Genomic DNA, 254,955 nt, shown 5'->3' on the forward strand with positions numbered 1-254,955 from the left:
CAGAGCCCGACGCGGGGCTCGAACTCACGGACCGCAAGATCATGACCTGAGCCGAAGTCGGCCGCTTAACCGACTGAGCCACCCAGGCGCCCCAAGAATACACTGAAGGATTTTAAGCAGGAATAACTTAATCAGATTTGTGTTTTCAAAGCATCATTGCGGGGCGCCTGGGTGGCGCAGTCGGTTAAGCGTCCGACTTCAGCTCAGGTCACGATCTCGCGGTCCGTGAGTTCGAGCCCCGCGTGGGGCTCTGGGCTGATGGCTCAGAGCCTGAAGCCTGCTTCCGATTCTGTGTCTCCTTCTCTCTCTGCCCCTCCCCCCTTCATGCTCTGTCTCTCTCTGTCTCAAAAATAAATAAAAACGTCAAAGCATCATTGCAGTGACTGCGCAAAGTCACAAAGATGGAGGCTTGAGAGCAGGCAAGGATACTAGTTATGATTATTGCATTCTATGGAGTCTCTAATAAGTACCAGGTGCCGATAACAGTACTGTAAACATCTCCCAAAGGGAATGACAGCTCTCTATCCTGTAAAAGCAAAAATCTTAAATTGACTATTCCCGTTTCAATGTTTATTCAACTCTGCTAATGGCTGAAGAGGAAAACCTATATACACTATCATAAAATTCAGACCACGATTTATACCTGCAAGGAGGTACAAACAAAGTTACCACTAAAAGTGTTTTAAGATTTTTTTTTTTTTTTTCTGCAAAGCTGTATTGGACTATGTTACTACATCCATAAGATTAGTAACGACTGCTGATTCTGGCCCCCAAATTATAAACGGTTGTCAGGCATACTAACAAAAGGAATGATAATAACAAAAGGCATATTAAATTTTTGGCTTGTTCATTCTCCCAGTTTCCAAATCTGATGAGACATCCTTGTTTAATGGCCTTTTATATCATATTTAAATTGTCCTAAGGATTCCTTTGTTAAGTCTCTCTATTCCGTATACATGGTCTCCACCATAATTCAGACACCCTAATCTACCCTCTTTAGCTAGAAATTTTGGAGAGTTGTAATTGGTTTTCCTCCCTGTTTTTTGGAGGAAAGGGGTGGGGGAGACAGCTGTTCCAGTCTATCCTAGACGCTTTCTAAACTGCTCAAAAATTTAACAACAATTTGCCAAACACAGAAGGAAGCCTGTCTTAATCCTGGCATTTTAAATTTTTTCAGTATGCCTTTTCCATAGTTAAGCGTCTGCTTACACCTTTTCTCTGAAGAGAATCTCCTTACAACTTCCCTATTTGTCTTGCTTCATTTGCTTTTAAGTCTGGCAGAAACTTCCTTAAGGATCTGAAATCGCTCCTTTCTTTGACCTCTCACTGGCCTGAGTAACAAGCATGTGCATTACTTAACATTTACAGTTCCTATCACTAAAACCAGATCTGAAATTATTTGAGAACAAAGGGTTATCTACTTGTATTCTGAGGTTTGAAATATATTCTGTGGGGGCGTCTGGCTAAGTCTTGAGCATTTGACTCTTGATCTGGGGTCCTGAGTTCCCGCCTCATCTTGGGGCTAGAATTTACTTAAAAACAAGTATTGGCTAGTCAATTGGGCTCAGGTCATGATCTTCTGACTAGGAGTTCGAGCTCCCATCTAGAGTCTGACAGCTCAGAGCCTGGGGACCTTGCTTCAGATTCCATGTCTCCCTCCCTCTCTCTGCCCTCCCCTGCTCACATTCTGTCTCTCTCAAAAATAAGCAAACATTAAAAACCAAACCAAATATATATATATATACACACACACACACACACACACACACACACATATATACACACACGTATACGTGTATGTGATCAGCATATACATCAATATGTATATATCCTGGGAATGAAAGGCACATTAACAAATTGTTACTGGTATCCTATTTGACGCAGGAGTATTACATATCACATGACACGTCCCTTCAAGTTGCAAGATCTTAATATTTCAGGTATGAGAGAGATGTGAAAATACAGCAGCGTATTTTGAATTAACATGTTGCAAACTCCTATGACACAGTATTCAACCCATGCAAATGAAACGAAACTCTGGGGGTACTGAGGACATATTTTAGTGCTATGCGGTTGTGACATCTCAGCTGCCTGGACGACGTACACAAACTGCTCATACTAAACAAAGAGTACTTACACAAGTGTCACACAAGGGGTTTACCTAAGAACTTGCAGAAAAAAATTCCTTAGCAACACTCCTGAAGGCCAGATCAGGTTATGCCCTCTCACGCTATTCTAACAGAAAACCAAAGTTAATAATCCAAGAAACTTGAGAAATGCTCTTTAGTGCTCCAGTCAGCAAGTCACGCTGGTGCCCACAGCAGAAGTAGCCCCCCAACCAGCCTGGTCAACACTGCGCCCTGCGGTGTCCACGCGCTTCTGAACTCGCGCGCTCTCACCAGGCCAGCCCAAGTCACGTGACATAGCTCTCAGGCCCCCTCCCCTCATCTGTGACATCATCAATGGTGCCTGATTACTTTCTTTTCTTTAGAGAAAGCCGGCCCAATCAATAATGAAAGAGAGAAAGAATATAAGAATTTCATCTTTTCTGGTTTTTATTTCTAAGCGTTTCCTCTTCTTTATGAGCAATCGCACGACACTACCTTCTCCTTATTGATCGGGCGTTATCCTGGGCAGTTCCCCTGCGCGGTCTGGGTCTTTCTGGACTGTAGGCACTGGCGGGGCGCGTCATTGTCCACCGCCAAGTCCCGGGCTGCTCCCGCCGGCCTCCTTTAGGGCGTGCGGCCTCGATGTCCTTCTCCCGGTGTGCCCTGTTGTGGGCTCGGCTCCCGGCGGGGCGCCGGGCTGGCCACCGGGCAGCCGTCTGCTCTGCCCTTCGCGCCCACGTCGAACCCCTTCCTGGGGCTTTGGGGCGCGTGTCTGCCGTTGCCTCCTCCTCCTCCTCCTCTGCCTCAGGAGGCTCCAAAGCCCCGAACACGTCTTTGTTCGTGCCGCTGACTGTGAAACCCCAGGGCCCCAGCGCGGATGGCGACGTCGGGGCCGAGCTAACCCGCCCTCTGGACAAGAGTGAGTGCGGGAGCCAGCGAGGGCGGCGGGGGTGTCTGCAGGCCCACGCGTGGCCGCGAGGAAGCCGCATCCCCTTTCCCTGGAGAACCCGGGTCCCCTCAAGCGTTGTCATCGTGCTTGTCAGTGTCTGCCTACCGCGCTGGTTTGTGAGCTCCTCCAAGCTTGGGGCTGCGTCTTAGTGATCCTTTTATATGTCGCCCCAGAAGTGGTCTTTTTCCTTTTACTGCTCTCTCTGAATCGTTTCAACCCTCTTCCGATGGGACGATTCGCCTTTCTTACGTCGTTCGGTGGATGACCGCTCTTTTTCTGGCATCCTTTTTTGTTCCTTCGCCCCTGCCCAGAACTGATACCCCTGAGAAGGGGCAAGGGAGGTGTCAGTGAAAAGCCAGAGGAGGATCGCTTTAAGGAGTCTTTATAATTTACTGGCACTTAACACTCCAGAAATTTACAGTCTCGCGGGGAGAAAGGATGTATGGATAACCAAACGTAATACAAGTTAGAACATGATAAGGGTGTCCTCGCCTAAGGTGGTCTGTATCCTGATCATCCAGGACTCCAGAGAGAAAGGAGTCCGCTTAGCATCAGTAAGTGGCGGTGTGTTTTGTTCTCCAAAGTAACTTTGGATGGGAGGCATGCGGATGGTTTCAAAAGGATTTTCATATTATAAGGTTGTACGTCTTTAGTTTCTGAACGATTAAGGAGGCAGGGAATTTCCTCAGACCAAATGAAGCTCTGGGAGGCTGAGGGAATTGTATAGCTGCACAGGGCAGTAGCTCTCCAGAAGCTATTTTCAGGCAGTTCACTTCAACAAGCAACATTGGTCACTCCTATTGTAATTTTTGTTGTTGTTAATTTTGTTTTTAATTTTTTTAAAAAATTTACATCCAAGTTAGTTAGCATATAGTGCAACAATGATTTCAGGAGTAGATTCCTTACCCATTTAGCCCATCTGCCCTCCCACAACCCTTCCAGTAACCTTCAGTTTGTTCTCCATATTTATGAGTCTCTTCTGTTTTGTCCCCCTCCCTGTTTTTATATTGTTTTTGTTTCCCTTCCCTTATATTCATCTGTTTTGTCTTTTAAAGTCCTCCTGTGAGTGAAGTCATATGATTTTTGTCTTTCTCTGACTAATTTCACTTAGCATGATACCCTCCAGTTCCATCCACGTAGTTGCAAATGGCAAGATTTCATTCTTTTTGATTGCCGAGTACTACTCCGTTGTGTGTGTGTATATATATGTGTGTGTGTGTGTGTGTCTATATGTATATATATATACACACACACACACACACATATATACGTATATATGTGTGTGTATATATATATATACATATATATGTGTGTGTATATATATATATATACACACACACACACCACATCTTCTTTATCCATTCATCCATCAATGGACATTTGGGCTCTTTCCATACTTTGGCTATTGCTGATAGTGCTGCTATAAACATGGGGGTACATGTGTCCCTTCGAAACAGCACACCTGTATCCCTTGGATAAATGCCTAGTAGTGCAATTGCTGGGTCGTAGGGTAGTTCTATTTTTAGTTTTTTGAGGAACCTCCATACTGTTTTCCAGAGTGGCTGCACCAGCTTGCATTACCACCAACAATGCAAAAGAGATCCTCTACTCCTATTGTAATTTAAAAATGTAGACTACAACATACTATGGGCCAAAGCTTGTTTTGGGGGGCAGAAGTACAATACTTAAAAAAATTTTTTCAATGTTTATTTATTTTTGAGAGAGACCGAGTGTGAGTGGGGGAGGGGCAGAGAGCGAGGGAGACACAGAATCCCAAGCAGGCTCCAGGCTCTGAACTGTCAGCACAGAGCCTGACTTGGCGCTCGAACTTATGAGCCATGAGATCGTGACCTGAGCCGAAGTCTGGCGCTCAACCAACTGAGCCACCCAGGCACCCCAAGAAGTATAATACTTTTACTGAAAAATGTGATGGAACTCATGGCTATTCCTTTTTTTTTTTTTTTAAGTTTATTTATTTATTTTGAGAAAGGAAGAGAGAGCACGAGCAGGGGAGGGACAGAGGGAGAGAGAATCCCAAGCAGGTTCTGCGCTGTCAGTGCAGAGCCCGTAGCAGCCAGTCCCACCACTGTGAGATCATGATCGGAGCCGAAATCAAGAGTCTGGACGCTTAACCTCCTGAGCTACCCAGGTGCCCCAGTATATGCTATTTTTTAACCAGTTCTTCGAAGACAGTGTTAGGCTAGCTATTTCACTTAACATGGGAGTTGGGAGGTCTTTATTTTGGGGTACTTTTAATAATGTGATAATACTGTTAAAATAATAATTTTAATAATGTAATTATTGGTATTAATACTATTTATTTATCTTAAGGTTGTGGTAAAAAAAATACATAACAAAACTTAACCATCTTAATTTTTGGTGTACAGGCCAGTAGTGGTTAAGTATATTCGCATTGCTGTGAAACAGATCTCCAGAACTTTTTATCTTGCAAAACTGAAAACCTAAACCCATTAAACAAGTTTCCTCATTTATTTTATGTATTTTTTTCAAAATTTTATTTAAATTCTAGTTAGTTAACATATCGTGCAGTGTTGATTTCAGGAGTAGAATTCAGTGATTCATCATTTGTAACACCCAATGCTCATCATAACAAGTGCCTTCCTTAATACCTATCTCCCATCTAGCCTGTCCCCCACCCACATCTCTTCATCAACCCTCAGTTCTCTAAGAGTCTCTCATAGTTTGTTTCCTTCTCTCCTTTTACCCCCATCCCACATGTTCATCTGTTTTGTTTCTTAAATACCACATATTAGCAAAATCATATGGTATTTGTCTTTCTCTGACTTATTCTGTTTAACATAACACACTGCACCTCCAGCCACATCATTGCAAATGGCAAGATTTCATTCCTTTTGATGCCTGAGTATTATTCCATTGTGTGTGTGTGTGTGTGTGTGTGTGTGTGTGTGTACGTATGCGTGTGTGCGCATATGTATACACACACACCATATCTTTATGCACTCATCAGTCAATGGACATTTGGGCTCTTTCCATAGCTTGGCTATTGTTGATAATGCTGCTGTAAACTTCAAGGTGCATGATTCCCTTCGAATCTGTATTTTTGTATCTTTTGGGTAAATACCTAGCAGTGCAGTTGCTGGATGGTAGGGTAGTTCTACCTTTAACTTTTTGAGGAACCTCCACACTTTTCCAGAGTGGCTGCACCAGTTTGCATTCCCACCAACAGTGTAAGAGGATTCCCCTTTCTCCTCATTATCTCCAGCACCTGTTGTTTCTTGTATATAATTTTAGCTCTTCTGACAGGTGTGAGGTGGTATCTCATCGTGGTTTTGACTTGTATTTCCCTGATGATGAATCATGTTGAGCATCTTTTCGTATTTCTGTTAGCCATCCATCTGACTGTCTTTGCAAAATTGTCTGTTCATGTTTTCTGCCCATTTTTTAACTAGATTATTTGTTTTTTGGGTGTTGAGTTTGCTAAGTTTTTTGTAGATTTTGGATTCTAACCCTTGATCTGATATGTCATTTGCAAACATCTTCTTCCGTTTAGGCCGCCTTTGAGTTTTGTTGATCATTTCTGTCACTGTGCAGAAGCTTTTTATGTTGATGAAGTCCCAGTAGTTCATTTTTGCTTTTGCCTCTGGTGACATAGAAGAAGTTGCTGCGGTCAGGGTCAAAGAGGTTGCTGCCTGTGTTCTTTAGGATTTGGATGGTTTCCTGTCTTACATTTAGGTCTTTCATTCATTTTGAATTTATATTTGTGTATGGTGTAAGAGAGTGGTGGAACTTGTTCCATTCCTCTGCATGTTGCTGTCCGGTTTGCTCAGCACCATTTGTTGAAGAGACTTGTCTTTTTTCCATCGGATGTTCTTTCCTGCTTTGTCAAAGATTAATTGACCATGTAGTTGTGGGTCCATTTCTGGGTTTTCTGTTCTGTTCCCATTGATCTGAGTGTCTGTTTTTGTGTCAGTACTATACTATCTTGATGATTACAGCTTTGTAATATAGCTTGAAGTCTGGGATTGCGATGCTTCCAGCTTTGCTTTGCTTTGCTTTGCTTTTTCAAGATTGCTTTGGCTATTTCAGATCTTTTGTAGTTCCATACAAATTTTAGAATTGTTCATTCTGGCACTGTGAAAAATGCTGTTGGTATTTGGATAGGGATTGCATTAAAAGTGTAGGTTGCTGGGGCGCCTGGGTGGCTCAGTCGGTTAAGCGTCCGACTTCGGCTCAGGTCATGATCTCGCGGTCCGTGAGTTCAAGCCCTGCGTCGGGCTCTGTGCTGACAGCTCAGAGCCTGGAGCCTGTTTCAGATTCTCTGTCTCCCTCTTTCTCTGACCCTCCCCTGTTCATGCTCTCTCTCTCTGTCTCAAAAATAAATAAACATTAAAAAAAAATTAAAAAAAAAGTGTATGTTGCTTTGGGTAGTATGGACATCTGAACGATATTTGTTCTTCCAATCCATGAATGTGGAATGTTTTTCCACTTCTTCGTGTCTTCCTCAATTTCTTTCATAAGCTTTCTATGGTTTTCAGTGTACAGATCTGTTACCTCTTCGGTTAGATTTATTCCTTGGTATCTTAATGGTTTTTGGTGCAATTATAAATGGAATGAATTCCTTGATTTCTCTTTCTGCTGCTTCATTATTGTGGTAAAGAAACACAGCAGATTTCTGTATGTTGATTTTATATCCTGTGACTTTACTGAATTTGTGTATCAGTTCTAGTAATTTTTGGCGGGGTCTTTTGGGTTTTCTACATAGTTGTCTGTGAATAGTGAAAGTTTGACTTCTTCCTTACCAGTTGAGATGGCTTTTATTTTTTGTTGTTGTTGTTTGTTGTCTGATTGCTGAGGCTAATACTTCCAGTCCTGTGTTAAATAACAATGGTGAGAGTGGACATTCCTGTCTTGTTCCTGACTTTAGAGGAAAAGCTTAGTTTTTGCCCATTGAGGATGTTATTAGCTGTGGGTCTTTTGTATATGGCTTTTATGATGTTGAAATATGTTCCTTCTATCCCTAGTTTGTTGAGGGTTTTTATCAAAATGGATGTCAAATGCTTTTCCTGTATCTATTGAGAGGATCATATATATATATATTTTTTAATGTTTATTTATTTTTGAGATAGCGCCAGCAGGGGGAGGGACAGAGAGAGAGAGGGACAGAAGATCCAAAGTGGACTCCGCTGACAGGAGTGAGTCTGATGCGGGGCTTGAACTCACGAACTGTGAGATCATGACCTGACCTGAGCCAAAGTGGGACACTCAACTGACTGAGCCACCCAAGCACCCCAAGGATCATATGGTTCTTATCGTTTCTTTTATTAATGTGGTGTATCACATTGATTGATTTGTGAATATTGACCCATCCCTGGAGCTCAAGAATAAATCCCACTTGATTGTGGCGAATAATTCCTTTAATGGACTGTTGAATTCGATTTGCTGGCATCTTGTTGAGATTTTTTGCATTCATGTTCATCAGGGATAACGGCCTACAACTCTCCTTTTTCGTGAGATCTTTGTCTGGTTTTGGAATCAAGGTAATGCTGGTCTCATAGGATGAGTTTGGAAGTTTTCCTTCCATTTCTATTTTTTTGGATGGCCTTTCTGTGTTTTGTGGGCAAAGACTGTATTCTCCATTTTTGCCTGCCTTTCCAGCAATATAGCATGTGTGCCTGGATCAGTAGAATGTTTATCTCTGTGGAATAATGCAGTGATATTTAACATGTACAGTGTTAATACAATTTCAGCTTGATTGATTAAAATATTTTCACTTATGACATTATTGATTTATAGTGGCCTGTTTCCTCAGCAGACATCTAACTCAGCTTCCCCTGTTAGCCCAGTGATTCTCTGCTGTCACCCTTGAAATAGTTTTCTAAGCCTTGTTTGAATACTTCCAGTGACAAGGAGCTGGCACTTTTTTGAGGCAGCTTCCTTCACTCTTCTAATTGTTAGAAGTTCTTGTATAAGTTCCACCGAAATCTGCATCCCTTACTTCCCACTGGCTTTAATTATGCCATCTAGAACAAAATAAGTGTAGTCTGTTCTTTTTTTTTTTTAATTTTTTTTTTTTAACGTTTACTTATTTTTGAGACAGAGAGAGACAGAGCATGAACAGGGGAGGGTCAGAGAGAGAGGGAGACACAGAATCCGAAGCAGGCTCCAGGCTCCGAGCTGTCAGCAACAGAGCCCGACGCGGGGCTCGAACTCACGGACCGCGAGATCATGACCTGAGCCGAAGTCGGCCGCTCAACCGTCTGAGCCACCCAGGCACCCCAGTCTGTTCTTCTTAAAACCATCATCTTCCAACTAAAGATCATCCCTCACCTCTTTAGTCATTTACATAAAAACATGATGATCTGGTCCTTGCGGTACTGGTTGTCTTTCTAGATACTTTTTGGCTGCTCACTATTAGATGTTTAGAATGCTTGTAAGTAAATGAAACAGAATACAGTTATCTAAAAGTGGCCTGATTGGGGCGCCTGGGTGGCGCAGTCGGTTAAGCATCCGACTTCAGCCAGGTCACGATCTCGCGGTCCGTGAGTTCGAGCCCTGCGTCAGGCTCTGGGCTGATGGCTCGGAGCCTGGAGCCTGTTTCCGATTCTGTGTCTCCCTCTCTCTCTGCCCCTCCCCCGTTCATGCTCTGTCTCTCTCTGTCCCAAAAATAAATAAAAAACGTTGAAAAAAAAATTAAAAAAAAAAAAAAAAATAAAAGTGGCCTGATGGAGGCTAGGGACCATGTCTAATCCTGGGGTGCTTTGCTTATTCTTCTGCAGTATAACAGGAATATTCTGTTGTTTGACTATAATTTTTCTGGACAGCCCATTGCACTATTAAACCATAAAGAGCTCATGGTCAACTAAAACCTTTAAGTGCTTACAGCACTCAGTAGACCGCTGGCTTGACTATTAGGATTTCAAGTATCTTTTGCTCTTTGGGCCTTTCTCCATCTGGAAAACCAATGTTAAGCAAATCTTTCTTTCAGATGAAGTAAAGAAGATCTTAGACAAGTTTTACAAGAGGAAAGAAATTCAGAAACTGGGTGCTGATTATGGACTCGATGGTAAGGCTGCTAGCATTTCTATTAGAGATATTATTTTATTACTTCTTAGATTACATCTTTGTCAGTATTGTGTGAGACCTAGTGTGCCCTGGAAATAAGTGCATGGGTGTGGTCTGGAGGATTCCCTGACCTTTGCTTCTGCCTTGGCAGGAGTTGGGCAAGATGCATCTGCTGTGCTGGACACACAGCAAGGGAGCTGTGTGTTTAGCTTTCCTCCCTGTCGTGCTAGGATTTCACTTTTGGTCAGATGATAGTAAACCAGCTGTAGACCCCCTGGCCCCACCTCAAAAAAAAAAGTCACTTTGAATTTTTTTTTTTAATGTTTATTTATTTTTGAGAGAGAGAGAAAGATTCAGAGCACAAGCAGGGGAGGAACAGAGAGAGAGGGAGACGCCGAATCTGAAGCAGGCTCTAAAACACTGAGCTGTCAGCACAGAGCCCGACACGGGGCTTGAACCCAAGAACTGTGAGATCATGACCTGAGCCGAAGTCGGACACCTAACCGACTGAGCCACCCAGGTGCCCCCCACCAAAATCACTTTGATGAGTTAGGTGTGTTGCGTGTATATACACTTTATAAGTTTATTTACTTATCTTGAGAGCGTGCACATGAGCAGGAGAGGGACAGAGAGAGAGAGGGAGAGAAAGAGAGAATCCAGCAGGCTCTGTGCTGCCAGCACGGAGCCCGATGTGGGGCTCGGATGGTGAGATCACGACCTGAGCTGAAATTCAGAGTCCAGCAGTTAACAGGTGCCCCTGTATATGTACACTTATAAATAAGAAATGAAATGAAGACTAAGTCTTACCTATTTTGGTTTTGTATTTCCTGCAGCTCGTCTCTTCCATCAAGCATTCATAAGCTTTAGAAATTATATCATGCAATCTCATTCCCTGGATGTGGACATTCACATTATTTTGAATGATATTTGCTTCAGTGCAGGCAAGTGTTTAGAGACTTTTAAAAATCTCTTTAAAAATGTGTTGAACATACTTTGTATTTCTTCCCATACTTCATGTTTATTTCTCTGGTCAGAGCTTATTAACATCCTGTAAATAATTCCGTGCTTTCATAGGAGGCCTTTGAGGTCGTTTTGCTTTAAAAAAAATTTTTTTTTTAGGTTTATTTATTTTTGGGGGAGAGAGAGAGAGAGAGAGAGAGAGAGAGAGAGAGAGAGAGAGAGACAGAGACAGAGACAGAGCGTGAGTGGGGGAAGGGCAGAGAGAGAGGGAGACACAGAATCTGAAGCGGGCTCCAGGCTCTGAGCTGTCAGCACAGAGCCTGACACAGAGCTCGAACCCACGAACGGCAAGATCATGACCTGAGCTGAAGTCGGACACTTAACAGACTGAGCCACCCAGGCGTTCAGAGGTCATTTTGCTTTTATAGTGGGTCCGTGGATTAAATCAACAATATATCTTAAGCTTGAGAAAGGCAGGGGCCTTGACCTTCTGCTCTCCACTCTGTGTTGTGTACAGGCCGCAGTGAAATGAACTCTCACCGAAGACAGAATTAATACATGGTGGATTTCATTTGTTTCTGCCACTGACTTTTTTCTCCCACATATCAGGACAGAGTTCTTGATGTAAAAGAAAAAAATATAAGAACGTTATTGTTGTGTTCCCGTCGGCAGTTTGGCTTTGGTTATGGTTTTTAAATGTGAAGTGTTTGCGCGTCCATTTCTGTTCAGTAACCATAGGTCTTCTTTCTAATGTATATATCCAGGTTGTTTATTTTTAACTTAACTTTCACCCAAGTTGATCTTTACCTATTTATATTGGAGGAGTAGAGCATGGTGGTTGACAGCCAATTTGTTGTTTCTGTAGAAAGTGTAAGCGAAATTAGGAAGAAAACATAAGACAAAGCAGGATCTCAGAAAAGGAATTCCTCGCTCCAGAGTTTTTTTTTATCCTGGGGGCAGTGTCCCCTGAACTGGCTCACTAAGAGGAAAAGTTTCACTGAGTTTGGTTATGGATAACTTGTAGACTGTATGTGTTAATGTAGCGTTTTATTTTTCAGCTCATGTGGATGATTTATTTCCATTTTTCTTGAGACATGCGAAACAGATATTTCCTGTGTTGGAATGTAAGGACGATCTACGTAAGATCAGTGACTTAAGAATACCACCTAACTGGTTAGTTTCTTTATTTGTGGATTTGAGATTTTCAGTTTCTAATCTTGGGAGATTAGTGATCATTATATATTATATATATATATATCATTATAATATTTTTTGTTGTATGCTGGACAAGAAATCATAAGGAGGCTAGGAGTTGTTTTCCCTAGAAAAGCAGGCAATTAATTCTGGTATCTCCCCTTGATTCTGATCAAGTTAGGTTGTAGGTTTTATTAGGACAAATCTAGAGTAGCCCTTAGTTTAGGGTGTTGGCCTTACAACTCAAGTGTGGCCTTTCCAGTGTGAGCTCTCACCATTTCCACACTGTAGCTGGAACTCCGACATCTAGCACTTTGCCACCCCTTTGAGACTTTCTGCCCAAACCCTTTGTGGTTGGGTGGGCCCTGCCCATGTTCAGCCCAGCCCTTGGTCAAGGATCCACAGGGTAGCCTCACCTAGACTTCAAGGCATCCTCTGCACTGAACCCTTTCTTCTTTTCCACAGTTTGCTTTCAAATTCCACCTGCTTTAGCATCTCTGAATTTTCTCGCTACTGCTCAGCTCGTTGGGACTGTCATACTTTGCTTGGGTTCCACCTCCTTGTGCCCTCCTGGGGTGCAGTACGGCACAGCTCAAGTGTTCCTTTGTTTCAGGGCTTGTAGTCCTACACTGTCTGCTGTTTATGTCCCTAAGCAGCTGCTGCATATACTGTCCAGTTTTGTACTTGTTTATGGTGGGAGGGCAAGTCCTGTACCATTCATCATGGCCAGAAGCAGAAGACTCAATTATTATGTTATATATGTTGAAATTCAGAAGGCTAGGCATATTTACTTACAGGTTCATGTGTTTAGAGCTGTGGAAATGATGTGAACATGTCTCTGGAGCAGGATGGGGTTTAAACTTATTTGAAGTAACTTCTGAAGAAAAGGGACTAGTACAATAGCAAAAATATCCAAGAAATTAATTTGCATTTAGATTTTTCTGTCCTCTAGTTAGTAAATGCCAGTCTTAGAAAATAGTCATTATTTTATTGTGGATCTGAAAGTTGTCGTTTAATTTTAGTTTCCAAAGATGCTCTCTTGTGAATATTAACAAGATGTTTCATTGGAATAGTTTTCAGTTGATACTTTTGCCAAGGTAGATTTTGAGGTTAATGGGATGAAGCTGTTTACCTTCTTATGTTTTAGGTACCCAGAAGCCAGAGCCATACAGCGGAAGATAATATTCCATTCAGGCCCCACAAACAGTGGAAAGACTTATCATGCAATCCAGAAGTACTTGTCAGCAAAATCTGGAGTGTATTGTGGCCCTTTAAAATTATTGGCACATGAGATCTTCGAAAAGAGTAATGCTGCTGTCAGTATATTACCAAGTATTTGCTTTTTTTCTTGTTAATTTTCTTGTTAATTTCTTGAAAATTGCTAATTTTCTTGTTAAGGAGGACTGGGCAGGGTGAAGGTGGGAGTTGGGAAAGGGCATATGTAGTAATTTGCCATTAATAAAAGTTGTCATAGTTCATTGTACTTTGTAAGATGTACCACTATTTTATGTATAATTGAGAAAGAAAAAGATGCTGTCACTGACTCTGACTTGCCGTCAGTTGTTAAAATGTATTCTGATTTCAGAGATAGTAAAATGTGAAAAAATGTGTATTAGAATGAATGAAACACAATTATCACAGAATATTTCACAAATACAGAGAAGTGCAGAGAATTACACACAAATAACCTGAACCCACTCCCCAACTCCCATCAGATTCTAACATTTTGCCATACTTGCTCTATTTAGTTTTTTAAGAAATAAAATACTGATATAGTTGAAACTCCCCTCTGAAGTCCTCCTTTCCTTCCTCAGAGTTAACCTAACTCTGATACGATATTTAATTTACCTTTTTTTTAGATCAGACTATGATGCCATCAAAAAGAAGTAATGATAAACCTGAAAAGGACCGAATGCCCTGTAGTCTGAGGCATCGTTTCACTAAATGGGCCACATTTTGGTTCACTGTTTTATTATAACTTTATAATGTAAGATGAACCAGTTTGGGAAGATAACTTGTATTCTGTTTTTTTGTTCAGAATAATTTGTGTAATTTGCATACATAATGCCTCCTTATCCATAAATATTTAAGAAAATATTTCCTCAGAACAATGACTTTGTTTTGCATAACCACGTGGCATTTATCTACAGCAGGGTATTTAATATTGATAGAATACTATTACTTAATCTACAGTCCATATTTACATTTTGCCAGTTGTCAGTAATACCACCCCCATTCTCTTCCAACCCCCCAGGATTCTGTCCAGGGTGCCAGCACTGTATTTTGTTCTGTCTCTAGTTTCCATTAATCTAGGACAGTTCCTAGGATCCTTCTTTCATCTTTCATAACCTTTACATTTTGGACGACTAATGGTCATTTGTGGTAAACTGTCACTCAGTTTGGACATGTCAGATGTTTCCTTGTGATTAGTTTTAGGTCACTAGGGAGATGGGCTGTCCCAGATTGCCTAGACTTTCCCAGATTTAGCACCAAAAGCACTTCGTCCTGAGGAACGCCTTAATTTCTGGGCAAACTGTTATACGATAGTATTAATGTTGCTCCTTGTCAAGAAATTATTAGGAGATCTTTCTGTTTGTTTTTTTTTTTTTTTTTAATCTTTTAATGTTTATTTATTTAGAGAGCGCAGAGGAGGGGCAGAGAAAGAGAGGGATAGAATTCCAAGTAGGCTCTGTGCTCGCAGTGCAGAGCGGGACACTGGGTTCCATCTCATGAACTGAGATTATGACTTGAGCTGAAATTAAGAGTTGGATGCTAAAAAAAAAAAAAGAGTTGGGTGTTTACCCAACTGAGCCACCCAGGCACCCCAGGAGGTCTTTCCATTCTTAAATATTACTTATGATATTCTTCCTGAATCCAGAAACAATTCACATTTGTTTTAATACTGCTACAGTGCAGAAATATACAAAGTTAAGTGAAACTGCTACACTGTCTCATGTTTTTGATACCTGAGAATTTAGCTAATTAGAGGTGTTTGCAAGTTGACATACTTTGTGTAAGAGCGGCTTTCATAAAATTTTTTTAAAGGTTTGGGAATAAATTTGATGGTAATGGTGAGAATATTAAACAACCCAAACTTCTTTTTGCTATTATTTTAAAGATGGCAATAACTCCAGATATCTTTTTGTCACCTTAGGGCGTGCCGTGTGACTTGGTAACAGGTGAAGAGCGTGTGACCGTGGAGCCAGATGGGAAACAGGCTGCCCATGTTGCTTGTACAGTTGAGATGTGCAGTGTTACAACTCCTTGTATGTACATGCCATTTAAGAACCTTTAGGGTTTAGTAAGTTTTTATTTTAAAATACAGTTAAACATATGAAATGTGTTTTTATTGTGAAAAAATTTTAAATTGACACGAATAGGACAACATATCCAGTGCTCACCAGTGCTCACTAATAAATGTCAGACTCTTGGTGGTGTTTGCTTGTGAATGTTCCTCTCCCCTTTTCTCTTAAAGGAACTAAAATGTTAACAAGTGTAATTGGTTCCTTTTTACCACTCCCCAGTTTAGTTCCTTTTTTGATCCAACTGCTGTCAAGTGTTTGGTGTGTATCTTTCCTGTCTTTTTTTACATCACTGATACATGTTACCTACCGATACTATGGATTGTATGATTCAAAACAGTCAGGTGATTATCATACTGTATTATTGTTCCACAACTTGCTTGGTACTCTATGCAGCATGTTTTTAGAACTAGTCTTGTTATATGTATATTAGATGTTTATCTTATGTGTATAATATGTATCATAAATATATATATCGCATTTATTCATTTAAACTTATAACGAAAATTCCATCTTACAACTAAAATTGTTAATTCCCCTACTAAAGAATATTTAGGTTGTTTAGGGTTTTTCATTATTATATATTGCACTGCAATGAACTTCTGTTTAAGTAGTTTTGAAAATATTTTGTTTAATTTTATTTTTTAAATGTTTATTTTGAAGGGGGGAGGTGTGTGTTAGCAGGGGAGGGGCAGAGAGGGGAGAATCCCAAGCAGGCTCTGTGCTGTCAGTGCAGAGCCTGACATGGGGCTCAAACTCACAAACTGTGAGCTCAAGACCTGAGCTGAAACCAAGAGTGGCCGCTTAACCAACTGAGCCACCCATGCGCCCCTGAAGATATTTTAAATAAATATTGACTTTTCCTTACCAGTAAGCAGTCATATCTTTGTTATAGAAAATATAAACATAAATGCAAAGAGAAGGAAAAAACCCATAACCTCCCAGTCCTACTCATCCAGAATCAACAAGTGTTAACGCTGTGGTGTGTATTTTCCAGATTTCTTCTATGTTTATGTTTGTATTGTGTATGCATATACTTAATGTGTGCATTGTGAGTGTGTATATTAAATAGGAATTACACATTATGTACTCTAGTTAGTTTTTTCATTTTAATAATCGTAACTTTCTGAGTAGTTTTTTTACAAATGAATTTATTATAAAAGTAACACATTGTAGACATTCTGATAGCACAGGAGTTCATAAATCAAAATTCCCTCTTCTGTCTCTTCTTTTCTAATCTTGTTTGTATGTACCCAATTGGAATAAGTAATTTTTAATCTGATGGTTTTTCAGTATAAAACGTCCTCTCTTTTGTTTCCTAAATGTTATTATGGGTATATTAATTTTTTTTAATGTGCTCTTCTCAACTCCTTGGTATTTGAGGAAGAAGATTAAAATATAATTGATATGACACAAGGAGAATAAAATAATATTGTTGAAAACATTTTGGCAACGGCATCTGTGTGGCTCAGTCGGTTAAGCGTCTGACTTTAGCTCAGGTCATGATCTCATGGTTTGTGAGTTCGAGCCCCTCATTTGGCTCTCAGCACAGAGCCCACTTTGGATCCTCTGTGCCCCTCACTCTCTGCGCCTCCCCCTGCTCGCTCACTCGCTCTCTCATAAAAAATAAACATTAAAAAAAAAAATCTTTTTGGCGTTAGAAAATAAAATGAGGCACTAATTTTTGCCTTAGTGATGAGGTTTTAAAACCCCTAAGAATGGGCATAGCTAGAGCTCAGGAAATTACACTTTCTATCCCATTTTCTGCTCCTGACACCTGTCTGGGTTCATATGATAGAGAAGCTTCATTTACAGTAGGACTGTCTGCTCCTTATTCCTGGAAGCCTAGATGCTTACTTCTTTTACTACCCTGTGGATATGTTAGTTCTTATTAAGTAGATTCTCCAGGCTCCCTCTGAGATTGCAAAAAATAGGACAAATGAACCTACTAGATGTTGTATCGCCTGGGTTAGAATTTTATGTTTTTAGATCTTAAACTTGATCTCTGTACATGCTGTATAAGCTTGGGCCAGTGACTTAACTTCTCTGGGCCTCAGTCTGTTCTTCTATAAAACGGCTAGAATGATGATACTTATGGCATAGATTTGTTGTAAGGATTAAATGAGTTAAAATTGTAAAGCACTTAGAACAAGCCTGCCAGAAAAGAAGTGCTTCGTGAGTGAGCGATGGTGGTGATTATGGTGGTGATGAAAGCTTGAGTTTGGGTGCTATGATTTGTTTATAATATTATTTAAGTAGATTGTATTGCTCATGACGAATTTTTATTTTAGATGAAGTGGCTGTGATTGATGAAATTCAAATGATTAAAGATCCAGCCAGAGGATGGGCCTGGACCAGAGCGCTTCTAGGTTGGTGGTCTTAATGCTAACACCCGTGCTTTGTGACCTCTGCACGGAGTTGCATTTCTCTGCTTGACATTGCCAGATAGAGTTCTTAGGATCCTCTCTTTTTGACACAAATCGAACAAAATTCAGCCTAGTGTGAGTTCTTAGTTCCTAAATGTTATTTTAAAAATGGGAAGTCCAGTTTTCTTACTATAAAGTTAGCATAATCGGTTAATTAAAGTTAAAATGTTCAAATCTCGCCACCTTTACACAACCATCTTAACATTTTGGTGTTTCATGCGGTCTTTTTCCTCGTGCATATGGTGTTTTGTGAATATATTATTTTGTATCTTGTGTTTTTTTTTCGGTTCTCTTGTTTCATAGATTTTTTTCACACCACTTATTAATATTGCACATTCTCCATTGAAGAGCTGTACTATTTTTTCCCACAGAGTTGAACATTTGTTCCTATTATTGATAGTGCTACAGTAAAAATTTCTGTGGCCATAGCTTTTTATTTATTTTATTATTTCTTTAGGATAGGCTCCTGGAATTGGGAGTTCTTGAGGTCCATGGACATGAATAAATATTTCTACTGCTTGATATTGGAGTGAATTTTTGATCATTGTGTTATAGGGCAGGTGTTTGCAAACTTAAAAACAAATAGCTGAACTCTCTCTTCAAACAAATCATATACCTTAAAGCCTGTAATTTAAAATGAGAGTGGATCTGCTCAGTGGTAAGGAGCTTGGAGTTTCTTTTACCCTCCGGTCCCCAGCCTCCGAGGTACCTCAGTCATTCCATGGAGCCTAATTTGAAAAACACAAGTATAAGATTCAGTACTAACCATCAGAATGCCAGGTTCTGGTCCTTTGCTGGCTTTACTCTGTAGTGGACTCAAAACCATAGCCAAAGCAGTTTAAAAGCACTGAGATTGGCATGCCTGAGTGGCTCAGTTGGTTAGGCATCTGACTCTTGGTTTTGGCTCAAGTCATGATCTTACAGTTTCATGAATTCAAGTCCTGCATTGGGTTCTGTGCTGGCAGCATGGAGCCTACTTGAGATCCTCTCTCTCTCTCTCTCTCTCTCTCTCTCTCTCCCCTTCTCTGCTCTCTTCTACTTGCACCGTCTGTGTTTCTCTCAAAAAAAAAAAAATAAACTAAATAAAATAATAAAATAAAATAAAATAAAAAAACTGAGATTTATAGAGATAATCTTTGCCTGCTAGAAGGTTGTTGTCGTGAGGTTTGAATCAAAGAGATAATTATCAAAGAGATAATATTGATGAAAACACTTGGTAAAGTTATAGAGCGATCGGTAAGGAAACTTCAAGTATTTTTGTTATATAAAGTGTGAAATATTTAATTTCGTATCTTTAAAAAACTGTCGATTTTGCATTTAACAGGACTCTGTGCTGAAGAAGTCCATTTGTGTGGAGAATCTGCTGCCATTGACCTGGTTACTGAGCTCATGTACACGACGGGAGAGGAAGTGGAGGTAGATCACATGCTTTGTTCTCAAGGTGGCATAGCAGACAGCCTGGAGTACCCCAGCAGTGGCTTCAGGGGTCCCAGATAGCGGCAAAGTCAGAACTTAACTAAAAAGAAAGTGTCATTTCCTCACAGTTGGCTAGATCATACGTGTTTGGTTGAACCTCATGATCCGGAATTCCGGCGGAATGACCATCACACCCCAAGCCTTCCAAAAGTACAAGAGACTCATAATCTTCTCTTGACAACGCCTTATGGAGTGTGAGCAGTTCTCTTTAGAATTAAATAAGTCAGGAATGTTGGAAGTTTGAGGCTTAGCAAAAGCATATGGTTTTCAGAATTTCGGATGTCAGAGATTAGGGCCTTTTGCTGGAGATAGTTTGTATCCCTTTCTCCAACGTGGACAGTGGAAAATAACTGGTTTCCTTTCAATCCTAATTTTTTGTGTGTGTGTGTGTGTTTTTTTTTTTACTATAGTTCTTTAATAAGATGAAGAAATACTTAAAAATCGGTTCATTAGTTTTGTGTTCAGCTTTCAGAGAGAGGGTGGGATGTAGTGGAAAAAATTGTGGGTTCTAGTCTTGGCTTTGCTGTTAACTAGCTTTGCGTTGTTAGGCAGATTGCAGAAGGCTAGAACTGAAAGAATCCTTATCAGACCTGATCTTTTATGTGGACTCTATTTTGCTTTTTCATCAAATTGAAATAATAGTTAGTAAACCTCTGAACTTACCAAGTTGCCACAAAAATCGAATGTATATGAAAGTGCTTTGAAACTCTGCGACATGGGGGTGCTTGGGTGGCTCAGTTGGTTAAGCGTCCGACTCTTGACTTCAGCTCAGGTCATGATCTCACGGTTTGTGAGTTCGAGCTTTACGTCTCGGGCTGTGCACTGACAGCACAGAGCCTGCTTGGGATTCTCTCTCTCCCCTCCTCTCTCTGCCCCTCCCCGACTCGTGCTCGCTCTCTCTCTCTCTCTCTCTCTCTCAAAAATAAGTAAACTTTTAAATAAAGAACACTTAAAAAAAATTTTGTGGCATGCTGTATATAACATTTTGTTAATTTAGAAAACACCAATGAGAACTGATGGTAACATTTATAATATGAAAATAAATGTTTTTCTATATTGTAAAATACCATGTAAATGTAAAAACATTGGAACTTGTCAATTTTTAGCTGCTTTTGATTGCTCTGCCCATTTTTCACCTCATAGTGACAGGAAGTTGAGTTAGTTGTGTTATTTTACAATATCATGTCTTTATTGTAGGTTCGAAACTATAAGAGGCTTACCCCCATTTCTGTGCTGGATCATGCACTAGAATCATTAGACAACCTTCGGCCTGGGGATTGCATTGTCTGTTTTAGCAAGAATGATATTTATTCTGTGAGTCGACAGATTGAAATCCGGGGATTGGAATCAGCTGTTATATATGGCAGTCTCCCACCTGGTAATTATTGGCTTTCATCATGACAGAGACATGAAGTCTCTTATTTTTGCCATTTATGTTGAGATGTGTCTAGAAAACACAGTAAAAGGTACTGAATAAGGTTGTTGGATACATTAGTAATTTGTTATGGGTCAAATAAAATAAATATATTTCTCTAGTTCATCTTGGTGGGGATAGAAGTTTTTTAATTATAGCTCTTGCTGCTCTTGTTAGACTGTATTTTAAATGTTGAGTTGATGATTTTGTTACAGAAATGTCATTAAAATATGAGCTTGGTACATAGTCTTAAAGGTGTAGTCCTGAAATCTCTTTATAAGTGTTCTCAGAAATGGGGCTAGTAGGGGATTGTGTTGCTCTGTCAGGATATTTAAAGGAGTAGGAACGAAAGATAAGTGGCTCTTTGAGGACATAAAGCAGTAAGTTTGAAACAGTAAGAGTTTTATTCATAAGAATGGAGAATGAGAGATGAGGGTTCTAAGATATACTTAGTGTGATGTGGTAAAAGATTGAGAGCACTGAGCGAACGTAAACTGTTCTTATTTTAGGGACCAAACTTGCTCAAGCAAAAAAGTTTAATGATCCTGATGATCCATGCAAAATCTTGGTTGCTACAGATGCAATTGGCATGGGACTTAATTTGTAAGTAATTTGTTTTTAATAATCATGAGTATTCTGTGGGTTTTCTAATTGGAATTAGAATGACCAAACACTTAACGTTTAGGAGAATGGGTATTATAATACAGTCGTGAGGTTTATCTTGCTGCCATCTCTTGAGGGAATAAAAAGAAAATATCACACTAGGGATTTTGAATGACACTGTCTCCCACTAACCTGTTATAGTATCTCACTTTATTTTCAGGTTTTCAGCAGGTGTATGAGTGCCCATTATGAATGTGGGGCTGGCCATTATCTCTAGGAGTAACAGTGTTGTGTCTGAGTATTTTCTCTGAGGAGTCAAGGCAGTTACACCTTTTGGAATCCAAGAAGTATTCAAAGCTATTAATGGCAGCCAACTTCTTTATTTTAGAGAAAGAGAGGGAGCAAGAGCAGGGAAGAAGGGCAGAGGGAGAGACAGAGAATCTTAAGCAGGCTGCATGCACAGTATGGAACCTAACATGACCCTGGGATCATGACCTGAGCCGAAACCAACAGTCAGACGCTCAACAGACTGAGCCATCCGGGCTCCCCAATAGGAGCCAACTTTTAAAAACAGTCTGATAGCACTTTATGTGGTTTACTGGTAAAAAAAAAAAAAAAAAGTCATTTTCTATACCTTATTGAAGTATAATTTACATACTCCACAGTTCATTGTAATTGCACAGTTTAATGGTTTTTAGTAAATGTATACATTTGTTAAAAAGTACTATTTAATGGGAAGGAAAAGAATTACTGACAAACCTCTCTTACACTGTAAAGAGTGGACAAGATTGTAAGCAGGTCTAAACTAGAACTGGAGTGAGCATTTCTGTAGTGACCCGAATGATGGGGAGTTTTTTATACAGCAGTCTGTATTGGGATTACTTTTATTTCTATTTCAGGAGCATAAGAAGAATTATTTTTTACTCCCTTATAAAACCCACTATCAATGAAAAGGGAGAGAAGGAAATAGAACCAATTACCACCTCTCAGGCCTTACAGATTGCTGGCAGAGCTGGTAGATTCAGTTCAAAATATAAAGAAGGAGAAGTGACAACAATGAATCGAGAAGATCTCAATTTACTAAAAGAAATTTTGAATAGGCCTGTGGATCCCATAAAGGTAAGGTGTAACGTGTTGATTACTTGTCTGCGAAGGACAGTCATTCCTTCCTTCACTCACCTTCCAGACCCTTGCCTGAGACACCTGGAAACAGAAATAAGCAAAAGAAAGTTTTGTGCCATGAAAATCCTGTCAAGAAAGCTCTACTTTACTGCTTTGGAGAGCCCTAGGGACCCCTTCATTAGAGAATGGTGAGCAAATGGAAGATCCAGATTGAACGAGTTTAGTAAACCTGATTTTCCTTGAGTTCTTTCCGTAGTCTAGCATTGGGTGGGGAGAGGGGCGTAGTTGCCTCAGGTGGGCACCCCGCTGTGACAGCCAGCTGAAAAATTGTGAGAAGCTTGAATGTAGAAGAAACTCTTGAGTGTGGGGCAGAAACAGTACTAAGCGATATAACTTTGAGCCAGTTCGGACGAGGTTAACTTTTGGTTAGTGCGGTTAACGAGGCAGCAGCGTATGTATTTTAGTTATAAGTTTGTTAACTCATAATTTAAGTTGCCTAGAAAATTTACTTATAAATTACCGTGGCTCATCTCGTTTTTCAGTGACCCTAGTAAAAGGGGAATATAAATGAGTCGATGCAAGGGAAAATTCCTGGAGGAAAGCTGCGGTTGAAATCCTTTCTGTAGCTTTTGTTAAGAGTGCAGTTGCTAAGGACACACCCCCATTTCCCCTGTGTGCCTCATTTCCTGTGCCCATACTCTTCGTCCCTCCCGTGACTCAGGTCTGTCTTCTTTCCTCCTTTCCTCTTTGTGTTTCCCATTCCTTTTCTCTTTCTCTTTTTGCGTATACCCGCCTTATTATTACTGGGATACAGTTGAAGAGAGACTGGCCTCCAGTGTAGACATTCTCTCATGTATTTATCTATGTTTGTCTGTTAGTTTTATTGCCTTGGTCAAAGCGATTGGGTTTTCCTTGTTCATTTTTGTTCAGTGAAGATAACGGAGACCGTGGAAAGCGTTTTTGGTACTCTGTCAGAGCATCAGAGGTTTGAGAAATACTAACTAAAATGTCAGCGAAAGGTTGATGAGCCAACTCAGTGGGTATAATTGGTCAGGGTCACTAAACCATCTCATCAGCTTTCTCAGTTGGTGATAAATGGGAAAGTGACATTGCTTTTTTCTTTTTTACTCAAATTCTTGTCATTTAACTCATTTGGTGAGAGCTTAGCCTGAATATAGGACTTTATAAACACCTTAAGAAAAGTTGTCCTCTAAGAAGGAAAAACTTAGAGTTGTTCTTTCTTTTACTAAAGGCAGCTGGTCTTCATCCAACTGCGGAACAGATTGAAATGTTTGCCTACCATCTCCCTGATACAACACTTTCTAATCTCATTGTAAGTAAAAACGTACTTTTAAATCTCTCCTAAAATATCTAAAATATCTTTTCTAAAAAGGTTGATATTGCAGACAGTTACTAATTAACTTCGTGGGCATCAGTGGGTAGTCTATTTTTGTGATATTGTTACTTATGAGGTTTATCTTGAAAGTGAAAACCTCCTCTCAAAATCTTCTGGGACTTTTGTCTGGAGGAATTTTCTGAGTATTTCAGGTTGGGAAAGCTATAGGGGAGGTCTTTTAGCCTGTGAGAACAGTCAATTAAACAGGCCTTTCTAGAAGACTGTTAAGGATTCAGAGATTGTCTTTTGTAGACTTGAGTACTTTATTCATGCCCACTTAGGCAGTCCAATAATGTATCTTTTTTCCCTCCAGGATATTTTTGTAGACTTTTCACAAGTTGATGGGCAATATTTTGTCTGCAATATGGATGATTTTAAATTTTCTGCAGAGTTGATCCAGCATATTCCATTAAGTCTACGAGTGAGGTATGTTTTCTGCACAGCTCCTATCAACAAGAAGCAGCCTTTTGTCTGCTCTTCGTTGTTACAGGTAAGCCTTTATCTTTATATTTTGAGTTGTTTCAAGTCCATGCATTTCCCTAAACAGTACTTTGTTATTCAAGGTAAAACAGTTGGAGAGCACTTTTCCATAGGAGATACTTATAAGAACTTACATATAAAGTGGCTCTTTTTTTTCTTAAACGACAAATTCTTTTGAGGGAAGGGGGTCTTGCCTGATGATACACGTCTTTTTTTTTTTTTTTTTAAATTTTTTTTTTTGCCTGCTTTTTATTTTTATTTTTATTTTAAGTAGGCGTCATGCCCAGTGTGGGGTGTGAACTCACAACCCTGAGATTAAGAGTCACATGCCCTACTGACTGAGCCACCCAGGTGCTCTCTAATACACTTCTTTCTTAGTAGCATTGGTTAATATTTTTTGGAAGGGGAAGGGGAGTAGGGGTTAGTGGTGGTCATAGTATTCGGTTTTCCTGATTATAAGGCACTGAGCCAGGGATTGCTGTCTTGTATGAGTTTGGTGCCAGGCTTTTAGCCCCTTCTTATTCATTTGCATAGGGATACAAACCTCTGCCTTCTGAGGAGCATTTATGCACCCAAAAAAGGGGAGCAGGGAAGGGCAGTGGAAGCTGAACTCCCAGCCTCCTGCCATGTCCTCTCACTTTGCGGAGCCCTTGCCTCTCCCCTGTTGCCTCTTTCTGGAGTGCCCTCCCTGTCCCACTAAACCCAAGGGCCTCCTCTTGGAATCCTCCTCTGACTCTAGTCTTGCCCCTGTCTTCTATATAGAACTCAGCATTCTGCGTACTGGCTGTGTTCTCATCAAATCTGTTTCTAAACTTATGTTCGAAATTACTTTCAAATCGCATAAATAATACATAAATGCTTTCTCACTGCATGAAGTGAAAACATTACGGATAGGTTAAATTGGGCTACCACCCCCAATCTCCATCTTTTGACAGAGCTACAGTTAACAGTCTGTGTCATTGCAGACCTTTTCCGTTGCATTTGCTTACATATGTGTACATATGGAAATTCTAGTTTTGTGGGTGTGTTTTCCCATAAATGTTATAATGAATTATTCTGCAACTTGCCTTTTTCTTTTCCCTTTAATATGTCTTAGAGGTATTGCACACCCAGGTATTTACTTAGGAAATATGTTTCTTAGAGCTGGCATTTATGAGAGAGTTAGTTAGCACAAGGTTGAAATTTCTGGAATAAAGTCTGAAATGCTATAAAGTGACCTGGGTGGGGGCACCTGGGTGGCTCAGTCGGTTAAGTGTCCGACTTTGGCTCAGGCCATGATCTCGCAGTTTGTGAATTGGAGCCCCGCGTCGGGCTCTATGCTGACAGCTAGAGCCTGGAGCCTGCTTTGGATTCTGTGTGTCCCCCTCTCTTTGCCTTTCCCATGCTCATGTTCTGTCTCTCCCTGTCTCTTGATAATAAATAAATGTTAAAAAAAAATTAAAAAAAAAAAGTGACCTGGATGGAGCTCGGGTCCATGGACCTGACTCTGTTTTACCACCCTTCAAACAGCTGTTCTAATGAAGCAGAAGCATTTTACTAAGGGATAAGAAATCTGGAATGGTAGAGGCCAGCAGTTGCTTATGTGTTCTGATACTGTTAGCACATGAAATGTAGAGATTTTTCCTTTTTTTCTTGATCACCATTATGACTGACCTTTAAAAGACCTCCATCCCATTGATGGCCTCTGGTGCCCCACAGGATAGTTGTTTGGAAATGGTGTTCCAGGGAGCTCCTTTAGGGCCAGCTGTTGGACGGAGGTATCTGAATGGATAAGTATCTCTCCCTTCCCCTTTTTGGACAGCTCCATACTTGGCTCTTTTACGTATTGGATTTTTACTAGTTTGTGGTCAGAAATATTAAAGTTTGGCTTGTCCTGCTCAGCACGTTAGCTTGGTCACATTTCCATCCTTCATGGCTATTCTGTTTGGCATGTGTTAGCAGAATGCATGACTGAATTTAATAAAATCATAACATTATTTAACCACAATTGTTCTAAAACTGCCTCGCCTCTCTGAAGTATGGACCTTACTTAGGTTAAACATTTAGAGATAATTTTCCCTAATGAGGAAATGAACGATTTGAAATCATCTTATTCTTGAAGGTAAACTTTTGCTCTACAGGTCTCATATGGTTGTATTTCTGTCTCCTATAGTATATTGTGATGCATAATAATGCCTGGCATTTGTGGGGGTTGGGGGCAGCCTGGTTTTCTGAGCACATTCTCCCAACAGTGTTCTGTGGTTCAAGAAGGAGGTATGGTGGTCTTATGGTATTGATGAGGTCGCTGAAGCACAGAGTGATGACTTGGCCAGAGCCACACAGCTAGTGAAGAGATGCAGAGTCCGTTTACTAGCTTGATCGACTCATGCCCAACCTTTCATCAAGCCCCCTCAGAGTTTCTTTATGAGAAGGAAGGATATTGACAAGATACAGCTTATATTTGCAGTTACAGGACCATTCCATAAAGGGGTAGAAATGAGAGACTTCAAAAATATCTGTCCAAAACTTGTAACATTAAATGTTCATTAAAGTTAACAGATTTAGGCTCTGTTAGTTTTTGTACGACTTCTGATGTACATGTTATTGCCCTGGCTTTGGAAAATGAAGGAAAGCACCCCCCCCCCCACTTTTTTTCTTGAAGGTATCTTTATGAAGTATTAAATATTCTTAAAAGTATGGAAAAGTATAAAGAAGGAAAGAAACCAGCCTGTTGAACACACAACTGCAGTTAATGTTTTGTTGTGCTTTCTGTTTCTGATTGCAGATTTAAGTGCATTTTGATTCTTTCACCAAACTCTTTTCTTCTCTTTCAGTTTGCCAGGCAGTATAGCAGGAATGAGCCACTGACCTTCTCGTGGTTACGCCGATATATTAAATGGCCATTACTTCCACCTAAGAATATTAAAGACCTCATGGATTTAGAAGCTGTCCATGATGTCTTGGATCTTTACCTTTGGCTAAGGTATCACATTTTTCCTTTACCTACTCTCATTTTTCTGAGTAATAGGGAAAATCAAAGGTTTTATGAATGGTCTTTTGCTCTCTCAAGTAACAGGCACATTTTTACAGGGTGCTGTCTGTTATGTTTGTTGTCCATTATGGCAGTCGAGCCTTGTTTATACCCATTCTAAAAATGACTAAGGACTTCTTATGATTCTAGTTAAGATAGGTAAGTGAGGAAGTGTACTAGATTCTTGCTACACAGATGGTGGTCCCCAGACCAAAAGCATTGGTATTACCTAGGAGCTTGTTAGAACTAGAGAATCTCAGGCCCACCCCAAACTTAAACTACATTTTAACAAGATCCCCAGGTGATTCATTGGTATATTAACATTTGAAAGGTGCTGCTTTACATCAGTGATTCTCAAAGGAGGGGCCTGTCCCCCTTAAAATATGATTCACTTAAGATATGAGTGATGACCTACCCTCATAATGACAGTATTCCTCAGGTGTGTTGGGGCTGAGCAAAGGCACTGGACAGAGTCTGCAAAAACAGAACATTTGGGGGCCAGTGTCCAGATGTAGTTACATCATTGAGATAAGCCCAGTGATTCTGATAAGGGCTGTTGCTATATAACATAATATGTCTTTTCCTAGCTACCGGTTTATAGATATGTTTCCAGATGCCAGCCTCATTCGAGATCTCCAGAAAGAACTAGATGGCATTATCCAAGATGGTGTACACAACATCACCAAACTGATTAAAATTTCAGAGTCACATAAGCTGTTGAACTTGGAGAGCTTGTCGGCAGAGAACCGGTCCCGATTGTCAGGAACTTTAAAGAGCCAAGCTAGAAGGGTGCGCGGCACCAAAACTGTAGGGAGTAAAGCTGCTGAGCCACCTGTCCCCAATGGAGGAGAGAAATCCCTAGCTTCCAGACTGGTGCAGCAAGGACTCCTCACTGCAGACATGCTGAAACAGCTAGAAAAGGAGTGGCTGACACAACGAACTGATGGCAAAGAAAGAACAGAGCCTGGGACTTACTCAAAAGGGACAAGAAGAAAGAAGAAGGAACCTGATTCAGATTAGTTTTATTTTTATTTTTGCCAATAAAAATCTATTTTAAAATCCTTTTTTCCTCATATGTGTTTACTGCCTGCTACGGTATGTGGCTATTACGGGTTTTTTGTTTGTTTGTTTGTTTTGTTTTTGTTTTGTTTTTTGGTTGGGAAAATTAGCTCTTAAGGATAACTGCTGTTTGTTTCAACATTTAAAAACTACGGAATGTCTTAGGGATTTTATTTAAAGCTTTATATAGTGGTCATTTGTAGTATAGCACTAAGACAATGCACTATAAGGAACTGTGAATGAGAATAAAATCAGTTTGGTGAAATGTTTTGACCAGTTTCCTACACCATTGCTGAAGATGTCATGATTGAAGTTTTTTGACACACGTTGCTGGTACCCATGTACTAGAGGCTGTTCTTGGTGCTGGATATAGGCAGAAAGCAAGGCAGATAATGTTTCTGCCATCATAGAGGTTGTATTTGGATACGGAACAAACAGGAGTAAGTTGACAAATGATGTCAGCTCTGTAAGGGCAAATACTGTTGTCTGTCTGGTTCACTTCTATACTATGGTTCCTGAAATATGGTAAAGGAAAATCAGTCTTTCTGAAATAAGTGGATATAATTTCAGAGATATGCTAGGAAGAAGTACAATAAGGGGAGAGAATGACAAAAGTTGGACAGATCAGGGTACAGTTTCTCATCACTGCCAAGCTCATTGACCTTGCCCTCTCTGGGGCTTGGTCTCTGCATGGACAATAATGCCTACTTAGATTTGTCCAGTAGGTTAAGTGTGATGAGATCCCACTTAGCACAGGGCCTGGTATACAGGAACTCTTTTGTAAATGAACCTGAATGTTTGGGTTCATTCTGGGCTGTGAATTGAGCTCTTAGGTTGTTTTAAGAGCTGAACTAATTTCTTCAACTGCTAAGTTGAGGCTGACTTCAGACTAGGGATTAGACCTGATTTGGTTGAAATTGGGTCAGGGAACAGCCAAGTTTACCAAACTAGCCATCTCTCTGGCTTTTCCTTCAGTAGTTCAGAGTTCAGATGATACTTCATTTAATTGAGATGGCAGTCTTTATTCTTTTGACTTTTGCTGTTATGGAAATACAGGTTGAACAGGTGGCACTGACTTGAGTTCTCCCCTGCTTCTGGGTAAAGAGTAGTGAAGTGCCTGGAAGGGCATATTTCTTTTGATCTTCTGCATGTGAGCAACTTCAGCTTCTAGAATTTGCTTTCTCCTGTGACTTATACTATAGCAGACCTGGTGCATCTATTCTTGCCCAGATGGTCTCAAGAAATATTCATGAACTGACCTGTATAATGGATGTGATGTCACTGTATTTAAGTGGTAAGGCACATCACTTTGAATGTTGTAATTCTGCTACTGTCTCCAGCTTAGGGGCCAGGTTGGTGAGTCAGAGAAGACACTTAGGCAAGACACTTGCAAACATAGGACAGTTAAATGTTAGTGAAGACCCAGACGAGAGGAGAGGGGGTGGGAGTGCTGTTAGGGAAGGGCTGCTTAAACACTGAGTTAAGGAGAGTTTATAAATAGTGATAAATCATTTACTCTTTAACCCTTCTCTTTGTGGGGGAGGGAAAACTTTGTGGTTAGAAGAAAATACCAAAGAAAGATGAAATCAGGAAAAATGTAACTTTGAAAGGAAAAATGTAATTGGAGGGGCCCTGAATAATTCTCTGCAGTGTGCTTACAATTGTCACCATGAAAACAGCTTGGTTTTCCTTCCACTAAGGTCATGTTCTCAACATTTCAAAAACAACTTTTTTTGTTTTTCCTTGCAGTTTTCTAGCAGGTTTTGAAGTTCTTGCTTGAGAGCCCTCCTTGGTTTATTGTGGATTCAGCTTAACATCAACATGAGGCTTAGATGCCCACCTCAGTTCCATCAGAACAGATCTAGGTAATTCAGTAAAATGTGCATAGTACGTAACTGGTTAGGAATAATAACCAATGGCTCGTAATGCTTTTGTGCACTGTATTTGTGGAGTAGTGTGAATCTGCAAAATAGGTTTGGGTCCTTTGAAAAAATGACTTCTTGTGAATCACAGGCATAGAAGACAATCATCGTAAAACACCTAGCCTCTTCTAGCTTATGACTGGGAGTCTATAATTACGATGCACTTATTCTAGGTGTGTCCACCTCAAACCTATTAGGGTACAATGACAGGTTATGCTTTGTTAAGAGACAAGCGAACGTATAAATGAATCCGGCTATTTTCTCTCCTCCATTTCTAAAGCTATAAAATACATAAACTTGAGCAGAGATAGCAAGGTTTATAAACAGACTTCTGAGTTATCACTGTTACGTAAAAGCCTGTCACTGAACATAGGGGGACAATTTCAGACAGAAGATAGATAAGAGTTGTCTTTATGGGCAAAAATGCTAGAGAACAACAAAAAACTTTTGAAATAGGATTGGGCAAAGAAGACAATGCAAGAAGCTACTTTTGGTAATGTTGGGTAGAGGAGGTGCTCTTGAACTTGGTTCTTCAAGGGTATACTTTTATAATCTACCCTAAAATTCACTATCATGTGCTTCCTATCCACTCTAAGCCCTTGAAAAGCCTCTGGTGCTTACAGAAGCTTCAGGAAAGGCTTGTAATCTTAGTGACTGCTTTGAACTGCCAATGGACACACCTGTAAGGGGCAGTGAAATTGAAATCCCTGCTGGAAAGTCTTTTTTTTTTTTTTTTAAGTACTTTTAATCAGGCCAAGACATACATACATACATATATATGTATACATATACATATACATATGTACATATACATATATATATGTATGCATATACATATGTTTTGCATATATATATATATATACATATATATATATATATATATATATATATATATATAGTATGTATATATGTGTATGTGTGTGTGTGTATTTTTAGTCCCTGAAGTAATCTGCAATGTTTACAAGTTGCCTTACTCTTTTCTCTTAATAGCTATGTTTTCATTTTCTTAACATGTGTATCACTCATTGTTATCCTTTTAAAACTGATAAATAGATGGATGTTGACCACATTCTATAAAATTCCCTTTTCATATAAGTATTTGAAGTATAATAAATTCAAATTCAAAACAAATTCATGATACAAATTCAAAACAAAGCTTACTTGGAGATAACTTTTCCTCTAAGACACACTTCTGCACATTAACCTATCTCTAATCTATATACATAAGCCAAATAAGCTTAAGCTATTTAAAAAAAATTTTTTTTCAAAGGAATATATACACAGCTGAAAAACCAGAGACAAGTACTCCCAACTCTATTATCTGTTTCTTCTAGAATTTACCTCGTTGACACGACATAATATGCATCTACTATCTTCTGAGTTAGCATTTTAAGACATTAGCTGCTGATTTCCTGTTAGTATCAGGTGAGGATTTAGCTTTCTTAAATTGCTCCTTTGCTTAAGTCACTCATTTTTTTCCATTTCTCTTTTGATATAGCTGTTACTCCTTTTTTTTCCTTTGTACTTTTTTGGGTTGTTGTTAAATCAGTAGTTAGAAATTATGCTTATAACTTTAAAAATTTTTTTTAATGTTTATTTATTTTTGAGAGAGAGAGAGACAGAGCATGAGCAGAGGAGGGGCAGAGAGAGAGGGAGACACAGAATCTGAAACAGGTTCTAGGCTCTGAGCTGTCAGCACAGAGCCCAACATGGGGCTCGAACTCAGAACAGAGAGATGACTTAGGCTGAAGTCAGACTCCCAACCAACTGAGCCACCCAGGCACCCCTATGCTCATGACTTTGGTACAACTTTATAGGTCATTTCTCTATCTTTACTTTAGCATATCAAAACCTTAGTTTATCATAGTGTTTGTTCCTTAGAGCTCTTTATTATAATTTCATAGTTCCTTTTTTCATTTTGAAAATAAAAGGAGTGACGATAACATAATGTCTACGTCTGAGAAGAGATTTAGATACACATTTGAAAAGAAAGGGTCACAATTCAGAAGAATAAAGGGGAATATGGCAGTGAGGGAAACAGAAGGTAAGAATTTTGTTGCTTCGTGTGAGAATGTTGGCATTTTAACAGCTGACTGTCCCGAGGTCTAAGAAAGTAAAACCTTGGTTTGCAGGCATAATTCATTCCGGAAACATGCTTGTAATCCAAAGCACTCCGTATATCAAGGGGAGTGTCGAGAACCATTTGCTCAGTTGTGATCATGTGACATTCGGCGACATGTACTACTGGTTTTGCAAGACATCACTTGCTTATCAGGTTAAAATTTATTAGAAATGCTAGCTTGTCTTGCAGAACACTCGCTCATAGAACAAGATACTCGCAATCCAAGGTTTTACTGTAGATGCTTCCAGTGCTGGGCTTTTTAGTGGAGACTTGGAACCATCAGAAGAAAAGACTACCTTGAGAGATGATGGAAGAAAAACCTCCTGTGACTTGGTCTTCTATATTCTGCACAGTGGTTTAATTTCATCACTACCTGCTCCATAAACTGTGACTTAGATATATATACAAATTCATATAAATGAATTATCAATTCTGCCTGCTGTTATTTAATTTTTAGTAATGTTAGAACGAATGTATTTTTACATATTTCAACTAAGTCTTGCCCTGATCTTAAAGCTCATCTTGCCTGTTTTCCTAGGCAAATGCTTTTCTCCCCTTACTAATGTAATGCATCATGTATGTCTATATATTATTTCATTTACTGACAATCTTAGTACAGTATTTCTTAAACACTGTTAACTTATTAGCTGAATTTAAACTGCTCAAAGCTAATTAAGAATGCTATAAAATGTAACCAGAGAATATAAATGCTTAATATTGTCATAGTAAAAAAATACTGGAAAATGTGTCAGAAAGTACCCCTTTAAATCATTCCCAGAAAGTCTTATTAAGAAATTCCTTATAGATTCATATAAGCTTTTTATCAGTTATGACCTTTCCTAATTAGCCCAGAGTTAAATTTCTTTTTGAACTTAAAACACTTATTAGAAAAAAATACTGATTTTTTTTTTAAGTGTCATATAGTTCCTCCACTCTGCCTCTCCAGCTCAATTATTTTGAGTTATCTTAATTTTGTTTTGTGGATGCAATGTCTTATTTTCCTAAAGACACAACAAATTTTTTAAAACTTTTCTTCTATTTCATATATCTATCTATCTATCTATCTATCTATCTATCTACAGATAGATATATATATTCTCTTTGGTTTGATTTCTGCCTTTTTGGTAACTTTTCTTGAGTGTCTAGTAATCTTTGGCTCTGTTCATATTTAAAAGTGAGGAATTAAGCTAATAGGAAGCTCTGTTGACATGGATGGGGCTTATTAACTTTTGGGTTTTGATGCAGGTTAATTGGATCATAAGATGGCTTTTTTAAAAGTAAGAAATAATTGATGTATAACATTGTATGAGTTTAAGCTGTACAAAGTGTTAGTTTGATACATTTATATATTGCACTATGATTACTACAGTAGCATTAGCTAATGCCTTTACTATGTCATTTTGTATTGAGACCAGTTAAGATTTAGTCTTCTAGTAACTTTGAGGTTTATAATATAGTACTGTTGACTGTAATCACTTTGTTATACCTTAGATCTCTAGAACTTATTTATCTACTTGTTGTAAGTTTGCCCCCTTAAACAATATCTCCCAAAATCTCTATTCCCTAGTCCCTGCTAATTACCATTCTACTCTCTGTTTACAAATTCAGTTTTATTCATTTATTTATTATTTATTTATTTTAATTTTTTAATGTTTGTTTATTTTTGAGGGGGAGAGAGAATCTGGTGGGGGAGGGGCAGAGAGAGAGGGAGACACAGAATCTGAAGCAGACTCCAGGCTCTGAGCTGTCAACGTAGAGCCTGACGCAGGGCTCAAACTCATGAACCGTGAGATCATGACGTGAGCTGAAGTCAGATGCTTAACTGACTGAGCCACCCAGGCACCCCAGTTCAGTTTTTTTAGATCCCACATATAAGTGATATACAATATTTGTCCTTTTCTGTCTGACTTATCTCACTTAGCATAATGCCTTCAGAGTCCATCCTTGTCACAAATGGCAGGATTTCCTTGTTTCTCATGGCTGAATGATCCATCTTCTTTATCCATTCATCCATTGACAGATACTCAGATGATTGCCATATCTTGGCTATTGTGAATAATGCTGCTGTGAACATGTGTGCAGATATCCCCTCATGATACTAATTTCAGTTCCTTTGGACATATACCTAAGAGTGGGATTGTTGAAACTTGTGGTAGTTCCATTTTTATTTATTTTTTTTGAGGAACTGCCATACTGTTTTCCATAATAACTGTACCAATTTACATCCCCACCAATAGTATATAGGGTTCCCTTTTCTCCACATTCTTGCCAACATTTGCTATCTCTTCTCTTTTTGATAAAAGGCATCCTAACATGGGGAGGTGATATCTCATTGTGGATTTGATTTTCATTTCCCTGATGATTAGTGATGTCAAACACCTTTTTATGTTCTTTTTGGCCATTCGTGTGTCTTCTTTGGAAAAATGCTTTTCAGGCCCTTTGTTCATTTTTAAATTGGATTTTTTTGTTTTTTTGCTATAATATGAGTTTTTTTTTTTTAAGTTTATTTATTTTGAGAGAGAGAGAGAGAGAGAGAGAGAGAGAGAGAGAGAGAATGGGGGAAGGACACAGAGAGAGAGACAGAGAGGAATCCCAAGTAGGCTCTGCTTTATCAGTGCATAGCCTGATGCGGGGCTTGAACTCATGAACTGCAAGATCATGACCTTAGCCAAAGTTAGACACTTAACTGAGCCACCCAGGAACGCCATGAATTCTTTCTTTTTTTTTTTTAAGTTTATTTATTTATTTTGAGAGAGAGCAAGTGAGCAGGGGAGGGGCAGAGAGAGAGGGAGAGAGAGAATGCCAAGCAGGTTCCACGCTGTCAGCACAGAGCCTGACACAGGGCTTGAACTCGTGAACCATGAGATTGTGACTTGAGCTGAAATCAAGAGTCAGATGCTCAACTGACTGAGCCACCCAGGCACCCCTCAGGTCTTACATTTAAATCTTTGATCATTTTGAGTTACTTTTCGTGAGTGGTGTAAGGTTAGGGGTCCAGTTTTATTCTTTTGCATGTGGATATCCACTTTTCCCAGCACCATTTATTGACGAGACCATCCTTTTCCCATTGTGTGTTCTTGGCACCCTCATCAAAAATTAGTTGACTGTTTATGTGGGGGGTTATTTGTGGGCTCTCTGTTCCATTCCATTGATCTAGCTGCCTGTTTTTATGCTTGTACCATACTGTTCTGTTAAGTATAGCTTTGTAATATAGCTTGAAATCAGGTTTTATGATATCTGTTCTTTCTCAGGATTGCTTTGGCTATTGGGTTATTAGCTGGCTTTTTCAGTGTGTTTCCCAAATATCAGCATCTATAAGGTTTAAAAAAATAAACTTAAAAAATTTAGAATAGTTTTACTTTATTATTATTATTATTTTTATTTTAATTTTCTTGATGTTTGTGTTTTAGAGAGAGAGAGAGAGAGAGACAGAGTGCGAGTGGGGGAGGGGCAGAGAGAGAGGGAGACACGGAATCTGAAGCAGGCTCCAGGCTCGGAGCTGTCAGCACAGAGCCCGATGCAGGGCTCAAATGCAGGAACCATGAGATCATGACTGAGCTGAAGTTGGACGTTTAACTGATTAGGTGCCCCTAGAATAGTTTCAGATTTACAGAAGAGTTGCAGAGATAGTACAGAGTTCTCGTATACCCCCATACCAAGTTCCCCTTATTGTTAGCATCTTAACATTAGTGTGGTACATTTGTCATAATTAATGAACCAATAAAGATAGATTATTATTAACTAAAGTCCACAGATTATTTAGATTTCCTTAGTTCTTAACCTAATGTCCTTTTTCTGTACCAGGATCCCATCTAGGATACGTTGTTACATTTAGCTGTCCTATCTCCTTGGGCTCCTCTTGGCCATGACAGTTTCTCAGACTTTCTTGCTTTTGATGACTTCAATAGCTTTGAGCTGGACTGGTCACATATAATTTTTTTAAGTTTATTTATTTATGTTGAGAGGGGGGTGGTGTAGGGGCAGAGATTGAGGGAGAGAGAGAGAATCCCAAGCAGGCTCCACAACATCAGCAGAGAGCCTGATGCGGGGCTTGATCTCATAAACTGAAATCATGACCTGAGCTGAAACCAAGAGTCGAACACTTAACTGACTGAGCCACCCAGGTGCCCCTGGACTAGTCACATACTCTATAGAATGTCCTTCGGTTGGGACATTCAACAGAGCCTGGAGCCTGCTTTGGATTCTGTGTCTCCTTCTTTCTCTGCCCCTCCCTTGCTTGCTCTCTGTCTCTATCTCAAAAATAAATATTTAAAATTTTTTATATTTTTAAATATGTTTTTATTTATTATTTCTGAGGTATCAGCACAGAGCCTGATGTGGGACTCGAACTCACAAACTGCAAGATCATTACCTGAGCTGAAGTCACACACTTAACTGATTAAGCCACCCAGGTGCCCCTATTCAATTACTTCTTTTTTTTTTTTTTAATTTTAAAAATGTTTTTATTTTTTTATTTTTTTTATTTTATTTTTTTTAATTTATTTTTGGGACAGAGAGAGACAGAGCATGAACGGGGGAGGGGCAGAGAGAGAGGGAGACACAGAACCGGAAACAGGCTCCAGGCTCCGAGCCATCAGCCCAGAGCCCGACGCGGGGCTCGAACTCACGGACCGCGAGATCGTGACCTGGCTGAAGTCGGACGCTTAACCGACTGCGCCACCCAGGCGCCCCAAAAATGTTTTTATTTTTGAGAGAGAAAAAGAGAGCAGGGGAGGGGCAGAGAGAGAGAGCAGGGGAGGGGCAGAGAGAGAAGGAGACACAGAATCTGAAGCAGGCTCCAGGCTCCGAGCTGTTAGCACAGAGCCTGACACGGGGCTCAAACTCACAAACTGAGATCGTGACCTGAGCTGAAGTCAGATGCTTAACTGACTGAGCCACCCAGGTGCCCCTCCTGAATATTTTTTTAAATTCACATACATTAAATTCCTTCTTTGTGCTATAAAGTTCTATGGGTTTTGACAAACATTGCATTATGTATTTACTGTTACAGCATCATACAGAACAGTTTTACTGCCCTAAAAACTTCCCTATGCTTCACTTATTCAATCCTCTTCTTTAAATTTTAAGTTTTATTTATTTATTTTTTGAGAGAGACAGAGACAGCATGAGTGTGGAAGGGGCAGAGAGAGAGAGAGAGAGAGAGAGAGAGAGAGAGAGAGGCGGCGGGGGGAGAATCCCAAGCAGGCTCTGTGCTGCCTGCAAAGAGCCCATGTGGGGCTCGAGCCCGTTAAACCATGAGACTACAACCTGAGCTGAAATCAAGAGTCGGACACTTTACCGACTGAGCCACACAGACACCCCATTAATCCTCTACTTTAAACCCCCTGATCTGTTTATTGTCTCTATCCTTTTGCCTTTTCCATATCTAAGGACATTTAGTTTTACCAGAGGAAAAACTGGATCCCCTGACTCCTCCCAGGAAGGGAGGAAGGGGATGTCTATAGATAGATGTCTGCTGGCAGAAACTGGGCAGAAAGTGGTTTGGGGGTCTCATTGCCTATTTTGAGGCTTTCACTTGGAGACCGCATTTTCAGTTTTGTGCCCCATTCCCACTTCCCACGGTGCCTGGTAGTCCTGAGTCCAGAGGCTTTGGGGTTCCATCTCTCCAGTGAATAAAAGCCCACTCGCTGTTACGGGTGGTGGTTGGTTGGTCACCCTGTGCTCTAGGTGGAGGGGCATACTTGATGCATGCCGCTTTTTTTCTTCGAAAGATCTCCCATTTTTGGCACTATGTCTTGCCTCCTGCTCTTCTGAGGTATCAGGGCCTGCAATTCCCGAGCATTTCTAGAGTTGAAAATGTCTTTTCTCATTTCTCAGCAAGGTCACTCTCTGCAAGGTTTCCTCTGCTAAGCTAGTCTCTGTCGGCTTTCTACCTTTCAAAATTACATTAAGATCTCTTATTAATCACTATTTCATTTCCTTTTCCTGGTGGGCTTACCACATGTTTAACCAGAAGTCTCATTTGCTTTTACGAGTTTGCTGGTTTGTGCAATTGAGGTTGTAACTACTCCGAAAAATGTTAAAAGCCACACGGATTGAATTTTCTTGTGTGACTGGTTTCTCTTTAACATATACAGCTGTTTTTAAAGTTTATTTATTTATTTTTGAGAGAGAGAGAGAGAGAGAGTGTGTATGAGCAGCGGAGGGGCAGAGAGAGAGGGAGGAAAGCATCCCAAGCAGGCTCCGCACCACCAGGGCAGAACCCAGCCTGGGGCTCGAACTCACGAACTGCGAGATCATGATCCGAGCCGAAATCAAGAGTAAAACGCTCAACCGACTGAGCAAATACTGGAGCCCTGCAAATACAGCTCTTAATGTAGAGTTGTGATAAAAATAATTGTGTGCAATTTATTTTTTTATGAGCATTTCCAATCCCTTCTGGGTCAGGACTAAACCTTTAAAAAATGATCAGTAGCATTCTTTTGAAACTTGCTGAAGTTAACGTTTCTGCTTCATTTGTGGTTGCTCCCATAGAGACACCATAGTAACTAACTCTTGGCAGGGCTTGGAAGTTTCTACATTGACTTTCCTGTATGGAAGTTTGCTCTCTCACACATACTCTTACTCTTTTGCAGTAAGTGGAATACCAGCAGGTTAGACTGATTTACATTTTGGACAACTTAATTTTGGATTTATCATTAAAAAGAATATGGAGCAGAATTCAAGATCTATTTCCTTTTACTGAACAGGAATAGAATATTTATAAAATTCCTAATTGTTCCAGTCATGCCAGTAAATGGAACTGGTACCTTCTAATGGTTTATGGTTATGCTTTACTGAAGGTGTTGAATGGGCTACATGCATTTTCTTATTCTTTTTTTTTTTTTAATGTTTTTATTTATTTTTGAGATAGAGACAGAGCATGAGCAGGGGAGGGGCAGAGGGAGAGGGAGACACAGAATCCGAAGCAGGCTCCAGGCTCTGAGCTGTCAGCACAGAGCCCGACGCGGGGCTGGAGCTCACGGACCGCGAGATCGTGATCTGAGCTGAAGTCAGATGCTTAACCGACTGAGCCACCCAGGCGCCCCGCATTTTCTTGTTCTGAGGGACCAAATAGGATGAAATGAAAGAGCAATTTTAAGAAGGGGTCCCTACCCAAGAAGGGGCTTGGATTAAAGAAATGTTTCTCATGTACCTACTGTGGGCCACATGGATTCCTTGGTGATCTCTTTTACTTTGGAGTAGCTACGAACCCTTTGCAGATATGAACCTAGGGCCTTCATCTTCAGTTGAGGGCAAAGCCAAAGTGGGATCCCAGGGCATGTGCATTCTCCATTGTGCTGCCTGGGGCTTTATGCTGCTTTTCCCAGGTTGGGTCCCGTGTTTCCTTATGCTTTGCTTCCAGGTTAGCGAGAGTCAGTACAGCACAGTGGCTAAGCATGGGCTCTGAAGCCACACTGCCTGCATTCAAATATTTACTCCACCATGTACCAGTTGGGCCCTGTGCCTCAGTGTTTCCACCTGTAAAATGAAGAGCATGAAATGATAGTTGCTCGGGCAATTAATATTGTAAAGCACTTAGTATACACTATAAAAGTGTTTACTAAAGAAATAGGTACATTCAGGGCGCCTGGGTGGCTCAGGCAGTTAAGCGTCCGACTTCAACTCAGGTCATGATCTCACGGCTCGTGAATTTGAGCCCTGCGTCAGGCTCTGTGCTGACAGCTCAGAGCCTGGAGCCTGCTTCGGATTCTGTGTCTCCCTCTCTCTCTGACCCTCCCCTGCTTGCACGCTGTCTCTCTCTCTCTCTCAAAAATAAACAAAAACATAAAAAAACTTTTTTAAATAAATTGGTACATTCTGTTAAACTTCTAGTCCTCCTACCATGCTCAGTACTTAAAAGAAAGCAGGTATTATCTTTAGGCCTTTCCATAAGGGAGAGTTCTATGGAAATGGAGATGTGTATAGAGCTGAGAGCGTTTCCCTTCTTACATGAAAGATTTGGGTCAGATGGGTAATATCCTTTAATGAAAATGTCACTTAGTGGTGCCCACCCTCGAATGGGTGTTCTTAAACAAAATCTAAGTGCTTATAAGACTCACACCCAGATATCCTTGAATAGCTACATAGAAACTTAATAAGAGTGAAAAATTCTAAGTTGTTGGGCTGGAATAATCAGATGAGACTTGGCACAATATTTTGTCTTTATTCTATAAAGTGAGGAGAGTGAGGTACAGGACTCCAAATGTATGTGATCTTTATAATGGTTAAACTCAGTTTAGTTGGCTAGCTCAAACCTGGAAAGTAGGTGCAGATGTGCTGACATTAAAAATGGAAAATGTAACAGGTGAACATCCTCCGATATTGTCTGCCTGAGGAAAATCCCCAAGGCTGCCTATCTGTGCACATAAGCAGCCATGAGATTGTAGGGACCTTCGGTCAGGGCTTTGTGGTTTTTTGTCCACTGGCCATTGTAACCTTTTACCCCGATGGTGAATAAATCAAGGACGGTCGGTGCCACACTGCACCGCAGAGGTGACTTTTTTTTTTTTTAAGTTTATTTGTTTATTTTGAGAGAGAGAGAGAGAGAGAGAACCATTGGGTAGGGACAGAGAGAGAGGGGGCAGAGCATCCAAAGCAGGCTCCTCTGTGCTGACAGTACGGAGCCCGAGGTGGGGCTGGATCATGACCTGAGCCCAAATCAGATGCTTAACTGACTGAGCCACCCAGATGCCCCAAAATTGAGGACTTAAGACAAGTATTGTTATCACTTGTGGGCAGGTGATCTGCCCCAGGATGTCATCCCCAGCCTGTACGGACTCCGGCATAGCACGTCTGTTTCAGAATACCAACGATTCCACATGGTTTGGGGAACTGAATGGTTTCATCAACTGAAGGTTAACTTTTGTTTGCTTGGATAATAGACAAAGTAAAGGAGTGAAAAGAGAGTTCATAGTCTGAGGGGTGAACAGACTGAAAAGGATGGGGTTTCTCAATCTGGGAGACAGTTTTATATCAATCTGAGGGAAGTATCTGGAGTAATTTTAGTCAAACGCTGTGTGCTTACACTAGACTTCCAGAGGCCCAGTCACATGATGGATGGGTAAAGAGCGCTGACTCGAGAATCGGTGGCTTCTGAAGAGGCCGCAGTTGAAGGTTCTTTCACCAGGCAATTGTTTGGTAATCATTTTGATTAATGAGGTTGTGTGGCAGAAAAGCAAACAAAGCTGAGGCGGTTAAACTGAAGATCAGGTATATGTGGGAGCGAGAAACATTGGGGGGCTCCCGGCAGACCTGCCTTAACATTAGTTCGGTTGCTAATTTGGGGAAGCATTTGATTAATATTTGGGAAGTTATGGCCAGGAATTCCTCCATTTGTTACTTCCCCTCACCGGGAAGACCTTGTGGGAATGGTATCCCTGTATGTAGCTATCCAAGTGGTCGGAATTTTTGACAACAGTCCAGCGGAAAGCTGGTGCTATTAATAGGTATCAGTTGAGTATCCATTGCAGGGAGGAAGACGAGAGGCGACATTATGTATCAGTTAAAGGCTAGGCCCTGGAATGAAACTCCTGGGTTTGATTCCTCACTGCACCGTTCACAGGCTTTGTGATTTTGAGTCAGTCACTTAACCTTTCCGGACTTCAGTTTTCCCATCTATGAAATGGGAACAGTAAGTGCTCCCTCCTTGCTAGCTGCTCTTGTTAACACTACAGTTGTTACTGATTTTGTTAGCTGACCAATGACTGCAGGAAGAGTGCAAGGTCTAAAGTACCCACACGCTGGCCCCTTTCTGGGTCCTTCTCACATCCAGTATGAGTGAGATGAGTAAACCAAATTTCTCAGTGGCATGAGACATTTCTGCCTCTGACTTCAGTCTTTCTCTCCGGCAGCAGCTTTCCGGTGAGCACTGGTGACATCAGTCCATTCTTTCTCGTGTATATTTTTTTCCTGGGTCACTACCTATGTAATCAAGGTTTTCTGGCTTATCACTGTGACTAGATAAACTTTTATTGGTTCTTTTCCATTACCATGGGCTGTTAGCCAAGAGATCTGATCTGTCACAAATGGAGGGATTTGCCTCAACATTCTTGAAATCTCCCTGACCAGGGCAATGTTTTAGTCTTAATTAAGACAGTGCTACGGAGGGGCAGGGAGTCAGGAGTTACATCCCTGGATTGAGAAGAAAAGGACAAAAGAGAAAAGGCTGAGACCAAACATTTGCCGAGCAGTTCAGCTGGTTCAAAGTTGGCTTTGTTTAACGCCCAACTTCTCGGATTTTCCTCGGCTGAGTGGGCTTGGTGGAACGCTGGCTTGAGAGTGTTGCTTAGCAATGGTATTTTGTGGCACCCAATTCTCAAAGAGTCAAGCAACCCATCACCTGCCTCCCCTCCACCAATCCTCAGCTGCCGTCCCAAGCCTCCTATTAGACAATCAAATGTATGCTGGAGGGAGGGACCGGAGCGAGGGGGCGAAGTTTAATCATTGAACTAAGCAGCCTGGAGGTATTTAATCTGTAGCACCTAGTTCCTGGAGGCCTCCAGCCTGACCGGGAGTGGGCAGCACTCCAGAGACACGGGAGTAAACACTGCACAGAAATCTCTGCCCATCTCAGGAGAAACCAAACTTGGAAAAAATGTTTGCCGTACACTTGATGGCATTTTACTTCACCAAGCTGAAGGAGGATCAGATCAAGAAGGTAAGGACTCGCAAAGCTCAGAGATACCTGGCTCATTCTTGACTGAAAGAACTAATTGATACCGTGGCTGCATCCAAAGGGACTTAAGCAAGCTTATTAGAGAAGACCCAGGGAGCACAGGACCAGCAAAGAGCTCACGGAGTGGGGAGCGGAGCAAATCTCCCACAGGCTGGGCATTAGACATTGTCCTCAGTCTTGCATTTCACTCTGCACTTCCTGGCAGATATCACTGGGTGTGGATGAGGCAAAAGTCTTTAGAAAGGTGAAAGACAATCGTGTTTGATGTCAGGGATGTTTGAGGGGAAAGGCTACAAAGGAGGGGAGAGAAATTTTGAGAACCTTTCAAGTAATTCACATGATTCTTCATGTGCTTGAAAGAATAGAAGCATGGGAACCAACCAAGAGGGATGTGGGTTTTGATGTACAACAGTTGAAATATTTACTATTGCCATGGCTGTTGGCCAATGGTAGGCTGTGCATTATTCCGCCACTTTGCCCACGAAACCTCTCCACAAAATTGATTCCAAGGTAGGCTGCTTAAAAGTTGCCAAGGCTCACCATTCTCTGCTGGCAGCCTGGAAGGAGCCCAGCCTGCCACACCAGCCACTCCAGCTGCCGAGGCAGCGCCCTGGGCACTAGTGTCTCTCAATTTACAGATAACAGAAATCCTCTCAGGAGGCCGGACTTAGCCAAAGCCACCCGAGTATTTAAGGTGGAGAGAGGATTAAACCCAAGTCTCTGACTCCCCTAGCATTCTTTCCATTGTGCTGTGATGCCTCCAGGCTTTTCAAACACAGAGAGGAAGCATGGTCCCTTACAGCCCTCATGTGCTTGGTGGGATAAACCTCCACTAAATTCTGTTCATTAGAGAATTGGGTTAGAAGTTATAGCAAATCTTAAAGTATTGTGAATCAATCTGATTTAAGCTGTCTTAATTTTCACGTATTGATTAGTTTCATGGAGTCCTCTACTGGCTTCTTGAGGAGGTAGAAAAGTCCTCAAGAGTACAACTTAAAGATTCACTTTCCATTATTACCTGCTTAGTAAAGAAGAAACCTGCATGTATCTCTACAAAACCCAAGAGAGAAGTCTTTGGAACCTTTCCATTTGGTTCTGCGAATTAGTTTCATTTCCTTGGTTCCTTTTGTTACATCCTAGAATCAGGTGGGACCTGCTTGTCCACCAGCCCCAGGTTGCAGCCTCCACGGATTTGTTCGGGTCCTCTGCGAGGAGGGTGAGCCTTTGTCAGGGCCTGAGGTTGACCCTTCCCATCTCCCTCCTCTCTCCCCTTCCAAGAAAGCTGAAGAGTGAGCTGAGGAGGGATAGTCAGGAGCACCTTGTGGCCACCTGAAGTAACAGGTGACTGGGATAGTACGGACATCTGGTTTATTGGTTGCTGGATGAGTCACAGGTTCTGAGAACACGGGCTCGTGCCCTCCTCCACGTGGTGTAAACACACCTGGTCAAAAGGCACAGGCCCTTTCTTTCTCTCCAGGGTCAGGTAGTCTATCCCCTCCTTAGTTTCTGTGCTTCCTGCCTCCAGAGTGTCAAGATCCTGGGCCATACTTGCCTGGGAGGGTTACCGTTTAGACCCTGGAACAATTTTTTTCAATCTCCCTATACCAATGTTAAAACAAAGACCAAACAAAATAAAACGAGAAGGGAGAGAGGGAGGGAGGGAAGGAAGGAAGGAGGGAAGGAAGGAAGGAAGGAAGGAAGGAAGGAAGGAAGGAAACACCACTGTGATAACTTCTTTTCCAATTCAATATATTGATGTTATTTGACCTACTGAGAACATTGGGCTGACTCTGGTCACTGACCTGCAGACTGTTCACTCATAAGAGAAGGGCTGGTTAGGTTTTCAGTATGTACTTTTTACGGTTCAGTAAGTCAACATTACGAAAAGGGGAAACGTTACCTTTATTCCCACCCCTCTCACAAACACTGTCAGATTTGCCCGGTGGAAGCCGTTATGGTGTGTTTTTACAGTTGTATTTCTAGCTCATCTACAATTCTGACTCTTGTGTCCTTCACTTATTGTTATATTGTAACCACTTGCGTCCATTTCTCCCATTTCTTCATTATTATCATTTTATTATCCTCTGATGTTCAATCATGTTGGATATACTGTAACTTAATCTTTTCCCTCTTGTTGGACATTTGGCTACTTAAAAACATGTTTTTTAACGTTTATTCATTTTTGGGAGACCGAGAGAGACAGCGTGCAAGCGGGGGTGGGGCAGAGAGAGAGGGAGACACAGAATCCGAAGCGGGCTCCAGGCTCTGAGCTGTCACCCCAGAGCCTGATGTGGGACTCAGACTCACCAACCGTAAGATCATGACCTGAACGGAAGTTGGATGCTTAACCAACTGAGCCACCCAGGTGCCCCTGACATTTGGCTACTTTTGAAAACATTTTTTAACAGTTAAGATATTGTTATGAAAAACACTGGAATGTGTTTACTGTTATCCATCTTTGTGATCATCATAAGGTTAGATTTTCAGAACCGAAATCACTGGGTCAAAGAGGTGAACCTTTTTATGACTCTTGATTCATATGGGACCTTTGGACTAAGTGATCTCTAAAGTCACTTCCGGCTCCCACATTCTGTCATTCAGCAAGTCTGAGCTTACATTTTTGAATTTGCTCTTCTATGTTAAATGTACCGTGTGTTGGCTCTTTTGTTTAGAAGATATCCTGTTTCACGGTCTCAGAGTCTTTCCAAATGTGTGCTTGGTTTTCTGCAACTCAAACACCCTCCCTTAGTGCCTGCAAAGGATGTGCCTGGTTACACAGGCCTCAAATCACCTGTTTGGATTTAAAATACAGCTTTCCCTCCCCAACATATGTTTCATTTTTCCCGTCTAGCTACTGCACTAGGTCCTGTGGGAGGTACAAAGAATAAACAAGAAATTGTTGCTAAGCTGACATTCTTTCTGTCACGACTTGAACTTAGTGAAACAGCAGGAGCGGAAACCCACAGTTCTGAAGGACTCTTAAACTGCAGCTGGCAAATGACCCCAATGGGGCCTCAAACCCATGTCTTGTATGTGAGGGATGACACTATGGGGACACGGGAGAAGTTCTGTTGGGCGCTGAGCAAAATGAGCTGTAGGTCCAAGGGCGCATCTCAGGGTCCTTGGGGTGGAAAGGGAGCAAGTTTAGTTCCCGTGTAGTACATCTCACCCTTCCCCAAGCCCCAATTACTTGGGTCACGTCCCTTCTGTCGGTTTTCTCCGTGTGTGTGGCTGTGCCAACCAATTAGTCATAAACAGACTCAGGGTGAACAGGAAGCCCTTAATGAAGCATGACCTGGTTCCATCCTATCTCCTCAAATACACTGAAAGCCCAATTGTCCTTTTTGCTAATGGCTCTCTGATGGTTTTCTGGCCTCTCCCTGGCCCCCAAGTCCCTGGAGCCATGCGCCATTTCACTGGCTTGGGTCTCCATATTGTCCCCAGCCTAAGCTGGGGCGCCGCCCAGTAGGCCTGCCTGGCTGATGACTAGGCACCTGTCCTGTGATAAAGGTCATGTGGCCCCTGCACTTTCCGTGTAATGTCTCTGTTGGGCTCCTGTGTCCTGCACAGAGCTGTGAAGCAAAACCAGGCAAAACCAGACTGGATTCTAGTCCCACGGCTGCCATTCACTTACAGCTCTCCCAGTGTTGCTTCATGACTCTGAGGCTTGGAGACCTCATTTCTCAACCAGAAGCAAGAATTCTGGCCTCACCTGGCTGCCTCAAAGCCATGTCAGGGAGATTGAATGAGGTTGCCTACATGAAAGCACTTTGTAGACTGCAACGAATGTTCTTAGCCTTTGAGAAAAGTGTGGGAGAGTGATTCCTCTAGGAATGTGCTGGGATCAAGTCTGCTTGTGACTTGGGTGGGTGGAGAGGCTGCTCAGTATGTGTACATAAAGCAGGAGGGGCAAATACAGGGCATCTGTGCCACTGTCCCTACTCGTGACCCCCTCAGTCATCTGTTCCAGTAAGCCCTGGGAATTCAGGCTGTCACTACCAAATGATGAGCATTACCATGAAGAGGAAACTGTTGTACTAAGCACAGCCAGAGTGAGTTTTATAGTGTCCCTCCATTAGGGCAGTGGTCCTTTGCCCACTCATTTGAAAATGAGTGTTTCCCACTCATTTTTAGGAGCTACTGGGGCTGGCTTTAAAAATTAAACTTCATCTTGGGGCGCCCGGGTGGCTCAGTCGGTTGAGTGTCCGACTTCGGCTCAGGTCATTATCTCACGGTTCATGGGTTGGAGCCCCGAGTCAGGCTCTGGGCTGACGGCTCGGAGCCTGGAGCCTGCTTCGGATTCTGTGTCTCCCTCTCTCTCTGCTCCTCCCCTGCTCATACCCTGTCTCTCTCTGCCTCTCAAAAATAAAGAAACGTAATAAAAAACATTTAAAGAGAAATTAAACTTCATCTTAATTAGAACCTCAGTTAAAAGCAGAATGACAATTTAAAGGACTAGAATTTAGAGATTGCAATTGGAAACTAAATTTAGCTGAGCTTCCTAGCAGCCCATAAACAAAAGGAAACAAGTCTGGGTATATATTGTCATCATTGGAAGTGAAAACTTCTGTGCTTAGGAATTTACCTTTCAAACTATAGCTAGTCTTTTGTAGTGGAGAGGCAATGAGACAAGGGTGCAGGCCCTGGGCTAGGAATTAGAAACCCTGAATCCTTTGTAGCTTTTGCCCCTCTATTGTCCCGTCAGAAAAATGGGAGAATCCTTTCTTCCTCAGAGCTCACCCTTCAGAGGAATAAATTCCTGCCTCCCAGCCTTCCAATCCATTCTGTTCTTCCAATTCCCCACTTTGTCTCCAAGATGTGAGGGGTCAGGCAAGGAAGTTTTGGGAATCGACATCATGACTGTCGATGTCCCCAGAGTCAGAAATGCAGCTTCGTGATGGGAGTGGAGGACAAGCACCCCTAACAGGCAACCCTGGTCACCCTGGTGTCTGTTCCAGGTGGACAGATTCCTGTATCACATGCGGCTCTCCGATGAGACCCTTTTGGACATCATGGCTCGGTTCCAGGCTGAAATGCAGAAGGGCCTGGGGAAGGACACCAACCCCACAGCCTCCGTGAAGATGCTGCCCACCTTTGTCAGGGCCATTCCAGATGGCTCAGGTGAGTGGGGCTAGGGGCTGCCAGGGACCCTGATCTCCCTGCTTTCTCCCTGGCTGATGGGTACCTGTCCCCTGGCTTATCTCTCCAGCCCTCTGTGCACATTCCTCTCCAACTCTCTCTGCTTCAGTCTAGTCAATACCAAAAGTTTTGAACCAAAGTTCAAATGTACCCTGCTTTTTCTCCGCTCACCTTGGCCCCACACATTTTGTTTATTCACTTGCTGGGGTATCCAACATTCTTCCTCTCGTGAACATCAACCTGGCTTTTCAATCTCAGGGTAGCGGTCACTGCCTCCATCTAGGAAGCATTCCCATGCCGGGTCTCCCTACTGGGCCAGTGCTCCCTGAGGGCAGAGTCTGTTTCTTCTTCACCACAGTGTTCTGAGCACCTAGCGAAGTGCCTGATGCACACTAGGCCCTGAAATATTTGTTGAATGGATAATAAGTGGTGTTTCATGCCTAGGTATCTGGATTCTAGGCCCAAGGTGGTAAGTAATGGAAGATAAGGTGATGTAGTGGGAGGAAGAATAAATGACAGTTCAAGAAACCTGGGTTCTAGGCCCATTTCTCGGTGACCTTTGGCCAAACGTTTAGCCTTAGTTTCTTTATCTGTAAAATGAGAGAGTTGGCCTCTGTATTTGTTTTCTGTTTTCTGCTATAATAAGTTACCACAAACGTAGCAGCTTAAAACCCACCCAAAATTTATTCTCTTACAGCTCTGAAGGTCAGAAGTCTGAACTGGGTCCCACTGGGCTATAATCAGGCTGTCAGCAGGGCCACGTTCCTTCTGGAAGCTCTGGGGTAGAATCTCTTTCCTTGCATTTTCCGCCGGCATTCCGTGGCTCATGCCCCTTTTTATCTCCAAACCAGCTGCGGAGCATCTTTAAATCTCTCTCTGACTCTGATCCTTCTGCTTCTCTCTTCCACATTTAAAGACCTTGTGATTACACATTAGGCACACTCAGATAATCCAGGATAATCTTCCAAAATCAAGGCCAACCCATGAACAGTTTTAATCCCATCTGTAACCTTAATTTTCCCTTGCCATGTAACTAACATATATACAGGTCTGGGGATTAGGATGTGGACATCTTTTTTTTTTTTTTAATTTTGAGAGAGAGAGAGAGAGAAAATGAGCATGAGCATGAGCCTGAGGCAGGGCTTCATACCACAACCCTGGGATCATGACCTGAGCCGAAATCAAAAGTCAGATGCTCAACGGACTGAGCCACCCAGGCATCCCAGGATGTGGACATCCTTGGGGAACTATTGCTTTGCTGACCATAGCCTAGAGGTCTCTAGAGGGAATCCACAAGTTTCCATCCACCTCCTCCATTCTCAGCCTCTGGGCAAAGCCACAGGAGGGACAGGAACTGGTGTCTACCAGGCACCGTCTGTGGTCAGGGGTGTTACTGTCCCTTAAGAACCCTGAGTTGTAACTGTTTTGCCCAGGTCAGATGAGAACACTGAGGACCAATGAGCTCCCCCAATGGCAGTGTCCCAGTGCTCCCACCAAGCTCCAGCGAGGGCTTTGGGGCCCTTGAAGGAGCAGGGACTGAAGTTTAGGAAACTCCCAGGGGCTTTGATTGGATTAGCCGGGTTCTGGGCCCCTGTGGGCCAATGACTGGGTCAAGGTAGTTTCTGCCATTCGAGAGTTCTCCGGGAACTGTGATGTGAAAGTCCTATTCCCTCAGTGGTGGCTGGGTGACATGGTGGACAATTACTCACCCTGGAGGGACATAAGCTTTGGAGAGAGACAGTCCTGTTTAAAAAAATCTGCTGAGTTCCAGATGCTGTTCTATGAAAGTGCCTAGGGGACTGTGGTCCTCGAAGGGTCATCCAGGGCCATTCAGAGTAAGCATCTGAGTCATGGGTGTGTCTATGGCGGGAGGCACCAGGGTGAAGTCCTCCCAGCTTCCTGTGCTTTGGTTCTTCCTGCTGAGGTGTGTCCCCAGAAGCGAGGGAAAGTGACTTTGATGGTCTGGAGGCTGTGGGGATAGATGCGTCTTCCTGGCCCTGGCTATTTCAGGAAGGTTTGGAAGTGAAACTGACAAGTCTTAGAAACCCTCAGGCCCGGAGGTACCTCTCCTCAGAGCCTCTCATCATATAATAATTCTCACCGGTGATCCTGTTGCAGTGAGGTCTTGGGACCCAGAGTCCCTGGGGCCAAGTGGCCTTGGTAAGTCCCAGGACCACTGCACTCCTGTCTGCATCAGTAAAAGATCAGGGTTGTTAGGATCTGATGAAGTCATGTGGAAGGAGTGCTTTAAAATCTCGCAAATATTGCCCCAAGTCTTGTGTGGCTCCTGTGAGCTGGTGGTGTAATTTCATGGTTACTAACAAAAGCAAACAAATAAAATGCTGCTAATCCACTGGGACCTCCATTTCAAAAATGTGTGCAGGTGCCAGAGAAATCCTGAGTTCACCTACTGTCTGTAATTCCCTTCCTTTTATCCAAACCTACCTGAGAGGGGGTAACTTGTTAGAGCTTAGCTCCCTCCCAGCCTTTCAGTGAGGGAGCTGCAACTGACTGTTCTTACAAAGTGCCTTAAAAGTGTTAGCCTTTGTGCCTTATCCTCTACCAGTCACGAGGGAAGGGGGACGGGAAGTGCCCATCACATGATTGTGACGGTGATTGTGATGCTGTAGGCCCGACTCCAGATGCTGCTACTGAGGGGGGAGCCTTGAAGGGGAGCCCAGGGGGCCTGACGTAGTCAGTTGATATGCCCAGGGGGCTGCCCTAGAACAGGGGTCCCTTGCTCACCTGAGTATAAGACTCAGCTGCGGGGCGCTTGGGTGGCTCAGTCATTAAGCATTTGACTTCAGCTCAGGTCATGATCTCACAGTTCGTGAGCTCGAGTCCCACTCTGGGTGAGCATGAGCCCTGGGTGAGCCCCACTTTCTCTCTCTCTCTCTCTCTGCCCCTCTTTCACTTGTGCCCTCTCTCTCTCTCTCAAAACAAAAAACAAAAAGACTCCCCCGAAGCAGTTCCTAAATGTGGTGTGGTTTCTCAGGTCTCTTCCCCTGGAGATTCTGCGTCTCCGGGAATCTACACATTCAGTCATCGTGCATCTGTGGGAACAGGAAGGAACAGGGGCATAAACCCTGGGAGTGGCTTAGGAGAAGGAAACCCTGGAGCCTCGGAAAGGTCACAGAATCCGCCTACAGAGGCGGATTGTCAAGGCAACCTCACTCTCTTGGGAGATTGTTATCTTTTTATTTTTTAAAAATTTTTATTGAGATATAATTAGCACCACATTGTATTAGTTTCAGGTGTACAACATGATTTGATGTTTGTATATACGGCAAAATGACCACCACAGTGAGTCTAACATTTGGCAACACATGTAGTGACAAATTTCTTTTTTTCTTCTGATGATGACTTTTAAGATCTACCCTCTTAGCCGTTTTCAAATACGCAACACAGTACTATTAACTATAGTCACCATGTTGTACATTACGTCCCCACGATTGGACAGTCATGATAATCTTCATAATTGCTGTCGAGATCCTGACGGCCCCACTGCCGCTATTGTCTCTTCTTCTAGGTAGGTCCTCCCTCCCTCAGGTTCCAACGAGTCCTTTCTCTGGGGTCAAAGTCACAGAAGGGACCACGCCAGGTGGTTTCCATGAAATTGCATCTTGAGTCACTGGTGGAGCCAGGCGATTGCACACCGATAAGAGCACCGGTGTCCAGAGGAAGGGATGAATCCATGCTACCCTACACTGGGTTTTGCATATCACCTCCAACCCGAACCGCAGCACAGGAAGCTCCTCTTATGAAAATCCTCCAGTCTATTCTGACTGGTGCTGGAGGCATTTTCCCCAAGTCTCCATCAGAGCTCGGCACTCCCATGCTTCAAATCTTTCTGTGGCTCCCCCTCACCTTCTGGATAAAGCTCAAGCTCTTTGGGGTGGGGCAGTTTTTCCAGCTCTTTCCTAGTTTATCCCGAGACTACCTGCGAGCCTCATTTCTGTCACACCTCCCTCTTTCCTCAGAAGCAGACCCTCCCTTCCCTATGTGAGCTCATTCCTTGGCTCCAGGTTTCCTCCCTGGGACCTCCTCTGGCCGGCTGCCCGCCTCCCTCCCTCGCATTCTTCAGTACTCGGCTCTTTCCGCCTCCTCTGTGGCGTTCACTCCTGCCCTCCCTGTGCCTTCTTAGCACGTGGCGTGTTATCTGGCACAGAGTCAGTGCTCAGTAAATGTTCATACAAGGATTGTGTGATCTTCCCTATTTCCTACTTCAGATAACATCTGTGAAAGCATCTCTTGTTTGGTACGTGATGAAGGCTAATAAAAATCGCACAGTATCAGGTCCCTGGATTCCCTTCATGAATAATAAATGACTCCAACAGGCTTCTTTGGGGGCTGATCTAGGGAGATAAGAATCTTTCTGTCCAAATAATCTCCACAAAAACAAAAGATCCAGCTGGCTGGGTCTATAAATGACTAAGCCCGTGCAACTCTAACTGTGGTCCAGAGACCTGCAGCAGAGACCTGGGAACTTGTTTAGAAATATAAAGTCTTGGGGCTCCTGGGTGGCTCAGTCGGTTAAGCGTCTGGCTTCGGCTTAGGTCATGATCTCACGGTCTGTGAGTTCGAGCCCCGCGTCGTGCTCTGTGCTGACAGCTCGGAGCCTGGAGCCTGCTTCTGATTCTGTGTCTCCCTTTCTCTTTGACCCTACCCCACTCACACTCTTTCTCTCTGTCTCTGTCTCTCTCAAAAATAAATAAACATTAAAAAAAAAAAAAGAAAAATATAAAATCTCAGGGGTGCCTGGCTGGCTCAATTGAAAGAGCATGCGACTCTTGATTTCAGGGTCACGAGTTCAAGCCCCATGTTGGATGTAGTGATTACATCCATATGTACATACATACGTATATATACATACATTTTTTTAAAACCCACAAAATCTCTGAGCCCACCTAAATTGAATCATGTAATCTGCATGTTAAAATTCTTGGGAGATTCACATGCACATTGAAGTTTGCCGAGCACTGCTCAGGAGGGCCTGTCTCTAGATCTTTGTGTGCCAGGAACGGAGAACCCAGGCAAGCCAGGTCAAGAAAGGAGGTCTGTTGTACAAAGACACAGAAAGCAAAAAGGGAGACACACAGGATCTCGTGAATCTGAGGGCACGAACCGTGGTACACTTAAGCTGCAAGGGAACTAGGAGTCAGAATTTCCCTCCGTGGTTTCGGCCTACATACATAGGGCCACCTTGGCTCCTCAGCTGACCTCTGGTTTGGGGCACCTTCCACTTTGGTTTTTACCACCAACTAGCAATTTCTCACTGTGTTTTATTTCATATTTCACAAGAAGTAAATCTGAATGGCCAGCTGGTCCCTGTATCCATGCAGCTGTGTCTAGGGTCACACGGTACAAAATAAGGCCACTTGGGTGACCAGATTTGCGGTCATGGAGTTTCACTTACATGTGTCTTGGGTGTATGTATATCATGAAGCATGCCTAACCTGTAGCCACTTGTCAGGCATAGATAATTCTATACAAAGGCTTGTTGGTTCAAGAGTTTGTACACCTGCCTTCCTATCCCACATCTGTGGCTGATGCAGACACTGGCAAGAGTCCTAGCAGAAATTCTGGCTGGATCCCGAGTTGAAGTCACCAAAGTGAACTGCTTCAACCTTTTTATTATTATTATTTATTTATTTATTTATTTATTAATTATTCCCACCTTTTTATTAACAGCATCTGCCTTGTACTGGGCTGGGTCTGGCCCCAAATATGAATATCCTTGGCCCCTTAAGGGCTATCATTTGGTCCCTGTCTTTTTTCCCTTCTGGAGTCTTTTCCCTCTGCCCATGAGACTGAGCCTTGTATGGGGCCGGTTTCTCTTCCCTGCATACCTCTCTGCCTTTTCCTTCTGCCTTACCAGCACTTTGCCCACTCTTGGAGTATCTGCTCTCAGCCTGGTTGTGGCATGCTAGAATAGACTCCATCCTCAAGGCCCATTTCTTCTTTCTTTCTTTTCTTTCTTGTCTTTTCTTGTCTTTTCTTATCTTTTCTTCCTCCCTCCCTCCCTCCCTCCCTCTCTTTCTTCCTTCCTCCTTTCCTTTCCTTTCCTTTCCTTTCCTTTCCTTTCCTTTCCTTTCCTTTCTTTCCTTCCCTTCCCTTCCCTTCCCTTCCCTTCCCTTCCCTTCCCTTCCCTTCCCTTCCCTTCCCTTCCCTTCCCTTTTCTTTTCTTTTCTTTTCTTTTCTTTTCTTTTCTTTTCTTTTCTTTCTTCCCTCAAGTTGGGGAGAGAGAAAAAGTCTTAAGCAGGCTCCATGCTCAGCACAGAGCCTGACGCAGGGCTTGATCCCACGACCCTGGGATCATGATGTGAACTAAGATCAAGAGTCAAATGCTCAACCAACAGCCATGCAGGTGCCCCAAGGCCCATTTCTAATACCACCTGCCTCAAGTGGGTTTGCGTTTGCCTCCACGTTTATGCCCTACAGTGTGGCCCAGTGGGCGGGGCCTAGGCTGCAGAGTCTGGCAGGTTTGGGCCACACCCCAGCTCTGCCCCTTACTGGGAGGGCTCAGCTCATGGTTGTACTTCTAGAGTCTCAGCAAGTGGGTATGATGATACCTAGTTCATGGGGTGGTTGTGAGATTTAGTGACATTTATTACATGTCCAACTTCTAAAGCAGAGTTTGCTGTATAACAGACCTTCAATAAGTGATAACTTTGTTTTTTAATAGAAAAAGGGGAGTTTCTTTCCCTGGATCTTGGAGGGTCCAAGTTTCGAGTCTTGAAGGTGCAGGTCTCTGAAGAGGGGAAAAGAAACGTCCAGATGGAGAGTCAGTTCTACCCAACACCCAATGAAATTATCCGAGGAAACGGCTCAGAGGTATTGGGGCAAGGGCTCTGTGAGGTGGGGGTGGGGGGTGGGGGGGTGGGGAGGCCTTGGCATCAAGTTTATAAGTGACCATGCCTTAGCTCAGTGTTCTGTGCTTTCTCTTCTCTGTAGCTGTTTGAATATGTAGCTGACTGTCTGGCAGACTTCATGAAGACCAAAGGGTTGAAGCATAAGAAATTGCCCCTTGGCCTAACCTTTTCTTTTCCCTGCAGACAGACTAAACTGGAAGAGGTAAGGTTCGTGCCGGGGAGGGAAGAAGCTGTGTGGGATTTGGGGTTCGGGGCTGGAGAATGTGGGCAGGTTCAGGAATCAGGCTGGGAACAGGAGAGGTCAGCAAGAGTTTTCTTGTTTTTTTCTTTTTCTTTTTCTTTTCCTTGTTTTGCACAATGAGGTGGAATTGTGAGGCAAAGAATTTGCAAATGTGGCCGCCTTGATTTTGCACTTGACACGGGCACAGCACACGACAACAGAATAGTTTTTACCCTTTAGGTCTCAGACTTGGTTGCGTGGGAATCCCCTAGAGGGCTTGTTAGACACACATTGCCGAGCCCCACCTGAGAGTGTTTTAATTTGTGGGGACTTAGGTTTGGATTTCTTACAGCCTCCGGGGTGGGGGCCACACTTAGCACGGCTGACATAGCTGACTGGAATAGAGCAGGAAGGCTCACGGAGTCTCACCTCTCCAGTGAGCCCTTAGGAGGAGAATGTAGGTGGGGTCATTGGAGCGACAGTGTTGTCACTACCCAGCTGGGGTCTCAACTCTGTGTGACTCAGATGTTCAATTGATAAACAGGGAGAAGTCAAACCCCATCTATGTAAATCTGCAAAAGTAAACAGGGACCATATAAAAGGACAATGAGCTTTCTGGGGCCAGGGGGTCACAGTCAAGAGTCAGGTCTCCCCAGGCCACACCAGTCTGGGGTGGTGGCCCATGATCTCCTCCTGCATGTACTGGTCAGGACACCCAGCTGACAATTCATGGAGCACCTTGATATCACGGACGGCCTTGGGATGTGTTTGCTATTGCTGGCATGAGCCACTTTTCAGTGTGGAATAGCGGAAAAGGAACGGGTTTTCATGTCCCACAGACTTGTCTTTGAATCATGGCTCAAAAGAAGCTGTGTCCCCCGGTCAAGTTACTTAACTTCTAGAGCCCTTTGTTTTCCCGTATGTAAAATGGGAATAATAATAGCTACTTGCCAGGCTGAGGGGAAGCCTAGACAAAACCTCTGCGACGTGCCCAACACTGTGCCTGGTGCATCAGTGATAGCTGCACGGTCACCACAATGATTGTCCCCATGCAACTTGTCTCTTGGTGCTTCAGTACCTTGTTCCCCGGTTCAATAGATGTTTCTAGAGGCAGGTGCTATTTTATATTATTCTTTTTATATTATTCTTTTTCTCCACCCCCACAATCTGTAGCACAGTGTCTTGTATTTAATAGCCGATTGTTAACTATCTGACAATTGAGAGTTTCAATCAATCATTTACTTGATTCCACTGAATGGGAACTTGCCATGATCAATCTATGCAGGGGATGGGCTGAGGTTCACATTTTTATTATTTTATAAAAACAGGGATTAGGGGCACCTGGGTGGCTCAGTCAGCTAAGCATCCGACTCTGGATTTTGGCCCAGGTCATGATCTCACCATATGTGAGTCTGAGCCCCACATTGGGCTCTCCTCTGACAGTGCAGAGCATCCTTGGGATTCTCTCTCTTCCTCTCTCTCTGCCCCTTCCCCATTCACACATGCACACATGCACTCTCTCAAAATAAATAAATAAACTTAAAAAAAAAAGGATTAGAAAAAATTGGTATAAAGGCTTCAGGGGTGCTGGGTAGCTTAGTCAATTTATCTGACTTTTGATTTTGGTTCAGGTCATGATCCCAGGATCATGGGATCAAGCCCTGCATTGGGCTCCATGTGGAGCATAGAGCCTGTTTGGGATTTTGTCTCTCTCCCTTGCCCCTCTCCCCCACTTGTGTGCGCTCTCTCTCTCTTAAAAAAATTAAAATTAAAAAAATTAGGGGTGCCTGGGTGGCTCAGTCGGTTAAGCACCTGACTTTGGCTCAGGTCATGATCTCGTGGTTCATGAGTTCAAGCCTGGTGTTGGGCTCTGTGCTGACAGCTCAGAGCCTGGAACCTGCTTTGGATTCTGTGTCTCCCCCTCTCTCTCTGCTCTTCCCCCGCTTGCACTCTGTCTCTCTCTCAAAAATAAATAAACATTAAAAAGTTTTTTAAATCAAAAATTAAGATGGTTTCAGAGAATGTTAGAAGAGGCCAGTTGGAGTCTGGCTGTGAGGTATCATCATCTTTGCTGGCTGGAGGAGTAGAGGTCCCAGAGTCTGTAGAGGAAGGGGGAGGAGGAGTCGTTGGAAATTAGGCCTCCAGATTTGAGATCAGATTCACCAAATAGTTAAGCACCTTTTATTTGAGCTCAGAAAGGGAGACCCCAGGAAGAAGGAAGAGACTTCTTGAGCTCTGTTGGAGTTCATTTGAGTTTGAAAACCAAACTTGTATATTTTCTTGATAACTGGTGGTGAATGTATAGTTTGTTTATCTGGGATTTTGGCATTTATCTAAGTCAAATCCCTGCCTGCATCTTTATGTAGTAGTAATAATAATAATAATAATAATAATAATAATAATAATATTAATGGCACTGTACCTCAGATTTCGGCAGCGTATCTTATACTGTGCTGCACTCTTTATGTGTATTATCTCATTAAATTCCCCAAGCAATCATATGAAGTAGATATGATCATTTCATATGTGAGAAAAGCTGCTGCTCAGAGATGTTAAGAGACTTGCCCAAGGCCACACAGGCCAAGCTCACAAGCCCCCACCCACTCTTTCCAGAGACATAGCTCTAGAACTTTGTTTAAAATGGCAGCAGGTGCCTGGAAGCATTTTGACCCATTTTGTGTCATTTCCCCAGTAAGGATTTTCAGGTAACACTTAAACTTGGGAAGAGTGCTTGATTATATTGAGGAAGGGAAAACTGGTTTTTCTCATCAAAGTCTAATTGAATACTTGTATTTTATAAAATTCCCCCCCCCCACCCCCACTGCCTTTCAGTGAAGCCTAAAGAAAAGTAGAAAAACTTGAGGCACAGGAAATGCACTGGTAATAACTCAGTGTGGGCACAGCTATTTAATCATGGTTCTGCTGCGGACATAGGTTTTGTGGCACTAAAATAAGGGCTCTTGGAGAAGGTGGGGGCTGACAAACTGAGTGCAGAAGGAGGCGGGAAGGGAAAGCCTTCCTGAGAATGGGGTGGCCAGGGAGGCTTCTTTGTGAAACTAAAACACGATTAAAGAAAATAAGAGCCTGGGACTTAAGAGGGGCGGTCGCTTTGCTGTGGTTGTTTTATTTTGTTGTTTTTTAAGTGAGGGAACAGAAAAGTCTTAGCTATAGAGAAATTTCTTTGTTTGTGTATGTGTTTCTAATGATAAAATGGTAATACTTTTCAATGTAGAAGAGAGAGAGATGAGAGTAGGAATTGAAAAGTTTAAAGAAGAAAACAGAAATCACCTCTAATCCCAACTCTCAGAGATACCCCCGCTCCTTGAATGGTTGGTTTCCCTTCCAGCCATGTCTATTTTCAACACTGATGTTATTGCCGTGTGCATAGTTTTAGAAAATATAATTGTATGTACCTTTTTTCCACTTAACTATATATCACAAGCATTTATTCCCCACACCGCCATACGCCCTGCCCTCAATAAGTCCCACATGTCTCCAGTACACTTTTTGGGGGGACGCCACCCTACATTCTTTTATTCTATCCCATGAAGCAAGGCTGTTTCCGTAACCAGTGACGGCAGAAGTTAGGGAGAGATGCCACTAGGTGGCGCTGTGGTGCAGGGGAAAAGACCTGGTGGCCGCTCAGGATTCCGACAACGGCATTCCAGTTGGACCCTTCACTCACTGTGCTATCTCTAGAGCAGTTTCCTTCCTCTCTAAAAAATGCCAGCTTCTTTATCCATAAACTGAAGGGATTGGGAGGGTGTGGTCGGGGAGTTTATGAATTTTGGCTCAGCTGCTTTTGACTGCGGGCAAATCACTTGTCTCCAAAATTCTAAGTCTAAAACATTCCGATTATTTGCTATTTTACAAAACTCTTGGGAAACAACAATTTTGTAAAAAAGGTTCTATCTTGGGGGCACCTGAGTGTCTCAGTCAGTTGAGCATCCGACTTCGGCTCAGGTCATGATCTCACAGTTCAGTTTGTGAGTTTGAGCCCCACATCTGGCTCACTGCTTGTCAGGGAGGAGTCCGCTGGAGATCCTCTGTTCCCATCTTTCTGCTCCTCTCCCGCTCAAGCTCTCTCTCAAAAATAAATAAACACTAAAAATATCTATCTATCTATCTATTTTAATTTTTAAGTAATCTCTACACCCAACATGGGGCTTGAACTCATGACCCTGAGATCAAGAGTTGCACGCTCTACCAGCTGAGCCAGTGAGGTGCTCTGGGAAACACCAATTTTAAGCAACTAATTGATCATGCAAATAGAGAACCATTTTTCTAAGTTGAAATTAAGTTCCCAAAGGAGTCCTGCCAGGTAACACCACGCCGGTTCTGTTTCATGGACCTGGCAGACCACATATTCTGCACACACAATGTTTATCTACCATATGCCAGGCCTTTCCGTCAGAGCATTCCTGGGGCCGAGGCAGGATATGACGTTTCTCCACTTCACAGACGAGTAAACTGAGGCTCGGAGGGGTTAAATGACTTGTCTAATATCTTGTGAGTCCAAGTGTTCTGACTCCTCAGCAGTTGTTCTTTCTGGCACCGTGTGTGCTATTTCAGACTGCTCACATGAAATAAAGATGTTTAGATTATTCGGAAAACCCTCCGAAGGAATGCTGAAAGAATTGGGGGGGTGGTTCAGCTAAAAGAAGAGAAAGCCATGGGGCTGCACTTGATGCATGAAATGTCTGCCCCTCGTTTTCAGAACTGAGCACCTTCCTCATTTTCACTGGCTCTGAAATCTTCTCCCAGGGCATCCTGCTTTCATGGACCAAGAAGTTTAAGGCACGTGGAGTTCAAGACACTGATGTGGTGGATTGTCTGGCCAAAGCTATAAAAAAACACAAGGTGAGGAATTCACCAGTCCCAGCCCAGTTCTCTCGAGGTGGGGTCTCCTACTCTGCCTGCCCCAGAGGGGGGATCAGAGATGGGATGGATCTTAGGGAAGGTCTCACTGTAGATGTGACCGATTGTGACCAGTTTGGATGAGCCCATTGGTGAGCCTTGGTTCCAGTTGGTGAGCTGGGTCCAATTGCTGTTGGAAGGTGGCCCAACCCCCTCAGAGGGTCTTGGTTAGCCCCTATGCATGTGTGATGCTCTAGCCCCACCATTCCTCTCTGAGCTTAAAAGACTGCTTTCTTTCCAGTCTGGCTGTCTCTTCTGTTTTCCACTGTCTGTTCATGGCCTATCTTTATTCGTTGAGTAAATTTTATAATAATCTAAATACCTGAAGACATGCTCCTTTGCTGAGCCAAAACGCATACAAATAAACTCAAATTATTTGTTATCCTGACAACGAGGAATATTTTAATGTATACCCTTCCAGTCTTTTTTCTCTTTAAACATGCAGTCACAATCTCTTGTATCTTGTGTTTTTCTCTTATTGTTTCATTTTACTTTAAAATGTCCCCCCAAACCTTGGGGGAACCATAAGGTAATAACCCAAGTTGACTTGCCAACATGGGAAACCCAGATGGGATGTCCCTAGTGCTGCCCACGGAGAGGACTTGGCTGAGTCTGGTTAAGCTGTCCCCGTGGGGGAGGACTTGGGTCCCAGAATAAATATGCTTTCTTTGGTGTTTCTCAGATCAAGACTGCAGTCCTGGTGGTCTGTCACTCATATTTCATTGCATGGAGACCTTCACCCATAAGGCAGGAGCATGGGTCCCACTCTTTAGCTCCCGACTGCCATTCCTCTTTTCTAGATCCCGGAACCTTGATAGAGGCCTTGTTTCTTCCAGGCAGGCCCAGCAGGCAGGGTCTAGTAATTGTCTCGGTCACCTTCACCGCTTTCGCTTCCTCCGTGGGGAAAGATAAAGGGATAATGCCTCCTTCTCATCCACTGATGTCCTTTGACTTGTGTTCAAGCAGGACATAGACGTGGACATCCTGGCCTTGGTCAATGACACCGTGGGGACCATGATGACGTGCGCCTATGATGATCCCTACTGTGAAGTTGGTGTCATCATTGGTAACTCAATTTGACTTGATTCTCCGGGTTGGGAAAAGGGATCGGTCTGGGGCTTAGTTTTAGCCAACCGAGTAAATTCTGTGGAAGGGTGCTGACACTTCCTATTTATGAGAAGTAACATAGGGAAATGGAAAATTAAAACATGCATGCATCCATCCATCCATCCGTTCATTCAACGAGTTTTTCCTGCATGCCTTTTGTGTGGTAGACCCCATGCTCTATTGGGTTTTCAGTGGTGAGTTAATACTCGGAGGTTCCTGAGCTTTCAGTGGGCAAGTGGGGGGAAGGCCTGAAAGGTATAAACGAGTAATAGAACTGCAGGTGGCGGTGAGGGGTGACATTTGAGCAGGGACCTTGGTGATGAGGAGGAAGGAGCAAAGTGGAGATCGAGAGGAAGAGAGTCGCTGCGAAGGAAAGAGGAAACCTATGGCCTCTGAGGTGGGATTGCGTCTGGGATGCTTGAGGACCCTAAAAAGCTGAATGGGGGCGGCACCAAAGTGAGTGAAGGCTGAGAGTCATAGGCTATTCAGGTCAGAGGGAGTGGACGGGACTGGGCAGATCGCATGGGACACAGGACAGAGTTACCATAAGGTCTTTGGCTTTTGCTCCGAGGGGAGGCAGGAAGGCACTGGAGGATTTGGGTGGGGAATGGGTAAATGGAGTGTGCGTTTTTAAAAAGCTCATGTCGGCTGCCGTGTCAGCCAAAGAGAATTGACTCCTGGGGCAAGAATGGAAGCAAGGTGACCAGCCAAGAGGTCACTGTATCTCCTGTGTGGGCGAGACATGGTGGGGGCCTGGACCAGGGACGTCGCAGCACCACGAAGGTGCCCGGTGGGTGGTTCTCGACACCTGAGCTGGGAGGGAGTCTGCCAGACGCTGGCCGTGAGAAGGCAGTATGGGGGACAATAAAACCAAATGCATTAGATTTATCGACTGTTCTTGAACATTTCCTGCCACCTCCCCGTTCCGTTACCACTACTGGGGAGAGTTTTCTGAATTGCTCTCTCTTTGGGCAGGATCCCAAAGGGCAGGATCTTTGCACCCAAGCGGCTTGATCTGCCTTCCCATTTCCGGAGCCCTCAGCTCAGAATGGGATGGGCGCTTGCCAGTCACATCTTCTAACCGCTGTCACCGTGTCTTGGTGACTACGTGTGGCACCCTGCAGACTGGGAGCCACGCCTAAACAGAGTCCACACTTTTCTTTTCTTTTTTTTTTTTTTAACGTTTATTTATTTTTGGGACAGAGAGAGACAGAGCATGAACGGGGGAGGGGCAGAGAGAGAGGGAGACACAGAATCGGAAACAGGCCCCAGGCTCCGAGCCACCAGCCCAGAGCCCGACGCGGGGCTCGAACTCACGGACCGCGAGATCGTGACCTGGCCGAAGTCGGACACTCAACCGACTGAGCCACCCAGGCGCCCCATCACTTTTCTTAGAAAAGCTTACTCTAGGTACTGTTTTACATTCTGCTTCTCTCATTTCTTATTTCTCATGTTGGCTTTAAAATCCTCAGACCAGAGCATCAGGTAGGGGGAGATCCTTTAAAAAAATTTTTTTTCTAAGCAGCTTTATTGAGCCGTAAAAATCCTCTCATTTAAGGGATACAATTCAATGATTTTTAGTAAATTTTGAGTTTCCTAACCATCCCCACAATCCAACTGTAGAACATTTTCATCAGCCCAGTAGGTCCCAAACAGATTGTGCCCTTTTGTAGTCACTCCCCAGTATTGTAGTGTTTGAGGAATCTCCTTGGAGTGATTTTGTGTTTGAATAATGGAATGTTGCTTTCTTATGTCATAGCTGATCACTGTCAAAGATAAGGATATAGCTTATGCCAGGAACAATTTGTGGCAGGCCGTGAGTACAGAATATTTTTAGTATCAAATAGAGAAGACACTAAGTAGCTTAGAGAAAGGATTAAAAAAATTAACAGTAGGTTAGTGATTTTTTTTTTTTTTTTAATTTCCAAGGTTAGGTTAACTCATCCTCCTCTTTGTAAATGTGCTTTGTCAGCTCTCATGCATATTCATCAGGGACTTCTTCACAATCGACCCCATTCATGACCGCAAACCATTAACATCTGAGAAGTGTAGACTTGGCGTGTCAGCTTTATTCCTCATGAACTCCAGGCTTGCCAAAGCTGTTCCCTCAGTGAGAACCAGGCCCGGGAAGTGGATCAAAAGCACTTTGTGGTACATTCAGAGGACTCTCAGGCAGTTAAGAGTTCTCTCTGTCTTTGCCCAGCTGGGAGCCCTTCCGTCTTTGCGTATTCGCTCTGATCCCTTGTTCAGGCACTGGCACCAACGCGTGCTACATGGAGGACATGAGCAACATTGACCTGGTGGAAGGCGACGAGGGCAGGATGTGCATCAACACGGAGTGGGGGGCCTTTGGGGACGACGGGGCTCTGGAAGACATCCGCACCGAGTTCGACCGGGAGCTGGACCTTGGCTCTCTCAACCCTGGGAAGCAGTTGTGAGTCCCCTCGTGTGCTCTAAATCGGGGCCTCGGTATTTACAGTAAATTGCCAGTCCCTCAGGTACACCTTATACCCGGCAGATTTTCTAGATGTGACTAGTTTCCTGCCACAATGATTCTGCGAGGCGAGGCTTGTGTTTCAGTTTCATTGGACACCTGTGGAAAGTGAAGGCAAGGAAATGGAGTGATGCCCCCTAGGTCATAATCCTGATTCAATTTCAGTCCGTGTTTCCGGAGCACATATGTGTGAGGCAGGGGAGATACGCAGTGAACCCAGGGACTCGGGTCCTGCCCTCTTGGTGCGTTCGGACGAGGGGCCATAGCGCAGACCGATGTGGCCAAGGGAGCAGGACTCAGGCAAGTCCCTCACTGGTGTTTCCAGGGCTCCCCTGTCACCCCACTTTCTCAGAGGCCTGATCATAGCACCTGGGGGTCTTTCCCAACTCTCATCCCACACTCACCAGTGGAGTAACTATTGGGAGTCTGCCCTAGCTCTGCCTGCATGCTGAGCTCCCAGAGCTTGCCTTAACAAGCAGAGTGCCTTACACACTGTTGCAGCTCATGAAGTGTTTCTTAGACAAAAAGACATTTTTTAGATAATTTTTTTTTTTTTTTGTGGGGCACCTGGGTGGCTCAGTCAGTTACACATCCGACTTTGGCTCAGGTCATGATCTCATGGTTCATGGGTTCAAGCCCTGCGTCAGGCTCTGTGCTGACAGCTCGGAGCCTGGAGCCTGCTTCAGATTCTCTCTCTCTCTCTCTCTCTCTCTCTCTCTCTCAAAAATAATAAATAAACATTAAATTTTTTTTCTTTTTTTGTTTTGTTTTGTTAGTTTTTTTCCTTTCAAAGTGAAAGAATAGTTTTTTAAAAAGTTTATTTGTTTATTTTGAGAGAGAGAGAGAGCATGAGCGTGATAGGGATAGAGAGAGTGAGAGAATGAGAATCACAAGCAGGCTTGTTGCTGTCAGTGTAGAACCCGTTGTGGGTCTCGATCCCACGAACTGTGAAATCATGACCTGAGCCAAAATCAAGAGTCGGTCGCTTACCTGACTGAGCCACCCAGGAGCTCCTGAAAAGCCTTTCTTTAAAAAAAATTGAATAATTTCAAACTTACAGAGAAGTTACAAAAATGGTACAAAATTCCCCTTCACCCAGACTCCTTAAGTACTAATATTCTCTCTCTGTTTCTGTGTACATGTATATACATACACATATATACAAAATGTCTAAATAGAATTATTTTTCTGAACCATTTGAGACTAAGTTGCAAACAGTATCCCTTTAGTCCTAAATACTTCAAAATGTATTATTTGCAAACAAGTGTATTGTCTCACATAATCAAAGTATAATTATCAAAATTAGGAAATAAATACTTAATCTAACTTATAGAACTTACTCAAAATTCATTAGCTGCCCCATTAATGTCCCTTATAAAAGAGGCGAAGTTCAGGCTCACACATTACATCTTGTTGCTGTTGTTTTTAGCTTCCTTTAATCTGGAAATCTTCTGTAGTGTCTCCTAGTTTTTTATGATCTTAAGACATATAAGCCATATATTTTACAGAATGTCCCTCAGTTGTATTTTCCTGATGTTTCCTCATGATTAGATTCAGGTGGTGTATTTTTGGCAGGAATATCACAGAGGGGACGATGTTTCCTCTTCAGTGCATCACATCTGGAAGCACATGCTGTGTGTTCCATCACATGTGATGCTACCTCGAATCACTCGGCTAAGGGGATATGCAAAGGTTTCTCTACTAGAAGGTTATTGTTATTCCTTCTGTAAAGAATACATATCTGGTGAAGAATACATATCTGGTGAAGCCTGCTTTGAGGCTATGTAAATATCCTTTCTCATTAAACTTTCACTCTTTACTTTTAACATCCATTGATGAATTTCCAAATCTATTATTCCCTCCATGTTTATTAGTTGTTATTTTACTGTAAATAACAGCTTTCCTATCTCCTCCATTTATTTGTTTATACTAATATGAACTCATGGATTCTTTTTTTTTTTATTATTTAATGGAGGGTTCTTCTTATCATTATTTATTTTGATGCTCAAATATTTTTGGACATGACCAATGGAAGCTTCTCCAAACTGGTCCCCTGTGTCCTTAACGATGTGCTCCCATCACTCTTGAAGTACTTCCTTATTTTTTCTGGCCCGGTGAGATGTTCCAGGCTCATCGGGAATTTTTCGAGTCCCAGCCATTTTCCCAAGAAGCTCTGATGAATAAATATTTTGAGTCCCTCCTAGAAATGATTCAAACACTAGAACCGCATACCTGGAAAACAAATTTCTGCTTTGGACGTACCTGCTCCCCAGCACATACCTGTCTCACTGGTGGCACAGAGCAGTCATGGCCCATGAAAGTGGGACCCATTTTTTGGACTTTGTCGTCCTCACTCTCTCCATCTCACTTAAAACAGATTTCATCCCCAAAACCCAACCAGGATTTCTTTTGACTGTCTTCTGCTTCTGCAATGTTCTAAGAGGTTTTATAACGAAATAGGTAAAGTTGATTAGAAAACAGGTTGTCCTTGATTTTGTGTCCATTATCTTGGAGAATAAAAATTATATTTAGTTTTTTCCCTGGGAAACAATTAGTAATTGCTTGTTGGGTACAAATTCAAAGTCAAGGTGTAGGTAGCCTGGTGGGATATGTCATCCACACTATTGTGGAACCTCTCTGGTTCTACAGACACAGCATCTTTCTCTCTGGGACAAAAGCATGGTATAGGAATTGGAAGTGTCTGAAATTTGGATTTGTCATGCCATGGTTGGTGATCTTAGGATCACCTGAAGTCCATGAAGTCAAGATTCCTTATACCTAATATGAGAATGCTACTCCTGTGGCCAGGGGTGATTTGTGATAAAGATCCTTGGAGTCAAGCACTTTGTGAGAAGGAAGGAATATTAGGTCTCCTCTAGCATAGTTCTCTCCTTTTATAAATTTTTAAAAAATGTTTATTTTTGAGAGAGAGACAGAGTGCAAGTGGGGGAGGAGCAGAAAGAGAGGGAGACACAGAATCCAAAGCAGGCTCCAGGCTCTGAGCTTTCAGCGTAGAGCCCCATGTGGGGCTTAAACCCGTGAACCGCGAGATCATGACCTGAGCTGAAGTTGGACGCTTAACTGACCGAGACACCCAGGTGCGCCCCCCCCGCCCTTTTATAGATGAAGAGAATGCATCCCAGAGAGAATAAGTGAGCTCCCAAGGGCACCCCGGGCTGGGATGGGGACTGAGGCCTCCTGACCCATGGAGTTGTCTTTCTGTTACTCCTGCTCTTGACCATGGGCCATAGCTCATGAGCATTGGGAAGGATGCTGCGTAACTAAAGGTGTTGCTGCTACTGATCTGTTCACCAAATTGTAGGTTTGAGAAGATGATCAGCGGCCTGTACCTGGGTGAACTTGTCAGGATCATCTTGCTGAAGATGGCCAAGGCAGGCCTCCTGTTTGGCGGCAAGAAATCCTCTGCTCTCCACACTAAGGGCAAGATTGAAACACGGCATGTGGCTGCCATGGAGAAGTAAGTGGCTGGCTGGGTCCTTTTCACCTTGACTCTGCAGAAGGTTAGAGTGGGGAGCCAAGGCGTGGTATGATCATGGTAGTGGTCCAGCTGAAGGGACCAGATCTGTCCAGATCTTCACCAGGACAACTTCGGACCTGGACCCAGCTTCGGGTGAGTCAGCGATGCCTACCATGGCTCAAGTGTGGCTTCTTGTTGGTTTCATCAGCCAGGGATTCTGTGGTTGGAGGTCAACTCCTTTCTTTTCCTGCCTTCTTCCTCCCTAAAGTGGTCACTTACAACCTTTTTAGGGCCACAGACCTGTTTGAGGGTCTAATTCAAGTTCTGGACCTTTTACCATAAAAATGTACATTTGTACTCAATTTTGCTTACACTGTTAAGGCATTCTTGGACCCATTAAAGATTCCCATGCATGGAATCTTAAGGTAAGAACTCCTGCTACAGCAAGAACCTTCTCTACCTGGTGCTGTTGGAGACTGACTTTGGCTTTGGTGATGAGAGACCTCACACAGAGGTCCCTGCAATGGGGACAGGGCTGATGAAGGTGGCTGGAACCAGTCCACTCAGGGTCCTGTTCCCCAGGCTTAGAAACCCCAGCATTGCCCTGAGCTTCATAATCAGTTTAGATTCTGAGCTCAGCAGAGTGGCATCTGACTCCTAGAGTCTGATTTTGTGCACAGCATAGCAGGGACTGCGTTTCTGTGAAAGGCAGAATAGTACAGGGTGGTTAAAAGGGTGAGCTCGTGATCTAACTGCCTGAGTTCAGATCCTGACCCTTGCAATTCCTGGCTATGCGACTGTGGGCAAGTTACCCTCTCTATGCCTCAGGTCTCTCTCTGTACAATAGGGCAATGCTAGTACTTCCCCCAGGATTGTTGTGAGGGTTGTGTTAATATGTGTCAAATCTGTAGACAAGTGCCTGGCATATAGTGAGGGCTCAGTAAATGGTGGCTGCTATGATCATTGTTGATATTGTTATCATTATTCTATTACTAGGTGCCAGCTTATTTATTTTCCCACTCCTGCAAGGTGGGAAATGTGGTTCTCTAAGGGGACTCTCATGGGATGGAGAAGTGTGGTCTTCTCACTCCTATTTCCCTGGCCAGGTATAAAGAAGGCCTGGCCAATACAAGAGAGATCCTGACAGATCTGGGCCTGGAGCCTTCGGAGGCCGACTGCATCGCAGTTCAGCACGTCTGCACCATCGTGTCCTTCCGTTCAGCCAATCTCTGTGCAGCGGCCCTGGCAGCCATCCTGACACACCTCCGGGAGAACAAGAAGCTGGTGCGGCTCCGGACCACCGTGGGCATGGATGGCACGGTCTACAAGATACATCCTCAGTGAGTGCCGCCTGCCAGCCTGCATCCCTCACAATGTGTCTCCCCAGAGCAGAGTCCCAGGGTTCTCTCTAAACTCTGCTGCTTCTCTGTGTTGCTGGCACCAACCACGTCCTGTTGGTTCTGAGTTTACAGAGGAAAGAGAGACTATATTCATCTAGCTGGCTGGGTTGCCTTGGGGGATCATTCTTAAATATTCTGGGGCGCCTGGGTGGCTCAGTCCGCTAGACATCGGACCTTTGATTTTGGCTCAGGTCATGATCTCACGGTTGTGAGATTGAGTCCTGCACTGGGTTCTAGGATTCTCTCTCACTCTCTGCCCCTCTCCTGCTTGCAGTGCGTGCGCATGCTCTCTCTCTCTCTCAAAAAGAAAAAAAGAAAAAAAAAGAAAGAAAAGAAAAGAAAAGAAAAGAAAAATATTTTGCTAAACCCAGTTGCCTGACTAGAAGGGCATCCATTCATGTGTTTATCCATCTGTCCATCTATCTATGTTATTATCAAGTACCTACTATCTGGTAAGATTGGAAAGTAATATACACTCAGTTATATATGAGGAAAAATCAGAATGGCAGAGGGTGCCAGGTTCACAGGAAGGATACTGGTAAGAAAACACAGAGAAGTGAGAATTTCCTAGAAGGAGGAAGTGTGAGAGTCCCTCTGGCTAATAGAGATGGTATTGGAAGTCAGGTGATTACACACTGGAAAGAGCTGGGGAAAGAACCCTTCCCGTTTGGACAGAGATGATGCTCAGCCAATACAGTCTTGTGGACATGCCCTACTGATTGAAATATTAATGATAAAATAGCCATTTCTTGGGGTGCACCCGGGTGGCTCAGTCAGTCAAGTGTCTGACTTTGGCTCTGGTCACGATCTCATGGTTCGTGGGTTCGAGCCCCCCGTCGGGCTCTGTGCTGACAGCTCAGAGCCTGGAGCCTGCTTCGGATTCTGTACCACCCTCTCTCTCTGCCCCTTCCCCTCTTGTGTTCTCTCTCACTCTCAATAAACTTAAAAATAACAGCCACTTCTTTGAGCCTCCAAGTGTCCCTTCTGCTACCCTAGCTGCCCTAGCCCCTCCCCCCAGTCATCTCCTTACCCTCCCACCATCCGGCAACTAAAGAGGTGAACCCAGCTCCACAAGGCTCCCCAGGACCCCACTCCACTGCTACACCTGGGTCTCTTCCCATTGACCAGGCATGGGCCTTTATGATTATTACATATTTTGCCATCACCCCTGCCTTCAGATACCCCAAACGCCTGCACAAGGTGGTGAGGAAACTGGTTCCGAACTGTGATGTCCGCTTCCTCTTGTCGGAGAGTGGAAGCACCAAGGGGGCTGCCATGGTGACAGCGGTGGCCTCCCGTGTGCAGGCCCAACGGAAGCAGATTGACAAGGTGCTGGCTTTGTTCCAGCTGACTCAAGAGCAACTTAAGGCTGTGCAGGGCAAGATGCGGACTGAATTCGAGTACGGGCTGAAAAGAGACACCCACCTGCTGGCCACGGTCAAGATGCTGCCCACCTACGTTTGCGGGATGCCGGATGGTACAGGTGGGCCATGCACAGAGCTCTCCAAAACTCCTCAAACCCAGTTAGGTTGTTTTGTTTTAAAAGCCTTGGAGTCGTGTCTGTAATGGAGGGAGGGGGAGTAGGGTAGAAGGTCGGTACTCCTTCTGAATCTATTTGCCTTGGTTGATCCAAGGCATTTGCAACGGAAGAATACCTAAGTTAGGTCACATGTGTGTGTCTATGTAGTCGAGGACACAGAGTGTACCCCACGCTGTTGGCGAACAGAAGACCCAGGTGTTGTCCCTGGGAGCTGCCATCTGGACACTTGGAGTTGTCTGGCTTGTCTTCTGCCTGCTTCTCTCTCTCTCTCTCTCTCTCTCTCTTCTCCTGGGGCTTAGTTACTCCTCTCTCTCTCTCTCATTGCTTTCTGACCCTTTCCCTGTGCTCAGCCCAGAGGAGCCACTTTAGACAAGTGGCTTCTTGTCTTTAGACAAGAAGTGGGGTGAGTTCTTTAGACAAGTCACTTCACCTCTTTGAACCTCAGTAGCCTTACAAGGAAACAATGACGTTTGTAAAATGCTTTTTATCTTGTGATTTTCTTTGGAATCTCTCATCTCATTTCCTCCTCACAACCACTTCGTAAGTGATGTAGTGAAAAAATGATTCCCATTTTATTGCTGACAATTCGGAGACTCGGAGAGGTCAGATGACATACTCAAAGCCACACATCTGCACCTTGGGTCTCACAGCAACAGAGATCTTTTCCAGCGCTAATATCCTTCGAGTCTATGTGGGGAGAAAAAATAGGAGCAGGAAAAGACACTGTTCAAGTGTTCATTCTTTGATCTCTTTACTCCTGCCTTCATTTTTCACAATTTCACTAAGTACCTATGATAGGTCGGGCTCTGGTCCAGGCATGGCCAGAGAGCAGGGAGGAAAACACAGTCCCTACCCCTGTGGAGCTTACGTTCTGTTGGGCTGGCAGACAATAAGCAAAAGCCATGAACATTTAGTAAACAATAAACAAGGGCCATGTAGCAGCAGATGCTATGAAGAAAAATAGAGCAGGATAAGGGGTCAGAAAGCTGGCTGGGAGTGATGCCTTCGGCAAATTCGGGAAACAATAGAATGACCGGTGTGGCCAGAACGGAGTGAGAAGAGGCAGAGGGCAAGTTGCAAGGTCACACAGAACAGACTCTGGTGCTCTTCAACGTCAGGAGAAATGAGAGATACTATTGGCCCTGGATGGTAATGGGGGTCGGACTTGACATGGCTTCTTATTGGTCACGTGCAGGTGTGGGAATCCAGGAATGAGAAGAGCAGGGGGCAGGAAGAATCATTTCATGAACACTCCCTCTAGGCCACAGAGACAGGATGGAAACACCCTCCAGAGTTCATTGCAGTCAGTGTAGCCTGGCCTGGATTCACCCTCAGAGGCTCCTTGAGCATAAGTATCAAGTGTGGCCTTTAGCAGATACCGAGAAAAGCAGGCGGCCTCAGTCAGCCTCAAAGCGCCTGCCCAGTGCTCTGACGCTGTGCTTGGTGACGGCCACACTCCTCTGGCTCGAGAGCCCCAAGGGAAAAGGCTCTGAGTCGGCTGTATTTTGGTGTCTCCTCTTCCTCTCAATGCCTCCACGTGAGCCCCTGTTCTGTGGACGCTGGTGGAAGGCAGCTCCAACTTTCTCCACCACAGAGAAAGGCAAGTTCCTGGCCCTGGATCTGGGGGGAACCAACTTCCGGGTCCTCCTGGTAAAGATCAGAAGTGGACGGAGGTCGGTGCGAATGTACAACAAGATCTTCGCCATCCCCTTGGAGATCATGCAGGGCACCGGCGAGGAGGTGAGCGCCGGGCGGGGGAGTTCTGTGCCCGAGGGGCCAGCCTGCTACCCTGTGTCCCTGCTGGCCTGGCCTGACTGCCACTCTTTCCCTGCAGCTGTTTGACCACATTGTGCAGTGCATCGCTGACTTCCTGGACTACATGGGCCTCAAGGGAGCCCAGCTGCCCCTGGGCTTCACATTCTCATTTCCCTGCAGGCAGACGAGCATTGACAAGGTAAGACAGCCCCGCAGGCTTACAGACAGCCCGGTGGGCTTCTTTCTTCCACCAGGGAACCTCAGCGTACCTCTGAGTCAACGTTTATTTCCTCTTTTAAGGGTCTCAGGTTCAGGGCAGCTGGGGAAACATAATCAAGAACCTGATTATGTTTTCTACTAATATTTTCTATTCATTATGTTCCATTTTCATTGGTATTTTTTTGTTTTAAAGATTTTTTCATTTTTTTTTTTTTAAATAACTTCTATTCTCAATAGTGACACGCTCTCCTGACTGAGCCAGCCATGTGGCCCCACTGTTATTTTTTTGGATTGAAGTTCACAAGAGATTTAGGGCAGTATACAGTAAAGGGACACATGTGTAAGAGAGCTGTTAAATGGGAGGTTAAATCATATTATGGAGAGATGGAGAGAGGTAATGACCAGTTAAAGCCAGTTATAACTTTTAAGTAGTAATAATGCCTGTGAACTCCTGGGCGGCCAGTGTAAACAGGGAGACACGGTAGGCTGCAGGGTGTTATCTGTTGAATGAAAGTTTACTGGTGCATCAGAAGTGTATTTCCTTCCTGATACTAGAATCGGAGAAAGAATTTATCACACAAACACTTACTTAGTTGACAATGAAGGACATCATGGATAACAGTTTTAATAAATCATTATAATAATTTAGAAACGTGTATCACCAAGGCTTTCTTGGAATTCTGGGATAAAAACGCCATTCTCTGGGGGCGCCTGGGTGGCTCAGTGGGTGGAGCGACTGAGTTCAGCTCAGGTCATGATCTTGCGGTTCACAAGTTTGAGTCCTGTGTCGGGCTCCGTGCTGATGGCTCGGAGCCTGGAGCCTGCTTCGGATTCTGTGTCTCCCTCTCTCTCTGCCCTCCCCCGCTCATGCTCTGTCTCTCTTTCTCTCTCTCTCAAAAATAAATAAACATTAAAAAAAAAACACCCCAAAAACCCCATTCACCAGCTCATGGAGAGGGAGCACGTGTGCTCTCTGACAGGCTTACTTACAGGGCTGGCGGAGAGGAGAGCACCACTTTTGAATTTATGGGGAGAAGTCTGGTCAACACAAGTCAACCAGAGAGCTCATGACAATGATAATAAGAATGACACCAAAGATTTGTTAAGATTTCATCTAATCCACTCAACGTCCCCATGATGTATGTACTATTTTTGTTTTGTTTTGTGCCATTTCTTTAATTGTAGTAAAATAGATATCACACAAAATTGACCACTTTAACCACTTTTAAGTGTGCGGTTCTGTGGCATTAAGTACATTCCCGTTGCCATGAAACCATCACCGCTATCCATCTTCCAAACTTTTTTATCTCCCCAAACTGAAACTCTATACCCATTAAGTAATAATTCCCCAGTTACCCCTCCCCCAGTCCCTCCTAACATCTAGTCTACTTCCTGTCTCTATGAGTTGGACTATTTCGGGCACCCCATCTAAGTGGAATCATACTGTATTCGTCTGTTTGTGACTGGCTTATTCCACTTAGCTATAATGTCCTCGAGATTCATACATGTTGTAGCACGTGTCACAATTTCCATCCTTTTTTAAACTCAGTGATATCTCATTGTATGTATGCATACTATTTTTAATCACCTTGTTGTGGTTAGGAAAATCAGAAGCACAGAGAGGTAGGTGACTTGTCCAAATTGCCACATCTATAAACACTGGTGATACTGGCCTGAGAGCCCAGGCTCTTACACTTCACCCTTGGGGAGACCAGGACCTGGAACCGTGTCGTTGAACCATTTTGGTTAAAATGCACAGCACACCTACATCTATATAATTAAAACCAAAAAATCAAGAAACAGTATTCTTACTGTATGCGTTACACTCCATTTTCTATCCTATTTCATTTCTCATATGAGAAAGTTGAGCCATGCAGGCCTCATCTGATTGGTCAGTACAAAATCAAACTGAGGCAGAGCTCTTCGGGGCTCTGAGAACAGCGTGGAAACATGCACGTCAGCAGCGCCTTCCCACCCGAATTATTCAGAGAATGAGGAGAGAGGGGTTCAAGAGGTTGTGTTATCTGGTAATATGGCTGACTCTCTTAAAATTAAAAATGCCAGAATGCTAAGGCCGGAAGACCCATTTCTCAAGACTCTATTTCTCAAACATGTGCCAAGAAGGAACGAACAAGGATGTTCACTACAGCACTCCTTTTTTATAATGAAACATTAGAAATAATTCAAATGGCAATGGAGGATGACTAAGTAAACTACAGCCTATCAGTCATATGGACTTAATTACTTGACTTTTATTTAACAGGCACACACACAGTGCTTGCTCTGTGGTGGACTATGCTCTGAGTGCTTCACAGATATTTCCTACCTAACGGGGGGGCAGCAGAGCACAATAGTTAAGAGCATGGGTGTGGAACCACGTTGGATCTTGGCTTCTCCGCTTACTGACTGTGTGACCTTAGGCAAATTACTTAACCTCTCTGGTTTCCTCATTTGAAAAATGGAGATTAAAAATAGTACTTATTCTATAGGTATTTTTTATTTCTATGCAATTATACTTGAGGAATATTCTGCTCAGGGTAGGAATGTGGGACATCCATATTAACTGACCTGGAAAGGTCTAATTATCTCTCAGATTGGGGGGATGGAAAGTTAAGGGGGACTTTGTCCTTATCAGTAAAACTCTAATTTTTTTTTTACAAAGGCAACACATTGCTGTATGACTGCTGCCATTAAAAATTAAAACACTGGGGTGCCTAGGTGGCTCAGTTGGTTGAGCATCCAACTCTTGATTTCAGCTTAGGTCGTGATCTCACGGTTCACAGGTTCGAGTCCTACATCAGGCTCTGTTCTGGCAGCGCAGAGCCTGCTTCGGATTCTCTCTCTCCCTCTCTCTCTCTGCCCCTCCTCTGCTCATACTCTCTTTCTCTCATAAATAAATAAATAAGTGAATAAATAGTGAATGAATGAATGAATCAGTCAATCAATCACCGATGGGGAAGGCAGCCACATGCAGCTGTCCAAAGTCCTGAATGGTCCATGAGCACCAAGACATAGCCACTCCTCCTGACCCAGGACACTTGGCCTCTCAGCCTCTCGGAAGTTCTGACAAGTTCATGGATACACAATTAAGAGGCAGGAGGAGACCAACTGATAGCTGGGAGCAAAGCCACTGATGGCTGGGGAGAAAAAAGAATGATTTCTAAAAAATAGTATTTTTTGTAACTGCAACTAATAAGAAAGAGCGATTTTTTTTTCAAATCTCTAGTGAATCTCTAGTGTTCTACGTACATCCACCAGGAAAGGAACAAGGGAGCCCAGCTTCCCAGGCGCCCCATGTGTGTGTGGTTTTTAAAAGAATGATAGTATAATTCAGCATCTGTATTTGTTTAACGTGTGTTTACAGTGTATGGTGAACATTTTTCTCTAACATTCAATGTTCTCTTACAGCATGATTTTTTATGACTGTTTAACGTTTCCTATATCAATGTACCAGATAATAGATGTATATTGTAATGATAGGATGCCTCTAGTTTTTCACTGTGGAACCATGCTTTGATGGACATTTTGTAGCATTTATCTTTAGTCACATCTTTAAAAAAATTTTTTTTATGTTTATTCATTTTTGAAAGACAGAGAGACAGAGCACAAGCAGGGGTGGGGCGGAGAGAGAGGGGGACACAGAATCCTAAGCAGGCTCCAGGCTCTGAGCTGTCAGCACAGAGCCTGACGTGGGTCTTGAACTCACGAACTATGAGATCATGACCTGAGGCGAAGTCCGACGCTCAACCCACTGAGCCACCCAGGCGCCCCTTTAATCACATCTTAATTGGTCCTTGGTTAAATTAGAAATAGAATCCCTGTGATCCAGGCCTTTGTTCTGTGAGGTCATGGCCAGGGAACAGGAGTTGACCCTTGATAAATACAAGCTGCTACAGTTGTTCCCCTTGGCAGTGGACCTTGTCTGGGCATCATGCTCTGGGCCCAGTGATAGGCTGCAGAGATGGAACAGTCAAAAGCACATGGTTTGGACTAGCAGCCGACCCCAGCACTTCAAATCTATTGGATGTTGAGATTGTGCAGTGGTCCCAGCAAACTATTATTGCTCAAATGAACTTCTTCTTCTTTCCTTCAGGGAACACTCATTGAGTGGACCAAAGGCTTCAAGGCCACTGACTGTGAAGGGGAAGATGTGGTGGACATGCTCAGGGAAGCCATCAAGAGGAGAAATGTATGTTATGGTGTTAAGGCTCATGTCTCACCTTGCCCTTTCTCCCAGGTCCCTTTACTCTGCCATCCTGTGCCGAGCCCTGTGACTCCAGCCTCTGCCGCGCCCCCCCCCCCAACCCCGCCCCACCTTGAGCTGATGTGGCCCTCCTGAGCCTGTTTGGCTTGTACATCCTACTTACAATATGGCTGCTTCCTTTGCAGGAGTTTGACCTGGACATAGTTGCGATCGTGAATGACACAGTGGGGACTATGATGACCTGTGGATATGAAGATCCTAATTGTGAGATTGGCCTGATTGCAGGTAAGTGGTCACGCATGTCCCATTAGCCTGCTCTCATCATCTCATCTTTTGGTGGTTTCCTTTTATTTATTTAGTTGTTTTAAATGTTTCTTTATTTTTGACAGAGAGAGCACATAAGCAGGGGAGGGGCAGAGAGAGAAGGAGACAGGCAATCTGAAGCAGGCTCCAGGCTCTGAGCTGTCAGTGCAGAGCCCGATGAGGACTCTGTGAGATCTCTGTGAGGTCATGACCTGAACCAAAGTCAGATGCTTAACCAACTGAGACACCCGGGACTCCCTGGTGGTTTCCTTTTCACGTAGGGAAGTACACAGGGACCATTTTTCCATTACACAGCAAGTCTAAAGCCAGCTTTGACCAAGGCAGAGATGAAGTTAAGATTAGGATTCCAGGTCTCCTACTTTCTAAATCTTTACTTAATATCTTTCTCCTTAAGGGTCCTTAGCCAACGTTGCCCTTTTGTTGAGGAAGGAGAATGGCATAGAAAGAAGCGATTTTCAAAATAGGGCCTTGAGGCAAATTATCCTGGGTGGAAAGAGACCATAGTTGGATCATGTGGGCCTAGGGCTGAAGGAGCTAGATTTTCATGTGGCTCCAACGTACATCTCCTCTGTTATCTGACCTCTTCTGGCTGTCAGGGTGCACAGGGTGGGGAAGAGTTGGAAAGAAGAAGAGAGGTATAAGAGAAGAGAAGGGAGTGGTCTGGCATATAATATAGGTATTTTAGGGACCTTTGGGAGAAGTCCAGCAGTGATTAAGCAGAAGGGTGGATTTCAAGGGGATGACTCCAATTGGTGAAGGGAAGGGGTTTAAACAGATGAAGATGGAGATGATAGGCATCAAGTGACAGGCACAGGTTACTAATGACAGAATCCGGGAAAGTTGTTCCAGTTGGTTGTCTGGACTCCCTGAATGTGAACAGTGGCTAGAACAAGGAGAGGAGGTAGAGTGAGATGCCTTCAGTGCCAGCCAAGAGTTTCATCTCCCAGAAACTCTTACCATTTTGTGACTGTGGGAGGGTTACTCCTTCTGTCTGGACTTGAGTTTCCTCATCTGTGGGAGGGGTCAGGCTAGAATTAGGAGGACAAAGGGGTGAGACTTGCTTGATTGAATATAGTCGCTGCCTGGGCTGCTGCTCTGAGAATAGTTCTGAGACCACGTCATGAGCAAAGGAGAAAGAAGGTGGCCTATGGATGCCAATGTTTACTTTTCTAAGACTAGATAATTCCTCATGGTCCCTTCTAGCTCTGGCTGCTAACTGTGACTACTTGGGAGCTCACTTTGTGTGCCTATAGCCTACAGTAATGATGAGGAAGAGGATGATGATGTGATGTGATGATGACGGTGATGAGGAGAAGGAGGATGGTGTTATCTCAGGGACCCCTTTCCTGGATGCTTACTATGTGGAGGAAGCTTGTGAACACCATCTCATTTTTTCCTTTATAACAAATCTATAAGGCAGGTGTTATTTCCTTTTTACAGATGAAGAAATTGGACCCCTAAAAGATGAGATACTTGTCTATGGTCGCCTAGTGATGAGCGTTAAGCTGGAACTCATACCCAGTCATATCTGACTCCAAGCCTAAATTCCCGTCCACTGTGCTCCTCTGCTTCTTTAGGACTTGGTGATGTCTTTTGAAGACTAAAGTCCCTTCACGATTCGTTCTAGGAACAGGCAGCAACATGTGCTACATGGAGGAGATGAAGAACATCGAGCTGGTGGAAGGAGACGAAGGGAAGATGTGCATTAACACCGAGTGGGGAGGGTTTGGAGATAATGGCTGCATAGATGACATCCGGACGCAATATGACAAGAAGGTGGATGAGGGGTCTTTGAACCCTGGCAAACAGAGGTGAGGAGGGCAGATGTGTGTATTTATGCATGTTGTGCTGTGTACGACATTACCAGCTCTGGGGGAGGGTACTGTGTTCATATCATAGACAGTACAGCTTTGTATTTTCATTACAACTCTCCATCAGAGGTCAGTGAAGTGTCTGACTAGAACAAAAACAAAACACAGGGCAAGTTCCCAACAAGTGGAAAGGAGAGGTACCTTTTTCTAATTACCATAAGGTGGCATAAGGTCTCGTGGTGGTTTTGGAAGTGATTCAGAGATGGTTACAAAGTCCATTCACCGTGGGCCAAGTGTCACAGAGCAGGAGAATGCTGACTTAGTAGGCCCTCTCAGGGTGGGCTTCTAGTAAATCCAGTTTAGAGGTCAACATCCTCAGCCTTTCAAGAGCTGGCTGCCACTCTGGTGACTTCTGTTGCAGTTGGGGGTGGGGGTGGGGCAGCAAGTGATGGATGGGAGTATTGGTTCTTAGTCATGATGTCATGTCCCACCATGGGTCACAATCACTTGTGAGGTATGTTCCAGTTACTAGTCATATTAAAAATACTGAAAGCAATGAATGATTCTTTAAAAAAAATAGAGTACATTTTCACTTGTGTTCTCATCGAGCTTCTTGATTAAGAGAGAAAGCAGTGGGTAGAATAGAGGTAACGTGCTAGGAATTGATAATTAACCCAGGCCCATCCGTGGCAGCAGGTGTTGGCAAACTTTTTCTGTAAAGGACCAGATTGTAAATGTTTTACTATCAGGCCATATGGTGTTTGTCACAATGAAACTCAGTATCTTAATATATACAATAAGATGAAAATATAGATTTATCATGATGATGATATCCAAGTGGAGAAGTTGAACAGATAGGACATGTAATGAGATACCTGGGCCACAGATGCCTTGGTAACTAGGGAGCTGAGAACACTGTACAGGAAGATGCTTGGGCAAGGCCAAGACCAGCCTTAATGGTCCTGCTCTTCCTTTGGCACTAGTCTCTGTAGCTGAGAGGAAGGTGAGTTATGGTCAGCCCAGCTGAACCAGAGGTTGATCCAAAAAGAAGGAACCTTGTCTCTGAATCCCAAGTTGGGGCATTTGAGTATCATGGCTCTTCTGAAGGGGCAAGTTCCTTCTGACTCAGTTTTGTGTCTGAATCCACTGGAGGCTGACATTTTTTAGAGTGAGAGTTTGAGGGGGCAACACATTTGAATTTGCCTTGCTGTCACCATTATTTGTCTAAGTCTTAGTTTCTTAGACTGATGAGGTCCCAAGCAGTTAAGTGAGTACAAGTCCAGCACGTAAGTCTCAGATATACTCAGCTTTCCACCTGACCCTGCAGGAAGTGGCTGTCTAGCTCCACATCACTGTTATTAATACTGTTGCAGATGCCTGTGCAAAGTGTCTGGTCAGTGCCTGTTGGTTACAGAGCCCCCTTTCCTCTTGTTCCTTCCCTCATGGAGTTCATAGCCTGGTAGAAAGGGGGAGGAGAGCCAATATTTTTAAAGAACCCCTGGTGTGTGCAGTTTATTATTTCATGGAGAGAATCTCTAGTGAATCTCTAGATTTCTTCAAATACAAAGCCAAGGGGAATCTAGTAGACCAGATTTATAATACAAAGCCGAGGAGAGCGGGCTTTGGGACCTGGCAAGGGACTCAATTTTTGCTCAGTACCTGCTCTGCGCCAGATGCTGGCCTCCCAACACTCTTGTGGGACCAGGAGTTTGCTCCCTGTTTTATAGATGATGGCTTACAGTGCTTGCTCAGGTCATACGGTTAGTATGTGGGAGAGCTGGGGCCTGGCTTCTTCCTGGTCAACATGGCTCCAAAGACTGGCTTTCCCACATCATGCAGACTTCTACATTGCATTTCTCTGGATCTACAGCCTACTCCGAACCACTCCAAACCAGGCAGTTGTTGGATGCCAATGGGCATACCTTCCATACCCAGACCCGTGGTCCTTTTGTGAACCACTCACCAGTGCTGATTTTCCTGCTCTTACCAATCTTATCTCTATTCTCCAAACAGATATGAGAAAATGACCAGCGGGATGTACCTGGGGGAGATTGTGCGGCAGATCCTGATTGACCTCACCAAGCACGGTCTCCTTTTCCGTGGGCAGATTTCAGAGCGTCTCCGGACCAGGGGCATCTTTGAAACCAAGTTCCTGTCCCAGATTGAAAGGTGATGTGTGAGCAGGTTCACCTGCTTGGTCTGAGAGGCACTGATTGGGATGTGCTGCTGTCATGCTGGGGTCCAGCAGGCTTGAGATTTAAAAATAAAAACAGTAAGGGCCTGTCTGGGCAAGGGGTTTCCTCCTAGAGCTGCTCTGTCTCTCCAGCTGCATCAGGACCACAGGACACAACTGAAGGGCCAGCTGCGTGCCTGGGCCCTGAGGTTCCTAAACTGTTACACAGGACTTAGCTTAGGCTGAAAAATAATGATCCTCTCTTGTTCCTAAAAAGATGATGTGTCCATAATATGAAAGAAAACTCTTTAAAAAAAAAATCACCTATATGCTCATGACCAAATATAGCTGTTTTGATTTTTACATATTCCCTTTCAAATTTTTAAAAGTGTGTAAACATATTTGCATAATTGCAATCATACTACACATATCATTCTGTATATTGTTTATTCAGTGATTGTACAGGACAATTGTCAGTTATAATTCTGGTTTCTATTTTATGATTTATTATGAAAAGTTCTTTTTGAATTTTTTAAAAAAACATTTATTTATTTAGTTTTGAGAGACAGAGAGAGACAGAGCATGAGCGGGGGAGGGGCAGGGAGAGAAGGAGACACAGAATCTGAAGCAGGCTCCAGGCTCCAGGCTGTCAGCACAGAGTCTACGCGGGGCCCAAACTCATGAATGGCAAGATAATGCTCTGAGCCGAAGTCAGACACTCACTGACTGAGCCACCCAGATGCCCCTGAAAAGTTTTAAACATAGAAGAATAGAGGGAATGGTAAAATGAACTGACTGTTTGCATCACCACCTTCAATAATGATCAACTCATGACCAAACTTCGTTCATTGATATACTCCTGCTTTTCCCACCCCTAAACTGGATGAATTTGAAACAAATCTCACATTTAAAAAAAATTTTTTTTAACGTTTATTCATTTTTGAGAGACAGAGAGAGACAGAGCGTGAGCAGGGGGAAGGCAGAGAGAGGGGAAGACACAGAATCCAAAGTGGGCTCCAGGCTCAAAGTCCCGATGTGGGGCTGGAACCCATGAACCGCGAGATCATGACCTGAACCGAAGCTGGACACTTAACTGACTGAGCCATCCAGGCACCCCAAAACAAATCTCACATTTTATGTGAGTTTATCTATAACTATTTAAAAACTTTTTTAATTTTATTTTTTATTTTTTAAAATTTACATCCAAATTAGTTAGCATCTAGTGCAACAATGATTTCAGGAGTAGCTTCCTTAATGCCCCTTACCCATTTAGCCCATCCCCCCTCCCAAAACCCCTCCAGCAACCCTCAGTTTGTTCTCCCTATTTATGAGTCTCTTCTGTTTTGTCCCCCTCCCTGTTTTTATATTCTTTTTGTTTCTCTTCCCTTATGTTCATCTGTTTTGTCTCTTAAAGTCCTTATATGAGTGAAGTCATATGATTTTTGTCTTTCTCTAACTAATTTCACTTAGCATAATACCCTCCAGTTCCATCCACGTAGTTGCAAATGGCAAGATTTCATTCTTTTTGATTGCCGAGTAATACTCCGTTGTGTGTGTGTGTGTGTGTGTGTGTGTGTGTGTGTGTGTGTGTATACATACCACATTTTCTTTATTCATTCATCCATCGAGGGACATTTGAGCTCTTTCCATACTTTGGCTATTGTTGATAATGCTGCTATAAACATGGGAGTTATTTAAAAAAAATTTTAATGTTTATCTATTATTGAGAGACAGAGTATGAGTGGGGGAGGGATAGAGAGAGAGCTAGACACAGAATCTGAAGCAGGATCCAGGCTCTGAGCTGTCAGCACAGAGCCACACAAGGGGACTCGAACTCATGAACTGCGAGATCATGACCTGAGCCGAAGTTGGACACTTAACCAACTGAGCCACCCAGGTGCCCCTATAATTATTTTAAAATGTGTTTATAAAATATTAGTTCTTTAAAAAAAAACATAACCACATTACCATCACCACACCTAAAATAGCTAATGATAAACCTTAAAGTCAAAATATCCTGCCAATGTTTCTATTTTCCAAATTGCATAAAAATAATGGTTTTTACAGTGCATTTGTTTGCATCAATATCCAAACAAGGTCCAGACAGGTCATTTGGTTGAGATATATATATATATATATATATATATATATATATATATATATATATATTTTTTTTTTTTTTTTTTTTTTTTTTAGAATCTTTTTTAATATATAAACTTCTCTTGTTTCCCCTTGGAATATATTGGATGAAGAAACTTATTTTATCCTAGAAGTTTCCTGTGTTCTAGATTTTGCTGGTTATAGCATTTAAGATTTTCTTCTCTCTTATATTTTCTACAATTTCGTAGTTAGACCTAGATGCATGGTTAGATTCAGTGTTGAGTTTTGGACAAGAATATTTCAGAAGTGGCATTGAGTTGTCTCTCTTTTGTTTACTTTTATTTTTTTTAAGTTTATTTACTTATTTTGAGAGAAAGAGAGTGGGAACAGGGGAGGGGGAGAGGGAGAGGGAGAGAGAGAGAATCCCGAGCAGATTCCATGCGGTCAGCACCAAGCCCAATGCGGGATGTGAAATCGTGACCTGAGCCGAAATCAACAGTTGGACGCTTAACTGAATGAGCCACCTAGACACTACTGTCTGTCTTTTATGATGTAAGTAGTCACTGATGCTTATTGCCAAGATCTGTGATTTCACTTGAGATTGTAAAATGATGGTAAGTTAATGCTAATACTCCTGCAATTTTTAGCTGGAATACTTCTAGAGACTTCCCCATCTCAAGTCTTTGGTGTAATTATCATTTAAAATGGCTGCATAATGTTACATTAGATTGCTATACTATAATTTACTAAACTCTCCCTTTAGTATAAGATGTCTAGCTTATAATTTATGGATTTCCGCAGTTCTGAGTAACACCGTAATTATTATTTTTGTGTAACCATTTGCAGCTCACAAATTATTTCCTCAGGAGTAGAAGTATCTGGTTAAAAGAAGCATTTCCCGGGGCGCCTGGGTGGCTCAGTCAGTTAAGCGTCCAACTTCAGCTCAGGTCATGATCTCGTGGTCCGTGAGTTCAAGCCCCGCGTCGGGCTCTGGGCTGATGGCTCAGAGCCTGGAGCCTGCTTCCGATTCTGTGTCTCCCTCTCTCTCTGCCCCCCCTCCCCCATTCATGCTCTGTCTCTCTCTGTCCCAAAAATAAATAAAACGTTAAAAAAATTAAAAAAAAAAAAAGAAGCATTTCCCTGTGGACACACTTCTAAAAAGGTGGTTCCACTTTCCACCACCACCAGTCATGTACAAATGTGTCAATGTCACTGCTTTTTTTTTTTTTCTCCCTACCAGTGCCGTTCTTGTCCAGATTTGTATTTGGAATTTCTTTCAATTTGCATTCATTCATGTAATTTCCCTGGTCTGCATGGCCACATGCCAGCAAGCCACAAATCACTTTGGGAAAAACAGAAAACTCTTTAGAAGTGAAAGCAGTGTACTTAGAGAAATCAGATGGACTGTTGTAGGGCCGTTCTTGCTAAGGAGATGGTGCTGGAATAAGCAGCAGCAGCAGCAGCAGCAGCAGCAATTTTGTGTTTCGGAAGTTGTGATAAGCAGATATCCAGCATCCCTTTTGGTCTGCTCTTCAACCTATTAGATTCAAAAGTGCAAGTTAAAAGTCATCACTGTTGATGACCAGAGCGATCCTCTTTTGCTGTGGGGAAAAATGATTTCTTCCTCATGTGCAAGAGATAAGCACATTGACTATCTTCGCTGTGTGTGTGTGTGTGTGTGTGTGTGTGTGTGTGTGTGTCCCCTGAATACAAAGGAAGATGTTCTTGGACAAGAGTAAGTTAGCAGGACCTATATGCCTCCAGAAATATTTGCTTCTGCCACACAAAAGGTGTCTGCTTTGGATGCTTTGGTTTCCTATTTCTAGTTATTTTATTTGTTTTTAAACTTCATGGTATAAAAAGAAAATCACATCCAATCTGGTACCAGTTGGGAATGGTAGGTGCTATGCTGTCTGTGGTCCATTTCAAAGCACGTTGTCCAATGGATGCAACAGCGATTCTTGGGTTGTGGGGAGTGTCCTAGGCTTATAGTCTCAGAGTCTGAGTTTAAGATTGCTTGTGGTGTGTGACCTGAGGCAAGTTGCTTCACCTTTCTGGACAATTCCTTTCCTTATAAAAGATAAGTACTGTACTGCTTAACTCCAAGGATTGCTCTGAGGATTGAGCGGGGGGAATGCAGATTAAAGAAGCGGGGTGGGGGCACCTGGGTGTCTCAGTCGGTTAAGCGTCCTGACTCTTGGTTTTGGCTCAGGTCATGATCTCACAGCTTCGTGGGTTTGAGCCCCACATTGGGCTCTGTGCTTGGGATTCCCTCTCTCTCCTTTCTCTCTGCCCCTCCTCCACTTAACACTATTTCTGTCTCTCTCAAAATAAATAAATAAACTTAAAAAAAAAAAAACAGAAAGAACAAGATAAACTGTGAAGGCTGGGACTGTGGAAAGAATTTCAGGTTTTATTTTTTTACATACTTAAAAAAAATCCCCTTTTTTTCTCCCTATACACATATTGCTCATTCAAAAGTAAAAGCAAGAAAATAAGAACCTACTGGTACTCCTACCAGCAACTGAATAGATTTCCTTCTGCTTTTTTTTTCTATGCAAGGATGCACATTCATGAAAACCAAGATCATATGGCGCATAGTATTTTATAATCTATTTTTTCACTTAATATGTCATGAATACTTGCCATAGCATTAAATAGTCTCATGCAAATTCACCTCTAAGGTTTACAAAGGATTCTCTTGTCTGGCTGTGCCACCATTCACCTGTTGAACCCACTATACAGCCGTATAGATTCTTTCTCAGTTCTCTCTCTCTCTTTTTTTTTTTTTTTTCTCAGTTCTCTCTTGATAACATTCTTCTTCTCTAAGTATTCCCTGAGGCAGTCAAGGATATAATTTCACGTTGTTTAGCTTGGGAGTCAGAGCTCTGTAAGTTCACCATGAGAGAATCAGGGTCTAGACTCAAAGCCAGCCTGTCCCCGCGATGGGTGCTTTGCACGTGCATACATGCTCGTGGTCGCACGTGCAGATTCCTGCTCACAAAGGTGCTGATGGTACATTGTATATTAATTTTTTCACTTGCCCACTGAATATACACAGCCCTATGCTGGCTACTACTGAGAATATAGTCTTACCCTCAAGGACATGTAGTCTAGTTGGGAAGAGAAAGCAGGAAATCAGAAAAAGTTAAATAGAAGGAAAGCTAGCTTCTCATCAAACAGCAGGGCAGCAGGAGCTGGCGTGCTCAGTGGGAGAGTTTAGACGTGGTGTGAGAAACTGTGTGCTACGCTTTATTTTGTAAAGATGATGGGACTTCCTGGGGGCGGCAGACTTTCTTGAGTCTCAGCTTCTGTGGCATTCTGCTCTAACTTAGCCATTTCTTGGATCATTTTCTCCTCCCTCTGCCTAGGGCATCTGGGGACGGGGGGCTGTGAGCCATGTGGAGCGGGTTCCGGGGCCCCCCGAAGCAGGTCCTGACCTCCCGCTCTGCTTGTCTGCAGCGATCGGCTGGCCCTCCTCCAGGTCAGGAGGATCCTGCAGCAGCTTGGCCTGGACAGCACGTGTGAGGACAGCATTGTGGTGAAGGAGGTGTGCGGAGCTGTGTCCCGGCGGGCAGCCCAGCTCTATGGCGCTGGCCTGGCAGCCATCGTGGAGAAGAGGAGGGAAGACCAGGGGCTTGAGAACCTGAAGGTTACCGTGGGTGTGGATGGCACCCTGTACAAGCTGCACCCTCAGTAAGTGCCCCAGAGAGGTGGGGGTGGGAAGGTGCTGAAGCTGAAAGTGGACCCCACGGCTCTAGCAGACAAGGTGTGAGCCCTTGTGGCTCTGTGTCTTAGTGGTAGGATGTGGGAGTATTCACCATCCTCTCTGAACCCCCTGATCTCCAACAGTCAAAGGCAGGTAGTAATAATCTCCGCCTCATAGGGCCCCATGAGGATTGAGTTCCTACATGTACTTGACACGGTGCTCCACAAATACAAGCCATTATTACTGACATATTCTCACCTGACCTCACAGGGAAGTGACGAGAACTGAATATTTTGTACAGCATAGAGCGTTTGCCAAGTATGAACTGGTTATGACTTTCTTAGCTCAGAGGCAGTGGACAGAAGGATTGAGAGCCCCATCAGGAAATGTAGGGTTGGATCCTGGCTCCACCACTTAGAAGCTGGGAGGCTGAGGGTCAGTTTCTCACCCTCTTCGAGCCTCAGTTCTTAATCTGTAAAATGACAACAAAAATCTTACCTACCTCATAAGTGGTTGTGAGAATTAAGTTAAACATTTTTTGATGTTTGTTTATCTTTGAGGGAAAGAGAGAACGCAAGTCAGGGAGGGACAGAGAGAGAGGGAGACACAGAATCCAAAGCAGACTCCAGGGCCCGAGCTGGCAGCACAGAGTCTCTGACTCGGGGCTCGAACCCATGAACCACGAGATCATGACCTGAGCCAAAGTCGGACGCTTAACTGACTGAGCCACGTAGGCGCCCCGAGGATTAAGTTAAACAGTATCTGTAGAGTGCATGGCACATCACAAAAAGGTCAATGATGAAAGCTATTATTTTCATTTAATGTTTAACATTTTGTTTTGGTGAAAATGAAAAGTATTAACAAGCTTATAAAAGTTTCCAATCATACTGAAATATATACATGAACATACTATTATTGTAACCCCTGATCCTCAGCCCCTCCTATGGTGATGACTAATTCTCCAACATCACCGCCTAGTATCTTTTCTTGTTTTCCCCCTCGCAGTCGCTTACTTTTGATGTGGTTCCTGCGAGCCTCTTCTCTCTTGAACCAAGACTTGACCAAGGGACAAAAACCACATGATCATTTCAATAGGTGCAGAGAAAGCATTTGATAAAATACAATACCTTTCATGATAAAAGCACTCAACAAACTAGAGCTAAAGGGACTCCACCTGATGAAGCATCTATGAAAAACCCACAATTGACTTCATACGTACTGGTGCAAGACTGGATGCTTTGCCCTTATAATCAGAAACAAGACAAGGGTGCCTACTCTTGTCACTGCTGTTCAACATTGTCCTGCTTTGGCACTGCCTCCAGATGGTTGCATGGTTTTTGTCTCTCAGTCCAGACTTGATTAAAGGCAGAGGCTTGTCAGACCAGACCAAACATATGTGACTTCAAAGGGAAAATCAAGGGCAAGTCTAGCCAGGGCAACTAATCAAGAAAAAGGAAATAAAAAGTATCCATATTGGAAAGGCAAAAGTGAAACTATCTTTGTTTGTAGATGACCTGATTTTGTATACAGAAAACCCTTAATAATCTACAAAAAACTATTGGAACTGTTAAACAAGTTCAGCAAGATTTCAGGATGCAAGATCAATACACAAAATCAATTGCATTTCTATGCATTAGCAATGAGCAATCTGAAAATGAAATGAAGAACACAATTCCATTTACAACACAATCAAAAAGAATAAAATAATTAGCAATAAATGTCACAAAAGGAATGTCAGATTTGTACATTGAGAAGTAGAAAACATTGTTGAGATAAAACAAAGAAGACCTAAATAGAATGACAGCCTATGTTAATGGACTTAATATTGTTAACGTAGCATTGCTTCACAAATTGATCTTCAGATTCGACACAATCATGATCAAAATCCCAGGAGACCTCTTTGCAGAAATCAACAAGTTGATCCTAAAATTCATATGGAAATGCAAGGAACTTAGACTAGTTAGAATAGTCTTAAAAAAGAACAAAGTTGGAGAACTCACAATTCTCTATTTGAAATTTACAATAAAACTACAGTCTCAAAACAGTGTGGTACTGACGTAAGGATAAACATAGAGATCATCGGACTAGAATTGAGAGCTCAGAAATAAACCCCTACATTTATGGTCAAGGGATTTTAAACAAGAAGGTGAAGACCTTTTAATGGGAAAAGAATATTTTTTCCAGAAAATGGTGGCACAACTGGATATCCACCTGCAAAAAAAATGAGATTGGATTCGTACCTCATCCCATGTACAAAAATCAACTTAAAATGGATCAAAGACCTGAATTTAAGAGATAAAACTATTAAGCTCTTAAGAGAAAACATAGGTATAAATCTTTGTGACCTTGGATTAAGCAATGATTTCTTAAATATGACATCAAAAGCATAAGTAACAGAAGAAAAAATAGGTAAACTGGACTTTATAAAAATTAAAACTTTCTGTGCATCAAAGAATACGACAGAGTGAAAGGCAACCTACAGAATGATGGAAAATATTAGCAAATCCTATATCTGATGTAGGATTTCTGCCTAGAAAATAGAAAGAACAATTACAACTCAACAATTAAAAAGACAAATAACCCCATCAACAAATGGGCAAAGGGTCTAAATAGGCATCTCTCCAAAGATGTGTAAGTGGCAAATAAGCATGTGGAAAGATGCTCAGTATCATTAGTCACTGGAGAAATGCAAACCAAGACCATGAGGTACCATTTCACACTCATTAGGATGGCTGTAATAAACAAGAGTGACACTAACAAGTGTTGATGAGGATATGGCAAAATTGGAGACCTCATACATTGCCGGTGGGAAACAGTTTGGGAGTTCCTGAAAAAGATAGACATAGAGTTACCATATGACCCAGCAATTCCATTCCGAGGTGTATCCAAGAGAACTGAAAACATGTTCACACAAAAACTTGCTGGTGACGTTCATAGCAGAACTATTCACGATAACCAAAGGGGGAAACAGTCCAAATGTCCACCAAGCAATGAGTGGATAAACAAGATGTAGTGTATCTGTACAATGGACTAGTACTCATAAAAAGGAGTGAAGTACTGACACATGCTATAACTCTGAGCAACCTTGAAAAATATCGTGTTAATTGAAAGAAGAAGCCAGACACAAAAGGCCACTTACTATACGATTCCATTATATGAAATGTCCAGAATAAGCAAATCTATAGAGATAGAAAGTAGGGGGGCACCCGGGGGTTGGTGTGAACGGGGAGTGACTATTAATGGGCATGGAGTTTCTTTTTAAGATGATGAAAATGTTCTGGAATTAGATAGTGGTGCTGGTTGCATAACTTTGTGAATATGCTAAGAAACACTGAATTGTATGCTTAAAGAAACGAAAGAAAGAAAAAGAAAGAAAGAAAGAAAGAAAGAAAGAAAGAAAGAAAGAAGAAAGAAAGACTTGATTGACCTGTGACCACTAAGCCATTTCTCCTTTCTTCTGGAAAGTTGGGGGCTAACCACCCTGCTGTGCCTTCAAGAAGACCTCAAACTTTCTCCTATTACATAACCAGTAGGGCCCCAGGGAGCATCAGCGGTTGGCCAGAGTCACCCACTGGCTGTGTGATGGAGTCGGGTTCAGAACCTGCTCTAGCATGCTGGCCCTCAGAGATGAACACCACTTGTACCATTCATGGTAACACAGGACCACAGGACATGGGGCCTAGATGCCCAGGCCTCTGTTAAACATACTTTGACCTCACAGACTGCCCTGGTAATTCAACTTACAAGATGTCCCCTCAAATGGATTTAATATATCAAAGGATAGTTGAGAGAGGCCAACTATGTGCTTTGGGGGAAAATCAATGGAGGGAGGGAAGGATGGATAGGTGAATGGATAAAGCAAGTAGGATAAAATTATAACTTTGTTGAGTGTAGGCAGAGGGTGTTCAGGCGTTCAGCAAACTATTCTTTCAGCTCTATAGTAAGTTTGAAATTTTTCAAAATAAACATTTAGGGATTTTTGAAACAAAAACAAAAAAAAAATGTGAGGTTGAGAACTGATAGGCCTGGTTCAAGTCCTAATATAACTTACTAATTGTACAAGCTTAGAAAAATTTCTTAACTTCTGAGTATCAATTTTTTTTATGTTGTGAAAATACTAATAACTGCTTTTAAACTGTTATTACACTTTGACTGTATGTATATTCTGTATGTAAAACACCTAGAAGAGCCTCTGGCATTAATAGTTGCTCAACAAAAGGTAAAATTAAAACAGCTATTTAGGAAGAGGTGTATGGAGCTGTTCTAGAGCCTTGAGAAGCAAGCTGGAAGGAACAAACTAGATTGGAACCATTCACAAATATGTTGATCCCTTATGTGAGTGCTGATGATGTTTCTCTCTCTCTCTCTTTTGTAGCTTTTCTCGGATATTGCAGGAAACTGTGAAAGAACTAGCTCCTCGATGTGATGTGACACTCATGCTGTCAGAAGATGGGAGTGGAAAGGGAGCTGCTCTGATCACTGCTGTGGCCAAGAGGTTACAGCAGGCACAGAAGGAGAAATAGGGACTCCCTCAGGGTTGGGCCCCACATGCCTTGGATACTGACCAGCCTTTCCTCTGGCAGATGAGTCGGTCAGGGACCAACAGGCAAGCTTCTAGCTGACTTCACATTCTGGATGACCGGAAGAGAACCCCGGGTTCTCGGGTACTCTTAGCATTTTGTTACTCAGTGTTTTTTTCAAGGGCATTAAATGATACCTATCATTGGCATATTTGGGCCAAAGATGGGCCAACTTGTAAAATCAAAGCAGCTGGGCCCGAGAGATCCCCTTTTAGCAAATTTTTCAGTTGAGGCCCAAGCTGCTAGTTCTCTATGGCTTTGGGTCCTGCGGCTGTTGGACTTGAAACATACATGCCATCTGCCCGTGAGGCCTGGCTGGCCGAGTCCCCCTCTGGGATGCTTCAGCCGTTGCTTATAGTAGATTGGGTCCTCACTTGGGGATGCACACTTGAGAAGGATAGGGTCTCATGTAATAAACTGGAAATCTAATCTAACTTGTCCTTAACTTGTCATGTTGACCTCAAACATGGAAAGAGAACAAAGACTTCGGAGTATCAGCTCCAGGATGAAGAAGGTTGATTTCCAGGCAGCCCTGTAGGAATCTTTTCATGCTTAAAGTGAGTAATGTCAGCAGCCTGTAGGACTGTGCTTCTCCACATGCGTGTGTGTTGGGGAGGGTGCCATTTGGGGCACCCGTTTTCATTTTACCTGTGGTTCGTGTTGCTGCTGTCGATAGTTGTTTAAAGGACTGCTAGGTGTATGAAATACAGTAAATGAATAAAGAATGTTTGATTTCTCAAGATTCTTTGCATGAGGTATTAATGTTTCATTTGGGAGGCTCGCTTGCTGACTTCCTGCTCTGCCGGTGGAATAAGGCACACGTAGAGTCAGAAGTTGCTGAGAGCATCTCTCTAGCCCAAACTTCTTACCAACAGGGGGAAGTATATGGAATATCTTCCACCATATCTTTAGTAAATTATCCAAATCTCATTTGAATGAATACTTCCAGTGACTGGGCATTTATCACATGATCCTAAAGCTCTTGCTTCTGAACAGCTAAAGCTGACTGAAGGGCCTTTTGACTTCACTCTGACTTCTACCTCGCTGGAACTTGCCCCTCCCACAGGCCCCGCTATTCTGCATTCTACCCTCCAGAACTAGGTGGAGATGGCCTGTCCCTGACCATTGCCCCAGTGGATGTCCTCTCTTTTTTCTCTCTCTCTCTACCTCCCCTCTCCCCATTAATCTGAGCCACCTGTGACATTCTACCTTGTCACAGAGTTACCTGTAGGCATTTCTCATCTGGACTAGTAGATTGCAAGCCCTCGGTTAGATACGTTTTTGTAGTGCTCCAGGGAAGGCAGGACTATGCTGTTCTTACTAAATACTTACTAGATGGAGGCGTGATTGAAAAATGAAGTGTTCCAAGAAATTTCCCGTGGAAAAAGTAGAGGTCTTTATCATGGGCTACAGACTGAAAAGAATAATATTCCAGATCATCCAGGTTGATTTTGATGTACGTACTTAATTCCTAGCGATAACTGTCACCATTTGCTGAAGCAGGATGTTCCGACAGAATGGAGGAGGCCGAAGGAGGGTAAGAGAGAGGCCAGCTGGAGCTGGGGACAGATGAAGGAGTTGAGGTTCCCTAGGAAATATTTTTTCACGCATTCAGTGAACACAGACAGAGATACTGCTGTGGGTGGGACCTAGATTTACCAAAGTGAAATTATTTTTTGTATTTTAAGGTTATACTTCTCGGAAGAGATGTTGTATGGATTCATTAAATTTATTTCTTTGTATTTGGATTTTATGCTTCTTCAGGGAAATGTTTCACTTTATCAGATTTTGTCTTAACCCCAAACCTTGCTGTCCTTGTTATCTTTTCCCAGCTCTCCTTTTCGGTGTTAAGACACACCCAGCCCCCATCCCTTTCTCTCCTAGTTCTGCTGGGTGTCTCTCCCTTTGCCCTCCTGCCTGGACGGATGATCTGGCCCAGATATCCAGGCAGTTGTATGACCACATTCTCCCATACCTGGTCTCTCACCACACATTTGGCAGGTTTGAGGAGGTCACCCAGCTCTGGTCTCCTACAAGAAAAAGAAGCCCCAAGGTATCTAGGCAACCTTGCACATTCTGACTAATTGATAGCATCATAGAATCTTTGAAGCAGAGCAGAACTGCAGAGAGGGCACGCATCCATCTTGCTGTCTTTGGACAGGCCGGCCCTGAAACACCGGGGGCAATGGAAGACTAACGTCTCCACAAGGTTTGCTAGGCAAGACCAGCAACCACACAACAAGGTAAATTGTCCTCCTGTGGACCCCACAGACTTTTCCTCTTATGAAGGGCATCTTAGTCTACATTTTCTACCCTGTGGTTAGTTTCTCCCAGTAACCTTTTGGCTAAAAAGATCTAATAAACATAGACTTGAGAACTAGATTTTCCCTACGACTCTGACTCTCCAGAACAAGTGACCTCATTCCTATTTGTCTGTCTTCAGAAATCTTGTTTTCGTTAGCTAGAATGGGTGCCCTGTGAGAACAAGGACTCAGATCTCATTTTTCCTATTTTCCCCAGAGCCTACCTCAGTGGCTGGCGTCGAGTTGCCATTAGATAATCCTCTAAGCGGATGAATGAATGAATGCTCAAACAAGTTTGTGAATGAATTTATTGCTCTCCTTTGAGTCTTTCCATTATTCAGCCACCCCCAATGGGACCTGCGCCTTATGCACAGTAGATACTCTATAAATGATTGTTCAGTGAATGCCAAGCCCCGTTCTAGGCACTGAAGGCTCAAAGGAATAGAAGATACCATTCCTGCTTTATTAGAACTCACATGCTAGCAAGGAAGGAAAGACATATAAATATCTGCAGTACAATATGGTCGTAAACAGGAACAAGAGGAGAACACAATTCCTGACCATTTGCCGCATCCTTCAACCTGTGTGAAAATATGTGTGTGTGTGTGTGTGTGTGTGTGTGTGTGTGTGTGTGCATTGGCATGAGTGTATGTGTGCACCATAAACCCCTTTGGCAAGTATGAGGAACCTACAGGTACTTTCTCATAATGCTTGCTTGCTTGCTTGCTTGCTTGATTGATTTAAAGTTATTTTTTAAAGAGAGAGAGAGAGAGCACACAAGCAGGAGAAAGGCGGTGAGAGAGAGGGAAAGATGATCCAAAGCAGGCTCCACGCTGACAGCGGAGAGCCTAACGCGGGCCTTGAACTCACGGAACTGCAAGATCATGACCTGAGCCACCCAGACTCCCCTCATAATGCTTTTAAATGCATAAGATACTTATGAATCACAGTTACTAAAGTGGTGATAGAGTAACATATGTGATTATTTTTTAATGCACTGTAATGAGATCCAGCAGGAACTTAATAATCATAATTCTGAAATCCTGATGAGTGTAAACAGTATTTTGAGACATTTGCAACAACAGCATAGATATGAAAATGTCCATGGTTTCTCCTGGAGACAAAGTCCAAGGTATTGCTTACCACTACTGTGGTTTGTTGTCCACATTCTAAATGGAAGGAAATGCTAAATTTCAGTTTTTTTAATGTTTGTTTATTTTTGAGACAGAGACACAGCGTGAGCAGGGTAGGGGCAGAGATAGAGGGAGACAGAATCCAAGCAGGTTCCAGGCTCTGAGCTGTCAGCATGTGGCTAGAACCCACGAACCGTGAGATCATGACCTGAGCCCAAGTCGGACGCTTAATTGACTGAGCCACCCAGGCGAGGCGCCCCCTAAATTTCAATTAGAGGTGATTGAAAATAAATCCTAAAGAAGTTCATGGACTCCCCACTTTGGGGGTCTCCCCTTGGGACCTAGGTTAATAATCCCTGACTGAAACGTCCTACTAGACCTGGCACTTGTTTGGGATAGCATCTTAGATGGCAGAAAGGCATTGTGGTTTGGACTCAGAAGAATTGGGCATGCTATTTAACCTTTCTAAGTTTCATTTTCCTTTTGTAAGAATGGAAGATAGGGGCACCTGGGTGGCTCAGTCAGCTAAGCTTCTGACTTTGGCTCAGGTCATGATCTCACAGTTTGTTGGTTCGAGCCCCGCATTGGGCTCTGGGCTGACAGCTCAGAGCCTGGAGCCTGCTTCAGATTCTGTGTCTCCCTCCCTCTTTACCCCTCTCCTGCTTATACTCTCTCTCTCTCTCTCTCTCTCTCTCTCTCTCTCTCAAAAATAAATAAATATTTAAAAAAAGAATAGAAGATAATATAACAGCCTAACAAGGTTATGGGAAGTACACAAGGTAAGTATGTAGACATGGGGATAAGCTGTGAGCCACTCGCACACGTGTGAGGTACTTGCGTTATGCTTCTTCCTATTGTTACGGGGCTTGTCTTATTGGTGTGATCAACATGAACATCAACCTAAAGGTCCTTCCAAGCCTACTGCCCAGCCATGTGGAGGGGTAGTGAATGGCAACTGGGAGAAATGCATTTCTCACAACCCCTTCCTTCCACCTACACTGTCTTGATATATTCCTTCTCTTGTTAGTTCACAGTTGAAACTCCTCGTGAGCCATATTTTATTGGAGGAAGGATGGGACTTGGGTCAAGTCGGGGATAATACAAGGATCTGGTGGCTTCTATTTGGGGTGAACTAAGGGGAAATTAGAGAAGAGGAGTTGAGTTCCTTTCTGGTCCAGCCAATGGAAGAATGATGCTGTGAAGAAAATGAAACTAAAAATCTTCCCTTTTTTTTTGGTACGTACATTTAAGAAAGAAAGAGAGACAGGGTGTAAGGTAGGTTATTGATAATTTAGGGACTCAGAATGGTTTGAGCTATTGACCTAAAGAGCTAGTGCACCTAAACGATGCACTAACAGCACAAGGTACAATTCCAGGGGGTGCCGTTCACGTCATTGTCTGTCTGTGACCCCGTTCCTACGGAGTCACTTCTGTGACGGCTAGCATGGTCTAGAGTGGTCTTTCACAAAGTCAGCTAGTCTAGGGTCATTCTTGCCTTTAATACTCAAAGAAAATGGCTCATTTCCCTTATCCCACATGCTGGAGAAAGTCCTGTCCCCTGCCCTAATATTTCAACGTTCTTTTTTTTTTTTTAAGTTTTTTTTTTTCTCTTTCTCTCTTAATGTTTATTTATTTTTGAGAGAGCATGAGAGAGAGACACAGCATGAGTCGGGGAGGAGCAGAGAGAGAGGGAGACATAGTATCTGAAGCAGGCTCCAGGCTCCGAGCTGTCAGCACAGAGCCAGATGTGGGGCTCGAACTCACAGACTGCGAGATCATGACCCGAGCCAAAGTCGGACTCTCAACCGACTGGGCCACACAGGTGCCTCAATAGTTCAACATTCTTGAGTGGAATGCTTCTACCTTCCAGTTACTCCTGTTATTGCTGCCTCCAGTGTGCTCCCACTCATCTTAGCTGATGTCACAATTCCTGCAGCTGCTGCCTCTCTCTCTGTTTCCGATGTGCAGAACTGTCCCTTCCTCTTGGATTCCCCTAACACCATGAACTCAAGGCCAGTGTCTGGAACAGACTGAGCTAAAGGTTTGGGGATGGTGAAGGGGAAATACTTCATAGAATAGGAAACCATTTACATGTGAATATTAGGTATCAAAGTTCTATGACTGTCTCCACCCCAGGGAATTTCTCATTGGCCATCGTTCTCCATAGTCTCTGCTAGCAGTAGGTATTAGGGACTCTTTCCAACTTCTCTGGAGGCTTCTTTCTCATATCCTTCTCTTCTCTGAATTCTGGACTCTTTCCCTAAAGTGAAAAATTTCTCTTTTATAGAGCTAAGGACTCTTCCATAGTCTCAACCCACCCCCATGCCAGCCCAAGGTATTTCAACTTTCCCAGCCCAAAAGGCCTGTTGAGGTATTTGAATAAAAAGAAGCATTTTCTCTCTAAAAGACATTATTCCATTCTCTTAGAGTCAAGCTATGGCAAGCTCTTTTCCTCGACACCCAGCAAACCGCTCATATTTCAAGTGTATAATTTGATGTTTTGATGACATCATTACCACAATCAAGATAATAAGCATATCCATCACCACCAAAGGTTTCTTCGTGACCCTTTGTAACACCTCTTTTCTGCCCTGCACCTCTTTCCCCTTACTCAGTTAACTACTGAGTTGCTTTCTGTTTCTAGGTTATATAGTTTCGTTTTCATTTTTCAGAATTTTATATAAGTGGAAGCATACAGGTGGTATACTTTTAAAATCCAGCTTTCTTCACCCAGTGTACTTAGTTTGAAACCCATTCAGGTTGTTGCCAGTATCCAGAATTCATTCCTTCTTTCGCTGAGTATTCTATTCTGTGGATACACTACAGTTTGTTTGTCCATTCATCTAGTCATGGATATTTGGATTGTCTCCGGTTTTTGACTATTACAAATAAGGCAGCTATGAACATTGTATACAAGTCTTTGTATGGACATACTTCCATTTCTCTTGGGCAAATACCTAGGACTAGAATAGCTAGGTCATTTGATTAAGTTTTTAGGCAAAAGCCAAACTATCTTCCAAAGTAGTGGAACCCTTTTATACTCCCATCAGCAGTTTATGAGAGTTTGAGTTTTTCCACATCTTTGCCAGCACTTGGATTGGTTGGTCTATTTAACATTCTAATAGGCGTATAGTGGTATATAATTGTGCTTTTAATTTGTATTTCCCTGATATTTAACAATCCATTGTATGGACCAAATGTTTTCCTTCTTCCATGAAATGCTTTAATTAATTAATAAATCATTTATTTATTTATTTATTTATTTTTGCCTATTTTTAAATTGAGCTGTTGGTTCCTTTTTTATTGATTTGTAAGAATTCTTTTTTTTTTAATTTTTTTTTTAACATTTATTTATTTTTGAGACAGAGAAAGGGCATGAACAGGGAAGGGTCAGAGAAAGAGGGAGACACAGAATCTGAAACAGGCTCCAGGCTCTGAGCTGTCAGCACAGAGCCCGACACGGGGCTCGAACCCACGGACCACGGGATCATGACCTGAGCTGAAGTCGGACGCCCAACCGACTGAGCCACCCAGGCACCCCGATTTGTAAGAATTCTTTATATATCATGGATCTAGTGCTTTGTCAGTTTTAGGCATTACAAATATCTTCTCATCCTTTCATTTTAAGGTTTTGATGAACATAGTTCTAAATTTAATATTGTCAAATTTTTTAATCTTTTTAAAAAGGTAGCATTTTTTTGTTTCTGAACCAATCTTTCTTTATCCTCAAGGTCAGAAAGATTTTCAACAGTATTGTCTTCTAAAACATTTAAAAATTTTGCTCTTGAGGGGCACTGGTTGGCTCAGTCAGTGGAACTTGTGACTCTTGATCTCAGGCTCGTGGGTTTGATCCCCATGTTGGGTGCAGATATTACTTAAAAAAATAAAATTATAAGGTTTTGCTTTTGACATTTATTCTTAATATAGGTGGAAATGATTTTTATGTATGGATGAGTTACAAACCAATTTTATTTTTAATTTTTTTACTTTTAAATTTTTAAAAATTTTTCTTAGAATGACACTAGCAATTTTTTTAAAGTTTATTTATTTATTTTGAGAGAGAGAGAGAAAGAGAAAGAGCATGAGTGGGGAAGGGGCAGAGAGAGAGGGAGAGAGAGAATCCCATGCAGGTTCTTTGCTGTCAGTGCAGAGCCTGATGTGGGGCTTAAGCCCACGAACTGTGAGATCAAGATCTGAGCTGAAACCAAGAGTCAGATGCTTAACTGAGCCACCCAGGTGCCCCTCAAACCAATTTTATTTTCCCCTCATTTAGGTAACTAATTTTATAGGCTCTGTTTATTTTTTTTTAAGTTTATTTATTTTGAGAGAGAAAGTGGGGGGGGGGGGAGGGGGAGACAGAGAGGGAGAGAGAGAATCCCAAGCAGGCTCCGTGCCCAGCACAGAGCCCAACATGGGGCTCAATCTCACAACCACGAGATCATGACCTGAGCCGAAATCAGGAGTCAGATGCTTAACCAACTGAGCCACCCAGGCACCCCTATAAGCTCTGTTTCTTGACTAGCCTCTGCTTTCTCCACTGACATGACATGGCAGCTTTTAAATTCTACAAAAAGCAAAACTAAGAAAACCCTTTTGGTATTTACGTTGTACTGCATTTGTAGATCAATTTGGGGAGAATAATCTCTTTAGGATATTAATTCTTCCTCGCCATTAACATGGATTGTTTCTCCATTGATTTAGGTCTTTCCTAATGTTTTCAAACAAACTTTGTGATTTCCTACATCAGTCTTGCATTCTTTTGCTCTTAGATTTATTCTTAAGTAGTTTATAGTTTTGTGATACAGTTTTGTGATTATAAATTTAGTCCTTTAAAAAAATTTAGTTCCCAATTCTTTGGTTGCTGATGCAATGAAACGCAATTGACTTTTATTATTAATCTTATATCCAATCACCTTACTAGACTTTTCTATGACTGTCATTAACCTTGTCAGTTTGAAAAAAATCTGAAATCTACAGAAAACTGGCAAAACTGTTGCAATGAACTCCCATTTATCCTTCACCTAAGTTCACTCATTGATAATATTTGCCAGATTTGTTTTATCTCCCTCTCTGCTGGGTATGTGTGTGTATATATATATATATATATATATATATATATATATAGTAATATAATCGAGGTTACTTACCTTTTACCATTAAAATGATTCTAGGTTTGCAGAATCATTTAAAAATGAATTGCAGAGACCACGACCCTTTACCTTTACATAATTCATCATGTATCTATTGAGAACAAGGACAGTCTCTTACACAACCACAGTGAAATTATCAAATTTAGGAATCTCCTCTTATTTCTAGTTATTTAAATGACTCTGGATTTTATGTCTAGACAATCATATAATCCACCGATATTGTCGGTTTTATTTCTTTTTTTTTTATTCCTATGCTTTTAATTTTGTCTTTTGTCTATGTTCCCTAAATCATACAGTACGATGTTGAAGTGAAATGGCAGTAGTGAGTATCTCTGTCTTATTCCTGATTTTAAAGTGTATAACTACACGTTTCTTCATTTAGAATAATTTTTTTTCATATGCACGGTTAGTGTTTTACTTTTGGAGAATGGCTCTAAAACATCACACGAAGACAAGCTGAGAGGTAACGTTTAAAATAGTTTTATAAGGATCTGTTACCGGACATGTAATGACTGTTTACTCTACAAAGTCTTGATCACAGAGCTTATAATATACCTACTAGGTGGTAGCACCAGGTTTTCCAGACAGTCACTCAGCATTTTCCTCTTAATCTGCACAGACTTCTCATTAGCTGCCTTCTGCTTTTGCTGTGTGATCTCAGAGTCCCTCCGCTTTCTCTGAAAGGTAGTTAAGTTACACTCTTTTCTTTTTCCCTTGTTAATTTCCTGGGATTTCTTCATGTTTTCCTGATGGCAAGTTCTCGCTGATTTCCACGGGCCCTGCCCACTGCTGGACCAAGCCTGAAACAGAGCACCCATGAAAAGCGGGGCTTCCTCCTGTGCTCAGCGGCCACCTCCCCTTGCGGATCTTGAAGGCTGAGCACCTGCTCCATCGACCTAGAATGATTTTTATGTGTTTTTGGGAGTGCCTTTTATCAGCTTAAATAAGTTCTCCTTTAGTCATAGTCTACTAAGACGTTTTGTTTTCCCACGAACAGGTATCGAATTTTGTCAAATTCTTTTACTACACTGTTGAAATAGTGTACATTTTTTTCTCATAAAAGTGAGTAACGTCTATTTAATGATATTAAAGCATCACTGCAATGCTGGATAAACCCATCTTGGTCATGGTTTGTTACCATTTTTATAACTGTTGGATTTGATATGCTAATATTTTATGTAGAATTTCTGCATCTATATTTATGAATGATAAGCTTATAATTTTTCTTCTTCATATAGTCATTGTCTAGTTTTTGTATGGGTATACGTGTCTCATGATATGAATTTTTGTTTTCTGAAAGAACTCATTGACAGTTTCATGGCTTCAAAAGCCATTTGAGCCTTTTATTTTCTTTGGGATAAGATTTTAACTACCGCTTCAATTTTTTTTTTTTTTTGAATAATCATACTATCCAGGCTTTCCATTGTTTCTTGAATCAGATTGGCAGGTTATATTTTTCCAAGAATTTATCCATTTTGTCTAATTTTTCAAATACGACGACCTAATTTTTTTTTTTTTAGATATGGATATAATTCAAACAACATAAAATTTACCTTTTTAAAGTATAAAATTCAGTGTTTTTGAAAAATATTAGCAAGTTATGCATCTGTTACTACCATCTAATCCCAGAATGTTTTCATTGCCCCTAAGGAACCTTTATACCCATTAGTAGTCACTCTCCATTCCTCCTGAGCCCTACCCCAGGCAAACCCTGATCAGCTGTCTCTATGGATTGCCTATTCTGAACATTCCATATGATACACTCATGCCATATGTGCCCTTTTATGTCTGGCATCACTCACTTAATGTTTTCAAGGTTCATTCATGTTGTAGCATGTGTCAAAGCTTACTTCTGGTAAATGCCAAATAATATTCCATTGTAGGGATATACTGCATTTTGTTTATCCCTTCATAAGTTCATGGGTATTTGCTTGTTTTTACATTTGGTTATTATGAATGGTGCTGCTGTGAACCTTTTGTGAACTAGTTTTTATGTAAACATATGATTTTAATTCTCTTGGATGCGTATCTAGGGATGAAATTCCTGGCCCATATGGTAATTCTATGTTTTAACTTTGGGGGGAACTGCCAAATTGTTTCCCAAAGTGGCTGCATCATTTACATTCCCACCACAGCAGTGTGTGTGTGTGTGTGTGTGTGTGTGTGTGTGTGTGTGTGTAGTAGAGAATCACACCACCACATCCTCATCAACATTTGTTATTGGCAGTCTTTTTTTTTTTTAATGTTTATTTATTTGGAGAGAGTGATGCATGCACGCACACAAGTGCAAGTGGGGAAGGGAGAGAGAGAGAGAGAGAGAGACCGAGACCCAAGCAGGCTCCACGCCCAGCTTAGAGCCTGACATGGGGCTTGATCTCATAACTGTGAAATGATGACCTAGGCATAAATCAAGAGCTGGTTGCTCAACCGACTGAGCCACCCAGGTGCCCTGACAGTCTTTTTGATTATAGCTATCCTAGTTGTTATGAAGTAGTATCTCAGTATGGTATCGATTTGCATTTCCCTAGTGACTATTGATATTGACTATCTTTAAAAAAAGGTTTTTTTAATGTTATTTATTTTTGAGAGAGACAGAGACAGAATGCGACTGGGTTGGGGGCAGAGAGAGAGAGGGAGACACAGAATCGGAAGCAGGCTCCAAGCTCCGAGCTGTCAGCACAGAGCCCGACGTGGGGCTCAAACTCACAGACCGCGAGATCATGACCTGAGCTGAAGTCGGACGCTCAACCGACTGAGCCACCCAGGTGCCCCTGATATTGAGCATCTTTTTATATGCTTATTGCTCATTTGTATATCTTCTTTGGCGACATACCTACTAAAGTCCTTAGCCCATATTAAAAATTGGCTATTTCTCTTTTTATTGTTGAGCTTTTTGTGTTCTTTATATATTCTGGATATTAGACCCTTTTTGGATGTATGATTTACAAACAATTTCTCCCATTTTGGTGGCTTGTCTTTTCATTTTCTTGATAGTGTACTTTGAAGCATACAAGTTATACTTTTCATAAAGTCCAATTTATTTTTTCTCTTGTTTGTGCTGTCGGCATTATATTTAGAAAACTTTTGTCTAACACAAGGTCAAGATTTACCCCTATGTTTTGTTCTCTGAGTTTTATAGTTTTAGTTTTTACATTTAGGTCTTTTACCCATTTTGATGTAATTTTTGTATATGGTGTGAAGTAGAGGTCCAACCTCGTTCTTTTGCATTTGGCTATCCATTGTCAAATCCCAGCACCGTTTGCTGAAAGGACTATTCTCTCTCCATTGATAGGTCCTGGCACTCTTGTCAGTAATCAATTGATCATAAATACGTGGGTCTATTTCTGGACTCTCAATTCTATTCTATTGATCTATATGTCTATCCTTGTGACATGAAGTGTGTATCTGTAGTTATGTGCCCACATTCATTCATTACATTGTTCTAAGCCTTCTCTCCTTTTGTTGATCAATTTTGCCAGAGACTTTTTTGTTGTTATTTATTTATGTCTACCTTGTTTGACACTAAGATATTTGCATCAGCTGTTTTATGGTTAATGTTTGCATGTTGTATTATTTTCTGTCCTTTTATTTTCAACAATCTGTACCCTTGTATTTAAAGAGCATCTCTTGCAAACAACGTTTAGTTGGATCTTATTTTGTCTTGTTTTTATGTTGTATGATAATTTCTGTTCTCTAAATGAAGCAATTTATTCTATTTACATTTAGTGTAATTATAGTTATGGCTGGCTTTAATCCTACCACCTTAATGCTTTGTTTTTTATTTGTCTTATCGGTTATATGTTTATTTATGTTTTCCTGACTTCCTTTGGATTAATCAAAGTAGTTTTATTATTCCATCCTATTTCATCTGTTGGCTTCTAATTTTTTTTAATGTTTATTTATTTTTGAGAGAGAGAGAGAGAGAGAGGGAGAGAGAGAGGGAGAGAGAGAGAAAGCGGGGGAGGGGCAGAGAGAGAGGGAGACACAGAATCCGAAGCAGACTCCAGGCCCTGAGCTGTCAGCACAGAGCCTGACGCGGGGCTTGAACTCATGAACTGTGAGATCATGACCTGAGCCGAAGTTGGTTGCTTAACCAACTGAACCAACCAGGTGCCCTTTAATGTTCATTTAATTATTTTTGGAAAGAGAGACAGAATGTGAGGGGGATAGGGACAGAGACAGAGAGGGAGACACAGAATCTGAAGGAGGCTCCAGGTTCCCAGCTGTCAGCACAGAGCCAGATGCAGGGCTCGAACCCATGAACAGTGAGATCATGACCTGAGCCAGATGAGTCGGATGTTTATTTTTTTTATTTATTTTTTAAAAAAAAAATTTTTTTTTTTAATCTTTATTTTTGAGAGAGAGACAGAGTGTGAGCAGGGGAGGAGCAGAGAGAGGGAGACACAGAATCTGAAGCAGGCTCCAGGCCCCGAGCTGTGAGCACAGAGCCCGATGTGGGGCTCGAACTCACAAACTGTGAGATCGTGACCTGAGCCAAAGTTAGACGCTCAACCAACTGAGCCACCCAGGCGCCCCGAGTCGGATGTTTAACCGACTGAGCCACCCAGGTGTCCCCGGTAAGTTTCAACAAATGCATTTCCTGGTACAACTTAGACAACATTATCTTCACCCTGGAAAAGTTACCTTGTTCAAGGTGGTACTTTAGGGATTACAGTATGGATTTTTATGTTATCTCAGCCTACCTTGACTTAGTGTTTTACCATTTCATGAACAATGTAAGAACCTTATTGTAATCTCTTTACCATCCCCCTGCCCTTTATGCTGTTTTTGACATACAGTATACATATATGTTACAATTCCTATAATACACAGTTACTGTTGTTTTGAATAGTTGATAGTCTTTTTATATTAAGAACTGTGTTATATTAATCCACTTGGCTACTTTTTCTTTCATTTTGCAGTTCTGTGATTCCATCTAGGATCATTTTCCTTCAATCTGGAAAACTTCAGTTAGCATTTCTTGTAATACAGTACTACTGATGGTAAATTCTCTCAACATTTATTTGTCTGAAAATATCTTTTTTTTTTTTTTTTTTTTTTTGCCTCATTTTGGCAGGATATAGAATTCTAGTCTGGCAGGGTTCTTTTCTTCCAATATTTTAAGGATGTTATTTCATATTCTTCTGGCTTCCATAGTTTTTGTTGAGAAGTCCATCATCATTCTTATTGTTTTTCTCCTGCAAGTGGTGTGTCTTTTTATTGTGGCTGTTTTTAAGGGTTTCCTTTTATCTTTAGTTTTTAGCAGTTTAATTATAATGTGCGTAGGTGTGGCTTTCTTTTTATTTGTTCTGCTTGAGATTTGCTGAGAGCTCCTTTAACCTGTGAGTTGCTGTCTTTGTTGGATTTTGAAAATTGTTGGCTTGAGACCCATTATTTCTCCTCTCTCCTCCTAGGATTCTGATGTACATATGTGAGATTATTTTTTCACATCTCACACGTCTTTCATATTCTGTTTTGTTTTCATCAATTTTTCCCTGCATGCTTCACTTTGCAGAGTTTCCACTCACCAGCCTTTAAGTTCACTGAGCTTTCTTCTGTTGTATTCAATCTGCCATAAGCTCAGCCAATGAATTCTTTTTTATTTTGAAGATATTTTAAATAAAATACTGCATGAGAAATGCTTAGCAGAGAGGAAATGACTAGGGAGAGTGCACACAATAAATTATTATCATCAGCATAGGATTAAGAGAAAATGTTTTTTGCTATTTTTATATTGATATCCAGTTTTATTGGGTAATGGTGAGAGAATGTCTTACAGAGTATAAGAAAATAAAACACACTGGTATTTAAAAAAGTTTTAATGAGATATAATTGACATATAACATTGTTTTAGGTGTAATGATCTGGGGGTGCCTTGATGGCTCAGTCAGTTTAGCATCTGACTCTAGATTTCATCTCATGGTTAATGGGATTGAGCCCCATGTTGGGTTCTGTGCTGAGCATGGAGCCTGCTTGGTACTTTCTCTCTCTCTCTCTCTCTCTCTCTCTCTGCTCCTCCCCCACTCTCTCTCAAAAATAAATAAATAAACATTAAAAAATAACATATAACAATCTGATATAGGTATATGTTGCAAAGTGACTGCCACAATACGTTTAGTTAAAATCCATCACCACACATAGTTAACAATTTTTTCTTATGAAGAACTTTTTTCTTCATAGTTTATTTTCTTCAAAAGTTTCTTATGAGAACTTTTAAAATATACTGTCTTGGCAGCTTTCAAATATACAATACAGTATTTGTTAACTATAGTCACCATATTGTGCATTATATCCCCAGGACTTATCTTATAACTGGAAGTTTGTACCTTTTGGCAACCTTTACCCATGGTGCCCACCCTTTTCCCCCTCCATCTTTAGCAACATCTTATCTGTTCTTTGTATCTATGAATTCAGGTTTTTTTATATTCCACATATGATTGCGATCATATGGCATTTGTCTTTCTCTGTCTGACTTCTGTAGTTTAACATAATACTCCATGTCCTTCCGTGTTTTTGCAAATGGCAGAATTTCCTGTTTTTATGGATGAATAATATTCCATTGTTTACGGATACCACATTTTCTTTATCCATTCATTCACTGATGGACACAGGTTGTTTTTATATCCTGACGTGTTGTAAATGATGCTGCAATGAACATGGAGATACGGATATCTCTTTGAGAGAGTAATTCCACTCCTTCTTAAAAAATTTTTTTTAAGTTTATTTATTTTGAGAAAGAGCGGGGGAGAGGCAGAGAGAGAGGGAGAGAGATAATCCCAAACAGGCTTCAGTCTGAAAGCACAGAGCCCGATGTGAGGATTTAACTGGTGAACTGTGACATCATGACCTGAGCCCAAACCAAGAGTCAGATGCTTAACTGACTGAGCCACCCAGGTACCCCAGTAATTCCAATTCTTTTGGATTAATATCCAGCAGTGGAAATGCTGGGTCATATGATAGTTTCAGTTTTAATTTTTTGAGGAACCTCTATACTGTTTTCCAAGTAGCTGAATCAATTTATATTCCCATCAACAGTGCACAGGGTTCCCTTTTCTCTGTATCCTCTCCAACACTTGTTATATCTTGTCTTTTTGATAACAACCAGCTTAACAGATAGAAGGTGATATCTCACTGTGGATTTGATTTGCATTTCCCTAATGGTTAGTGATGTTGAGCACCTTTTCATGTACCTGTTGGCCATTTGTATGTCTTCTCTGGAAAAATATCTATTCAAATACTCTGCCCAATTTTTTGAAAACACTTAAAAATGTTTATTTATTTTTTGAGACACAGAGAGAGTGCCAGTGTATGTGTGTGTGTATGTGTGTGTGTTTGTGTGTGTGTGTGTGTGTGTGTGTGTGTGTGTGTGTGTGTGTTTGAGCAGGGGAGGAGCAGAGAGAGAGGGAGACAGAAAATCCCAACCTGACAGCACAGAGCCTGACATGGGGCTCAATCTCATGAACTGTGAGATCATGACCTAAGCTGAAATCAAGAATCTGACATTTAACCGACTGGCAGGTGCCCCTGCCCATTTTTAATTATATATTTTGGATGTTAACCTCTTGTCAGATACATGATTTAAAAATATTTTCTTTCATTCTTTATAAGTTGACTTTTCATTTTCTTGATGGTTCCCTTTGCTGTACAGAAGAATTTTAGTTTGATATAGTCTCAGTTGTTTATTTTTGCTTTTGTTGTCTTTGCTTTTAGTGTCAAATAAAAAAAAATCTTTGCCAAGACCAATAATGTCAAAGAGCTTAGTGCTTATTTTCTTCTAGGAGTTTTATGGTTTTGGGTATTATTTTTTAAGTCTTTAATACATTTTGAGTTCATTTTTTTGTATGGTGTAAGAATCCAGTTTCATTCTTTTGCACATGGCTGTTTTCCCAACACCATTTATTGAAGATACTATCCTTTTCCCATTGTACAGCCTTGGCTGCTTTGTTGAAAATTAATTGACCATAAATGTATGGGCTTATTTATTGGTCTGTTCAGATTTTATATTTTTTAATGGTTTAGTCTTGACAGTTTTGTGTTTCTAGGAATTTATATCTTCTAGGCTGTCCAATTTGTTGGCATATAATTGTTCATAGTAGAATTTTACTTTGTATTTCTGTGGTATCAGTTGTAGCATCTCTTTCATTTATGATTTGATTTTATTTGATTCCTTTCTACTTTTTTCTTGAAGAATCTAGCCAAAATTTTTAGTTTATCTTTTCAAAAGAAAAAAACACAGCTCTTAGTTTCATTGATCTTTTCTATTGTCTTTTTAGTCTCTATTTCATTTGTTTCCACTCTGAGCTTTGTTATTCCTTCCTTCTACTAACTTTGGGCTCTTTTTCTACTTCCTTTAGGTGTAAAGTTAGGTTGTTTGAGATCTCTCTTCTTTCTTAATTCAGTGCTTATCACTATGAAGTTAGAACTGCTTTTGGCTACATCCCCTTAGTTTTGGTAGGTTGTATTTCCATCTTCCTTTGTCTCAAGATATTTTTTGACTTCTCTTTTGATTTCTTCTTTCACATATTGGTTGTTCAGTAGCATTTTGTTTATTCTCCACACATTTGTGGATTTTCCAGTTTTCTTCTTGTAATTTATTTCTAGTTTTATACCATTGTGGTCAGAAAAGATGCTTGGTATGATTTCAGTCTTCTTAAATTTATTGAGACTTGTTTTGTGGTCTAATATATGATCTATCCTGGAGAATGTTCCATGTACACTCGAAAATATGTTTTCCATTGCTTTCAGATGGAATGTTCTCTATATGGCTGTAAAGTCATTCTTTTTCATTTTTTTTTCTTTTCGCTCCTCTGATTGGATGCATTCCATTGCCCTGTCTTTCAGTTTGCTGATGCTTTCTTCTGTTTCATCTAGTCTGATGTTGAGCCATTTTACTGAATTTTTCAGTTTAGTTGTATTCTTCAGCTGTATGATTTCTGTCTGTTTGTTTTTTTCTCTTATATTTTAAACCTCCTAGTTGAAATTCTCATTTTGTTTATACATCATTCTCCTGACCTTGGTGAGCATCTTTGTGAACGTTATTTTGAATTATTTATCAGGTAAATCCCTTATCTGTGTTTCATTAAGGTCCTTTACTAGAGTTTCATCTTATTATTTAATTTGGAACATATTCTTCTGTTTCTTCATTTTCCTTGGCTAAGTTGGTTTCTATGCATTAGATAAAACAGCCACCTCTCCCAGTCTTGAAAGAGTAGGAGATGAACTTTATCATTTTTTTTAAATGTTTATTTATTATTGAAAGAGAGAGTCAGAGCGTGAGCAGGGGAGGGGCCGAGGGAGAGGGAGACACAGAATCTGAAGCAGGCTCCAGACTCTGAGCTGTCAGCACAGAGCCCGAGGCGGCGCTTGAACTCATAAACCGCGAGATCATGACCTGAGCCGAAGTCGGATGCTTAACTGACTGAGCCACCCAGGTGCCCCTGAACTTTATTATTTAACCCTGCCCTAGCTCTTGGTTCTCTCTCAAGCCTTTGTAATTGTCCAAGCAGCCTTCTTTGTTCTTGGTGGTTCCCAGTAGTTGAGCGTGTGCCAAGGCATGTCAGTGTCCCAGAAGAAAGAATTTCAGTCAGCACCTAGATGTAGGCTGACTGGAAGCTAGACTCTCAGACAACAGCTTTTAAAGTATGCAACTATACCTCTTTCGGGGAAACACTGGGAGACGGACATCCTCTTTGTTTCCTCTGCACTGATCCCTGGGAAGACAGCCAATTGAAAACTGTTTCTGGGTTTGCTACAGTCCTGTCAAACCCATGAACACAAGCCATACTGGCCACCAGAGCCAGGCTGTCAAGAGTTGTATCTCCTGGGCCACAGCCACAAAAGCCAGGGTGCCAGACTTACACACTCCTTTTCTGGAGACACAAGAGACCTGGGGCAGGGTAGAGAGAAAGTGTAAAGATGGTACCTGCCAGCCTCCTCTTTTTTTGAAGGGGATTGCCACTGGCCCCTAGATATGTGTTACATTAAAAGCCTGAACCTCAGACTGGAGTTTTAAGATCTTCAAGTAGGCCTTGTGAGGAAAAATGGTTTTTCCGTCTACTGCCTCTGCACTGTGTCCGGGGGGGATAGGCAGTTAAAAATATTTGTTTGTTTGTTTGTTTGTTACAGTTCTGAGACCCTGGAATGTAAGTCCTACTGACCACCCGAGCCACATAAGCAAGGCATATCCTGTGGGTGGCAGTTACAAAACCTAGGGCACCAGATATGTGCACAAGCTCCTTTCTGGGAGACACTGGCAACCTGGAGTGAGGCATAGGGAAAGTGTAAAGATGGATTAATGAATTCTTAACTTAAAATATTGTATTTTTTCAATTGTAGAATATCCATTTTTTTTTTTAGCAATTCAATAGATTCAATTCCTCTGTTGGCATTCTTTATCTTTTCATCCATTTTGTACAAGTTTCTTTAACATATTTATAATAGTTTTTAAAAGTCTTTGTCTGCTAATTCTAACTCCAGTTCTGGATCACCCATACGACTGTTTCTATTGCTTATTTTTTCCTCTTGCTTATAGGTCACATTTTTCTAATTCTTCACATTATTCCCCCCCACCCCATCTCTCTCTCTCTCTCTCTCTCTCTCATATATTAATAGCCACAGAATCTGAAGTAGATGTTATTTTTTCCCAGAGTGAGAACAACTCTTTCTTCTCTGAGACAGCTGAAATGATGGACTCATTACTTCAATCCAGTTTGATATTGAGCTGGATTAGCTTACTTTTAATTTCAAATATCTTTAAGATTAATGTTAATCTTGTCTTTATTGCAGGCCCTCTTTTCAAGTACACTTCTCTTTGTCAAACATAATATTTCAGGAAATCTCTCCCTGAATTTACATTCTAACCCTTAGACTCCTCTATTGCCCAGAACATAGTAAAATTGCTGTGGTGGAACACAAGCCACTGGGGAAAACCAGCTGTGCACTTGAGGCTTTGTAAAGTTCTACTTTGTCAAGCCAACCCACATGGCCATTAAAAGCTGGCTTTTTTTTTTTTCTCATTCTTTCTCTCAGCAGGTTTGTCTTTGCTCTGACAAGTCCAATTCCTATCAGTCCCTGCCTAGACTCAGCAAATGCCCTCAGAGAGGAAAGCAGTCACTAATCTCCATTCGCCTTAGAAGAGTTCTTTCTGCCCTAGAATTTAATTTCATTAGATTTCTTTGTATCTCTAGCTTTCCAGTGCCTCTAAAAAGAAATGTGATTTTTTTTTTTAGCTTATCCATTTTTCCCCCCAGTTATTATAGTGATCTGCTGCTGCTTCAGTAGGTTAAGTGTCCAACTCTTGATTTCAGCTTGGGTCATGATCTCATGGTTCAAGCCCCACACTGGACCCTGTACCAATTGTGTGGAGACTGCTTGGGATTCTTTCTCTTTCTATCTCTTTCTTCTTCTCTCTCTGCACCTTCCCACTCATGCTCTCTTTGTCTCTCAAAATAAATAAATAAACTTAAAAAAAAGTACTTTCAAGGAGAGACTTTACGTGGCAAGTTGAGGATTTATATGCCTCAGTATATTTTTTATGATGCCCTCATATTTGAGTGATAATTTGGCTGGATATAAAATTCTAGATTCAAGAATCCTTTCCTTCAATTCATTAAATTATTGTTTTCTTATCTCATTGTTGCTGTTGAGAAGCCTAATGTCAATCTAGTTCTTATGATTTGGTGTCTCTCTAGAAGCTTTTAGAATTTTTTTTCTTTGTTTTGTCTATGGTATTCTGTAATGTGGGATGGATTTTCCCTTATATCTTTTGTTTAGGACTCTATAGCCAGGGCACCTGGGTGGCTCAGTCGGTTAAACATCTAACTTCGGCTCAGGTCATGATCTCACAGTTCGTGAGTTAGAGGTTCGTGAGTTCGAGCCCCGTGAAGGGCCCTGTGCTGACAGCTCAGAGCCTGGAGCCTTCTTCGGATTTTGTGTCTCCTCCTTTCTCTGTCAGGAGGGAGCCCACTCATGCTATCTCTATCTCTCATAAATAAATAAACTTAAAAAAAAAGACTCTACAGCCTTTTCATTCTGAGGTCCTTCATTTTTACTTAGTTGTAGGAAATGTATCTGTTTTATTTTCAAATATTTTCTATTTTATTTTTCTCTTTTTCTGGAATTCCTATTATCCAAATGTTGATACTTCTACTTTTTTTTTGGCACATCTACTTTTATTATTCATATTATTTAACTTTTCTATTTCTTTTTCTTTCCCTGCTTCCTACTAGGAGAGTTTCTCAATCTAATCTTTTAACTCAGCAATTCATTCTTCAGCTATACCCATTCTAATAGATGTGTCCATCTATTATGTTTTGCCTCTTATTTTCTTAAGAGTGTTTCCCAAAAAGCAAAAGTTTTTATTTATTTTTTTATTATTATTATTTTTTAAAATTTTTTAATATATGAAATTTACTGTCAAATTGGTTTCCATACAACACCCAGTGCTCATCCCAAAAGGTTCCCTCCTCAATACCCATCACCCACCCTGCCCTCCCTCCCACCCTGCCCTCCCTCCCACCCCCCATCAACCCTCAGTTTGTTCTCAGTTTTTAACAGTCTCTTATGCTTAAAGCAAAAGTTTTTAATTTCAAGAAGTTTAACTTATTACTTTTTTCTTTCATGGCTTATGCTTTAGGTGTCCTACATGTATATGTAATATATCAAATATATATGCACACACTTGTATATACATGTGTGTATGTATATATGCCTAATTTTCCATTATGTTGTTTTTCAACTCTATATTATGTTTTTCATATATAATGCCTCTATATTTTAAATAATTTCATATCTTTTTTTAAAATACTTTCATATCTTATTTCATGCTGTTCTTTATCTCATTAAGTATATCCATCATCCTTACTTATTTTACCTTCTTGGTCTGCCTGTTCTATTTCTGCTTCAAATGGTATCTGTTCCTAGTTTGTCATTCTTTGCAGGTCATTCTGGTCCTCAGATATCTAGGTAGTTGCCTGGTGAACTTCGTCACTTAAGGGTTATCCACTACTCTGTCTTGGAATGTGTGTTGGGTTAGACCCTGAGGCTAGAGCCTGCTCTGAGTCAGTCCCAGTGAATTCATGGAGAAGGGAGAAGCAGAGCTCTAGAATGTAGACTCCTGGGCCCCCAAATCCACTGTTCAACGTTCCTGTTAGCCCCAAGTATTCCCTTGGTGAGGGTTTTAGGGACTGACCTTTAGTCTGTTATGCAGAAGTGGTGCTGGGAGGGAATATCTCACTGGGTTATCATCTACCAGCCCTTGAGGGTGAGCAAATAATACCTGAGGCTAGTCAAGCCTCATTTGCTTTTCTGGCTTTTTACTCAAGCAGGACTTATGTCTTGGTCTTACTCCATGGGCCCCTATACTGGGGTCTGAGACATTACTGCCCCTAGTGAAGGATCAGGAAGTGATTATCTCAGGTTATATGCAGGGAGAGGCAGGAGTAGATTTTAAAACACTTTTCTCTAACCTTCACCATTTTTCGCCTACCCAATCAGACATTTCCCATGGTGCAGCTGATACACGTGGGTATGCTTGTTTTTGTTTGTGGCAGTGGTAAGAAAAATGGGATTCTACTCTATGCATTACTCTGCATCTAACTTTTTTGACTTAACAATACATCATGGGTAACCATTACGATTTATGTCCATTTTTTCTTTTCTTTTTTTTTTCTTTTCTTTTCTTTTTCTTTTTTATTTTTTACAGCTTCTTATAAGCCTAAATGAAATACTATTCACCAGGTACCCTGGTGCTGATAAAAGCACAGTATATTTCATAGTCAGCTGTGGAGGGACAGAGGACAGGGCTGGATGCAAAAATAAATCTGATGGTGGGATTAGGCCTGAGGGGCAGAGGGAAGGAGATTGACATTTCTCTGGGAAACTGGCAGGTTAGCCAATGTCCCCGGTCAAATCCATTTCCTCTGACACCCAAAGCACTTACTATAAAACCCTCACTACTGACACGATGGCTGCCTGGCTCATTTTTCTTGGGTATATGTGTGTTTGAGGGCTTCCTACTTCTACTCTGCTCCCATCCCCCACTGCTCACCCACATCCTTTCTCCCCTGTGCCTGGTACACAGAAGGCAGCACTTACTGGGTCAGATTGGGAATTCATCTTTCCTCTGAAAGAGTTAGAGCTATGTATATGGTCGTCTCTGGGCCCCAGATCCTAGTCTGTCTAGATTTCTGAATCAGGAGATGCTTCTGGTAGAGAGGACAGAGTGGACTGTCCTGGGACTGAAGCTTGGGATCTGAACTGCGACAGTGTCTGGAGTTTTATACAAAAGAGAATTGAATTGTAGATCAGCTGGGAGGTTATTGTGATAGCCCTGGTGCCCTGTGCCTGCAGGGCACTGGAACCCTGTGGGAGCACATAGCTGACATTTTTTTTGCTTGAGATTAGGAAGTCTTTTGCTTCCTCTGTGAAGAGGCTTGAATTCAAAGGACTGTTGTGGTAGGATGGAGTCTTTTTCTTGGTAAAAATGAAACAGAGATTTGGCTCCAGTTGTTACGAGGTGGTGGGCAGATGAGCTCTCTCTCCAGCCTTTGGTGGAAAGCAAGTTTAAGAGCTTGCGGTCACATTTTTGTCCGACATCATAGAGAGCATAGAGAAGCTGTGATTCCAGACCCAGAGGAGTGAGAATTTATCTCGGTGTGACTCTCCAAAGACCGTCTTTATTCAAGAAATGTCAGAGACCCATTTCATAGTAAGTTTCTTCTGAGGTTTTGCTTTGGTTAATGATAAGTTCCCTCTCATCACTTAAGGGCTGACATCATCTCCAGATAGTGGTGTCCCTGAGAGCCTTCCCAAGCCTGGGAGGTACTGACCGGTGGTGGGAACACCAGGCTGAAAGGCAGGTCCCCTGTGTTGTATTTTCTCCTGGGCCTCAGTCTGGCTCTGTCTGAGATGTACTAATCATCTCTCTGCCTTCTTCCCAAGCTGTTGGGAGAGAGTGAGAGTACAAGTTTGAAGGAGAATTTAAGTTGCTTTGTTATACTCTGCCAAAGTTTGTCTTCTCAAAGTTGGCTCTTTTGTTAGCATATTCTTTGGAGCAGGACTTGTCTAGGCTTCGGTTTCTCAATTTGTAGAAGAAATTGGACAGTGCCCAACTGCAAGGAGACTGGCATGGAATGTGCAGGATGGTTAAACGAATGTGTGAATGAACGGACAATTGGTTGGATGTGACGAGGAACCTCAGGATGACACAAGAAACATGTTCTGAGGACTGTTTCCTCCAGAAACTAAGTAGATCCTGGCTGTGAAGTGGTTAATACATATAAGCACTGGCAGTTTAAATATATGGTCCAAGTCATGAATGCAGGGCTTAAGAAAAACCACACGGGAGAGGTATCAGTGAGCTGGGGAGCATCGGAGGCTTGGGCCAGGGTTAGGAATTGGATCCTGTGACCTTTATTTAACATTCTTCAGAAAGTGGGCCAGTCTGCACAGCCACCCTCTCGTGTTAGCTGACTCAGCTGAAGGGCATATGTACTTGAAGTTTCTATCATGTTCACTTTTGCTTCGATAAAAGCATTTAGAAGTTTGGGGTCTTCTATTTGGTTGGTCAGTGATTGTGTCTTTCTTTACTAAGGATCACAGATTAGCATGACTGTCACCCTTGGAAGGTTGTGGGGAAGGAGGACAAGATTTTCTGTAAGAGTCTAGAGAACTAAGGCCGGTAGAAGGAAGTCAGGGGGAGGCAGGTTTCATCTCAGACACCACCAGCCAACCATGGAAAAGGCTGCTTTAAAGGGCGACGTTTGGGACGCCTGGGTGGCTCAGTTGGCTAAACATCCAGCTCTTGGTTTCGGCTCAGGTCATGATCTCACAGTTTTGGGAGTTCAAGCCTCACATTGGGCACTGCGCTGGCAGCAGGGAAACTGCTTGGGATTCTCTCTCTCTCTCCCTGCCCCTCCCCACTCACTCTGTCTCTTTCCCTCTCAAAATAAACTTAAAAAAACATTTAAACATAATAAAAAACAATAATAAAGGGTGAGATCTTCTTTTGCATGGGGGCGGGGAACATGATGTACTAGGTTCTTTCCAGCTCATAGAATATGCTTTCACCCCTTGGAGTCTTATCCCCTGGGAAATTAACCTCTGAATTGCTAAAATCCTTGTATTTTATCCCCACTTGCAACCCCATCAAACAACTGGTCACATTTCTCTCTACAGCTATAAACTCCTATCAGGCATTCTCTCAAAATATCATCTATGAATTCCAATTTCAGGAAGAGCATGTGGAGAGCCTAGAGAGTGGAAGAGAAGCAGGGTCTATTATACTGTGAGTGAATGAATGCACTTGACTGTAGACATGGAGAACGTGGCTCTCAACTTGAGCAGGTTGTGGAATGGTCAAGAGGGCTTATTAAACACAGATTGTTGGCTTCTTCCCCAAAGTTTTCAATTTGATAGGTCTGTGGCAGGGCCTCAGGATGTACATTGTTAGCTGTTGCCACTTGTGCAGGGACCACAATTGGAGAACCACTGCCCTGGAGGGTAGAGACCTCAGCCAGCCTACTCTCAGTAAGTCCCAAATCTGCAAGGGCTGAGTTAATAAATTTCAGGGCACATCTTCCTCCTCCACCACATTCTCCTCCTCTTTCATTAAGGATCACTTGTCCCTGCCCCACTGGCTTGAAAGAAAACTCTGACCCAGACCAGCATGTCCCAGACCCAAAGTCACTTCCTCTGGGAAGCCTTCCATGAGTTCTTAGGATTAGATGTTGTGGCTCACTATACTTCCCCATGATAGTAACCAGACACAAGTCACAATTTGTAATGATAATTCATGTGATTTCTTAATTAACATCTCTTTCCCCAAGAGACTATAAACAAAGCTCTATGAAGGTAGGATTGAAGAAAAGTAGGAAAGAGGGGCACCTGAGTGGCTCAGTCACTTAAGCGTCTGACTTCAGCTCAGGTCATGATCTCATGGTTGGTGAGTTTGAGCCCCATGTCGGGCTCTGTGCTGACAGCTTAGAACCCGGAGCCTGCTTCAGATGGATTCTGTGTCTCCCTCTTTCTCTCCCCCTCCCCTGCTCATGTTTTGTCTGTCTCTCAAAAAAATAAAAAACATATAAAAAAAAAGTTAAATCTTTAAAAAAAAGGTAGAAAAGAGGTAAGGCAGCTGGATGGGGGAAGAGTGGTGGGTCATCCCCAGGATTATGGAAAAGAATGAAAGAACACGGGATTTTGTTCCCAAAAAAGTGCCTCCTGAAGGGAAGAGGAAGGAAGGAGGTGACATTCATGAGGATTTTGGCTCAGGTCTGCCCCAGCTCTGTCTGGCACCAGTCAGATATTTGTTTTCTCTGTTTTCCCCACCAATCTGAGTATTTCACCTCTCTGCAGATTTTATTTTTAATCAAATTTTTAAAAATGTTTATTTATTTTACGGGGCGCCTGGGTGACTCAGTTGGTTCAGTGTCCTACTTCAGCTCAAGTCATGATCTCGTGGTCCATGGGTTTGAGCCTTGCGTCAGGCTCTGTGCTGACAGCTCAGAGCCTGGAGCCTGCTTTGGTTTCTGTGTCTCCTTCTCTCTCTCTGCCCCACCCCCACTCATATTCTGTCTCTGTCTCTGTCTCAAAAATAAAGATTAAAAAAAAAGGGGGCACCTGGGTGGCTCAGTCGATTGACCATCTGACTTCGGCTCAGGTCATGATCTCATGGTTTGTGAGTTTGAGCCTTGCATTGGGCTCTGTGTTGACAGCTCAGAGCCTGGAGCCTGCTTCAGATTCTGTGTCTCCCTCTTTCTCTCTCCCTTCCTTGCTCTCTGTCTCTGTCTCTGTCTCTCTCAAAAATAAATTAACTTTAAAAAATTAAAAAAAAAAGAGTAAAAAAATTAGGGGCACCTGGGTGGCTCAGTCATTTAAGTGCCCAACTCTTGATTTCGGCTCAGGTCGTGATCTCGTGGTTCATGAGTTCAAGCCCCAGACTGGGCTCTGTGCTGACAGTGTGGAGCCTGCTTAGGATTCTCTGTCTCCCTCTCTCTCTCTGCCCCTCCCCTGCTCATGCTCTCTCTCTTTCTCAAGAATAAATAAACATTAAAAAAAAAAAGCTGACACTTAACAACTCTTTTAAGTGTTTATTTTTGAGAGAGATTGAAAGCATGAGCGGAGGGGCAGAGAGAGAGGGAGACAGAGGATCTGAAGCAGGCTCTGTGCTGACAGCAGAAAAGCCGATGTGGGGCTTGAACTCACGAACCATGAGATCACGGCCTGAGCTGAAGTCGGATGCTTAACCAACTGAGCCACCCAGGCGCCCCTCTCCTCAGATTTTAAAAGTTGAGTTGATTTTTCTAGCTCTGAGCTACTTGCTAGCTCTAAGCCTCAGCTATTGCATCCATAAAATAAAGAGTTAGAGCCCCAGGGTGGGAGAGATCTGAGTTAAAAACCCAGTTCTGCTACATTTTCTTGTACATACCGCTGCATTTCTTTGAGCACCTGACTTAGCTTCGGTAAGCTTCGGCTTCTCTGGGCATAAGAAATGGTTTCTGTTTCCTGGCATTTTGGGGAAGCTTCCAGAGTCAATGCATGGGAAATCTTTAGCACAATGCCTGGCACACGGGAGGGCTCAGTGCACCCGGGCTGCCCTTTCATCACCGTCACCACCGTCCTCTTCACTGTTGTCCCCATTCCTGTCTGCCTCACCCAAGGTTTTTGCGAGGTACCTATGAGCGGGATAACAAATTTCATAACCAGAAAGCATCCTCTGAATGTCTAGGGCACCAAATGCCCCAACCCCTGCCCACAAGACCACTGGAGCACCCTCTTCATTGGATACAAGGCCACGCTCTACCCCTTCTAGTCCTTTGGTGGCTCTTGATATTATGACAAATGCATCTTTTGTCCCTTTCTGTTCTCAGGACTCCAACTAACCAACTAAAGAGCTGTTGCCCAGAGCATTGTTCCCGAGGAAGAAAAGAGCTAAGCACACACCCACAACTGCTTTGTGCCAAGAATCTACAGTTGGGTTTGCCAAGCAGCATATGTTGTCCTTTTGGAAAATGAGAGTGAGACCGCGTGAAGAGGCAGCAGAGGTGTCTCAAGCCATCTCAAGGCAAGTGAGCGGGTGGCCATGCTGTGTGGTCTCACTCCACCCTGAGCTAGACCCTCCTTGGCCCTTTGCAGGACCTCCCTTCCTGTCCTTCTCTGTAAGTAAGACGAATAAAAGAATACTCCAGTCTCATGATCTCAAAGGGTAGATACTGGAGTTGAGACCCACTTATTCTACTGCTGAGGCCCAGAGAGAGACAAACACTTTCCCAAGTTTACACAGGCCCAGAGAGGGACAAACACTTTCCCAAGGTTACACCGTGATTTGTAACTGGACCAAAACTTACTACTGTTAGGTCTTTTTGTTTGATGTACTGGGGCTAATGTCATCTACAGTGTTTTTGTTTTGTTTTGTTTTGTTTTGTTTTGTTTTGTTTTTAAGGCAAATGCTTTTATTGCTCATGGCTTGGTAAGCTGTAAAGGGCCGCTCTCCCCTGAGTCTCACTTGCTCCTCTCTGTTGACCTCTGTGTCTAAACTGATGCCACATACTTAAGGGAGGCTGTAATAGAATAGCCGAGAGCTGCAGCCAGCCTGATCTCCAAGCTTAACTTTGCTACTGACCCACTATATGAGGTTGGGAAGTTCCTCAACCTTGATGAGCCTCAGTGTCCTCATCTATAAAATAAGATAGGGGCACCTGGGTGGCTCAGCTGGTTGAGCGCCTGAGTCTAGATTTCAGCTCACCTTATGATCCTGGGGTCCTGGGATCGAGCCCTGGGTTGGGCTCCTCACTGAGCATGGAGCCTACTTGGGATTCACTCTCTGTCTCTCTCTTTCTCTCTCTCTCTCTGCCTCTGCCCCTCTTGCACTTGTGCACAAGTGTGGTCTCTCTTTCTCTCTAAAATTAAAAAAATAAAATAAAATGTATAACATAGAATAATATTACTTATGAGGGGTTCTTGCAATTTAATGCCTTGAGTTATTTGTAGCAGCGCCTGACAAATAATACACTCCACAAATGCTAGCTATGATTACCTCTACGTGGGTCGCTTCCCGCTTAAGATGGGAAGTCAATCGATTCGGGGGTTCATGGTGTCTAAAGACAAGGCTAAAATGATATAAAGAAACAAGGCTAACCACAGCTGGAAACGAAGAAGGAATCCTGCCATTAGGAGACACAAATGAATCGTGGAGTTTTCTGTTATTAAAAGGCTGGGATATCAAGACTCCTAAATTCAGGTAAATGATACAACAAATGAAGCAACTGTTTTGAAAGTGTGTTATGAAGGTGCCTAGGCCTGCTGTTTGGGAAAGGCAACACTTCGTTTGCACAGATGCTTTAGAATCTGAGAAGGGAGTTCTAGAGAAATCTGTGCAAGTCTCGGAGAAGACTGATGGAGTCCCAGGGTAATGGGGTGATAGGGGAAGGCCGGCTCCCATGGAACCATGGTGGGCCACTGGAAATGCCATGCGTTTCTACACGAACTCTAGACCATGCAGACTCTTGACAAAAAGCAAGGCTGCTTTGAATGGCCTTCAAACTGAGTGCCCTGGGCCAGTCACGAGGGCTCCTTTTTCCTTTCCGCTCCCATCTCCTGGGTAACAGCAGATAGGAAGCCATGGAAGAAGAGGATGATAGCATAATCCTCTCTGTCTTTCGACAGACCCATGGGAACTTAAGAAATAAATGCTAATAGGGAAGATGTAGCCTTCATTCTCAGTAAGGTTGCTTTGGTGACCCAGAGCAGTGTTTGAACTAGATTTGGGAAGTTGCCTGGGTATCAGAAAGGAAGGCAAGAGTGCATGTGGAATTTGTTGAAGAACCTCTTTGAACACTCGTGGGCAGCTCTGCTCCTGGCTCCGGCAGGCTCTCCTTGCACAGGTCCCGGGGCCGGGAAGCCTAGGATTCACTCCACTCCAGCATTCAGGAGGCCGAGGGCGTGTGGGGAGGGAGGAGAGGCAGCGTGTGGGGTGGGAAGAGGGCTCTGGAGTCTGGAGGATCAGTGCCCATGCTTGTCTCCCCAGGCTCTGCTGTGCAATTTTGAGAAAATGACAGCACCTCTCTGAGTGTCAGCATCCTCATCCCTAAATTAGGATCTTATTATCCCCCTTGTAATGGTGTGCCAGGATCAAATGGGAAAATGGGCAAGAAGTGTGATGCAGTTAGTACTCTGTGATGCCACGCTTTCTTCTTATGGCATTATTAATAGTTACTGGGCGACAAAGTTTCTTCCAGCTTCCACTCAGGCCATGCTAATAGCTCCCTTGAGGGATCTGTGTAGCTATATGTGTTTATTATTTATTTAATTTTTTATTTTTTAAGACGGGGGGTGGGGGGGGGAGGAAAGAGGGCGAGCAGGGGAGTGGCAGAGAGAGAGGGAGACAGAAGATCCAAGTGGGCTCTGTGTGGACAGCAAAGAGCCTGATGCAGGGTTTGAATCCATGAACCGTCAAATCATGCCCTGACCCGAAGTTGGACCTTAACCAACTAAGCCACCCAGGCGCCCCCGCATAGCTATATGTGATCCTCACAACGACCCAGCGAGTGAGACAGGAGAGCAGTCTTCCGGTGACATGCTGAGGCTTGGAAAGGTTAAGCATCTTCCCTGAAGACCCACTGAGGGAACAGGTGGTGGACCCTGGGCCAGAGACACCTCCCTCCCTCACTCCTAGTTCAGGGCTCTTCCAGTGCTTCCGAAGGGCAGGGACCAACTCCCTGGGGCTCAGTTGTCTGGTGCCACATAAAAAACCACCCCCAGACTCAGTGGCTTAAAAGAATAGGCTCACGATTCTGTTTCAGCAATTTGGGTTGAGTTCAGCTGGGTGGTTGTAAAGGAGGAAACACTCCACTTGTGAGTCTCCTCACTACTCACACTGAACCATTCTGGTTACCAATGTGTGGGGTTTCTTCCCAATCTCAACAAGTCTGCAACACCAGAATTATAGACCATCCTATGGTTTAACTCAATCCTGACACCATCTACCTGGAGATAAAAGAGGACGTCAACACCTCCATTTTGACCTTAGTCTGTACTAAGAAGAATGCTTAAATTCTTCTTTCAAGCTTATCTCTTAACTCAGGCAGAAGACCCTGGGGGCAAAGCATCCCAAGTGATTGGAGCTAAAATGACCCCCTCATGCTGCCCTGAGCCAGTAGGACTCTGTGTGGTTGACCCCAAAGCAATGATCGACATGACCTTTACTGCCAACCTACATGTACCTACTGACCTTTATCCCACATTTTCCTTAGATAAACCTAGAAGTATTTTCAGTACTTTCTAGGTGGTCTTTGAGACATTAGTCCATCGTCTTCCGGGTGTTGGCCTCAGTTGTTAGAAATAAGCCCATTGACCCAACCAGAGGAGGAATTCGGAGACCCAGAGCCCGGTGAAGCAAGACTTTAATCAATGTTCTTGCAAAAGCAGGTGTCTGATGGGCAGGCATACTCAGGGCAGTTACAGCAGACAACTTATCTCCTAGCATGCAAGTCCGTCCTCTGGTTCCTCATTGGCCAAGTACAGCCTGACCCGGATGTCGCCTATGCCCCTGTAAGGCAAAAAGTGGATTTATCCTCCCAGACCCTGCCCCTTCCTTGGAGAAAGGTGGGCTGCAGTTTCCAATGGAGTCACAGGGTTGGTTCCCCAGGCAACCAGCCCCATCCTCATTAACATAAATTCATTGTTATTGAAAGTGTCTTGTTAGGAATAACAAGACACTCCTTTCACCTTTATCACTGGACCTATTTCAGAACTGGAGCTATTTGAGGACAAAAGATAGACTATTATAACACAAGATTCTTTCATTGGCTGTTAAAATTTAGGAGATTCCAAGGGTTTTAGGAGCTGTGTGCCAGGAATAGGGACAAAGACCAAGTATCAATTTCTTATAATAAATCACAGTATCCCTGTGGCTCTGCAAATCTGAGCTAGGTGTGGCTGGCCTGGGATGGGCTCACTCCTGCATCTTAGTGGGCTTCCTGGTTGGCTGGGGGCTGGCTGGCCTAAGATACTCAGCTGGGATGGCAGTTTCTACCTCCCGGTGCCTCCCATCATCCAGTAGGGTTAGCTGGGGCTTCTTCCCATGGCAGCAGTGGCAGGGGTCCCGAGAGCAACAAGAGAGAGTAAGCCCCTCATGTGTAAGCATTTTTCAATTTTTGTTTCTTGTGACACATTGTCCAGTCGGTCAAAGCAAGTCATTGGCTCAAGGTCAGGTGTTTGTGGATGAGAACTACCCAGGGGCATGGATAGAGAGAGGCATGCCCATGGTTGCAGCGATCTACCACGTGTACAGTGAGCAGGGGAAGAAGGTAAGCTCCAATCTTACCTTCCAATCATCCAACCCACGATCCTGTGCCATGGGCCAAAGGCTGGTTTCTTACTCTGAGAAGTCTTCTTGGATTCCCAAATACACGTAGTTCAAAATAGAGTTCCCCACTCTTCCCCCTGTTTCGGAGTCATGGTGAGATCTGGAGCTGAAGGCCAAGAAAGAATTCTTGAGACATCTTTGGTGCAAAAATGTGATTTTATATTAAAGCACGGGGATGGGACCCTTGGGCAGGAAGAGCTGCACTGGGGTTGCGAACAGGGGCTGGTTATATACTACGGAGTTGGGGGAGGTAAAGTCAAGAGGAAGTTTCTCACAGATTACTGGAGGCCTAGCTGTTGTCAGGCTAAGGTTGTTTTTCCCTCTAGCAAAGCTTTAACGTCAAGACAGTGGGGAGTTCCTGGACTTTAGGCTATTGATAAGATTGTCCTTTTTTGGTAGTCGTTCTAAGATACTTGTAAACTGATGGAGACACTTCCCAGTTTAACCATTTGTTTTCTGTCCTTTCCTTTGTTCTTGGGAGCTTGAAGTGCCCGAGGAATATCACACGTCCCACCTGGGGTGGGGGTGGGGTGCTACTTGTGCTTAGCCCTCAACTTGCCTGATGCTCCCTCATCATATGGACATTTGTATACTTTCTCCTTTTCGAGTTACAGAAAGGTGTTTTCTCATGTTTCGTCATGGGGCTATATCTGGCAGTCTGATACCTCCCTCCGCCACGGGCTTCTCAGGGTTAGAATCATCTCTTGCCCACTATGAGTTGGTGAATGTAGATAAAACGATACATCAATAAGAACAATAATCACATATTTAGCACTTACAGTTATCACTTAAGTACTTACCGTATGCCAGGCTCTCTGCGTGACTTAATCTGTAACGCTCATCGGAAGTGTTCTAGACTCTCCTAAACCTCCAGATTCAAAGACTGCCACAGGCCACACCTGGCCCCATTCTGCCTGTCGGGCCGTAAGACAGGAACCACAGGCTGCTGTCAGGGCAGTGCCAACCTTTTCTTTTCTGAGGGATGGTGTGCAGCGGTCCACAGATGGGAGAAGACGAGATCCCACTGGGCAAGTGCAGGACTCCTCCTGGCTTAAAAAAAAAAAAAAGCCTCCTGCCTGGCAGCAGCCAAATTCTCTTGTTACAACCCCATAGGGACATTTTCCAGAGTCTCTGTATGGGACAGAACAAGAGTCATCTCACTCAGGGAAGCCTGTGCTATGGGATCCCATCTAGTATTTACAGTTCTTCCAACCCAGGAGCAACTTAGCAACAAGGGATCATCCTTATCACAAGAAATGTTACTTGGAGGGGGCGCCTGGGTGGCTCAGTTGGTTGAGCACCCAGCTCTTGGTTTTGGCTCAGGTCATGATCTCATGGTTTGTTAGTTTGAGTGCCCGCATCAGGCTCTGTGCGGAGCCTGTTTGGGATTCTCTCTCTGCTGCTCCCCTGTTCTCTCTCTTAAAATAAATAAATAAACTTTAAAAAAAAAAGGGGAGGAAAAGAAATGTTACTGAGAAACATATGTGACATTCTATCCTTGTTGTAACGGAACTAGCATGAGTTTGCCCCTTGGTGAGTCACAGATAGAAGCTACAGGGACAGTTGTCACACAAAAGAAACTTTCTTTGCAGCAAATAAAGAAACCACGGAGGATAACTTCCAAAGCTGTGACTCTCCAAGCAAGGGTGGATGTTGTTGTTTTAATTTAGGGTGAGGATGAATATTTAGAAAGGGGAGCCTTGTCGTCGGAGGTAGAGGCGGGCGGGCATAAGGTCACACATGTGCCTTAAGGAAACACGCCTACACATACGCTGTATGTTCTGTAAATGAGGCTCGTGCTCCCCCGTGGCCGGAGATTTTAGTATCATAATGAGGTAAAGTTGACTTTTGGTCACTGCACGGGTTGCAGCATGGTCCATCTGTCGCAGGTTGGGAGTCCAAACTGGCGTAAGCTCTCCCTCAGGGCAGCCTTTATCGCTTGGGGGGTAATTTCATTTCTAGCGGTGATGCTATGGCTGCAAGTCTCTTGCCTGAGTTAAAAGATAAGCCAGGAAGAGCTTTAAGAAAACCTGTAGGACAAAGGTTGGTGAGTGCAAGCAGCTGAGTAATAAAGGTCAGGTCGTGGGGTCTAGCTGGTGACATTACCAGGGGGGATGGACATGACCAGGGGGGATTAACTGGGGGGAATGGAACTAGAATGTTAACCCAAGGCCAAATTCTAATGCAGAAGGGAGAAGGGTTCTTTATGCTCACCTATTATCTCCCTCATTTTACAGACACGGAAACTCATGCTTCAGTAAGTGGCAGAGTAAGGATTCGAATCTGGGTCCCAGGCCACACTGCTGCTTTAACTATTAGCTTATCCAGCATAATTAGGGGAACATCTTTTTGTAGAAACAAAGTTAAATCATACATTATAAAGCAAAATGTATATTATCTTTACATTGCCTTCTGCTTTGGCCTGTGCCAGCCATTGGGTTGTAATTGGCAGAGGTTGATGGAGGCTGTGACCTCCTGTCAGTGTCTGTGTTGGAAATTCATAAAGGAGCTGGGGACAAGACCAAGAAGGTTTGACACTCTCAGCCAGGGCTCTCCACATCTTCTTGGTCATGTGCTCTCTCCGTAAAATATTTTTGCAGACACATTCCCCAATACATGTATTTTAGTTATTTGGGGATTTATGCATTTATGATTCCATGTATGTGAAATATCCAGAACAGGCAAATCCATAGAGAAAGAAAGTAGATGAGCTGATGTTGGGAGGGAGGGGTGGGAGGGTGGATAGAGTGAGAAGTGACTGCTGATGGATGCAAGGTTTCTTTTTGGGGTGATGGAAATGTTCTGGAATTAGATAGTGGTGATTGCACGACCTTATGAATATACTAAAACCCACAGAATTATATATATATTTTAAGGGGGTGAATATTTTGGCATATGAATTTTATCTCAATTAAAAAAAAATTATGTCCTGAAATAATATGTACAATACAAAGAATAGCCTAAAAAAATCATACGGTGAAATTTAAAAAGTCATAAATAAAAGTTGTGTTGTCTTCTGTCACCCCAACAAATTGTCTTATGCTCTCCGTATGGACTAACTGCTTTACAGTTTATGTATTTATATTGAGAGAGAGAGAGAGTTCACATGAGCAGGGGAAGGGCAGAGAGAGAGAGAGAGAATGAGAGAGAGAGAATCCCAAGCAGGCTCTGTGCTGTCAGTACAAAGCCTGATTTAGGGCTCAATCTCACAAACCATGAGATCATGACCTTAGCCTAAATCAAGAGTTGGACGTTTAACCGACTGAGTCACCCAGTCACCTCTGGACTCACTGCTTTAAACCAACCCCCTCCCCCCGCCCCCATAATTGAGACAGGCTGTGTCTCAATTATGTTAGAAATAAGCCCATCAACCCAATCAAAGGAGGGACGTAGAGACTCGGAGCACAGTGAAGCGAGGCTTTAATCAACCTTCTTGCAAGAACTGGTGTCTGAGGACAGGCATACTCAGGGCAGTTACAGCAGACAACTTATCTCCTAGCGTGCAAGTCCCTCCCCTGGTTCCTCATTGGCCGAGCACTACAGAGGTTACAGCCTTACCTGGACATCGTTTATGCCCCTGTAAGATAAAAAGTAGTCTGGAACAATCAGACATTCCCTGAGGTGATGCAGAGACTTTCAGCCCCTCCTCCCTTTGCGCTTTGGCCCCTGCTCATTGCAAAGCCCGTGAAAATAAGCCTGTGAAATGGAGAGGGGAAGAACAACAAGGAAAGGAAGGGTCTGAGGGTTTGGGACTCCATTGTGTGTGTGGGGGGGGAGGGGGGGTGGGGAGAGTTCATACATATTTCCAATGAGCTGTAAACCTATTGTTAACTAGACAGCACAGCTCTTATTTGGTATTTCTGAAAATGAATCATCTCCCTTCTCACAAATTATAAGCCATTCACGGCCCCTAGTAAAAGCCGTTTTTGCTTTCACAACTGTTTTGAATTTCAAAAACATTGCTAATCAATCAACAACAATAATAGTTAACAGGTATATATTGAATACTTGTTAGATGCAAAACACTATCCTAAGTGCTCTGTTCACATACGCATACCTCACGTTCCTATGCAGCTATATTAATGTCTGTTAATGTCACCATTTTACAGTTGAGAAAACTGAGGGTCAGTTAGGTTGAGTAACTTTTCCAGAGTCAAAGCTATTACATGGCTGAGTGGGGCTTCAAACCAAACAGCCTGACCTCAACGCGGTGTCCCACACTTACTATGTGCTGAGCACTGAAGGACACACAAAGTGTGTGCACCCTGGGGGCTTATCCTGTAATGGGAGAGGCGGGTAATTATCGAGCAAATATAAGACAAGTACGGATATTTCCAGGCTCTTGGAAGAACATATCATAGCCAAGTTCTGTGTGCCTTCTGCCCCAGAAACATGCGGGATGAAGGAATTAAGTAGGAGCTTTAAGTGTAACTTTGTTGATGTAAACAAATAACAAAGAAACTCGACACATTTTGTTTATGCCTCTGACCTGGGCCAGGGAGGGTTTGGGATGTCGGGGGTACCAGTTGTCCCACCGAGACCAACTCGGGCACAATTCACCAACCGTGAGCCATCGGGATTCAGTGGCTGGAGGCCCAGTGTTACGCCAATGGTTAGAAGTCTGGACTCTTGGCTCACCCTCTTAGAACCAAAAAGGCCCCAAATAGTAGGGAACTTTTTGGATTTGCTGCAGCACGCTAATTGTTAGGCAAATCACATAATATTTCTAAGCTGTTCGGGGTATGGTAGAGACTTAATAAAATTGTTATGAATTTTGACTGAGGTTATCTGACACTTACTGAATTATTACTATATCATTCCTGAGTAAGCCTTTCTGAATATGAACTATAAGATCTCTACCCAGTGTAACCAATAAAAAAGTAATGCGGTCTTTATTAATTGACATGAAAGGTTTCATAATATTTTCTTCCATGGAAAAAAGAAGCTTTAAAAAGAGTATAAGAGCATGATTCCATTTTTATGTTGTTTCTGGCCTGCGGTTATCTGGACAAAAATATAAGGAAGGATATGGGCCAGAATCTTAACAGAATTCATTTCTGGGGCACTTGGGTGGCTCTGTCAGTTAAGAGTCTGACTCTTGGTTTTGGCTCAGGTCATGATCTCATGGTTCATGGGATGGAGTCCAATGTTGGGCTCTGTGCTGACCGCACAGAGCCTGCTTGGGATTCTGTCCCTCTCTCTCTGCCCCTCCCCCATTTGTGTGTGCATTCTCTCTCAACATAAACTTAAAAAATAAATAAATAAAAATAAATGTTTTTAAAAAGAACTTATTTCTATAGGAGTAAAGGTGATTTTAATTTTTAAACTACTTGCCTGTATTTTGTGACTTTCTTGGTATGGTGAGTGTGCATTGCTTTTATAATTAGAGAAGTGATTTTTTACCCAGAGCTACACCCTACCCTGTTTAAATTAGGGGAAAAGAATGACACTGTGGTGAATATTGCACTTCTGAAATTTGGGCTTTGGAGTTGCCTTGGCTAATGTCCATTTCTATTGGATTTCCGCCCTAAAGCAAGACCCTACTTTCAGATCTCTTTGTTTTTTAATTTTTAATTTTTAAAATTTTTAAATCTTTATTTACTTTTGAGAGAGAGAAAGAGAGAGACAGAGAGAGACAGAGTGCAAGTGAGGGAGGAACAGAGAGAGAGGGAGACACAGAATCTGAAGCAGGCTCCAGGCTCCGAGCTATCAGCACAGAGCCCGACATGGGGTTGGAACTCACAACCACAAGTTCATGACCTGAGCCGAAGTTGGACGCTCGACCGACTGAGCCACCCAAGAACCCCTCAGATCTCTTTGAGAGTAGACAAGGCTGTAGTTGGTGAGGAGACACCACCTCCAGACAGGGCTCCAGTGAACTTCTTCTAGAATAGTATCCTGACATTTTACTTCAGATTACGGATCCTTCTGGAAACAGGGGCCTGAACCTGCCCCCGGTCCTCAGTAGCAGTGTGTGTAGCCTCCCGGCTGGTGAGGAGAGGAATGAGACTGACGAACCCTTGACTCTTCCTCCTTTGGGTTTGCTTTTCTCCAGGCCTCCTAGCCCGGACTGCTGAGAGCAGAAGAGAAGAAAGAACCAGAAGAGAAGGAAGAACCCGGGCATAGCAGGTGCCCACCATGGGGCAGAGCTGCCAGCGAGGATGCGTAAGCTCTCCCCTTGCTTTTCTCTAACTTCACGTGGCCACTTGCACCGCGCAGCCCGGCCCACCCTCCCGCAGGCTGTTAGGTCAGGGTCCACTTTATAGGATGGAAACCCAGACCAGGAGCACAGCAGAGACATGTTATGGGATGAGGCAGGAGGCCCTCAGATCCAGCCTCTGACTCTCTGTGCAGTTTAATTTTTACCTGGGCCAGATAGGTCCTGACCAAGGGGAGCCCAGGGGGTCATTCACGTAACCCCTCGGTTAATCACTTCTTAGATCGTTACACTGCAAAGTCATGAATGTGTGTCGAGAACGGGAGTGTGGCCTTTTCTAAGACAAGCCTTCCATGGCCCTGTAAAAGCAGAAACCCATCCTTGCCTCTTACAGAGAGCCCAGCTCCTCCCCTGGATGTTGAAACAAACCTTGGAAAATGTTTATGGGACAAATGATGTTCTGAGTAGCTGGCTCATTTTCAGTTAACCCGTGCTGCAGAGGGTCCCTTTGGGGCAAGGACTACCGATGCTCCCCCTTTACAGTCTGGGAAATCGAGGTACAATGTGGTTTAAGCCCAGCAACAAACACACAGCTGGGCCTTAAGGAATGCCCCGGGGACAGAATTCCCCCAGAGCAGCATGTCAGTCACTGCTGTGAAAACTTCCCTGGTCAGTGCGTGGGTGACAAATTAGCTCCCAGATAGCATGTGAGAGTGGGGAGGAGGGACCACAAACTCAAGCAGCTGCTGTTCCCCTCCATGTGAGGTGGGGGGGGAGGGGGTGGCAGGCAACTTTCCCTCAGTCCTCCGGGCCCGGCTTGAAAAGGCCCCCTTCATCTAAGGAGGGCTTTGCAATGTCCAGCCCCACATCCTTCCTACCTCGCAGGGCTTTGAGAGAATTGAATTTGACCCCGCTTCTCACACCCAAGTGGAAACTCAGTGTCACCTTTGTAACCTGACCAGTTACAGTGAGCAGGGGAGGCCGCTAAATACATAAACCTGAAAACTCCTTGGGTCCCCGTCCCGCAATGCCTGTTCCTTCTCTCCTCCTTCTCTCCTCTCTACTCCACAATCAGGGTGAACAAAGCTTTGCCTGCTCTGGGAAAGGAGTACCTCCAGCCCAGGAGATTTGTCTGGGATGTCATCGCCACCTCTCGTGGTCCCCACTGTCCCCTTCCTGTGCCCCCACCTGGCCTCTCAAGCCTCGGGCAGGATGCCACTGAGGGTTTAAAGGAGGCCAGGCCTGCTTAGGAGAGGTGGCACAAAGCAGCCAGTGTCACAGGCTCCACATGGCGGTCAGCAGGCTTGGGCACCGGCACTTGGAGTTCAGTGTCAATCTGTGGAATGTCCGGCGGGTCCTCTGTGGTCCTTGGGGGTCCAGAGAGGGGAGCACAGGCTCGGGGATCTCAGACACGAGTAGAAACCCGGGAGTTGGAAATCGGTTTGAGTCTCAAGTGGTGCGTGTGAGTTGTAGTTACTGCCCCGTGTCTCTAGGAGTCTGTGATCTTTACTGTAACTTTCTACGAGCAGCGGCTCTGTGCCAGCCCCTTCTCACGGTCTCCTTAAATGTTGACAAAGTTCCAATGAAGTAGGCAGCATTCTCATCTCTCAGATGGGAACCCAGAGGCTTAGGAAAGGGAAAGTCCTTGCCTAATTTTACACAGCTCATCAGTGACAGATCTAGAACTTCAACTCAGGTCCCTCTGGCTCCAAGTCCGTGCGCTTTCTGCCTCCACGACAAACTCAAGGCGGCAGGTGAGGCGTGTGATGCCAACCGTAACTGCCGAAGGACATTCCTATTTCCTATTTTGAGTTGGTCCAGGTTTAGAAGTGTTGTGCTCTGGAAATTGAATTCCCACTCTTTTTTAAAAAAAAATTTTTTTTAACGTTTATTTATTTTTGAGACAGAGAGAGACAGAGCATGAGCGGGGGAGGGTCAGAGAGAGAGGGAGACACAGAATCTGAAACAGGCTCCAGGCTCTGAGCTGTCAGCCCAGAGCCCGACGCGGAGCTCGAACCCATGGACCGCGAGATCGTGACCTGAGCTGAAGTCGGACGCTTAACCGACTGAGCCACCCAGGCACCCCTGAATTCCCACTCTTAATCTAAGGCAGGGCCAAAAATGATACGGTCCATTCAGTTCCTTTCTCCTTGGCTCCTTGCTTGTTCCAAGCTACAGAGAGTATTTTGTGTTGTTTCCTTACGCTCAATTCTCATGACAGCCTGTAAATATCTGCAAGGCTTCTTTCGAGCCCTTTCAGTAGCTAGTCTGCTCTCATGGGTATCAGTGTAAAGCCTAGACTGTTTGGTTTTCAGCCAAGTGGAAAACTTGCCTAGATTGTCCTGGTCACTTGGGTTGCCTCTGGGATGCCTTTTCTTGCTTCCCTAGGACCATGATTTCTACAGAGCTTCTCTGATTAGCCGCCTACTCAGAAGAGGGCACGGTTTATTCAGTTCATGAACAATAATCATTTACCGAGCACCTGCTCTAGGTGAGGCAAGGCAGGAAGTGCTGAAAAGATGGTCTCTGCCCTTCAGGGAGGATCCACGGGTTACCCCCCCGGCCTCTACGACCCCGATTCTTACGGGGACTGGCTGCATGTCTGTGGGCCGCTGCGCAACCTTCTAGAAACCCCAGGCCCCTTCCTTATAAAGTGGGGTTGCCTCTTGTGCTCTGTCACTTAGCATTCCTTGCCTTCTCACCACCCCACCCCCCAGACTGGTGGTTGCAAGAGTCCCAAGAACAGCAAGAGAGGGCCGGCCTGAGCACAAGCGTGGCTGAAGCTACTGCTTGTGTCGTGCTGTTACCGTCCTACTGGCTAAAGCCAGTCACACAGCCAAACCCAGAGTCGCCGTGGGAGGAGACTACAGAGAATAGTATGGGTACAGGGAAGAGAACCATTATGGCTGTTTTCCGCAAACAATTTCCTACATCTTCCTTATCCCTTCAGCCGCCATCATGAAGAAATCTACATGGGCCTCGCTCTTACTGGCAGCAGCTTCCAAAACCTGTGAGGCATGGGAAGTTGTAAGAGGGGTATGAAACGGCAGGATGCTAACTCATCCAGCTGGCTGCTACTTGATGGCCACATTCTCACCGTGTTCTTCTGGCAAGTATTGCATCCTGCAATCTTGGGGACACGGTGTGGCCAATGGTTCAGCAGGGACGGACCCCTGTGTTCCCATAGCTCCCCCCTACACCTCTCCAGCAGCTCAGCACTGCGCGTTCACTGTTGATTGACTCATCCGTCTTCCCTGGTGGATTGTGGGCTCCCTGCAGGCGGAGCCACCATTGTTTTTCATCTTTGAACCCCCCACTTCCTAGCACAGAACCTGCACATTCGTAAGCACCTAACCCATGCTGATGTGAATAAATTCACGAATAAGACATTTCTGAGCTCTGCTGTGCTTCATCCAGATTAGGGCTAATCATCTTAGAATTTACTCAGCGATTTCGGGGTTACTTACAGTTACCGTCGCTTTCTGAGCACGACTGATAAGTTATGAGCATCAATATGTTTTGAGTGCAAGTTGCTAAGATGCCTTTGTAACACCTTATTTTGTTCCGTGTTTCTTTAAGAGTGAAGAAGCATCTGAAAAGCCCATCAAGCCCCCACTTACTGAAGTTAAGGTAAGAAGCTTAAATGTCCTTTCCATTTCCTGTAACATTTTCTGTCAAAGAGAGAGCGTCTGTGGCAATTCCCTTTGGGCATTCTGACCCTGGTTCCAGTGAGCCAAGCAGCCCTATAATGGATTCCCCCGGGGGCTGTGCTGGGGGTGGAGAGAGCATCTACCTCTAACCTGTTCCTCCCCGGGCCCAGCCCACCCCACCCCACAGGACAGGTGCTTTGTGAGGGGGCCTTTGCTACTAGGTTGTTCTCCTAGCCCTTTCTTGGGAGCAAAATACTGAGTGTCAGAGCTAAACACAGGACCTTCCTGCATTTGGAGCTACATGGCATACCGACTGTGGGAGAGGCTCCGGAGAGAGAGAATACAAGGGTCTCTCCCCTGTCTTGTCTTTTCCCAGTGTGTCGAATCAGGCACGCCAGGAACTTGGTACCCATCCCCTCTGCACTTGAACACGGACAAGTTTCAGTTCTTTCCTATTGACATAGCCCAGATGGTTCCAAGTCAGAGAATTTTCTGTGCTATTTGTGATGGCCTACCGCCTGCCCTCTCATTCCCCACGCGGGCACTTGGCTGTGCCTTTAGAGGTGCAGTAGAGTGAATCTGAGGGGTGTTGCTTCATGGGAAGGTGGGGAGGTGGAGTACTGAAAGAGTCAGTTTGCTGGGAGAAAAAGGCAGTAACTTTTGATTTCTCCTGCACCTGGGTCCTCCTGCATCTAGTCCAAGGTGAGGTCCGAGGCTGGGCCTGGAATCACAGTCCCCTCTGCCTTGCTTCTTATTCCACCATCAAGCAGCCATATTCTTGTTCTTTCAAAAATGAAGAAGAGACTCCAGCCTTTGAGCACTTATGGCTGAGAAGCGAAGTTCAACATGCAAAAAAGGAAAAAGTTGCAGTGTGTGTCTTAGGAGCAGATGAGGGAGGGATCTGCCCTGTCTTGGGGAGAGAAAGAAGGTTGGAGAGAGGAGGTGAGATTTACAGACAGTCTTGAAGCAGAAGAAGCAATCTGCGGGCCAGGAAGGACATTCCAGGGGCAAACAGCAGCAAGGGCAAACGCAGAGCCTGTGAAAGATGGAAAGAAGCCTGGAGGCTGCCTGGTGTGGTACTGGTAGGGAAGGCAGGAAGGGAGGCTAATGACATTGGGTGGGACTGGCACTGGATGTCTGGGTAAGGAACTCTATGGAAGAGGCCCAAAAGATCTTTAGGCTGAGGAATCATGTGATTAAATTGTGTTCTGTCTGGGGCGCCTGGGTGGCTCAGTCGCTTAAGTGGCCGACTTCGGCTCAGGTCGTGATCTCGCGGTTCGTGGGTTCGAGCCCCGCATCGGGCTCTGTGCTGACGGCTCGGAGCCTGGAGCATGCTTCGGATTCTGTGTCTCCCTCTCTCTCTGCCCCTTGCCTGCTCACACTCTGTCTCCCTGTCTCTCAAAAATAAATAAACATAAAAAAAAAAAATTGTGTTCTGTCTGGAAGCAGCAAGGAGCATGAGCCTTGAGCCTCCAGGAAACCAGACGGGGGGCGGGGGTGGGGGAGTGGGGCTGAGAGTAGAGACATCTCGAGAGGTGGTGTGTGTGCAAAATGGTGCACCTCAGAGTGGAAAGAACAAAGTACTACCAGTTCCATTGTTACCAATTTTTAAAAACCAATCAGCATGATAGCCTTGCTTGGTGAAACTTCTAGATGGCTACTTGTATCATCTTGTACTCAGGGTCTCTCACAATGAGGAGAGCCTGATAGGGGTCCCTACCTTTGTTTCCAGGGCTATTTTTAGCGTATTATGAGGCATCACCATCTTATAACCCCCTGGTTGAGGAAGTTTTATATATCATATTATCTGGATATATGATAGATATATGATATCTATAATACATATCATATTAACTAGGATGACCCTCACAAAATGAGCAAGTGGCTTAGAGAGGTTTCTGCACAGAAACTATGGATTAAAGCTAATGAACAATGGAGCTCCTGGTTGGATCAGTCGGAAGAGAGAGCGAGAGAACAACTCTCGATCTCAAGGTCATGAGTTTGAGCCTCATGCTGGGTATAGAGATTACTAAAAATAAATAAACTTAAAAACAAAACAATCTAATGAACAAGGAGAACATAAGAGCACTGATTCATTTCCTATCCCTGGTACAAGCTCCTCATCAGCCACATCTTGGGTTTAAAAGAAATAAAAGATCTGATCAGATACAATAAGTAGTCAGAAAAAGAAAATGGGCCAGGCTATTTGAATTCTGGCTTTATTCTGTATATCACTAATGATAAACTAATCTCTATGTATACAAAGGGCTTGAGATAATTAGGTAATGATACTATTAGGCCACTACATTTTAAAATAGTTAATTTCATCCTTGTGTCTTTTTTTAAAATTGAAGTATAATTTGCTAGCAGTCAAATGCATAAAGCCTAAGTGTTGGCTCAAGAAGTTTGAACACATGTATATACCTATATAACTACCACCCAGTTCAAGATATAGAATATTTTCATCACCCCCCAAAATCTCATGTCCCTTTCCAGCCACTACTTTCCCATCCCCTGTCCTGAGGATATCATTGTTCTGACTTCTATCACCATAGGTTAGTTTTCCTGTTCTTGAACCTCACTTAAATGTAATCATACATGTGTGCTCTTTTGTACCTGGCTTTCTATATTTTTATTTGCTGCATGTATTGAATTCATTCCTACATGGTCTTTTATATAGAAAATCCTAAGGTATACTCTCACACACACACACACACACACACACGCGTGCACGCATGCACATGTAGAATAAACACATTCAGCAAGGTTGCAGAATACAAAATCGATATATGAAAATCAATTGTTCTTCCATACATTTGCAAGGAACAATAAAAAAATGAAACTAAGAAAACAGTTTCATTTTTAATAGCATCAGAAAGAACACAATACTTAGGAATAAACTTAAAAGAAATTCAAGACTTATATTCTGCAAACTACAAAACATTGTTGAAGAAAATTGAAGAAATCTAAATAAATGGAAAGACATTCGTGTTCATGAATTGGAAGACTTAATATTAAGTTAGCAATACTCCCCAAATTGATCTACAGATTCAACACAATCCCTATCAAAAACACAGCTGGCGGGCACCTAGGTGGCTCAGTCAGTTAAGTGTCTGACTTTGTCTCAGGTCATGATCTCACAGTTCATGAGTTCGAGCCCCACATTGGGCTCTGTGCTGATAGCTCAGAGCCTGGAACCTGCTTCAGATTCTGTCTCTCCCTCTCTCTCTGCCCCTCCCCTGCTCTTGCTCTCTCTCTCTCTCTCTGAAAAATGAATAAACACTAAAAAAAAAATTTAAAAAACTAGGTGGCTTCTTTGCAGAAATTGGTAAATTAATCCTAAAATCCATATGGAAATGGAAGGTACTCAAGTTAGCCAAGACATCTTGAATAAGAAGAAAGCCAAGGAATTCACGTTTCCTGTTTGCAAAACTTATAAAGCTACAGTGATCAAGACAGCATTGTACCAGCATAAGGATAGACCTATAGATCAATGGAATAGAATTGAGAGTCCAGAGATAAACCTTTACATTTACAGTCATTTGGTTTTCACAGGGGTATGAAAAAAAATCAATGGTGTAAGGGTAATCTCTTCAACAAATGGTGCTATGACAATTGGATATCCACATGCGAAAGAATGACGTTGAATCCCTACCTCATACCATATACAAAAATTAATTCACAATGGATCAAAGACCTAAATGCAATAGCTAAAATTATAAAACTCTTAGGAGAACACATCGATGTGAATCTTTATGACTTTGGATTTGGCAGTGGTTTCTTAATATGATACCTGTTATGGGCTGGATTGTGTCCCTCCACTCCCTAACTTATATGTTGAAGTTTTAACTCTTAGGACTTCAGAATGTAGTCATATTTGGAGATATTTAAAGAGGTAATTTAAAACGAGGTCTTTAGAATGGGCCCTATTCCAATCTGACTGGCATATTTTCAAGAGAGGAAATTTGGACACATGAAGAGACATCATAGATGTGTGCACATAGGGAGAAGACCATGTGAGGATGGGGGCTATCTGCAAGCTGAGGAAAGAGTCCTTAGAAGAAACCAAACCTTCCCACATCTTGATCTTGGACTTCTAGCCTCCAGAACTGTGAGAAGATACATTTCTGTTGTTTAAGGCACCTAGTCTGTGGTATTTTACGAAAACGCTAGTAAATTAATGCAACACCAAAAGAACCCCAAAAGTGGAAACAACCAAAGACCCATCAATTGTTGAATGAGTAAACAAATGGTGGTATATCCACACAATAGAATATTATTCAGAAATAAAAAGGACTGAAGTCCAGATATGTACTACAATGTGAATGGACTTTAAAAACTTGCTGAATGAAAGAAGCCAGTCACCAAAGACCACATACTGTGTGATTCCATGTCTATGAAATGTCCAGGATAGGCAAATCTGTAGAGATGGGAAGTAGATTGGTAGTTGCCTAGGGCCAGGGAGCATGGGAGCTTGGGGGATGACAGCTAATGGGTACAATGTTTCGTTTGGGGATCACAAAAATGTTCTAAAAATGATTGTGGTGAGGATGTCACAACTCTGCAATTATGTTAAAAATCATTGAACCGTACACTTTAAATGGGTGAATTATATGGTATGTGAATTGTATCTCAGTAAAACTGTTACCAAAGGGGGAGAAAGCGTTCCATTTTTTTACCTGAGAAGTAGGAGTTATGTAGAGATCTAATATGATTTTTTTATCCTCTCACTTTCTTATAGACATTTGGGTTGTTTCTAGTTTGGGCTATTATTAATAAAGTGCTGTGAACATTTGTGTGCAAATGTCCAAATATGGACATATGCTTTAATTTCTCTTGGGTAAATACCCAGGAATGGAATCTCCAGATCATGGGGTAGGTATATGTTAAACTTTTTTAGGAAGAGCCAAGAGCACCTGGGTGGCTCAGTCAGTTAAGCATCTGACTTGGGCTGAGCTCATGATCTCATAGTTTGTGAGTTCTAGCCCCACATTGGGCTCTGTACTGACAGCTCAGAGCCTGGAGACTGCTTTGGATTCTGTGTCTCCCTCTCCTTCTGTACTCTGTCTCTCTTTCTCTCTTACTCTTTCTCAAAAAAATAAGTAAACATTAAAAAAAAATATTAAGAACAACCAAACAGTTCCAAAGTAGTGTCATTTTACACTCTCATCTGTCCCATTTATTTTCATGTCTGTTGCAGGTATTTTTTTTTCTTTTTTTTGAGAGAGAGAGAGAATGAGAGAGAGCACAAGAGGGGAGGGGCAGTGGGAGAGGGAGAGAGAGAATCTTAACGAGGCTCCACACCTAGTGCAGAGCCCTATGTGGGGCTCAATCTCACAACCCTGAGATCATGACCTGAACCGAAATCAAGAGTTGGATGCTTAACTGATTGAGCCACCTAGGCACCCCTACGTATGTTTTATAACATAAATAATACATTAGTGCAGTCGTATGCATTGATAGTTATAAATAAATATACAGGGGCGCCTGGGTGGCTCAGCCCGTTGAGCAACCAACTCTTGATTTTGGCTTAGGTCCTGATCTACAGTTCATGAGATTGAGCCCCATGTCAGGATCTGTGCTGAGACTGTTTGGGATTCTCTCTCCCCCTCTGACCCTCCCCTGCTCATTCTCTCTCTCAAAATAAATAAATAAACATAAAAAAAGTAAATATACAGATTTCTCAGATACATGATCAAAACATTTTTACTACAGAGGATTCTGAATAGACCAGTTCTGTGGCCTGGGACTAGGAGAGACTTGATATGGCTAAGGTTTTGCATTAGTTTTATAAGAGTGCAATAGCAAATTGCCACAAATTGGTGGTTTAATTTTTTTTTTACTATTTTAATTTTTTTTATTTTTGATTTTTGAAAGAGAGAGAGACAGAGACAGCATGAACAGGGGAGGGGCAGAGAGAGAGGGAGACACGGAATCCAAAGCGGGCTCCAGGCCCCCAGCTGTCAGCACAGAGCCCGACGGGAGGCTCAAACCCACAAACCCGTGAGTTCATGACCTGAGCTAAAGTCGAACGCTGAACCGACTGAGCCACCACGTGTCTTGTTGGTGGTTTAAAATAACAGGGATTTATTATCTCACAGTTCTGTAGGCCAGAAGTCTGAAATCCGGGTGTCAGCAGGGCGGGGCTCCCTCCCCAGGGTCTAGGCGAGGATCCTTCCTGGCCTCTTTCACTTCTGGTGGCTCCAGGCACTCCTTGGTTTGTGGCTGCAGAACCCCCTCTCTTCTCTGCCTCCACCTTCACGTGGCATTCTCCCCCACTGTCTTCTCTTCTGCCTTTTATCAGGAAGGTCATTGGATTTAGGGACCACCGGTCATCCAGGAAGATCTTGAGATCCTCAACTGAATTATGTATGCAAAGACCCTTTTTGGCAAATACGGTCACGTGCACAGGTTATGGGGATTAGGGCATATCTTTTAGCGGGCACCATTCAGTCCTCTACAGCCCTGTTCTAGCAGAAGGAATGGGGAGGAGGGGTGGATTCAGGAGAGTTCTTAAGTTGGACGTGTTTTGTTTTTGTTCTTGAGGCACGGACATAGGTAGACTCAATAGGGTTTAGTGACAGATTAGAGGCAAGGCATTTGGGAGGGGAAAGCCTCAAGGGTAACGGTCAGGTTTCCAGCTGATGGGAAGATGGCTCCTACCTGGGACATTCTTTTCCCAAGAAGGAAGAGGCAGCTTAGGCGTGCATAAGCAGACCACAGCCTACGCTCCATTTTGTTCTGGTGTCTGCTCACGTGTCGTATCGTCAGAGAGGTCTCCCCAGTGGTTCTCTTACTCTCTGCTGTTCAACCTGGGCATCAGTTAGGGTTAGATTTGGCTGGTAGTAACGGAAAACCCTCCAACAGCAGTTGTGTTAACCCATTGGAATTTTCTTTCTCTCTCGGGTTCTAGAAATCTATGAGGCAGTCCGTAGGGGGCTGATGTGGGGCATCTTGGTGACAGGGATGCAAGCTTGTTTTTTTTTTTTTTCATTGCTTGGTTTTGTGGGACTGCCATTCCCAAAGTTCTCTCATAACCCGAGACATTCCGGGGTTCTCTAGCCAGTCTGTCTCTATTTCAGCCAGTAGGAAGGAAGAATGACCATAATCACTGTGTCTTAAGGAAGGCTCCAGGAAGCTAGAATGAGATGCCCTCATTTTCACCTCTTTGGCCAGAACTTGCTCCCATGGCCACATCTAGCTGCACGGTAGATGGAGTCTTTACTCGGGGGCGGGGGGTGAGGGCTGGAGTCAGCTGAAAATTGGAGCATTCATTAGTTAAGACAAAGGGGAAATGGAAATTGTAGGATGTGTCACCTACATTCTGCTTTGTTTTTCCTCCTAGCCCCTGAGCTGACGTATATTTAATTTGTGACTTGTTTACTGTCTGTTCCTCCCCACCAGAACGTGTGGGCAGGGACTCTGTCCTGCTCACCTGCACATTTCCAGTGACTAGGAAGGACAAGCAGACTAGGTGCTTCACAAATGTTTGTTGAGGGAATAAATGACAGGCTGGGGAAGTGAGAAGAGAGAGTAAGTTTAAGAAGAAGAAAGGACTGGGATGTGAGACATACCGACTTTCAGGCGCCCATGGGGTCTCAGAGCTGACCTTCATGGGCAGTAGTTGGAAAATGAACTGGGGTTCGGGAGAGAAGTGGGGGCTGGACTCTTGACACATGTGATTCTTTGGGGGAGGTGTCTGGGTGGCTCAGTTGGTTGGGAGGCTGACTCCTGATTTCGGGTCAGGTCATGGTCTCAAGTTTCGTGAGATCGAGCCCCGCGTTGGGCTTTGTGCTGACAGCACAGAGACCTGACTGGGATTCTCTCCCTCCCTCTCTGTCTCTGCCCCTCCTTCCCCAAACAAATAAATAAACATTAAAAAAAAAAAAAAGAAATTTACAAAAAAATACAAAGAGCAATTCTTTGGGTAGGGCACAGTGGGATGGACCCACAGGAGACAGCGAGGGAGGAGGGCATACTCAGCCAGCTCAGCTGAATCTACCAAGCCACATGCCCCCGTCCCCACCGCACTGGGAAGGGCAACTGCTTCCATACCTCCCTTACGGCCCCTCTGGTCAGGTCAGTCTGCCTCACCATGTGGTCTGAGGATGCCCTTTACAAGAGAGGGCCCTGCAGAGCCAGGATCCACGTGCCCCACCTTACAAATCTAACCAAGCGTGACTCGGTACCCCAGGGGAGCAGCTCCCCAACACAGGTTTCTGGACCCCTCTGTGACTGAGGCATCACTGGGCCTGAACAGAATAAGAGAAATATAGACAATAGGATAAGACGAATATTTCACCGTTAGAGCAGTCTTGAGCCAGACTGTCTGGGCACACATTTCAGCTCTTTGCAGTAGCTGTGTGACCCTGGAGACAAGTCACTTAACCTCTCTGTGACTCAAGAGTCTCATCTATAAAATGGGGGATGTAACTAGTATTTATCTCATTAGTTTGTTCTGAGGGTCAAAAAAAAATGAATCTAAGTAAAGAATTTAGAACGATACCCGGTCCACAGTAAGTTCGACCTGAGAACTAGCTATTATTATAAAGCCAGAGGTATTTTGTTTAAAAAGCAGCCCTTATTTTTCTTTCCCTGGCTTAAAACCTCTTTTCCTTTGGGAAATTATGGTGATAGGAGATGGGAATTGTAACTAAAAAATTATCTTTTCTTAGCAAAATGAAAGTCAGTACCTAGTTTTTATTTATATGTGTGCTTAATTTGCTGGCCTGTGAAACCCCACAGCCTAGGAACCCTGCCTAGACGCTGAGATGGACTCTCCTACGTGAACATTTCCTTCTATCTTTTGGAGTTAATTCTAACAGGGCAGGATTGAAGACTTTTTGTTGGCCCTGTCATGCTGCTTGTGTGTGGGCGTTGGAGAGAACTATCCCAGGAAACTCAGACTAACCAGCAAGGTGACTTTTGAGATTGCTCTGTTCCAATAAGATAGGGGCTTCCTTTGGAAAAGGAGCTGGCTTGAAGTAAGGAGCAGGGCTGGAGACAGGCAGGCCTCAGCAGTCTGGATAACCCTTCCTCCAGGCCATCATTATTTATGCATAGCAGGCCTACTGGGCTCACAATGGTATGAGGATGGGATGTCCAACCAGCCACAGGGCCAGACTGGGCTTTCCTCGCTCCCCTGAGGGACTATCATCCCCACAGGGAAGTAGAAACCTTGGGACAGAAGCTGAGACGGGTATCTCTGGGCATCAGGTCCTTTCTGAGCCAGGTAAACAGCTCAGGGTTGAGCAAGGGGCAGCCAGACGGAGACCTTTATGATCCTGAAAGGGGTGGGACTTGGGTGAAGCAAGAGAGGTGCCTACGTGTGCAAGATTTAAATCTTGCATTCAAATCTTGCATCCGAGGCACCTCTCTTGCCTCATCTTAACCCCAGCCCTAACACCTGAGGCCTTGTGCCTGTAAATTCCAGCTATCAAGGGCCAAAAACTTGAAGGCCTAAGTGGGGGCAGACACTAGCGTGTATCAGTGAAGGGGCAGACTGGGTGGGGCCTGGGGCCAGCTGCAGTACCCCTGCACTGTCTGAAGGGGGCAGTGGCTGCTCAGTTCTAGCTGAGCATTGCCACGTGATAACCTGGGCCCTGTGTGACCAGACCTAAGATGCTGGCGAATCTGGATTGTATTGTATTGTATTATTTTATTTTTTGAAGTTTCTTTTGAGAGAGAGAGAGACGGACAGAACAGAGCACACAAGCGGGGGACGGGCAGAGAGAGAGGGAAAGAGAGAATCCCAAGGAGGCTCCACACTGCCAGCGCAGAGCCTGATGTGGGGCTCCAACCCACAAACTGAGAGATCATGACCTGAGCCGAAGTCAAGAGCCAGATGCTCATCCGACTGAGCTACCCAGGTGCCCCGGGAACGTGGGTTTTAAAGCAAATCTCCTAACTTTTAAGGGCTTCCTCATATTTATAAAATAGTAGGCGGGCCAAATAAGATACGCTGGAGGCCATGTTTTAGTCTGGCGGTTGCCAACTTATAACCTCTGTCATGATGCCGCCGGAAGGCAGAACTTCGGGCAAATGAAAGAGGCAGGGAGACAGGCCAGGAATGTGACCTTCCGTCCCCAGCCACTCCAGGGGCTGAGCCCTGGTGCTTCTTCGCCAGAATCCTTCTCACAAAGGAGCAAAACTGTCTGCAGAGTTGATGAGAAAGTCACCGTGAACTTGCATCCCAGTGTGCTCCACGTCCGCAGGGCCACCGGGGCCCCGGAGGAACTGCGCTCGGCGTTGTCCGAGAGAGACTGCAAACGATAGTACCGGCAGGTTCATTTCAGAAATTTCCTCCAGATGTTCCCATGGCAAGTCAGCGCTTTTCATTCCGGAAGCTGGGGTTCGGACTCCACTCCAGGTCAGTTCAGCCATCATCTGGGGCTGAGGCCTGGGCATCAACGTTTGTAAAAGCTCTCCAGGTGATCCTTTTGTGCAGCCAGGTTGAAAACCACAGATCTAACTGATAGAAATGTTGGGTCAGGATCCCTTCCAGGTGCTTCTCGTCGGAACGTGCTTTGTGTGACCACAGCCCCCCTCCCCGGAGCATCCAGGATGCCAACATGCTAGCCTTTTCTTTTTTCCCTGTCGCTGTCTTTCAGACCTTAAACGTGCTCTATAACCTCCATAACCCTCATTGACTGATTAAGTGGGGATAATGATATTTGTTTTGCCCTTCTAACCTCACCAGCGTGTTATCAGGAGAAATGAGGCAATAAATGAAAAAATAAATGCTCTGTAAACCATCAGTATTATGCAAACACTGCTGTTAGAAGTGTACTTCCAGGTGCTGGGGTATGGCTTTGATCCACTGGAGAGAATTTCTGGAGTAACGTTCCTAGGGCCCTGGGTCAGATGTGGATTGTTACATCCTGACTTAGCTGTGGCCTGCCTTCTCTTACTGGCAGGTGCATTTTGTGGGCGGTAGCCTGGCGTGGCTTGACCACTCCCCCCCACCCAACTCCTACAGGAGGGAGCATAGTAAATGAATAGAGACACCCAGGGGACTTCGGCCAGAGGGTAAGGCCATCTGGAGGGTGAGGGGAGATGTGTGGAACTAGATTTCCAATGCTCAGGGTCCTGTCTGCTCTTCCTTAGAGTCCGGAGAGTAATCAATCAGCAAGGGGCTTAGCTGGGTTCCAACAGCTATATGACAGCAAAAAGAAGTGGGATAATAAAGAAGCATATGAGGTGACAACTGGCATGATAAAGAGAGGACACAGGCCCAGCTCTGAGCCCAGGAGCAGTCATAGCAGTGTAACATGGGCTCTGGTCTCAGAAAGCTGTCTGATTAGGGCAGATGAGACCGGCCCCCCAGAAGACAGTCAAAAGTATCAGGCAGATTGTTATGAGTCAGTGTCACTTATCCGAGGCCCTGGCAGTGAGGTTGGGAGGGCGGGGGGAAGGATGGATGGAGCACCGGCTGGGCATCAGAACTGGGTTTAAGTCCCAGCTCCGACCTCTAGCCCAGCCTGACACTGGACAAGATGGCTTGCTCGTTGCGTTGCAGGTTCCTAGTCTGTAAAGAAGAGTCTTGGTCTAGATCTAGATGGATTCTGAGCATAGTCCGAGTTTCTCCTGTGGAAGTGCTGAGGCCTGGGAGATTGGGGTGAGTAGCCATGCTCAGGAGAGGCTTTTATGGGGAGGGTGGGAGAGCTGGGCCTTCAGTGAGACTGACACTTGGTCAGGTCAGCGGGAGGTGAGCAGAGAAGGCAGGGCAAGCAAGGAAATATGCGCAGGGGCTTAAACGGAGCGGACTCAGGCGGGCCGAGGACAGTGGGCGGTGGCCTTGCTGCAGCCCAGGATGGAGAGTCAGATCACAGAAGGCCTCAGACACCAGGCAGAGATATTTCAATTGGCTGGGTCAGGAAGGAGGAGGTCATCAAGGGATTTGGGGCAGGGCTATGATGTGATTAGGCTGCTTCTTAGCAGGAATAATGTGGCCTGGACTTCAGAAGGACTTGGATGGTAGGAAGCCAGGAACCAGGGAGGGCAGCTAGAAGACTCTTGTAATATTTCTGGCATGGGACAATGAGGGCTAGGGGTTGAAGGAAGCAGTGGGGCAGGCCTAGAAATATTTCTCAGCATATACTGATAGACTTTGGGGCCTGAGTGCATTCAAGGGGTGGGGAGCACAGGAGTCACCTTGAGAAGCAGTTTCTCAAAGGCCAGGGAAGAGAACGCATTGGCAGCCTCCCTGCCTGCAAACAGAGAACATCTCAGGGTAGCCTGGAGAATTGGGAGGCTCAGCTTCTCCCTGGCTCCAGCTCAGACAAGAGGTCATGGATGTAACGGGGCCATAGTGATGGCTGGGGCCTAGGTTGAGGCTCTTAACCCTCCTGATCACTGCACTGGGCTCATTCCACCTTCGAGTGCTAGGTGTGGGAGACAGAGCAATTACCAAAGCACAGTTCTTGATCCTCAAGGAGCTTCCAGCCTGTGAGTCTGGCAGCGTCATATTGGCAGGACTCAAACGGTGGCTGAGAACAACCAAATCATTCTCGTTCCCCCGATTTTACTTTATGGCTGTGTGGGCAGTGTAGGTATTTGATGAATGCCAGAAAATCTCTGTTCCTAGTTTATAACGCTACTGCCCTGAGGGCGAATCCAGGTTTTGTGGGGTTTGAAGATGAAATGATTTTGGGGAACCTCTTTGCAAAATGATTCGAAATTACAAATATAAAGTTGCTAGGCCCTCTCAGGGCCTTCCTGGGGATTCGAATGCAAGTGCGAAGCCCTCATCAGCTTCCCAATCGTGTAATAAGACCCACCACTTATTAAGTGTGTGTGATAAGCAGGTACTCCCCAACAAGGAAGGGACGGTGGGTGGGCGGGCTTTAGTATCTCCATATTATGAATGAGGAAGCTCAGGAAGGTGACTCAGTGTCACAGCCAGAAAGCCAGGAGGTGGGGACTGAGCTCTGGACTGAGGGCTCTGGCTTCAGGGGCCACATCTGAGGTCCTCTTCAATTGGGGACGGTAGCTGTCAGGCTCCTGATGTTGCTCAGGAGGAATGTACTGGACCGCCCATCTCCCTTTGATACCGCTATACCGTAGACCTGGCCAGGGTCCCCCAGGATCTAGGTCCGTGATGGAGGTTCTGCGGGAGGACTGTGTCCATTTCAGGGCACCCCATGGTGCAGCTTTGGTCCCAGGAGCATGGCCTATTCAGGCAGAGAGGCTACATACAGACAATAGAAAGGACACTAAATTGCAGGGCTGAACATTGGCTTTGAAAACGCACAGACCTAATTCTGGGATCTACAACTTCCTGGTTGTATGAAGTCTGGCAAGATACGTGGCGTCGCCGAGCTTCTACCTGATTACCTGTTGAATCAGGATAGTAACCACTTCGTTGTGTTTCGAGCTCATTACATGTCATCTGGTAAGGCAGTAAGGCTCCTGCACACAGCCGGCAATGAACCTAAGAACGCTACGGTAGCTCTCAAAGCAGCTGCATAACCGCCTGATTCCGCATGTCCCCTCCCCCCGTTAAGGCTGGACGTTTTTTCTCAGGATTCCTCCCAGCCTGGCTAACTTCCTTTGGGGAAGTGAAAAAGGTGGCAGCTAGGAGGGGGCGCCTGATGGACCCGCCCGCGACGCCAGCGAGCCGGGGTGCGCGGGAGGAAGAGGACGCCCGGGGGATGCGGCCTGGCGGGGGCGTGGGGGGCCCAAGTCCCGCCCAGCGGGCGTGCGCCCCCCGGAGAGCCCAGGAGCCAGTGCCTCTGGGGCGGGCGTTGCGGGGAGTCGCTCTCGGTTTAGCAACACAAATCGGCCCAACGGAGATTAGGCCGGGCGGGCCGGGGTGGGGGTGATGCACTGCCGGGAGGACGCAGGTGGGACACGGCACTCGGCATCCCGGGCCCGCGAGAGCCGGCCGGAGCGGGGACCGGGTGCGAGGACCGCGAAGCCCGCGGGCTCTCGCTTACGCCGGCACAGGCCCGGCTCGCTTTGCACGCCCACCTCTGCACCCTCCTTCGGCCTCTCCCCATCCGCGGAGCTCCCGGGGCCGAGCCCTAATTTTCTCGGGAAGGGGGCCACCCTCGCCAGGCCGGCAGCGGACTCTCCGGGGCCGTTCGTCCCGCCCGGCTCGGGCGGTGCCTCTTCCCGCGCCCCGCGCCCCTCCGCTGGGCCGGGCGCCGCCACGCGCGACCATGCGCGCCCGAGAGAGCCTCCCGCCCCCGCGCCGGCTCCCTACGTGGGGGACGTGCCGAGAGAAGCCGGACCGTGGGGGATCTCGCAGCGTCGCCGCCCCCTTTCCGGCGCGCGAGGGAGCGGCCGCCGCGCCCCCCCGCCCGGGCCCGGATGCCGCCGCGCGGCGCTGCAGAGGCGGGCGGCAGCCAATGGGCGCCGAGGAGGTGGGCCGGCCGGTGGCTGTCACCCTGCCGGGGACGGGAGCGCGGAGCCGGGGAGCGCGCGAGCCACCGCCTCCCGGGCCTTGGGGGAGGAGTCGCGGCTGGAGGAGGAGGAGGAGCCGCCGAGCAGCCGCCCGAGGACCACTGCTCGCCCGGGCTGCGGAGCACCCACGCCGGCCCCACGCCTGCCGCCCCGCGTCCCCGATCGCCAGCATGATCGCCGCGCAGCTCCTGGCCTATTACTTCACCGAGCTGAAGGATGACCAAGTCAAAAAGGTGAGCCCCCGCCCGCGCCGCGCGCTGCATTCCGGCATCCGCTCGCCGCCGCCGCCACCGCCGCCGCCGCCTCGGTCCTCCGGCGCCCAGGCTCCCCCAGGCCGGCACTGCTTGGACTGCAGGGCGGGGAAGCCTTCGCCCCTCGATTCTCCCCGGGGTTGTGTGTGTGTGTGTGTGTGTGTGTGTGTTGGGGGGAAGACCCCCGGGGCTGGACTGCTTGCTGCAGTGTCCTTGAGATGGGCTGCGGATGTCAGATGGGCCCCCGGGCCATGCGGGGAGGTGGCTGTGTGGGGACCGGTGGGTCGGTCCGTAGGGCCTGTTCGGAAGGTTCTGAGCGCCGTAGGCGGCGGAGTGATTACAGAGATGATAGGGAGGTGAGCGCGCGGCAGGCGGGGGTGCTGGCTGCAGGCCAGGCATCCCATATTTGGGGTGCCCCGGAGGAGCTCTCACTCCGGCTCTTCCAGCTGTTGCGGCTGCCCCTAAATCTGAGGACAGGGTGACCCGCCCGGCTTCCCGGAACGGGGAGGGGTTCGGAGGCCACCGGAAACTTTGCTCATAGGCCTCAGGTCTGGAGCGGCATGTCTGAATGGAATTTTTTATTCCCCTACGTGACCGCTCTCTTAAATTGTAATTTCCAGCCAGCCCAGGGAGTTTAAGTAAGAGACTGGTCTTTTGAGTCGGTTGGAGGCCTTGACGTGTTTGCTTGTGACATGTGTGTACTTGCACAAGAACGCATCTCCCAACCCTGAGGGGTTGCTGCCTTTGACATCTGTCTAGCATAAAATACTGTCCACTGGCAGGTCTTAAAGCTGTATCTCTCCCCGATGCCAGCTTTGCCACCATGTTTTAAAGAAACAGCCTAGGCTGTAGGGAAAAGCTCCCGTGTTATCAGTACTAGCTAGGCCTGGCACAGGCTCCTGACCCACCCACGCCCCGCAGGGGTGACATTATTGCTGGAGTAAGCTGGGATGGACAGGCAAAGTCAACCTGACTTTGGAGTTCAAACAAGGGAAGCACCTACAGGTGACAGGCAGGAGTGTAAAGCCTGGATTTTCTGCCCTGCGAGCCACAGGATGTTCATTCGGTTCTCTTCCTATCTACCTAGGACAACCCCCTCCTCAGGCACAATAGGAAACAGGCCTGCTGAGGGCAGTGACCTCATCAAGGTCACCCGGTGAGTTAGAGGCAGAGCCAGGGCGGGTCCCTCCCTCCCTCCCTCCGCTGGGAACTTGACCGGGGCTCCTCCTAGAAGTCAGCTGAGGGGGAGGTGCTGAGACAAAGGCCTTGGGGATGCTGCTTGGATCCTGGGCCCTGTGCCCAGCGGGGACCAGAGTAGGGTAATTAGGAGACAGGCCCAGAAATCTGCTGCTGTCCCTCATAGCTCTAAGCAACAGTGACTCTAGACTTGTCAGACTGTAGGGCTCGAGCGTGCTGCTGTGCAGCCCCGTGGACCTTCCTTCTGGCCACCGAGCTCAGGGAGCCGAGCATGCCAACCCGTGCGTTTCACAAGTTTTCTGCAGTGGTGGTGCCGATCTTGATGTTCTTCCCGTTTCACAGTGGGGGTGAGTTCACTGCCCTCCCCCTGCATGTGGGGTGCTCTGTAGTGCAAGACTGCAGACCGCCGGGGTGGGGACCCAGATGACCCTTGTAAGCTTCCATCATGCATACCCACCACCACCTGCGTGGCCTCCGGGGACTATGCTGGGTTGAGGTTTGGGCTGTACTCAGTAAGGATTGTTTTATCGGGTACTCAGTGCTGAGTGTGGCTCCCGGGCCTTCCACTCGCTGTGGTGACCTGCCTCGAATTCTGTCCACCAGGCTCCTGGAGACGTCTGAGTGTGTGATTTCTGACCCAGTTGGTCCTCAGAAGTCCTTCTTGCTCTGAGATTGCCAAGCTGACATTCCCTGCCTCCCCTCTCTGGCCTCCGAACATTGCTGGAGGAGGGTGTTGAGGCCAGAACCTCCTTCAGATAATATTATTGGCCAAGGAGAGCCTTAAGAACAAGATGGCTTTCTTACACCCCACCTAGGACATCATACACTGCTTTCTAGGGGTGTGTGTTTGTGTATATTCCTTTCTTTTTTTAAGTTTATTTATTTGTTTTGAGAGAGAGAGAGAGAGAGAGAGAGAGGTGGAGAGAGAGGGAGAGAGAATCTCAAGCACATTCTGCACTGTCAGCCTAGAGCCCTATGTAGGGCTTGAACTCATGAACTGTGAGATCATGACCTAAACGGAAACCAAGAGTCAGACACTTAACTACTCTAGCCACCCAGGTGCCCACACCAGGTGTGTGTGTGTGTGTGTGTGTATGTGTGTGTATGTATGTGTCTATTCTTGCCAGAAGATCACCTTGGCCTGCGTGATGGGCTGTGCAGCACAGCCATCCATGGGTGTGGTCCCCAGGAAGCTTCCTGGGCCTCCTAAGAGCCTAGCAGATGCCGGTTCCAGTGGCTTAGTCAGCTTTCCCCGCCCCCACCTGTGCAGATGCTGGGAGATTGCATCTCCTTTCCTAGGACTCAAGACTTGTTAGAGAGCAGCCCTTCCTACCCACCGCTTACTGTGAAAAGGCTGGGTGGGGGTGCAGGACTTCAGGCCCTGTTCTTTTTGCCCCAAGTGGGCCCTACCTGCAACCCCAGTGGGGACCCAGTGAATACAGACCCCCTCCCCCCACCCCGGCCTAACCTGCCAGCGTGGGTTGCCAGGATGATTCAGCCCTTCAGCCCTAGGCAGCCCCTGGGGCTCTGGAGACAGCCCTGGCATCCCCCACCAACCTTCATTCATTTTCTTGCCTTCTGGCCTGGGGGTAAGAGGAAGGAAGATGAGGATGATGCCAGGGAAGGCTTTTCGGGATTGCTCAGGATACAGAAGTGGTCACGAAGGGGGGTATCGTTGGTCTCTTCGTTGCCTGTGAGACCTGCCACTAATTCAGTCTCATAAATACAAACTGGGTCGAAACAAGCCAAGTGCCTGGCCTCCCGGTGTGGAGCCCCACTTGCCAGACTGTACCTGCATGATGTTGGTTAATGGGGTGCTGGGAAAAGTACGTCCTGGTATTGGGCTGAAATAAGTACAAGACCTAGGTTTGCCTTTCACTCTTCTAGTGCTTTTAGGAGGCAAAGAGGCCTCCTGTGTGCTCGTGAAAGATTCCATTCATCAGAATCCCAGACATGTGCTGGTTCTTCAGCCAGAGGCTGGGTCCTTTGACCTCCAAGTAACTTTTAACATGCCTGTCCTCTTGCCTGCGTCTTCCACTTGGCTTGGCCATTAGGAGCCTGGAGGAGAGTGAAGGTTTGCGTAGTGCTTTGTTTGGGAGAGTGAGTCCAGCAAGGTGGGAACTTGGCCTTTTAAGAAGGGCTAGCTTCCAGGGCACCTGGCTGGCTCAGTCGGCAGAGCATGCGAGTCTTGATCTTGGGGTTGTGAGTTTGAGCCCCACATTGCGTGTAAAGATTACTTAAAATCTTAAAAAAAAACCAAAGGAGTAGCTTCCTTTCCTCCCAGGTTGTCCGAAAGGTGAGCAAACACCGGTGGGTTTTCTCTGAGTGGGATCCCCGTGACCCTAAGTAGTCTCCTTGAGGTGAATGAACAGGTGCGATTTGTCCAACAGCCGACCCCAGGAGTGCTTGGCCCAGGAAGGTGGGGGAGAGTGTGCTTAGCAGTTAAAAGGCTACCCACGGTTTAGTTTCTCAGCTGCAAAAGCAAGCATTAAAAAAAACAAAACAAAACAAAACCGCCCTTTCCTTACTGCTCAGGGCTGAGAGAGAGGAGAGTTAGAAAAGTATGAATAATACCTGAGACACCTTTCGACCTGGTGTTACACAAATTTCCAGTAAGAGCCTCATCCTTGGTGCATCTGTATCTCATAATCCTTGTTCCCTCTACATAGAGTGTTCTCTGGAGTTCTCCCCCTCCCCCCCCAAGAGAAGCCCCAACTCTTCATTTGGTTTGATAATTTGGGACTGTCGTGAGAGAATAAACTGGGAAAGCGGGTGGGTACAAGGACTTTCACATCTGGCCATGCCGTGCCGTCCTCCCACGCTCCTGCTGTTTTCTGGAGATGGCATGGGCAGCTCTCTCCTAAAAAGACTGATTTGGTACTGTCTCCATGTGTGTCTGCAGTCAGGGCTTCCTGCTTGATAGACTCAGCCACTGGAGTCCGCTCTGAGCATGCCCGAGGACCCCGCTGAGGGTCCAGGCAACAATACCCCTCAGAGTCCAGGAAGCAGTGGTGGCCAGACTGTTGGCATCTGCTAATTCATTTGAGGACCCTTAGAGTCAAGTCCGATCGTGGGAACTCAGTGATTTCTTTGGAAAATGTTGGAGTCCTTTATTATGTGCAGAGGGCTGTGCTAGGCTAGGGTGACAGCCCTAAACTCGGTAAAATGCTCCCTCTTCTCCTGGAACATAAATAATGATTTGCTGTCTTAACGATAAGTGCAAAGCACAGAATGCTGTGAGAGCATATAGGGGCCAGTGATCAGATCATGGGTGGGAAATCGCCAGCTTAGGAATGGCTTGAAGCCAGGTTGTAGATGTACAAATGGGAATATTATACTTAGAAACTTTGTGAGGGAGAGTCAAACAGTTCTCAAAACGTAGTTTTGCTTTCTCTCTTTTTAATGGTTTGTTATCTCTGAGCCTTCTAGAATACTTTATGGCTGTCATATCAGATATCAGTTGTGTGTGTGTGTGTGTGTGTGTCTGTCTGTTTATCTATCTATCTATCTATCTATCTATCTATCTAATAGTACTAAGGAAATCTGGAATGGAGTCCAGAAGGTTATTCTTTATAAAATAATCATTCATTCATTCCAGAGGGCTATTTTTACTCCCTCTGCTTCTTTCTTTTAGGAGAAAAACCCACCTCTGTTGATTTTTTTTCTCCCATCTTTGTTGATTTTAATGAATTAACTTGGAATCTATATTTTAATTCTCTCCCCCACAAGTCAACATGTATGAGTCAGGTCTTATGAAGTATTTGAGGTACATAAAAATGTTGAGACTAACAACAACCACCTGCGTACCCGCCATTCAGCTTGAGAAGCAACCGACACAGGAAGGAGTACATTAGAGACGGAGCTGAAACCCTGAGCTGAAACCCCTATGTTTCCATCTTTAGTCCCATCTGTTTCTTCTTCCAGAGAGTGCCTGTGTCCTGATTTTGATGTTTATCATTTCCATCCCTGTTTTTATACTTTCATTATATATCTTGTATCTATAAGCAGTATATAGTGTTACTTTATGTGGTTTTAAGCTTTGGTAAATGATGCTATACTGCGTGTATCCTCTGCAACTTGCCTTTTCTAGCTCAACATTCTATACTTGGGATTTTTCCTTGTTGCCCCATACACCCCCGTTTCATCAACTTAAACTGCTGCACGCCCTTACGTTGTGTGTTGTACACACCACAATTTATCATTTAATCTCTTCTTTTGATGGGTGTTTGGGTTTCTAATGTTTCACGTTACAAGTGCCACGGTGAGTCTCCTCCTGCACGCTCCTTCAGTGCACATGTGCGTTTCTCTAGGTTCTGGGCTGGGTATCTGGGACGGAATTGCTGGGCAGAGGGGTGTGTGCGTCTTCCCACTTTCAAGATTTTGTCAAATCGCCATCCCCGGTGGTCCTGTCACTTTGTACTCCCGTCAGAAGTTCGTACGGTTTCCTGGTGTTGCACACCAACCCCCGTACGGTTAAACCTGTGACATTTTTTGGGAGAGTGTTTCATTTTTTAAAGAGTCGGTTTCTTCCCAGTCATTTATTTCCATTCACGTTGCAGCATTCAAGCTTAGTTTAAAATTAGCCATCTCCCAGTTTACCTTATCATGCGGAGCCCTCGTCGTGGAGTGTCTCCGAGGGAAGCTGAGAGCTCTGGTTGTGAGCGGTGCCAGCCCCACTGACGGCTGCACGGCCCCGAGGAGGGGGGACTGGGTGCGGGGAAAGGCGGGGAGGGCTCTCCGTGGCCCCGCGCGTTCCAGCGTGGGAATCCGGTGAACTTTTCCGGGAATTTAAAAGTGCACGTGTGCTCCTGCCCGCACACCCTCTCTTCCTGGGTGGATCCCTGAGGCGGGGCTGGCTTATCAGTCTCCTAAACGCGCTGGCTGCTTGCTTCACTGGCTCTGCTGGAGAACGCTCGGGCCTGCAGCCTGTCTTGGACTGTCTTCCGTAAAAGGAGAGGGTGACAGTGCCCAGCGGCAGGAAAACTGAAATGTGTGGTGTGCAGCCCAGCCCTTTGCAAACAGAAGTGCTGGTCCCTGCTCTGAGGCGGAAAATGTCGGATCACGCTGCTCATCTGATTCTGGGCCTGGTCACAGGCCACAGACGTTGAGACCTTGGGGGGACCTTCGAGGGAATTGAATGCCTACTAGGGGCCTGTCTTCCTAACACAGATCTAATTTAATCATCAGTAACAATACTAATGGAAGCCAGCGTCCAGTGCCTGTCACGCTTCCTGCCGGGGAGGGTGCTAAAGGCATTACGTCCCCACAGTGCCCCAGTGAGGGGGGTGCTGTTCATGATCTCCACTTCTGGGTAAAGACCCTGAGGCTCAGACAGTAAACAGAAGAGCCAGCCTGCAGACCCATCCAGCCTGATGCCGGGGCCCCGTTATTTTTTAAGTTGAGCTGTAATTCTCATCCTGTCGAACTCCCCGTTTTAAAGTGTACAGTGTGGGGACGCCTGGGAGGTTAAGCGTCCAACTTCGGCTGAGGTCATGATCTCACGGTCCCTGAGTTCGAGCCCCACGTCGGGCTCTGTGTTGTCAGTTCAGGGCCTAGAGCCTGCTTGGGATTCTGTGTCTCCCTTCTCTCTCTGCCCCTCCCCCACTCACGCTCTGTCTCTCTCTGCCTCTCAAAGAATGAATAAATGTTAAAAAAAGTTTTTTTAAGTGTACAATGTGGTCTTGAGTACATTCGCAAGGTTGTACAACCATTACCATCATCTAATTCCAGAATATTCTCACCACCCCCCAAAGAAACCCCACACCCATTAAGCAGTCACTCCCCAGCCCCTTGCACCTACTAATCTACTTTCTTTTTTTAAAATGGATTTACCTCTTCTGGACATTTCACATAAATGAAAACATACAGTATGTGGCCTTTGTGTCTGGTTTCTTTCACTGAGCAGTATGTTTTCAAGGTTCATCCATGCGGTAGCATGTATCATTATATCATGGCTGAATACTGTTTAGTTGTGTCATTATACCACAGTATGTTTAGACATTAGATATTTGTCAGTTGATGGACATTTGGGTTTCTTCCACTTTGGAATAATGCTGCTGTGAACATCTGTGTACATGTTTTCCCTGTGTGGACGTAGGCTTTCATTTCTCCTGGGCATATGCATAGGAGCAGCATTGCTGGGAGAGCCCCTGACTTTGTCCACCTTGAGAAAGGCATTGTCTGCATTGAGAAATGAGGAAACCAAGGGGCGCCTGGGTCAGTTAAGCAGTTAAGCATTGGATTTCGGCTCAGGTCGTGATCTCACAGTTTGTGAGTTCAAGCCCTGCATCAGGTTCTCTGCTGTCAGCACAGAGCCTGCTTCAGATCCTCCGTCCCCCTTCTCTCTGTCCCTCCCCCACCTGTGTTTTTTTCCTCTCTCTCTCAAAAACAAACACAAGAAAGATTTATTTAAAAAAAAAAAAAGAAAGAAATGAGGAACACCAAGACCCCAAGGGGTGAAATGACTTGCTAAAAACCACACAGTTCATTAGTAATAGGGACAGGAACACTACCCGTTCTCCTGTCGCAGAAACCCATGTTCTTCCCACCATACCACACCCAACACTCAATCTTGTTGTTTAGGGAAACGGATCCAAGGAGGTAGAGAATGGGTCAGAGCTGTACGGGACCCCCAGGTTCCCCAGACTCCTGTCTCTCCTTCTTCCCCATCCTCTCCAACTGGCTTTGCTTGTCCTTCCCCTTCCCCCCCTTCTCCAGCTGAGTGTTGACTGATTCCCTCCGCTGGGGAAGGAAATTGGCCCAATAAAGTCATTTGCAGTGAAATGTTAGGGATTTCCCCTGTTTTCCAAATTTCTCCCTGTACCCTTTGTATTTATCTTCCTCCCCCATCCTTGTTTGCATGGATGTGTAACACAGATCTAATTTAATCATTTTAATTTAATTTAATTTAATTTAATTTAATTTAATTTATTTATTTTTAAATATTAAATATTTAAAATTAAAATTAAAATTTTAAATTAAATATTTTAAATTTATTAAAATTTATTTAATTTTATTTAATCTAATTTAATTTAATTTAATCTAATTTAATCATTTAATCATTAGAGGACCCCCTAATGCTCCTGTAATGCGCACTCCTAAAGATTGTTCTCTCCTTGCCTCTGCCTGGCCCCACTGTGAGCAGCTGGCTTCCTTGACTGGGGTTTGCTTTCAGCGATGTTATTCAATCTGACCTCATTTCTCTGATGTCTCCTGGTGCCTTCTGGGTGCCGGGTGGGATGAGCGGAGTAGGAGACCCAGGCCACTGCTGTGATAAAGGCACCACCTCACCTTTGCAGAGTTCTGTTCTATTTACAACATGCTTTCACGTGCTTGATTTCGTTGAGTCCCTCCAGCCAGCTTGGGTGTAGGCATTTCTTCCTGCAATTGCATCCGGGGCAGGAGAACCTCAGGAAGTGGAGTTGACATGATCTTGGTGGCCAGAAAGCAAGAGGACCAGGATAAGGACACAAGTCTGGCTGACACCGGTGGGCAGATGGTACCACGTACGCATAAACCAGGAGTGAGGTCCGGGGCTGTGTGCTTCCAGAGCAGTCCGCTGCAGCAGCCCCCTGTAGAAACCATCGGCCAAGGCTCCCATAACAGGGCTGCTGGAGCTGTGTGGCCCAGAAGAGTAGTCACCAGCCGTGCATGGCTGCTGGGCACTTGACATATGGGGAGTCTGATGTGCGATTAAGTGTAAGATACAAGATTTCAGAGACTTCATGTGACAAGAAGTTACATAAAATAGCTCACTAGTAATTTTAAAAACATTGTTTACCTTGGGAGTAATATTTTGGAGATAGTGGGTTAAATAAGATGTTATTAAAATTAATTTCACCTGTTTTTTTCAAAAAATGTGGCCACTAGAAAGCTTAAAATGACGTATATGGATTGTATTTGTGTCGGACAGCGCTCTGCTAAACAGTGAAGTTTATGGCTAAAGTTCGGACAGAGGCACTCTGCATTTAAAGCAGTGGGTTCTCATAGGTCCTTGGGCCTCAGTGTCCTCATCTGTAAGACTAGGAGGCTAGAATCCATTACCTTCAACAGATTCTTCTAGCTTGAGCAGTGCCGTGGTAGCCATCAAGCTGTCTGGGCCTCAGTGTCCTTATTTGTCAGACGCGGTAAATGACTCCTGCCTTGCTCTCTGCCCGTTTAACCAATTCGAGGGTGGGTGTGGAAACACTTGGGAAGTGTGCAGAACTGTACAGATGCCAACTGTGATCCTTGTCGGTCACACCCAACCCACGTGTGGGCACCTTGGGAGGCACGGTGGGGGGTGGTGCTGCTTTCTGCATAATACAGGATGGGCAGCCAGATCCCCGAGCCGGGGCCAGGATCCTGGGTACCAGGCTGCGTTTGCCAGCAGGGGTTTCTGCAAAGCCTGTGTTCTGAGTAATCCACGGTGCAGTGTGGCTCCTGTGCCTGCCAGGTAGGAGGGCAAGAGGGCAGTTTTCATTATTGCTGTTTTACTGATGGAAAAACACAGAGGTGGAAGTGACTTGCCCAAGGTGATAGAGGGGTCAGGGTAGCTGGAGGAGGCCTGAGGTCTGGCCATTTCTAGCCAGGTCTGCTCACACCACTGCAGTGTCTTGAACCCCACGGCATGAGGGTTTGGTCATCTCGTAGTGAAAGCAAAACTGTCTGCACTTTGGATCCTCTCTTCTCTCTGGTCTGGAGGTACCTGGGATGTTGGGGACTGTGAGTCTGGAGGCTGGACCCAGCCCGAGCCATCGACCAGGAGGCCGAGCGTTAAGCCTGTTGTTCTTGCCCTGCCACATTCCAGGGCCGTTCTGTTCCCCTTGAAGCCACCGGGTACCTCCTTTATTTTTAGCCGGTTCAGTGTGACAGCTTTCTTCTCATCCTGGGCCAGAGCTTGGTTTCTCTTAGCAGCCGGGAGGCGCCTGTTACTGGGGATTAGTGGGTACCGAGTTCCCCGGGAAGACCTTGGACATGACCTCACGGCCTTCCATGATTCTCCTAGCAAGAGGATTCTGGGGAATTAGGGGAGGAGCGTCAGGTTTGGAATCTTGAGCTGGAGCCCAGCTGGGTGCTGGGTGCTTGGGGCCTTTCACTTGACTTCGTGGCCCCAGATTCCTCCTACGTAAGAGGAGATCCATGCGCCCACCCTGCAGATGTGTAGGGTGTCTCGGGGCAGGTTGAAGTGCCCGGCATGGGCCCTGTCCACGCTTAACATCTCAGCTTCTCGAACCTCAGTTTCCTCATCAAGAATGGGGATCCCATTCTCCTCCTGACCTGTGACTAAACAGAAGTGGTGTGTGAATAATCTATGGTGTCGGGCCCACGGCAGTTGAAAGGGAACCAGCAGTTGAAAGGGAACCAGCCGGCAGTTGAAAGGGAACCAGCCGTTCAGAAGCATACATCAGATGATAGATAAGGGCCCTGGGCTGCCTGAGGGCATGGACCTTGAAAAAGAGCCTGGGGAAAGTGTCTTCACATCCCGAAGGGGGCCTGTTTGCTTTGGGGTCCTGTTTGCTTTGGTGACGTTTGCACACACTTCTCTCACCTGCATCTCTCCCTGGGGAGGCTCGAAGGTGAGAATCTCAATTGTCCGTAGGGCTCTGTGTCCTTCTGGGCCTCAGCCTGGAGAGACAGACATTGTGAGGAGGGGGTTGAGAACCAGAGGATGCCTGGAACGCGGCATCCCTCATCCCTCGGGGAGAGGCTGTTGGCCCCACGGGGTCCCCATGAGTCTGAAGCGAGGGGCCGGTGCCGGGAGTTAGGGCTGGGCTATTCAGGGGAGAGGAGTCTCGGGCCTTATCTCAGCCAGCAAACACTTCTGAGACCTCCCCGACTAGGCGTCACCGGAGGCCTTCCCGCCAGGCAGAGCGGGCACCCGGCCCAGCAGAGGAGACACGCGGGGGGCTGTGCAGAGGACGCAGAGGGCCTGGAAGCATGGCCCCCGGACCCCGGGCACCCACAGTCTAGCCGGAGACACAGCGTGCGCACCTGTTGTTGCCGCTCCTGGGGAAGCCTCTCCCACTGCGATGTGTCTGCCAGGGCAGAGGGATTCCTGCGTAGTGGACGGCACCGGCCGAGGGGATGTTGAGCAGCTGGTGCAGCTGGTGTTGGGGGGGGCAGACTGTGGCATCCCCCTTGGAGGAGGTGAGTCTGGAGGTGGACTTGGGGAGAAAGAAGGAGCGAGGCACGGAGAGGCCCTTTACAGGCGGAACAAGGTGGATGTGTGAGGGAAGGGCCTTTGGGCGAGAGAAGAGAGAAGGGACCACCGCCGGGGCCCCGCGCTGCCTGAGGGCAGGCAGGCCGGCGCTGGGACAGGTGGTTCCTGTGCGGAACGCGGAGGGTGAACGCGTCTCCTCCTGCGGCCGTGAGGAGCTGAGCCGGAGCCGCCTCCCCAGCTGCCAGGAGCAGGACAGGCACACGGGTCCCCTGGGCTGCCACCCGCAGCGGTGAGGTGGGGCTGGGCCCTGAGGGGCCGGGACCTTGGCGAGGGCAGGCGGAGGCCTTAGGCCGGCACACAGCACCGTGGGGGATGACCTGAGGGTTCCCTCCCCTGGATCTTGTGAAGGCGGATGAGAGCAGGTCACACGGCCCATAGCTGGTGGAGACTGGACGACACGGGCCGTGCTGTATGCAAGGCCAGGGAGCCACGCTCCTTCTGAGAGGACGGAGCTGTGGCGTTAATGCCACCCACATTCCCACGTCTCCCTATGGGAAGACCCCGGCTGGGGTTCTCTCTGGGCGGAACACGAAAGCTTACCGAGGAAGAAGCACAGGACCAGGAACCAGGGACCACTGGTCACCCTGGCCATTTGAGGAACCTCTCTGGCCTCTGATTTTTCCTCAGGGTGTTGGAAGTGATGGCACCTGTCCTGCTTCTCTGGACAGGATAGTTTGAGGGCCAGTATGTGAAAGTGGGATGCAGAGTAGAGAGGTAGGCCTTGAAAGTTCAGGGCCACGTGAACATACCCACGTTACGGACGGAAAAACCGAGGTGCCTACAGGATACCAAAGCCAGAGGCAGACATGGGTGTCCACACCACCTTGGCCGTGCCTCATCACTGAACCAGGCAGGGTCCTGAGAAAATCTAAGTATGGCTGTTAGTTAGTACACGTCTTTTTTTTTAATTGTTAATTTTTAAATTTTTATTTGTTTATTTTTAAAGTTTATTTTTATTGGGGCACCTGGGTGTGGCTCAGTCACTTAAGTTTCTGACTTCAGCTCAGGTCATGATCTCCCGGTTCGTGAGTTTGAGCCCTGCGTTGGGCTCTGTGCTGACAGCTCAGAGCCTGGAGCCTGCTTTACATTCTGTGTCCTTCTCTCTCTCTCTCTCTCTCTCTGCCTCTCCCCCACTCACACTGTCTCTCTCACGAAAACGAATAAGTATTAAAACATTTTTTTTAAAGTTTGTTTTTATTTATTTTAAGAGGGAGATAGCAAGCAGGGGAGGGGCAGAGAGAGAGGGAGACAGAATCCTAAGCAGGATTTGTGCTGCCAGCACAGAGCCCAATGCAGGGCTCGAACTCATGAACTGTGAGATCATGATCTGAGCCAAAGTCAAGAGTTAGACACTTAACCAACTGAGCCATCCGGGCACCCCCTTTTGAAAAATTTTTACTGTTTACTTATTTATTTTGAGAGAGAGAGAGAGAGAGAGCGAGCATGTGAGAAGGGGAGTGGCAGAGAGAGAATCCCTAGTAGGGTCCATCAGCACAGAGCCCAATGCAGGGCTCAAACCCGTGAACCCATGAGATCATGACCTGGGCCTAAATCAAGAATTGGACGCCCAACCAACTGAGCCACCCAGGTGCCCTGGTTAGTACAAGTCTGAAAGGCAGGTCCTGGAGGAAATAGGAAGGTGGGGTTAAGATTTCAGGGGAGGAAGTGTTTATGATTACATTCCCCACCCCCACTCCATCCCCCAGCTATGATTCCATTTTTGTAAAACGAAATAAAAAAGGCATGCGTTGTATATATGAGTGTTTGGGTAGAAAAACCGTTTGGGTGTATAAAGCTCTTAGCAGGGATTTCTCTGGGAAGATTGGGGGAAGACTGATGTGTTTATGTGTTGTGTGAATATTTAAATAAGCGTGTATTACTTATTGTTACTATGACTTACTGTTTAATAAAACAGTACAGTGTTTCAGAGGAGTTTTGCCAGAGTCTTTAATTTGTTGTGGTTTCGGGCGGATGGCCACTCTACCTTTATTAGTTCTCTCATCTATAGAGTGGGTCAATAATGTTTGGTAATCAGTGCATTTCTCTAGGTATTTAGGTAAAAGGAGTCAGGGACATGTGATAATTCGTTAGACAGGGCATGGAGAGAGACGGCCCCCCTTTTGGTCACTGGAACGGGAGGGTGGGAAATGTTATTTGATGTTTACCTTGTTCTTGGCACATCATTAAAATGCTCCTGGTAGCCCTCTGAGGTGAAAGCATTATTATCCCCCTTTAAAAGACCCAGCAAGGTTAAGTAACTTGTCCAAAGCCACACAGCTAACAAACGGCAGAGCCTAGGTTCAAATGCAGTTCTCTTCATCCACAGCACACATCCAAGAACACATCCACAGGTGTTCTTTATACCACACGAGAAATAATGGAAATGTATAAAGAGAAGCCCAAAACGAGGGTTTAGAAGACCTGGAATCTAGACCTGGCTGCCACTTACAAACCATGAGACTTTGTGTGAGTCATGGTCTCAGTTTCCTCTACTCTAAAGTGGAGATAATGCCGTCCTTCCTGCCCACTTCCCTGGGCCGTTGTGGCAGAAGGGGAGCTAGTACCATCAAGTGCCTGCCTCATGCCGGGCACCTGGCATCCGTGAGCTCATGTCATTTCTTTCTGGGACATCCAGATGGGATAATGTATGTGAAAGTCCTGTGTATGAAGACAGGTAAACGTCTGACTCCATCTCAGCTCAGGTGTTATCTCAGGGTTATGAGTTCAAGCCCCACGCTGGGCTCCATGCTGGGTGTGGATGCCTATGAAAAAAAAAAAAAGTTCTGTGTATAAATTGCAAAATCCTCTGTAAATGTGAACCATTATCAAAATAACATTAATCACCCGGGCTGGTTCTCTCCTGAGTCAGCCTCCCTAAGAAAGAGAAGTGAATCTGGTGTTGAAATCTCGGCCCTGTCTTTAAGCAACAATTTTTTTAACCCTCCACCGCCAGCTCCTTTATTTTCTTTGCAAGTGGAGTGTCTCACTTGGAAAGTTTATTTTATTTTATTTTATTTTATTTTATTTTATTTTATTTTATTTTATTTTATTTTATTTTATTTTTTAAGTCTATGCATTTATTTTGAGAGAGAGAGAGAGAGAATGAGCAGGGGAGGGGCAGAGAGAGAGGGAGAAAGAGGGAGAGAGTCTCAAGCAGGCTCTGTACTGTCAGCATGGAACCCAATGTGGGGCTTGAACTCACGAGCCCGTGAGTCATGACCTGAGCTGAAACCAAGAGTTGGACGCTTAACCGACTGAGCCACTGAGGCGCCCCAGAAAGTTCATTTTACGGACCTCTGCTGGGCACCTTCAGTCACACTTGTTATTCTGCCTTGTGCTTGGTTCTTGTGGGAGAGTAGACGAGAGAAGGGGTGAAAAATTTCCATGGCCATACCACCTTCCACAGGGGGTCAGAATACCCGGGTCACCGGGGGTTACCGTGCCTCCTGGTATGAGGGCCTGTTCACTTGGGCATGTCTGGTCTTGAATTGTTTTTTTGGGCATGTTCTTTTGGGAGCAGAGGTGGGGCTGAGGTCAGGCACAGAGATGTTTGAGTTTAGCCCAGTGAGGGGCCACTGGGTTCTTTCCTTAGCCGGACAGCACCGGGCCGGAGGGGCTTGCTAAAGGCCGAATTCTCTCTTCTGGCCTCTGCTCCTGCCTCTGCCGCATTTCCAGCTTCTGGAGCTGCTGAGAGCTTCAGGCTTCTTGGTCTACATGAAGGATAATCCAGGACAAGTATTTGCACCCTATTAGGGCACCTTCCCTTCAGGAGATGGTGGAAGGTGCCTGCGGTCTGGACGGGGGTCCTTGTCAGTGTTGGCCTAACGTCTGCAGGACCCAGCCCACCGCGTGGTGTCTGGGATCCTGGCATTCCCACTCCCCCTGCCCCAGTTCCTTCCCAGTTTGACTGGAGTCCTGCATGCGTGCATCAGATACCACGTGTGAGAGTAGCCCCCAGGGGGCCCGAGGGTTCCTGTCACAGATTCCTGGGAGCCTCTGGCCTGTGACACACGTTCCGACGGCTGAGGCTTGCAGCTTGTGGCTTCCAGAAGAGGTTCTGTGCTGTGTCCTCCCGTCACCAAAATGTAGGGGAGGGGGTTGGAGGCACAGGGGGGATTCCTTGGGCCCCTGGATTTGGCCAGAGCAGCAAAGCGACACCACTTTGGAGGCGGCATCCTAAAGGAAGAGGGAGGCTTTGTGGAAGTGGAAGTGAGCAGGAGAGGGGCAAGGAGGAGAGGAAAGATCTGGAGAGGCTGTGTAGAGGGGATGGAAATAGAAAAGTTGAAAAGACCACAGACTCTGGCCAAACCCCCCAGGGCCAGAAGTTGCCCCTTTCCAAGTCCACACGTCTCTGCCCTCTTCTCCTCCTGGGCTTCTGGCCCCGCCTGAGAAAAGCAGCTCTCTTACTGGCTCTTGTGCAGAGCGCGGCCCCACCGAGCTCGACCTGACACCCTCCCTCCCTCCTTCTCCCCACTACCCATTCTCGGCCTCTTCCCCAGGTGGGCAGGGGCAGCCCAGCCAGCCGCCAGGCAGGGCTGGTCTGAACGAGGGGAACAGGCCCCCTGTTCAGGGAGGTGCTGGGCAGTCTGGGCCCCAGGGAATATCCCGCAGGTGTCTGTTGACGTGTGCTTCCTGGGCTGTGTAAAGGGCCCCAGTCCACGTGGTGTGGCCCTGCTGAGTCCTGCCCCCGTGTTCTCCGGCCGGGCCGTGTGGCCGGTGCCTGGCCAGCCTGCCCCCGGCCCCAGGATCTATGCTGGTTCAAAGGCCCCCCTTGAGCTCACGAGGACCAACGGGGACCAAGGGAAAGGGCTTCCCTTGGCATAGTGTCACTCACATGAGACCTGGGAGGCTGCGAGCTCAGTACCAGCTCCACCCTAAATAGTACCTTCTTTTTGGCCCAGTTTCCACATCTCTTTTGAGAGGGGTTGTCCCACATATGATTCATGAACTTGAACCAGAGGAGAAAAGCCCTCTCTCCTCTGATGCTTGGGAGCTGGCTTGTCTTCCGTGTCCCTAGCCTGCTTCCTCCTTTGAGCTTCTGGGCTCTTTCTGGGTTTGGCGGGACCGTCCTAAAACATCTGGATTCTCAGATCAGTGTCCTTGTGCTGAACTGCACTTGGAGTCCGGAGGCAGGATGGCTGTGGAGTTGCAGAGAGCCCTGCCGTTTGTAGAAGCTTCTTCCTGTCCGGCTGGAAAACCTCAGCAACTTCGCTTGGGCTTGCCTTCCACAGACTAGGGGAACTGGTCTTTCCCAAGGGATGGGGGATGATTATAGGGAAGAGTGGTTGACTTGCAGTTAGTTATGAGAGCTGACTCTTGGCTGTGTCTTTGAACCAGTCACTTTGCTTTTTGGAGCCTCCGTTTCTTCATCTGTGAAATAGGGCTTAAGAATGTCTCCCTCAAATGGATACAGAAGATGTGGTGTGTACACACAATGGAATATTGTACTCAACCATCAAAAAGAATGAAGTTTTGCCATTTGCAACGACATGGATGGAGCTAGTGTATGATGTTAAGTGAAATAAGTCAGAGAAAGACAAATACCATGTGATTTCACTCATCTGAGGAATTTAAGAAACAGAACTTGATGAACATATGGGAGGGGGAAAAAAGAGGGGGAAACAGACCATAAGAAACTCTTACTGATGGAGAACTGAGGGTTGATAGAGGGAGGTGGTGGGGGATGGGCTAGACGCGTGATGGGCGTTGAGGAGGGCGCTTGTTGGGATGAGCACTGGGCGTTGCACGTTAAGTGATGAATCCCTGAATTCTACCCCTGAAACCAATATTGTACCGTATGATAACTAAGTAGAATTTAAACTGAAATTGGGGGAAGAGAAAAAAAAAAGAATGTCTCCCTGATAGGGTTGCTTTGCAGGTTAAATGACATTCTTGGATATGAACGTGCTCGTTATACCGTGGGCCATAATATAAGTCTAAAGTATCATTCTAGCATTTAGCATTCATTACATTCCTCTTTTGTGCCAGGCAACTGGGTGAGTTCCTTTCCCTAGGGAACTCACGTGTTTTAGCAGAGGAGGTGGACACATCAGTAAACACCATGTAGGGGGAGGAATGTGAGAGTTGAAGCGTGTCCCAAATGCTCGGGTAGCAATGTAACGATTATTGATTATTGCACGGTCTTGCTCCCGCTCACCCATTCTCTCCCCGGCAGACAGCCTGATCTCTCGGAGACACAAATCTCATTGCTGAATACTCGTTGAAGTCATCCCAAGGCTCGCTGTGCTGTGGGATCAAGTCTAAGTTTGTTAACGTGCTTTATAAGATCCTGCACAGTTCAGCTCCTGACAGTTTTTCTAGTTGCCTCACTTTTTACACTGTGCTCGATCCACACTGAATTTATTTCTGTGCCTTGCACGAATCCCCCTCCCTTGCCTTTAGCCTGCACACGTGCCCTTGATTGTGCCTGGGTGCACACTCCGACATCACGCCTCCGGGAAGCCTTCTCAGTAGCCTCCCTCAGTGCTCCTGTGGCCGCTCACACACACTTGTATCGTGACTGCCTCTCCCCCTCCAGACTGTGGGTGCCGTGACAGCAAGGACTGCCGATCCGGTGCCAGCCTTGAGGCTAGAACAGAGTGTGTCTCCTCCTAGGGCCGGGATTCTGGCAATTTCTACTTTAGCTCTCTGTGGTTTCTGATTGCTCCGACCTGCATTGCTGTATCACAAAGGGGAAAGGAGAAAGTGGTTGCTGTAGAAGAGCTTGGGCGTGGGGGTGGGGGCAGGGTTGTCTCTGGCCGCGGAGGACACTGGGGGACTCCTGCCAATGTCCTGATTGTTCGTGAGGCAGGAGACAGGCAGGGCTTGGGGGAGAACAAGGCAGGGAGACCAGAGTGAGAAGAAGGCTGTCCAGGCCCAAAATATGCAGAAATGACCTAGGGCTGGGGACTCCATGTCCTTGAGTCAGGACGTTTCCAGCCACCCTGCAAAGTGAGCACGAGATGCCATTCTCAGAAACAAATAAGCATCAAGGTCTTTTCAGCCTCACTGGGTCATAAATCTTGTCTCTCCACCCACCGGAAGCCTTCTGTGTGCAAGGCTGCGTGCAAGGCACTGGGAGGTCAAGGTGAATGGAGCAGACGCTGTAAAGGCGACAGGTGCAGAAAGCTAGGGTCCAGGCTATGCTCTGCAGAGAGATCAGTGCCGAGGGAGGGGTTCTCGCCAGTCCGAGGAACCCCAACATCTGCAGGAGGAGCTGAGATTTGATCTGCACCTGGAAGGATAGCTGGGAAGAGAAGAAAGGGCTTTGCAGTGGGAAAGCCCAGGGACCCACCAGGAATGGTGGAGGTGTTTAGGCCAGAGCTGAGAGAGCATGAAGCCACACCTGGAGAGTGTTGGGTGCCTTGGACGTGGGAGGACATTGCAAAGCTTTGAGCAAGAGAATGAATCAACCAGGGTCGCATTTCAAGAAGGTGGATGTGGCAGTGGCATACAGGATGGGCTGGGAGGGAGGGAGACTGAGGATGGAAAACCATTACGGTGAGTGACTGAGGAATCAGGAATCAGGAATGAGTCCAGACACATGGCTGTCAGGGCTTCGTATTGCCAAAGAGTCACCGAAAGAATGAATGGTGGGATAAGGCGACTTAGAGCTGAGCACGTCAGAGGTGCCCGATAAATACTTTTTGAGGGAATAAATGGGAAGATACTATGAAGGAAGAACAACCAGTGACAGACACTTCAAGGAGCGTGAGGTTAGGAGCTTTGTAACGTTGAGGAGAATGGGGAGCCCAGGAAGGGCAGCAGGTTGGGTCAGTACTTGGAAGGACTTGGGCATATGGTCACGTTGGCCCTGGCCCATGGGCATGGGAGCCTGCGGGTTGTCTCCATACCTTCTGGGGATGGTGGAGTTGAGGTTTCTCTGCTCTGGGCTTGCTGCCCCATGTCCTGAAGGATTCCAGCCCTTTGGCCTCTGTTTCCACCTACCTAGAAATCATGCCCAAGGAAACCCACCAGCACCACTGTCCCCCATTAACGCCAACAGCTGATGTTTACTGGGCAGCCTCTGTGTTCTCAGAACACAGCACCTCCATTTCATCTGATCTTAAAACTCACGTCTGTGAGCGAGGCTTTATTTATCATCTCAGTTTTTCAGTTGAGGAAGTGGAAATTCACACAGCCGTTCAGTGATGGTGCTGGGATTTGAACCCTGTGTGGCTGGCTCTGGCACCCTCGTTCTTAATCTCTGTGACACTACTATCCATTTGAGGACGGGCCAGCCACTTTTCACAGAGGGAAGGAGTCATGTGGAGGAAGACCTGGGGCTCAGTGCATTTGCAGGACTTCTCTGAGCAACATGGCTGATGGCATTTGAATGACTTCCCATCATGTGGTCAGAGTTTGTGGGATCTGGATTGTCTTAGACAGGCGGGTGCCTCAGCCTTGACCTCACTCTCCTTCCTTCTCATCCTCCCCCCAGATTGACAAGTATCTCTATGCCATGCGGCTCTCCGACGAAACGCTGATAGATATCATGACTCGGTTCAAGAAGGAGATGAAGAATGGCCTCTCCCGGGATTTTAATCCAACAGCCACAGTGAAGATGTTGCCAACGTTTGTAAGGTCTATTCCTGATGGTTCAGGTGAGTCTCTCACCCAGAGATTGGGCTGTGAGGGCTGAATTCTCTGTGAAGACATCCTTCCTACTTTTATTCAATTGTTCATTCATTTACTCCTTCACTCGGTCGTTCATTAATGAATTCATTCATTCATTCCTCCGTCTGTTCTCCCATCCATCCTCCATCCATCCGTTCATCCATCCATCCATCTGTCCATCCATCCATCTAACATATGCCTACCTACCATGTGCCAGGCACTGGGGATACCGTGGTTGGACAAGGCTGGCCTGCCTGCCCTCGTTGGACTGACAGTCTAGTGGCTTATGATAGGAAGGCGTAGTGTATGTGGATCTTACAGATGCTGTGTGGGTTGCTTTTATGTCTCTAGAACATGAAAGGCTCCAGAACAAATGAAGAGTTCGTTTTAGGAAAATCTCTTCATCAGGGCACCAAGACCTCCCTTCAGAGAAGTAGCAATCCCAGTGGCCAGGTGGGGAGATTCAAGTCCCCATCTAAAAAATTTTTCTAGATGCTAAATCAAGGGAGCCCCTAAAGCAGAGAAGTGTCGAGGGGAGGTAGAACTGAAGGAAAAAATTCCCCTGTCAGTGTGCATCTGTGTGGTTCATGTCCCACAAGGGGGAGTTGGGAGCTCCCTGTGGATTGTCAGTACCCCTTCCCCGGAGCAGTGGCCTTAACTCCTGTGCTTGGCAGAGTGGAGGCTGGGAGGGCACAGCTTGGCATGCTCGTTGGAGGCTGTTCTGTCTGGCAGGGGCGGGTGCTGGGTCTGGCCCAGCTTGGCACACCCATGGGAATCCTTCTCTGAGTGGTGTTCTGTGCTCTAGTCTGGGGCTTACCTCCTGTGTACAAGAGAGGGAGAGAGATTGTGGGGAAGTCAAGTTTCTCTGGGGGTTGTGAGTACACACCCCAAGACCATGGTCCTCACACACGCCTGCTGTTTCTGCCCTGCTCTGGAGGCGAATTTTTTTTTTTTTTTGATGTTATTTTTTATTTTTGAAGGAGAGAGAGACTGTGAGTGGGGGAGGGGCAGAGAGAGAGGGAGACACAGAATCCGAAGCAGGCTCCAGGCTCCGAGCTGTCAGCACAGAGCCCGACGCGGGGCTCGAACTCACAGACCGCGAGACCATGACCTGAGCTGAAGTCGGACGCTTAACTGACTGAACCACCCAGGCGCCCCTGGAGGCGAATTGAAAGCCTCGATTTGGAGCCTCTAGTACGCAGCCTGCAACGTGGATGTCAGGAAAGCTGCTGTTTCTGTTCACAAAGGACGGGCAGGTGCACAGCTTGTCGGAGCAGACTCGGCACAGTGGGAAAGGCCCCCTGTGCCTGCAGGGCTCTTTAGAAGTCCCGAATGAGATTCGGCTGCTGATGAAGGGCGGGTGCTCTGCTCTGTGGCCACAGGTGGGGCTTGCTTCCTGTACACATTGGCATTCGGATCTCTTGCGTTTCCTATTTGAATCCCGTTCCACCTCCGTCTTCTTGTTTTCCTTGAGGTGTTGGTACCAGCAGTTTTGACCTTTAAATAATGACTGAAGAAATTCTGGTCCTCAGTGATGGGACTGTGGTAGGCCCTGGGTTTTGTTCTGATAGCTCTGGCTTTGTGGTTCGCTCCTGCTTTCTCCCAGCTCCGGATAGCACCCACATCTGGGAGCATTGAGCCTTTCCAGGGTTAGTGGAGTTCTGTGGGAGAGGCATGGCTGTGCCTGCTTCCAGCTCAAAGAAGAGGGAGGGGAGGTAACGGGGGTGTGGGCAGTCCCCGAGGGCTGCTGCTCTGACTGTGCTTGGGAGAGCTCAGAAGGATACCTGATGCCCGCAGGGCACCTGATCCCATGTGACTGGCCCAGGGCTAACATATCCAAGGACCATATGTCATTCCAGGACCGAATGTCAGCAGGCAGTGCTCTCCCTCACCCTTTCAGAAACCATTTCCGGACTGGAGGGTCTTTAAAGGGTGATCCAGCTATGCTCGAGATCTAGCCGTTTGCCCCCATCAGCGACTTTTCAAAATAAGGCCCAGAATTCAGACTCGGGTGGGAAAAACACTGTGCAGGCCTCTCTCAGACACTCCTAACGGTTGCCAAGACGCTTAAGGCCCTGAGCAGTCCTGCAGGAAAGCAATCTGTTTAACCTGGCTTACCTGCCTTTCCCCCTCACCTTTGATCTTCTCTTCCATATTTCATCTATCTTGAGACACTTTTTAATTTGAATGTCTCCGAAACCAGCGGTGCGTTGTGCTGTCGTTGCAACTTAGAAAGCATTATTGGCGGTGTTCATTCTTTCTTCGTGCTGCGTAAAACAATGATGCGTCTGACGGCAGTGTCTTAAGCGCGATGACACGTGTGGTAGGTAGTATGCCACGCGGGGGGATGCAGTCCTGGGGTTTGTTCCACGGGAACCAGCAGCCTGGGCCCCATACCTCCCTTTGAGTCTCTCTGTTCTCCAGTGTGGATGGGGCCAACTGTTTAGGGCCTCTGAGAAGTGCTAACCGAAGGACGAGGAGGTGAAACCAAAGTCCTGAGGGACGAGGCCCCCCCTTCCTGTGCGGGGCCTGCGTCTGCCCATTTGCACTCAGCACCTCTCCCTGCCTCACCCGTCCAGCCCTGCCCCCACCCCTTGTCTTCTGGCTTCTGCTGGTGGCGGGCGGTCCTTCGAGCAGACCTGCAAGTCCTGGGCTGGCAGCCGTGCCTCTCCAGTCCCTGCCTGTGGCACTGCATGGCATTTTCCTCTTACAGGGATCCCGGTCAGATTAAGCCCCACACTAAGGACCTCATCTTAACCTGATTACATCTGCAAAGACCTTGTTTCCAAATCAGGTCTCATTTCCGGGTCCCAAGGGTTAGGGCTTCGGTGTATCTTTTTGGAGGACACAGTGCAGCCCTAACACATCCTGTAGCCTTTCTCCTTATAACTGTATCTTCTATTCATGGTTGGGCTCAGTTCATATGCCCCGGGGCCCACACTGCCTTTGGAACGGACCCCACAGCCCCACACAGGCATTGACATTGATGCCAAGGCCTCGTGTACCTGACCCCAGTCCACTCCTTGCCCCTTTGTGACAGAAGTGCTCCGCTGTCACCTCCCTTGCAGTCCTTTATCAATCAAGAACCAGGAGGTCCCCTGGAGTAGCCAGAAAGCGGGTCTCCTGGATAGTAAACCACGGCGCTGTTCCCTTTTTAAATGTTAATCACTGCTTCATCTGTATAATTAGCCAGCGACAGAATTAGCGGTAATCCCAAACCACTGAGGGATAAATTGGACTCAGCGAGGTGGAGAGACACCCCTGCCTGTTCAGGGTGATGTGACTTCCAAGTCAAAGGGAGAAACAAACCTTTCCTTTTCCTGCTGACCTTGACCCTGGGGGACTGGACGCAGTGTCTCGAAACTCTGCTGATTTTTTGGAAATGTATCGGCACATTTTTATTATTTGTTTCTCCTTTGGACACTTTTTATGGGCAGTGGTTTTTCTTTAATTGCTCTTCAGTAATCTATACGTTAATTTTTTTTTTTTTTAAACCCTAAAGTGGCTTTCAGCTGCCGCGTATCCTTTCTGGAATAGAAAAGGTATGAATAATAAATAAAAGAAGGAAGATCCTGGGGCGCCTGGGTGGCTCAGTCGGTTGAGCATCCGACTTCAGCTCAGGTCGTAATCTCACGGTCGATGGGTACGAGCCCCGCGTTGGGCTCTGTGCTGATGGCTCAGAGCCCGGAGCCCACTTCCGATTCTGTCTCTCCCTCTCTCTCTGCCCCTCCCCCATTCATGCTCTGTCTTTCTCTGTCTCAAAAATAAAAATAAACATTAAAAAAAATTTTTTTTTTTTTAAAGAAGGAAGATATTGTTGGAGCCTTTTTACTTTGGTGACTTAGCTAAACAGAGGTCCCTTTTCAGAGCTGCCAGTCCCGGGGATAGCTGGCCCTCTGTGTCTAGCTTCCCTCAGAAGACCTGGCTCACTCTGTGTCTTGTTCATGAAACCTCCCCTTTTTCTCTTCTTATTTATTAGTAAGGATACTGGAAAAATACCAATTTGATTGCAAGGCTTTTGAGGGTAAATTGAATTGAATATATTTCCCTCTTTCTGCCTCCTGGTTCCAAGCAGGCTCTTTACCCAAAGGATAAGTTAGAAAATCTTTGATTTGTGGTGTGTTCACAGTTAATTTTTTGGACCCCCAGGTATACATAGGACTACTCTCTGGTCAAAGGAAAGAAAATACTCTCTCTGTTCCCATGGCATTTGGGCCGTTGCTTAGCTTTCTGTCTCTGTTCCCTTCTCTGGAAAGAGGATTGGATCATCTCAGAAACTCTCTCCCTCTGTGAAATCTGCATGTGTAGCATTCTGGTGGGTTTTTGATAAAGGTGTAGAACTCCCATCAAGTAGCTGGATTGCAGACCAGGAGGGAAAGCCCTTGTATCTCATGTACAGGCTCAATTTGTTCGGCAGGGCAAAGGTGGGCATTTCATGAAGATGGGGTTTCTGTTTGCCCTGTTCTCCATCCAGTGCAGGCCTGGGCTCGAGAGAGACATCTGTCCCCATGTTTGTTTCCCATGATGTGCGGGGAATAATGGCAGTCATTATAAAGTGGCGAGTTGCCAGGGGACCCTTCAGATGCTTTGTTTAATGAGCCTTCTCTGGAAGAGTGGTTCTCCTGGGTTCAGTGGGAATGGGAAGTGTGGGAAGAAGTTGCAGGTAGGAGGCAGCAGGGGCAGGAAGTAAGGTTGAGGCCAAAGATTTGAAGAGGTAGTTGGAGTGAAGCCCGGTGCTATAAAAAGAAGCTGAACTGGAGCACCTGGGTGGCTCAGTCTGTTAAGCGTCCGACTTCGGCTCAGGTCATGATCTCACAGTTCCTGGGTTCGAGTCCCGCGTCTGGCTCTGTGCTGACAGCTCAGGGCCTGGAGCCTGCTTCGGATTCTGTGTCTCCCTCTCTCTCGGCCCCTCTCTCACTCGTGTGTGTGCGCACACTCTGTCTCTCTCTCAAAAATAGAAAATAAACATTAAAAAAAAAAAAAAGAAAAGAAGCTGACCTTGAAATTAAAGAGGGGGAAAAGTCCAGAACCCTGGATTAATCTCTGGCTCTGCTGCTTCCTATCTGTCTGACCTTCGAGGAGTCAACTTCTTTAAGCCTCCTGTTTCCTCATCTGTAAAATGGGCACGATAAGCCTCCTTTCCCTGCCTCACAGGGCTGTGGAGGATCAAGTGGAAGTGCTTTGGAAACTGCAAACCACCATGAGCGTTAACAGTGGGTCCTCGTCCTCCTTAACACGGTTGCCATCTCCTAAGTAACTTTGTAAGAGTTCTTTGGGAAGGCCCTTCCCAGCTGATGCAGTCTTTCCGGGGTGTCTTTTGTCTGGCAGAGAATAGGACCAAACAGACATGCATTTGACCCAGGCAGTTCTTTTGAACTAGCAGCAAACGCTGGTGGCCTGCTGTGTGCAAGACTTAGCACTGGGGGAAGGAAGTTAGCCTGTTCAGTATTGCCCTTGGCTTCAAGTTGCTGATCATCCAACTGAGGAAGATAAGACATATACACGTAAAAGATAATGGGCGTCAAATGTATTTGCAAGTATATGAGCCGCCGAGGAAAGGGAGGGGCTCTGGCCTTGCCAAAGGGGTAACCGCGAGCAGGTCGTTCAGCTGGATGGGTTGGAGCTTCCTTCTCCATTCACCGAGAAGATGAGTTAATATTTGTCCCGTGTCGCCTGAGCTGCAAATATGATTTACAGAAGGAGGTGCCAGCTGCCATTTGTTTTAGCGATCATAAACACACCCTGGAACCGGGGTCATGCTCAGGGAAGGATCGGGAACTGCACTGGGCTTGACAATGACCCCTTGTAAACTGCCTTCAGAGAAAGGCCACCCCCCCTGCCCCCCCCCCCCCCCCCCCCCCCCCACCGAATCTGTCGACTCCCGCTTGCAGGTGTGCTGAGTGTCCAGTATTGAGTGTTGGCTTGACATCTCAAGGCCACCTTTTCTGGTTGCCGTCTCTGACCCTAACCTCCTGGGGCCCTGGGGCCCTGTTGACCTGTGCTTGTTGAGAGCTGGGGTGGACAGACCACCGCGGGAGGCTGGGATGGGGCAGAGCTGCAGAAGTGGGGCCCAGCCCTATGTGCCCTAAGACCAGATTCCTCCCGGATTATCTTATCGGCAGCGAGGTCATTTTCACTTATCCTGCTTGAAAAGCTTCAGGTCTGGGTCCTGCAGAGCTGCTGCCTGAAACCTGACCCCTTCCTGCATCAGGGGCTCAGAGCTCTTACCTGCTGTGTTGACACTGACACCAGTAAACAGGAGCCCCCCCCCACAGACACCTGGAACTTGAGCGCAAGAACCTGCTTTCACGTAGGACTCTGAGTCAGCTGAAAATGAGACTTTTGACCAGGCCAGCGACCGAAAAATTGGTCATGCTATTTCTTTTTGTAAGTTACGATGTAAAAATCCGTGTAAGAACAAAGCCGAACAAAACCAAAAGCTGCAAGGAGTCATGGATGTTGAGGAACCCCAGCAAGAAAGGTAGCCATTCTTACTGTGCTAAAGCCTCACTCCACTGTCGTCAGCCGTGGGGATCCTCGTCCACGAGGTCTGTCCAGCAGGCGGTTTGAACCAATAGTTATGAATCTGAGCTTTGGATTCACGTGCTGGCTCTGCCGCTTACCGGCTGGGTGCTCGGGCTAATCGCCTAACCCCTCCCAGCCTTTACTTGCTTACCTGCAAAATGGGGATATCACAGCGGTACCCACCGCATAGGCTTGAGGGAGTTTAAAACGATGCGTATGAAGCGCTTAACACCTGGAGTGCGGAAAGGCTCGATGCATGTTAACTGAGGCTAAAATAAAGTACTTTCGATATTCTAGTGATGCATCCTCCAGGGAGGAGCTACCTCATGCTGGAGCCAGTTTTTTTTAACTGGGTAGCAGTGAGCACCATGGGGGTTAGGGTTCTGATGGGAGCTGTAAGACAACTCTATAAACAGGGGCACCTGGCTGGTTCAGTAGGTAGAGCGCGTGACTCTTGATCTCGGGGTTGTAAGTTCGAGCCCCACGGTGGGTGTAGACATCACTTAAAAATAAAACCTTAAAAAAAAAAAAAGAAGAAGAAGCAAAGGAAATTGTAAACTGATTTGAACAACCCACAAAGTCAGGGTCAGAATTCCCTACAAATCTGTGACCTCCTACTTCCCACATTCTCCCTTGGGACCTGCTTTTGGACCGTAGAAGCTGCCTTTGGACCATAGAAGCAGTTTAAGACCAGTGGCATCGTGTGGTATATTCACATTATGGACTATAATTCAGTCATAGAAAGGGATGAGGTGCTGATACCTGCTGCAACACAGTTGAGCCTTGAAAGCAAGTCATGTGTAGTAGGTGAAAGGAGCATCGACCAGAGACCACCTGTTGATATGAAATGTCCAGAGTAGGGACATCTGTAGAGGCAGACAGCAGATTCATGGTTGTTGGTGGATAAGACGGGTTGGCAGGAAGTGGAGAGTGACTGCTCGTGGGTACAGAGTTTGTTTTGGGGATGCTGAAAATGTTCTAAAATTAGATGGTGGTGATGGTTGCACAACTCTGTAAATATACTAAAAACCACTGAATTCTACACTTTAAAACAGGTGACTTGTAAAGAACTGGAATGAAAACAAAAACTTAAAAAAAAAAAGAAAATGGATGAATTGTATGATATAGACGAATAATTCTCCGTAATTCTGTTATTTGAGAAACCGGCCAACCAGTGGCGCATCACTGCTTTGTGCTTGATGAACAATAAGCAGGGGTGCCTTGAGTGAATGAATGAATGAATGGATGACTGGGCCACCAACCCCCATGATCAAGCAGCTACCAAGCATTTATTGAGCTCCCCTGGGTGCCATGGATAGACGCACAGAAGCCCAGGTTTTTCCCTCCAGGAACTTGGAAGGGTAAGAATGGTGAAAATTCAACCATTTGGTTCGTTCATTGACTCCTTTCCCAGCCGCATTAGTCCAAGTATTTGTTGAGCTCTTACCGTGTGTCAGACACTGTTCTACGTTCCAGAAATAGAGCAGCGTGTCAGCTTACAGGTTGCTGGAACCAGATACAAACGTGCATCAAATACAAGCTTTTTTTTTTTTTTTTTTAACTATTACCTTAAAAAATAAAATAAAAAACCCCAAGGGACCCAGAATAGCCAAAACAATCTTGAAAAAGAACCAAGTTGGAGGACTTTTACTTCCAGGTTTCAGATTTTATTACAAAGCCACGTTAATCACAACACCGTGGTACTGACACAGGATAGTAGATCAGTGGATCAGAATCGAGAGTGCAGTATGTCATTTATGTCTCAAAATTGGGGAAAAAAAAAGAATTGAGAGTTCAGAAACCCTTTTTTGGTCTCTTGATCTTTGACAAAGGTGCCAAGACTGTTGAATGAAGGAAAGAACAATCTTTTCAGCAAATGGCACTGGGACAACTGGATATCCACATGTAAAAGAAGTAGCTTGGATCCCTACCTCACACTGTAGAGAAAAATCAACTCAAAATGGGTCAAATCCCTACATTTAAGAGCTGAAACTGTAAAACTCTTAGCAGAAAACCTAGTTGCGAATCTCCGTGACCCTGGATTTGGCAGTGGCTTCTCAGATATGACCACAAAAGCACAACCAACAAAAGAAAATAGATACGTTGTACTTTGTTAAAAGGAACAACTCTTATGCTTCATAAGTCACCATCAAAAAAGTGAAAAGACAACCCACAGAATGAGAGAACATATTTACAAGTCATGTATCTGATAGTGCTCACGTCTAGAACATGAAGAACTCTTACAACTCAACACTTAAAAGACAACCCAAGTTTTCAAACAAGCCAGGGGATCTGAATAGACATTTCTCCAAAGAAGGTGGAAAATGGCCAAGAAGCACTTGAAAAAAAGGTGCTCGTTGTCATTAGCCAGGGACATGCAAGTCAAAATAAAATAAGATGATAATTAGTATTGAGGATGTAGAGAAATTGGAAACATCACGTATCACTGGTGGGATGGAAGCTGGTGGACCTGCTTCGGAAACCAGTGATGGTTCCTCAGAAAGGTAAACATTTGACAGAGCAACCCTTCTTCTAGGTGTATACCCAAAGGAGATAAAGACAGGGCCACACAAGAACTCGTGCAGAAATATTCATGGCAGTGTTATTCGTGATAGCCAAAAGGTAGAAACAACCCCATCTACAGACAAATGGGTAAATGAAATGAGGTGCATCCATACGGTGGATTATTATTTGGCCATGTGACAACGTGATGAACCTTAGAAATGTTTTGCTAAGTGTAAGAGGCTGGTCACAAGAGGCCACCTACTGTGGGGATTCCATTCGCAGGAACTGCCCAGAAAAGACAAATCTGTGGAGGCGGAGTGTAGATTAATGGTTGTTTAGGACAATGGGGAGAGAGGGGCTTGCTTGAGAAGCAGTAAAGGATTTTCTTTTTGAGGTAATGAAAGCATTCTAAAACTGGTTTGTGGCAATGGTTGTATAATTGGATATACTAAAAAAACATTGAAAGGGCACCTGGGTGGCTCAGTCGGTTAAGTGTCCAACTTCAGCTCAGGCCATGATCTTGCATTTTGTGAGTTCAAGCCCCGCATCAGGCTTTGTGCTGACAGCTCAGAGCCTGGAGCCTACTTGAGATTCTGTGTCTCCCTCTCTGCTCCTCCCTTGCTCATTCTCTGTCTTAAAAATAAATAAACATTAAAAAAAATAAAAACCATTGAATTGCATACTTTAAGTGGGTGAATTGTAAGGTGATTTATATCTCCATAGTGCTGTTACCTAAAAATGGAGTATTATGGATGCTTCCCCAGGAAAATGAGATCCCAAGCAGCCTTGTATTTATACTGCTATAGGATTGAGACTTTAGGGGACCAGTGGGGCTCAGGATGGGAGGGGTGGCTGTCCCCCCTGGTGTAATATACATTAGGACAGTGGGGATCCGTAATAAAATTAACAGATTTTAACCGATATTTTGGAAGTGTGTGTGAGAATTACTAATGAGAAACAGGGTAGAGAAAGTTAGATGGTGGCTTAATGGTTTGTGACCCTTCCCATGCCACCTCCCTTGCTGCTGTCTGGTGGGCTCAGTGCACAGTCTTATCATCTGCAAGACAGGCACACACCAGTTACTACACACATCGGACCTGAGGGATGTAACTATATCAAGCCAGTTACTCTTAAGTGACGAAGAGGGACTTCTGCTAAAAACATTCCCTGGGTAGAAACAATACAAATGTCCACTGCCGGGTGAATGGATAAACAAACGTAGCTACATACAATGGAATGTCAGCCTCAGAAAGGCAGGAAACTCTGACACCTGTTACAAAATGAACCTTTGAGACACTATGCAGAGCGAAATAAGCTGGACACAAAAGGACAAGTATTGTGTGATTCCACTTCTGTGAGATCTTTAGACGAGGCAAATCTGTAGTGACAGACGGTAGAGAGGTGGTGACCAGGGGCTAGGGGATGGGGAGTGGGGAGTGACTGTTTAATGGTTCTAGAGCTTCAGGACCCTGTTAGGGGTGATGAAAAGTTTTGGAGATGGATGGAGGTGATGGTTGCACAACGTTGTATCTAATGCTACTTAAGGATGGTCGCAGTGGTAAATTTTATGTTGCGTGTATTTTACCACAATTAAAAAAAAGAAAAATCCCCCAGGGGAATAAGTGGAGGTGTGAACTCCATAACGTGGAAAGAACTCAAGGCATGGGGTGGACTTCAGATGTGGGGTTTTCTCTGAGTTGAAATGCTGTTTTTATTTTTTTTTTTAATTAAAAAAATTTTTTTTAAGTTTATTTTGAGAGAGAGAGAGAGAGAGAGAGAGAGAGAGAGAGAATCCCAAGCCCCGTGCTGACAATGTGGAGCCCAACGTGGGGCTCAAACTCATGAACCATGACATGAGCTGAAGTCGGATGCTTAACTGACTGAGCCACCCAGGCGCCCCATGTTTTTATTTTTATTTTATAGGTAACAGTGCTGTCTGGGAGGAAGGATAGGGAATTAGAGAAGCTGGAGCGAGGCTTTGTACAGAGCTCAGCACTTGCGTTCCTCTGCGTGGAGCTGGCCTGCTGCATGCCAGGCTGGGAGGGTTTCCCTGGCCCACTTTCCAGCCAGGGCAGTGGTTGGATGAGGTTTGCATGGGGGATGCAGACCCTGTCGAGAAGCTGGCAAAAGTGCGGGGTCTGCCTGTGACGTGAACCTGATGCGATACCTGTTGTCTCCCTAAACAGAAAAGGGAGATTTCATTGCCCTGGATCTTGGCGGGTCTTCCTTTCGAATTCTGAGGGTGCAAGTGAATCATGAGCAAAACCAGAATGTTCACATGGAGTCCGAGATTTATGACACCCCGGAGAACATCGTGCACGGCAGTGGAAGCCAGGTGGGTCCCCGCTCCCTTCCCATCAGCCCCAGTGCGCTCCCATGCAGGAGCCAGACCCCCAAGCATTGGTATCTGAGTTCCTGGAAGGAGTCCCTTGTAGATTCACGTGGAGAGGGGCTCTTGGGTGGAAGGGTGTGACCACCTAAAGAGAGTCCACCATCTGGGTAAACTGGTGGCTGGGAGAGGGTCACTGGGACTTGCACAGTGTGGAAGGTGTGAGGAGGGAGCCCGGCAGCTCTGTGGGTAAATGTGTTCATTCTCTAAGGATCCTGGGGTTGGCTCCCCAGCGCAGGTTTAGCAGAGCCCATGGGTGAAAACGCCCCTTCTTCCAAGGCGTTGGCCTCCTCACCCAGCTCACCAGGGGCCCAGGCCTCCCCGGGTGTGGCTGTCACCTTGTGCGGCAGCAGGCATTTGAGTTCATGGCCCCAGGGCTAGTCAGGGGCTCCTGGCTACCGGATTTAATAGCCTCCTAAAGAGTCCTTGGTACAGAATGTCACCACCCCCTTCCCTCACATTTGATACCTGAGGCCCCTCCTTTTCATGGGGCCCCCTGGGAAGGGCTGCCTTCCTTAGCTGGCAGAGGGGCTGTGGGCATGATCAGAAGGGCCCGTTCCCCTTGTCCCGTCTGTCTGGTTGCGGTGAGTGGTGGGGCCTAGCTCACCGAGGACCCCGTGGTCGCGGTTTTCCGTCATTCGGTGTCCCGTTAGCCTGTTCCCGGGAGCCGCTCCTGCCACGGGCCTGTAGATATACTGGCTCCTGCAGCCTGTTGCTTGCCTTCTGAGTCATGGCTGCTGCCCAGGATATGTATTCAAAGCTTGCCAAATATTTGCTTTAGGAAGGGTGTGTTCACGTCAAGGTTCATGACTAAGTTCTCCAGAAAACCCATTTGTTCTGAGCTGGACTTTGAGATGAGACCCAGGAGCCTTCTCCTCTTGACTCCTCTTGACCGTGTTGTTTCTGAATTAACGCGGGTGGGTCCTAGAGCAAGCTGCCTGCCGTTTTTTTTGTTGTGTTTTATTTTTGGTCTGAGAGAAAAGGGCTAATCCCAGCCATTGACCTGCTCCTGGGGGTTTGGGGTCAGAGCTTGTCCGACCGTGTCAGGGAGAGCATTGAAGAAGACGCCAGAAGAGATGAACCGCTGCTCAGCCGGCCACTGAAATGAGTGTATCACTCACCGGATGGCCGTGCCTGGAGGTTCCCCTGCCCGTGCCTCCCCTACTAGGCCGCACAGACTGGCCCATTCGTCCGAGGTGGGCCTGAGGGCTGCCAGCTGCTGGGTCCCCGAACCCCGCCCAGTGGCTGCTCATTATTCCTTTGTGCAGGTGGCCCGCAGCCCCGCCTTGGGTCCTGCCCTTTGCGCTTGGCGACAAGCACCCACCTCTTACTGTCTGTTCCCCACGTCCCGGGGTCGAGCCGCATCTGCTTGGTGTCCTCACCATCAGGACTCTCTCCCTGGGCCAAGACATTCCTGGTGCTGTGTGACTTGACCTTTGAGGAGCAGGGCTTGTCAAGAGGGTGCCCACTGGCTATATTCACTTGCCCAGTGACTTCCTTCTTCCGGCGCCCGCAGGACCTCCTCTCTCCCAGCCTCTGTCTCCGTCTTCTCAGCTCCAGGATCACTTTGTTTCCTGCTGTCTGTCTCTTCCTCTTCCCCTTTCAAACGGTCTGCAAAGAAGAGGTGACGAGAATGGTGATAATGGTGGTAACAGTCGTGTGTTCTTACAGCAATACTTCCGTGATGCTCGTTAGGTCCACATCCCTGCTGTAAGCACTTTGCGTGGAGTGACTCCTTTAGCCATCGCAGTGACCCTCTGGGGCACATGTCATCATTCTCCCCATTGTACAGATGAGAAAACTGAGGCTCAGATGTTAAGTGACCAGCCCCTTGGGTCACACAGCTCATAAGTGATAGACCCAGGCAGTCCGGCTCCAGATGTTTCTGTTTTAGCAACGTGGAACACCCTCAGGCTGGGTCTTGTCTTTATTGTCTTTATCGAGAGTTTTTGATGGTGAGGAAACGTGAGGGCTGTGGGCAAGGAGGAGGGCCCAGGGGATGAAGAAGAAGGTTGGCAGTTGAGAATAGGGATGAAACAGGAAATTCTCCTCCAGAAGTTTGGTTTGAAGTTAGAAATAAGTAGTAGTGGCCCATTTTTCTGATCTCTGACCAGCCTGGAGGGTGGAGGCCGCCAGGGGCCCCACTGTGCCCGGACTCACAGTCTGTGAACAGTCCTGAATTCGTGGGGCTGTGATCCCACGTTCTGTAATGTGCAGGAATTTAAATAGAGTTTTACACTTTTATCTAGAATAATAGTAAACGTATAGAAAAGTTTTAAGATAAGCACAAAGAGCTCCCCTATATGCCCTCATCCAGATTTGCTTTATCTTTTTCTCCCCCTCCTCTCCATGCACACACACACACACACACACACACACACACACACACACACGGTATGCCAAAGGCTCAGTTCAGCTTTAAGCTTAGTAAGTCTGGAAGCATAAATGCAGCCTTTCTTAAAACATCACTTAGCTTTGGGAATTTTGAATGATAAATGTTTAAATTCTTGTTTTAGTCATTGTTTGCCATTTTCAACTGGAGAAACTGAATTTCCGTGTGGGGATTTTTAAAATCATGATCGTGTTGTTAGGAGGGGGAAAATAGTGCTTTTTAGACCCTGAAATTTTGAGCCCAGCGAGGCCGGGTAACTTCCCCGCCTGGTTGGTCACAAGCATACTTAGTGTGGCGGTGGCTTCCTGTCTCTTTGAGCAGGCTTGTGGCTCCTGGAACTGTGGGCGTTTCACAACCGCGGCGTTTCCTTCTCGACAGAGCCCTTGGGGGTGGCTGTGTTCTGTTTGGATCTGGGAGCTGGTTACAGCGCCTCCCCCGTGCGAATCCGTTCCTGCAGCCTGCGTTCTCCCTGCTCCTTCCTGCAGCCTGCGTTCTCCCTGCTCCTTCCTGCCTGCAGCCTGCCTTCCTCTCTCCCAGCCCTCTTGGTTCAGGGCCACAGGGGGGCCTGGAGCTTGTGACAGCTGATGACGCGGGGCTTGCTGACGGACTTAGGAATGGGTTTATATTACTTGGAAATGTAGGTCGCAGGAAGCTTAGCTGGGCTTCTCCAGGGAAGGTGGTCATGTGTCTCTTTAGTCGGACTCACTGGCTGCAGCCATCGTCTGAGTAATAGTGACTCAGGGACAGAGAGGCTCCTAGATCAGAATCGGCAGGTTTTCCTTTACACTGGCAGGAAAGTCAGAATTTAGAGCTAGGTCGGGAGCATCTGGGGGAAGTTGGGGAATAGGAATAATGACTTCTGGCCCCCTCTCAAGGATATCCCTGCAAGGAAAGCCTTTGGGAAGATAGCCTTGTCTGGGTACACGGGCTGGGGTTGCTTCCTGTGACCATGTGGTTAGCTCTGCCAACACTGCCTTCTTCTGGCCTTCTAGAAGCTCTGTAGCTGTGTCAATCCTGTACGTGAGGGAGGTCTAGTGTAATAACAGCCATGTGAAAAAGACAGAGGGTGACCTAGACTGTGGCATGGTGCCCCAAAGATCGTATGTATACTTTGATTACATTAGTGAAGGTATAGAGCTAAGGAAAAGGGAGGTTCTTCATTCCACTAAGCTTTCCTGTGTTCAGAACACATATGAAACATTATATTCAATTCTGGATGCATTGTATTTTATTTATTTATTTTTTTAAAGCTTATTCATTTAGTGTGTGTGTGTGTGCGTGTGTGAGAGAGAGAGAGAGGGAGCAGGGGAGGGGCAGAGAGAGAGAGAGACAGAGAGAGAGAGAGAGAGAGAGAGAGAATTCCAAGCAGGCTCTACGCTATCAGTGTGCCCGAAATGGGTTTCGAACTCTTGAACCGTGAGATCATGACCTGAGCCGAAATCAAGAGTTGGATGCTTGACCGACTGAGCCACCCAGCCACCCTGATTCTGGATACATTTGAGACAAGGGGAGGTATTTGATCCTAAAAGGTTGGCTTAGAGGTGGTGAGCCTTCCATCATGGACAGTATTCATACAGAGGCTAGGGAAACAGCGTTCTGTGTTCTTTCCAGTGGATTCTAAGATGCGTGTGTTTACCCCAGGCAATGTGTTGTGGAGCAGACAAACTAAAACGAAAATCCACTGAACAAATTGTGGTGTGTTCATACCACAGAATCCTATGCAGCAGTGAGAGCGAATGGCCTCTAAAGGCACACCTCAGCCCGGACGATTCTCTGACACATAATGTCAAGTGAAAGAACATGTCCTTGTTGCATTTATGTGACAGAAAAACAGCACAACGAATCCAGAGTGCTGGAAGTCAGAGTGGCTGCCGACTGCCCTTGTGGGGTTAGGTGGTGGCAGCGACCGCAGGGGACGTGAGGGAGGCGTCTGGGTGCTGGTGACACAGGCGGGCGAGCCTTTGAGAATCCGTGAACTCTGCGCCTAAAGGATGTGTGCGCTTTTCCACGTGTGCGTATCATGCTTCAGGAAAGAGTAAAAGTGTGACCGTCTGAAGATTGCTGAATCGCTCAGGTGGGCTAGAGGCTGTGACCCTCCCGTAGCGTTGGGAATTTACACAGACGGCGGGAGATAGGGATACAGGGAAGGGGCCGGAAAATGCCCCACCTGGGAGGGGGCCATGGAGACCACTGCCTGTGCCTTCTGGAGGGTGAGGTGATTTCCTCTTATTTTAAAATTTCTTCAGCGCCCAGGTAGGCAGGCCATGACCGCCCACGGGCCGGTCCCGATGAAAGGGTTTGAACCGCTTCCTGAGCTGTGCTGGCCCGCAGGGAGGTCTCCCTGTAAGGGACTCTTTCTCTAGCCTTCACAGCCAGTACGGCTTTCCCAGAGGGGCGCTCTTTTCCCTCTTGCAGAGGGAATTGTTTACCTCTTTTCCTGAAATGCCCGGTCCCCTGTCCCCTGTCCCCATCCTGACTGCTCTTGCGCTTTCTTTAGCTTTTCGATCACGTCGCCGAGTGCCTGGGAGACTTCATGGAGAAAAAAAAAATCAAGGACAAGAAATTACCTGTGGGATTCACGTTTTCCTTCCCTTGTCGGCAGTCCAAAATAGACGAGGTAAGGACATGCTGGGACTGGCGGGCCCCACAGAGGCCCTAAAGAGGGAAAGCTGATGAGCCCTTTGGCCCGATTCTTTTTCCCTTTTGCTCACGGGATGGCCTGCATGTCTCGTATTTTTCTTAAATAGAAACATTTGTAGGAGTTAATGTGAGGTCACCATCTTGTGTTTATCTGTCAATTACTTAAGTGATTTACATACTTCTAGAGACAAATCATGGCGTTTGTGGCCATTAGGTAAGTAGAGACATTTGTGAAGCTCAAGCAAGTGAAGAAAGGGAAGGTAGGTTTGGTGACAGTGAGAGAGGCTGCCGAGCCTTCTGTCAGAGATGTACCGCGTGGTGTTTACCTGGAGGCCATCCTGGTTCCAGGGAATCTGGTCAGGGTCCCACGCCTCGGGCCCAGAGACGCTGTTGGTTCCCCTTCTGACCTCCAGGTGGATCGTTGCACCCCCTTGCTGTCCATTCATTCATTCATTCATTCACCTGTTTAGTAAGGAAGGACTCCGGCATAACTCCGTGGCCCCATTGTACCTCAGCATACTGCCGGGATACAAAATAAGTAGATGCGACCTTGTGCCTTTTCTTCATGGAGAGACAGAACACACACACACGGCAACCTGTGAACAGACTCCTATAACAGGGACCCCGATAGTTGACATTCCGGAGGGGCCATCGGGTACCAGGCTCTGTCCTGATGCGCACGTCACAGTTAACACACGTGATCTTCAGACACCCCGTGAGTGAAGTGCTTACGGTTCCCGGTTTACAGATGGAGGAAACTGAGGCGTGGAGGGATTAGGAACCTGCCCAAGACCACCCGGCCAGGAGGGAGCAGAGCCCAGACTAGCTGTGGGCAGAGCTAGCTGTGGGGAGCGACTAGTGTGGCTCCAGAGCCTGTGCAGGATGGTAACATTGTGGTGCCCTCCGCACTCCTGGGCAGCTCCCCTGTGCCTCTTTATCCGTAGGGTCAGTGCCCTGTCCTGGGCACCGCGTCATGCTCCTGGAGCCCTTCCATCTGTCTGATTTGTGTAATTATGTCACGTTAGAGCGAGAAGGGGCTTGAGAGCTCAGTAGACCAAGCCCCTCCTTCCTCAGATGGGAAAGGAAGCCTCCCAAGGTCACAGGTCTTATTAATGGCAGATCTAGGACCAGAATCCCTGGGCACCCCCTCACCTAGTCCCTGCTCCCCCTCCCCCTCCCCCCAGTTAAAGACCTCGAAACACTGCTGTCCTCCTGTCTCCAAAAGGACCGCGGTGGCCACTCTAGACTCTGGTATCTGGCCCTGTGACACCTCCAAGGTGTTCATGTCACTTTCACTTCTAGGGTGTCTTCCCAAACCTTTCTCAAAGCCTGTTGTTGGTACTAAGTTTCCCTTTGCTTCTGAGAGTGGAGACTTGACAATCACACCCCCGGGCAGAGACAGTGTTGAAATCCCCTCCCACCATGAGAGGTGGGGGACGGCTTGAGAATGAAGCGACTCATTTGCTTGCTCCTTTGTTCACCGGTGGCTATTGACCAAGTGCTATCCCCATGTGGGGCTAGGCCCTGGGAGAGAACAGGGAGCAGATGGGGCCTGCCCCCCAGAAGGTGCAATCTTCCTGGGAAGAAGGCATGGCAGAAGGGGGAGAGAATGTCCTCAGAGCAGGAGAGCCCCCCAGAGCAGGGCAGAGAGCCTGGTAGAGGGGCTTTGCAGGCAGAGGAGCTAGAGGCAGGGCCCCCACCCACAGGCCTTGACCCCCATCCGGGGAGGGCTTCTTAGGCCGGGCCATGCTGCCTGCCAAGAAGCCGGTGGACCGCAGACTAATTAGCCATCCAGGGGGCCTGTGCCCACTCCTCAGGGATGCCTGGAATCTTCAAGATTGTCCAGATCTAGACCAGCTGCCTTGTCCCACAGGTGAGCAAAGTGACTCTCAGAGGAATTCGGGGAGCTGCCCACAAGGAAACGGGCAGATGTGTGAGAATAGGACTCGCCTGCTGATTTCCAGCCCCGCATTCCTTCCACAACATTCTCGGAGGCCTCTTGGGGGTTGGGATTGAGGGGAAGAAAGCAGTGTCCAGGGATTTTTGGAATGCCTGGCTTAGCAGCAGGCCGCTGCCGAGCAAAGAACCACAAACTCTCCCAAACACGCACCCTCCTGTGCGCCTTACAGGCCGCGTGGCTTTCGCCGTGAGCCGGGGCAGCCTGTGTATAGGCAAACTCCCATCCCAGCCCCCAGGGGCCCACGGGACCTGAGCAGTAACAAGTCTTCCCAGCCCTGCCGCGTGTATGGCAGCTTTCTCCTTTCAGAGAACAACACTCAAGTATAACAAGTATTCTTTTGTTCAGTATCTTGGATTAAAAAGAATATGAGAGCAATACGTAAAGCTATTGAAATAATATAAAGGTACAAAGTAAAAAGTAAAATTCTGACCCTTCCCCGTTCCCAAGTGAATGACCGCTGGCTGTCTCTCCTTTTTGATGTGTCTCCATTAATCCACAAGCACAAATGGATCGTATTGTATTGCTGCTCCCAAATGGGGGTTAAAGTCCCAAGTCGGGGACGAGGCATACATCGAATTTAGTCGCTATTCCCCTGCAGTCTCTAGGACCTGGCTTTAGAAGTTCAGTAGCCAAGGATTATCTTGGCATTTTGTTTTCCTGCCCAACTTGGCTCTGTCTCTCTTTCCTGGGGCTGTGGAAGCCGGGACCTGGCTTGCAGGTGGGGAGGGGTGATCAGGCAATGACGGGATTTCTTTTGTTCTCTTTTTAAATGGAGTCTGGCTGAACCGCTTGTCCTCTCTGGGCCTCTGCTTTGTCACTTGTCTTGAGCAGCCTCCCCGGGGACCTGGGGGTTCTGGAGGCCTCCCGGCCCTCGTCCAACCCCCATCTGCTCTCCTTTGCAGGCCATCCTGATCACCTGGACAAAGAAATTTAAAGCGAGCGGAGTGGAGGGAATGGATGTGGTGAAGCTGCTTAACAAAGCCATCAAAAAGCGCGGGGTAACTTTCGGGGCCGCCTGGAGGTGGGGGAGTGTGGGGAGAAGTCTGTGATCTAAAACAGACCAGGCCCTTCCGCGGGGCAGGAGCGCCCGGCCTGAGGCATCACGTGGGTGTCTCGAAGACCCAGGCAGATGAACGGTGGGGGTCCGCGGCCCCGAAGGTTGGGGTGGCTCAAAGCAGGGGTCTCCGAAGTGCCGCCCGAAGGAGCCAGGCCCTTGGGCGGGGGGAGCGCTGGGCCGTGCGGGGAGCTGACGCGGTCAGGTGCCGCCGGTGCGCACGGAACGAGGGCAGTCAGCGCACGGATGTGGTGCGGTGCTTTGTAGAGGGCTGTGGCTCTGTGCGCAAGATCCGCTCTGGAAAGACTCTTAAGCCAGGTAATTAAGATGACTGTGCAGTTTCCCTAATGTAATTACCGCGCTCTGATCCAGCCGACTCGAGTGCCGGCAGCAACGAGAGCAGCGCCACTCCCAGGAGCAGGGGTGGAAACGGGAGCTCTCTTGCCACGCTCTCTTGAAGGTTGGTGACCTCCGCTCCCATGCGAGAGTGGACGGTGACACCCCCTCATGTGTCCCCAGGACTACGATGCCAACATTGTGGCTGTGGTGAACGACACGGTGGGGACCATGATGACCTGTGGCTACGACGACCAGCAGTGCGAAGTCGGCCTCATCATTGGTAACGTCACCTCCTCCTCATCCGTCCCTTCGGCTGGTGTGTCCGGAGGGCACAGCCTCGTCTCCTGATTTTGTGGTGGTCACACCTTCTGATCGTGTCTCTCTCTCCCAGGCACTGGCACCAACGCGTGCTACATGGAGGAACTGAGGCACATTGACCTGGTGGAAGGCGACGAGGGCAGGATGTGCATCAACACGGAGTGGGGGGCCTTTGGGGACGACGGGTCCCTCGAAGACATCCGCACCGAGTTCGACCGGGAGATAGACCGTGGCTCTCTCAACCCTGGGAAGCAGCTGTGAGTCCCACCTTTTCTGATGACTCGTGCACATGACTTAGGGGACACTTAACGAAAGGCGTGGGTTGTGAGATGATAGGGGCAGAAGGCAGGTAGTCACAAAGGGAGACGCCCAGCAAATTTGCGGGACCCGTCACTCCTTCTGTGGATAGATATGCAGCTGTGGCGACTGCTGCTTTAAAAGCACGTTTTGAATGATTGTCTCTTTGTCTAATTACACTCTAATTGCGTCCTCATAAAAAATCTTGGAAATTAGAAATACAGAAGCACTCGCAGAAAGCTAAGGTTCAGAAGCACTGTAGAAAACTAGCATTGCCACTCAGAGCGAGCGGGGCCATGAGGTAAGCAGGGCATCAGCTGAGCAGAGAGAGTGAGTGTCCACTCATTCGATGCTACTTCTTGAGAGCTCTGTGCTAGGCTCCGAGGACAGAGCAGGACCTTCCTGTCCAGTACTTAAGAGCTAGTTGGGGAGGTATGTCCCACGTGTAAATGTTGGTTATGCAGAGGAGTGAGCGCAAACCATTTGAGTCATATAGACCTTAGGGAGACGGGAGAAGGGAGAAACTTCTTCTGTGTCATGGATAGGCGGATGGGTCAGAGTTGATAAAGAGCATCAGACTTACTGGGTAAGTTATTTTTGGCCTTGGAGAGCTGCCGAGGTATGAGTGACATTATTCAGGACAGACATTAGTGTGGGCATTTCTGGATAGGAGCTACTTACTTCCTGAAGTGCATATGCCCCTGTTTTTCTGCGATGCCCCTGTGCTAGAAGCACTCTGATCAACCCCCCAGCAGCCTTATCCTGGGATCGGATGTTATCAGTGCGCTGACAGGTGTTCAACCCTGTTGGCTTAGCGGTCCTTATCTTTTTTTCTTTTAATAATTTTTAAAAAATTTATTTATTTTGACAGAGAGAGAGCATGCGATCAAGGAAAAGGCAGAGAGAGAGGGAGAGAGACAGAATCTCAAGCAGACACCATGCTGTCAGCACAGAGTCCGATGTGGGGCTTGAACTCGCAAACCATGAGATCATGACCTGAGCTGAAATCAAGGGTCGGACACTTAACTGACCGAGCCACCCAGGCACCCCTTAGCAGTCCTTACCTTGTGCCAGAGAGAAGTGGGAGTTCTTTTGTCATTTTGAAACCCATCACCCAAAAATCCCCATAGCCTAGGCTGGATGATTGGGTTTTCCACCCAATTCCACCCGAATTAATGGAATCCCATAAGTGGGCGGCCCCCCTCCACTGGTAATTGTGGTGGGGAATAAACTAGGTTTCTCAGAAAGAGAATGCCAGGTTCTTAGATCCAGAGTTGAACATCAACTCTGCATCCAGAGACTGGGGTACCAGCTTGGTGATAAAGGAAGCCTGTTCCAGAGCTCTGGCAGCCAAAGGTTTTTTTTTTCCCCCCAGTCCATTTACCTAACTTGCGGCACTAAAACCTGACCCCATGTGACATGAAGCTGTTTACTGTGCCTGCTTTACAGTTCACTGGAGATCTGTGGATGTGCTTGATCACATCATTATCTCAGGTACCTCTGGGGATATTCTGTAATATGTGCCTGTGTATCACAGTGCATCTCTAAAGTTCTCACGGTTCCACATTCCCAAGCATATGTGACCCCAGGGGTTTCAGATCAGAGATTATGTACCCGTACCTGTTGTTACCATCAATCATTTAATCAGAAGTCGCCCTTCTCAGGGAGCAGGGCAGTTACCTGTGATAACTGAGCAGATGTGACCCAGGCCCATGTCTGGTCCGTACCCTCAGCCTCAGCACAGGGATCCCATGTGGCTTGGGTGGAAGCCTGGATTTCTCTGCCGTCTATTTTGAAGTATTTCTGAATTTTCTAAGGGGCTGAACTGTATCCCCAGGCTGAACTGTGAACTGGGCTCACAGTTGCCTTGCGATAAACATTTTTGGAATGGTGGTTGGGTAGATGCATAGATAGAGATGGATGGATGGATGGATGGATGGATGGGTGGTGGATTAAGGAGGAGGAGTGAGGATGGAAAGGTGGATGGATGGATAGATGGATAGATGAATGGATGGATGGATGGGAGTGAATGGGGAAATAGAGAATGGGTGGAAGGATGGATGGAGGTGGATGGGGAAATGGAGAATGGATGGATGATGGATGGATGGATGGATGGATGGATGGTATATGGGGAGGTAGCTAGATGGGGAGGAGATGGGTGGTGAATAAACAGGTGGTTGGGTGGAATAGTGAAGGGTGGGGCGAAGTCCGTCTTCTCCAGTGTGTTTCCCTGTTTACTGGTCAGCGTAGGTTGGGTCTTGTTAAGAACAATGCTAAAGAGGTGATAGATTCTTGAGTTACATCACATATTCCTGGAAATAGGCTATTGGCCAGAGAGTTTTTTGCCAAAGCAAATTTTTGCTCTTTCCTAGGTGCCTTGCCTAAGTTTTGGAGTCTTCCTTATTCTGTGCACATGCCAGAATTTGGTTCTTGTCAGGGAGAGGTGTCTGCTCCATTTGACTGGTGGGGAAATTAAGGCGGTGTGATAGGACAGGCTGGCCCAAGACTCTCTTGAGGTTTGATGTGGCTTAGGTTTAGGGTTTTCTGCCCTATTTGAAAGTTTGAGTTTTTAGAGTGACCTTCTAGAATATCTAAGACTCATCTCTTACCATTTATGGACCAACATCATCAGTGGTGGTCTGGAGGAGTGGTTTTTCATCGCTGATTGCTCATCACCTTTACATAAACGCCTTTTATTTATTATTATTATTATTAATATCATTATTATTATTATTATTTTAAGCTTATTTATTTTGGAGGAGAGAGAGAGCATGCATGTGCACAGGGAAGAAGCAGAGAGAGAGAGAGAGAGAGAGAGAGAGAGAGAGAGAGAATCCCAAGCCAGTTCCCTGCCACCAGCTCAGAGCCTTATACTGGACTTGAATTCATGAACCACGAGATCATGACCTGAGCCCAAGTCAGGAGTCAGACGCTTAACTAGGCACCCCCATAAAGGCCTTTAAAAAACATATTGTAGCCCCGGCATCCCCTCACCCTACCCGCCTTCCTCCCAATTCTGACCCAGTTGGCCCGGGTCGGGACCTGTCCTTAAGAGCCTGAGAGCTCTCCCAGTGATTCCATTTTTTAACCAGGGTTGAAAATGTTAAGTGTGTGGGATTTGTGCAAAGGCCCTTGGTACCCAGATGGACTCCAGACCACTACACACGCACTCATTCATTTTGACTGAAGTTTGCGTTTACTGAGTACCAACTGTATACATTTGGCCAGGAAGGGTATCGTCACGGTGGCTCTGTGGCTCCTGCCTGCACTGGTGATAACTACTTTCAGGATAGCAGGGGACAGCCCTGAGTACCCAGCAACCCTAGCCTTACCCCAGAGTTAGGAGGTGTCTCTCTAGAAGGGATCAGATATTCAGCTTCCTCCCTACCACCCTTCCACACTAGGCCTGTTCTGGTCACATGCCTGTCTCCTACTACAGATTTGGGTCCCACCCTCTGTGATTTTTAATTCTCCATCTCGTCCCCTCCTGTCTTCTTGGACTCCTTAATCTTCTTTTTCCGTGTCGTGTCTGGAATTTTAAATCCCGTTGCCCTATGTGATTCCTTATCACATCCTTCAACATGCAAGGAGCCACATGTCCCCCAAGACAGCAGCAGCAGTGACCATGACAGCAGGATGGTTTGACCTGCAGAATTCTTTGACCTGAACGCTAGTGAAGTCAGTCCCCAGACACCTTTTCTTATGGTTGCTCTGCCTGCTCCACGGAACCTCTCCAAAGCTCTAATCCTGCTTAGCGTGGCCTCAGACCTCTCCCACTTCTCTGGTCCCGGGCGGCCCATTGGAGCGGACCCCGGCTGCCAGGGGAGCTCCCGATTGGCATGCGAGTCCTTGCTCCCCTTGTGTGAACATGACCCCCAGCCCGCCCTTGCCAGCCTGTCCCCAGGCCACGTGGGTGTCGGCCCTGTCTGTGCCCACCGGCCGGCGGGAAGGCTGCGGCTCCATGGTGTTTGTGGGCACTGAGTGCTAGGAGGTGAATCACGGCTTGCCTGGTTACTTGGCTTCACTTGAGCAGAGCATGTTGAGCATGTTGGTTGAGGAGCCCTGCTGTGTCCGTGAGCCTTTGGCTTGAGCTGAGCGAGGCTCATCAGAGGTGCTTTTTCCTGGTTTTGCTGCTCTGACAGGGGTTCTAGGAAAAGGGGATGATGGGGTCCATGTATGGAAGAGACGTCGTGTAGAAAAGGGAGATCGTTGTGTCTCCAGAGGGCGAAGTGAAAAGCAAGGGGCAGAAGGTGCCAGGAGGCTGATTTTGGCTCATCCTAAGGGCAGGAACCTTTTCTGTTGTCACGCTGCCCAGTGGGGGCAGGCTGCCTCAGGAAGGAGTGAGCTGATGAAGGTAGACAGAGAGACAGGGTTGGGGGTGGGGCTGGGTGGGGCTGCTGGCATGACAGTAATAGCTGACATTAAATGACATCGCCCATGAGAGAGGCAGAACAGCACAGTGGTTAGAGCATAGCCTCTAGTGCTTAACTGGGACGGTGACCATGGGCATGTTTTATAACCTCTCTATGCCTCAGCTTCCTCATCTGTAAAGTGGGGATAGTGATATTGTCTACCTCATAGGGTTTTAGTGAGGATGAAATAAGTTACTACATGGGAAGTGCTTAGTAAAGTGGGATGCATAGCAAGGGCAGACATTCTAGCACTTTGCCCATATTACCTCCTATCCTCTGCCCAGCGGCCTTAGCGGTAGGCCCTGCCGTTATCCCCATATTCTGGGTGAGGGGATCAAGAAGTAAGTAGCACAGGAAGCGGCCGAGCCGGGATTGAGCCCCGGGCAGTCTGGCTCCTGCCTGCTTCGAGATTCCGGCTCGGGGCTGTGCAGAGGCCGTTCCCACAGGTACCTGGGGCGGCAGCTGGGCAGCCGGGCCTCAGAAAGGCCCGAGTCCTGCCAGGGATCCTCGACACAGCTGTGGCTGGGGCGGTCCTGTCTGGTCCTGTCAGGAGCAGGAACAATGAGAGCGGTGTTTCTCTGCGCCCGCGTCGGGGCGAGGGAGGGCCAGGCGCTCAGGTCCCAGCAACATCCCTGGCTCCCGGGCCTGGCTCTGAACGGAACAGATTGTTTTGCTGTGTCACAGCCAGCTCTGGGTGTGCCAGCTGGCCTCCCTCGGAGGAGAGGCAGGCCACCTGGATGTGGACCTGCCTCTCTGATCTGTCCGGCTCAGGGCTTCCTCCTGGGCCCTGCCCAGCCAGCATTCGGGGCCTGAGTCTGGCTCAGGTGTGGCACGGAGCCCTGGTCCGTGGTAGCCTCTCCTCTGCAGCGTTGGGCTCAAGGTGGCCGCTGCAGTTACAGAGCCCACACCTCGTGCCACCCCTCCCAGGGACACAAGAGAGGCGATTCGCTCTGTGACCGGCCCGTGGCTGTGCGCCGCCCGAGCAGCGGGATGAGCTGATTGGCTTTAAGCTACTCAGAGCCCTCCCCTGGCATTTAGGGTGAGGTCAGTGGGAGAGGAATGGGCACCCCAAAGCAAATTTTTGCTCCTTTTGGCTAGAGAAGGAGAACATGGATGCCAGGGAGGTGGCCGGTGACAGGAGTCCCATGGGAAATGGCTGTGTTTCAGCCCCATCGTCTACTCAGCCTCCCCTCAGAGAAGGCATTTTACCTGTTCTGACTGAGCTGGGAAATGGAGAGAATGTTCCCCAGCCACCTCCTTCTCTCAAGGCTTGGAGCCTCCCTAGTGGAGTGATGGAGACGAAAACGCTTTAAAAAAAATAGCAAAGGGGCACGTGGGTGGCTCCGTCGGTTGAGCGTCCGACCTCGGCTCAGGTCATGATCTCACGGTTCATGAGTTTGAGCCCCGCGTCAGGATCTGTAATGACAGCTCAGAGCCTGGAGCCTGCGTTGGATTCTGTGTCTCCCTCTCTCTCGGCCCCTCCCCTGCTGACACTGTGTCTCTCTCTCTCTCTGTCAAAAATAAATAAGCATTAAACAAATTTTTTCAATAAAAAATAAAAATAAAAAGTATAGCAAAGGGGCGCCTGGGTGGCTCCGTCGGTTAAGTGTCTGACTCTTGATCTCAGCTCGGGTCTTGATCTCAGAGTCGTGGTTTTGAGCCCCATGTTGGGTTCTGTGCTGGGCGTGGAACGTACTTTAAAAAAGAAAAACAAATAAATAAAAATAAAAAATAAAAGGCAGAGCATAGAGTTTTATAAGAAATGATCATATTCTCATTTCTGTCTGGGGGTCTGCTCGTCATCCCCAGTCTCACCTCCAGGCAGCCTTCCCTGCCTGTCCCTGCTTACCTTCTCTGTCCACCTAGGGATAGGTGTGGGGTCTAGAGGAGTCACCCCTCCCCCACTGCTGTCCCGTCACCATTTAGTCACACGGTTGTGTGTGGTTTTGCCTGCCGGCGTGACCATGAGCTCAGAAGCCCGAGGCGGTGGCTCCCTCTCCCTCCCCTCTGTCTGTCCTATTCCTCACGAGCTGCCCCTGGGGTACCCACATAGGAAGGACCTGACAGGTGCCATACACTTTTCTCCTGCAGGTTTGAGAAGATGGTGAGTGGCATGTACTTGGGGGAGCTGGTTCGACTGATCCTGGTCAAGATGGCCAAGGAGGGCCTCTTATTTGAAGGACGGATCACCCCGGAGCTGCTCACCAGGGGGAAGTTCAAGACCAGTGATGTGTCAGCCATTGAAAAGTAGGTGCCGCCCCTCAAGGCTTTCTCTTTCCCTTCTCCAGCCGCTCCCCATCCCCACCTGCACACACAGGGGAGATTAGAGCCCAGGGAGTAGATGACTCCAGTGGTGAACGAGATGCTCACTGAGCCCGGGGCCTGGGCTTGGAAGCCTCCCTGCACATAGTAGGACCTTCTGTAGACTGTGTTCTAGGGACACAGGGATCTAGGGATCTCAAGATAAGGTATTCCGTGAAGAATCAGGAATTACTAAATCTTCCATTTAGAGATTTATAGTAATCATTAGCATGGTAAAGAGAGTCCAGTTCACTTTGGTTAACTGATAATTTCCCAAACTTCTTTTATGCCTGAAATGCCCTCCCACTACTCCCCCCAATTCTCTCACCTGTTAACCGCCAGACGTGTTCCCTGGCACAAGTTTGGGAAACATCGATTAACAGCTGAGACAGGGCAGATCGACATGGGAGGAAGGAGTCCAGCCAGAGACCTGACTGCTACCTTTTGGCCTCAACTTGAGAAACCCGGGTTTCTCTGCCTTGACTGTTACTTGTGGGCCTTCACCCTGAGAGGGAAGAGGGTAAACTTGATCCCACAGCCGTTTGATATGGTTGGGCACCTCCAAGTCTGAAGGACTCCTTTCTTGTGGCCGGCCTCCGTGTGCCACCAGGCTCTGTTCCTGGTTCGGAGACATGTAGCCAGGTGAGGCCACCTGCTGAAAGATAGGGCTAGCTTGGTGCTGGAGAAGTCCTTTCATCTCTGTACGAAGCTGTCATTGCCACCGCCCTGCGGTGGTCCTGGAGACTCCGATCGAACCAGTGGCTTCTTAGCTCTGGCTCCTGGGAGGAGATGCCTATGAGCTGTCTGCAGGTAGAGAAGGAGGCTGAGGAGATGGGACGGGGTTTATGTGGACGTACTCCTCTGTCACATCCGTGTATGGGCATTTACCTGAGGATCGCTCTCCTTCGGGAACTACCAGGGGAGAGCTGGTGTCAGCGGGGCGCCATGATACTGAGCTCCCAGCCACCTCTCTCCTCCAGCTTCCGGGCTGGCTACTGAGAAGGGAGGGGGCAGGAGGCTCATGGCATGCCCTCAAAGTCATCGACAGAGTCAGGAAATGCCTTCCTTTTGGCCTGCTTCTGGTGTTGGCCCACTGGTTACCACGAAACAAAAGCCCACTTGAACTAGCTCAGGAAAGCGTGTGTATTGTAATAAAGGCTGTCTAAACGAAACCTAAGCATCCTACCAGGGCAGACAGACGTTCAAAGCATTCTCTTTAAAATCGGGAGTAAGAGAGGATCCCCCATTTTTATTTAGCATTGTCTGGAGTCGTAGCCAGTGTTGAAAAAGAAAAAAAAAAAAGAGAAAAATTAAAGGCTTAAGAATAAAAGAGAAAAATTAAAGGCTTAAGAATAAAAAAAGGAAGTAAAAGTATCATTATTTGCAGATGTTAATTGTGTGTATGGAACACCAAAAATATCTAGAGGAGTGAATAGAATAATGAGGGGTAAGGGAATCGTCTGGAGAGGAGATGCCAAAGTCAATTATATTTCTATATATTGGCAATAATTAAAATGTTAAATAATCCTTTTATTTTAGAATATTTTTAGACTTACAGAAATATTGCAAAGATGGTGCAGAGTGTTCCCCCATATCGCTGCCTGAGTTTCCCCCATATTAACATCTTACGTTACTGTGGTACGTTCAAGTGAACAAAAGATATATACACGTGAATTTAGGCCATCTACACCATGCCGTCTGTAATAGTAAAAAAATTATAAAGTACCTCAGAATGAATCTAACAAAAGATAACAAAACGTGTACGTAGAAAATTAAAACTTGACTGGAAAACCTCAAGGGCGTGTAAGCCTCCCAGGGCAACTCGCAGACCCCAAGCGCCGGCGGTCTCCCTGGGTCTCCTAAGCACTGAGCTCCAGGGTGGTCAGCTGTGTCTTGCCTCTCCACCTCTCTCCGTGTGCCCGGCGTGTCATAACCCAGCCTACTACTATTTTTTCTCCTATTACCTGGTATTTCTTACAGAGTAGACTCCTCCTCCTGTCCTCAGGCATTTGATGTCTTAATTCCATACCATACAACTTTTTTTTTCTTTAAATTTTTTTTAATGCTTATTTTTGAGAGAGAGAGAGAGAGAGAGAGAGCGGGCACACGCACCAGGTGGGGGTGGGTACAGAGAGAGAGGGAGACACAGAATCTGCAGAGAGAGAGAGTGGGCACGAGTGGGGGAAGGGCAGAGAGAGAGGAAGACACAGAATCCAAAGCAGGCTCCTGGCTCTGTGCTGACAGAGCGGGGCCCAGACTCACGAGCTGTGAGATCGTGACCTGAGCCAACGTCAGACGCTTAACTGACTGAGCCCCCCAGGCGGCCCTCACCTTTCCAGCACTTTCGAACCTCAATGCTTTGCACTGCCTGATGTGGTCCTTAACCCACGGTTAATTGGCTTCTGACCTCACAGGAATAAGGAAGGCCTCCACAATGCCAAAGAAATCCTGACCCGCCTGGGAGTGGAGCCATCTGATGACGACTGTATTTCAGTCCAGCACGTGTGTACCATTGTCTCATTTCGCTCTGCCAACCTGGTGGCTGCAACGCTGGGCGCCATCTTGAACCGCCTTCGAGATAACAAGGGCACACCCAGGCTGCGGACCACGGTTGGTGTCGACGGGTCTCTTTACAAGACGCACCCACAGTGAGTCTGCCCTTTGCTGTCATTGGTGCTCAGTGCCCATCTGGGCTAAGGACCTCCTCCAAAGGTCAGACTTTTGCACCCAGTGAAGGTTTTTGGCATACAAGAGTGTATCTAGTTCTGGGCAGAAAGGTCAGAATTGCCCCCTTGAGAAGTATCTGGCCCTCAGCCCGTTCTCCTGGTGTTGCTTCTGGACTGTCAAGTCTCATTTCATAAGTCTTTTTGGGGATTTCCGTAGCTGCCAGGAGCGCTGGGTGGAACATGTCTGTATCTTAAATCCTCTTGCTTACTCGTATTTCGTCAACAACCTTCATCCTCACTGTAGCTCGGGTCAAGGGTGCAATGCCCACATTCTTGTTTTAGAGGCTCCTGTGAAAGGCCCCCCCCAACCCCTCAGACATGCCTTTTTTAAACCAGCAGCTTGTTGACATTTTGCATCTGAGAGAGGAGAGCCGGAGGGAGCTAGAAGTTGTAAATGGCCCCTGTTGACGATGAGGGGCAGTCACCAAGCTGCCTCCTGGTGTAGTGAGCGCCTTAGCTGCAGAAGCCTTTTGTGGTACCAAGAACACGGCTTGCACATTTTTTAAAGGCTAAAGGTGAAATTCTGCGTCTATAATTATAGACTAGCTTTTAACAACAGCTCCCTTTGACGTGAGTTTCGCGCAGGACCTCAGGTACTTTGCCACCATATATACGAAGTGTACATAGAGTGGCCTTGTGACGCCCTCACTCCAGTTCTAGCGGGCGTTGAATAATAAACGTTGACTTAAATGGAAATCATTGTCACGAGGGGGCAGGGTTTGAGCCAGTCAGATGCTATTGTCCGTTAGGTTCGTAATTTTATTCCTTCGTATTTTTAAAGTATTTGTAAAATTTTCGATAATGGAGCTAGCTATCATTTTTGGGGGTGGGCGGGTGGTTTCTCGGCAAATGTATGGACAAGAAAGCTTAGGGATTTGTAACATCACATTAAAAAAAATTCGTTTTTAATCGTGGGAAAATACACAATCTAGAATTTACTGTCTTAACCGCTTTTGAGCGTACAGTTCAGAAGTGTTAAGTACATTCCCACTATTGGACGACCAGCCCCACCAGCCACCCCCAGAACTCGTCACTGACAGGGTCACCTTTTAATTTTTTTTTTTTTTTTTAACGTTTATTTATTTTTGAGACAGAGAGAGACAGAGCATGAACGGGAGAGAGTCAGAGAGAACGAGGGAGACACAGAATCCGAAACAGGCTCCAGGCTCTGAGCGGTCAGCACAGAGCCCGACGCGAGGCTCGAACTCACGACCGTGAGATCATGACCTGAGCTGAAGTCAGACGCTTAACCGACTGAGCCACCCAGGCGCCCCCAGGGTCACCTTTTAAACGATAATGTTGATTAAATGCGTTTTGTTTTAGGAGTATCGTCTATTTGGTACACAGAAATGTTAGATAGTTCACAAAATGACAAAGAGAGTAGAAGTTACGTTTAGTCCCGCCCTCTGGCATTGATCACTGCTAATATTTGGGGTTCTGGTTTCCCTGTTTCCCTTGGCAGGCAGCCTTCCATCCTGACGACCGACCATAAATTTTGCGGAGGCTCTGTGTCTCACTGAGTCCTGTCCTAAAGTCCTCCTCTAGCCAATAGAGAATGTCTAGACCCTTGGGGGCAGAGGGAAAGGGCAGGTGAAAATAAAAAAAAAACCAAGAGTGATTATGAGTGATTGTGGAGCCCGTCCCCAGCGCCAGTAACCAGTCTGAGCTGTTGACGAAGTCAGTCAGTGCCTACCCCACCACTGTCTGGAGATAGTGTCAGTCCTCCTGGACTCCAGGGTGAAGTCACAGGCCCAAGGTCACCTGAGGTGGAAGTTGGAGAGCTCACCCTTGTCTCCTGATGCATCTGATTCCCAAACACCGGGCTGATAATGAGAGTCCTCGTTTCTGCGTGTGACTATTTCATTTTTCCTTCTTACTCCTCTGCATTTGCCAGAGCTTTTCTACAGTGCATGTGTATGACTTGGGGATGAGCAATTCAGTTCTAGAAAACGGAATTAAGGTGTGGGAAAGGAAGGGGAAGCAGAGGTCCCTGACAGATGGCGCAGTCTAACTGTTGTGGCACGCCCCCCCCCCCCCCCCCCCCCCAGGTATTCACGACGTTTCCACAAGACTCTGAGGCGCTTGGTGCCCGACTCCGATGTGCGCTTCCTCCTCTCGGAGAGCGGCAGCGGCAAGGGGGCCGCCATGGTCACCGCGGTGGCCTACCGCCTGGCCGAGCAGCACCGGCAGATCGAGGAGACCCTGGCCCACTTCCGCCTCACCAAGGATATGCTGCTGGAGGTGAAGAAGAGAATGAGGGCCGAGATGGACATGGGCCTGAGGAAACAGACGCACGAAAAGGCCGTAGTCAAGATGCTGCCCTCCTTCGTCCGGAGCACTCCAGACGGGACCGGTGAGGGCCTCTTCTGGGGACGAGCATACCCCTCCTGCTTCTCCTACCAGCGACCGAGTGGGGCGGAGGGAGGTTGGCCTCTCCAGTGGTTGTGTTTATTTTGGCAAGAGCTGGAAAACTCACTCAGAACCTCTGTTTTCCATTTTTACCACCGACTTGCCCCGTGTGTGACTCAGGGCAGTTGACTCTCCCTGGATCTGGCCTCCCAGGCAGGCACCATCTCGAAAACCACAGTCCGGCTCACAATTAGAAAGTGTTCTTTAAAGAACAAAACCGGGCCTCTCCCACAGCACCGAGATTGCTGTGGGTTCTCTCGCACACAGGTTAAGCCGCGGAAGGAAAGGTACCCGGTGCACCCTTCCTAAGTCCTGACACGGTGTGCTGGGGGCAGACAGAGGCCTGGGGCTTTGCACACCCAGGCAGGTTGGAGAACAGAATCTAACCCTTGACGCGACCTTGCCGGTCCTGAGTTGGGGCTGAGCCCTGTGGAGACTCTGAGGGGCTTCTCGGGTGCGTCCTGGAAATAATGAGTATCTGTGATAGGAATTAGGTCCTACGTATAAGTTCCTTGTTATGGCATTATAGTATTGCTTTATAAACCACCCTCAAACCTAGAGGCTTAAAATACCAACCACTGATTGTTGCTCCCCTGGGCCGGGCTCAGCTGGTCTCTGCTGGACTCATTCATGAGTCTGTAGTCGCTGGTGGGTCAGCTCAGAGGCCTCCCTCCCGCGTCCGACCGTTGGCAGTCAGCTGGAGTGCAGCCGTACCTGGCCATGTGTCTCATCCTCCGGCAGGCCACCGGGCTTGTTCGAGTGGTAGCAGCAGGGGCTGTGAAGGAGAGGACCGACTTCAAAGCCTCTTGGAGGCCGAGGCTGGGACTGGCTCAGTTTCGCCTCTGCCACACTCTGTCGGCCAAAGCCAGTCATAAGGCTGGGCCAGAGCCCAGGGGAGCAGAAATAGACTCCCATCTTTTGATGGGAAGGGCTGCAAAGTCACTTTGCAGAGGAAAAGCCCAGGGAAGAGAATGACTGTGCACATTTTTGCAAACCCTCTACACACCGATGTAAATTGCTAGTTTTTGTACGAGCTTTCCTCAAATCGCGTCATCGTTGCCAAGCTTTTCAGTAACCCTGGAGAAATCTGTTTGTTTATTGTGACAGGTGGTTCATCCATGGGTCTCTCGTCCTTCTAGCGCGGCTCCAAGGTTGTGGTGGGCAGTGAGTTAGTGCCCGCCCCTCCCTGAGCCTGAGCGATGTGCCAGAGGGAGGATTTACAGCTTCTCCCCCGTGTTTAATATAGCCCTCCCCCCGCCCCGAAAGTCTCGAGTCTTTGGGTTACTGGCTGCCAAGAGGCACTTAGCTGTTTTTGATGTTCTTTATGTTCTTGGCCTTAATAGAGCATGGTGACTTCTTGGCCCTTGATCTTGGAGGAACGAATTTCCGTGTCTTACTGGTGAAAATCCGCAGTGGGAAAAAGAGAACGGTGGAAATGCACAACAAGATCTACGCCATTCCCATTGAAATCATGCAGGGCACTGGGGAAGAGGTGAGACAGTTTTGCTTTTCTACCACAGTGGCACCCGCATGTCACCCGGCCAGTGGCATTGGCGGTCCCCAGAACCTGCCACATGGCTCGTGCAGCTCTACAGTTGTAGCCTGGTAGCCTGGAAGCATCAGGCACTTTCGGCAACGCTGGGCTTATGCTGTTCAGGGGACTGCGAAGTTCCCGGAGGGGTACTTGCTCTGCATGTGTCGGGAGGGTGTGTGTGTGCGTGCGTGTGTATGTGTGCAAACGTGCACTTGTACGTGTGCACTGAAAGCGTGAAACCAGAGAGCTCGGGTAATCCCTTCTTTTCTTCTAAAGCTGTTTGACCACATCGTCTCCTGCATCTCCGACTTCCTGGACTACATGGGGATCAAAGGCCCCAGAATGCCTCTCGGCTTCACGTTCTCATTCCCCTGCAAGCAGACGAGCTTGGATGCGGTAAGTCTCTTCCCTGTAGGAGCAGGGAGGCGCTGACCACCCTGTAGCCAGTGTGGGCTGGCTCTTGAGGCTTTCTCCAGGCTCACTGTCCCCTCGATGTTGGGAACGGCTCACATGTCACAGCGGGTTGGCCCAGGCTTTACGTCACGCCCTCTAGTTCATCTTGAGACTCTACTCATCTTTTATCATGTGGAGCGAGCCCCTGCTCTTGTGAAAGCCTCCTGGTCCTCCAGGCAAAAGTGCCTCGCCCTCCTCAGTGTTCCCTCTTCCTTTGAATGTTGCCTCGATGATAGTACTTTTCTCATAATTATTACGGATTGCGTCTTTCTTTTCTGCTGTGTCGGGTGCTCCTTGAGCAAGGACCCCCATGCCCTGGCACAGAGTTCTATCGGAGGAAATACTTAAATGTTTGTTCAATAAACGGGATGAAACAGGGTCTGGGGTCAGGGCTTGAGCACCTGCTGAGTACTTACTAAACGCTGGGTACAGAACAGAAGGTGACAGTTCCCATCCTCAGGGGGCCAACAGTCTAATGGAACCCCAGCCTTCCACCTGCCTCTCAGCACTGGGCTGGGTGGGGAGGGGGGTACCTGTTGCAGAGGGAACTGAGTGTGCAGTCACGGAGGCAGGACCCAGCCAGTCATGCTGGAGGAGCCACGGGGGCCTCCTAGAGTCACAGGTGCGGGTATGGCCAGGGAGGAGGCCCTAGAGGGAGCATCAGATCACACAGAGCCTTAGGCCAGGGTTTACGGCCTACGATTGGCGATTGGCAACACGAAGGAAGCCAGGGAGGGCCACCTGCCTCTGGAAGCCAGTTAATCAAGTCCCTGTGCTGACTTGGGGCTTTTTCCTCTTGAGCTCGTTTAGATCTCAGCAGTTAGATCCATATAAACTTGTGCTTTGCAGCTTTTAAAGGTCTGATGTTTTTTTAAGGAATTTTCACTTCCACCATCACCTGTATTCATCGTACTGAGCACACACCCAGCAGAAGTATAGCTTCATTCATACCTGAAGTTTACTTTAGGCAGTAACAGGGTCACTGAAAATTCGCATTTCTCCATTTATGTTGTCGGCAAACTGTTCTTTAAGGGAACTAGTTGGTTATACCAGAGGCTGCACCGTTATCCTTCTATGCCTCAGTTTCTCCATCTGTGAAATGAGGATTATAAACCAGACCGCTGTGGGGATGGTTAGGAGAGGGAGGGCCTGTGGAGGACTGCCTGTGTTTTACTGCTTTGTGCCTCAGATGTCCTAGCATAGTGTCACTATACTCAGGAGATACTTAGTCGGGAGGGAGGGAGTGAAATTTTATATCCTACACAGACAGGCTAATTACACAGGATTCTCCTGGTGCCTCTCCTGTTTCAGGGAATCTTGATCACCTGGACGAAGGGTTTTAAGGCAACCGACTGCGTGGGGCACGATGTAGCAACCTTACTAAGGGATGCGATCAAAAGGAGAGAGGTAACTATTAAAAGGATGTTTAAAAAAAAATCTTCACTGTTTTTTGGGGGTTATAAAAATTGTACTTGCTTGTCGTAAAGAATTCAAACAATGCAGAAGCGTGTGACCTGGGTTAGAAATTCCCCACACTGTCAGCAGTAAAGTGGAGGTGAACGGTTTTGTGCTGTTGAAGGGTAGTCCAAGAAAGGTGAAATCACGATCCTCCTACAGCTTGGAAAAGAGAAAAGCAGCTGGGCCCAGCCTGGTGCGGTCAGTCAGCCTTGGCGCCCTCCTGTTGGACACGAGGTTTCACTCCACGACTGTGACGGAATTACACAAGAATAAGACGAGTCTATACCCATGTCAGAACTCCGCACACACCCAGAATCGCCCTGCTTCCAGACAGCATCCAATCCAGAGCCAGCCCCACTCTGAACCCTCCCTAAAGCCCCCAACCTGGGCTTGAGTCCTGTCCGCCGTGAATGCTTTCTAGCTCGTTCTTAGATGCTCCACGAGATGTGCCGCCCGTGTTGCAAGCAGTTGATGTACCCAGCTTTGTTTGCCTGTAGGCGTGTCTCTGCTCTTTGGCTGGAGGACATTGGCAAAACAGAAAATGAAGAATTCTAGAGATGAACTCGTTAATGAAGGGATTAGTCAAATAACTAACTTTAAATTTTTTTTTTTAATGTTTATTTTTTGAGAGAGAGAGAAAGAGAGCACGAGTGGGGGAGGGGCAGAGAGAGAGGGAGACGCAGAATCCGAAAAGCGGGCTCCAGGCTCTGAGACATCAAGCACAGAGCCGGACGCTCGAAGTCACAAACCGCGAGATCATGACCTGAGCTAAAGTCGGACGCTTCACCGACTGAGCCACACGGGCGCCCCCTGGCTTGCTTACTTTAGTTCAAAAGAGCAGACAAATGACCAGGTGGTGGGGAAGGCTGGCGTGAATGGCTTTTTGAAAGAGGGATTGGTCACAGCTGGCAGAATATGCTAGACAGCCTATATCCTTTTGGAGAGAAACCTGATGGCCTACTTGGGCCCATTTCACAGCCCCGAATGTTGGCATTCTTCCAGTTTACTTTCTGTGCGTATGTCACCACACACACATTTTGTAATGGGAATCCTGCTGTATATACAACCTGCGTATTTCCTCTGATAGGAAACAGGCATCTTTTCCTGTCACTACCTAGAGACCAACCCCATTCTTTTCCTTGGCCGCACAGGATGCCGGTGTTTGCTAGAACCCGTGTTTCATGTCGCCCCTTTCGATTCTGTATTTAGATGGTTTCTCTTTTGGGCCCGTGTAAGTCATGCGGTACCTTTGGGTACCTGCATGGCTCTATCTGAAGGACAGATTCTGAGAAATGGATTTGGTGTTTCTGTTTTGCCTTCTGAAAGACTGTCACACTCTACACTCCGGACAGAGAGAGCTATTTGGCCACCGTCGCTTGGCTTTTCTCCACACGGCAGTTCCCTCCAGGCTGCCTCGCCAGTACTCAGCATCGTCTGTGAAATGGGGAGAATACTTTCTTTAGATCTCAGATTTCAGATACAGCACTAATAGTTGGTGTTTAGTCAACATTTAATTAGCTTTTTAAAGGCTGGTAAGGAAACTATTCTGAAGGATGCATCAGGCAGCGCTGTCCCTCCCCTAAAGCTGTGTCCCTTTCTTTCCGAAGGAATTTGACCTGGACGTGGTGGCTGTGGTCAATGACACGGTGGGCACCATGATGACCTGTGCTTATGAAGAGCCTACCTGCGAGGTTGGACTCATCGTAGGTGGGTGTCCCAGAAAGTCTGTCTCTGGGGCAGGGACGGCTGGGTTTTCCTGTTCTGTGGGACCTTGAGCCAGCAGCTCAGTCCCTGCGTGGGACACTATCTGTCACTGTTGTCTCCGTGCCACCTTCAGAGTTTGGACCAATGTCACAGAGCTCTCCAGGGGACTTTCTGCTCCCCAACACTCACCCCAAGGCTATGACCAGACTCAGCTCAGAAACGGAGCTCTCCGGGAACGAGGCTCTGAATGGCTCACATGGCTTGGGTGGATAGGGTGGGAACACCGGGGCTGGCCTGGCCATCAGGGCAATGCCAGGCGTGTACAGAGGGCCAGCAGGTGGGTGCTGTGGGGTCGAGGCCCGCCATTGGGAAGGCAGCAGAGCCCTCCTTCTCCCCGGACTGTGGGAAAGGGCCAGAGAGGAGCCTCGGGCACCATTTTGCTTTTGGCAGCCACTGTTTGTGAGCAATGCCAGCCACTTCAGTGGGCGGCAGAGAGGGTGCTGTTCCCTTATAGTCCAAACACGTCAGGGGCCCGGGCTTGAGAGCACATCGTTCCTGAAGCATGTTGATTTGCGCTGCGAGAGAGAAGACCAGTTGTCCACTTGAGCCTGCTCCTGGCATCAGGATGCTGGAAGGCCCTGCTTCTTGGCCAACTGATGCGGGCCCCACCCCGACAAGGAGGGGTGGCAGGCAGCCCCGTGGTGCGGACTGGGTGCCAAGTGTCTGGGAGATTGGGATAAGGCCCCCACAGGCTGCCTTCCTGGTGCCCGAAGACCTTTTCGTTTGTGAAGCCATTTTCGGCTCCAGAGGAAATTCAGAAAACCAGGGAGGAGCTGCAGGTGGAAGGTTGTGGGGGCCCGGCTCCGGAGCTCTGTTGCTTCTTCCTTTCTTTCGCAGACCTCTCTCTGCCCACGCAGCCCTGCTCTTCTGCTTACGAATGGGCTTAGGTGTGCCTTGTAAATCCAGAGTGACACAGCACATTCCCACTGTCCGGCCGGGCCTGGCCTTCCTGCCCCGTTCAGGGCCGCCGATTAGCCGTTTCCGGCACCAGAGCGAGCTGGTGGAGGTTCTCCACGGCTCCAGCTGCATTCATTCACACCTGCTTTTTTCTCTCGTCATCCATCGATGTCTTCCGACACCCGCTGGCGAGAAGTATGATTTATGTGTTTTGGCTTTCTGTGCACCCCTTGCCATTTCTGGGGCTTCTCTTCTCTGTTTCCTACTTTGCGGTGAAGGGGCACAGAGAAAACAAAACCCAAGAATAATCCAGTTACCCAGGGAGAAGCATCTGCGAATTCTACTCGTTTCTTTAAAGGGGAATGAAAACAATCAAAGCCCTTTTGATCTAGCCAGTGGGAATGGCCTTGCGTCCCCCAAGGGTGTCGAAGGGTCCGTCTGCATCCCACCTAGGATGGGTTGGTGGCACTCTGGTGGCACTTGTGACGGAAAGCGTGGACCTCGGGCCAGCAGCAGCAGCAGCAGCAGAGTCGCCTGTGGGCGGGGCTTGTTAGAAATGCAGAGTCTCAGGCCCCACCTTCTGAATCAGAATCTGCATCTTAACAGGCTCCCCAGGTGATCAGAGGTGCATATGAAAGTTTCTGTGGGAAGTGTTCCTTGGTTAGTTGGTTGGTTTTAAAATTTCTAGTGTGGGCGGGGTGTACCTGAGTGGCTCAGTGACTTTGGCTCAGGTCATGATGTCAGGGTTCATGAGTTCGAGCCCTGCGTCGTGCTGTATGCTGACAGCTCAGAGCCTGGAACCTGCTTCCGATTCTGTCTTTCCCTCTCTCTGCCCTTCCCCCGCTCGCACTCTGCCTCTCTCTCTCTCTTTGAAAAATAAATAAAAACATTAAAAAATAAAATAAAGTAAATAATATAAAATTTCTAGTCCGTTCACTGAGACAAGGCCAATGACCACAGGCTTGGATGTCATGGCACTTGAAATTGCTGTGAAAATTTTAAGGAATTTTTAAAAAATGCTTAATTTTGAATGAGAGAGAGCGTGAACAGGGGTGGGGCGAGAGAGAGGGACACAGAATCTGGAGCAGGTTCCAGGCACTGAGCTGTTAGCACAGAGCCTGATGTGGGGCTCGAACCCACAAACTGCGGGATCATGACCTGAGCTAAAATCGGACGCTTAACTGACTGAGCCACCCGGGTGCCCCTGCTGTGAAAATTTTAGAAGTCTTCCTCTCTGTTTCTACACTTAATTCCTCATGGGCGAGACCCACAAACCCTTTGTGGTGTTACCCCGGTCTTTGTGGGGCCACAGCCTCAGTATCCCTGTTGTGGGGAGTTCAGGGATGGAGACCAGAGGCTCAGAGCCTCTGGAAACTGTATGTCAGTCAGATTGTGTGCATGCAGAGTGTGTGCATCTGAAGAAGTGTTCCTTTTCTCAGAAGAACCCTCTGATTTTCAAAGAGGGCATGACACTGAAATGGTGTCACCTTTAGAAAGGTGCCACTGACATGCTGAGGACGCTGGCCTTCCCTGAACCAACCGTGGGCTTCATTCTGGTATGCATGGGAGGGTGGACTGGGCAGGCATAGCCCGTGACCATGGTTGATCAGTAAAGATAAGCAGACTTCCATGGGTGATAGTAGACAACCTCCGGTGTAATATTTTACATACATGCATGTGTGTACACAGTTGTGTGTGTGGAGAGGAGAGAGAAGGCAATGTCCCTCCAACCTGAATATTGCCTAAACTTTTGCCGTTGAAGACACAGGGCCCTGTTGGAACACCGTCTTCCATTAAGGTATATATGGCCCTGCCTGGGCAGGTAAACACACGAGGCTCTTGATGTTGACGTCTAATCGGATGCTCTCTGACTCTCCTTTTGTATTTTGAGGTTTTCCTGAAAAACCTGAGGAAAGCGAAGCTGTGGCTTTATTCGTCTCAAAAATGTATCCCATACCTGGGGAGCCCCAGGCCCCGGAGCCTCCCTGCCTCCCCGCCTCCCCGCCTCCCCGGGCACGGTGGCACAGCCATTCATCCCCCTCCTTGTGTGTTGCAGGGACCGGCAGCAATGCCTGCTACATGGAAGAAATGAAGAATGTCGAGATGCTGGAGGGGGACGAGGGGCGAATGTGCATCAACATGGAGTGGGGTGCCTTTGGGGACAACGGGTGTCTCGATGACATCAGAACTCTCTATGACAGACTGGTGGATGAATATTCTCTAAACGCTGGAAAACAAAGGTAATGGTGCTTGGTAGAGGAAGAAGGGACGGTGAGGGCATGAGGCTGCATTCGGTCTGTTAACAGTGGAAGAAGTTTCTAGTAGGAGAGGAGTCTGGGACAGAGGTGTGGAGACTAGTCCCTCAGATTCCCTCCTGACCTTTGCTTTTGGTTCAAGGAGAGCAGAGAACCAGGAGGATGGGTCGCCGCCTTGATACGAGTGGGCCCAGGTTGACGTCCTGGTGTCGTGCCGCCTCTGCCCGAGTATGCTCAGAGGACGAGGTGGCAGCGGCCACACCGCTTCCCTCAGCGATCATGTTCATCCTGGAACATTCTGGCCTTCCCGTTGCTCTGTGTTTCTTCCCCAGCAGACTAATAGAAACCTCTTGGTCAGCAGGGTTTTGTTTTATTTAGTGGAAGTAAAACACACTTGACCTGCAGTTGTCAAAGGTCAAGGTAAATTAGGATGTGGCCAGTGGGGGTGAGGGGCTTCGGCTCTGTTCATCCTCCCCCAGCCTCCTGCACTGCCTCGTGGCTGTTTGGAGCTTGGGTCCCAGAGACTGTCCCTGAGATGGCAGTGTCTGTCCTTCCTGCGTAGACACAGATGACTCCTTGTCTCAGGCTCCCAGGACTCAGGCCATCCTCTGCCGTCACCAGGATTGACTTGGTCCGAGCCGTGTCCCCAGGAGCAGACAGAAGGAATGGGGGGGGCGGGGAGGGAGGGGGCAGCACCTCCCAAATAAGAGCTGTTCTCCAGCTACCCTCAAGATTCTTGCTTTTTCCAAATACCACCTGTGCTGTTATTTACTTAATGTTTCTCTTTCAGTCAGCTTATATTTTTAATGTAAGTTTAACCAGAGAAAGAAGGGAACACGAGCGTTATCATAGATGATAATCATAAAGTGAATCTAGGGAAGGTCAGCATCATTCGAGTCTAGCTCCCGTTTCCTACCAAAGAGTCTAAACGAAGACCCCCCCTTTGGTAGCTGGGAAGTAGCAGGTGATGGAAGGGGTTAAAGCCTCGTCAGCCTGTACTGAGATGGCATTCTGGATGGTGTGAGAAGGGCTGGATGGAAATTGATCATAATAGTGCAATCATGTTTTTTCTGCGAACCACCTGAAATCTTTTGGAGGACCCAGTGGACTCTTCCCAGTCTGGGGACACTGGGACTGGGCATGTGCCATGGAAGCATTTAAATCCCTTGTCATTTCGGGGCACCTGGGTGGCTCAGTTGGTGAAGCGTCTGACTCTTGATTTCAACTCAGGTCATGATCTCACGGTTCATGAGTTTGAGCCCCGCTTTGGGCACTACGTGTCAGCACGGAGCCTGCTTGGGATTCTCTCTCCCCCTCTCTCTGCCCACCCCAAAGTCAATAAATAAACATTAAATCCCTTGTCATTTCTGAGGCTCTTGAGCATGGCGAGAGCTGGAGTTAAAAGCCCTGGGAACAGGTTGCCCTCAGGAGTACGGTAGCTGTTTGAGCCCTCCAGCCCGTGTGTGGCTTCATCCCTGTGCTGGGGGCTTGACTGGTACTCTGGGCTTTTTCAAAACCTTCCAAAAATCTAGTAGGAATTTTCCCTTCATTGTCTTCTTGTCCCTTTAAGACTCAGACCAGTTGGTTGCTTATTCTGCAGATATTTATTGAGCACTCGACTGAGAGCGTAGCACTGGGCTGTGCTAGGCCCTGGGCCTCAAGGTTGAGCAGGACACATGCGCCAGCCTCTCCAGGCTTTCACTGCAGACCATGAGTGCAGTGTGCCTGTGTACCTTGTGAAGAAGGGAGGGTGTACGGAAGTGGAAGCCTGAGAGAGGCAGATAGAACCCGGTGGGGGGAGGAGGACAGGCCTCGGGGAGGAGAGTTTTGAGCTGACAGCTGGAGCGGGTTCTGCCAGGCAAAGGTAGGAGGGCAGGCGAGGAGGGAGACCGTCCAGCAGCTAGATGCGAACGCTGGTGGTTTCGTTTCTTTAAAAAAAAAATTTGCTTTTATGTTTATTTTTTTTTGAGACAGAAACAGCATGAGTGGGGGAGGGGCAGAGAGAGAGACAGAGAGACACAGAATCCGAAGCAGGCTCCAGGCCCTGAGCTGTCAGCACAGAGCCCAACGTGGGGCTCGAACCCACCAACTATGAAATCATCACCGGAGCCGAAGTCAGACGCTCAACTGACTGAGCCACCCAGGCGCCCCTGGTGGTTTCGTTTCTGATCCTGGGGAGGGTTGAGGATCTCTCAGCGCTTCCTGGCCTCTCTCTGCCTCTGCTGAGGAGCACAGGGCCTGGTGCACAGGCTGGTGATGCCCCCGAAGGGCAGGAAAATGCCCGGGGCTACTGGGAGACCAAAGGCTTCACAGGGACATCCGCTTCGGCTCCTGTTTCAGGTTTGAGAAGATGATCAGCGGTATGTACCTGGGTGAGATTGTCCGCAACATCTTGATCGACTTCACCAAGAAGGGGTTCCTCTTCCGAGGGCAGATCTCTGAGCCGCTGAAGACTCGCGGCATTTTTCAGACCAAATATCTCTCCCAGATTGAGAGGTGAGTGATGAGGGGCTTCCCCGCAGGCCTGCTAGAGGTCTGTGTGGCATGGAGGTACCTCAGGGGATATTTTGTCACTTGTGAGGGGGTCCCCCCTTCGCCCCGCTCCGGAGTAGTAGCCCCTGAGCAGCTACATATTGAAATCATAAAGTTTTATTATCCATGATTTTCCTTTTAATTCATTCTTTATGTGGGAGGGAGCTTTATATATATGTCTGAGGTCATGTGTCTGAGGTTGTACAGACTCCATTTCAGGACAGTAAAGGTGCATTCTAGAGCCCGTGCTGAAGGGCACGGGGTCCAGTAGAGCCAGGAACCAGGGCTCTAGTCCCACCGCATTCATCTGAAAGGCAGCCTGGGATCGCACAGTTTGGTCCCCCAGTAGGCACGGCCCCCACCAAGTTGCTCTGCCTTCCTCCCGTTTTCTCGTGTGCAGTGATCGCTCTGTCCCTGCCTTTGCCCTCTCCCGTGGTGAGCCGTGAGACAGGGTGCGGGGTGCTCTGCAAGGGTGGTTATGCCAGAGCCACCTTATTTGTAGAATGGCCACAAAAGCGACATTAACGTTGGCTGCGCTGGAGCCTGCTCCTTGCTTTCCCCCGTGCCTGCATCTGTAACCGGCACGTCAAACTCACTGGCCACCAGAACCAAAGCGGTGAAGCGCTAGCAGCAGACAGAAGGCCCCGGAACCTGGATGCCGGCGGGTTGCAGCGCACCGATTGGCGGCATTTCACAGCAGTGGGGGAGGGAGAGGCAGCAGCCGGTGCCGTGTGCTCATTACAGATGGGGAAACCGTTCTCACCTCTCTCTCATTCCGAGCGCAGCCAAGAGCTAAGTGGGGAAGATAAGAGTCTAGAAGAACCAGAACAATATCTCTGTGAATACTTTTGTTAACATTTTTTACTGTATTTTATTTTTTAAAAGATACTTATTTATTTTGAGAGAGAGAGAGCACGAGAGCACGGGGGAGGGGCAGAGAGACAGGGAAAGAGAGAGAATCCCAAGCAGGCTCCGTGCTGTCAGCGCCGAGCCCGATGGGCTGCATCTCCCCACCGTGAGATCACAACCTGAGCCGAAATCAAGAGCCAGATGCTCAACCGACTGAGCCACCCAGGCGCCCCTTGTTACTATTTTTTAATTGTAAAATATACATAACATGCAATTAACCATTGCAACCATTTCGAAGAGCACAGTGCAGTGGCATTAAGTTCCTTTACAGTGTTGTGCAACCACCCCTGTCCATCCCCAGAACCTTCTCATCACCCTGAACTGAAACTCCCTACCCATGAAACAGTAACTCCCCATTCGTCCCGCCCCCAGCCCCCGGCACTCACCCTTCTACTTTGTGTCTCTGAATCTGACTGCTCTAGGTCCCTCATGAAAGTGGAATCCTACAGTGTTTGTCTTCTTGGGACTGGCTTATTTTACTTAGCATAACGTCCTCAAGGTTCATTCATGTGGTAGCCCGTGTCAGAATTTCTTTCCTTTTTTAAGGATAAAAATACTCTATTGTACATTTAGACCACATTTTGTTTATCCGTTCATCTGCCCGCGGACGCTTGGACTTTTGGCTGTTGTGAGCAACATTTCGTGTAATGATTTTATTTTTAACTCTTGAGGAACCGCCATACTGTTTTCCAGTTTCCAGTTGCTGTGCCATTTTACATTCCCACCCACGGTACACACAAGGGTTCCACTTTCTCCACGTCCTTGTCAACACTTGTTATTTTTTTCCGTTTTTTAAATTATAGCCATCCTAATGGGTAGGAAGTGGTGGGGAAGGTCTTTTGAAGAATAGTATCAACATGAATGATACTAGAATTTAAAAAAGAATAATAGCAAAGAAAGAAATTGTAAAGAAAAAATTGCAGAATTTAGCTACATAGCTTCTGTAAGTTAAAAAAAAAAATTGGGGGCACCTGGGTGGTTCAGTCAATTAAGCATCTGACTTCAGCTCAGGTCATGATCTCACAGTTTGTGAGCCCAAGGCCCACTTCGGGCTCCTTGCTGACGGTGTGGAGCCTGCGTGGGATTCTCTCTCTCTCCCTCTCTCTCTGCTCTTTGCTCACTTGCACCCCCCCTCTCTCTCCAAAAAAAGAGAAAAATGGCAACCAAACTTAAAAGGCAAAGAGCAAACTAAGGAACCCATTTGCACCATGAATGACAAGATGCAGAGTGGGGGCATGGTCGGGGGAGCTTCGGCAGAACTGGTCTTGAGACCCGCTGTGTTGCACTGGCTATATGTGCTTTGAGTGAGTTACTCAGTTTCACCCAGCCTCAGTTGCCTCATCTTTAAATTTTTTAATGTTTATTTTTGATAGGGAGAGAGAGAGAGAGAGAGAGAGAGAGAGAGACAGACAAAGCATGAGTGGGGGAGGAGCAGAGAGAGAGGGAGACACAGAATCTGAAGCAGGCTCCAGGATCTAGGCTGTCAGCCCAATGTGGGGCTCAAACTCACAAACCGCGAGATCATGATCTGAGCCAAAGTCGGACGCCCAGCTAACTGAGCCACCCAGGCGCCCCTCCTCATATTTAAAATAGGAATAACGCTACATGTGTCAGTGGGTTGTTAAGAGAAAATGAGGTGATGTATGTAAAGCATTTGTCGTGTGCTACGTCCTCAAAAAAGGCTGGCTGCTCCTACCACCCTTGTCATCATTGTTGGTCACTGTCATCTCTTTCAATTTAATAATAACAAGACAAATATCCCAACTATCCTTGACCTAACAGGTAGTTCATGTGGCCAAGAAACGCATTTTTAAAAAACGGTCATTCTTTCTAAATTATTTTTTTTAATGTTTATTTATTTTTGAGACAGAGAGAGACAGAGCATGAACAGGGGAGGGTCAGAGAGAGGGAGACACGGGATCTGAAACAGGCTCCAGGCTCTGAGCGGTTATCACAGAGCCCGACGCGGGGCTCGAACCCACGGACCTCGAGATCATGACCTGGGCCGAAGTCGGACGCTCAACCGACTGAGCCACCCAGGCACCCCAAGTCATTCTTTCTAATAGAAGAGCTCAGATCAAACTACAGTATCATGCCATTACCACCTTTTTAAAAACTTATTTATTTATAGTAATCTCTACACCCACCACGGGGCTCAAATTCACAACCCAGAGATCAAGAGTCACGTGCTTTTCCGACTCAGCCAGCCAGGCGCCCCCATTACCATGTTTTTAAAAATGATCCCTTCCAGTGGGGACAAGTACAGCCAAAACTCAGCTGGAGGGAGAGAAAAAAAAGAAATTGATGCAACCTCCTGAAAGGCACTTGGCAATATGTGTCAAAATCCCTTTGACCCAAAAACGTGTCCTAAGGGAGAAATCAGAGTTGCACACACAGATTTGTAAATGGGAAACTTTGAGTGTTACTTCACGATAGCAGAGAATTGCAAACAACGTCAAGTTTCTCTAACCTGACTAAATAAATGAGGGTGAGTCCCCAGAGTGGAAGGCCACGGCACTGTTTCCAGTCCTGTTCGCAGATAAGGATGTGGGAAGTTGCTCACATGTGTGAAGTAGGAAAAAAGTCGGCAAGAAAATCACATATAAAAGATAAGCCCATTTTGCATATTGTAAGAACAAAGATAGTGATATTTAGGAAAAGTAGATTGGGGGCACCTGGGTGGCTCAGTCAGTTAAGCGTCTGACTTCGGCTCAGGTCATGATCTCCCGGTCTGTGAGTTCAAGCCCCGTGTCGGGCTCTATGCTGACAGCTCGGAGCCTGGAGACTGCTTCCCATTCTGTGTCTCCCTCTCTCTCTGCGCCCCTGCCCCCCCCCCCCCATGACTCGCACTCTGTCTCTGTCTCTCTCAAAAATAAATAAACATTAAAAAAAAAAAGTAGATCGGAAGGAAGGAAATACGTTCAAATGTTAATAGAATTGCCCCTGGTGTGGTAGATAGTTTTAATTTTCCAAGTTTTATTTTTCTCTATTTGCCAAATATTCTACAGTTTCACGTGTGATACTTTTGTTATTTAAAAATAAACAAAAGTTATTTTGGAGGAAGAAAGCCCCCACGACCCTATTCGTGGTAAGCACAGTGACTCGGGGCCGGTCCTCTGGAGTGGGCTCCCCAGCTGCTCTGGGGGGTCCCGCTTCATCCAGCCCCCCTGGCTTTTGTCCACCACAGTGACCGATTAGCACTGCTCCAGGTCCGGGCCATCCTCCAGCAGCTGGGCCTGAATAGCACCTGTGACGACAGTATCCTCGTCAAGACCGTGTGCGGGGTGGTGTCCAAACGGGCCGCGCAGCTGTGCGGTGCGGGCATGGCCGCCGTGGTGGACAAGATCCGCGAGAACAGAGGGCTGGACCATCTCAGTGTGACTGTGGGGGTGGATGGAACACTCTACAAGCTTCATCCGCAGTGAGTGGGGCTTCCTTCCGGTTGGGTGGGCAGAGGTTCCTGGGCTGGTGAGTGGTCCCGATGGTTGTGGGACACCGGGATGTGAGTGAGTCCCATCGGGAAAGTTCCTTGCCAGGACACGGCCGGCCTGAGGGCTGTGCATCCAGGGACCCGGCTTTGTCTGGGGCCAGGTAACGAGCTGCTCTGAAGTTTAACCGAGATCCTTGGAGAGGAGTGGCTTCGCTCGGTCTGTCGCCAGCGGCATGGCATATCCCTCTCCCCACTCCTCCTGGGCCCCTCCTCAGTCAGGCAGAGTGTGAGGTAAGGGTCGGGGTGGGCTCACCCCCCTCAGCCTGGGTAGCCGCCGCCTGGCCAGGAGGCCGTGTTTGGGAAGTGGGGAGAGGGTGTGAAGGACAGAGGGAGGAGGGCCCACTGTCACGGTCCCCTGCCCGATCAGCTTCTCGAGAGGCTTGGAAGGGGTTCGTGTCGGCTCTGGGCTTTGTAGGGAAGAGAGGGGTGCGGAGCGGCCTCGTTAGGGTCACGGGTCTGAGACCCCATGGTCAAGGAGGATGTTTGGCCCCACCTGCCCTTCGATCTACCTCACTTCCCAAAGCTTGGCTCTTACGAACAGAGCGACCGTATTACTTATTGCCTAAACCGGGGTGCTTTCGCCGGCCAAGAGGGTGCCGCTAATGATCACACTGGGGCCGTCCCGGGTAAGCCGGGCCGCAGCGTCACTCTACTTAGAAGCAACTTCGCCCGAGTCAGGGCAGGCGTGAGCCGCTCACGTCGTGGCCGCGGCCTGGGACTTGCTCCATCCGCACCTGTGTCCGTCCACCGTCATCCCCTGGGGCAGCACACGTGTACCTTAGAGCTGGGGTTTGGAGCCGCACACACCTGCATGTCATCCTGGCCCCGTCATCGGGAAGCTGTGCTTCGGTGCTTCGCTCTGCCAAGTGTCACCTTCCTCAGGGGGTGACAGCCATCGGCGGGACTGAAAATCACGAGGCTAAGGTGCCGGACGGGCCCTGGCGGTGTTCCAGAGAGGGCAGTGGGACCCCCTCTGGGCGCTCCGCTGCCCTGAGCCACTTCAGCCTGGCCCTGGCGAGACGTACGGTCGCTTATTTTTGGACTCTCGGAAGTTCCTCCCGGCTGAACACTGCGGTGGCGGGATTGGCTGCAAATCCACGGTCGTCCCGACCGTTGTCAAGGAGCCACCTCGCGTGTCCCCTTCTCACTAGGGTCCCGTAGCGTCTCCGCGCGGGTCCGGTGTCCCTTCCCTTCTCCACCTACCCTTCTCCTCTGTGTGTTGTCTCTTCCAGCTTCTCGAGAATCATGCACCAAACCGTGCAGGAGCTGTCACCGAACTGCAACGTGTCCTTCCTCCTGTCCGAAGACGGCAGTGGCAAGGGGGCTGCCCTCATCACGGCCGTGGGCGTCCGGCTCCGGGAAGAAGCGAGCAGCTAAGAGTACCGGCCCCCGGCCTGCTGTCCTTCCAGCGCTCCTCTCTTCAGGCGGCGACCCCCTGTCCCTCCCAGCGAGCTGTGCTGGGAGACCCCGGCGCCAGGGCCCGCCTCGCCGCAGCGGGGAGGGAGACCCAAGCCAACTAATGGCGCATAACGTAGGGTACAAAATAGAGCGCGTGCTGTCGATAATCTCTCCCCACTCCAGCCCCTCCTCGTCTGCCCCCGCCACTCTGCATGATCCGATTTCTACCCGGTCGTACGCTCCCCGTGTGTGAAGTTTAGTGGCGTCCGTTTCCAGTTTCTGCATTCGTCCTACAGAGTTATTTATTGGCCCAAGGTGAAAAGTCGCACCATCTGGCAGGCCTCCTGGGCCTCCGCAGCCCGTCCTTGGGGACACATCCCCTGTGTGAAACGTATTATCACCAGCAGACACTGCCGGGACTTCCTCCCCGGGGGAACCTTAGCTGCTTCCTCCCGTCCCAGCGCCCACTGCTGTCTGGCGTCCCGAGGTTGCCCTCAAGACGTGTCAGTGCCACTGAATCGTGTGTCCGTGGAACTGGTCAGAGCCATGCCGTGACAGTCTTGCATTCTGTCTGTCTTGTTGCGGGGGGGGAGGTGGGCAGTTCTGCGGGTAAATGTCTTGTCTCCTTTGGGTAAAAGGAACCAAACCGACAAACAGTGCCCCCATTGGAATTTCCCATTGCTTTTGTGAGCCATGTTGTATGACCTAGTAAACTTTGTACCAATTCAAAGACCCGAGTGATGCTTGATGGCTGGAGAGCGGGGAGGACACGGGGTGGGGGAGGCGGTGAACACCAAGCCCTGGGGATTCTGGGTCGGGGGAAGAGTCTGACGTGAAGATCATGTTCTTCAGCCCCCCAGCCTTCTTCTGGGACAACCACCTCTACTCTCTGCAGGGGTGACAGAACTAGCCTCTCCCCTTGTTTTCCAGCACCTGTCTGGCCACCTCCTGCCCCGGCCCAGGGTCCCACCCCCGCACCTTTAAGAAGGTAGAGCGATGGAAAGCCTCTGTCCCCCAGGGCCTTCCAGAGGCTGTTTGGCTTTAATGAGAGGACAGTGCAACTCTGGTCTCCCTACTGCCATCCCCAGGGAGACCCCGCCCTTGGTCACCCTCTGCCAAGAGAACAGACGATGTAGGCCCCCTGTTCCAGCACAGATGAAGTCTCGCAGCAGGCCCGGGCTAGCAGGTTGCCCGCGTTGTCCTCCTCTCTCACTTTTAATGAATCCCTTCTCCAGGAAGTTGATCTTCCTCTGACCCTTCCACCCCTACCCGACCTCAACCTTGAGGTTGCTGTTCTACCCCACGGCTCATCAACAGATCCCACATCGGTCCGCACCTGGTGATCGAGGTGCCACGTGATTCTCCCAAGCCACGACTCCAGCCCTACGTGGCTTCCTCCAGGACTAACTGCACGTTCCCTTGGCATGTCAAGAGCGGAGTCCCTTTATTTGGTGCTGCCAGTCCCTATGGCACAGTGATCTTTGTGGGCAACACGGCATTAAACTCTCTTGCTGTGCATTTACAGCGTTATGTGGTTCTTCCGGAGGGGCGGGGGGTGTGCAGGGTGAGTCGGCAAGCGGGGAGAAGGATGTCCTTGCGGTGGACTGGGCCGGGCCTGGAGCTCTCTGGGAGTCGAGATGGTCGGCGTTCTCTGCCCGTCACCTTCTTGTTGCTGGAGCGAGGGTGAAGGCTGGTGCCCACTTCCTGGAGGCATTCGTGTGAAATCGCCGGCTTGGTGTTGAGAAAAATCACGGTGACTGTTTATGAAGCACTTAACACGTGTTTGGCATGCTAGTTCATGGTGACTGGTCTGAGGCAACGCAGCTGAGGCTCCTTTTGACTCAACCACCACCTCCACTGAGCTGGATCTGCGTTCAGATGCTGAAGCAGAGAAGCCCCCGGTCGGATCCACTCACAGCCTTTGCAAAATAAGAAGCTTCCTCCCTGTGTCCGTAGCCTGATCATAAATCAGTGGGTGCTGCCCACGGGTGTTCAGTTTGGTTTAACCAATATTTATAAAAACGTGAGCCAAACTGTACATACAAGTCTGGAAGCCCCACAAGTTTGGATTTCTGGCGTGTCTCGAGAGATTTAGAAGATCTGGCAACCGTGGGCCCCCATTACCACACGGCGACATTTGTCCGGAGCTGATCGGCAGCTGTCCCCTTGGCCCTCCAGCTGCCACGGTACCCGGAACTCCCTGTTACCCCAACGCTGGAAGTCGGTTGCCTTTTATCACAGTTGCCGCGTTTCTTTTATACCGGATCCAGTCCACTCATTAAGTTGTGTGCTCCAGGAAGACTTCGGGGCGTGCGGCACCTGGATTAGACCAGCGTTAGCTTACACCGTCTTCTTTGACTCTTCCTGGCTGCCGTGAAGCATGGTCAGGGGTGACTGGGCCCTCTCAAGAGTTAGCACCCACTGCAGAGTTCCTGGCCCCATCTTGTCTCTCCACGGATGTGCTGAAGGCTGGGGCGGGGGTCAGACTTTCAGATCTGGACCTCTCAACTGGCTACTTCTCAAAGGGTGCGAAGCCTGACCCAGCAGCCAGGCACAAGGCTTCAGGGTTCAGTAGGCAGCCCGTCTTGGGGGCCCCCGGCCGGCCCGTTGGTAGCCTCGGAGGGGGCTGTGTCCCCAGCCATGAAAAAAGTCTCTTTAGTGTGACACCTGTTGACCTTCACAGAGAGGGATGGAGTGTGAGTCAGCTCAATCTTATCCTCCTCAGTCGCCGTGACCCATGGGCAGCAACGGAAAGCAAGCCGGAATCCGGAGCGAAACCTGAGAGACAGAGGGTCACGTGGAGCAGAGGGGTGAGGGGACAGTTACAGGAACTGCCCTGCGGCTGTCCCCCGCGGGAATTTTGTGCTCTCCTAATTGCCTATCATGGTTCACTATCTCTTGGGAGACACACTCCTCAGTGGATTTGATTTTTGGGAACATCCAGAAGTAATCTGGAGCTAAGTCTAGTGACCGAAGTGGGTGACGAAGCCAAATCAGACCATTTGTTATTACAGACAAAAAGAAACCAAATACGATTTAAAGAAACAACAGAGTTTTTTTGTTTGACTTGTTAATTGGCCCCTAAAGGAGTTTTCTAGAGGAGTCTTAAGAAATCTGGGCTTTGGCAGTGTTGGGTGCAGTAAAGACGCTCTCCCAAGGGGGCTGCTTTGAAAGAAAATCCCAGTTTGGGTATATTTGCTTAAAAAAGAATTCTCCCCATGACCACACTAAAATCTAAATTAGAAGGGGAAGCAGACAGGGGCACCTGGGTGCCTCAGTCTGTTAAGCGACCGACTTCAGCCTGGGTCATGATCTCACTAGTTCCCTAGTTCAAGCCCCGCATCAGCCTCTGTGCTGACAGCTCGGAGCCCGGAGCCTGCTTCAGATTCTGTGTCTCCCTCTCTCTCTGCCCCTCCCCGGCTCATGCTCTGTCTCTATATCACTCAAAAATAATAAAAACATTAAAAAAAAAAAAAAGAAAAAGAAGGGGGAGCAGACAATGGAGGAAATGGGCTGGCAGAGAACACTGGCCTGTCAGAGAGGAGCAGAAATCAGTGAGACCCTGGGTGACAGCCCAGGAGACACAGGGTTCCATGTTCCAGAAGAGCAGGCCTGACTTTGGTTCCTCACCTTGTAGCTCTGTAAGATTCCATGGGGCGGGGGGCCCAATAAATGTCTCTATTGTGGGAGCTTCTCGGCCTCTGCCCCTTCCACCCACACCCAGCATGTCCCACCCGGAGCTCCCCCTCCTCCCCTCCCACCCCTGCCCCCGTGGCCGTCCTTCCGGCTGCTCATGCCCAGAACCCGGAGCCGTCCGTCCTTGCCTTCTCTCACATGCCGCCTCCCCTCCATCATTCTGTTGGCTCTACCTTAGTAACATCCAGACTCTGACTACTTGTCACCCCAGTCTGAAACCCCCGTCTCTCACCTGGATCCCTGCAACAGCCTCCCCATCCCCTGCTGCTCTGCCCGCCCCGCGGTCGTCCCGTTCCAACGTGCTGCCAGGCCGATTCTTTTAAAAGGCAAGTCAGAGTACGCGTCTCTCCAACTCAGCTCCGCTGGGCTCCTCTCGGCCGAGTAGCGGCCCAAGTCCTTATCTCCACCGCAGGACCTTGCCTTGGCTGTTCCCTCCGCTCGGAGTCCTTCCCCAGACAGCTAGGCCTCAATAAGGCCTACTCTGACCATCCTGTAACACGGCTCTCCCCCGGCACCTCCTGCCGTCCCTTCCCCAGCTCTGGTTTTCCTCTTTCCCCTAGAACTTCCCACCTGATACACTGTGTGACTCACGGACTCATTACGCTTGCTTATTGTCTGTCTCCCCGCTAGCATGTGAGCGTCTCGAGGGAAGGAATCATCTGCTTTCGCGCACTGGTGTGTCCCAGGTGCCTGGAACAGTGCGGGCACATGTAGCCACTTGTGAGCGTATTGTGAAGGAATGAAGGCTGCTGCCAGGAGCACCGGTCCTGCTCTAGAGCTAGTATCACCAACTACTGAAGATTCTGGGGTTATTTCAGAAATGCGTAGAGCCTGGGGAGTTGTTCAGACTCTCAGGGACTGTCACTGCGTAACAGGGGAGTGACCAATGCACAGACACGCGGTGCTGGGGGCCCCTCCCTGATGTGGCAGTCCCTGTCTCCAAGCTCTTCTATAAGCTGCCTCAAGGGAAATGTGTGGTGTGGTGTTAAGGTTACAGGCCTTGGAGATACATGCAATCCTGGCCCTGTTGCTTTGTGTATACAGTTCAGGAGTCTTCCTTTCTGAGGCTCCATTTCCTCATCTGTAAAATGGGGATAACACCTCCCTTTCTCCTATTATCTACTTTTTACCTCTCCGTGGACAGTGGAGGGTTTTGTCACCCATTAAACACACACACACACACACACACACACACACACACAAACAAAAAAAACCCAGAATTTTCTCACTTCCTTCCGGCCCGCCCCAGGCACGTGGGATATCTGAGCAACAAAGACCCTGATGGCATCACGAGTGACCTGGACACACGGGCAGCGGGTGGTAAAAGGCATGAACACAGAGGCCCAACCTTGCCCGACGTCACTGTCTGGTTGAGACCAGGCCTCCCTGTCCACCTCTCATCTCCTCTTACCTGACCCTCCCTCAGGGATTCCTGAGCCTGACGAGCCCACTCTGCAGCAGGGCACCTGGGTGCTGGGTTCCTACCTGGGCCACCGCCTTCCACCTCCCCTAGGGCCCCAGAGCAAACACCAGCCCCTCTGTGGGCCTCCAATTCCCCAGACGTACAGGGCTGGGAGCACCAGGTGTGTCTGAGGGAGGAGTAAGAACTTGGTGCCTTCCTCCCTGGCTGACTGCCAAGGTCACTCCTCCTGCCCTTTGAGGGCAGGAAATGCACTGTAACCTACCCAGGGAGCAGCCTGCTCTCTCTCCAGTCCTGGCCCTGGGGCCCCGACTGAGCTCTTCCTACTGTGGGGTTGGTGCTGCTCACCTGGCCCAAGGAAAGTCCTTGGCTCTTCGTCATTGCAGAAAGCTCTTAAAAATGTCAGGGCAGAATAAGTCCCCACCTCCTTTACCCGGCTCCTTCCTCCCTCTCTGCCTTTTGGCCTCTCTCTGACCCTACTCCCTCCATCTCTGTCCCTTCTCTCTTCGCCTCGTCCCAAATGTAGGCTCAGAAGAGAGAGCAGGAGCAGACCGACGGTAAGAACTAGGGCCTGGGCAATGGGGCGAGGCTTTGGCGAGGAGGTGGGGCTCAAGCCAGGCCCAGACCCGAGCGAGGACTGAGCGGTGGGCTCACCGTGGGGATGGCAACCTCCTGTGGGGGCGAGGGGCGCAGGCTCAAGCTGTGCAGGGATGCCCAGATGCGACCAGGCCGGGCCGTGGGGCCCTGAGGGCTGAGGAGAGGGCCAAGGGCTCACCTGTGGTTGAGGCAGCAGTAGATGATGGGATTGTACATGGTGGAGCTCATGGCCAGCCAGAAGAGCGCCAGGTACACCTGCTGGATGAACTTGTGGTAGTAGATGTCCTCCTGGAAGCTGCCCAGGATGAAGTAGAAGTGGTAGGGCAGCCAGCAGACGGCAAAGGTCACCACCACCAGCACCATGGTCTTCACAAACTGGGCCGGGAGAGGCTCAGGTCACTCCTCAGCCTGGAAGCCCCCTGCCCACCCCCCAACCCTCCAAGGGTGGTGGCAGGGCACCCCTCGGGCCTTTTTGGGAAGCCTCGAGTCCCCTGGAGCACACGCCGCCTTGACTCCCGGGCCCTGCACCTCGGGGCTCTTGTTCAGGCCCGCCCCTCTGCCCACACTGCTGTCCTCAAGTCCTTGAGGCCCAGCTCAGTGGCCACCTCCTCTAGCAGGTGTCCCGATCCCTGACTCAGAGCAGCTCCCCTCCCTGGACGGTGGGTGAGCTCTAGCTCCTAACCCCATCCTTGGGGGGCTCCCCTCTGCCAGCTAGGGGTTCCCAGGTGCCCCTCTGCCTGGGATCTGTGTCTGCCACAGCCCTTCTATACGTAGGTAGTGAGACTCTAGTCGGGGACCTCAGCCTCTGCCCCGGGGGCCTGCTCCCTGACCTTTCTCCCTTCCCTGCCTGGTCTCTGCAGGCCCTCCTGAGTGTGGGCCAGTACCCCAGGGGGAATGGAGGGCAAGTGGAGGCCAGCTCTTCATGAGGAGGGACATTCAGATGGTGTCCCATATCCCATCACCTCCCTGAATTGCCCTGTGAAAAATGCCTAGTAGCAGACATGAAGCCTCAAAGACATGAGACTTTGACCTGATACATGATGGGATTAACCATTACCTCCCCCTGGATGCCTAACAGGAAGGGGCCACGGCAAAGATCAGCTTTGGGAGAGACGGGACGAGGTCTGAATCACAGACTCCTTGGGGGGGGGGGGGGGCCTGAATGGCAGGAGGAGGGGGCACGCCGGCCCTTGGGTTGGAAATGGAATGCAGACTGGGTACAGCTGGACTCCAACCCAGTCTCCAAGAGCTCGGAGGTCTCCAGTTCCAACATTTGAGAATTCTCCTGTGATTCTATACGGGAGCCTCCTGTGCTTTTGTGGGGCTTCTTAAATTCAACATTACGATTTCTCAAAACGTCTGTTCTGAGAATTTATTATTCTAAGATTCTTGGGAGTATCTGAAATTCCGTGGGGTTTTAGGATTCTCCGATTCTCGTGACATTCTGGGAAGTTCCTTTAACTTCGTATTTGGCCAAAGGCCAAAGGCAAGCTGTCCTCCCGGGAAGAACTAACTCAGGCTCTGTTCAGGGACTGGGGACCGGGCAAGTTAGGGTGGATCATGTTCTCACCCGCAACCCCCGCAGGGGCGGGCTGCGAGCCCGGAAGGGTGAGGCCCCGAGGCGGGGCCCAGACAGGAGCTTTGAGACCTTCTGGGGGCCGGACATGGAGGGGCGGGGGGGCGGGGGAGCGGAACAGAGTGAGGGCAGAGGCACCGCCCCCCGCCGAGCACCGCCCCCGGCGCCCACCTTCTTCTTGGCCTGCAGGTGGCGCAGGCTGGCGCCGTGCGTCTGGTGCCTGGGGACCTCGCGTCTCCAGAGCGTGAGGCCGATGACACTGTAGGCGAAGAGCATCACCACGAGAGGCAGCACGTAGATGAGGGCGATCACCACGAGGTGGTACCTGGAGGGAGAGCCAAAGGCCTGGGCACGGGACGGCCCGGGGGCGACTTCGGCATCCATCAGCGCTCAGTCCCCCGGACCCCGCGAGCTTCTCTAAGCCAACTCTGGGCTAGCCACCCTGGACCACCTCCCAAGACTTGATTTAACTTAAAAATTTTAAAAAGGCAACACGGGCTAGCATTTATGCCCAAAGAGGGCTTCCCTTGCTGCAAAAGAGACACCAGCGTTTTCTCCCCTGCGTCCCTCCAGGTGACAAATACTACCAAAAAAGGAAATAGCTAGGAATGAAAAAGTTAACCAAATAATACATTTGTTTAACATTTAAAATGCCATTAAGCACAAAGGAGGAAGTAAAATAACTCATTGCATCCTCACCACGGTAATAATTTGGACTATTTTCTTCCAGAATCCTGCGTATATATGACATGTGTATGTGCACCTGTATTAGAGAGATTATATATATAGTCTGTATCTGCATCTGTCTGTCTGGAGACGTAGATTTTTCTGGAGTTGACATGCTTCCACCCTGCACCGGCAGCCTTATCAGGGAACGGGGCAGCGACAACAGAGTCACTACATGACATTGGTCATCTCTCCCTGCCCATCAGCATTGGGTTGGGAACATGGCTCATGCCAGCAGACCTTCTCTCGCACCACCTTCGAGCAAGTGGCCCCGAATGCCACTGACGTTTCCTCATCTAGCCCCCGTGGAGAGCAAGCCGGGCTGTGTTGAGCCGTGTCTCTTCCTTTTGGAAAGATGGTGTGAAGGAGATGTGTGCTGGCCACGCCAGTGTCTGAGTGACGCTGCAGTTCGTCTCCAACAGGGCCTGGGTGGGGGCACCTCGTGAAAGGGCCTAAGACCCGTGGCCTTGCCACGTGACCTTTTCCTGCGAGGGCTGAAGTGTTCCCAAGGCCCCCACCCCCCATGACCCGTGCGCCGGCCGGTTTCGAGAGGTGCTGCCACCGAGAGGGAGGGGAGCGGGTGGCTCCAGCAAATGTCTTCCCTAAAAGAATTTTAGAATTCTGCTTGCTTGCTCTTGGGGACTGCCAGACCCCGGGCTCCTCAGCTAGTCCTGCTGTGGAGCAAGTAAGGGCAGGGAGGAGCAGTGAGGTCACAGAGTATTTGAGCTAGATAGACCTTGGGGATCAGCAGGGCCACCAGCCTCGGTGTCTGGAGGGAAACAGAGCCCCAGAGAGGCGCAGAAAGTCTGTGACACATGAAACAGCTCTACAGATTTAATCACTACCAAAAAACGATTTCCCTATCACTAGAGGTCAGCTCTGTGAAGCCAGAACTGAGTTCTTGGTCAGCCTCTAACTTCTAAGGGTGACCTCAGGCAAGTCTGCTCTCTCCCTTAGTCTCAGTTTCCCCATTTGTAATGCCTAAGGTCCTTCCCAAGTATGAGGGATATCACTCTGTTGCCTTTCCTTGGGACACGGTTCAGGATAGGAATTCACCCTGGGCTAGGTTCCTACACAGAGGGGAGCACCAAGGGGCTGTGGGGGTCATCTGGGGCCTGCCCCAGATCAGGAATGCGTCCTTTCATTGCCTGGATTTGTGTGTGTGTGTTGATTTTAGGGATCTATGCGCATTTTCCTGGAGGGGGCATCTGTAATTTCACCAGATTCCGATACACCCAGGATGTGCGCCTGTGAGGGTGGAGCCCTCAAGTGTCCCCACCCAAGAACAAAGACTACATTCTCACACAGAAGACCAGGCTTTGCCCAAATCCTCACGGAATTCTAAGTAACACCGAAGTAGCCTTCCTGTTTTTTCTTGGCGCCTGAGTCAGGGTCGGAACTCACCATCCCCAGAGAGCTGGTGCTGGGTGCCCTGAGTTATTATTCCTGGTCCCCTCTCCGGGCCCCTTCTTAGGCAGAAAGGCGTGTGTTAAGGCGGAGAAACACTGCCCCCCAGTGGTCAGTCACAAAATATTCTTCTCTCCACCCTTCCCTGAGCCTTCGGTACGGGGACCTTGCCCTTGGGGGCAGGGCAGGGGTCGGGGAGCGGAATAGAGTTAAGGGCAGAGGCCGCCCTCAAAACTCGTCAGTCCCCGGGAACAGGCTTCTCAGGCTTCTTGCCTAGCACTGAAGGCCACAGCGAGGCCCTCTTCTGGCTGGTGCTTGGGGCAGATGGAAACCGTGCAGGGGCGGGCGATGGGGGAGGGGTGTTAAAGGAGGCGGAGGGTGGGGGCTGTGTTGCCATGGTGACCTGGCAGCCCTCCGCCAAAGCCTCCGCATCCTCCTGCTTGGGGCAGCTGGGCCTCTGTTGGACTAAATCTGCCACCTCCACGTTTGTTTTCATGTGTCCCCTGCTTCAACTACTACATAGCGGGTGCCAGTTCCGTGCCAGGTGCGGCGCTAACGGCGTCATATACATTTTCTCGCGCATGCTCACAGAACTTTCCAACGAGTTCTCTTCCGAGTTACCGCCTACGAGAGGAGCCAAAGGGTCAGAAAGGTCAAGTGACTATGAGGGACAGGGCAGGACTCTGCCCCAACTACTGACTTGCAAAACCTCAGCAAATTCTCTATCCTCTGCTAAACCGCCAGGCCACGCATGGGGGTGGGGGTGGGGGGTCCACGCGGTGAGAACTGGGCACACTGAGGCCCAGCAAGGGAAAGGGCTTACCCAGGGTCACACAATGGCTGGCCCCTGCCTGCGTTCTTCTTCCTAGTCTCCCCCACCCGTGGTGCCCACTCAGCGTGAGGCGGGCACCAGACATCCCCCGGAAAACATCCCCGGCTCGGTCACCTGCCCTTTCTTTCTGCCTCAGTACCCTGAGCCTTCGCGGTGGCCTCCCCCAAACACACACCTGTGCGCGCACACACTTCCGCACACACGCGCAGATGTCAGTGGGAGCCGCGTGCCCACACACCCGGTGTCCCACGCACATGTGCACACGGGCATGTCCTCATTTGAGGATGCACGCGTCCTTGTCTAAGTAGCCGTGTGGGGAGGCAGTGGTGAGCTCTCAGGCAGGACCGCCTGGGTTTAAACCCTCGTTTCACCACCTGCTGGCTCTGGGACCTTGGGCCTATTAGTTTTTAGGGCTTCAGCGTCCTCATTTGAAACCTGGGACTAATACTACATGTGTCCCCGGTAGTGTTAGGGGAGTGAAGTGGCTTCATGTATGTCAAGCCCAACACGTGGTACGTGCTAAGTGAAACTGTTAGCACAGACAGGTACTCACATAATCCCAAGCGCTCACAGACACCTGCACCCGTACGTGCACACACACACACACACACACACACACACTATGGTCCCCACGGCCCAGGCCTTACAAAAGGAGCATCTTGCCGCCATTGTCTTCGGGCCAGACCACCGCACACTTGGTGGCGCCCTGGTCCGTGGTGATGGTGGAGTAGAAGCACTGGGGGAAGGCGAGGGCCAGGGCCAGCAGCCAGATGCCTGCAATAACCGCTCTGGTGCCATGGGCTGAGAGCCGCGGCTGGAAGGGGTGGACGATGGCCACGTACCTGTGAGCAGAGTGCTGTGTGAGTGGCGGGCACCCCTCCCCCCTGCCAGAGCCCCATTTCCCACGCCGTGCTGGGCCCCTGCAGAGAGCCACCTGGGCTGGTGACTCTCCCACAGCCACACAGCAGCCAGTGCCCGAAAACCCCAGGCCAGGCCTCACCTCATCGCCTCCCTGGGGGCGGACTTACTCTCAAATGGCCACCAGAGGGCGGTGTGGCCACACTGGAAGTCCACTCAAAACAGTTGCCAAAAGCTGCTGGGCCCCTTGGCCCTATGCTGTCCCTCTTCTGCTCAGAAACTTTAGCGGAACCCGACAGTCTCCCGGACACAGCCCAAACCAGCCCTGCCTGTCGGCTTTCTGCAGGGGTGGAAATGCTCTATGTATAAACTGTCCTGTTCAGTAGCCATAACCACACATGGCCATGAACACTGGAAGTGTGGCTAATATGACTGAGGAACAGAGTTTTAACTAATTCAAATGTAAATAGGCACATGGTTAGGTTACCAGACACAGCAGGCCCAAACCTTTAAACTCGGCATTCAAGGCCCTCTGCACATGGCCAACGCACTTACTTTCTCACCTCCTGTGCCACTGCTTCCCGCACCTTCCCTGGCTCATTCTGGTCAAGGAACAGCCCTGCCTGTGTGACCCTCTGTAGGGGGCATTTCTTCCTCCTCAGCCTGAAATTTCTCCTTCCACTCTGGATTCACTAAAGTCCAAGTGAAAAGTCACCTCTTCCAAGAAGTCGGCCAGAAACAGGCTTGTCTCCTCAGCTCCTGCCTCTCTCTGGGGAACCTCTGAGGATTTGAGCTGCTGTTTGGCCTGAGTATCTCAGGCAGGGGTTGTTCTCTCCATTTTCTGCATCAGGAGACTGAGGCTTGCAGAAGGGGAAGAACCAGCTGGAAGAGGCAGCACTGGCCCTGAACCAAGTCGTGCAGTTCCCCTCTGCTCCCGGGACCTCTGAAGCCGCTGCGGGAACGTCCAGGAGCCTGGAGGGGCTGAGGCCTCATGGGTCACGGCCCTGACCAAGGAAGGGAGAGCTGGGGGTAGCCGCCGGCTTCCAAGGTCAAAGGATCCAAAGAGCACCATCCACCAAAGACACGGGACCCCACACTGCTTCTCTTATGCTGTGCCCTGTGACCGGGGGCTTTGGTTGCCGCCTCACAAGAGGGAGGGTGTGGGGCGAGATGGGGGGGCCCTCCTCGGAATACAGTTTTCATGTGAATAAATTACACAGGATTACAAAGACAATCAGTTATACTGGAATACAGTTAGCGAAATATAAAATAGATTTGGGGCACAGCAATATGCACGCTTCTTTATCAACCCACTAAACAAGATCTAGCAGCAGGTCTGGAACCGATGATAAATTTGTTTTTAATATTTATTTATTTTTGAGAGCATGAGTAGGGGAGGGGCAGAGAGTGGTGGGGACAGAGGATCTGAAACCAGCTCTGAGCTGACAGCAGCAAGCCTTACACAGGACTAGAACTCATGAACTATGAGATCATGACCTGAGCCAAAGTCAGACGCTCGACTGACTGAGCCACCCAGGTGCACCACCCCCACCCCTGCTGTCGTGGTAACTTTTTAAAAAATTTTTTAAAACATTTATTTATTATTGAGAGACAGAGAGAGACAGAGCATGAGTGGGGGAGGGACAGAGAGAGACGGAGACACAGAATCCGAAGCAGGCTCCAGGCTCTGAGCTGTCAGCACGGAGCCCGACGCGGGGCTCGAACTCACAAACCACGAGATCATGGGGCTCGAACTCACAAACCGCGAGATCATGACCTGAGTTGAAGTAGGGACGCTTCACTGACGGCGCCACCCAGGCGCCCCCGTGGTAATTTTTAAGTAGTGACGACTGTAGTCGATGCTTGGAGATTTCTGCACAACAGAGGTATCTGTGATTTCTATCGGTGACGTGGCCCCAGGCACTGCTGGAATCCCAGCAAAATGTGGTTTGTTGCCTCCATTTGGAACAGTGAGTTTTCACCCCCACAGAAGCTGATGACCCCTGGGACTTCTGTGACGGTCTGTGGTCACAAGTTACGCACATCTGGATTGGATGATTGTCGACCCCTCCTTCCTCTGTCTGAGACACTGACCTTCTCCCTTTACTGTGGCCAGGCCCTGGGCCAGCTCTACCCCAAGATGGCCTGGATCTGGGCTGAGTGCCTCAGCAGGACGAGAGGAGTGGCATTTCCTCAGGGGCCTCCTCCCCACAGATGAGGCAGGTGACCAGCGGGCCAACTGGGGGACTGGGGTTTCCTTGCTGTTCTGGCAGGTGGGGTGGGAAAGAGGAGAGCTTTTTCTCTGTTAGTTGAGGGGCAGCTCTGGGGCTTTGATCTAAATGTGGATCCTGACTTCATCACCTTCCAGCCGTAGGGACTCAAACCACCCTCTTCTGTAAAGTGAGATGACAGTCATTTGAGCCCCTGTGGTTGTCTTGGGAAGGGAATGAGATGCTTGAGAAGTGCCTGCAGGCAGCAGGGGTTTAGGACTTGAAAGTGCCATTATTCCTATGTATTTGTGTCCTTTAAATGCACCAGAGGTGACTTTGGTCCTGGATGACCCCTGGGCCTTCCTCTCTGGGGTTAATCTGAACCTGGAGACAAGGTCTGGACCATAGGATAACCTTGCCCTAAGCAGGGAAGTTGACATCCGCGTGTTCTAGGCACCAGGGGAGTGCTGACTCTGTGCCCCCTGAGCTTTTCTACCCTGTCTCGGTGAGGACGGTCTTTCCTGGGGCCCCTCACGCACACCAGGCACCACCCTGCCACGGGCCTTTGCTGCCGCTGTGCCCTCTCCCTGGATTGATCTTTCCCTAGAGCTCACAGGGCTCTCTCTCTCACTTCCTCCCATCCTGGCTCCAAACCCTCCCCACAGTGGGGCCTACCCCACACCCTGTCTAGCGCTCCAGCCTGCCCCCACCCCAACACACAGCCCGGCACCTGGGGTCCCCTCGCCTCTCCCTGGTATTTTTCCACAGCCCTCATGACCTCAAAATACAACGTACAATTTATTCATGTGTTTATTATTTAAATTCTCACCAGGGCAGCCGTGTTTATCTGTTTTTTGCCCCAATGGCCAGAACAGTATCTGTACGTAGTTGGCCTTGAACATATGAATGAATGAAGAAACGAATGGACGGGGCTTCACTGTTAACACCCCGGCCTGAGCTACTATCCTCTCTCACCTGGATTATTGTTCACCAGCCTCTTGCCTGGTCTCCAGACTCCCCCCCCTCCCCACCTTAAAATGCAAGTTCCATGAGGCCTGATTTCAAGGACTATTTTTCCTTCTGGTGTATATTCCCCAATGCCTGAAACAGAGGGAGCACTCGAATATTTGTTGAGTGAATGAGAAGAACTTGTTAGTGGACTTGCAGAGACATCCAGGGGTACTGAGGTGCTTTTGGCGGGGGCAGGGGGTGTGGTCAGATGAGGAGGGACACGCCCCTTCCTGAGAGCTGAGCCGTCTGGGTTCTGGGCCGCTGGCCCTGACCCTGACTTGCTGGCAATCCTGCTTGTCTCTGGCCTCTGTTGACCTGGGTACAAAATCAGAAGCGTGGCCTAGACCAATGGTTTTCGAACTTTTCTTTTCATTTTTAATTAGTAGAAATACATTTCTCAAATGAAATCTTTAGGGAAACTCCATAGAAAAACAGCCCGGAGCAGACAAGAGCCAGCTGCTGTGTGTCACTGGGCAGACGCCTGGAGATGGAGACTGGGGGGGGGTGGGCAGTGGTAGGGGACAGCGGGGCTCATGCCCCTTCAAACCATCCTGACAAGGGATCTGTGTCTCTGAGGGTCCCAGGCCTGCCCCTCCTGGACATACACCTGCTGTCTTTCTGTGTCCCTTTTTGTTTGCTATCTGTCCCAACCATTCTTCCCCAGGGTCACACAGTCCCCTTCTGAGGCCAAACTGTGCCCTGCCTGCCCCAACCAGCTTCAGAAGGACTGCATTTGGCTCCACTGATCACTCCTCCACCCTCCCGGCCTTCAGCAGAAGGCCACAGCTTGCGGCCCCCTGAGAACAGGATTGGGAAAGTAATTGGACCCATTGTAATTGTATGGTAACTGCATGCAATATTAAATCCTTCCCAGTATAATCTATCTAGGAATAGGAAAACAGTATAAGCCATGTCCTTGTAGTAAAAGAAAGACGCCAAAAGAGATCAACTCCAGAGAAGAATACTCTAGAAGTTCCCTAAACACGGCCCTTCTCTCCCGACAGCCTTGAACAACCATCCAGTGCCAAGTTCTTCCTTGGGTCTAACCTTAACTTTGCCTGCTTTGGTTCCATGCTCTTTTGTCTCCCACATGCATACTTTTATTTATTTATTTATTCATTTTTACTAAAAAAAATTTTTTTTAAGGTTTATTCATCTTTTAGACCCAGAGAGAGACAGAGTGTGAGCAGGGGAGGGGCAGAGAGAGAGACACACACACACAGAACCCAAAGCAGGTTCCAGGCTCCGAGCTGTCAGCACAGAGCCCCGACTCGGGGCTCGAACCCATGAACCGCGAGATCGTGACCTGAGCCGAAGTCGGATGCTTAACTGACTGAGCCACCCAGGTGCCCCAGATGCACACTTTAAGATCGTGATTGAGTTGGGAGGCAATTCCCTGAGTTCGACTGTTAACTTGCTGTGTGACTATGGACAAGTCACCGGCACTGTCTGAGCCCCGACAAAGTGAGACAGCTTCCCCGGCTTCCCCGCCAGCCCCCTCTTGCCTGTCAGCGGCGATGGCGGTCATGGAGTAGATGCTGACGAACATGGCCGTGATGGGGAAGAGGTTCTGGAAGTGGCAGAAGGCACGGCCGAAGTACCAGATGTTGTGGCTGGCGTAGACAAAATTGAAGGCGGCATTGAAGGCAGCCATGCAGAGGTCAGCGAGGGCCAGGTTGACAATGAAATAATTGGTGACCGTGCGCATCCTCTGGTGGGCCAGGATGATCCAGATGACCGTGGCATTGCCCGTCACGGCCACCAACACCAGGGCCAGGTAGGCCGTGGCCCACAGCGCCAGCTGCCAGCCGGGCATGGAGAAGGCCGTGATGCCCGTGGCGTTGCTCTCAAGGTCGGGCGAGATGTTGGCATCAGTCACAAAATCACAGGCCGCCATGGCGGCCTCTGGGTCTGGGATGAGGGGCCTGACTCCTCGCTCCTCCTGAGCCCTGACACCCTGCCCAGATATGCTAGAGAAGAAGGGTCCTCTTGGGTGCGTGCGTATGTGGGGGACAGAGGCGTAGGTGCAAAGCCAGGCACGTCAGGGGGGACAGGGGGTCACTCCCAAGCCTCGAGCGGAGATGAGGTTGGGCTGAGCAGACAGCCGGGTCCACAGCCATTCGCATTTCAGACTCCCATGTCCTGGCCAGACTTCTCACATGTCCCATGCAAATCTAGAATCTAAGGCACAGTTTCAGAGCAGGAAACATCCTGGTAAATCATCTGGGTCGGATGAGGTGAGCACAGAGCTGTGGCCTTGGCATTCCGCAGGTCAGCTGCCCAGCAAGCTTTGCTCTGGGCTGTGGGGTGCGGGCAGGGCTGGGGTCCGGGACATGCTCACCGTGCTGCCATCTGCCAGCCCCGGAGCCTCTGTCCTCCCTGCCGCTCCCCCAGGCAGGGCGGGTGAGGGCCTTGGCAGAGGTGCGGCTTGCTCACGAGGTGTGACTTTGGCTCCCGCCCCTCGTCCCACCCCCTGCTGGGATGGCCCAGCCTTGTCTCTTGAGAAAAGATTCAGGACCGGCTGGGGGGGGACAGGGAGGGAACCAGGGGGGGCAGGGCTGGGGGCTGGCACGCAGGCGTGGTCCTGGGGTGGGGGGCTCCTTCATACTTAGCCCAGGCCAGGAGCTACACGCCTGGCAGGCTGGGCGGGGTTGGGGTCCGCCTGGGTTACTCCAGGCAAGTCTCTTAAGGTCACTGGACTTTGGCTTCCTCATCTGAAAACTATGGGAGAAATAAGGTGATGGCCGGTGGTGTGTTTGTGAGTTTTAAATGAGATGATGCACAGACGGTCCCCAGGGCACAGGGGCTGGCACGTCAGAAGCGCGGCAGGGAGTTGTAGCCCCGCAGGAGGCCCCAGAGGCAGGACTCGGAGCACTTCTGACAGGTTCTCAGGTGCTGCTGCTGCTGCTGGTCCAGAGACCCCACTCCCTAAGGACGAGGATGGGGCTCACCGCCCCTTCTGTGAACCCCAGAGAGGCCTGCGTGGTGAGCGCTGGGGGGCTGCTCTGGGTCTGTCCAAGGAACCCGCTCTTGGTCATCCACCACGCGTACGTGTGTCGCGCCCTGTGTGAAGCCGGGATGCCGTTTCCAAGTGACCGTGTGTGGGGCTGATGTGTGTAAGTGCACACACACTGGTGCATCTGTGGTCACCTGTAGGTGTGTGGCCCCTGAAGGTGGGCTAGGCTCAGCAGGGCGGGGCGTGTCCCACATTAAAGCAGAGGAGGGCTCTCGATCGCCAGCCGTGGTGGCCCTGCTGTGTGTGAGTGTGTGTGTGTGTGTGCGTGTGTGTGTGCGTGTGTGTATGGTCTCCAGACTATCCAGCCTTGCACTTGGGGACCCTCCCAGGCTCCGCTCCAGACCCAAGTGGCTCCAGCCATAGCCAGGCCATGGGGCAGAGGTCTGTTCCCTCTCTGGAGCGGGCCACCACCTCTGGACATCTGTCCCTTGCTGACGGGCCTCTGCCTTTGATCCCTCTTAGCAGCAGTAGCAGCAGAATTCACTCAACTTTGGGGCTTAAATTTTTTTTTGAATTTTAGGGAGAGAGAGACAGACAGAGAGAGAGAAAACACTCATGAGCCGGGGAGAGGGACAGAGGGAGGGAGAGAACCCTAAACAGGCTCCATGTTCAATGTGGAGCCCAACGCGGGGCTCGATCCCACCACCCTGGGATCACCACCTGCGCCAAAACCAAGAATTGGATGCTCAACTGATGGAGCCACCCAGGCGCCCCGGGGCTTTCTCTCTCTTTACTGTTCTGCGTCTTGCTCCCAGGCAGCCAGAATTTGTTGAACCTCAGGTGCAAGCACAGTGCGGGGCTGGGCACCTGAGAGCATGTCAGCGGTTCTAGAAGCCCGGAATAGTACGTGGTCCTCCTCCAGCAACGTCCTGCCACCTCCAGTGGATATGTACAGGGAGTAATATCCCCCCGACCCTGTGCTCTTGCAGCTTTGCAATGTGTGTCGCTGCTCAGAGCGGCCTGACCAGCCCATCACCAGACAAAGGTTTGGAAGTCTAGGCTTTGTTAAAAGAGAAAGAGAGACCCAAGGTTCTTTAGCTCCTGTGGACACAGGGAGACTCCAGTTTGCTCACGGACTTTTGTGTGCGGGAAGTTCTCTCCACCCAGAAGTGGAGGGGGAAAGGCTGCCCATTGGTTCTGGCCGATGGGCTGAGCTGATGGCACAGGTCGGGGACTCTGGTGAGCGACTCCACTTCTGACTTTAGAGAGCAGGGTGTTTATCAAGAAGCTCTTTGGGATCGATGCCTGGGGGACGGAGGGGAGGGGAGCAGGAGCGGGAGGAGGAGGAGCTGAGCTGAGATGTGTTAGATGACAGCCTAGGACAGCCCCGAAGGGCAGGTCGCTCTGAACTGGAGTGGCCCTTTGGCATTGCCTTGTGTTGGGCAGAGGTGGCCATCCATCCATGGCTGCCTGTGGGCTGCCCCAAGAAGGGGCGTGACCTTGGACAAGGCAGCTCTCTGCAGCTGCGACAACGGCCCAAGTGGGTGACGGCTGATGAGAGCCTGCCAGGGGCTTGAAGGGGGTCTGGGAAGCACCGTGGCAGAACAGCAGCCTCTCCCGTGACATGGGGGTGGGGGGTGTGCTCACGGGTGCTCCTCAAGGATTCGTTCTACCTGGCCCCAGGCTGGAGGCTTGAAGGCTAGAGGTGGGAGAGGAAATGCTTTCTAGACGATCTGGAGGAGAAGGAGGTGGGACAGCTTCGGGGGTGAGGGGAGTGGGTGGGAGAGAAAAGGGGGTTTCAGGAAGCGATGTGGGTTGGACACAGCTTCAACAGTGTTTGAGAGACGCCGTTAGATGTCTTCTGACCACAGGTCTGGAAACTGTGCTGGGCTTCGGCCACTTGGTCATCGCTTCAGCAGGTCACATGCAGCATCCCAGGACATAAGTGCCATGGGTCATCTAGGCAGTTCGCCTGCATAGGACAGGATGAGGCAGCGATGACAACGCAGTGAGCTTTTTATTCAACCAAGTGAATCTGGTGTGCAAGCCCAGGCTTCATTCCGAAACTAACCATTCCTCTCTGGGGGCTAACGTGTCTTTTCTTTTATGAAATAACGTGACTGCAGGTGGCAGTTGTGAGGCTGGCTTCCCTTTTTCTCTAAAATTCCTTACTCGGTGGGATAAAATGTTGGTGACCTCTATGGTTCCATCAGTCAGGTTTTTGATATTCTTCTTGGTCCATGAAACTCAAAGAGGATCCCCGATCTAGTTCCTCATTGGGAGAAGAGGCTGGGAGCCCCAAGAGGGGAAGACTTGCCCCAGGCCCCATTGCCCGTGAGGTGGGTCCCCATCCCTGATTGCCTCGGTCTGGCACAGCCTTTACTGACCTGCCTGCCTCCTTTCTCTCAAGGCCTATCGCAGCCACCTCCCTGGTCACCTCCCCGTCACATGGGTGGCGAGGTCCTCACGGCCTGGATTGTGCCTGATGCCAGTGTCTAGGAGAGTGGCCAGCACGTCACAGAGACCCTATGAATGTTAGTCGGATGAAAATGATGGGTAAGATTTAAAACATGACTCAGGAGTGAGGGATGAGGAATCATATCATCTATCTATCGATATCTAGCACATACAGACATAGGTATGAAAGCCTGAAACTAACGGGACGAATGCCAATGTGGGATTGGAGGCAGCTTTGAGTGGAGGGGGCCGTATAACGCCTGGCAGTCAGTACCGAGTGGATGCTCAACAAATGTCGGGGGAATTGATGAATGACTAATCCTGAAAAGAAGTTTAAAATATCACCGAGTCAGGCAGGAAGGGAGTAGTGTTCTTATTTTCACAGGATCTAAATTTTAAACGAAAACGACGTGTCCTCGTAGGTGAGGCAGGACTTTTGGAGGACATTGGGGTCTTCAAATTCTTCAAGGATGTATTCCTCACAGAGAGCCGCCCTTTGTCCATGAGCCAGAGGGTCCGCTAAAGCCACCTCCCTTTAGGAGATGAGCTCTGCCGCCCTGGCCGCTGCATCAGTGGCCCAGAATCTGGGACTTGAGCTGGGAGGGGGAGAGCCGGCCTCCGCCAAGAGCCAGGGCTGGAGCTGACACTTTTTTTAAACACCGTGAGTGTGCTGGGGTAGTGCCTTGTCCTGAAAGCCCGAAGTTTATGTAGCGGGGGGAAGAGAGGCCGCCAGTGTTTACATCTGCTGTGCTCCTGGTATTCGCGGAGCTCAGAGGCTCCTAACACAGAATGGTGTCATTCGTCAACAGCAGGCTCTAGCAAAATCTGCCCATCTATGGCGGGTGGAGTAGGATGTAGGTAGGCAAGGCTTGTCCTGGGAGGGGACACCAGGACACCCACTTGCTGGTTGGGTAACAGGGTCCCCCCAGAGGTGGCCTGGGTATTACAGCCAGAGGGGACTTGGTGTCCACACAGGGTGTCGGCAAATGTGGCAGCCAAGTGCTCTAGCGTGGATGAGGCGAGGAAAGGCTGACAAAGGAAGGGTGCCTCTGCGGAAAGGTCCAAGCCCTGGGCCCGTGGGTCGCTCGACGGGGCAGGGGCTCCAACGATCAGCCCAGAGTTAGGAGAAAAGGTCCTGTCTCTACCTTCACGGAGCTCCTGGCCCAGTTGGGGAGCCAAGTGCCAGCATAGCCAGAGAACTCACCATACCCGTCCGTTAAATGGGTGACACCATGAGCTTCAAGCTTCAGAGGAGGGAGGGAGATGCCTTTGGGGCACAGGGAGTGAGGCAGTGCCTCACCTGAGTGGCCCTTGGCAGTAATGGAGGAGGGGACACGAAATGAACCCCGATCCGGACAGAAAGGCCAGACCAGCCTTGCTGGATGTAAGGAACAGGAGATACAGCAAACGTAAATGTCAGTTCCCACACCCAGGGGTGCCAGAAATGTCCATTTCCTTATTCTCTCATTCTCTAAAACTTCTCTACAAACCACCTTAATCTTTGTTCTGAGTCCCCGCCTTGTTGAGCTGGCAGGGATATCCAACCTTATTTCTTCTGGGTCCCCACTGTCCCGCCCCAGGCTGTCTATAGTACCAAAGGCATCTGGGGTGGGGCCCTTATTGTCATTAATGCATACACTGTTTCTGCAGGGTCCTTGAGGTCAGGGGCTGTTACTTCTTTTTCTTTTTCTTTTTGTTTTTCTTTTTCTTTTTATTTTTGAGAGGGCATGAGCAGGGTTTGGGGCAGAGAGAGGGAGACAGAGGATCCAAAGTGGCTCTGTGCTGACAGCAGCTAGCCCGACGCGGAGCTCAGACTCACGAACCTGGAGATCCTGACCTGAGCCGAAGTCAGACGCTCAACCGACTGAGCCATCCAGGCGCCCCCTCCTCCCCACCCTCTTAAGGAAGTTCTGCTTCTGTAAACACAGCCTCTTCCAAACCTCACCAGCCTTCTCGCTCGTTCACGGTACCTTTGGCAAGGCCCAGAGCACCAGCCACCAAAGAAACCTTTCTGCTTTCCCCAAGGGCAGGGACACCTGTAATCTTCAGATCTTCTTAGGAAGCGAGAAAAATATTGGCATTTCATCCTTCAAGGGTGACAAAGGTAAGAAAAACGAAAGCGAAGTTTCCATATTAAAATGATTGGAATATCCATATGCCCTGTTCCTGATGAAAGGAGGAGTGGGGGCCAGTGAGGGGAGCCCTGAACAATATCCTTTCCGGAACACGTTGTCTGAAGTCACCCTGCCGGTCCCGTAAGGACCCCTCCAGTGCCACTTCTCGAGGATACATCACATCGAGCATGGGATCTTTGGGCCAAATGGCCTCTTAAAAAAATTCAACGTATTTCTTCACAGCATATTTGGTTCTGTGACATGCAGGCTCGGACCGTGGTCACTTTGGCTGCAAATCGCAGTGTCTTCTGTGGACAGCTGCCCGCAGGCCTGCCTCTTAAACTCCACCTGTGTGCACACCTCGGAGACGCCATCATGGCACCTGCTTTCAGGAGGCTGGTGGTGTGTAAGCTGACACTTCTCTCCCAAAGGGGGACAAACTGGAGTCCCACTCGGTGGCCTCTGTCTATAGCTCTGGGGACATGAGCTGCAGCTGCTGTAGAGCCTTCTGCTGGGCCCCAGGCATGGCCCTGATGGCATCCCTCGCCATCTCACGCTCTCGATGCCGGTGCAGGGACCACGTCTTCAGGAGCAGAGCTCCCCGCTCGCTCTCCCCAAAGGGAGGCTCCCGTCTCGCTCGAGCCAAGAGTCTCACAGGTATAATACATTCTTGGTGGGAATTAGCTCCTGGCTAGCTTTCTCCAGTCATCTGATCCTCTTTTTCTCATTTTAAAGTCTATTTATTTATTTAGAGAATGTGCATGAGCGGGGGAGGGACAGAGAGTAAAGGGGACAGAAGATCCAAAGCAGGCTTGTGCTGACAGCAGAGAGCCCTAGGTGGGGCGTGAACTCACGAACCGTGAGATCATGACCTGAGTCCAAGTCAGACGCTTAACCGACTGAGCCACCCAGGGGCCCCGTCCTATACTCTACTAGTGTTTCTATGCTTTCCTTTTTGTTAACATCCTGACCCATCACACTTGTTGAGAGTGTGTTTTCCCCGCCAGGCTAAGAAATCCACGAGGCCAGGAATTATGTCTGTCTTGATTATGGCCATAGTTCCCTACCCTCCACTGTAATTAGCACATAGCGTATGTTCAGTGGTATTCGCTGATTAAATAAATAAATGATTGGTCAGGTGAATGAACATATTGAAACAACTGGGATATAGTATTAGGAGTGCTTTTTGCTGTAAGTAATAGTGACTGAAACAAATCAGGACTTATTTTTCTCACATGACCACAAGTCTAGAGGTAGGTGTTTCCATACTAAACAGCTCAATGATTTCAAAGCTCTTTGGGAATTTTTATTTTTCTTGGCCTTTGCCTCATGCCTGCAAAATGGCTGCAATAGCTCCAAGTATCACATCCCTACATAACAGCTTTTCTGTCCCAGGAAGAAAGAGAACTCTTCTTCCATCTCTCTCTCTCTCTCTCTCTCTCTCTCTCTCTCTCTCTCTCTCTCTTTTTGTTCAGAAGGAAAATCTTTCCCAGGACCCTCTCAGCAGATACCCCTTATATTTATTGGCCAGAACAAGGTCACATCACACCCTTAGCTGTATGGGAAGTTGGGAGAGAGTACGTCTTCGTAATTCAGGGCCCAACTCGGTTTTGACACTGACACTCACTGTGTGGATGGTGGGATGAAGCTAGTTCTAAGAGCTCTTGCCCTTCCTTGCCCATATGGTCCCAGGTGGAAAGTGGGGTATCATGACATGGCCACAAACAAATATCATGCGTTGTTCTTGATGCTTGCTGGAGAATGTCACTTTCCATCCCTTGAAATTCTCTCCTTGACACTGGCCCACCCTGGAGACTGAGTTCTGCCAACGAGCTCACCCGTTTCAGTTCAGTGCCTTGACTGTCCTCTCTGTGATCACAGCAGAGATGTGCACCAACCACGTGCCCAGCGACCGAATCAGTTATACAACCTCTTCGTGCCTCATCTTCCTCATCTATAAAACGGGGCTAATTGTACTACCTCATAGGATGATTGTGGGGATTAAATTAGTTAATACACGCAAATACGTAGAATAGTACTCGGCACATAGGACTAAATCAGCGTTCGCTGTGGTTATTTTATTATATCCCCATTCCACAGATGAGAATACATGCTCCTAAAGGTTAAATAACTTGTCCAAGGTCATGTAGTTAGGGGAGCCAACGGTGAAAGCCCGATCTGTCTGACTCCAGAGCCCACGCCCTTTCTTCTCTTACCACAGGGTTTCTCTGTGGTGAGTTTCTCCTGACTGTCCCAAGGGTGGGTGTCTTGCCACAGACGTTATCTATTAATTCCTTTCGGGTCTGGATGGAACGCCACCTCCTCCTTGAAGCCTCCCAGGGCACTTGCTCTCTGTTCCTCACTGGCACTTGGCAGGCCCCCTGTCTCTTCTCTGGAGGGCAGAGAGTGTCGGTCTTGCCCACGGTTGTGGTCATCAGTACAGACACAATCTGGACCCTCCGGAGACACCTACTCCTGATAGGGATGCTGATACCCAAGCAGGGCACTCGCCTGAGGTCAGGCAGCCTCAGAGAGCGCTCCCTCGGAGCTCGGGCCTCCAGACACCCTGCCCAGTGCCCTGTCCTCTTTCAGGGCTTCCTCCACGACGTGAGCGCTTCGAAAAGACAGCAGCTCATCCAAAGGAGACCCTTACTCAGAGTCGGGCTGAGAATGGGTCTCACTTGGGAAATCCTGGCCCGAGCAGTAAGAGCAGACCGCGTCTTACCTGTCTCTGACCTCCTACCTCTACCCTCTTCTCCTAGCGAGGCCCATGTCACTTTCCATCCCTTGAAATTCCCTCCTTGACACTGGCCCACCCTGGAGACGGAGTCCTGCCCTGGAGCTGTCCCCCTGCAGGTGTGGGGACTGCTGCCCGAGAACCTGTAGTACACAGATGGCGACACTAGAGGGCAACATCACTGCTTTAATCCTTGTGACAAGGGGTTTAAGCGTCTGAATCAGATGAAGATGATGGTGATGATGGTGATGGTGATCTTGATCACGGCCAGGGTTACTATTTATTGAGCCAAACTTCCCTGTAATAAGCATGCATCACCTCTAATCGGTAGGTCATTCTGTGCATAGCCCTTTCTTCTTCTGTTCTGCATTATAGAAAATGGACCACATCTACCTCGTTACCCAAGTCTGACACCTGGGCATGACCAGCTTTTTTTTTTTTTTTTTTTTTTAAGGCTATTTTATTTATTTTGAGAGAGAGAGAGAGTGAGAGCATGCGCGTGCATGTGAGCAGGGGAGGGGCAGAGGGAGAGGGAGAGAGAGAGATTCCAGCGCCATCAGCTCAGAGCCTGATCAAGCGGGGCTTGATCCCACAAATCCTGAGATCATGACCTGAGCCAAAATCAAGAGTCGGATGCTTAACTGGCGGAGCCCCAGGCGCCCCGTGATCCGCTTTTCCACCCTCACTGTCTCCCCACTATGGCTGACTCCTCCTGTCCATTCTACGCCCCAGATCTTAACCCATCTGCTTTTTCCATTTCCACTGTCTGGCTTCCTCCGCTTCCCCATTCAGTTTACTGAGAGCCACAGCCCTGGTGCAGGCCGCCGGCTCCCAGCCTTGCTGCACATTAGAATCCCCTGGGCAGCTTGGAACACTGACGCCTCGTTACAACGCAGCCCAATTAAGTCAGGATGTATGGGGTTGGGAGCCAGGCACCAGTGCTTGTGAAAGATCTCCAGGTGGTTCCAGTTTGCACCAAATTTAGGAGCAACTCTTCCCTTGGGTGGAGAACTTCCTCCGCATGCTTTCGCCGGGGCACCTTCCACTTCACCCGGCAGGCCTCATTTAACATCGCTGCCTCCTGGAAGCCTTCCCAGAACACACTCAGATCCCCACAACTGCTCCTCCCGCATCCAGACGCTTAACATCCTGTGTAGTTACCGCTTTTCCAAATGTCTGCCTCCCTCTGTTACCACCGCCTCCTTCAGCACAGAGTGAAAGGTCTGTGCTCCACGGTGTGTGGAACCAGGTATGGAATGAATCTTTGCAACAACACAAGAGGTATTTAAGTGCTATGATTCGTACGATTTTGAAGTTTGCCCCAGGTTTAAAAAATTTTTTTTTTAATGTTTATTTTAATTTTTGAGACAGAGAGAGACAGAGCATGAATGGGGGAGGGTCAGAGAGAAAGGGAGACACAGAATCTGAAACAGGCTCCAGGCTCTGAGCTGTCAGCACGGAGCCCGACGCGGGGCTCAAACTCACGGACCGTGAGATCATGACCTGAGCCAAAGTCGGACGCTTAGCCGACTGAGCCACCCAGGCACCCCTTTGCCCCAGGTTTTAATTTTTGCAGTTAGTCTACGTACGGTGTGTGAAGTGTAAAGTGATACAATTTTCCGTTCAAAAGTGGATGTAAATTAAAGACATCTGTTCCTCATACCCTTAAAGCCAATTTTTACCTGTTTTCTGTTTGAAAATAGAAACTGTGGCTGACACCTGCCAGGGGCCTTGACTATGGAGACTATGGAAAACATCCAAAATGCTGTGGAAGACTGAAACCAAAACAACCATTTTAACCAAGAAGTGAAACCAGGGACCTGATGGGCTGAGTTCATCTGCAAGGGTCTGCAGCCGGGGGGTCCTGCCTGTGCCACGGAAGGGGCAGGGAGGGCATGCCTGGTCTCTCCCGGGGGGGCTGGGACCCACTCCTGTCCCCTCCTCTAGTGATGTACATGTCAGGGCCCATTTTACAAAGGCAGAAATCCTGGCCTAAAGACAAAATGCATTGCCAGGACCCTATTCCAGAGAAGCCGCAGAGGCAAGAATCAAGCTCAGTCCTCTCTGACTCTCCATGTTCTTTCCACCGTGTCGGGATGGGCCAAGGTTCCCAAGCGCACTTTCCCTTCACTCTTGAAGTATTTTTTAAATTTCATTTTTATCCAAGTAATACATTTATATAGTTTAAGCAGTCAATGCCATAAAACTTAAGGCAATGAAAAGTGGTTCCCTGTAGTGCTTCCCTAACCTAACTCTGGTCCCCCAGAGGCAGCTGATTTCAATTCTTTGAGCTATTTTTCTGGAATTTATGTCCTTGTGTTCATAACATAATAACACTATTTATTGATCTGTAAAAAGTTTAAGGTATTAAACTCTTCCTTTTTTTTTTTTTTTTTTTTTTGGTCATCTCTACATCCAGTGTGGGGCTCGAACTCACAACCCTGAGATCAAGAGTCACGTATTCCACTGACTGAGCCAGCCAGGTGCCCCTATCCTCTTGGTTTTTGTGTTTTGTTTTGTTTTGTTTTGTTTTGAGTGAGGGAATCTGATCTTTTTTTCTAAGTTTTAATTTATTTTTATTTTTTTCTTTTCAAATTTTTATTTACATTCTATTTAACATACAGCGCAATATTAGTTTCAGGAGTAGAATTCAACGACTCATCAGTTACTTATATACAACACCCGGTGCTCATCACAAGTGCCCTCCTTAATACCCATCACCCATCTAGCCCATCCCTTTCCCACCTCCCTCCATCAACCCTGTTTGCTCTCTATCTTTAAGAATCTCTTGTAATTTGTTTCCCTTTCTTTTTTCTTTTTTTCTCTTTCCCCCTTCCCCTACGTTCATCTGTTTTGCTTCTTAAATTCTACCTATGAGTGAAATCATATGGTATTGTCTTTCTCTGGCCTTTCGCTTAGCATAACACACCCTAGTTCCATCCACGTTGTTGCAAATGGCAAGATTTCATTCTTTTTGATGGCCGAGTAATATTCCATTATATATATATATTTACAATTATATATACCATACCTTCTTTTTTTTTACATTTTAAATGTTTATTTCTGAGAGAGGGAGAGAGAGAGAGAGAGAGGAAGGGCAGAGAGAGAGGGAGACGCAGGATCCAAAGCAGGCTCTAGGCTCTGAGCTGTCAGCACAGAGATCAATGCAGGGCTCGAACCCACGAACCATGAGATCATGACCTGAGCTGAAGTCGGATGCTTAACTGACTGAGCCACCCAGGTGCCCCCTATACTACATCTTCTTTATCCATGCATTGGTCGATGGACATTTGGGCTCTTTCCATAGTTTGGCTATTGTTGATAATGCTGTTATAAACATGGGGGGTCCATGTGCCACTTGAAATCTGAATTTTTGTATCCGTTGGGGAAATACCTAGTAGAGCAATTGCTGGATCGTTGGGGAGTCTATTTTTAACTTTTTGAGGAACCTCCATATTGTTTCCTTTGCTGCAGAGAAGCTTTTTATCTTGATAATGTCCCAATAGTTCGTTTTTGCTTTTGTTTCCCTTGACTCTGGAGATGTCTAGTAAGGAGTTGCTGAGGCTAAGGTCAAAGAGGTTGCTGCCTGTGTTCTCCTCTAGGATTTTGATGATTTCCTGTTTCATATCTTTCATATCAAGGTCTTTCAGGCATTTTGAATTTATTTTTGTGTGCGGTATGAGAGAGTGGTCCAGTTTCGACCTTTCTGCATGTTGCTGTCCGGTTTTCCCAACATCGTTTGCTGAAAAGACTTTCTTCCGTTGAATATTCTTTCCTGTTTTGTCGAAGATTAGTTGGTCATATAGTTGTGGATCCATTTCTGGGTTTTCTATCCTGTTCCACTGATCTATGTGTTTGTTTTTGTGCCAGTACCACACCAAGCTGTGCAATACAGCTTGAAGTCTGGAATCGTGATGCCTCGAACTTTTCTTTTCTTTTTCAGGATTGCTTTGGCTATTCAGGGTCTTTTGTGACTCCAAATGATTATTTGTTCTAGCTCTGCGAAAAATGTTGGTGGGCGTTTTGATAGGGATTACATTAAATGTGTGGATTGCTTTGGGTAGTGTAGACATTTTAACATGTTTATTCTTCCAACCCATGAGCATGGAGTGTTTTTCCATTTCTTTGCGTCCTGTTCAATTTCCTTCGTAAGTGTTCTATAGTTTTCAGAGTACAGACCTTTTACCTCTTTGTTAGGTTTCTTCTTAAGTATGTTATGGTTTTGGGTTTTGTTTTTTGTTTCTAATTTTTCGAATTGAAGGAAGTCATACATTTTTAGTCTCCCATTTTATATAAAAAAAGAACTTGAGGTCATAACGTTTTCCTTTGAGTACAGGTTTACTATACTGCATAGGTTTTCATTCTTTTCTAGAAAATCTGTTACTTGAGTTGCAACTTTCTGAATGTCTAGGAGTTATGTTAGAAGAATGTTTCACAGTTTTCAGACAGTTGAGGGAATTTGGGGGTCAAGTTTTTCCTTGTTGATTTCTAGTTTCATTGGCCTATGATCAGCATACGTTGTTTGTGAAATCTTTGCCTTTTATGATTTATTAATTTCCACTGTGGCTAAATATATGACGTATTTTGGTAAACTTTCCAGGGACATATGAAAAGGGTGTTATATTCTTTATTTCCGATGTTAAAAATCTGATGTTAAAAATTCTGGACACACCTATTAAACTGAGCGTGTTGATTGTATTACTTAATCCTCTGTATATGAGATAGCTATTTGCTTGCTCGATCCATCAAGTTGTTTAAAAAGTGTATTAATATGTCCAACTATAACTTTTTATTAAATTTGTCTGTAGGCCCAGGAATTTTTACCTTAATATTTGTATTTATATTCTGTACTGGATATGATCTGAATGTATATATTCTTTGGTACATTACTTGCAACTTTTACACGGACTCCGACGTAACATAATAAAATACTTTGTCTTACTTCATGCTCTTGGTCCGGTATGTCCCATTGGTTTTCTTTTCTTTTTTTTTTTTTTTTTAATTTTTTTTTTTTAACGTTTATTTATTTTTGGGACAGAGAGAGACAGAGCATGAACGGGGGAGGGGCAGAGAGAGAGGGAGACACAGAATCGGAGCAGGCTCCAGTCTCTGAGCCATCAGCCCAGAGCCTGACGCGGGGCTCGAACTCACAGACCACGAGATCGTGACCTGGCTGAAGTCGGACGCTTAACTGACCGAGCCACCCAGGCGCCCCTGGTTTTCTTGAGAGTGGAGGCCCCAAACTTGTCCTTGTCCTTGCCCTTGGAGATACAGGGGCTCTCCATGGCCTCGGGTGCTCCTTCAAGTGCCCCCTCCAGGCTTCCTGGTTGTTCCCCAGAGAGTGAGTGAGCTGGCGGGGGCACTAAGGGATGCCAGTCAATGCTCAATCGAGGAAACCTCGGGATTCATTTGAGCCGGTTTATAAAAGTTTTGCTTTTGCTTAATGCCTGGGTACTTTCTGTACAGACGGATGTTGTACAGGCGTGGCTTACCTGTTTGCTAAAGCAGTTCTGGTAGGGCCGCTTTGCAGGCATTCTGGCGGCACTCTGAAGCAGAGTCGTTTGGAACAGCGGATTATGACTAGTGTTGAAACCCAGGGATAGCACAGAAGAGGTAAGAATGCTTCGTGCAGTGAGGGTGGGTCTGTTTCGTGAAGCTTCCCTCGATTGTGTGTTTGGTATCCACACCGGGCTAGAAGGCAAAACACCTCTCTGGGTGAAAGTTAAAAAGGCATGAGCTCTGCTGCATAGGAGGATGTTCCGGGAGGCAGCTGATCTGGCTTCAGAAGAGAGTAAAAGTAAAGGAGGATTAGATTCCTTAAGAAAAAAAAAAAATTCCATGACTCCCTCCACCCCTAGCTGACTTTAATGACCAGGCCCCCGCGGCATTTATGGTGCACTAGAAGTAAACGGTAAATGGTAGCCAAAACTCCCAGCGGTCTTTCCCCAGCCCTGCTTACCTGACCCTCCAGCGGCCCAGACCAGCCTGGTTTCTCTGCGGTCGTCATGAAATGCTCCGGGCAGGAGGGCTCAGGCAGAGAGCTCTGCGTGAGAGGGAAGCCTGAGGGGGTGAAGCAGGAGGCGGAAAGCAGCCGGGTTCTAGTCCCTGCGTGGGTCCTAAAGGGCTGTGACTGTGTGCGACTCTGGGCACGCTCTCTGAGGCTGTCTTCTCACGAGTCAAATAAGAAGAACCCTTCCAGTCTCGTGTCCCACACAAAGCTATTCTGACGACCCACGGGAGAGAAGAAAACAACAGTGCAGTCAACACACGTCTGTGACAGAGAGCAGTATTTTGCTAATGGAAGGCCTTTTGTTTCCCCCGAGCGGGACAGAGAGCAATGTGGGCAGGCAAGACAGACAGTAGGCGAGGCAGCTGAGTTGAATTGCTCCAAAAACAGGAAGAGGAAGTTGAAATGACCTGAGGGAAAATATAGGAAGTAGGAGAAAGGGGTCAGAAAGTCTGGGAGAGGGGCGCCTGGGTGGCTCAGTCAGTTCAGGGTCGGCCTCTCGTTATCCGCTCAGGTCATGATCGCATGGTTCGTGGGATGGAGCCTTGAGTCAGGCTCTGCACTGACAGCAAGGAACCTGCTTGGGATTCTCTCTCCTCTCTCTCTCTCTCTCTCTCTGCCCTTCCCCGCGCGTGCTCTCTTTCTGTCTCAAAATAAGTAAACATTGAAAAAAAAAAAGTCAGGGAGAAGAAGATTGACCCCTCCTGGTGACCCCACGGGTTTGTCATCAAATGCCTGAGTGATTGGATGTCCTGGGGATGGACAGAACTCCACAGTCTGAAGTGGGGCTATAAGCGGGGTCAGCCCACGTGGCCAAGGGGACAAGCTGACTCGTGGCTTCCACGTTTGCACTACCTATGCCTGGCATTCCGCCAGGCACCCGGATGCCATGGTAAGATGGCCCCTGCCTCGGGGCGCCTGGGTGGCTCAGGTGGTTAAGCGTCTGACTTTGGCTTAGGTCATGATCTCATGGTTTGTGAGTTCCAGCCTTGCGTTCGGCCCTGCATTGTCAGCACAGAACCTGCTTCGGATCCTCTGTCCCCCCTCTCTCTCCCCCTCCCCCACTCGCGTTTTCTCTCTTTCTCTCAAAAATAAATAAACATTAAAAAAAAAAAAAAAAAAGACAGTCCTTGCTTCATGGTGCTGACAGTCCAGTGGGGAAGGAGGATAGCATCCAAGTAAGCGTGGGAGTGGTGAGTTCTCTCACATGTGGGTGGAAAGCACTCTGTAAACTATAAACTGTGAAGTCCACCCTCGAGGGCTGCTGGGGATCCCACAGCAAGCAGCACATGGCAGGACGTGCTGTGGTTTTGTGCACTTTCCCGGCCCACTCCAGCAGACGCACAGATGTTTTCAGAGTGTAAAAGCCTTCCGTCTCTTCTTCATAGCTACACGATTAAGTCTAGACCCCACTCCTATGTCCCCCAGACTCCATTCTTGGCATCCTGAGACCTGCCCGAGAGCCTGGTTCCTCTGGGGCTCCCCTCCCCCGGCAGCAGCCAGGCTTCTGGGAGCAGCTGCCCTGCCCCCGCCAAGTGACAGGTGGGGCTACTATGCGGCTGTGATGCCTGGGCACCCTGCCACTCCTCGTGAGTCATACAGGCCTGGCCCCACACCCCGCCAACCAGTGTTCCCAGGCTGCCTTCCCAGAATGCCTGGCTCAGCCCCAACAAGGCCAGCCCCCTCTGGCAGCCGGCTCGAAGACCCTTCCCCTTTCAAATTTCCTTGAGACCAGCCTGGAGTCTCTCCTCAGCTGGAAGGGCCCTTACTGTGGGAAGAAGGGGGTGGGGATGGCATTTTCTTAGTCTGCCAGCCGTTGGCACCACCCACTTCAAAGAAGCTATTACTTAACTGGAAAATGTGCAAAGGGTAAGAACAGGAAATTTATAGAGCTACAAATGGCTAATCAACATATAAAAAGACACTTGGACCTTCCTAATTATCAGGGAAATGCAAATTAAAATAAGACGACATTTTTCTTTTTAAAAAACGCTTTATTGTGCAAAATAGGACCCATGTAGGAAAGGGCACAAGGTGCAATTACACCACCGTGAGCAGGCTGCTAGCGTTCTGTCTGCCTAATTTCTGTCTGTTCACAAAAGGGTTGGACATAATGACGTCCAAAGAGCCTCGCAGTTCCGGCACTCCCTGAACCACCCCTGTCAGTTCTGGTTTATTGCTAACTCCCCTAGGGGAATATATTTTCCTGGGGAAACTGTCCTAACCTCTCTTTCTTCTCACTCCTAATCAGGCATACACACGCTCACCCACCACCTCCCAGCACCGACTGGTGGCTCTAAAAAATTTCGACGGAGAAAGCCAGCCCGAGGAAGGCAGATGTGAAGCACAGGGCCGACGCCTGGGCTGTGACAAGGGAAGTGGCTCTTGTGGTCTCCACCACCTTGCCCCCTCCATGCCCAGTGGCCCTCGGAGGCCCTCACTGGCTGGACTGGCAGAGGTGTGCCAGCTGCGAGAAGATTGGATGCACAGTTATTCAGTGCCTGCTTTGTCCTAGGCCCGGTGCTTGATAATTTCATTTTCTTGCCTTGAAAGGTCCCATTTCACAGATGGCAATGTCGTCCTAACATTCCCAGGTCTTCATTCAGAGTTGGCTTGCACGTGGCGGGGCTGGCAGCCACCCCATTTGATTCTGACTCTGAATCAAATGTTTTCTGCCATCCTGTGCCACTCCCGGCGCCCAGCTCACCGCATATCCTATAGGCCTCACGCCCACTCCAGGGGTCCCTTGAAGGAGTCTCTCCCTCTCCCCCAGGGCAGTCTGGAGCGAGCTGAAGACACTGGTCCCAGCCTTGGGTCTTCCCTCCCACTCTTAGGACTTTTCCTCAGAGGGCTCAGGTCAAGGTCCTTCTCATCACCGGCTATTCCCCTCTGAACATGTACACGGTGGTGGAAAGGCTGGAAAGAAGTAAGGGACCGACATGGCCTCATTTGCACAGGGCTTTTCTGCTTTTAGCACCAAAGTCCTGTACCCCCGGAGGCCCCTCAGTCCCAGGCACACCGTTATGGTTTCTAGGGACTGTCCCCGTTTTCAGACTAAACGCACCACATGCCATGAACCAGTCTCAGGATGGCTGATGATCCTAGGAAGAAGGGAAACAGAAAGGAAACAGATCTTGCCGGGGGCATCCATTTTCCCCCTGAGGGCTCCAGAGGGCGAGAGATCAGGAAAGAAGGAAGGCCACACACGCTCCGTGTCTGGGGTAGGACCACAGTGAAGATTCTCTCCCAGTTCCCCGGGGAGCCAAGTGCGAGGCCAGGGCCTGGCTGCGTCGGCATCTGGGGCTGAGGCTCACACTTGCCCCTGGTCAGGGCTGCTGGGAGAGCTGCAGGTGATGAGCTGGACAGGCCAAGCCTCACACCGTCCCTAGGAACGTGTAGCCTGTCACTTGCTGAGGAATGAAGGAGTCCCAAAGGCTGGGCAGACACGCTTGGGGCCCAGGCTGAGAAACCAAGTTATATGGGACAGGACTGGACAGCTGCTGGCCTCTCAATTCAGGAGAACCGCTCCCACCTTCTTCTTAAAACAGAGCCCCCTTTTCGTGCAGGTGAGACCTCACACGCTACACGCTGAGGGGCAGTACATTTGGGGGAAAAGCTATGATGATCTTGAACTTACCTTTGGGTATCTTGTTTCCTCTACCTGCCCCACCCCCACCTCCCCTTGCAAATCATGTCAGGAAATAGGCCTTCTGCTTCACACGGGCCCTACCCACTTGGAGCCCAGCACCCCGACACTGAGTGCCCCCTGCACTGCCCTTACCTCGTTCATCCATCCATCGGCCAGAAGCAGTGTGCATTCAGAGCCTGCCCCCTCCTCCCAAAAGGCTCACGAGCCACGGTAGCCAGCCTGGATTGACTGTTCCCTGTAGGACCCACTCACCTGCCAAATCTGGACCCTCTAGCTTGGTTCTCTGGGTTCTGGCTGGGGCCCCTCTCCTCAGGACTCCCAAGATGCCCCTTTTGAAGGCCGACAACAGTTTCTCCATAGGCCCAAACTTCTTGTGATACCACTGCTCTGTTTCCCCACCCATCACCAGGAAGAGAGGCCCAGGAAGCTGTGCTGAGGAACCTGATCAGGCCCCACTCCCACCCCCAAATAGACGGGACCTCAGAGTACGAAGAATGGTTCCCACATCACTTTCCAAGTCCGCGCAAGGGTCCGTGGCGTGGCTGTGCCATCATTCAGTAATAGTTCCTTATGATCCACCAGTTAGGTTAACTTCTCTCTCCCCCAGCCCCGTACTACTCATACCCACACGCACAGCTACTCCCAAGGATGTCTGCTCTAGCTGGCCGGTCAGGAACAGCCTCCTTGAGGAGGGGACGAGAGGGGACAGCGGGAGGGAGGGCCTGGGCTGGCCTCTGTGGGAGGAAACATTTGCATAACTGGTCCAGGATTGTGTCTCCAGAAAGAGGGGTGGGGAGGGGCAGAGCACAGTGGGCCTCCAGGACCAGAGTGGGCCTCTAGGACCCGTGATTTGGTTCCATTTGTCCAGAAGGAGGTGGAAAGTCCTCTGAGGCTTTTGAAGGTCTTAGAAGCAGTCTGGGTGGGGCTGTAAGGAGGGGTGTCTGGCACCCAGGGGCAGGAGAGAGGCCATGGAATGCAAAGGAGCAGGGGGTCTGGGGCAGTCAGCCTTCGGGGGGACAGCTAGGGGGAGTGGGGAGAGGGGGCCGGAAGAAGGGAGCCTTAACAGGCAACTCTTCAGGGGATTTACAAAATGGCAAACTGCTAGAGTGACCCAGGCCCCTCTGAGCATGAGCGTTTGGCTCTCCCTGAAGGCTCTTGTCTGGAATTCTCTTGGTCCCCAAGGTCCCCAAGTGTGTGTCCCTCACCCTGTGCAGGGCCCTAAGAGGGGTGATCACAAATGGATCTCGTGGTCTGACAATCATGGCAAAGGAAGTTGAAGAGAGAGCCTGGGGGAGACACAGAATCTGAAGCGGGCTCCAGGCTCCGTGCTGTCAGCACAGAGCCCGAGGCGGGGCTCGAACCCATAGACCGCGGGATCATGACCTGAGCCGAAGTCGGATGCTTAACCAACTGAGCCACCCAGGTGCCCCGGAAGTTGTATTATTTTGCATGGTCAAGCACAAAACAAAAATAATCTGTTTTTGATTTCCCTCTTAAATATAGAGCATATAACTTTGAGGAGGTCACTTCCAACTTTAAAAGAATTAGGAACCAGTCCCACGGGACAGCATTTCCCAAAGGACATTCTGAAGGATCCTGGTTCTTTGAAACGTGATAGCTGGCGTCTCGGGAAACTCGACTTGTGCAGTCAGGTGCAGCGGAGTGAGGCTGCAAAACTGTCCTTCCTCCTAGAGATGCCAAGCCTCCATTCCCATGATAAAGGCTCTGAAGTCCTGCAACATTCCCAGCCTTACGTGATAGATCCTTTTTTTTTTTTTTAATGTTTATTTATTTTGAGAGAGAGAAAGAGAGAAAGAAAGAAATCCCAAGCAGGCTCTGCGCTGTCAGCACAGAACCCCACATGGGGCTCGGTCCCAGGAACCATGAGATCATGACCTGAGCCAAAATCAAGAGTTGGACGTTTAACCAACTGAGCCACCCAGGCGCCCTGATAGATCCTTTTTCACAAAATGCTTAAAATCTCACGAAACTACCATTTTGCAGAAACCTATACTAACTGTATAATAAAGTTTAAACTCTAACCAGTATTGACCTCTCAGTATTTGAGCTGAGTGTTCATTCCAGCGTAGGTGGGGTCTAATTGCCTTAGAGTAGAAGGCACATTGCTTGTTGAGTCATGAAACACTTGAACTTCCTAATGGAGAAAAGTCAGTTTACTTCTCTGAACTTCTGTTTCCTCCTTTGTAAAGTGGGATCCATCACATCAAATTCCATGGATTTTGAGGACTTCAGTGGTAAGTATGTGAGAGTCCACAGCTCAGTGCCTGATGCTAAACAAACAACTCATTGGGGCGCTTGGGTGGCTCAGTCGGTTGGGTGTCCGACTTCAGCTCCGGTCACGATCTCGCGGTCCGTGAGTTCGAGCCCCGCGTCGGGCTCTGGGCTGATGGCTCAGAGCCTGGAGCCTGCTTCCGATTCTGTGTCTCCCTCTCTCTCTCTGCCCCTCCCCCATTCATGCTCTGTGTCTCTCTGTCTCAAAAATAAATAAACGTTAAAAAAAATTAAAAAAAATATTTTAAACAAACAACTCATTGAGAATAAATGGGAAACCTAGATTTAAATGGGTTGAGAGGAGAAGTGGTCTAAAGTCTGAGTCGGGGGTGGCACCGAAGGCTGTCAAGGAAAGCCCAAAGGACAACTGAAGTTCCCTCTTGAGAATAAAAATATAGACTCCGAAGTGCAATACTTTGGAATGAAAATGGAAGGAGAGAGAAAGAAAGACATGAGTATTTGAGTTTGTGTTTTTAAAATTTTTCAGCTCTAAGGATGTATTGGTTAGCTTTTGCTGTATAACAAACTGGCCCAGAACTTAGTACCTTAAAACAACTGTCACCTATCAGTTCACGATTCTCTACATTGGCACATTTGGGCTGGACTCATTCACGTAGGTACAGTCAGCTGTTGGGGTGATGATCTGCATGGTCTAAGATGGCATCTCCCACATGTCGGATAGCTGGTGGCTGTCAGCCGGAAGCCTGAGTTCTATCTCCTGTGGTCTCGCCAGCAGACTAGCTCAGCCTTGCTCTCATGACAGTGGCATTGCAAGAGGGGCTCAAGCAGGAGGTGCAAGGCCTCTTGATTCCAAGACTTAACTATTCAAGCAACCTTACTGCTGTCACATGCTATTGGTGAAAACAAGTCAGAAGGCTGGCGTAGATTCGGAGGTAGGGAAATAGATTCTACCTGTTGGCGGAGAAGCTGTAAAGAATTCATGGCCATATATATTCTCCCACATAGAGGCCAACTCTTGTGTCCTTGGCCTAGGAGGAGGCCTAGGAGGCTGTATAGTGGACTGCGAAGAGTTCCAAGTATGCAGTCTTGGGCAAATGATTTCTTACACCTGCCTGGGAGTTTACACTTCTCGGTGTTGTCTGTACTGGCCTCCTCCATTTCTTCCCTTCTTCTCTTAGGCATTAGGTCCCATTGCTCCATTGAAAGAGCTCTTATCAAAGTCACCAGTGACCCACATCTTGCAAAGCTGGTGGTCAGTTCTCTGTTCTGTCCCCACTTGACCTCTCAGGCATAGATGAATCCTCAGTGTAGTAAGGAAAGTTCCCAGGACACTAACTCCTGTTGTATACTTTTTCTAACCTCTTGAAGCTCTTTCTTCTCCAGGCATCACCGTCACCTTACTGGCCTCATTTTCTTTCTCAGTGGCTGTACCTTCTCTGTTTCCTTTGCCAGCCCCTCTTCCTCTCAATGTTGGAGGGCCCCAGGGTCTGTCTTTGTCTCTCTTCTCTTCCTATGTCTTCTCCCTAGATGACCTCACAGAGGCCCATGGTGTTAATTGATCTGATGACTCTCAAATTTCTATTAATCCACCCAAACCTCCCCTCTGAGTTCCCTGGACAACCCCACCTGGATTTCAAAAAGATATCTCAAAAAATTAAATGGCCAAACAAAGTAATGGATTTCCAACCCAACCTCCTCCTACCCCTACTCCCCCTGAGCTTCCTCACCTTTGTAAAGGACAGCAGCATTTACCTAGCTG

At 47.1% G+C, this 254,955-nt stretch overlaps 4 protein-coding genes and 1 long non-coding RNA gene across 6 annotated transcripts; 3 read left to right on the forward strand and 2 right to left on the reverse strand.

Moving 5' to 3' along the window:
* Positions 1-2,679: 2,679 nt before the first annotated feature.
* Positions 2,680-28,808, forward strand: SUPV3L1 (Suv3 like RNA helicase). Its single transcript, XM_019444376.2, has 15 exons — positions 2,680-3,027; positions 10,025-10,102; positions 10,935-11,042; positions 12,120-12,234; positions 13,403-13,571; positions 15,410-15,521; positions 17,849-17,926; positions 19,308-19,399; positions 20,657-20,837; positions 21,383-21,476; positions 22,376-22,595; positions 23,851-23,931; positions 24,308-24,484; positions 27,288-27,436; positions 28,072-28,808. The coding sequence occupies exons 1-15, from the start codon at positions 2,751-2,753 to the stop codon at positions 28,502-28,504; spliced, it is 2,364 nt and encodes a 787-aa protein (XP_019299921.1). The 5' UTR covers positions 2,680-2,750; the 3' UTR covers positions 28,505-28,808.
* A 14,213-nt stretch (positions 28,809-43,021) lies between these two features.
* On the forward strand, positions 43,022-92,049 carry HKDC1 (hexokinase domain containing 1). Its single transcript, XM_019444381.2, has 18 exons — positions 43,022-43,247; positions 48,224-48,386; positions 55,090-55,238; positions 55,359-55,478; positions 60,261-60,356; positions 61,380-61,479; positions 63,771-63,954; positions 67,337-67,492; positions 68,599-68,832; positions 70,071-70,375; positions 72,027-72,172; positions 72,267-72,386; positions 76,500-76,595; positions 76,796-76,895; positions 78,562-78,745; positions 80,759-80,914; positions 86,481-86,714; positions 91,103-92,049. The coding sequence occupies exons 1-18, from the start codon at positions 43,185-43,187 to the stop codon at positions 91,248-91,250; spliced, it is 2,754 nt and encodes a 917-aa protein (XP_019299926.2). The 5' UTR covers positions 43,022-43,184; the 3' UTR covers positions 91,251-92,049.
* A 1,372-nt stretch (positions 92,050-93,421) lies between these two features.
* Positions 93,422-217,420, forward strand: HK1 (hexokinase 1). Of its 2 annotated transcripts, XM_019444379.2 has the most exons (21): positions 93,422-93,550; positions 118,760-118,953; positions 129,311-129,420; positions 132,992-133,042; positions 167,558-167,720; positions 178,950-179,098; positions 184,042-184,161; positions 187,047-187,142; positions 187,718-187,817; positions 187,929-188,112; positions 194,656-194,811; positions 197,280-197,513; positions 199,640-199,944; positions 201,344-201,492; positions 201,811-201,930; positions 203,299-203,394; positions 205,053-205,152; positions 208,163-208,346; positions 210,702-210,857; positions 214,990-215,223; positions 216,525-217,420. In XM_019444379.2, exons 3-21 carry the CDS (start codon positions 129,394-129,396, stop codon positions 216,667-216,669), a joined length of 2,769 nt encoding a protein of 922 aa, XP_019299924.1. In that variant the 5' UTR covers positions 93,422-93,550; positions 118,760-118,953; positions 129,311-129,393; the 3' UTR covers positions 216,670-217,420. The 2 variants fall into 2 exon arrangements, with proteins under 2 accessions (XP_019299924.1, XP_053744513.1); XM_053888538.1 differs by lacking the exons at positions 93,422-93,550; positions 118,760-118,953; positions 129,311-129,420; positions 132,992-133,042 and adding an exon at positions 147,486-147,701.
* Positions 143,803-147,357, reverse strand: LOC128772528 (uncharacterized). Its single transcript, XR_008416715.1, has 2 exons — positions 147,278-147,357; positions 143,803-146,251 (listed from the first exon to the last, which is right to left on the reverse strand). It is a non-coding gene; the product is annotated as an uncharacterized LOC128772528 (long non-coding RNA).
* A 280-nt stretch (positions 217,421-217,700) lies between the features above and the next one.
* TACR2 (tachykinin receptor 2) lies at positions 217,701-233,445 on the reverse strand. The gene is made up of 5 exons (XM_019444382.2): positions 232,529-233,445; positions 227,592-227,786; positions 224,151-224,304; positions 222,582-222,778; positions 217,701-219,468 (listed from the first exon to the last, which is right to left on the reverse strand). The coding sequence occupies exons 1-5, from the start codon at positions 232,918-232,920 to the stop codon at positions 219,252-219,254; spliced, it is 1,155 nt and encodes a 384-aa protein (XP_019299927.2). The 5' UTR covers positions 232,921-233,445; the 3' UTR covers positions 217,701-219,251.
* Positions 233,446-254,955: the final 21,510 nt, after the last annotated feature.

Source organism: Panthera pardus, unplaced genomic scaffold, assembly GCF_024362965.1.
Source record: "Panthera pardus isolate Hobbes unplaced genomic scaffold, ASM2436296v1 HiC_scaffold_22, whole genome shotgun sequence".
In the NCBI taxonomy this organism is placed as follows: domain Eukaryota; kingdom Metazoa; phylum Chordata; class Mammalia; order Carnivora; family Felidae; genus Panthera; species Panthera pardus.

What these genes read in the sequence shown, in the direction of transcription:
- HKDC1 (XM_019444381.2), top strand. Translation starts at nt 43,185, where the DNA reads ATGTTTGCCGTACACTTGATGGCATTTTACTTCACCAAGCTGAAGGAG. An exon ending in CATGTGGCTGCCATGGAGAA is followed by an intron (nt 67,493 to 68,598) that starts GTAAGTGGCTGG and finishes TTCCCTGGCCAG; the next exon opens with GTATAAAGAAGGCCTGGCCA. An exon ending in GTCTACAAGATACATCCTCA is followed by an intron (nt 68,833 to 70,070) that starts GTGAGTGCCGCC and finishes CCCTGCCTTCAG; the next exon opens with ATACCCCAAACGCCTGCACA.
- SUPV3L1 (XM_019444376.2), top strand. Translation starts at nt 2,751, where the DNA reads ATGTCCTTCTCCCGGTGTGCCCTGTTGTGGGCTCGGCTCCCGGCGGGG. An exon ending in TCGAAAAGAGTAATGCTGCT is followed by an intron (nt 13,572 to 15,409) that starts GTCAGTATATTA and finishes TTGTCACCTTAG; the next exon opens with GGCGTGCCGTGTGACTTGGT. An exon ending in GTGCAGTGTTACAACTCCTT is followed by an intron (nt 15,522 to 17,848) that starts GTATGTACATGC and finishes TTTTTATTTTAG; the next exon opens with ATGAAGTGGCTGTGATTGAT.
- HK1 (XM_019444379.2), top strand. Translation starts at nt 129,394, where the DNA reads ATGGGGCAGAGCTGCCAGCGAGGATGC. An exon ending in GAGCACTCCAGACGGGACCG is followed by an intron (nt 199,945 to 201,343) that starts GTGAGGGCCTCT and finishes TGGCCTTAATAG; the next exon opens with AGCATGGTGACTTCTTGGCC. An exon ending in CTCTACAAGCTTCATCCGCA is followed by an intron (nt 215,224 to 216,524) that starts GTGAGTGGGGCT and finishes TGTCTCTTCCAG; the next exon opens with CTTCTCGAGAATCATGCACC.
- TACR2 (XM_019444382.2), bottom strand. Translation starts at nt 232,920, where the DNA reads ATGGCGGCCTGTGATTTTGTGACTGATGCCAACATCTCGCCCGACCTT. An exon ending in GGCGGCAAGATGCTCCTTTT is followed by an intron (nt 224,305 to 227,591) that starts GTAAGGCCTGGG and finishes CTCTCCCTCCAG; the next exon opens with GTACCACCTCGTGGTGATCG. An exon ending in ACCTGCAGGCCAAGAAGAAG is followed by an intron (nt 222,779 to 224,150) that starts GTGGGCGCCGGG and finishes CTCCCGGCCCAG; the next exon opens with TTTGTGAAGACCATGGTGCT.